Below are 286,795 nucleotides of genomic sequence, written 5' to 3'. Positions count from 1 at the left end.
ATTATAGAATGGAATCACATAATCTGTACCATTTATTCTGCCTTTTTTGTTTATAACAATATTTGGGGGAAGCCAGAATGAATATATTTCAAAAAAAAAATCAAAAACATCTAGTCTCTACAATGTATTAATCAAAAGTCCAGTATTTCATTTAAATAATCAAAAGACATTCAAAGAAACAAAAAAATTTAATCCATAGTGAAGAAAAAAGGTAATTGACAGAAACCAAATCTGAGATGGGAGAAGGCAATGGCACCCCACTCTAGTACTCTTGCCTGGAAAATCCCATGGACGGAGGGGCCTGGTGGGCTTCAGTCCATGGGGTCGCTAGGAGTCGGACACGACTGAACGACTTCACTTTATTTTTTCACTTTCATGCATTGGAGAAGGAAATGGCAACCACTCCAGTGTTCTTGCCTGGAGAATCCAAGGGACGGGGGAGCCTGGTGGGCTGCCATCTATGGGGTCACACAGAGTCGGACATGACTGAAGCGACTTAGCAGCAGTCGCAGCAAATCTGAGATAGAAGAGAAAGAACTTGAAGCAATAATATATATTTATCTTAAAAAGACAAATTTAATCTTAATGAGTGAAATGGTAGAGAATTTCAGCAGAAAGAAAACGGAAATTGTAAAAAAAAGAAATGCTAGGATGGAAAAGAACAAAAGTAGAAATTTAAAAATTTAGTCATAGGCTTTAAAAAGTCAGTAAATTTTATTTCAGCAACAGAAAGATAAAATGCTGAAGAAAAATAAACAAACCCTCAGGTATGTATGGGAAAAAAATCCACACTAGTCTAATTTATGTCTAACTGGAGTCCTAAAAAGAGAAGAGAATGAGACTGGGAAAGAAAATTATATTTGAAAGATAATGCACAAGAATTTTCAAATTTGAGAAAAACACTGACTTACAAACAAAAAAGGCTCAGTGAATTACAAATAGTAAGGACTGCTGCTGAACCTGAAACTCCAATACTTTGACCACCTGATGTGACTCATAAAAAAGACCCTGCTGCTGGGAAAGATTGAGGACAAAAAGAGAAAGAGGTGAGAGAGAACGAAATGATTGGATGACGTCACCAACTCAATGGACATGAGTTTGAGCAGACTCCAGGAGACAGTGAAGGAAAGGGAAGCCTAGAATGCTGTAATCCATGGGGGTCACAAGTAGACGGACATGACTTAGTGACTGAACCACAAAAAAATGTCAGAGAACTCTACCTACGCACATCTACCTATGCACCTATGCACATAGTCATGTTGTTGAAAGTAAGGAAAAAGAAAATCTCGAAGGAAGCCACAGAAAAAGAGAAATTGTGTACGAGAGAAAAGGGATAATGAACAAATTCGGCCAGTTCAGAGCCTTTTTCAAAAACTATCTTTCATTCTCCCACTCTAAAGTATTCCCTTTTATTTCTATATTCCCAGTGTTTTATCTGGTGTCTTAGTGTCCCTGTTAACTCCTACATTGTATCATGGTACTTTAAGTAAATTCTTATCTGCCTATAAATTTCATGAAAGAACAATTTTTATTTGTTCCTCTTCATAACCCTTGTAGCACTTTTTAATGTTGAGTATTCAATAACTCTGGAAGAAATTAGTATCTCTAATAAGAACACAAAGTAAGGGAAAATGACTTTTAAAAACTGTTAAAGTATCATATTCTTAGTTCAGTTCCGTTCAGTTCAGTCATTCAGTCGTGTCCGACTCTGCAACTCCATGAATCGCAGCACGCCAGGCCTCCCTGTCCATCACCAACTCCCAGAGTTCACTCAGACTCACATCCATCGAGTCAGTGATGCCATCCAGCCATCTCATCCTCTGTCGTCCCCTTCTCCTCCTGCCCCCAATCCCTCCCAGCATCAGAGTCTTTTCCAATGAGTCAACTCTTCGCATGAGGTGGCCAAAGTACTGGAGTTTCAGCTTTAGCATCATTCCTTCCAATAAACACCCGGGACTGATCTTCTTTAGGATGGACTCATTGGATCTTCTTGCAGTCCAAGGGACTCTCAAGAGTCTTCTCCAGCACCACAGTTCAAAAGCATCAATTCTTCAGCACTCAGCTTTCTTCTCAGTCCAACTCTCACATCCATACATGACCACTGGAAAAACCATAGTCTTGACTAGAAGGACAGTGATGAAAATGTGTTATTAAGAACTTCATGGGAAACTTTAATTTTTCTGTTTTTGTTGTTTTACTTTTATCTCTTCTGTTTTCCCTACCTGAAAGTAGTTTCATTTCATCCTTATTTTGAAGAATGGGCTTCCCTGATAGCTCAGCTGGTAAAGAATCTACCTGCAATGTGAGAGACCAGGGTTCAATCCCTGGGTTGGGAATATCCCCTGGAGAAGGGAAAGGCTACCCACTCCAGTATTTTGGCCTGGAGAACACAGTCCATGGTGTCGCAAAGAGTCAGACACGACTTTCACTTTCACCCATCCGTATGAAATTTTCACCCACAGTCTTATTTAGTTTTTACTACTTTAAATGTGCCATTCTATTGTCTTGTTGCTCACATTGTTTCTGATGCACAATCAGCAATCTTTGTTATGAAATTCTAGCCAAAGGAAATTTCAGCCTACTAATACCAAAATAAAATTCACATTAAAATTCAAACGGAAAAGCTACAAACAAAATATATTTACTCGTTTGTAAGCTTAATAACTATCCTGACATATGAAAAAAATTAGATGAATTATCATTTCTCTTCCAGGGATCAGACTCAAGATTTGATGACTGTATGAATGCAAAGTGGCTTTCCTTCAAAGGAAAGGCACAGTGATTAAAATGGGAAAGCTGGCCTCCAGTCTGGTCTCTGCTTTTAAAAAGTGTATCTTAGTCTGTGTAAATAAAGGAGTTGGACTGGGTATTTTCTGAGGTTCCTTGCAGCTCTAAAATTCTGAACCCTAGAAAAGTACTTGCTAATGTCTTGGCAAAAGTTTCTAAGTAATTTTCCTAATTACTGAAAAGTGATATGGGTTAGGAAGAATCTCTCGCCATCCTAACACTATTGATATTCTTTTTTTAAAATCCATTTGTTGGTATTTAACAAATTTTTACTGAGCACTGATTCTGTGTAAAGCACTATACTGGACACTTGAAATGTACGTTGACCAAGACACATAAGAAGTTCAATAGTCCCTATCAAAATACACGGGAATCACTGAAATGGCTATGGCAAACTTTATATCATAAGCCTCTCCTCAGAAGGACAGGACAACTGGGAATATAGAGAACAGAATCTCAAGGCTTATGGACCTGTTAGTACCTTTCAGGCTTCTTAGAAAGATGCTTCTACAATGGATCAGTTCTATACAGTTTTGCTCTTCCTGAAAACTTAAGGGAATCAACCACAGACTTCAAATACATGCTGGAAACATACATGTTTCCAAGAATGTTTACTTACTCTCTTGGTAGAAGGAAAAGAAATTAGCAAGGAAGAATTCTAATGACTGAGTTTCTGAATTTTTTAACTTACTGACATGCAGGTTTAAAATAATACAATTTTTCATAATTAATTGCCTCTTTACCACCCACATTATTCCACTTTAACTCATACCCTCCACTGACAAACAGAACAATAGTGAGCTATTTATATGCCAGAGAAGCAATGTTTAAAAATTTTAAACCCAACCAATTCTATATGAAGAAAGGCATTAGTAAAGTTATAGGCAATAGAAGAAATAGAAAGAAACAGGTAGATCATCTCTTGACAATAAAATATAACCAACACTTAAAATTGAGAATATTCTGTTTTGATAAGGATGCAGTAAAAGGGACTCCCTTAATAAATGTTATGGAAATACAATTTGATATAAGACTTTGGAAGACAATTTCTTAACCTAGCTTTGTAATATGTCCTGAAGTCAGAAGCATGAGGGCTGCTACTTTGTTCTTTCTCAAGATTGCTTTGTCTATTCAGGTTCCTTTGTGGTTCATATGAATTTTAAGATTATATTTTCTATTTCTATAAAAAGTACCATTGGAATTTTGATAAGAACTGCACTGAATCTATAGATGGCTTTAGATAGTAGAAACATTTTAACAATATTAAGTCTTCCAAACCATGAACATGGGGTGCCTTTCTGTTTATTTGTAGCTTCTTTAATTTCTTTCCTTAGTATCTTATAGTTTCTAGTGTATAAAGTGTTTTGCCTCCTTGGTTAAGTTTATTTCTAAGTGTTAAATATTACTTGCTCAGTCATGTCCGACTTCTTGTGACCCCATGGTCCACAGCCTGCCAGGCTCCTCTGTCCATGGGATTTTCCAGGCAAGAACACTGGAGTGGGTTGCCATTTCTTTCTCTAGGGAATCCTCCTGACCCAGGAATCAAACCTGGGTCTCCCAATTGCAGGCAGACTCTTTACTGTCTGAGCCATCAGAGAAGCCCTATTCCTAAGTATTTTATTTCTTTTGATATTACTGTAAATGGGATTATTTTTATTAATTTCCTTTTCAGGTTGTTAACTATTAGTGTATAGAAATGCAACTGATTTTTGTATATTGATTTTATATCTTGCATGTTATGAATTCATTATTAACTTTTTGTGGAATCTTAGGACTTAATAAGATTAAGTAATCTGCAAACTGATAATTTTACTTCTTCCTTCCCTATTTGAATGCCTTTCTTTTTTTTTTTTTTTTTTTGGTCTTGCTTAATCATGAAAAAAGCTGGGCTGGAAGAAGCACAAGCTGGAATCAAGATTGCCGGGAGAAATATCAATAACCTTTGCATATCTATGCAGATGACACCACCCTTATGGCAGAAAGTGAAGAGGAACTAAAAACCCTCTTGATGAGAGTGAAAGAGGAGAGTGAAAAAGTTGGCTTAAAGCTCAACATTCAGAAAATGAAGATCATGGCATCTGGTCCCATCACTTCATGGGAAATAGACGGGAAAACAGTGGAAACAGTGTCAGACTTTATTTTTGGGGGCTCCAAAATCACTGCAGATGGTGATTGCAGCTATGAAATTAAAAGACGCTTACTCCTTGGAAGAAAAGTTATGACCAACCTAGATAGCATATACAGAAGCAGAGACATTACTTTCCCAAAAAGGTCCATCTAGTCAAGGCTATGGTTTTTCCAGTGGTCATGTATGGATGCGAGAGTTGGACTGTGAAGAAAGCTGAGCGCCGAAGAATTGATGCTTTTGAACTGTGGTTTTGGAGAAGACTCTTGAGAGTCCCCATGGACTGCAAGGAGATCCAACCAGTCCATTCTAAAGGAGATCAGCCCTGGGTGTTCTTTGGAAGGAATGATGCTGAAGCTGAAACTCCAATACTTTGGCCACCTCATGCGAAGAGTTGACTCATTGGAAAAGACTCTGATGCTGGGAGGGATTGGGGGCAGGAGGAAAAGGGGATGACAGAGGATGAGATGGCTGGATGGCATCACCAACTCAATGGACATGAGTCTGAGTGAACTCCAGGAGATGGTGATGGACAGGGAGGCCTGGCGTGCTGTGATTCATGGGGTCACAAAGAGTCGGACACGACTGAGTGACTAAACTGAACTGAACTGAATGCTCTGGCTAGAATTTCTGGTATGATGAATAGAAGTTGTGAGGAGGAGCATCCTTAGTTCATTCCTGACACTATAGGGAAAGTTTTCAGTTTTTCAATATTACTTGTGTTAGCTGTGGGCATTCCAAATTGTCTTTATTATGTTGAGGAAATTTCACTCTGTTCCTAGTTAGTTAAGTGTTTTTTAATCACAAAGGGTGTTGAATTTTATAAATGCTTCTTCTGCATCTGTTAAGATGATCATGTGATTTTATCCTCTGTGGTAACATGTCACGTTGACTGATTTTTGCACGTTGAACCATCCTTGTGTCCCAGGGACAAATCCCACTTGGTCATGGTATCTGATCCTTTTGTGTGCTGTGAGTTTGATTTGATTCACTGGTATGTTGGTGAAGATTTTTTCTATCTATATCTATTGGGGGGACTGGCCTATAGTTTTATTGTGGTGGCTTTTTCTGTCTTTGGTATCATGGAAATTCTCATAAATATGTTTGGAAGTGTTCCTCACTCTTCAGTTTTTGGGAAGAATTTAAGAAGAATTAGCATTAATTCTTTAAATGGTGGAATTCACCAGTGATGCCACCTGGTCCTGAGCTTTTCTTTGTTGGGAATTTTTTGATTACTGATTCAATCTCCTTACTAATTTTAGTTCTTTTCAAATATTCTCTTTCTCCATCATTCAATCTTGGTAACATATTTTTTCCAGGAATTTATTCATTTCTTTTGGATTATTCATTTTGTTGGTATATAGTTGTTCATAGTAGTATCATAATCCTCTGTATTTGTGTGGTTAGAGTTGTTATGTCTCCTTTTCTGATTTTATTTAAGTCCTTTGTTTATTTTCTTGGTTGGTCAATTTTGTTTATCTTTTAGAAGTTTTGACAACCTTAAAGTTTTGTCAATTTTATCTTCTTTTAAAAAATCAACTTTTAGTTTCACTGATTTTTTTCCTTTTTTCTATCCTACGTTTCATTCATTTCTTCTCTAATCTTTATTATTTTCTTCCCTCAGCTAAGCTTGGGTTTAGTTTGCCCTTCATCTTTTAGTTCCTTGATGTGTATCTCTAGGTCACTTATTTAAGATAATTTTTATTTTCATAATGTAGGTGTTTGGTGGTATAAACTTTCCTTTCAGTACTGCTTCCATTGCATCCCACTTTTGGTATGTTGTGTTTTCATTTGTCTCAAGATATATTCTAGTTTTCCTTTTCAATTCTTCTTTGAGCCATTGGTTGTTCAAGAGTGTTGTATAATTTACACGTATTTGTGACTTTTCAAGTTTTCCTTTTCTATTAACTTCTAGATTCATCCCACTGTGGTTAGAGAAGATACTTGATATGGTTGCAACTTTAAATTTGTTAAGACTTTTTTTTTTTTTATCTAAACATCCTTAAGAAAGGTCTAAGTGCACTTGAGGAAAAAATATGCATTCTGCTGCTCTGGGTTGAAATGTTCTATATATGGTTTAAATGATATAATTCAAAGTTCTTTTCCCCCCATCATCCAGGCAGATTTCCCCCCAACAACAAGCAAAGCTGCCTACCAGGTTAGTAGCCTGAGTAAAAGCCCAACCCAAGAAGTCCTTTAAGAATCTCTAATTATCCTGGCCTGCATCATATGCCTTTCCCTGAGCCGATCACAGTTTCCAGGAAAGAGGTGGTGTTCTGAAGACCACGCCCACACATCTAATTGCACGGCTGACACTGATTTCAATAAGATACTGCAATGTATTTCCCATAGGAACTGAGTTTCTGTTTCTATGAAATGGAAAGAACTATAGGCTTCAAAGACAGTTGATTTTCTGTCTATCCTAACCATGAATAAAAATTTTATGATACAAACCGTTCAGAGCATCATTATTTATAAAGACTAAAACCATAAAACACACTAAAATACTTATTAATAAGAGAATGGTTAATAAATGATGATATATTCATATGGCTATTAAATTTTATATACAAATAGTTTTATTAATGTGGGAAATGTGTTAAATGACAGAATAAGGACATAACTCTACAAGACTCTATCTAGCAGATCACAACTACATAAAATGCAAAACACATAAGAAAATGTCTAAAATGTTACAATACAAAGAGTAGCTATATTTGGATGGTAAAATAAATGTCTTCTCTTTTTTGTATTTTCTTGTTTTCTATAGCAAATACGGATTTTATATTTAGGAAGTAATCAATATTTTACTTAAAAGAGAGACAAAAAAATTTATATTTACCAGCATTTATGTTGGAAGGTAGGTCTTATAATTAGGACAGTAGAATCACAAGAGGAATTATGTGGGGTAATAATTGTTTAAAAGCAGAAGCTTAAATAAATTGTGTTTCAGCCAAGTGAATGGAGTTTTCATTTATTTTGAAAATAAGAAGACTGTATTAGCAGGCATCTGGGGACTTGGAATGGTTCCACTACAGGACACCGAGGTAGGAGCCTTCCTTAATTTTCTCTAAAAGTGGTTCAGGGCATATTGGCACTTTGTTTAAGAAACTGAGGTGTATTCACTGTGAAACAGCCTATAGTCAAGGTTTTAATAGAGACAGAAAAGAATGCTTTTGTTCATTAACTCCACAGGGCTCATATTTGGCCTGGAACTTCAAAAAAAACTAAGAAATAAATGAGACTGTGAAATAAAACTGCATGAACACTGGAAGGGTATCTGTCGATTATGTGGTACAAAATAAAGCAGCATTTCTTGTAACTGTACCTGTTTCTAAGTAAAGTGAGAACTTATGGTTCTCAGGGTGTGAGAGACTAGATAGTAATTCCAGGAAACACCTTCCATCTGAATTCTTGTCGCTACTATTCTATTTTAATTTTTAAAATTCTCTATTAATCTGTTTACTTATTATAACTAGCAATTATATCTCGGATTTAATTTTTAACACCTTACTTATGCCACTGTGAACATGCTGCCTCCCACTTCCCCTCTGCGCTTAGTGGTCAGGCTAGCACGGCACAGGGCTGGGGACGGGCCACGTGTGTCCCTCCAGGACCACCAAAAGAATGGGAGGCAAGCAGTGATCAAAACACAAACAAACCAATCTGGCGAAGGAGCCGAATTCACAGGTATGAAATCCTAAGAATGTTTACTAGACTTAGAAATTCATTCACATTAGTGTTTTCCAATCGTCTGCCACGTTGAGCTCGCTGTTGGGACCCTGTCCAAAGAACTGGATAGGGTCCCTGCTCTGGAGGAGCTTACAACGCTGTTGCAGAAACGAACACACAGACCACTGTGATGAGGTTAAAAATGGGGAGGACCGTAAGAGGGAAATCTGCTAACAGAGCAGAAAGGAAAGGAATGTGAGGTCATATCTGAAGGGTGAACAGGACAGAGAATTTCAGGCTGGGGCTGCAGGGTTTTTTTTTGGTAAAAAAGTCACAGGCTTATGAAAATGCACTCAGAAACTGGAGTCCAGTGTGGCTGCAGCCCGAAGTGTGTGATGAGGAAAGCAAGTTGTAAGCAGATTACTGAGAGCCTGGATGCCATGCTAGGGCCTGAATGTTATCCTGCAGACCACAAGGAGCCACTGGAGCATTAAAGCAGCGGAGTGTGGTATGAATAGGTCTGGGCTTTAGTAAAAGCTTGTGACAGTATGAATGATGGATTTAAAGGGTGAGAAGCTATAAACAAGAAGGCTAGTCAGATGCAATAATCCCCATGAGAAAAGAAAAGGAAATAAACAAAGGCAGTGACAGCAGAAGTACAAAAAGGGAATGCAATCAAAAGATAGTCCAGAGTCAGAACCCACATGTCACCAGCAGTAAAATATACACGGCCCAATTTCTCGGCGTCCATCACTGTATTAAGGGCACCACACACTTTTATCTCTTTAAATCTTCATAACAGTCCCATGAGGCATGTTCTGTTCCTCATACGTGCTTTACAGATTCAGGAAATGAGGATTAGAGAAGTGAAGTAGCTTGCTCGAGATCACAGAGCTGTGAAACGGGAGAGGTGGGACTGAACTCAGCACGACAAATGCGTATGATAAATACCCTCCAGCCTGCCTAGATGAGCAAGACAAATGAGGAAAATGTGGAAATGAAAGATGACCATCTTGTTTATGACCTGCATTACTTGAAAAATGTGAATTCCATTGACTGAAGAAAGAATGGGCTTCCCAGGTAGCACTAGTGGTAAAGAACCTGCCTGCCAATGCAGGTAGACTTAAAGGACACAGGTTCAATCCCTGGGTTGGGAAGATCCCCTGGAGGAGGGCATGGCAACCCACTCCAGTATTCTTGCCTGGAAAATCCCATGGACAGAGGAGCCTGGCAGGCTGCAGCCCATAGGGTCACACAGAGTCAGGCACAGAAGTTGTTACTTCTTGACTAGAAATATCCTTGCCGTGGGATACACAGAAGAAACCACAACAGATGTCAGTGGCTGCAGCAGTCTTAGTGCTGAAGGGCAGCTGAGGCAAGAATTAGGTTATAGAGAGAATTGGAGCTTTCCTATAAATCTGTAGACCCTGATACAGTTGCTTTTAAACTACAAGACAGCCGAATCTCCGATGTGCTGGGGAAGTCTTTCTAAGGTTCTATCTTTAAATTGTTGTCACCAAGCTTTGATAAGCAGCAAGGGACCAATGATCAAGTGCCTCAGATTATTTTCTCTGTTCACAGTCAAGAAAAGGAGTGTGGATTTATGAGGCTTGTCCACAGGTTAAAATGGAAACTACTCAAAGAAATACAGGATAGTTTTCGAAGTGATATACAGGTTATTGTAGGGGAGCTTTCACTGGCTTCCTAATATTATGAGGGAATCTGCCTGAGAAGCTTAAGGAATTCCTAAGCAGAGGAAGGACAGTGTCTTGAGAAGCACATGACAGAGACTTTGGTTGGCATCAGAGCCCAAGGGGCACAGGTGTCAGAAACACCCACAGTAGTTTCATTTTAGAAAAACCTTGAAATAAATACAGGCACAACATGAGAAAACATCTCTAAAAAGCAAACTTCTTGGGCTTAGGCAATTCCGGAACAAGAGGCAGAGGCTAAGCTACTACGGCACAGGATTAAATATCTTTCTGCAAGATACGTGGTAGCCATATGACTAGACAGAGCTAACTGTCTACATAGACCAAAGTGTCGAGAACACAGAACTCGAGGAGGAAATGGCAATTAAGAAACTGCATGGGCAGAGTTCGCATCCAGAAATGGTAGGTGCATTGTACTAAACCCTTTCACTGGAGAAAAAGTGGAAGTGAAGTCATGTCTGACTCCTTGTGACCCCATGGACTGTAGCCTACCATGCTCCTGCATCCATGGGATTTTCCAGGCAAGGGTACTGGAGTGGGTAGCCATTTCCTTCCCCAGAGGATCTTCCTGACCCAGGAATTGAACCTGGGTCTCCTGCATTGTAGGCAGACACTTGACCATCTGAGCACCAGGGAAGTCCTTTTTATTGGAGATTGCTGCTGCTGCTGCTGCTGCTAAGTCACTTCCATCGTGTCCGACTCTGTGCAACCCCATGGATGGCAGCCCACCAAGCTCCCTCATCCCTGGGATTCTCCAGGCAATAACACTGGAGTGGGTTGCTGTTTCCTGCTCCAATGCATGAAAGTGAAAAGTGAAAATGAAGTCACTCAGTCATGTCTGACTCTTAGTGACCCCATGGACTGCAGCCTACCAGACTCCTCCATCCATGGGATTTTCCAGGCAAGAGTACTGGAGTGGGGTGTCATCGCCTTCTCCGTGTTGGAGACTGACCCCTATTAAATATAAACTGACAAGTCAGATATCAACTGACCAGTGGTATCTTGGAAAAGATAAAAATTAAGATTTTTCCCATCATCTTTTTTTGGGAAGAGCCAGTCCCCAACGTTCCCCGCATTCTAGTATTTGAACTTTAGTGTAATACCCTCTGCTGAGGGTATTACTGGACCTAGTGACTCATTTCTAAGAAACAGAATAAGATGGAAGACACTGTGCATGACTCAAAAGTTAGGACATAAATGAAAGTGCTGTGTCACTGCCTTGCTTTCCCTTTCTCAATCACGGGCTCCAAGGGAAGTCAACCGCATGTGCTGAGGGCAGCAGGCAGCCCATGACAAGGCTCAACTTATAAGAAACGGGGTTTGGCCAACAGCCAGTGAAAGATGAGTTTGCAAATTAGTCTTCAGTAATTGGAAATGATGACCACAGCTCTTCTGACAATCAGACTCACCCTTACAAGAGAATCTGAACCAGGACTAACAAGAAAATTTCCCGATTCCCAAACTATGGGATCTGTGAGATAATATACGCTTGTTGTTTTAAGTTGCTACGTTTTGGGGGTAATTAGTCACACAGCAATAGATAAATTAGTACTCTGCCTTTCATTTCTGAGAAGGAAATGGCAACCCACTCCACTACTCTTGCCTGGAAACTCCCATGGACAGAGGAGCCTGGTGGGCTGCAGTCCATGGGGTCGCTAAGGGTCAGACACGACTGGATGACTTCACTTTCATTTTTATGCATTGGAGAAGGAAACGGCAACCCACTCCAGTGTTCTTGCCTGGAGAATCCCAGGGACAGCGGAGCCTGGTGGGCTGCTGTCTATGGGGTCGCACAGAGTCGGACACGACTGAAGCAACTTAGCAGCAGTAGCAGCAGCAGAATTTCATTTAGAAATAACTGAGTTTTAACTAATGTTTAATGAGTTCAAGGGAATTTTACCCAGAAAAACTGCTCAAGGGCCTGAGGATTGCCTGTTTTTCTTACAGGAGCAGTATGGTGATAATCTTATGTCCTATTTATCTTTGGACACTAGAAATACAGGTGTATCCGATATCTTGTGTTAAATTAATTAAATGTATGAAACCCTGAAGAAATAACCTCCACTCTCAAGTATTCAGATAAATTGAGAAAAACCTCTAATACACATTGGGCAGAATAAACAAATGGGAATTACTTTATTTTCTAACTTTTAACTCATATTGTCAAGAAAATTAAATTTTAAATATTAATTTCTTAATCAATGGGTGTGGCCTTTAGTTTTCCCCTTCAAATTTGATAGCATGAGAGGGCTTCTACCGACATTTTCTGGCCTTTTATTATTGCAGCATTTATTACTAATGTTTTTAAATCTCACTGCAGAACCGGTGCCATGTGACCTTGGAAAGCTTGGTTGGACATAGTTAGGGACGGGAAACAAAACGGAGTACATCTTCAACTTAAATAGAGTAGCCCTGAAGTAGCTTAGTTAATGAAGCAGAAAACTCATTCTGGAGCTTTTTCAGAACAAAGTGTATCTTTCCTATGGGTGGTTCCAAGAGGACTACAAAGGAGTCATGCTCCATCTTTCAGAGGGAGGAAAGTAACAGCCTCAGGAGTGCAATCTCCCAGATGAAGAGACCCTTGTCTAACCAGGTAGGCTGAGGAGCATCCTGTAAAGTGGAGGGAACAAAACAAAGCAGAGCAGAGCGGAGCACACCTGGGGGTGTTAGAGGGGAGTGCGGACGCTCTCTTCCTGTGAAGGCGTTCTATTACCATAAAACTCACTCCTTTTTCTGCCCCTTTACTCTGCTCTGAGTGGGTGGCGTGATTTATCTGATTGATGACTTTTTTAAAACTTTTTATCTTATATTGGAGTATAGCTGATTAAAAATGTGATAGTTTCAGGAGGACAACAAAGGGATTCAGTCATACTTATACACGTGTCCATTCTCCCCCATACTCCCCTCCCAACCAGGCCGAGTTCCCCGTGCTGTACAGTAGGACCTTGTTGGTTCTGATTTATAACTTAAAAAAAAAAACTAGGCTTGCAGAGCCCACCCAAGTATTTTCCCTCTTAGGAGCTATGGGCTCCCTGCTGCAAACGTTTGTTCTCCATGCTCCCAGAGGCAGTTAGTGGCTCAGTTGTGTTCGACTCTTTGTGACCCCATGGCCAGGCTCCTCTGTCCACGGGATCCGCCAGGCAAGAATACTGGAGTGGGTTGCCATTTCCTTCTCCAGGGGATCTTCCCGATCCAGGGATCGAACCTGGGTCTCCTGCACTGCAAGCAGTGTCTTTACCATCTGAGCCACAAGGGAAGCCTTCCTGGGGGGCAGGCTCTTCCCCAAAGCCAGTGCTTACAAACACACCTTGACTGGGTTGGTAAGTCTGACTATTCTGGGTTCCTTTATGAGGCCCATTTGGTCCTGACAACTAAACCTTTATCAGGTTTTTTTTTAAAGCAACATTCTGATTTTCCATATACTTTCCTCTTCATCTCATTCAACTTGTTTTGAATCTGAAAGGGAAGAAGGGGGTTATATCCCCACCAAGGAAACCAACACTTCTGTCAAAATTCTAGTAACTGAAAGGATTTGGCCTGAAAGGTTCAAAGGTAATGATACAAAATGTCCTTTTGATTGTATGCTTTTTATCACAATCAACCTAAATATGATTCAAGTATTCATAGGATGCCCCATTGGAATAGAAATTTTCCTTGTTTATGTAACAACAAATAACATAGAAATGGTATCATTAATTGCCACATTTATCCTGTGCTCAAAAATGGAGTTTTGGGACCAAGCACATATGACTTCTAATCCCAGGTCTGGCAAATCACATAACCTCACTGAAGTGTTTCTTTGTGGCTTCATCTTTATCTCTACAATACGAAATAGCAGCTACTCTTAATGCACGGTTAATGCAAGGATTAAATGAGATAATACATGCATAGCACAGTGTCTGATATACTGCTGCTGCTGCTGCTGTTAAGTCGCTTCAGTCGTGTCTGACTCTGTGCGACCCCATAGACGGCAGTCCACCAGGCTCCCCCGTCCCTGGGATTCTCCAGGCAAGAACACTGGAGTGGGTTGCCATTTCCTTCTCCAATGCATGAAAGTGAAAAGTTGAAGTGAAATCGCTCAGTCGTGTCTGACTCTTAGTGACCCCATGGACTGCAGCCTACCAGGGTCCTCCATCCATGGGATTTTCCAGGCAAGAGTACTGGAGTGGGGTGCCATTGCCTTCTCCGGTCTGATATACAGTGGGCATCAAATATATGAGATTATCAGATCCTAACGTCTATTTAGTTTTATTTTATAATAATTCACTAGGTACAAAATCCTCTCACAACAAATGATTTTTCCTTCATAAGAAAATTTCCTGAAATTGTAATTGCCTTAAGATATTCTCATTATCACAGGCAACTTTTCTCTTAGGCTTACAAATGAGTAAATATGTTACTTTAAACAAATGTTAGGTTATCTTCCCTCCTTCTGCTTCAAATTCGTAATGTGCCATTTTGAGGTAATTCAAGCATTTTTTCAGCTTTCACCACTTAATTTGTATGAATTTTGAATCTTGGGGCAAACTGAGGTCAAGGAAAAAAAGTCCCTGTGGATATTGCTGTAAAAGATCTTTTAATACTTTTAATATTAGATCTACTTGTAGAGTGTCCATGGTACAATTTAATAAATTCTGGTTTTGTTGCCTTTAGTAAAAAGTTTCTTATATCAGTCCATAAGGAATTTTTTGGATAAATTCCTTTCTTGGTCAAATTATCCCATTAACTGCACTGTCTACTGCTGAGAGACTCTGTTGTGAAAATGAGACTTAAGTAACTTTAAGTGTCTAAAATTGATCTCTTTCCCAGCGTATAGATTTACTGCTGCCAAGCTATAAAAGAACCTTTATCTCATATCTTGTGCCCAAAGGGAATCTTTTAGGCTCAACTTTCCAAATTGGCTCAGAGATGCTCTATAAGATACTTTCCTTGCTCTCATGTGTTTTCACTGTCTGATTTTATAGACTTAAGTTTTTCGACATTTCCAACTTCCAGCTTACTCTCTCCCTCCCCTCAAATCTCCATTTCCCTTTGTTCCATGCCCCCAAATCCTCAGGCAACTCAAATCACCCCCAACTTTTACCTAGTTCCCCAAGACCACACTCAATGTAGGGAAAGAATGGCTTGTAGAAACCATACATGCAGTTATTTAAGGAAAGAAGACTGTAATTTCAGTATAATGCCATTAAAAATGATCAATAATAGTACTCAAACACAGACTCTATGCTCCTGGTATGGCTTATCTGTGCTTGTATTTTTTCTTTAATTTTAAAAACCATTTTTACATGGAATAAAATGATAATTAAATGTATAGTTTAGGAGATGAACATTCTTCTTTTAAAGAAGGAAAATCAAACAAAAGACTTCTTCATTAAACATTGTGGATAGGTTAGTCGCTCGGTTGTGTCTGACTCTTTCCGACCCCATGAACTGTAGCCTGTCAGGCTCCTCTGTCCATGGGATTCTCCAGGCAAGAATACTGGAGTGGATTGCCGTTCCCGTCTCCAGAGGATCTTCCTGACCCAGGGATCGAACCCAGGTCTCCTGCATTGCAGGCAGACTCTTTAGCATCTGAGCTATAGGGAAGATCTTCATTAAACATTAGTGAGACTATATAGGGAGAAGGCAATGGCACCCCACTCCAGTACTCTTGCCTGGAGAATCTCAGGGACGGCAGAGGCTGGTGGGCTGCCGTCTATGGGGTCGCACAGAGTCCAACACGACTGAAGTGACTTAGCAGCAGCAGCGGAGACTACATAGAAGAAACACAGCTGAGTGCTATATTCTTAACACTTCTTAAATCTTTAAGTAACTATAACATGGAACAGATTTTATATCTCCCTAGAAAAATAAACAAAATCTTTTTACGCATTGAGAACAACTCATGCCAGAGATAAGCTTACTCATTATTGGGAACTGGCTACACAATTATGTCTACTAATAAATTATTTTTAATTTTTTTGAACACACCTGGTGATTCCAGGCCATCAGAGGGTGATTTAGAGTGAGTCCTGGGTCCAGTCTTGCCTTTCTGTTTAATAACTGTATGACCACAGACAACTTCTCCATTTTATTACTAATAAAGAATTAAAAAGAGTTTCTACTTCATTATATTGCTGTGAAAATTAAATGAGAAAATGTGTAATGTAATTCATACAGTAGCTGAAATATAGTAAATGCTCAATAAACATTAGCTCTTATCATCAGGGGCTTCCCTGGTAGCTCAGCTGGTAAAAAATCTTCCTGCAATGCAGGAGACCCCGGTTTGAGAGGGATAGGATACCCACTAGGAGATAGGATAGGATAGGAAGGGATGGGCTACCCACTCCAGTATTCTTGGGCTTCCCTGGTGGCTCAGCTGGTAAAGACTCCACCTGCAATGTGGGAGACCTGGATTTGATCCCTGGATTGGAAAGATTCCCTTGGAAAAGGGAACTGGCTACCCACTCCAGTAATCTAGCCTAGAGAATTCCATATTTTTGTCGGCTCTTTGGAAGGGGAATGTGTACTTATTTGTAAGAGTTCATCTAATTTAGTCATGCATTGGCTATATTAAAACAATTTTTTTTCAGTTTAATTTCCTTTGAACACAATTGTTCTACAAGCTCAAACATGTACATTAAATTTTTCTTGACATTTCATTACTTTTACATTCCTTGGGCTAACAGCAGGTTTTTAATCTCAGACAGATTTTTGTGCCTTGATCATCTTAAAATATTTACTGAAATTAGTATTCAAAGAAATTAATGTAACGACACTAAAATGCTTTAGATAGAGGTTTTCATTTCACACAGTACGGGGGATGAACTGACTGGACCATTTTCAACCTAAGGTAAATTTGGAGTCACATTGATTCATTTTGGAGCTCCCTTAACAGCTTCCTTGATAACAAATTTATGCTTAGTGTTTAAAGTTAATCAGAAGCAATATCATTTTTCCAAAAGTACTTAATTTTTTCTACAGTTCTTACTGTTCAGTATCTTAGGTCTCATAGGATACAAACAAAAACAAAAAACAACTCCATTAACTTACTCCATTTCAGCCAAGTACTCTCTATTCCTTGCGGACGAGACATCTCATTTTAACTTCCGTATTCTACTTCTCTGCTATCTTCATACTAGAATCGTTTAATGTCATAAAAGATGTCATTTTTATGTACTTTCCTTGCAATTGGTAAACAAACCCACCGTTCTTGTCACTGTTCCCAGAAGAATCATTCACAAGTCTGTTCTTTTACTTCCAAGGAAACATGAATCATCCCGTGAAGTACTGTCACTGACACTTTAATCTTTGCTACTGGAGAAGTTGATCCTTTCGCCTTAGATTATTCCCTCCATGTGTTCTTCCATCTTCCAGTTAATTCCCCAATTAATCCTCAGTGGGAAATCATTGCTATCGCTTTATATTTCTAGAGTACTTTATTTTAATCTCTAGTTATGCTCCTAATGCATATGATTTGGTATTATAATGGGCTTGATTCAAGTTTACCTGGCTCTCAGTATAGGGACATTGCTAGAATCATAACATTTCTTATAGCCCTTGCACACAATTTGAGTATAATAGGAACTTATTGAATGTTAATCGAATTGATTGTTGTCTTTGAAACATCTATTACTGATTCAGCCACTAAAATTTCTTGGTCATCTACTATGTGCCAACCACACTGAGGTAAAATTGTGCCCTGTATATCTAGTACTTTAACAATAGTGTATTATGTTGCTCTTTCTTGAATCTCATCCTCCTTTTGCAGAAGGTAAAATTAAATAATGAATGAACTTGACTTTCATACAAGCCTCTATTCAATTGTTCGTATAAAATTTACTAGACAATAAACTTAGGAGCCTGAACATTTTGTATACATTTATACTGACTGTAAACTTTTTTTAGCCAAAGGACTTCCCTGGTGGCTCAGGCGGTAAAGTGCCTGCCTACAGTGCGGGAGACCTGGGTTCAGTCCCTGGGTCAGGAAGATCCTCTGGAGAAGGAAATGGCACCCCACTCCAGTACTCTTGCCTGGAAAATCCCATGGACGGAGGAGCGTAGTAGGCTACAGTCCATGGGGTTGCAGAGTCGGACACGACTGAGCGACTTCACTTCACTTTATTTCATACTGACTGTAACATTTTTGTAGCTAAAGGGCACCCAGTTACTGATTACCCAATTTTAACCTTTGAATCTTCCATATTTAGTATGATTAAAATTTGTTAATAATTTTTGAATAATATGGTTAAGCAAGGAGAGTTTGAAATACATTTTTTTCATCTTGTCTACTGTTTATTCTACTTAAAAGCATGTTAGAAACTTGAACAAATAGTGCAAAACTTGGGTGCAGGTCAAGAAACTTCCCTTCAAAATGACAGAAACCAGTGTCATAACACAATGGGTGCACACAGCTCCCACTGATAAGGTTCTGCTACACAAAAATGCTATGTATTCATATATCTATAGCCAAAATGTTGGTTTTCCCTCATGAAAACACTTCTCCAAAATTTCACTGTTTCTGAAAAACAATTAACCTGTCAAGTTTAAATTTTTTCGTTCATAATTTGGACTGTATCCTGCCATTGATATTTATTTTAATCTCCTATTGATTTCTGTGGGAATTCTTCTTGTAGAATTAAGGCAGGATATAGTCTCAAAGGAGTTTCTGCAAAGAAGTTTCCCACTTTCATCTCTTTGTGTTGGGTTTTTATTAAGTTTAGGTCATGACGTTGTATGCCTAAAAATAGGCCTACAGGCTAAAGCTATGATAAAGTCTTCTATTTTTGTGTCAGGCTGAAAGGTCAGTGAGAAGTCTCACAGGGAAGAACAACATTATAAACGATTTCTAACGTGTTTTGGTCCAGTTTCTAAACAATTGAAAGCTATTCATATTAAAATCTTTTTTACTTTGTATATCCCCAAAAGTCTATCTCCCATGAGATTTGTCTTTAAACTATCCTTTCAAACCATGTTTAAAACATTTTAAAACACTAGATATAATATTATATTAGGTAGTCATTTAAAATTACAGTTATGGTGACTATAGAATTATGGATCTTGGGAAATCCTTTGGAATGATTTTAAGTTTGAAAAAAGAGGTTTGGTTGGTGCTGAATTCTCTCAGCTTTTGCTTGTCTGTAAAGCTTTTGATTTCTCCTTCATATTTGAATGAGATCCTTGCTGGGTATAGTAATCTGGGTTGTAGGTTTTTCTCTTTCATCACTTTAAGTATGTCCTGCCATTCCCTTCTGGCCTTAAGAGTTTCTACTGAAAGATCAGTTGTTATCCTTATGAGGATCCCCTTGTGTGAAATTTGTTGCTTTTCCCTTGCTGCTTTTAATATTTGCTCTTTGTGTTCGATCTTCATTAATTTGATTAATATGTGTCTTGGGGCGTTTCACCTTGTTTCTCCTATTTGGGACTCTCTGGGTTTCTTGGACTTGGGTGGATATTTCCTTCACTATTTTAAGGAAATTTTCAACTATTATCTCATCAAGTATTTTCTCATGTCCTTTCTTTTTGTCTTCTTTTGCTGGGATTCTTATGGTTTGAATGTTGGGGCATTTAACATTGTCCCAGAGGTCTCTGAGGTTGTCCTCATTTCTTTTTATTCTTTTTTCTTTTTTCCTTTCTGCTTCATTTATTTCTACTAGTCTATCTTCTACCTCACTTATCCTATCTTCTACCTCAATTATTCTACTGTTGGTTCCCTCCAGAGTGCTTTTGCTCCCAGTTATTGCATTATTATTGATTAACTCTTCTTTATTTCTTCTAGGTCCTTTATTTCTTCTAGGTTAAACATTTCTTGCATCTTCTCAATCTTTGTCTCTAATCTATTTATCTGTAACTCCATTTTGTTTTCAAGATTTGGGATCATCTTTACTATGATTATTCTGAATTCTTTTTCAGGTAGACTCCCTATCTCATCCCTTTTTGTTTGGTTTGGGGGACATTAATCATGTTCCTTTACCTGCTGAATATTTCTCTGCCTTTTTATTTTGTTTAGATTGCTGTGTTTGGGGTGCCTTTTATGTAGTCTGGAAGTTTGTGGTTCCTCTTTGTTGTGGAGTCTGCTCCCTGTGGGTGGGGTTGGACTAGAGGCTTATCAAGGTTTCCTGGTTAAGGGAGCTTATGTCTGTGTTCTGGTGAATGGAGCTGGATCACTTCTCTCTGGAGGGCAATGACGTGTCCAGAAGTGAGTTTTGGGGTGTCTGTGGGTTTGGTATGGCTTTGAGCAGCTTGTCTTTTAATGCTCAGGGCTGTGTTCCTGCTTTGCTGGAGAATTAGCATGGTATGTCTTGCTGTGGAACTTATTGGCTCTTGGGTGGAGCTTGGTTTCAGTGTAGATATGGATGCATTTGGATGAGCTCTTGTCTATTAATGTTCCCTGGGATCAGGAGTTCTCTGATGTTCTGAAGTTTTGGAGTTAAGCTTCCTGCCTCTGGCTTTCAATCTTATTCTTAACAATAGGCTCAAGACTTCTCCATCCATACAGCACAGATGATAAAACATCCAGGTTAATGCTGAAACAATTCTCCACAGCAAGGGACACCCAGAGAGGTTCACAGAGTTACACAGAGAAGATATGAGGGAGGAAGGAGATAGAGGTGACCAGGAAGAGAAGAGGGGAAGGGAGTCAAAAGGGGAGAGACAAATCTAGCCAGTGATCAGTTCCCTAAGTGTTCTCCACCGGAGAAGGCAATGGCACCCCACTCGAGTACTCTTGCTTGGAAAATCCCATGGACGGAGGAGCTTGGTAGGCTGCAGTTCATGGGGTTGCTAAGAGTCACATACGACTAAGCAATTTCACTTTCATTTTTCACTTTCATGCATTGGAAAAGGAAATGGCAACCCACTCCAGTGTTCTTGCCTGGAGAATCCCAGGGATGGGGGTGCCTGATGGGCTGCCGTCTATGGGGTCACACAGAGTCAGACACGACTGAAGCGACTTAGCAGCAGCAGCAGCGAGTGTTCTCCACAGCCTGGAACACCCAGAGAAATTCACAGAGTTAAGTAGAGAAGAGAAGAGGGAGGGAGGAGATAGAGGCGACCTGGGAGAGAAAAAGGAGAGTCAAAAGGGGAGAGAGCAATCAAGCCAGTAATCACACCCCTAAATGAAAATGGATACTGAGGATTAGATTCTTAAAGGTACAAAATTGATATCAAATACCAAAAAGCAAAAATTAAAAATCTAGAGTAGGGGTTAGACTCTCAAAAAGACAATATTAAAAATACAAAACAAAATCACAAAAATTATAATATATATATATATATATATGAAATTTGCTTTTAAAATAAGGTCTTTTTTTGGTAAGGTAATAGTAGGTGATAAAAATGAAAATTAAAGCAGTATTAAAGAACTTAAATTAAAAAAATTAAAATGTGAAATGTAAAATTACCTAGGAATTTCTCTGGAACTGTTGTGGGCAGTCTGGGGTCAGTTCAGTTTCAGATAGTTCCTTGTTCCAGCTTGTACTCATTCTCAAGTTCTATAGGACCCCTCAAATGATTAGCCAATGTTAACTACACGGTTTTAATCTGTTGCACCTGTCACTTCCAGAGCAGTCCCCTCTCTGTTTATTTTGACTTCCTCTGTTTGCAAGTCTCTTTGGTGTCTAATTTCTGCCCAGACACAAGGGGACGAAGGTGGTCACTTATTTAGGCTCACTTGTTCAGTTGTGTTGTGGGGAGGATGGAACACTGCAAACAAATATGACTAGCATGTGTGAGGAGTGCTCGCAGTGTACAGACCACACTAGGTTTGCCCCAGCTCACAGCTGCATGTGCTTTCCCTGTCTACACTGCTCAGGCTCCAGGGTGCTCTGCAGGGCACTGTCCAAAGTGGACCCTGTGTTTCATGTACTTCCCAGGTCTAAGCTGCTCGGGTTCAGGTTCTCGGGTACTCTGCAAGGGCACAGACTTTTTGGGCATGTGTTTTGTGCCCTTCCCAGTTCCGAGCAGCTCAGGCAACCAGGTGCTTGGCGAGCACACTGTCCCAGGTGGGCCGTGAGTCTTAATCCCCTTCCACGTCCTGGCCACTAGGTTTCCTGGGTGTGCTGCAAGAGCACCGTATCAGATGTGCCGTGTGTCTCCTCTGGTGAGCTGACCTCAGGCTGTGACCCTCCTGACAGATGTCAACCATCCAGGATCCCAGGAAGACATGGTTAGCAACTGGGAGCCTGCCCACAGTTTGGTGGAGGATGCCGGTCTCTGGGGCCAGGATTGCCCCTCGCCTTCCAGCTCTGGCTGTCACCTGCCTGCCTCTCTGCCTCCAGCGCAGGGAGGGGCCTGTATGCAGCCAGCTAGCTCTCCTTTGGTGTAGCTCAATCCTTTGTTCTGTGAGCGGGCCAGGTTGCATGTTAGAGCCTTTCACGGGAAAACTCTCTTCTCATTTTTTTTCCCTCTCTGGCGATCCCACAGTTTGGGTTGCTGTCTCACGTTAACTCCCTCAGATTGTCCTCAGGGCATTCAGGCTCAGTCCTTACCCTGAGGACCAATGATGCTGCTCACACCTCCCTGTCCAGCCCCTGCTCGCTGGTGGCATACGTGAGCATCTGGGCTGTTTCTCCACTGGAAATTGTGGTTAGGCACCTATTCTGTGGGTTTTTTTTTTTTTTTTCCCCTCCCGGTTATGTTGCCCTCTGAGATTCTAAAACTCCCCCAGAGACCCGCCTGTGAGAGGGTTTCCAACTGTTTGGAAACTTCTCCTTCACGACTCCCTCCCCAGGACGGGACTCCCTCCCCAGGACGTGTCTCTGTCCCTAACTCTTTTGTCTTTATATTTTGTCCTACCTCCTTTTGAAGAGAATGGGATGCAATGGGCTGCCTTTCTTGGTGCCTGGTGTCCTCCACCAGCATTCAGAAGTTGTTTGGTGGAAGTTGCTCAGCATTCAAATGATCTTTTGATGAATTTATGGGGGAGAAAGTGGTCCCCGTCCTATTCCTCTGCCATCTTGGGACTGCCATAACTTAGCTTTTAAATTCATCAGATTCACATGAATTTAAAGTCACAACAAAAACTGAAGTAGGTAAAGTCATTAAGAATACACTGGTATTTAAGTTTTTAATTTAGTGGTCCTTGGATTTAAGTTTCCTGGTATCATGAAAGTCTCTTAGAATTTATGGAATAAATAATAATAAAATTTGACCAAGAGAATTTGTGATGCTGCTCTGCCCACTTGACAGATTAGGGTTATTGTCCAAGCTGAATGAGATGTTTATATAAGTACTTATAAAAATACATGTGAAAAGCAGAATAATTCTCAATGTTACTCTGAATATCTTCCAGATTAGATATCTAATTTGACCTCATCTATATGATAAAGATGGAGAAGGAAATGGCAACCCACTCCAGTGTTCTTGCCTGGAGAATCCCATGGACAGAGAAGCCTGGTAGGCTGCAGTCCATGGGGTCGCATAGAGTCGGACACGACTGAAGCGACTTGGCAGGCAGCATATGATAAAGAATAGTCATTTAATGAAACAAATGAAGTTTCATTGTAAAATGAATTCACATTGTTCTCTGTCCCTCAGAAAGACACTGATTCTGAAATGAACTATTATTTTAAAGCAAATAGTCTTGGAAAGTTCTCCTGATGAGGAGGAAATGTTCTGGTTCCATTATGAAAACCATAGATAAACCTCATCACTGTATGTAACTACAGTAGTTCCCCCTTATCTGTGAGGGATACTATCCAACACCCTTAGTAGATGCCTGAAACGGCAGCAGTACCGAACACTGTATATGTTTCTTCCTATACACACATAACTATGACAATGTTTAATTTGTCAGTTGGGCAAACTACAAGCTTAACATCAGTAATAAAATTGAACAATTATAACAGTATACTGTAACAAAAGTTTTAAGAACGTGGTCTTGTCACTGACTATGCCAGTTCACATATGTGATGCTGGTGGCATACGTAAGGCCAAACAATACTAAAACATTGGCATTTGGAACAGAAAGGCTTATTACAGGACCATGCAAGTACATGGGTGGTTCATGCCCTAAGAAGCCCAAAGTTACTGAAAGCTCTCATCAAAACCCTTTTCAGAGCAAAAGGTGGGGAGGGGTGTAGTTAGTTGTTGCAGACTGCTTGGTGTCAGAGTCTTTGAAGTCTGGCAAAAAAGTCCCTATAACTCTCTACCAAATGAATATTATTTTCTGTCCCAAGAAGAAAGGGCAAGGACCCAAGGTACAGCTGTCACCCTTCGAGGTCCCTGTTCTGGCTAAGAGGAAGGCAAAGCTCAGCTAGGGGCTCCCTCAGGGCCAGGTCCCCCACACCTTGCCCAGCCGTCACCTCTGAAGGAGCTGGGCAGCAAGGACCCAACTGGCCATCAGGCTCCTCAGGCCACCCAAAGCAGAGGAAACCAGGTCCCACAAATGGTGACCCAGACAGACAGCTGCTGCTATTAGGTCACAGAGACAGGGATGGGGGAAAGGCTCACCACAGCCTCAAGGCCTGGGCCAAGGCTAGTGGGTGGCCTTGGTAAGGGCTCTGGAGCCCTGAAGGGCACAGACTCCCAGCAGTTTCTGGGCCCCCCAGCTCACAAGTCTGGGTGAGCTGGAGGGCCTGAGGGAGAAGGCCAGGATCCAACTCTTACCTCACTCTCTACCTCAGGACCACCATTCCATTGTTGTCTGAACCCCCTCATTAATTGCCCATTCTTGACTGTTATTTGCTTGTGGGTGCCACCATGGCACTGACTAATGACTGAGCAATACTCATTGCCTGGCAACAGGGTATGGAGAAATGACATTCAGCAATGGCTGCCAGCTTCCCGCTGGGCTCACTGCACTGTTACAGTCTCTCTCTCTCAAAATATCTTATTGTGTAAGTTTAACATCTTACCTCACATCCATCTTAACTATGCACTTACATATTTGAAGTCTGAGGCGACACAACAAAACTAGCAAGAGCTTCTCTTTTCTTCGCAATTTCACAGATTGGAAGGTCATTCTTAACTACAGATCTCAGCAACCTCAGCATACCATTTCTTTCTTTCCGCATTATTTGCTGACTTTCTCCTTTTTACATAAAGGAAGCACTTTCTGGCTTCTCTTGGGCATCTCTGAATTGCTAACACCACTCCATTTATTTTGCGGTCGCCATTAAGGTTATGTGAACACAGGTATAGCGATATTGAGACCCTGGCTCTGATAACACAGCAGCCCCTAGGTGACCGACGGCGGGGTTTGCTGGACAAAGTGGTGATTCCCGCAACCAGGCAGCTAACCTTGAGAGATTTCGTGGTGGTGCTCAACCACGTGGGATTTGAAACTTACCACCAGGGAAACTTTGGAAAGTGAAAATTGCAGAACAGAGGGACTATCTTACCTGAATTCATTGTAACCATGTGTGGATGAAGTAGAACTGTGTAGCTCAAATCCTTTCTCTGTACAGAATTCAGTCTGAGGTGTGTGATCAGCCAACAGATTCAGAGCCAAGTCACACTTTCCAGAAGGACAATGACGAGCAAGGCTGAATTGCAAAGGCCTGGCCACTTCCTCCGAGGGAGGAAGCCTCTCCACCACAGGGACCTCACTCTGGAGCTTCCCACAGCCTGGCAGAGACAGGGTCAGGTCTGCAGCTTCTACATCCTAGCCTGACAGCTCTGCTTGCGCAATCCGACTTCCTCCTCTTTTTTGCACAACTTTTCTGCAGTCCTGTCTCCATCCCAGTGTCTGCTTCCCAGAGAACTCAGCCAACTCCAAGAGCAGTTCAAGAAAGCCAGAAGGAAAGACATGGTCCCAGGACGGGCTCACTGGTCACCATTTGAGACTAAGGACACCATCCCCATTGTTCTGTGAGCCAAGACTATGCCCTGGCACAAGGAGGCAGCCCAGCTGCTTAGAAATTAACAGCTGGCAGCTTGGAAGCCACTTCTATTGGAAGGAATTGTCATGACTGATGGAAACAGGACATAGGACCGCAGACTTAGTGAGCTGTCATTAAGTCATGGTGCTTTCCTTCCTGATGAAAAGCTAACAATATTGAACAAATAATTGAAAAGCAAATGTGAATACCAGAGCACTTCTTTGGTAGCCTAAATGAGGCCAATTTCCTCTCTTAGGAGAAGAGAAGAAAAGCTTAAGGCAAAACTGAGGATTTAAACTATTATCCCTGATCTTCAGAGACAATTGAAAGTTCTTCTGAAGCCAGTATGTTACATCTCAGGGCCCTGAGATGAGAATATCTGAGTAGATCCCTCTTGAGATTTTGAGTCCTCAGAATTTAAAAAATTTTTATTTACACACCTTTGTTTGTTTGTTTTTAGAGCACTAGGTTCACAGCAAAATTAAATGGAGAGTACAGAGTTTCCACGTATGCTCAACCTCCCTGCCCAGGACAGCCAGACTCTTTTGAACCTCAGAGCCCACAGAGATCAAGCCTCCAGCCCACCATCAAGACTGGGCCACCCTCAGTAAGGAGGACAGTGCAGCACTCTCCCCTCAAGCCCACAGGGATCGTCTCAGAATGTGTGCCCCTCTCTCTGTGGCTGCCTGGCAATAGTTAAGTACAGCATCACCCAGATGGGGACTTATTAACCTGCTAGAGAAATATAGGCCAAGGCCACAGAGAAACCACAGGAATTAGTGGACATGACCATCCAGGATGGCAGGAGGCAAGGATGGCCAGGATAGCAGGGAGGGATGGACATGACCATCCGGGATGGCAGGTGGGATTGCAATGGGAGGTTTCCTGAGCCGGGGGACTGGAAAATAAGACATAACCAAGGAGAGTTTCTCTTGTGACATGGGACTTAACACTCTGCCACAGACCCCAGGGAAGGATGTAGGGATGGCTCCTAGCAGCATGGAGAAAGCAATAATCCATGTTGAACAGAATTGAAATTCCCAAATTGCTATGGCCAATTGTAGAGAACTGATTAAATGCCTCAGAGAAGTAATATTCTTGTGAAGCCAAAAGACCATTCAGATTTTTTTCCCTTCCACAGAAAGACTCAGAGGACATTGGAGACTCAGGCTCATGAATTAGCTGGTAAGAGGGCATTGGTGTCACTAAGAGTCAGTGGTGACGGTCATGTGCAGACCAGGGCAGAGGGTAAGAGAAACTGTCATAGCACTTTCCTCCCTGATGGCAACAGAGATATTAGGCCTGAAGCAATGAAGCTAGTTACTTCATTTCAACATCAGAACTGGGATGGGAGGCAGGGTTCACTATGATCATGACCATCAAGATCAGAGTATCAGAGTACAGTCAATGGGATTTGACTCATGGAGAGGTATGGAGACAGCTCATTCCAGACCTAGGAGATTACTGCTCTGACATATACTGGGAGAATGAGCATCCTGGAATTAGCATCCAAAGGCATAGTAAAGCACTGGCTCAGAAGCAATACTCTGAAGATGGAGTCCATTCTTCCAGAGTACATGCTGTACGTTGAATTAGAAAGCTGTATGGGATGCTTTCCTGGTGGCTCAGACAGTAAAGCATCTGCCTGCAATGCAGGAGACCAGGGTTCAATTCCTGGGTTGGGACGATCCCCTGGAGAAGGAAATGGCAACCCAATCCAGTACTCTTGCTTGGAAAACCCCATGAATGGAGGAGCCTGATAGGCTATAGTCCAAGGGGTTGCAAAGAGTCGGACACGACTGAGCGACTTCACTGTATCACTGTATGGGATGCTTTGGTCCCTAATAGGAAAAGTATGTTGGTTTGGGTGCAGGAATAACACGTAGCCAAATGACCCAACCTTACACCTCTGGGCTCTGTGGGGTTACAGGTCCTAGTCCTCAAAGGAGAATAAGAACCACAACAGTTAACACTGAATAAACCCCTACTATTTGCCAGACAGTATTATAAGTGGTCTACTTGTTGAGGCATTTAATCCTATCAAAACATTGTCAGTTATTTACTATCCTGTTAATATGGAAACCAAAGTACAAAAAGGAAACTTGTCCAGGCTCACATATTTACTAAGTGTAAAACTTAACCACGATGAATACCAAAATTTATGATACAGTAAGACAACATTCAGCTGATATCGAGCAGCCAAGACCTAACAGTCACAAGGGATCTTACCATCAGGGCTTCATAGTCTTCTAGGGATCAGTGGCAAGTCTGTTTACTTAAAGAGAACCCATGATTTTTACTTATAGAGAAGCCATGATTTTTCTCCCAAATCATCAGAGCCCCTGCTATGTCTGTCACCACAAGGTCTATTCAGCATCCACAGGATCCACTGAACCATAAAGACCAAAAGTAAGAGGCACTTGCATTGCACCAGTGGGAGAGTATCCTTGTTCTTTGGGTCAAACTGGCTATTATTTTGGGCCACTGCATATGGGTCAGTGCAGTTCACAGATATGCGATTTTTTTTTTTTTTCAAAACCAAAGAGTTGCTTTTTATTTTTCATTTTGGAAGAGCAAATACTTTAGATCATAGGACATTCCTAAATCGTATGGAAGGGGAAGGTCCCTATACTTCTGTGGTATGTATTTTCGAGGCTGTGGCACTTATGCCCTTCATCTTACCAAGGTAATAGGGACCCTGCTCGGTTTTCTATCCGCATGATAGGGTAGTGGGCAGTGTGATGTCCAGACATTGATGAGGTAATTACTCATCCCTGCAGAATGACTTGAGACGTAGAACTAGAAAGTTGATATAACCCTGCGGAGAGACAGTGAAGATGTATGGCTGTCTCGGTCACATGAAAACAAATTTCTGCTATTTACTGCTTTTGGGGATAGAGAAAAAAAGCATCTGTCAAGTCATTGGGTGGTTACGAAGGACTATATTGATGTGTTCCAATGAAGAGACCTCACCACATATAAAATTGCAACGTTGAATCTCCACTTAATTAAACATCTGATAATATATTGGCATTCTTTGAAATCAGTCTGTCTTTTTCAGTAACTAAACAGCACAGCTAACCATGAAAGTGATGTAATCTCTACTCCTACATCTTGCAAGCCTCTAATAATCTTGTAGATTTCCATAATTCTAAGAGGTCGGGGGTACTGCCTTTGATTTATTCCTATTTTGGGTAAGAAAAACCTCTGGAAACTTTCACTTAGCCATTTCTAACAATGATATTAACCACAAGAAAAATTTATATGACTTTTACTACTGTCCAGACACTATTTTGAGAACTTCACATCTGTGAATCCATCTGACTTCCTAACAACCCTAAGAAATTTATGGTAGTTTCATCCAACTTTATAATAGGAATCATCACAGTTCAAGGAGACTTGCCTGCATGGAATCAGAGTTAGATGGATCATACTTACCTTTTGAACATGAAGGTCTGGGAATCTCCCTCTCCCATTCTATGGTCTTTTTTTTTTTTTAATTTTTTGAAGCATAGTTGATTTACAATATTATATTAGCTTCAGGGATACACACAAGGGTTTGACATTTTTATACTCCATTTAAAATTATTATAAAATGTTGTCTATATGTCTTGTGCTGTACATTCCATCCTCATAACTTATTTATTTTGTACTGATTGGTTTGTTCCTCTCAGCACCCTTCCCCACTCTTGCCCCATCCCCAAGCCATCTCCTCACTGGTAACCACTGGTTTGTTTTCTAGAGTCTGTTTCTGTTTTGTTATATTCATTTGTTAGTTTTTATGGTCATTCTTAAAATGATTTCAGAGTCCTTTGAGGAATGCTAATAAGGAGATTCAAAGAATATTATTGGGTTGCTATTGCACAGATTTTCTCATGTATTCCTGACTCCTCCTTCAGTCAAAGGGCTCTGAGGGCACAAATCAAAGGGAGGATTGCCATCACCCCTGTGTCTGCGGCAGACCTCGATTCAGCTGACCTATCCTTGCTCAGAGGCACCAATCAAGTAGGACCTTAATGGGCTCGCCATCTGTCTTCACCCTAGGAACCCCAAGTTGTCCAGCCACCGTCACTGATCTTGGAGACAGACTCGCTGCACTGACTACCGCACAGTGGAAGATGCCTACTGCAGTAACCGCGTCCATCACGCTTTTGGTGATTAAGTGTGACCTCATGACTTCTCTCACCCCAGGAACTTCCTTACCCACTGAAATCAAGGAGTCATTTCCATTTCAACATCTTCTTCTATCAGCTGTGGCCTGAACACAGCCAGGAAAGATATCTGACCTGCTGGCATAGCTCTCAGAAGGCGCTGATGAACACTCTCTTCAAAGCCCTCTCTGGGTCAACATGAGGTGGAGAGAAGCCAGCCACACACGGTAAATTTACTCCAACACATTTTACATCCCAATATCTTTGGATTTCTTTACTTAATTATTCCAGAATTTTTCTTCCCTCTCAGTTTAATTTAGCAGTAGCCACCCAAGACCTTAATGAAACACTCAATGAAACAATTATCATTATTTCCAGCTGTTGAAGTTCCACTGAATCCAGAATTCTGACACTTATATAGAGAAATTCAGCCCAGTCTAAAACTAGATTTTCTCTCCTTGCTCAAGCAAGCACAGACATATTCCCCGGATTTTTCCTAATATGAATTTGAAAATTGCTCCAATTCTTTGGGTGGGAAAATTACATCCTGTGGCTTTGTAATCTCCCTTTCTCTGTCCCAGTGTGAAGAGACTAATTAAGTTGTAGATTTAGGTATCAGGGTGGTGATGAAATGTAATTCCTTCCACTGAAATGTAATTCCTTCCAAGCAATGAGATTCTGAGTCTTTAAACAAGGCAGGAACAAACTCTCTGATATGGAAAGATAATTGGAGTTAGATCCCTTTCCTTTACTTAGAAGTCATACTAGATAATCCAGTGTCACTGCCAGAAGTTCCATTATTACTAGCTGTAGCCCTAACTGTCTCACAAGATTCTGCTAAGGTTATAAAGTCAACTGGTGTGGAAACCCACAATCTGAAGAAATACATAGCACATTTGCTATTCAGCTATTTTAGTTCTGCTCTTGATAAGAAATTATCTAGCAGTCCTGGGAAGCCCCTTGGATTTAGTCTATATCTTGAGAGTTTTAAAAACTGGCTAATCACTTTCTGTTTTTAATCTTTAATCTTTTAATTGTCCATAGAATCAGCTATCAAACCCATAACATAAATGCTCTTTCTTGGCAATGGCAACTCAGCCCCTCACCTCCTTGCCTTTGATGGATACTTCTGATTGTATCTGGTTTAGCTGTTTGCCACTGCATGCCATAAGCAAACACATTTCCATACCTTAATACTATCTGGATGCCACACTGCCTTCAAGCTCAGATGACTAAATAACCCATTTCAGATACCTTTCCATTCCCTGGGGCTTCTGACTGCAACCACTCCTGATCAATTTCTAAGTCCACAAAAATATTTGTATTTAGGGGGAAAAAAAGAAACCACTTCAACACTAGTGCAAATACTTTAGGATCTCACACAAAAGGAAATCCATAAGGAGTACAGGCTTCAGAATCACTTAATCCCCTGAAGCAGGAATGTCAGCCAGGTCTTGGATTATTTGTTTCTTCTCTCTCCTTTGCAGAGTTCTGGATTCCTCCTAAAGCTATCTCACTTGAGGTTCTGGGAAGTATCAGTACAGGTTCTGCAAGAAAAAGAGTGACTTTCTTTGGCTCCACGTTGTGAATAAGATCTTGGGTGGAAGCCTCTAGCAGACTTTCCTCCTGTCGTTTTGCCATGTGAGTAAGTTAAATCCCTTAATGTACATTCATCATTGTGAGTTCTGCTTGTAAAAAATCTTTTCTATTTGAAACAACACACTGGAGTAGGAATTTCTCTTTTCCCTCTGGGCTCTTTATTTTTTGTTATAACCATGCAGCCAGGTTAGGGTATGTTCTATTAAGACACATACTGCATAATGTTTTCAATGTGATAATTCCTAATATTCAAAAGATAATAAATAAATGTGGAATGAGTGACAAAGACTGCTGTTTGAGAAATCTTCCCTGTAGCACCCAGAGATGCCAGGATATGGGCCATCCTAGCTGATACCTGCTGTGCTCTGGATTTTAGAGTATAAGATATCTTTTTCCCTTGGTGTACTTTTTGTGAGGTTTGTTTTCCTTTGCCTCTTGTAATCTGAGCTGTCTATCTGGTGGCCGAGGTTTGGATGTCGATAAAAAGGAAGGAGTAAATAAAGCCTATTTTTAGCCTGGACTCCTGCACTCTGTGTCGTCTATACAAATGAAGTCACCGTGGCTCTTAGCTTTCTAGCAAATGAGAGGGTGATCTTAGAAAGGGGTCACATTGAGATGAGGCTTTAAGAACCCTGAGATCCCCTGAACTCTGCCTTGGCTAGCCAACTTCCTCCTCAAAAGGTCCTGTGTGCACAATCAAGGCAATATGGGAAATATAGTACTTTCTGCAAGCTAGGATTTTGTGCCAAAGTAGAACTCCACTGAGTCAGGCTGAATCCAATGGGAGCATTTTATTTTTCTTACGCTGGTTTGGTCTAAATATTAGTGAAACAAGGAGGCTATAATGCCTGTTCTCTTTCTCCCAAAGCTCTAATAAGAATCTCAGAACTCACCATAACAGTGGATGCAAATCCCCACCTGCCCAAATCAGAAACAAATGTAGACACCGTGTCTCCATTACCTACAAGTCACCACTCCAGCCAAAGAACCCTAAAATTGAAATAGTTCAAAACCTTGCCTTGCCTCCTTAAGAAAGCAATGAGAATAGAGAGAAGAATGAGGTTTCCTTCTTCCAGAAGCTGACACAAGATGCTCATAAGAACCAACTGCTTAGTTAGGATTTGAGGCCAAAGACTTAGCATAATTAATGGGATAATTTTTTTGGAGTATCTCTTTTCCATATCTTTTTTGTGTACCCGAACAACAGAGGGAAGCTGGCAGAAAATTCAAGGTTCAGGATTCCAGTCACACATTTATTTCCTTTCTCCTATGGTAGCATCTTGTAGGAGAGAGAAATCCTCATTAAAATCCTTGTGTGTAAAAACATATTGTCACATATTTGTAAAGATAATGACATGGCTTAAGCTGGTTCTTGAACACCATATAATCTCTCTTCCTGACCCTCAGAGAACATTCCTCAAGTCACTTTAAAAAAATGTGTTATGTATCATTTTCTTAGCACTCTAGCAGAGGGGAATTTGAGATTCTGCTAGAAGAAGATGGAGTTAAGGATTAAAGAGTGAGTTTGGAAAGTAACGTCAGGAAGGAAAGGGGATGATGCGGACACAGGGTGTATCAGGAGCAGATTACTGCTTAGCACTTCGGGGAGATGCTGTGGAGATTACTTTTGCGCTTCCCACTCAGAGGGCAGGAAGCTGGCCTACATATCCCCAGACTCAAACCATCACACCCAGAGGCTGCTCTCGGGGCATCAACTCCTCAGAACAGCCTTTGGACAGAGGTTTCCAGGAGCCTCTAGAAGGAACGCTTGGTCCACAGAGGAAGGTGGGTGTCCAGCATGTGTAAGGAGCACCAAGATCTCCTACATGTAGACCAGCTTTGGGTAAAATTATCTTAGATGAATACCCCTAACCAGAACACCCTCCTTTCTGATGTCTTTGTGAGGCTATGAAATAACAGTGATGATTTTCAGTCTTCGTCAGTAGAAAAAGTAACATTTCTTTAAATGCAGTTCTTAGAGATTATGACCTCTCCTTTATGAAAAGGATTTGTAAAATTTTAATGTGTCCTCTTTGTCATGAACCTATATTATTTTTTACAATTTATGGTGCTATGCAACATTTCTTCTCCCTCTTCTGAAAGAAGAGTATTAGACTCTATTGTTTTGAAAGTTTACTGTGTCCCAGGCATGGCTTTAAGGTGCACTGAAGATTTAGGATTTAAATCACTGTGGTGGTGGTTTTGTCCCTAAGTCATGTCTCACTCTTGCGACCCCATGGACTGTAACTTGCCAGGCTCCTCTCTCTATGGGATTTTCCAGGCAAGAATACTGGAGTGGGTTGCCATTTCCTTCTCCAGGGGATCTTCCAGACCCAGGGTCTCCTGCATTGCAGGCGAATTCTTTACCAACTGAGCTACGAGAGAAGCCCTAAAATTATTAGTGTTATTATTACTATTATTTTTTTTGGCTGCACCAAGTCTTAGTTGAGGCACACGAGGTCTTCAGCTGCAGCACGTGGGATCTAGTCCCCCGACCAGGGACCGGACCCCAGCTCCCTGCACTGAGAGCTTGGAGTTTTAGCCACTGGACCACAGGCGAAGTCCCTCAAGAATAAAGTGAAAGCTGCCCAGTCATGTCTGACTCTTTGCAACCTCATAGACTAGTCCATGGAATTCTCCAGGCCAGAATACTGGAAGATCTCCAGGGGATCTTCCCAACCCAGGGATCTAACCCACATCCCCTGAATTACAGGCAGATTCTTTATCAGTTGAGCCACCAGGGAAGCCCAGGTGAGTTTAAATCACTAAATCCTCACATAAACCTGTGAAGGAGGAACTACAGATGAGGAAAACAAGGAACTGAGGGGCCAGTTCACTTGCCCAAGGTCACAGAGCAGGAAAGGAGACGATCCACCCAGCAGGCTGGCATCTGAGCCTGCATGTGACTGTCACCTGGTCGATACACCAAGCACAGCAGAGTCAGCATTCTGTTCTTCCTAGCGAATGTTCTGGTTTGATCCTTAGACTTCTTCGAGTTCCATGCTGCAGTTCAGTCTCTGCCTGAGACAGGAGTCCTTCCTCTGAGACTGATAAATCAGCTGTGTCACCTCGCATGTTTGTGCAGCTCGGTTCACAGTAAGAGACCTCCCACTTGGTCCTTACTGTCAACGTCTCTTCTAGACAGTTTTGGCAATTTTTTGTTTTTGTATTTTAAACCTGTTACACATTAGAGTTTACTGGTTCGTGATAGTGAAAAATTAACAAAAGGATTAGAGAGTCCTCTCCCACTGGATTAAGTGCTTTTGGAATGCCTGGGGTTGCTATCTTTGTCCACTTCCTTCAGATGATAAGAGGAGTAGAACATTTACCAAACTGGTGTTTAGTCCTTATGGATAAATTTCTGGGATTAAGAATGGATTAAGAGATTTATGGGAAATGATAAGCATTCTAAATCCCCACATTCAAAGGAAGATAATTGATACTAGAAGTAATAACATGATAATGAGAGTTTTTGAACTATTTCACATAAACAGAATACCACTAATTAAGTACATCAGGAAAAAAATACTCAATATATTTCATAAACTGTATTAATTTCTCCCCTGATCGCATTTTTATACTACACTGAAACACAGAGTTGGGTATTGGGTGTTTGAGAAGTCAAGTTTAATTTGAACTGTAAGTGAGCCTATCTACTACTCTATTTCTGTATTCTGATAAAAGAATGTGTAAACATTTTGGGAGGCTCTAGGGATTTTCAAATTTCAAACCTGCTTGCTGGGTTGCTTTGCAGCATTTTAAAAATAACAAACACTATCAGGATCCTTTTGGTTTCAAATGTTTTTGATTTATTCCCACATTTAGACCAAAGAAACTGATTAAAACCTGGTAATTTACTTTTGAGTTTTTAAAACAAAAATTTTAAACTCACCTAGGTTAATGAAAAGAGGGGCAGTATGGCAGTTTACATTTTGTGGCCATTTTCTAAGTATAACTAGATTCAAAATTCTTTCATTATAAAGAAGATAATGTGTCAAAAAACAGTTGCTGTTTATCTTGGGGGAAAATCAACTAAAAAATTCTTAAAATATGGCAGCCTCTGTATTTTCGTAAGGAACAGTCCAATTTCTAGTCAATTTCATTCAGAAATCTCCCAAGAAATTTTCTGGAGTTTTATTTCACCTTATGAAATAAGTAAAAGAAAACTAGGTTTGTATACTAAGGTGATTGATTCTCCGAGTTGCAATCTTCCAGCAGATCAATTTGTGTAGCATGTTTGTTTCTGACACAGCTGTCTTTGGAGCAATTCACCTCCTTTAAATCACCGGCAACTCTTCCGCAACTCTTCCAGCTGCTCACCACTATATAATCCATTCAATTTACAATACCATCATTGTCCTTTGTTCTGCTTCTAGTCAGTATTTTCTCTGTTTCATTTTTTGTTTTGTCACTCACTCGAACAATCTGTAACAATTAAAATGACAAACTCTTTCTGACTTACTTCACTCTCAAGATTGTTTTGGCTATTTGGGGTCTTTTGTGTTTCCATACAAATTATAAATTTTTTTGTTCTTGCTCTATTTAAAATGCCATTGGTAATTTGACAGGGACTGCACTGAATCTGTAGATTGCTTTGGGTAGTATAGTCATTTTGACAGTATTGATTCTTCCAATCCAAGAATATGGTATGTCTCTCCATCCGTTTACATCGTCTTTGATTTCTTCATCAGTGTCACAGTTTTCTGCAATCGGGTCTTGTGATGAACTAGAGAGGTGGGATGGAGGGGGTGGGAGGCAGGCTCAAGAGAGAGCAGACGTATGTATACTTATGGCTAATTCACGTTGTTGTATGGCAGAAACTAACACAACATTGCTGCTGGTGCTGCTAAGTCGCTTCAGTCGTGTCCGACTCTGTGCGACCGCATAGATGGCAGCCCACCAGGCTTCCCCGTCCCTGGGATTCTCCAGGCAAGAATACTGGAGTGGGTTGCCATTTCCTTCTCCAATGCAGGAAAGTGAAAAGTGAAAGTGAAGTCGCTCAGTCGTGTCCGACTTTTAGCGACCCCATGGACTGCAGCCCACCAGGCTCCTCTGTCCATGGGAGTTTCCAGGCAAGAGTACTGGAGTGGCGTGCCATTGCCTTGTAAAGTAATTATCCTCCAACTAAAAAAACACTGTGATAAAAAAAATGACAAACCTATTTAAAACAGTCATGCTGATAGTGGTTTCTATAAGGTAGGCAAAGTCTAGAAGGAAAGTTTGGGCAACCAGGAATCACCCTCCAAATCCCAAGAAGGTCAGGAGTCAAGGAGTAGTTCTCAATCCATCTGGAAACAAATCGCAAGGACCCCCACTTCCTAGTACACAGCAGCCATGAGCTAATACTCGCACCATCAGGCAAAGGGGAAACCCACCAAGGTCAGCCTTCTTACAAACCTGTGAAATCAGATGAAACAATGGATTTTATAACCCTGACAGGCAAGAAACTTGAGAGGTCAGTGGAGGGGAGACAGACGGGAACAGGGACCCCTCCCCACTCCACTTTGATCATCCAGTGACTATTCGGTCTAATTTCCATGTATTGTTGAGTGTCTCTCTGTACCCAGAGGACAAGAAGACATTTTGCAATATTAGATCTGGTTCACGGTAAATATCAAAACCTCAGTAATTGATTTAGAATTTAATGACATATGGAGAAAAGGCTAACTTTCTCCTCTGATAATTCTTCTCAATAAAAATAAATTGGCTCATCTATCTAACTGTCTGCACTGTTTAGCACTTTATTGCCATATAATTATTAAGATTTGTTTCCAACTAACATTTTTTTAGTTCTGGATTCACTTGGTGTGGAAGAACAACTGTTTATTTCTCTTTGGTTTTATTATTTTGTAAGACATCGCATCTTTCTAAAGTCAAAGTAAAAAATAAAAATGTTCAGACTACATTAGCTTCCAAGCCTACTTTCTCCTGTATCCTTTCTCTCCAGATAGGTGAATATTTTCAATAGTTTTTGAATTAACCTCCTATTGTTTCTTCCTGAAAATATAAACAAGCGTACACACTCACAAGCTTACACAAATATACAAGCACATACACAAATTGTTTGTACCATAAACACTACTATGAACTTTGCTTTTTTATTTTCATTTAAAAAAACATCCTGGGATAACATATCATAATGCACAAGGATATTCTTCATTCTATTTTACAACTATATCCACACCCCTGGGTGGATGCCTCATAATTTATCCAACCATTTCTATAAATGGTAGATATCTGGATTGTTTCTTTATTTTGATGTTACAAATAATGCTGCAATACCTGTGCATAGATCATATTTTTTGTTAATTTTCTGCTGATTCTAACCTACTCATTTCAAAGGAAAAACCACAATTCATAAACAATCCATATGATTTGCAATTTATCAATCCGATGATCTATACAAATCTAGTGGAACCATTTCAGAATTCAATGCAGAGATTTCATGTCAAGCTTCAGAAAGCTTATCTCATGTGAGAAAAATACCAAAAGCGAACCAAGTACAGAAAAATCACCAAATTCTTCATGATTTTCCTTATAGGGAAACATAATCCATGAAAGATGTGCCATCTCTAGCAGGCTGACTTGTCTGGTGACCAAATAAGCATTAGATAATAGTTACAGCAGCACATAAATTAGAAAGCTTTGTTGTATTATGATCCTTTGTTATCCACCACCAGCAAAAATTGGGAGGCAAAATGGTGGTTTGCTGAATTAATAAAAACTAGACTGAAATAGTATGTTTAGGGAAAATTCTGGTGATTTTAGGACAGATTTCTAGTAGATCTGTGTCATCATTTTTCATTTTTACTCACTGAGTTCAGTTTAGTTGCTCAGTCATGTCCATTCTTTGTGACCCCATGGAGCAGCACTCCAGGCCTCCCTGTCCATCACCAACTCCCAGAGTTTACCCAAACTCATGTCCATTGAGTCAGTGATGTCATCCAACCATCTCATCCTCTGTCGTTGTCTTCTCCTCCTGCCTTTAATCTTTCCCAGCATCAGGGTCTTTTCAAATGAGTCAGTTCTTTGCATCAGGTGGCCAAAGTATTGGAGCTTCAGCTTCAACATCGGTCCTTCCAATGAATATTCAGGAATGATTTCCTTTAGGATTGACTGGTTGGAAATCCTTGCAGTCCAAGGGACTTTCAAGAGTCTTCTCCAACACCACAGTTCAAAAGCATCAGGGCTCAGCTTTCTTTATAGTCCAACTCTCACATCCATACTACTGGAAAAACCATCGCCTTGACTAGATAGACTTTTGTTGGCAAAGTAATGTCTCTGCTTTTTAATATGCTATCTAGGTTGGTCATAACTTTTCTTCCAAGGAGCAAGCGTCTTTTAATTTCATGGCTGCAGTCACCATCTGCAGTGATTTTGGAGCCCCCCAAAAATAGTCTGTCACCGTTTCCACTGTTTCCCCATCTATTTCCCATGAAGGGATGGGGACCAGATGCCATGGTCTTAGTTTTCTGAATGTTGAGCTTTACGCCAACTTTTTCACTCTCTTCTTTCACTTTCATCAAGAGGCTCTTTAGTTCTTCTTCACTTTCTATGTGGTGTCATCTGCATATCTGAGGTTATTGATATTTCTCCTGGCAATCTTGATTCCAGCTTGTGCTTCTTCCAGCCTAGTGTTTCTCATGATGTACTCTGTATAGAAGTTAAATAAGCAGGGTGACAATACACAGCCTTGACGTGCTCCTTTCCCTATTTGGAACCACTCTATTGTTCCATGTCCAGTTTTAACTCTTGCTTCCTGACCTGCATACAGATTTCTCAATAGGCAGGTCAGGTGGTCTGGTATTTCCATCTCTTTCAGAATTTTCCACAGTTTGTGGTTATCCACACAGTCAAAGGCTTTGGCATGGTCAGTAAAGCAGAAATAGATGTTTTTCTGGAACTCTCTTGCTTTTTTGATGATCCAATGGATGTTGAGAATTTGATCTCTGGTTCCTCTGCCTTTTCCAAAATGAGCTTGAATATCTGGAAGTTCACGGTTCATGTACTGCTGAAGCCTGGCTTGGAGAATTTTGAGCATTACTTTACTAGCATGAGATATGAGTACAATTGTGCGGTAGTTTGAACATTCTTTGGCATTGCCTTTCTTTGGGATTAGAATGAAAACTGACCTTTTCCAGTCCTGTGGCCACTGCTGAGTTTTCCAGATTTGCTGGCATATTGAGTTGCAGAACTTTCACAGTATCATCTTTTAGGCTTTGAAATAGCTCAACTGGAATTCCATCACCTTCACCAGCTTTGTTTCTAGTGATGCTTCCTAAGGCCCACTTGACTTCGCATTCTAGGATGTCTGTCCCTAGGTGAGTGATCACACCATCATGATGGTCTCAGTCATGAAGATAATTTTTATATAGTTTTTCTGTGTATTCTTGCCACCTCTTCTTATCTTCTGCTTCTATTAGGTCCATACCATTTCTGTGCTTTATTGAGCCCATCTTTACATGAAATGTTCCCTTGGTATCTCTAATTTTCTTGAAGAGATCTCTAGTCTTTCCCATTCTATTGTTTTCCTCTATTCCTTTGCACTGATCCCTGAGGAAGGCTTTCTTATCTCTCCTTGCTATTCTATGGAACTCTGCATTCAGATGTTTATATCTTTCCTTTTCTCCTTTGCTTTTCACTTGTCTTCTTTTCACAGCTATTTTTAAGGCCTCAAACAGCCATTTTGCTTTTTTGCATTTCTTTTTCTTGGGACGGTCTTGATCCCTATCTCCTGTACAATGTTAAAAAAACTTCATCCATAGTTCATCAGGCATCTCTGTCTATCAGATCTATTCCCTTGAATCTATTTCTCACTTCCACTGTATAGGCATAAGGGATTTGATTTAGGGCATACCTGAATGGTCTAGTGGTTTTTCCTACTTTCTTCAATTTAAGTCTGAATTTGGCAATAAGGAGTTCATGATCTGAGCTACAATCAGCTCCTGGTCTTGTTTTTGCTGACTGTATAAAGCTTCTCCACCTTTGGCTGCAAAGAATATAATCAATCTGATTTAGCTATTGACCATCTGGTAATGTCCACGTGTAGAGTCATCTCTTGTGTTGTTAGAAGAGGGTGTTTGCTATGACCAGTGTGTTCTCTTGGTAAAACTTTATTAGCATTTGCCCTGCTTCATTCTGTACTCCATTTACTCACTACCACATAAAATAATATTTCTAATAAAATAACATGAACCCAAATGTTGATGATGGTTCCATGTTTGGTGCTAATAAACCTCCTAATTTAATTTCAAGCCTTTTGTGTATTAAAGGGACTAAGACTTTAACATGTTTAACTAAATCCAACAACTTGCTTTTAAACCTAATAGCAGGCCCTGTAAGTTGTTCTTTCCATTCCATTTCCCTCTTCCCTTGATTTTTAATGCCACGTGCTTGTCATTCAAGACAATGTACTCTTTTTAAAACCGTCATAGACTACTAGGCATGCTGAGGAACTATGAGAGAAGGCAAAGGAATTAAATTCAGTTTACAGATCAGCCAAACTGCCCCATAATTTTTGTGCCTTGGTGCCATGAGAAAGCTAGGAGTGTGAAGTCACAAGGCCATGTTTCCCATCTCAGTTTAAGTAGTCTTTAGCAAGTCATTCACCTTCGTAGTACCTCAGTTTCCTCATCTCTAAAATGAAAGTAAGAGTAGTACCCTTCTCAGCTGTATGCTGTGACAGTTAATATTGAAAGCATTTGCTCTTGGAACATAGTAAGTGCTCAATAAACTGTAGCTAATGTGAAGTTTACATGATGATTACATATAGACCCATATAGGAAGAGAAACCGTGGGCTCAACTGTAAACTTTATCACTTCCCATCTGTCAGCATAGTGGAGTGGGAACAATCTTCCATATTAATGTAGGCACCTGGATATCTAAAGAAAAAGCCAGAAACTTCCCCAGAAAATAGTACCAGAACACAATAATATATGAAAAAAAAAGTGCTATCGAACCTCAAAAATTCTCTGACTTACAAGGTGGCCAAAATTATTTTGAGCTACTAAATCATTAAACAGTGGTTTGAGTAACAGAGAATTCAAATGAAACTGCCATAATAAATTAATTTTAAAACTTCCAGATTAGCTATCCTTGAGTAAAGTCTTTTCTCCCATCTCTCTACACACTCCCTCTACAAATCTAATCTAAGTTTTCCGTTTATATCTTTCAGCATCAATGTATTTATAATGCTTATGCTGTTTACCGGAGAAGGCAATGGCACTCCACTCCAGTACTCTTGCCTGGAAAATCCCATGGATGGAGGAGCCTGGTAGGCTGTAGTCCATGGGATCTCGAAGAGTCGGACACGACTGAGCGACTTCACTTTCACTTTTCACTTTCATGCACTGGAGAAGGAAATGGCAACCCACTCCAGTGTTCTTGCCTGGAGAATCCCAGGGACAGGGGAGCCTGGTGGGCTGCCATCTATGGGGTCGCACAGAGTTGGACACAACTGAAGTGACTTAGCAGCAGCATGCTGTTTACACTGATGCTTTGGTGATACTCTGATTTTTATTTCTTCTTTTCTGTGTTAAATAAGCCATGAAGGCAAGAATATTTATTCTGCTCACCACTATTTTCCTCATTCCTATTACCAAAGGCAGCTTTTGCAAAAAATACCTTCAATTTCACTAGTTATTTCACCCTCAATGCCCAATCTTTTATTCAGCCCATACATTTAAAATTTCATGTTAAATGTTGCAGTTTTCTTTTCCAGATTTTCATTTTTTTTAATGTATATTCCACTTTTCCTATTATTTGGACCATATTCTTCTCTAAATCCTTGAGTATATGTGTAAAAACCATTTTAAAGACATTGGATGACCCAGAGGGATTGTATGGGGAGAAAGGAAGGAGGAGGGTTCAGGATGGGGAACACGTGTATACCTGTGGTGGATTCATGTTAATATATGGCAAAACCAATACAACATTGTAAAGTTAAAAAAAAAAAAAAACTAGCCAAGAAAAAAATAAATATATGTATATAAACAAACAAAAATATATATATAAATAAATAAATATATAAACAAACAAAAAAATAATAAAGTCCTTGTTTCGCTGTCATCTCCAGACCTATTTATACTGATTCATTAATTCTACAGGTTATGATTCATATTTCTCTTCTTCCCATTTTTAAATTCAAATTTTTCTTCTTGGAAATTTTTTTGTTTGGTGGTTCAGTTCAGTTCAGTTCAGTCACTCAGTTATGTCCGACTCTTTGCAACCCCATGAATTGCAGTATACCAGGCCTCCCTGTCCATCACCATCTCCCGGAGTTCACTCAAACTCATGTCCATCGAGTCGGTGATGCCATCCAGCCATCTCATCCTCTGTCGTCCCCTTCTCCTCCTGCCCCCAATCCCTCCCAGCATCAGAGTCTTTTCCAATGAGGCAACTCTTCGCATGAGGTGGCCAAAGTACTGGAGTTTCAGCTTTAGCATCATTCCTTCCAAAGAAATCCCAGGGCTGATCTCCTTCAGAGGACTGGCTGGATCTCCTTGCAGTCCAGGGGACTCTCAAGAGTCTTCTCCAACACCACAGTTCAAAAGCATCGATTCTTCAGTGCTCAGCTTTCTTCACAATCCAACTCTTACATCCATACATGACCACTGGAAAAACCATAGCCTTGACTAGACAGACCTTTGTTGGCAAAGTAATGTCTCTGCTTTTTAATATGCTATCTAGGTTGGTCATAACTTTTCTTCCAAGGAGTAAGCGTCTTTTAATTTCATGGCTGCAGTCACCATCTGCAGTGATTTTGTTAGGTAGCATTAATAAAGTGATATTGATGTTCTGAATATGCTTTGTTTGTTTTCTTTTAGAGTGTAGAGTTTTGTTTTCCTGGCAGACAAGTGTCTTTCAGCAGAAAGGAGCAATTATAGGGCTCATCTGATGCGTTCCTGTGTTGTCAGGAATCACAGTCCTGTGCTGCCCATTGCCCAATATCTAAAAACAGACTTTTTCCTATATGTTCTCTGTTTCTGTAATAACTTATGGTGAGAGGGCAAATCCTGTACCAGTTACTCCACCATGATTGGAAGCAAAATTCCTAAATACATGATTGAGTTATGATCTAGCTAAATAAAACCAATCCAGTAGTCTTGAAGATATTCTTTCAAAACTATTTTTCATCTATGTAGACATAAGAAGTAAAAGTTCCATTGGTTCTTTCTTGTGACTTTTTATTTACCCAGCTCTTTGGCAACTGGGACATAATGGTTACGGACATCTCTTTGAAGTCAGAGTACTTTGGAGAACGCACTGCAATGTTATGTGACAAAGGGCATGGACATGGCAGTGTGAAGAATAAAACCATTATGGCCATCAGTCCACCATAGCAGAGCTCAGCTCATTGAAGGAAGAAGAGGGCACATTGTCAACTGGTGAAAATAGAATAAAATTTTACCAGCAAGAAAAGAGAAATACAAGTGAGACATTTAGCTGTTACAGAAAAATAAACAAAATTAATTTCTTGGACATTTTCATATGAATATGAAAGATATACCTGTTCCTATTGGATGGGTATAACTATGTCTATAGAGTAAGTCAGTAAAGAGCATGGGCTGTAAGGTCAGACTGCCTGGTTTCAAATTCAAGATCAGCAACTTACTGCTTGTGTAGCATGGAGAACTTAAAATATTTAATCTTTTAAACTACAGTCTTATTACCTAAATGGATAATAGGGTAGTTATCTGAATGGACAATGGTGACAAGTAACTTCAAGAAAGTTTATAAAATGTTTATTTCCATGTACATAACATTATAGGCCAGAATTCAGAAAACTTTTCATATAAAGGAGCGGAGAGTATATATTTTAGACTTTGACAGCCATATGGTCTCTGTTGCAACTATTTAATTCTACTGCTGTAATGTGAAAATACTCATGGATAAAATACAAGTGAATGGGCATGACTGTTTTCCAATAAAGCTTTATTTACAAAAATAGGTAGTGGTCCATATTCGGCCTATGGCCCATGATTCGCCAACCATTGCAAATTATAATAAGTGGATCTATCATCTTAAACTCGATTTTAAATCCTTGGCAGTCAGAAACCACATCCTTATTTTGTTGTATTTTTATATCTCCTAGACAGTGCCTGATATAACATAGGTGCTTATTCAATGATTTTTTTTCATATAATTATTTATTGAACTCCCACCAAGCACCAAAGCATCAGTAAAATGCCTGCTCATATTCTGAGCTTTTCTATTCAAGGAAGCAAGATGGAAATTCTACCTGAAGAGTTAGAAAGGACAGAGTCCATTCTAGTATAAACAATCCCGCGAACAAGCTTGTTTTCTTCCAGCATTTGGATCACTTATGTTTCCTTTGCACCTTGCAGAAGTAGTTAACTTATTCCCCGTGCCACCAGGCCATGTTTTAAATCCTCATTATCTGGCCCCATTCTCTAGACAGGACATTGCAAGTTTCCTTGTGTGATCACTTCACTTTGAACCTAATGGAAGGGTGGGTTCAGTTTCTGATCCTCCAAGGGTTTGAGCCAGGACACTTTGTGTAACTCTGCTGCGTTGGTGATGAGGGAAGCAATGTATAATGTTTGATGAGGAGGATATCCTGTTCCCACCCTGTCCCCTGTCCCCGCCTTCGCAGGCAGCTCTGTTCGCCTCAACAAATACACCCTGCTGAGGTTTATGTCCTGAGGTTCATCCTTTATCTCAGGGTTCTATTACCTTCACCACAATATGTTAGCATGGTAGAAAGTCATTTTCATCTCTAACGCTTTTTACAGATAAAATAAGGCAATTATAGCATTATAAAATGTTCAGTTTTTACTCACATTAAGAGACACAGGGAGTCATTGCAAAACACCAAATTAATTCCATTGTATCCTTGCCAATAAAGCAAAGATATTTAGATCATAAATTTGTCGTGCACGTTCCTTTGGGGGGAAAATCTAAATAGCTACATCACAAACACTGAAAGCCCTATCCCAGCATCTCTAAGTGTGTTTGTGTGTATGCTTGTGCATGAAAGAGAGAGAAACTATTACCTAAACACACTTAAAAACCACTACATCTTAACTCAGGCAGGGTTGGCACCACTTAACTGGCTTTGGTCATGTGGTTAAAATGACTACTTAGCTGTGTTTAAAATCAGAGCTTCCTATGTTGGCTGCTCATGCAGATTCCGCCTAGAGAAGCAAAAACAATGACCCGATAGCTGAGACAAGACGTTAGGGATGGGTGTTGATGAAAAGATTTCCTTGTATTATTTTCATTAGATTTCCTGCTTGCCTCATCAATGCTTCATACACTGGGTGCCAAAAAGTAGAGATTACTTTTATGGAGCATCTTGTGAAATTATTTCCTGTAAAATTTGATGATCTTCGCCTTAGTGATATAACAGAGCATGGTCTTTTCTGCAATTAGAGACAAATGAGCCGGGATGTGCGTAATCACAAAATGCCCTAGGGACACTCGCTTGAGGCAAGCTTAGATAAGCTCATGTCCATCTGTGGTCATTGCCTTCCAAGTTCAAGCATGATGCCACCCACCACTGTGTTGATAGTCCTGCTATCAGTGTTCCAAAAGATAGTCATCTTTGCTCCGCTATGTGAAAAGGATATATCTCTACTTTTTATTAGTAGCCCCTATCATCAAGTTCTGTGTGTTTCTCCTTTGGCCTAATCCTGACACCCAAAGCGGCCCCATTTCACTCTATCTTGAGGTTTCTCAATGACAGCATTTTTGACATTTTGAGCTCGATAACTCTTTGTTAAAGAAAACTGCTGCTGCTGCTGCTGCTACTAAGTCACTTCAGTCATGTCCAACTCTGTGTGATCCCAAAGACAGCAGCCCACCAGGCTCCTCCATCCCTGGGATTCTCCAGGCAAGAACACTGGAGCGGGTTGCCATTTCCTTCTCCAATGCATGCATGCAAAGTCCCTTCAGTCGTGTACGACTCTGTGTGATCCCATAGACGGCAGGCCACCAGGCTCCTCTGTCCACAGGATTCTCTAGGCAAGAATACTGGAGAGGGTTGCCATTTCCTTCTCCAAAAGAAAGCTGAGTGCCAAAGAATTGATACTTTTGAACTGTGGTGTTGGAGAAGACTCTTGGGAGTCCCTTGGACTGCAAGGAGATCCAACCAGTCCATCCTAAAGGAAATCAGCCCTTAATATTCATTAGAAGGACTGATGCTGAAGCTGAAACTCTAATATTTTGACCACCTGATGGCAAAGAACTGACTAATTGCAAAAGACGCTGATGCTGGGAAAGACTGAAGGCAGGAGGAGAAGGGGATTACAGAGGATAAGATGGTTGGATGGCATCACCAACTCAATGGACATGAGTTTGAGTAACCTCCGGGAGTTGGTGATGGACAGGGAGGCCTGGCATGCTGCAGTCCATGGGGTTGCAGAGTCAGACATGACTGAGTGACTGAACTGAACTCTTTGTTGGAAGTAGCAGTAGTTGTCCGGTGCCTCGTAGAATACTTAGCAGCATCCCTGGCTTCCAACCACTAAGTGCCAGTAGCTCATCCCCACTCCCATCCCAAGTTGTGACAATCAGAAATATCTCCAAGTATTACCAAAGTTCCCCTGGGCATGCCAGGCACAAAATTATCCCCTTTTGAGAAGTTATCGCTATATACGGAGTTGATTTTTCTACCAGTGGTTTCTATAACCATGTAAATTCTGACACAGTTTATCCTTTATTTTATCCCTAAATAAGCATTTATCTCAATAAACATCTTAAAGATAAGGGATGGAGATCCAAAGCGATAGATTCAATTAGACAAGATGACATAGCTCACTGATGATAAAGCCAAAGCTGGACCTCATTCCATCAAAATGCTGTTTCTCACACCCCCTGTTCCTGCGGGCTCCATCACAGAAGGCAGCCAGTAAAGAGGTATAACATCTGCTCTGTGCTACACCAAAGTCATGGTTAAGTAGCTAAGTCAATTGGTTACCCGTTCATTCACTAATTCTAGCTAGCTCTGACTAATCCATTGTTAAAACTCTATTGGTTTCTTGGTTTTGCTATTATTGGTCTTTTTTGTTTTTTGAAGTGAAGGTGAAAGTCCCTCAGTCGTGTCCAACTCTTTGCGACACCATGGACTATATAGTCCATGGAATTCTCCAGGCCAGAATACTGGAGTGTATAGTCTTTCCCTTCTCCAGGGGATCTTCCCAACCCAGAGATCGAACCCAGGTCTCCCGCATTTCAGGAGGATTCTTTACCAGCTGCATTATCTTCTTTTATATTTTTCACTTATCTGTCCAATTTCTTCACCTTGTCTTTTATTTATTGGGACACAAGAAGTAAAATAATTTAAATTCCCCGTGTATCTCTTTCTACTGCCATGTAAATCTGCTTGCAAACATATGAGATGGTGAGATGATATGAGACAGTGGGGCTGCACCTAACCAGAATGTCAGCGCTCGCATGGGGTCAAAAGAAGCAGAATGTGATCAAATCAATCCATTAATCTTAGAATTAATCAACTATTATTTATTTAACAGGGTTTCAAATCATCCCAAACTTCAAACCTGATCACACTGTTGTTGGAAATCCTTAAGACTACTCCCGTTGGCATGAACTTCTCTTCATCATCTGATTTCTTCTTATTTCTCCAACATTAGCAATAACTCCCCTTGCCCTCACCATTCCTAGGCTGTTAACTCCTAGCAAAGTACATCTTAGATTGCTAGTCTTTCTGAGAAATAACCCTTCAACCACATCCCATCAACCTGAGCTTAGACATAAGATGTGAGTTTAAACACTCCTGTTGCAACTGTATAGTTAATGGCGTCTCACAAATGGGAAGCTCTTTGAAGACGTGAGCTACCCACCCTATGAGGGAGGCTGCAACCCTCATCCCCCACTACCACGTTCATATATTTGTGGATTAATTTAATTACTAAGTGAATGCATAAATAAATGAATTAACAAATGTGCAGCTACTTGAAGCAGAAACCAAGTTAAGGATTTAGCCTTGAGACTAGTTAGAAATAGACATACAGTTCTTCCTGACAAGGAGAAGTCTCTGGGAAGGAAAACAAACAGTTGTAGGAAGAATCTAACTCAGGAATGCAGCCCAGTTCTTAAGACCATAGTAAGTAATATGTTAGTAGCCAGTAACTCAGTGGATGTTTATGAATTAATTAAGTAAGGCACCATTCAGGTTAAAATAGAAACTAGAAATGGTATCAGTATAGTCCCTGGGTTGGGAAGATGCCCTGGAGAAGGGCATGGCGACCCACTCCAGTATATATAAAATAAGTCATTAATGTTCTGCAAGAAACTAGACACTAACTCTACCTTTATTTAAATTATGTTAGCATCTTTGGTTTCTATGTTCAACTGTTTATTGGTATCTATGTAATTATTTTGGAGAAGGCAATGGCAACCCACTCCAGTGGTCTTGCCTGGAGAATCCCAGGGACGGCAGAGCCTGGTGGGCTGCTGTCTATGGGGTCGCACAGAGTCGGGCACGACGGAAGCAACTTAGCAGCAGCAGCAGGTATTTAATTAGCTGCTTGTTTAATGAAGCCATTTATTACTGCCCAGATAGCCATAATCAAGGGTATAATGCAAATAAAGTATGAAAAGGATTAAAATAAATTCATCAGCCAAATATGAGCTCCTCCTGTACAATGGAGAGATTTATTATTTCAGGTCTGGTATTGAGGTTAGCCTGATTGACTTTTTGGCTCTGAATCAACAGTCTATTATCTCATTTTGAGATAAAATCTGGTGAGTGAGAGCCATATCATTTGTTTTGCAGGCATAATCAAGGAGAGGTATATTCATTTACCTACCATGGCACCTGGCAAAACAAATTACTGCAGCAAGATTCAACATACTGTAGTTTTTACTCATTAAACTTCATACTAATTTTCTGCACTGTTCCAGGTTTTAAGGAGAACTAGAGCTTTGGATTGTTCATGTTATTTAGACAGAAAGTGGTTTCTTTTACATTATGACTTACCCCAACAAACCACAGTGTTTTGGAAAACACTTATGAATTGCAGGAGAAAAAGAAAAAAAACTTCTCTTTGTTTCTTTCCCAAAATAATTTTTAGAAGGAGATATACAGATAAGAATAATTAAAATATTACACAGTTTTAGAAAACTCAAACATATGACCAAAATATGGACATTTAAATACAGTAATCATTAGCAAATGATTTTAAAAGTTAATGCCAATTTATTTTTGCTTCTTTGGCTCCCCGTTCCTACAAGATGAAGTCTGCATCCTATCCATGGCTTATCTGCCTGAGTTTCTTGTTACCAACTCTTCCCAATATGTTCACCCCCAAGGCACGCAAAACAGTCTGAACTCTCCATATCGTGTCATATTACTTCCACGATGGGACTGGCCCCACTGCTCCCACTCAAAATCTGAGTTAATTTCATTAAGAAGATGTTTTTCCTAAAGAAGAAAAGAGTCAACGTGGAGGTGCAAGGAATTAGGAAGTAGAAAGGCATGTGATGGAAGGATTAGGAGGCACTTGCGTTGCAATCCAAAAAGGAAAACTTCAAAGAGTTTAATTTTATTTTAACATATTTTATTTCATGTGGTTTTAACTAATCAGAAGCATTTGATACCTAGAAATATGGTGTTATATAAACCAAGTTATATAGTATAAGCAAAGGCTCTATACACTCCAAGTGATTCTTTTTTTCACATATAAAACTTTAGTCTTTTTATAGTTGGAAATACAGGTGGGTCATTAAATGTTCACATCATAATATCACTAAATCAGTTGGCACAGTGAAGTATAAATAATGTCACTCATAGGAGATGACTGAGTTTTCCCTGTAGTAATTTTCAGTAAACTATTAGACTAAGGTATTAGAAAGCCAAGTGATTGAGCTGACTGTTTTCAGTCACAGGCTTTTATCTTCAAGTCATGGATTTAGAAATGAAGCATATGCACAAATTCTGTCAGGAAAATGATGTAACAGATTGATAACTTCACATGACATATTTTTATAACTATAGTCATGCACTGAACTTAGCTCCTGTAAAAACACAATAGCTCTCCATTTTATATCTCTCTAGCCCACTAAAATTACTTTCAAAATTCAAGTAGCTGAATTTCACTCAATACGTATAACATATTACTACACCATCTCATTGTTCTATTCAGATATCTTTTTGTATGACAACTTAGCTGTTGAGAATGAGCAAGTCTTCTGTCCTTAAAAACTCAAACAAAATTGGAAACTCAGAAACATTATTGACATTTTTATTTGATTTAAGATAATTTCTTTCACAGTCACTTAAGCTTTCATTTACACTTAAAAGCTGAGGAAGCTGCTCCCAAGTAAATCCTGCAAAGCTCTGATACAGAAGTATTTCAGTTCAGTTCAACTAGGATTTCCTGATTCCACGGCTGGAGAGTCCAGAAAATTATAGGAGGATTATGAACCTACTCTCAAAGGTTAATGTAAATGGAAAGACATAGCATATACATGCATGGTTCCTTCACACAGGTTTATGTGTTGAGAACCCTGTGTGGTGCTGGAACATAAACTAATGTAATGGTATGCTTGAATTCTTGTTCAATGGACAGGAATTTATTTAAATCTTGGGGAAATCTTAATAGAAAAAGAATTAGAGTTATGAGTATTGAAACTATAAAGCATAAAGTAAGATGTTCTACTATTCAAAATTGTAAAAGATTAGATATCAAAATCAAAACAAAGTCAAGGAAATGGCACAGTGGCTCAAAAATTCAGGAACATGCCACTAAAATGAATTTGCAAATGTCAACAGATAAGAGGAAAACAAGGAGATCCAACCAGTCCATTCTGAAGGAGATCAGCCCTGGGATTTCTTTGGAGGGAATGATGCTGAAGCTGAAACTCCAGTACTTTGGCCACCTCATGCGAAGAGTTGACTCATTGGAAAAGACTCTGATGCTGGGAGGGATTGGGGGCATGAGGAGAAGGGAACGACAGAGGATGAGATGGCTGGATGGCATCACTGACTCGATGGACGTGAGTCCGGGTAAACTCCGGGAGTTGGTGATGGACAGGGAGGCCTGGCGTGCTGCGATTCATGGGGTTGCAAAGAGTCGGACACGACTGAGCGACTGAACTGAACTGAACTGAATGGGCACCACAAAATCATATGTTACTGATATTGAGATGGGCCAATCTGCAAAAAAGGATAAGAGTATAATGATTTTGTAGAAAAAAGATGATTGTAAAAAAGAAAACTATCTTGTAACCCACTCTCATAAAACACATTCAAAGTATGAGGCTTCTCTAAAAGAAGCCCAGTGTTTCAACTGAGTAAGAATATTCTGCTTCAGCAACATGGTTTAAATAGTTATGATGAGATTATGTCCTATGAATGATCTCTTTTAGGAAAAAAGGTTAAAGAAAACTCAGAGATTCTAATCATTTTCAGAATTGAAAAGGTGGCATGTAAGGGGAAAGGAATATTTGGCCAAATTCAGAATTATTGAATTAGAGAGTTTTATATTTCCAATTTGGACCCAAGTAGAAGAAGCACATACTCTTGTAATGTATGTATCAGATTCTAATATATATATTCTACTATATATCTATAATATCTATTACATTCTAATATAACTATATAATATATGTAGTTTAGGATTTACCTGAAGAAGTAATTTTTTAATTAATTTATTTTTTTATTGAAGGATAATTGCTTTACAAAATTTTGTTGTTTTCTGTCAAACATCAACATGAATCAGCCATAGGTATACATATATCCCATCCCTTTTAAAACTCCCTCCCATCTCCCCCCACCACCGCATCCCACCCCTCTAGGTTGATACAGAGCCCCTGTTTGAGTTTCCTGAGCCATACAGCAAATTCCCATTGGCTATCTATTTTACATATGGTAATGCAGGTTTCCATGTTACTCTCTTCATATGTCTCACCCTCTCCTCCCCTCTCTTCATGTCCATAGGTCTATTCCCTATATCTGTTTCTCCACTGCTGCCCTGTAAATAAGTTCTTCAGTACCATTTTTCTAGATTCCATATATATGTGTTAGAATACAGTGTTTATCTTTCTCTTTGTGACTCACTTCACTCTGTAGAATAGGTTCTAGGTTCATCCACCTCATTAGAACTGACTCAAGCGTGTTCCTTTTTATGGCTGAGTGATATTCCATTGTGTATATGTACCATAACTTCTTATCCATTCATCTGTGGATGGACATCTAGGTTGCTTCCATATTTTAGTTATAAATAGTGCTGCAGTGAGCAATGGGATACATGTGTCTCTTTCAATTTTGGTTTCTTCAGGGTGTATGCCTAGGAGTGGGATTGCTGGGTCATATGGCGATTTTATTTCTAGTTTTTTAAGGAATCTCCATACTGTCTTCCATAGTGGCTGTATCAGCTTACATTCCCACCAACAGTGCAAGAGCGTTGCCTTTTCTCCATGTCCTTTCCAGCATTTATTGTTTGTAGACTCTTTGACGAGGGCCATTCTGACTGGTGTGAGGTGATATCTCATTGTGGTTTTGATTTGCAGTTCTCTAATAATGAGCAATGTTGAGCATCTTTTCATGTGTTTAACCATCTGTATGTCTTCTTTGAAGAAATGTCTGTTTAGGTCTTTTCCCCACCTTTTGGTTGGGTTGTTTGTTTTTCTGGTATTGAGATGTATGAGCTGCTTGCATATTTCGGAAATTAATCCTCTGTCAGTTGTTTCATTTGTTATTATTTTCTCCCATTCTGACGGTTGTCTTTTCACCTTGCTTATAGTTTCCTTTGCTGTGCAAAAGCTTCTAAGTTTAATCAGGTCCCACTTGTTTACTTTTGTTTTTATTTCTGTTACTCTAGGAGGTGGGTCATAGAGGATCTTGCTTTGATTTATGTCATCGAGTGTTCTGCCTATGTATTCCTCTAAGAGTTTCATACTTTCTGGTCTTACATTTAGGTCTTTAATCCATTTTGAGTTTTTCTTTGTGTATTACTTGAAGACATAATTTTAAGGACTGAATGGTTTATATATATATATATATATATATATATATATATTCAATCCTTAATATTATTATAGTAATATACATTAATATATTTATTTGTTTAGGTTAATTTATTCATACTACATATACCATATGAGTGTATATATAATATCTTTTATATATATATTTAATACTTAAAGCAGATCTCTGAGTTCAGTACTATTATTATCCCTGGGTGCAGAGAAGAAAATAGGCCACCCAATGATAACAAAGTGCCTAGACCACACAGTCAGTAGGGATCAGGGCTGGGATTCTAATATAGTTGGCCTTCCATATCTGTGGGTTCTCCATCTTTGGAGGATTCAACCAACCTCAGATGGAGAATAGTTTTTAAAAATATTCCAGAAAGTTCTAAAAAGCAAAACCTGAATTTTCCAAGAGCAGGTGACACATTTACCTGGTAGTAACAACTAGTTACTATTTACAACTAGTACTACAACAAATAGTACTATTTACATAGTAATAACAACAGGGTAGGAGATGTGTTGGTTCCATGCAAATATTATCCCATTTTACATAAAGAACTTGAGTGTTCTGGAACTTTGGTACCCACAGGGGCCATGGAACCAGTCCCCTGCAGATTCTGGAGGTCAACTGTACAAGCAATCTGACTCTAGAGTATGTGCTTTTAAAAAGTATATTCTCTCTCCCTACATAGCAAATTGTCTCTGAAAAAACTTATTATTTTCACTAGCACGGGCTCACCTATACTCCTGATTGTCCCTATAACTGAAAAGTGTCCCACTAACCTTTCACCACTACTCAGCACCTAAGCATTTTTCAGATTTCAGGTCAAGCATTCCCTGAACTTATTGTCTAAGTCTGTTCTCTCTGTTATAGCTCATATCACTGTGTATGAGCTCATGTAGCCAATTATCTTCCTCAAAACAGACAGTTCATAGTAAATAATGTGATAATTTGCTTAAAGTCTGTCCCCACCAGAAATTTTCCTCATCCTTTAGTGGAGCACCTACCACCGCATCTGGAACATTGTAGGGATTCAAAAATATTTGTTGAATAAATGAATAGAGAAAGGAAAAAGGAAGGAGGAGAGAAAGAATCACCCATTCTTTGAAAGCTGAGTAACTTCGGCATTAAGCTGTCTCCAGCTTCCCCAGGTGGAAGTGGTCACGCCTTCCCTGGCGAGCTAACCTCCCTTGTACCTCCCTGTGCGTTGTTATTCGGGTCTGCTTTCTATTACCTTTAATTCATGCATTCCCCCTTCCTTACTGTCACATAAGCCTCTGGACATCGTGAGTGTGACCTACTTTCCTTTCCATTTTCTTCAGTATATTGAACGGCAAAGTGACTGGGGGAATGGAGTTTTTGACTGAACTGAATTAGAGAAGATGAAGGTAGTTTTCATGCATAATTTATCCTTCCTGGGGCTCCAAATTTGGAAAGAACCATGCTGGAAGGCCTAGAAAGAATTGCATGCTTTGTTACAGCTAATTCAGAAATATGAAGTTCCATACGTACCTTGCCTACACATGCTGTTCTCCCATTGCAAAATTCTCATTTAGCAGGACAAATCTCTAAGGAAAAAAAACACTCAAATACACCAACCAAACACATTGTCTTCTGTCTTTAAAATATAAACCACATGCTTTTTACATTTTCACAGACTCTGGACTCCATCAGTAATACAGTGACCTTAGAGTACCCCCAGTTTTGGAATTTCAAATGCTGTGTTGGTCATATACATGTGTTGACCCATCCTAGGATTCTGTTTTTCCAGGGGTAGTGATGGACTCTCACGATTAGCCCACACCCCTTTGTGGGCCAAAGCCTCTGGGAGATGGATAACTGCTAAGCTAGGTCTGCCGCCTGGGTCAGGGAACAAATCACCATCCACCGTGCTCTGTGAAGGCAGAAATCAAACTGGTCCGCTGGGTCTCATTAGCACCGTGTCCTTACTGGTTGGGCCAACCCACCCACTGAATTCAGTCAGCTGTCCACAGGAAGTGCCATATTAGAAAGTAAGCTCACCAAATTCCCAAAGAGAGAGTGAAAAATTAGGATACGTTTCATTTCAGTTCAGTCACTCAGTTGCGTCCAACTCTTTGTAACCCCATGGACTGTAACGTAAAATCAGAATTTGAAATTATGGAATTAAGATAGTAAATGCTACACTATGTGCAGTCAGGAGTAGCATCTTCAAAAGACAACTTCTTTATCTTATTACTATCTAATTTCACAAAGGTTGGAAATAAGACACTTTACCATTGAATGCTAGCTGTCCAAGGAGTCAAGGAGAAAAAGGTGGTTGGTCCACAGCTTGCACTACATCCTTAGAACCTTCTGGCAACGATGGGTTGTCCTTCAAGGACCATGACTGAGAATATTCCATCCTGTTCTTTCTATTAGGGCCTGTGCTCCCTTTCTTTTATTTCCATCTCAAGGTCTAAAAGACAGAAGTCTACTGGACAAAGGAACAGTAGACTAAACAATATCATCCCCCGCTACTCAAATGTGACTCCCCTTCCACCCAGAAGTCCCCATGAGCTCCCTGCCTTGCCTGCTCTCTGTGGAGGCTAAGAGGTTTGATTTTCAAATGCTAAAAACAGAATATTCTAATCCTGCTTCTACTCCAAAAAATAAATAAGTGTCCACTCCCTGGCATCTTAAAAAAAAAAAAAAATAGGGTTAAAGACCCTCCAAAGCTCTGATGGGTATTACATGTGAGTTGATGATGGATTATATAAGCTAGCACTGGCCTTTTAGAAAGACATACCAGCCTGTCCAATCACTTCAGTTAACACACTAAGAAATTGGGTTTCCACAGCTAGCTGTGGAACATAGCCTAAATTCCACCCAAGAGAGATGCTCACTCCAGACCCTGTCCTCCGCCTTCGACTATGACATTCTTTAATAGACTCTGAAGGAAGCAGACAGCGGGCTCAGTCTATCGGCAGATAATGAGCACATAACTGCTGCCCATGTGAAAAGGTCTCAGGAAATGGGACACAGAAGAGAAAGGCCAAGTGACACATGCAGAGCACGAGGTCATTTGTAGCAGGGCTGCAACTGAAATCTGAGCCTGTGAATCTTGCTGTCTCTATAGGGTGCTGAGTTAAAGAGCTCCTCCTGATAGATTCAGAGATAGACATTTGGATTTCAACTGAAAATTGTGATCACATTTCTAAAGCCCAGAACAGACTGCAACCCAGAACAGCCAGCCACTCAGGTTAGCAGCAAGTCTTACACAATGAAGTTTTTAAAAGGCAGTGGCTTTCTGCTTAGCTTGACACAGGCTATGCCAAGTCCTTTCATCCCAAATCTTAGAGTCTAGGGTCTGATGTCCTGCAGATAATTGTTCTCCTTTGATGCACAATAGATGACTCCCAACTCAGGTTTATCTACAGATGACAATGGATGTGCTTCTTCCTGCTTTGCACCTTGAATTGTGAGTCCTCCCCAGCAATCTAATAGACCTGTAGGGTGAATACATTGCATCATGTTATTATAATAAATAAGAAGTAGTGCTACTTCAGTTTTCTTTCCAACCAAATATGCTTTTCAATATGAATAATATCCTAAAGCCCAAACTGTGTTGAGTTGCTTCATTTCCTGGTTCTCAGAGTGCTAATAAAGACTGCTGACTGTACTATGGTGTGATTTATCTATGTTTGATGCCATAAACAAAATTTCCTCTAGGAAAAAGAATAATTGTGCATAATGGCCCTATCATTCATATTACAAGTGCTTAATTTATAATAAATATTCTATGAGCAATTCCAGATAATATTGGCTAAAAAACAAAGTAAAAAATTTAAAGGGTGTTTTGTCCTTCCCACTTTGGCAATATTAGCACAACTTGTTGAAAGTGACTATTTCAGTCATGTTATTCATGTAACACAACTATATGCGTTATTATTTCTAACCCAACTAACCAGTGAATTTGCTTGTGTTTCCCATTATTTTTCTCTAGGTCATAGTTTACATGTTAAGCTACCATTATGTTAGCTTTTTCATCATATTACTCTTTTGAGGATTGACTCTATCTTTGCTTGTCTACATAATTTCTCTCTTCCTATCTTATATTGCTTTCTCAAAATGTAACAATAAATATATTTGACAAATTTCACTATAGCCAATCAGGCAAAAATATATCTGTATACATGAATATGCCAATAACTGATGTCTGTCTGTGATCCATTCTGGGAAGAAAAAAAATCATTTAAAGGAAATTGTTATGTATTATCATTTTCACATAAAAGTCACCTAACTGAGAAATTGCTTCTCTATTATAATAGTTTCTTAAGCCTATTAGTTCAGTTCGTTACAAGAAAATGTCCTATTATAAAACATTGAGCATATGAACATGCTTTTTCTTCTGAGTCTTAAGAAAGACAAAAGTAATCAAACTGCTTTGAATTTTAAAAAAGAAACTGAATTCAGATAGTGAATGTAATTAGTCACAAATTTTAACTCTGCAGTAGGGCATGAAGATGAGACTTGAAATGGACTTTATAAACACTCCATGGACACATTGCTGAGAACTTTTCAAGCTTCTCTGATTGCATTGCCATTTCAAATAAATCTGCCCTTAATGCTGACTCAGAGATCTTTTTTTTTTTTTAAGAGACAATTTTTTTATAACGTCATATCATCCTTTCTTTTAAAACAAAATAATCTGCTATTATAATTTCTTCTTAGGCAATGTGAGTAGAGATAACACTGAAAATTTTTTTTCCAAAGAAATGAGATTTCCTCTTATTGTGAAGATGAAACACTCCCTCTTAGTCACAGTGAGCTGAGGGGGAAATCGGTCATTTGTTCCTTGGTTTTAGGTGTGCCTTCTAAATCAGATGGCATTCTCAGACACTTGGGGTACATGACAAGGACTTTCCCTAAACAGTAGCTAAATACTAAAATAATCTAGACCAGAATCTGGATTTGCTCCTACTGAGTGAAAAGTTGGGTGATAAAGAGAAAATAACATACAATAGCTCCCGAAAGCTCAAAACCAATATCAGCTGATAAAATTAATCCTAAAGAACCAAAATGAAGTTGAGTATTTTCAGCTAGGTGACCTTGTCATTGAACTGGGATTTTGGTTTTAAAATAAGATAGAGAAAATGAATTTAAAAATGAAAAAATAAATAAGATGGAAGGTATATTTGCAGAAGGGAATTCATTTCTACACCACAAATAAGCATTCTAATGGCAATGGAGAAATATATCAAGTTTAAAGTATAAATGTCCTAAGTATAATACCCTAATTTTCTGAAACTTGTTTTAAGGTGTGCTACTGATTCTGGAAATCGTTTCATACGCTCTTGAGGAGAATGTGTATTTTGCTGTTGTTGGGTGTTGTGTTCTACACATGGATGTGTATTAAGTCTGAGCAACTTCTCTGCATGCATGCATGCCTGTTCATGCTTAGTTGCGTCAGTCGTGCCCAACTCTTTGCAACCCCATGGACTGTAGCCCCCCAGGTTCCTCTGTCTGTGGTATTTTCCTGGCAAGAAATACTGGAGTGGGTTAACATTGCCTTCTCCAGGGGAATCTTCCCAACCCAGGAGTTGAACCCACATCTCTTGTGTCTCCTCTTGAGTCTCCTGCATTGGCAGGCAGATTCTTTACCACTTGGGCAACCTGGGAAGCCCCATATACACTATTGATACAAGGTATAAAAGAGATAACTAATGAGAACCTACTGTATAGCTCAGAGAACTCTACATGGTGCTCTGCAGTGACTTAAATGGGAAGGAAATTCACAAAAAAGAGGGGATACATGTATATGTACACATAAACAGCTGAGTCACTTTGCTGTACAGCAGAAACTAACACAACATTGTAAGGCAACTATACTCCAGTAGAAATTAATTTTTTTTAATTTGAAATATTATGAATAGGAAAGTGCATATATCCATACTCCTGAACTCATGGTGTATACTATACATTGACTCAGTGCCCGTTTAAATACACTCTGGTAGAATTCTTGAACTACCAAAGTCAGACAGCTAAAAGCTATATTTTCTATGCTTTTATTGCAGCCAGAGTTCTGTTTGGGAACTTGCTTCTGCCAAACAGACATACTATAGGAGACTTGGAGCTAAGTGGTAGAGAGACTGGCTTGTGGCGGTGAAGGTGTGGTTCTTCTGGGGAAGCTGAAGCAGGTGGCAGAGCATCAGGTCCTAAGAGACCTGGGTCCTGAGTGCAGGCACCATCAGGGTGCTACGCCCCCCAGCACCTCTGCGGTGTGGCCACTCATTTCTCCTGCTGATCTATTCCTGATGAGGCAGGCTCCAAGCCCAGGTATCTGACTTCCTTGCAGATAATATGTTCTATAAACCCTCTCCTGCTTAAATTAGCTAGAAGAGAATCTATGGTCTGCCACAGAGAATCACAAATTGACCTAGCCGTGAACCCAAAACTTCAACAAGCCTCATAATTAATGGAGGAATATTAGAATTAGCCTATTTTTAAAAAATCAGACGGATAATAAGCAAGATCAAAAAATGCAGTGCTGAATGGAAAAAGTAAATTTTAGGGAGTAATTTAAATGCAGAGAACGTGACTTCATAGGTATAGAAACGAAAGGAGAGAGAGATGAGGGAGAAAGAAAGGATTTTCAGTCACTTCTCCAGCGACATTTCAGACCCTCTCAGCCTCATCTGCTGGGTTTCGGCACTTCGCTCTCGGCGAGCTGCTGCTGCAGTCGTCACACGGGATGGGCCAGCAGCCCACCGCACCGCCGCAGTCACGTCCACTAGACGCACCGGCTGCCGCCCGGGAGCTGCCCCGCTGACAGAGAGCGGTACAAAGCAGCTGCAGCATTAAGTGAGGGCTGGTCGCCCCTCGCTTTGACCAGTGGGAAGCGTGAGCATGGGGCTCTGTTCTCTCCTCTCTTCCCCTCAAGGACTGTTCTGAGAAACAGCCATTTATACGGCTTCTTGGAAGATACATTCTACAAAACCAGGCAGTTCTGATGAGGTGGATAAAACTGGAGCCTATTATACAGAGTGAAGTAAGCCAGAAGGAAAAACATAAATACAGTATACTAACGCATATATATGGAATTTAGAAAGATGGTAACAATAACCCGGTGTACGAGACAGCAAAAGAGACACTGATGTATAGAACAGTCTTATGGACTCTGTGGGAGAGGGAGAGGGTGGGAAGATTTGGGAGAATGGCAATGAAACATGTAAAATATCATGTAGGAAACGAGTTGCCAGTCCAGGTTCGATGCACGATGCTGGATGCTTGGGGCTGGTGCACTGGGACGGCCCAGAGGGATGGTATGGGGAGGGAGGAGGGAGGAGGGTTCGGGATGGGGAACACATGTATACCTGTGGTGGATTCATTTTGATATTTGGCAAAACTAATACAATTATGTAAAGTTTAAAAATAAAATAAAATTAGAGAAAAAAAAAAAAAAACCAGGCAGCCGTATTTCCTTAATGCCTCCTATCCACTCTTCCTCCCACCCTGCTCTGTTCTCTTTTATCCCCAGCTCTGTCCCCTGAGACTGCATCTCCTGACAATACGTTACCACCAACACCTTTTCCCCAGGCTCTGTTTTCTGGAGAACCAGGCTCAGATAGGCAGACAAGCAAGGGAAACTTGTCTGACTCAGTGCTCATACATACACTGACCCCAGAAACATGATTAACTTAAATCTCATTCTGAGGTTCAAGAACGATAAAGGAAATAGGGGGAAAGGGTGCACAGAAAAGGCATTAAGGAATGAAATAAAATATAGCTACAAAATACTGGCAAAACAAAGGCTTGATCTTTAAAAAGATGAATAAGGTAATCTTTACAAGACAAATAAAAAAGGAAAAAGATTTAAGTTGTAATGGAATAAATAACAACATATAAAACATTTAAATTATAAATAATTATGCATAACTATATAGAAACTGGAAAGTTCAGATAAGATGAAAGTATAACTTATAGAAACAGAGAATATAGAGGGGAAAAGTTTAATATCTCAATATATAAAGTGAACATAACTCTGTAACCAACCCAGCTACAGACCGTACACACACAAAATATTATATACCAGTGTATCTTATATGTACAGAATCAAAATCCTAAATAAGTCCTGCGTTATGGAACTCACATAATATTCTAGGTGAAATATATCCATCTTGAGTTTATTGCTGGAGAACAAAGATGATTTAGTAGCAGAAATCTTACCAGTGTGATTCACCACATTGTTTATATGAGAACAACTGTTACCATCCAAATAATTGAAGGAAAATCCTAAGAATTTTAATTCAACACCTATTATAAATAGAAATAAATGAAAATTTTCTTTACTTGATATAGACTTCCTGGGCTTCCCAGGTGGCACTGAGATAAAGAACCCACCTGCCAGTGCAGGAGATATGGGTTCAGTCTCTGGGTCAAGAAGATCCCTGGCAGAAGGAAATGGCAACCCACTCTAGTATTCTTGTCTGGAAAATTCCATGAACAGAGGAGCCTGATGGGCTGTAGCCCATGGGGTTGCAGAGCCTAATATGACTGAGCCACTGAGCACACACACACACATACCTGCAAAACAAATGACAAGATATCACCATATTTAGTGGAAACATCTAAATTATTTTCCCTCAAAGTCAAGATCAAGTCAGAAATACCAGTTATTACTGTGCTGTTGCTGAAGACATTGTTGGATATCTCTAAAAATGCTTGAGGACCAGGAAAATATAGAAATGTGGTTTGATTTAAATAAAAAGAGATCAAAATGTCCTTATTTCAGGATAACATGGTCATTACCAGGAAAATTCTGTGAAACTCGGCTGGTGGTAAAGTGCCCAGGTGAAAACCCAGGTCTTGCTCAAGCTCCAGCCAAGGCCATTAACTGCTTTGCTCCCTGGTTTCCTCCCATCCACATCTCAACATTTCCTGCCCAAAATGCAGGAAATCACTTCAGCTTCCTGAATTGAATACACTCCCCTCAAAGCCTGCCAGCTCACCCCTAGCATCTGTCACTGTGAACCTCACAGCTTAGAGAAGCGGAACTGAGCCTGGAAAGAAAGGTTACAGAGATGCTTCAGTATTTCTTGGGAATTACCCTAGGCTGTTGCCTGAGGGAAGGGAGAAGACAGAAGGAGAGAAACAAATAAACAAATACACATTGAAGGGACCACATGTATTTTAATTTATTCATTTTCAGTTGAAGGAATGCTGCTCCACAATACTGCCTTGGCTTCCACCATACATAAATTCAAACCAGCCTTTTGAAAATGTATTTTGTCAAGAAAAAGTAGTTGTTAATATAAGTTTGGAGAAATGCAAACTTACATTAAGCTTCCATGGAAGAGGTGTTAATTCAAACATTTAAGCATTTTTCAATTTATGGATCAAATAATCCACAGTACAAAAGAATGGACACCTCTCTCTATCTTATGTTGATTGAAAAAAGAGAATCTGGTTTCAGTTGAGCACACAACAGTTGGCTTTATATGGACTTGAAGGACTGGAAAGAATGCAAAAACAATCTAGACGAAGAAGACTGATCTGGAATCCACCAGATGGTGGATGAACAAGAAAGGTAGTGTGTAGGTGTCCACTGACCAGAGCAGGCAGAGCACATAGATTCACAAGCCAAGGAGAATGAATAACATCAGAAATGGAAAGAGGAATACCGAAATCTTTAGGGTGTAAGGAAAGAAAGAGAACAGCTTTGTAGTATTTCATAACCGAGGGAATTCCTAAGTTAAGAGCTCTAAAGATAGTGTTTCTGTTGTTTCTGTTCAAAATAGTTAATTTTGAACTATTTTTTTCTTAAATGGTTCTGCTCTCGGCTTATGTGTAGCTTTATATTGGGTAGTCTTACATCATCTGAGGCAATAACTATAAAGATGAGCATTTTTCATTTTTCCATGAAGCCCTTGTAGAAGAGGCAGTGGATACAGCCATTGCAATTAATAAAAATATTTTACTTAAGTGTTTTCATAGTACAATGCTGACATATTATGAAGCTTTTAACATAGAGTAAACAGATAAAAACTTCTTTTCCCCTTTTTTGGTGGGGAGGAGAATTAATCTGAGACTTTAGTACCTAAAATCAAATAGCTGGAACAAAATTTTTAATCAAAGGAAACCTTAAACTCTTAACTGCTGCACTTCTACAATGCCTTGAGATTGTTCCACTAAAGTTTATTTTTATTTTTTCTTGCAGTACTTAAGTAACTACTTGTCCATGAGCTAAAACCAGTAAACATCCTACACTAGACAGCTTTGATGTCCATAAGCTGGGTATCAAGCAATACAAACATGTCTTAAGTTTTTATACTTCTTTGCTTGAAAAGTGGATAGAAAGGAGATACAATAAACATTACAAGGCAGGGAGCAATTGGAAGGATAGGAAAGGAGATTAAGCAAGAAACAGGGATGAAACAATGGACATCACAATATAAAATAAACTCCAAGAAGATTAAAGAAAATGGCCAAAGGATATACATAGGGAAGTCCTAGTCCCATCACTTCATGGCAAACAGATGGGGAAACAATGGAAACAGTGAGAGACTTTATTTTCCTGAGCTCCAAAATCACTGCAGATGGTGACTGTAGCCATGAAATCAAAAGATGCTTGCTCCTTGGAAGAAAAGCTATGACCAACCTAGACAGCATATTAAAAAGCAGACATCACTTTGCCAACAAAGGTCTGTAGAGTCAAAGCTATGGCTTTTCCAGTAGTCATGTATGCATATGAGAGTTGGACTATAAAGAAAGTTGAGCACCAAAAAATTGATGCTTTTGAACTGTGGTGTTGGAGAAGACTCTTGAGAGTCCCTGAGACTGCAAGGAGATCCAACTAGTCAATCCTAAAGGAAATCAGTCCTGAATATTCATTGGAAGGACTGATGTTGAAGCTGAAACTCCAATACTTTGGCTACCTGATGGTGAAGAACTGACTCATTGGAAAAGACCCTAATTCAGGAAACACTGAAAACAGGAGGAGAAGGGGATGATAGAGAATGAGATGGTTGGATGGTGTCACGGACTCGATGATCAAGCTTTGGGAGTTGGTGATGGACAGGGAGGCCTGGCGTGCTGCAGTCCATGGGGTCGCAAAGAGTCAGACATGACTGAGCGACTGAACTGAGCTGAGAAAAGGAAACCCAAATGGCCAATGCTCACTAGTTTTTGGAGAAATTCAAAGTAAGACCACATTAATACCTTATTTTTCACTCATCAAATTGGTAAAAATTTTAAATTCAGAAAATAGTAAATCCCAGCAAAGAAAGGGAAAAAGTAATAACAGGCAGTTGGTAAAGGGTGAATTGGTACAGCTACTCTGGGAGGTCCATTTGGATATTCTTAATCTCAATTTTCAAATTTGCATCCATTAAAGTTGAAGATACCTGCTAGAACAGACAAATCATATTTCTAGTATAAACTCTAACAAACAACATATATGCCCAAGGAAACGTAGAAAGATGCCCAAGGCAGCATTATTTTCATGGGAAATATTGGGGAAAAAAATACTCATCAGTGGGAAAATGGATAAAAACAGATATACATGTATTGGATAAAAACAGACACAATGCTAATTTATGTAGCTACAAAAATTAACAAATTAATCTTTAGAAACCAATATAATTAAATCTCTCTAGAATAAAGTTTTGGGTAAAAAAAAAGACAAGATGCAGAATGAAATATAAAATGTAATACATTTGATTTAAATTTTTTAAATCTACAAAGAATAATTCTTTTATATAGATATAAATCATTAACTATTAAAATATAAATGTGAAGCATATTAATTTTTGACTAGTTATCTCTGGTGAAGGAGAACTGAAAACATAATTGGAGAAAGTGCAAAGAATGTTTCATCTAGTGAGTGAGGCAGTATTTTTTAAAAGGTAAATTTAAAAGAAACAAGATAAAGGATTAATAATTAAGTATAGGTGGTAAATATATGTATGCTTATTATATAATCTCATTTTCTGTGCCTTAAAAAAGTTTTCATACTAAAAAAAATGTCACATTGAATTCCTAATAATCCTAACGTGCTTTAATCTTAATGGAAAAAAGCAGGCTGTTGAGTGCAGCCCATGATTTCAGCAACTTAAACGAGCAATGGTAAACTGGGAGCCCTCCGTCAGATGAGGTCCTTGGCCCTATTTTGCTTGGCTATGCCTTAATATTGGCCCTCACAGTGTTTTTAAAAAATGTGAAGGATATGCCAACATTTTAAAATTCAGTTCAGTTCAGTCACTCAGTCATGTCTGAGTCTTTGAGACCCCATAGATTGCAGCATGCCAGGCTTCCCTGTCCATCACCAACTCCCAGAGCTTGATCAACCCAGGTCCATCGAGTCAGTGATGCCATCCAACCATCTCATTCTCTATTGTCCCCTTCTCCTCCCACCTTCAATCTTTCCCAACATCAGGGTCTTTTCCAGTGAGTCAGTTCTTCGCCATCAGGTGGCCAAGTATTGGAGTTTCAGCTTCAACATCAGTCCTTCCAATGAATATTCAGGACTGATTTCCTTTAGGATGGACTGGTTGGATCTCCTTGCTGTCCAAGGAAATCTCAAGAGTCTTCTCCAACACCACAGTTCAAAAGCATCAATTCTTTGGCACTCAACTGTCTTTAAGATCTAACTCTCATACATTACCACTGGAAAAACCATAGCTTTGACTACACCAACATTTGTTGGCAAAGTAATGTCTCTGCTTTTTAATATGCTGTCTAAGTTGGTCATAGTTGGACACGACTGAGCGACTTCACTTCACTTCTTCACTTCTAAGTTGGTCATAGCTTTTCTTCAAAGGAGCAAGCTTCTTTTGATTTCATGGCTGCAGTCACCATCTGCAGTGATTTTGGAGCCCAAAAAATAGTCTCTCACTGTGTCCATTGCTTACCCGTCTATTTGCCATGAAGTGATGGGACTAGATACCATGATCTTCGTTTTCTGAATGTTGAGCTTTAAGACAAGTTTCTCGCTCTCCTCTTTCACTTTCATCAAGAGGTTCTTCAGTTCTTTGCTTTCTGCCATAAGATGGTGTCATCTGCATATCTGAGGTTATTGATATTTCTCCCACCAATCTTGATTCCAGCTTGTGCTTCATCCAGCCTGGCATTTCACCTGATATACTATGTATATAAGTTAAATAAGGGTGACAATAAACAACCTTGACATACTCCTTTCCTGATTTGGAACCAGTGTATTCCATGTCCAGTTCTAACTGTTGATTCTTGACCTGCATACAGATTTCTCAGGAGGCAGGTCAGTTCATCTGGTATTCCCCTCTCTAAGGCTTTGGCATAATCAGTAAAGCAGTAGATGTTTTTCTGGAACTCTCTTGCTTTTTTGATGATCCAATGAATGTTGGCAATTTGATCTCTGGTTCCTCTACCTTTTCTAAATCCAGCTTGAATATCTGGAAGCTCCTAATTTTAAAATTAGGAGATTAAAAAGTCTGACTTTTGCCTTTTTTTTTTTTTTTTTTGGTGAAATCAGGCAATGTGAGCCATAGTCCAATAGGGCAAGATGGGTGGAGTTGGGTGACTGCTGGCTCCTTTCAGGTCCAGAGCAATCCAGGAACTGGCCTCAGCCCTGTCCCCTCTGAAACCGCATCTAAGTCCCACTTGTCACCTACTACCACAGTTGCCCTTTTCTCCTGTATCAAGGAAAAAAGCCAAATATTTCACCTGGCCATCTTCATTACCTGTATCCTCCTCATAGGCATCCAGGTTAGTAATGCCTATTTTAAAAAAAAAAAAAGATCATTGAACAAGGATTGGAGAGAAGTAAAACAAATTATTTTTCACTGCTGTCTCTGCATTATTGGATAGCATTTTCAAGGATTAAAAAGAAGTGTGAAAACAGCCAAACCCAAAGATTCCTTAATATTCCTACTTCAGGTCCCAATGCAGTGCAGAATCACTCTTTTGGGATTATTTTCTGTTCCAGATTTTCTCCACTTTCCTGCCACAGGTTCTGTGGTTTCTAATTTAATATACTTGGTCAGAATCACCTATTTAGCAAACATATTCACAAAATAATTCACTGGGGCACAAAAATTATGGGCCTGGGCCGCAAAAATTATCTAAAAGCCAAGAGAATAACGTTCCTGGAGTGTTCAGAAGATGGTAATGATTTAGAGTGACATTCTGGCACCAGACTCCCTGGTTTCACATTCTGGCTCTAAAGCTTCTTCTTAACTGCAGTCTTAAGAGAGCTGTGCTTTGATTTTCTCATTTGAAGAATAGTACTAATCTCATAAGGCTACTGAGAAAGAATGCTACAACAACAAAACTAACAAGTGTTTAATTGAATGTCTGTAAAAATAATAAACTAAAACTTTTTCTCTTAAGTGTAAAAGTTATTAGACTTAAAAACCTTTTGAAAAAAACAATTTGAGAGTTAGTTTTCTCCACTTATAAGTTCTAAGTATATGATAATTTCTAATAAGCAATGATCAATTTTCTCAAAATTATTAACTGGTTAAATTCTTTGGGGTGGGACTTCCCTGGTGGTCCAGTGGCTAAGATTGTGAGCTGCCAATGCAAGAGGCCTGGGTTCGATCCCTGGTAGGAAACTAGATCCTACATGCTGCAACTAAGACCCAGCACAGCCAAGTAAATAAATATTTGAAAAACAAATTATCTGGTGGTTATTAAAAGCTTACCACCAAATAATTTCATAAACAAATTTTAAAACTATTCCTGAAGCAAAATATTGTTTTTAATGTGAGATGTGGGAATATTTTAACATAGCTGATAGGATGAAGATTACAGATTCTAAAATTAAGCATGCCTAGAGTTTACATCCTGAAAAATGAAGTCAGACATCCTGGAATGCAAAGTCAAGTGGGCCTTAGGAAGCATCACTATGAACAAAGCTAGTGGAGGGGATGGAATTCCAGTTGAACTATTTCAAATCCTAAAGATGATGCTGTGAACGTGCTGCACTCAATATGCCAGCAAAATTGGAAAACTCAGCAGTGGCCACAGAACTGGAAAAAGTCAGTTTTCATTCCAATCCCAAAGAAAGACCATGCCAAAGAATGTTCAGACTACCACACAATGGCCCTTATCTCACACGCTAGCAAAGTAATGCTCAAAATTCTCCAAGCCAGGCTTCAATAGTACATGAATCGTGAACTTCCAGATGTTCAAGCTGGTTTTATGAAAGGCAGAGTAACCAGAGATCAAACTGCCAACATCTGTTGGAATCAAAAAGCAAGAGAGTTCCAAAAAATATCTATTTCTGCTTTATTGAATACACCAAAGTCTTTGACTGTGTGGATCACAACAAACTATGGAAAATTCTTAAAGAGATGGGAATACCAGATGAACTGACCTGCCTCCTGAGAAATCTGTATGCAGGTCAGGAAGCAACAGTTAGAACTGGACAACAGACTGGTTCCAAATAGGAAAAGGAATACATCAAGGCTGTATATTGTCACCCTGTTTATTGAACTTATATGCAGAGTACATCATGTGAAATCACAAGCTGGAATCAAGATTGGTGGGAGAAATATCAATAACCTCAGATATGCAGATGACACCCCCCTTATAGCAGAAAGCAAAGAAGAACTAAAGAGCCTCTTGATGAAAGTGAAAGAGAAGAGTGAAAAAGTTGGCTTAAAACTCAGCCTTCAGAAAACGAAGATCATGGCATCTGGTCTCATCACTTCATGGCAAATAGATGGGGAAACAATGGAAACAGTGTCAGACTATATTTTTGGGCTCCAAAATTGACTGCAGATGGTGGCTGCAGCCATGAAATCAAAAGACACTTACTCCTCGGAAGAAAAGCTATGACCAAACTAGACAGCATATTAAAAAGCAGAGACATCACTTTGCTGACAAAGGTGCATAGAGCCAAAGCTATGGTTTTTCCAGTGGTCATGTATGGATGTGAGAGTTGGACTATAAAGAAAGCTTAGCACTGAAAAATTGATGCTTTTAAACTGTGGTGTTGGAGAAGACTCTTGAGAGTCCCTTGAACTGCAAGGAGATTCAACCTGTCAATCCTAAAGGAAATCAGTCCTAAATATTCATTAGAAGAACTGATGTTGAAGCTGAAACTCCAATACTTTGGCCACCTGATGTGAAGAACTGACTCACTGGAAAACACCCTGATACTGGGAAAGATTGAAGGCAAGAGGAGAAGGGAATGACAGAGAATGAGATTGTTGGATGGCATCACAGACTTGGTGGACATGAGTTTGATCAAGCTCTGGGAGTTGGTGATGGACAGGGAAGCCTGGCATCCTGCAGTCCATGGGGTCGCAAAGAGTTGGGCACAACTGAGCGACTGAACTGAGAGTTTACAAATACCTTAATGGTTCTGGAACTGATTTGTTAGAAAACAATACAACAATCCATGTGAGAATGATGATCTTTTGGCCGAAGATGAAAATAACTTACAAAATCCTTCATCCATTTACTTAACTGTTCATTTCTAGTATACATGCTTAACAGCGTCTGAATTGTTAAGCCCACCCACCTAGGGAACCAACTTTACCAACTAAAGTGCTTGTGTTTTGCTTTTAGTATTACACACTATTCATTTCAAAGTACTTTGGTCAACACCTTTCCCTATCCCTTCAGTAAGACTGTTTCACACATATATTCATACAAAATACAGATTATTTTGTCACATTCTACATTTCATCCTGAGAGTTCCCAGCTTCCAAAATGATTGTGTAAAATTTGCATTCATCAAGGTTTGTTCTCTGTGGTAAAATTCTGTAAATTTTGCCAAATGTGTAGAGTTACATACTCAGAGTGAAAGCGTTACACAGAATTTTTACCATCCTAAAGACAAACCCTGTGCTTGACCTGTTCAAGCTCACTCACTTCTCCATGAACCTCTGGCAGCACTGATGTTTTGATTATGTCCATAATAAGAAGTTTGTCCTTTTACAGAATGTCATGTAATTAGAATCATACAGTGAATAGACTGGCTTCTTTCAGAGAGTAATATGCATTTAAGTTATTCATGTCTTTTTCATGACTTAATAGCTCATTTGTTTTTGTTGCAGAATAATATTCCATTGCATCAGTATACCACAATTTGTTTATTCATTCTTAATTTAAGAGATGTCTCCATTTCCAGATTTTGCCAGGTAAGAATTAAGCTGCTATAAGCATTTGCGTGCAGATTTCTGTGAGGTTGCACATTTTCAACTCAGTCAGGAACATGCTTATTGGACCTTATAAGATTATTTTTACCTTGTATGAAATGACCAGACTGTCTCCCAGACTGTTACCACTCTGTCTTCCTGCCAACATTGAATAACTGTTGTTGTCACTCCACAATCTCATCAGCCATTGGCATTGTCAGGTTTTTGAATTTTAGCTATACTAAATAGGTGTGTAGTAGCACATCTCACTGTTATTTTAATTTGTAATTCTCTAGTGAGAAATGATTTTAGCATCTTTTCATGTGTTTAATTTGCATTCATCTGTTTTCTTTGGTAAGATAGAAACTTTTCAGATCGTTTGCCCATTTTTTGATTGGGTTGTTTGTTTTCTTATTGTTCAGTTTTAAGAGTTCTTTATATGTTTTGGAGGCAAGTTATCGGATATGTGTTTTCACATATTTCAAATATTTCCCCCCAGTCTCTGGCTTCTCTTTTTATCCTCTTAACAGCTTTTTTTCACAGAGAAAAGGAGTTTTGTATTTTAGCAAAGTCCAACATATTCACTTTTTTCTTTCAAGGATCGTGCTTGAAAGAACATCCTCAGATGCTTGGCCATGCTTTTATGTCTTCTTACAGAAGTTTTATTGTCTGGTATTTTTTATTTAGGTCTATGATATATTTTCAGTCAATTTTTGTGAAACCTCTCTGGTCTCTATCTAGGTTTGTTTTCTTTTTGGACAAGCAATTTGTTGCTGTTATTATAAGTTCTGTCCTTCATTGACTTTCATTGACTTCATTGTCTTCATTGACTTCATTGTCCTTCATTGTCTTTGCTCCTTTGTCAAAGATCCAATTGATTGTATTTCATCAGCCAATGTTCAGGTCCCCAAGCTAAGGAGCAACAAGAAAACATAAAATACATTATTTTTTGCTTTCATTTTAATATCTTTAAATAATGAAGGTAAATTCCAATTAAAAGGCAGTATCCTCTATGTATGTTCAGTTTGTGAAAAGTTATCCTGCCTCAACAATGCAGCAAATAATTTTGACAGTGCAATTTGGCTTTACATAAATTCGTCCTAACACCAGGCAAGATAATATGGTTTCCAAAGATGTAACTGAAGAGTAGACTTATCTGGTTCTAAAAAGGCAAAGAAGACACTCAATGATTTTTTGTTTTTGTCTATTTTTTTTTACTTTTCATTTATTCATAGGGGAGAGTAAGCTAACAATTACAAATCTGATGTTTTAGGCATCTCCCATGCTATCTGCTACATGAATACAATTAGCAATAAAACAGCAAGATAAAAGATTACTTTTTAATTTTGTACCACTGTGAAAATCATTGTACTTATTTTCAAGGCTGGTTGGATGGCACTGCTGAGAGAAGGTGAAAAAAGAAAGAGCTTACGTGTGAGCATTAAATTAATATAACTTTTATTAAAAAGAACATTATGGTGGCTGTATCAAATCCCCAACTGTTCTCTGTCATCTCTGGCAGATGAAAAGGAGGAGAAGCCCCACTGTTTGCGGGGAGAAGGTCCTGTGGCTAGTCCATCAGTATTTCGCTTTGGCTCCGTATTTCACATTACCACCCCACTTCCTAACAGTAGTCTCTGAAAGATGAAAGTGGACTCTCACTGAGAATTTCACACAAATGGATTAATTTGTGTCGCCATTTTTGGCACGTCGCCATGGATACGGCCATCTGACAGCCTCAGTGCAGCTGTGAGTTGATTGAGGGTCCATTCACAGTTCAAGGCTTTACAAAACCCATAACAAGAAAGAACGCTCATTAGTGGACAAAGACCCTGCCTCAAAGAGTGAATGCTACCTCTCAGTAAATCTGATCTTCATAGCAGTATCACCAAGGAAAGTAAGAATTACACCATGAAAGAGCATATTTAAAAATGTAGAGTTAGACTATATACACATATTTATATACACACACACACATATATATACATACAAATGTATAGTATATACTATATATATATATACTAGACATATAAATATATATATATGATACCTTGCTTTACTTTCTTTTCATTTAAATCTAGGTAACTAACAGTGAAATGGAAACACAAACCAAGGAGTGTGTGTGTTGTATATCCTATTAAAAAAAAAAAAAGAAACAAAATCAAAGGACAAAAAGCCATCTCTTGTTATAAACTTACAGAGTGGTATTAGATTAATAAAGAAATAGCTTCTGTCACTATGAAATGGAAAATCTGCCTTCTGCATATGTTGCGCATTGTGAAGTATAATATTGACATTTTAGATGGTCACACACGCCTGTGTACAGACACGTAGCTTTATTTCCCTGTGATTAAACTCATCTCATGGGACTCCAGGGCCGCTTGGCAGTGAAACGCCTCCTCCTCGAGGTGTACGTCAGACACTCCAGGGTGTAGACCCACCAGCTCAGGAAGCGCCCTCCTCGCGGCTCTAATTCCGGCTGACGTCTGGGTGGCTGCGGCGGAGTGTCCATTGCCCTGTAACAAGGCGGGGAGATGGTCCTGTCTCGCCGTGCCCTCACAGGGCCTGTGCCTCTGGCGTTGAGCCCTGACCCCTGGCCTGCAGCCTGTTTTACTGGCGTTAACATCCACGCACAGCCTCCAGTTATCACGTCCCTGTTCCAACCTGCTCCTCAGCCTTGACGCCAGCCCTCTGTCTGTCTGTTCAGCCACTTCTGCAGACTCTGGGGGTACGAGATAGGAATGCTTGCCTGCTTTTCCCAGGCTATAGGGAGATGCCTGAGACTATGAGGCTGACCTTGGACCTCACTGCACAGACATCCCAAGTACCTGAGACACAGAGAAAGAAGCCTTTCAGCTAACGGGACACAGAGAAACTTTGTCAAACTCCGCTGAATCACGACCAGCTCTCACTCTCACATTATGTGTCATCAGAAGAGTAAACTACATGTGAAGTTGCTCTTGACACTTTGATGTTCTTTAGCCGTGAGTCTCCCTTTATTTCTATCAAAAGGCCAGAAATAACAACTCCTTCAGGACTTCCAGGGCCCCAGATCCCTGCTGTTTTCCTTGGAATCAGAATCAAAAGACATCATTTGGCACATAACACATGTATAGTATAAGCTAATCCATCAACATGACAGCCTAAATGAACCTGAGATGCTACTGTCCTCTCCTTCGCTGACAGATTCGAAAGGATTTACTATTCCACATCCTCTCTTTTTCTGTTAAATTGGGCAGAAACACCAAATTAGAACAAATGATTTGGAACTGCTTACTTAGAAATATTTCATGTGGCTTAAAATTTTAGCACCAAATGAATCAGAGCACTGATCAACTCTGGAATTTGAGAGTACTTGCCCTCATTATGCAGGTGCATCTTAAATTGAAATGTTCTTTGTTAAAAACAAAAACAAAATCTGATGATGCTATCCTAAAGCAGTGGAAATGGTTAAAAATAATGTGCGTCATCTATGGGAATAAGTCGTGTAGGTAAAATGTGGAGCTGCATGAGATACTAAATCTTTTTTTCTATGTCATTGTTTATGAATTACCCAAGTTCATTTACAGAATTTGAAGGCTCAGAAAGACTTCAGGGAGGAAGGGGGAAGCAGCTGGGGGCAATCTAATCCATGTGATGAAAAGGAAAGGCAATTAATGAGAAGAAAAGAACTCAGGAGAAAAAAACTCATACAGCAAAAAAAGTATCATAAAAAGTATAATGTACATTTCCAAAAGAGAGTGAGTAGTAGGCAGTATAGAGAAATTAATTTTCAATTTTCTTGTTTCTATCTGTTGTAAAGGCTGTTTTCTACCTCTTCTTAGATAATGATAATATCAGATCTTTTCGTTTTCTTACAGTTGTGTTCAGAATCCAGTGGTAGTTAACTTTGAGATGATACTTTGATGAGAAAATAATAGAAGAGCCTTTTTATTCCATTTTCTGTGAAGACTCAATCCAAAATCTTTTGAAAATGAAATGCGGCCAGATTAAGGTCAAAAGTCCCAGCCCTTAAAAATATTAAATAATATTAAATAAAGGAAAGAATGAATAGCTGCCCATCTGGAGAAAAGTTATTTCATTTATAACAACCATTGTTATAAATGGAGAGACAGCTGACATAGTGTTTTGGAGGACTGATTTTTCAAATATGTGCAATTAGAGAACAGGAATGAATGGGAAAATTGCTACAAAAAGAGAAGTAAGCAGTGTTTCATCTTAGAAAATCCATAGTTGAAAATCTCAGTGTGTATCTTTTTAAAAGTCTTAGTTGTTTTTTTTTTTTTTTTTAATGTATGAAACCTCTTGGGTGTCAAAAGGATTTTAAGCAAAATAAAAATCAAAAAACATAAAGCTCTGAAAAGAAAGTTATAAATTAAATATAGAGACACATTGATCTGGATTATTATAAGCATGTGGGCAAATAGCTATTAATTTTCTGTGTGTTTTCACTCTTAGTACAGAAGCATTTTAGTTATTTTAAAGATTTATATCTATTTGATCTGGACAGTGAAAATCATGACACTTCTGTTTTCTAAGATCTTACAAGTCATTTATCAAAATAAGACATATTGGTGTCTGCCTGTTACATCAGTATTGACTCCTTTAGGAATGAATATAACTATATTATTGGCTGAAATGATCATTTTAGAGATAATTATAAGAAAAATCTCAACACTGGTTGATGGTGACACATTCAGCAGAAAAGCTTAAATATTTGTGCCAATAAGCCAATAAAATATAAACAAATTATACAACTTGATTACGACCTATATTTATGAAAATCTTTTAAGTTAAAACTTAAAAATAGAGACTTAAAAAGATTTTGCAGATAATGAAGTCTTGTGGGGAAGAAGCCTGTTTACAAGCCCAGAAAAAGCAATGGTGAAGAAGAGAAATTTTGAAAGCGTGGTTCTGGCCTTGGGCCAGGCCTGGGCAGTGACCATGTGAGCTGTCAGCAAGAGCTGTCCTCACTGGGCCTCGCTGCCCTTCACTTTCAAAAACAGAAAGCAACAAAGTTTGTCAGAAGTGCCAAATTTATATTTCAGAGTAAAATAATACACACATCCTACATTTGAGTAGAAAATTTGACCTTGATTTTTAAATGTCATTATCTGCAAAGAGTCGGATGTGACGTAGCAAGTAAGCAACAACAACAAAACCTAAATAACGTGAACCCATATTTTAGAGTTTATGTTCTCTAATTCTATCCTCTGCCCACCGTTTACTCCTAATGAGATATCTGGCCTGATAACTTTGAATTTCACAGTTTATTTTTTTTCTGCCAATTTCATTTTACTTCTTGTTGATATATTTTTAAAAAACAACAGCAACTATATTTAGTCCAGATAGAGTAACATGAACCGACTTTTCCAGAATAGAGAGCAGTGCCCAGCAGTCTACTGCACACTTTATGTTCTTTATCTCATCGAAACCTCAGTGCACATCCACACCAGGCACTGTTAATGTCATTTTACAAATAAGCAAGTTGATGCGCAAAGAGGTTAAAAAATTTGCCCAAAGTCTCAAAGCTAATAAGTGGCAGAGCAGAGACATGAATTGAGTTCTGATTATCCTCAACACTTGCAGATAAAATTCTTCAAATTTCTTGAATCCTGGTTGTACACCTTATAATATTAGTACATCTATCACTTTATTGATGAGGAAGTTTGCGCTAAGCTAAACTAAACGTGATATGTTTCAGTTCAGTTCAGTTCAGTCGCTCAGTCGTGTGATATGTTTAGGCTTAACTAAATATGAAGGTTTTGTTTTGACTGATTAAGATCAAAAGGCAGCAAGGGAAATTTTTTTAGAGAGGCTGTCAAGGAACTGAAATTTAAAGTACAACACTTGGGCTGAGAGTGAATCAAATGTCAGCAAAGGACATGCTCCCTCAAGAGCACACAGTTCTTTGCCCTCATCCTTCGTGAAGGGGGCTTGGCGGGAGGAACGATTCCATGATCTCACAGCCACCACTTGTTTCCGTTTTCCATCCTCGTGAAATCCCAATCCCGTTCCCATCATGCCGGCTCTGGCATCTTTTCCACTCCATTGACCCAAAGAAGGAACACAATTTTTTTCTCTTTATTTCTCCAAGTGATCAATACTGAAGGTTATTGTGTGTGATAGAATCCAAGCTGAGTCTTTGAGAGGATCAGAGAGGGTTAGCAGAGTACACAAACACATAAAAGGACAGAATGTGATGGATCATCTGGTTACTATGACAGGTCAGACCTAACTACACAGTAGAGAGCTCTCTGAGAAGTAACCTTTCAGCTATTACACAGAATATCCAAAGACAGATGTATACATCTAAAAAGACTGAAAATCTCTAAACCATAATGGTGAGAGTGGTAAAAGATCTTAGCAGTGTTTTCTTCTTTACATATATTCTTAAAAATTTATATGATAAATAAAACTTTTAAATGTGAACATATAAAAATTAATCATTGAATAAATATAGATACAGATGAAATACTTTCTTATAGCCCATGTTCATAAAACATACTCAGAGTATTCTGAGTAGTGAAACAGCTACAAACTTTATTTAAGCAATTTATATAATATTTTATTTATATATAAATTTTATTAAAAATACAGAATACTGCTGCTTATCTGATATTTTTTAAAAATATCCCATAGAATTTCACGATTTAAAAAAAAAATCCTTGGTTCAGGTAGGTGCTAGAAGAAATTAGATTGATTTCTGTTAACTTATTTGTTCATTTTATTTTTACTGATATTTTTTAATTTTAATAAATGTTTTGAATTCATTTCTTTGAAATTACAGGAAGATATGGACATTGGAACAAACCTTTTACAAATTAGAATAGATTCCAGATTAGTATTTATTTCTAACATCTTTGACCAATGTTATAAGACCATTTATGTATTTTTTCCTTCAAAATATGGAGAATCAAACATATTACCATGTAAGTAAAAAGATGATTTTTAATTGCATAGTTTAATACCTACATAAACTGCTCTATATTAAGGATTTTCACTGAGTAACTTTAAAATCAATTTAACTATCATTAGATATTTTTTATAATTCACTTAAAATAATTAAACATTCTACATCTGAAAAATATCCCTCTTATGAATATTGTGTTTTAATGACTTTCAAATGGTGTAATCAAATGATCATTTTAAAAGATGATTATTTAGAATTTCACATGTTATACTAATACCTCTCCAAATATAATCTCCTAATAAATATCTCATGAAGCTTCCAAATAAATTCAGTGGGTAAAATCCTAGACACAATAGAGTTCAAATAAATTTTAGCATTTGAGATGCATGGACCCTCATAAGTTCTACTTCAAGGGATTGTTCTTCAGAGCAATAATTGGCAAGTGATTTTAAGCAATCAGTTAGAAGTTTCCATGAGTAAGTAGGAGCCAAAATGTTGTGGGCTTGGCTCAAGGATACCTCTGTGGAATGACTGTTCAAATCCATCATGAGCAGAGTCCATTTTGCTTTATATTACACTTGTGTACTTTATCAAGGGCTCATCAACATGCAAGAGCTCTCATTCCAACTTGTAAAGCTTATAAAGAATAAGTCATGGTGGCTCTTCCAGATGATCTCCAAGACAGGAGAGAGAAGCCAGAATAAGCAACACAAGCCTGTTGCCCCACCAGTGACCTTTATCTTGAGCTTGAGTTACTTCCTGATGTAGATGTTGGAGACGGTTCATTTTGTATGTGACTTCAATCCAAACCAGCTCCCTAAAATGAGGTGAAAATGAAACTTTTGATCCTTTGGGCCCAAAGGAGGAGTAAGATATGATGAGTGCAACTGCTAAATGAGGTTCACTGGAACTTTTGGCAGGATTTTCCTTTTCTCCTTGTGTATAACATGGGCTCACCTTCTGAGAGTCAAAGTAGAGAAAAAGTCAATGTGGTATTTACATCCAAATTCAAATACCTTCAATTCACATCTGCTGAACAAGGATCATCTATTTCAAGAGATAAGAGAGCTCTTTAATGAGAGACTTGCTGCCAGCAGTTTTCCTGTAAAGCCTGGAGCAATGTGTGTCTAGAACCATTGTGTTAAATGGGATAAGGGAAGGAGCTGGTGAGATGAGGTCATGAGAACAGAAGAACTTTCTTGGAATGTTATTAAACTTATTAATGTCTTAGTTTGACTCTATGATGTAGAATTCAGCTAGCTTATCTCAGATGGTTTCCAATTCAACAGATAGTTGAATGGTCCCAAACTATAGCCTGTACCTCATCTACCTCTAGCTTCCCAGGAAACCCAGAAATTCAGCACAGGGCCCTCTTCAACCACAAAGCTTCATACAGGGCATACACAAAAACAATCACTGCATAGGTATTTGATCAGTAAACTGGGGCCCAAGGTGTCCTTGTTCTATTTTTTTATTTCCTCAAAGATTTGATGGAAAAAGAATGGAAATAAGAAGAATAACTCTAGGGGTATTATTCATTTCAATCATCAAAATAGTTAGACAATGGAGACAAAAGGACAATTGTAAATATATCTCAATCTCATTTTTCCGAAAAGGAAGGGCTTATCAGAGTTGATTTATGGAGTGTCAGATTTAAAGAAGTTATATTCTGGGAGAATTTGCAGTTTCTCTTCCCATTGCACATCAATAGAAAAATGCCTTTAGAGGATACTGAAGGAAGAAAAAGACTTTACAATATGGTAAATAAGACTTTGTAAGCCTGAGAGAAGGTTTAGGTTTAGAAAGTGGGTGCTTTCAAAAGAGAGTCAGTGCATAAGTTTTAGCTGAGGTGGGAGATAGACAAGATGTGGACAGGAGTGGTCACATTGTACAGAGAGCTTAAGGAAAATGCAGAAAGAATGAGAGGTCCCTTAATAAGTAATGTATTAGGAAGCAATAGTAGTGATTTGAGGGATTTGAACAATCAATATATTCTCTTAAAGACACCTGAGGAATAGAACTAGGCTCATGTTTATTGATCACTTTCTATATGCCAGTTTCTCTGCTAGCAATATCCATCCTCATGAGCTTTATTTAATCATATATAGTATATATTATATGTCAAATACTTATTATAAATCCATCCTGTAAGGTATGGATTTCTCTCTCTCACTTTGACATATAAATTTGCACCCCTATTTTAAATGAGGAGAGACTGATATTCAAAGTCAATATCTTGCCAAAACTCACACTGCTATTGAAGACCAGGTTGACAGCAATGGCAGTAGTGGCCAGTTATGCAAGTGTGGATCAAAAGAAGTAGAAACAACAGAGTCTGAATGAAAGCTTGGGAATTTGGCTTCATCTCAGATCACATGTACTGCTTCTCCCAGGAGCTCTCACACACTCTCCCTGAGCTCAACACAGTCACTACACTTCCTGGCCCATGTCTTGATGTCTTTTAATATGTCTGTTGACCCCTCTTGGCATTGAGCTCCCTAGAAGCAAAAGCAGAGTTAGAATATATATATATTTGATACCTTGCTTCACTTTCTTTTCATTTAAATCTAGGTAACTAATAGTGAAATGTAAATACAAACCAAAGAGTGTGTGTGTGTGTTTGAAAGACTGGCTGTAACTTTTTCTGCAGAGAGTGTCCATTACACATGAAATGATTCGAGCTTCTTAGAATCCCACCCTGGGCCTGCATGAACCTGTTTCTCCAGTCTCATCCCCTGTTTCTGTCCCTCTATAACCTTTATTCCAAACCCATTGTCTTCTGTCTGTTCTGGAACAAGCCAAGTATATTCCTACCTGGTGTCTTTGCAGGGCTTGTTCCATTTTAACATTCAAGTTGTCGCTTCTTCCAGGAGGCTTTCAACAGTAACCATCTATGAAATGCCTCCCCCACCCCCAAGTACTGTTACGCTCATTCCATGCATATTGACCTCTGAATTAATTTATTTGTTTGATGATTAACTTGCTTTTCTTTCATCTTAGCACTGGAATATCAAGCTACATGGAAGTAGCTTTTCATTTCACTTTTGGACCTCCAAAGCCTGGTGCATGATAAGTGCTTAATAAATATTTATGAATAAGTGAATGAATTGATCACCCAACTCGCCATCTTGCTGGGTAGCATTATCAATTAGAATGGAGATACCTGAAAATAATAGCTAATAATTGTTAACTTTTTATTAATGTATTAGTATATTCTGGGCACTGTTCTAAGTGCTTTATGTGGATTAATACATTTAATTGTCAGAGAAACCTAAGTGAAAGTCACTCAGTCATGTCTGACTCTGCAATCCTATACAGTCCATGGAATTCTCCAGGCCAGAATGCTGGAGTTGGTAACTGTTCCCTTCTCCAGGGGATCTCCCCAACCCAGGGAGTGAACCCAGGTCTCCCCCATTGCTGGACGATTCTTTACCAGCTGAGCCACCAGGGAAGCCCTAACATGGTCACAATTTTGCACATGAAAAGCTAAGACCCTTAGACTATGTAGTTTTTAGCATAGAACATGGTACAATGTAGGTACAAGAGAATAAGTTACACAGAATGAATGAAAGCATCAGGTTTTCTGACTTATCACCTGGCCTATGATATAGTTCCTTGAAACTCATTGCCTGATATAGTTCCTAAAACTCATTTCAACACACCCACTGTGCAGAAATTTGCGCTTTACCTTCAGGATTTTGCAACCACTGTGTGGTGTAAGCCATCACCTGCAGCATTAAGTGCGTCAACCCCTCTGGTCTCACAGAGCCCTCTCCGTAATTGTGTTAACGCTCATAGCACATTCACAGTGAAAACGTGTGTTTACTTGTCTGTCTCTCTGAGGAGATGGAGTCTTCCAGAGCAGGGACACTGTTTTCTCGCCCAGCTCTCATCCGTGACTGTCATAGCCCGAACACAGGGCAGAGTCTCAGAAAGTATTCGCTGGACACCACTGCCCATAAACTGAAAAAGAAATTAATTGCTAGTTCATCCAAACATAAGAATCCAATTTTCACCAGTAAAATGTGTTTTCAAATAATCTCCAAATGACTAGTATGATCAAAATAGTATTTTTGGCTTTTCTTATGGAATAATCAGGTTAATCAGCTGTATATTTCATATTTACTCATGTCAGAGATAGGCATCTTGCAAAATATACATTAGCCTTTGAAATGTACATGAATGTGACTTTTTTGGGCCACGTTATTAAAAGTGTCACTATGAGGTTTTGGATTCCCTTCATATATAAATCGCAGCTCATTAAGTCACTCCCCTAATACACAGTTAGTTCATTCTATTGATAGATAAGAAAACCTCTAGCGGTTCAGCATTGGGATTTGGTTAAGCAGATCATCTACAACAGTGGATGTTTCTCTAAGGCTTATCTGATTAATCCAAACCTCTGGAGTCTACTATACTGAGCTAGAAATTTTAGAAGGAGAGGTATTCTCATAATATTTTTCAACACAATTTGTTTCTGGCTTTAGCCAAAAATAACGTAAAAGAGATCTGTCGACACATTAAGGTTCAAAATTAGATTAAAAAAAAAAAAAAAAAGACATGGAGGAAAAATAAAGTCTTTGAAATTTAAAAAAGTTCCAGTCTGGGTTGCAGTTCAAACAATAATAAAGCCACAACACGAGGGTAAGTGCATCAGACAGTCATCCTTTATTTTAACAGGTTACGGTGCAGTCCCCTCTCAGGTAGGAACTGAGTCCATCCAGTCTTTCTCTGCCTCTGGCAAATTCATCTCAGCTAAAAGGTCTAGGAGATGATGAGAAGATACGAATTCTGAGGAGGGCAGCCTATAATAGCAAACGCAATAACAGGAAGTAGGTGGTAGACACAGCATTAAAATGGGCCTTAAGTGTGAACTCGAGGGGGTGGGGAAAAAAAGTGAAAATAAATCCGTGGTGGAGGCCAAGGAGCACAGCAATTCTTCTGCCCTGAGGAGGAAGGCTTTGCCTGCATATTTGGAGAATGTTGATTTTCCCCTGTCAGGCAACTTTAATTGAATCCAGCCTCCTAGGAGTGACCAAAACAATGTAAGGAACCATCTGCCCTTGAACAAAGTATCTAGTTTGCACACCTACAGATAATTTAACATTTCCCAAAGCATTTAAAATGGTTTTGGCAATATAGGAATTATTTTGCCTTTAGTGTGCTGCAAAGCAAAAGCACAATTTAATTATCTTAATTTGGTATATTAAACACTTGTTTGAAGTGGACTAGAATTCCAGGAAGCTTGTAAGACTAAGGTCCAGTGGCATTACCTAGGGACATAATTCCATGCAAAGTGGAGCATAAATAAAATCACAATACACAGAGCCTGTATAAGAAGGTGGGGTGGGGCGGGGAGTGGAAAACTTACCAATCTAGAGTCGATCTCTTAAAAAAGGCATTTGGTAAGGTTATGGTATTTGCCCATAGATGCTATAGTGTAAAAAACTAAATGGAGAAAACCTTTTCAGTTTCCTTTTTTTATTTTTAAAACTGAATTGGTATCATGTACCATGATCATTCCCCTTATTCATTGGGCTCGTTCTATGTTTTGTTTCCTTAAAGAACAAACAACAAATTCTAGTCCATTTTCTGAAAAAGACACTTGAAGTGATTTGCTTGAATGGAGCCCAAAATCATGTGAGTGGAGCAAAATGCATAATACTTCAAGGCACGAAGAGAGAGTGGAATAGCATGAATCTTGCTGGTGGTGGTGTTTTTAATTTTTCCTACAACGGAGTGACTGAACTGAACTGAATCCCCCATATTCTCATGACACTTGTAAGGTTCTGTTTACCCCTGATTTTTAAATAAAACGGTCTTTTCCCATAGTTCCTAAAAGGATTTCAAGCAAAACGAAGTACAGGTATATAATGTGCATGTGTACAACCCACCAGCCCACTTGTGAAATGTCGTGCTCATTACCGATAGTGGAGTTAGCAGGGAATTTGAAACCCATTTAGAAATGTTAGGAATTATCTCAGGAGGAGTAAGAGCCTTGTTTGGACTGAAGCCGCCTGGAAAAATATGAAAAGAAAGACTCCAAGGCTAGATGCTGTTTGTGCATCTTCATACACGGACCACAGCACAGCTGGGTAGAGATGCCTCATTCTCTTCTGGAGGAGGCACTGAGCAGAGGTGATGGAGAACAGTCGTCTACCAGCTGCACGCCCCTCCTCACCAGGGGCAGCACAGAAGGTGAAAGAACCGTTTATGATTGAACAGTTTCTTCCTATTCACACCACACTGCACACAAAGTTATGAACCCCACAGCAAGGTTGATTGCCATTTTCTTTTTTATGTTCTTCCAAATCTCAGGAGAGTTGGAACCAAGAATGAAAGATGGAGAACTACTACAGGGAAGACAGTAAGGGCTTTCAGGGGGCCGCTGCTGCCCAGAGCATCTTTCAAAATGGAAACCATCATAACAACTTGGGCGTGGCAGCGGCCTTGGAGCCCTGGATGCCATCTTGCACTCCAGACCCGTAGAAACTGGATGCGTCTCTGTGGGGAGTAGAATCTGGGCCACACACGGGGGCAGGTCAGGCAGGAGGACACGGGCAGTCTGCCAAGCCACACCAGGAGGGGAGACACCCACCACTTTCTGATTCTAACCACAGGTTGGGGATTCCCAGATACATAAGTCTTTCATGACAGCTTTGTGGTGTAGACACAGGTTTAGGCTGTTGTGGCAAGTCAGCCCTGGCAATTTTTGGACTTTCCCGCTGGATCTGAAACACCTCTGAGAAGGCTTCCCTGAGGTCCGCAGTGGGTAGCTAGCACAACTGACCACAGTGCTTTCCTCTCTGAATTTCTGGATTCATGGTTCTCCCCTTGGGATGTGCTGGTAACCAACGTCCAGCAAGGACCCTGTACCAAAGGAATGATGCAGCGTGAAGACAAGATGTTAAATAAGTAATATCCAGATAAATCTTGCATGACAATTGTGATAAAAGCTGTGAGGAAGTGCAGGATATTGAGAAAGCAGAGCTCATATATTCTATATCACTGATTCATCACTCAGCATTTAACACTAACTGCTTTCTATGGAGGAGAAGGCAATGGCACCCCACTCCAGTACTCCTGCCTAGAAAATCCCATGGATAGAGGAGCCTGGCAGGCTGCTGAGGGTTGGACACGACTGAGCGACTTCACTTTCACTTTTCACTTTCATGCATTGGAGAAGGAAATGGCAACCCACTCCAGTGTTCTTGCCTGGAGAATCCCAGGGATGGGGGAGGCTGGTGGGCTGCCGTCTATGGGGTCACACAGAGTTGGACACGACTGAAGTGACTTAGCAGCAGCTTTCTATGGGGAATGAGTTTTCCTGCTCTGGACAGGTCCCTAACCTTTCTGGGTGACCTGTTAATTCATGATTATTGACAGTGACTTGACCTCAGAGAGTATCACTTTGCAGAGATCTTTGATTAGAGCCATACAGGGGCACGTGAAGGTTTACTCTGAACTGAATCGTGTTAAAGAAACGCAGCTCTGGAACAAAGAGGATGGAGGGGATGTGATTAGAGCAGAGCTCATTGTAGCCACTGCATTGTAGCCTGGGGCGGGGCTGCGGAGGAAGGGAAGTTCCTCTTGAGGCACGAGTGTCTACACCCTTCTCAGTTCCTATCTGAAATGTGTGGGAAAGGAAAGCAGGAAGAATGACTTTAAAAATCCTGCCCTTTCTATACCTCTAAAGGAGGAGACCCTTAGCCCATGGTTTAGCAGAGATCCATCAGGAGCCTTCAGAGACACACAGTTAGCAGTGGAACCAAGGAGCAGGTAGAAAGTTACATACCTTTTCTGGAAAAAAAATAAGCGAGGAGAATTGAGTTGCGGTGAGGGAATGCTGGGGGTACAGAGAAAGGAAACCTAAGAAACCCCTGCCAACTCTTTGTGCTAAACACCAGCCGTTCAGTGATGAGGAGAATTCAGGAAAACAGGATGTGCTCAGCTCTGCAGGATAATGCGACTGACGACGGAAGCAGGGGATTTGCCCACGAAGCCTCCTTTCTCTTCTCGGGACACAGCACCACCCGGGCCCACCCCTGCTCCAGAGCAGGCAAGTGCCAGCTCAGCTTCCCTCCTTCACTGAAACTCTGCGCTGACTTTCCAGGGTTCACGCCAGGCACGTGGGCCAAGCCCCGAGCCCCCTTCCCACTGCTGGAAAGGGTGCTCCTCCTCTCCTGCTGCATAAAGGGGACTCCGCTCAGGCCCCCTATCAGTGGAGATGGAGACTGCACGCAGACCAGCCACATCGCTGCTGAGCTTTGTCCTTCATCAAAAACACAACCACCACCACAAGGATGTCCCACAGTTCTGGCTGCATGGCTCTCCAGAAATAGAGTATCTGTGAAGCTGGCTTTCAGACTGTACTGTTAGAAAGATCGAATCTCTTAAACCACAGAGTGTGAAGTTGCCGAGTTCAGCGCTGTCAGGGCAGAACTCCAGGCTCCCTGCAGGTCCAGCCCTGCGGTGACAGTTGTCACACTTTCCAACTTGGCTCATAACTACTGAGACCTTTGCTGCACACTTAATGTGCAGCGCTTCTGTCCCCCACTGTTACTAATGATTGAAACAGCTCTAGAAGGCAGGTGTGGGAAATGAAATATTATTGGAATAGAAGGTGATGATCACCATTAGATCTCAAGCTAAATTTTCTAGCTAGGACTTAAATCATTTAAATTTCATATAATTTCAGAGACTACTTTCTGTTCTTAAGAGAAAAACACCTTGTCCATTTTTGGGTGAATTCAAATAGAAGGAACCAGAAGAAATTATCTTTGACTGGCAGCGAAGATAAGTGGTTTTATATTTTAGCTGTCAAATGTAACTATTCCTTATAAATCCTGAATGGCAACTGATTTTCTTCTGCCCCTCCTTTTCTGGCCTTTTTTTTTTTTTTTTTAAATACCCAGGTAAGAAATTAGAATATATTTCATCTCTGGTTTAACTTTACTCAAGTACCAAACAGGATGTACAAGGTCTCCTCAAAGGGGAACCATTACTTGTTAAAACTGGAACACATGGTTAAGAATTCCTTTAATAGTCTTGCAAAAAAAAAGGTAGATCATGGGTCATTAATGACCTCTGTAGTGAAATAAAAATGAACCTCAGCACTGAAAGCAAAAAATGGAGAGGCAAAAATCTCATTAAAATAAAATCAGCCACTATGGAGAACAGTATGGAGATTTCTTAAGATGCTAGGAATAAATCTACCATATGACCCAGCAATCCCACAACTGGGCATACATGCTGAGAAAAACTATAATTCAAAAAGACACATGCACCCCAATGTTCATTGCAGCACTATTTACAACAGCCAGGACATGGAAGCAATCTAAATGTCCATCAATAAGTAAATGGATAAAGAAGATGTGGCCCATATATACAATGGATTATTACTCAACCATCAGAAGGAGTGAAACTAAGTCCATTGAAGTGATGTGGATGAACCTAGAGTCTGTCATACAGAGTGAAGTAAGTCAGAAAAAGAAAAACAAATATTGTACATTAACACATATATATGGAATCTGGAAAAATGGTACCTATGAACCTATTTGTAGGACAAGAATAGAAACACAGATGTAAAGAACAGACTTGTGGACACAGCAGGGGGGTGGATGGGGTAGGGGCAAATTGAGAAAGTTACATTAACATATGCACACTGCTAAGCTGCTAAGTCACTTCAGTTGTCTCCAACTCTGTGTGACCCCATAGATGGCAGCCCACCAGGCTCCCCCGTCCCTGGGATTCTCCAGGCAAGAACACTGGAGTGGGTTGCCATTTCCTTCTCCAATGCATGAAAGTGAAGTCGCTCAGTCGTGTCTGACTCTTCGCGACCCCATGGACTGCAGCCCACTAGGCTCCTCCGTCCATGGGAGTTTCCAGGCAAGAGTATTGGAGTGGGTTGCCAGTGCCTTCTCCACATATGCATACTACCACGTGTAAAATAGTTAGTGGGAACCTGCTGTATAGCACAGGGAGCTCAGTTCAGTGATCTGTGATGACCTAGAGGCATGGGATGGCAGGGGGAATGGGAGTGAGACCCAAGAGAAAGGGGATGTACGTATACTTATGGCTGGTTCATGTGGTTGCACAGCAGAAACTAATACAGCATTGTAAAGCAATTATCCTCCAATAAAAAAATGAAATGAAATAAAAATGGGACTCTTTTGCCTCTTTCCCTTTAAAGTAGGGTACCATCTAGAAAGGAAATGTCAGTTGCAATAGGATGATTCAATACACCAAGAACTTGACTGCAGCAATCTGGGTGCATTTGTGGTGACAACTACAGTGGCTAATGAATGTGCACCCTCTGTTTGTGGAACCAGGGAGTATTAGAAGGATAAGGGAGATCTCCATGATCTTCAGACTGTGCTCCAGTAAAACTAGGATTCAGAGAAGAATGTTCTGGGCCACTGCCAGGCTTGGGGGGGTTACAGGGAGGTCATCCAAGAAGATAAGATTCTTGCTCCTCAGCTCTGTATCTACCTCATCATCTCTACTTCGATTTATCTGTCATGCTCCAACCACTTGAGCAGTGCCCAACACATAGTTGGTACTCAATAAGTATTTATCGAATGACAGAATGAATAGATATTTGTAGAAACTGAAATTCTGCTTAAGATTACATAGTTAAAGGACCACAGCTAAAAGGAAAGAAGGAAGAAAAGATTGAGTTCAGTACCCTGAAACATCTAGCCTGGGGGGTGAAATATCTAGCCCAAAGTGACAACACATTACTGTCTGAATCTACTCCAAACCATCTGATCTTCCTTATAACACACTTGCATCTTCTCTTCACAGATTTATAGCTCATGGAACTATGGTGCTGTCACCCTGGTTCTGCTTGCAAAGCTCCAGATTTGCCTCTGTCTACATCCTCCAGCACCACAGTTCAAAAGCATCAATTCTTCAGCGCTCAGCCTTCTTCACAGTCCAACTCTCACATCCATCCATGACCACAGGAAAAACCATAGCCTTGACTAGACGAACCTTTGTTGGCAAAGTAATGTCTCTGCTTTTGAATATGCTATCTAGGTTGGACATAACTTTCCTTCCAAGGAGTAAGCGTCTTTTAATTTCATGGCTGCAGTCACCATCTGCAGTGATTTTGGAGCCCCAAAAAATAAAGTCTGACACTGTTTCCACTGTTTCCCCATCTATTTCCCATGAAGTGATGGGACCGGATGGTTCTGAACTGTGGTGTTGGAGAAGACTCTTGAGAGTCCCTTGGACTGCAAGGAGATCCAACCAGTCCATTCTGAAGGAGATCAGCCCTGGGATTTCTTTGGAAGGAATGATGCTAAAGCTGAAACTCCAATACTTTGGCCACCTCATGAGAAGAGATGATTCATTGGAAAAGACTCTGATGCTGGGAGGGACTGGGGGCATGAGGAGAAGGGGACAACAGAGGATGAGATGGCTGGATGGCATAGCTGACTCGATGGATGTGAGTCTGAGTGAACTCCGGGAGTTGGTGATGGACAGGGAGGCCTGGCGTGCTGCGATTCATGGGTTCCCAAAAAGTCGGACACGACTAAGCGACTGAACTGAACTGAACTGAAATCTTCCAAGCCCTGACTCAAGCACTTTGTAATGGAATTACAGTCAGTGAGGTGTTGTTAGTAAGCAAAGAAAGCATCTAAATACTGTTTTATATATAATGGCTGGTTAAAGACCACAATCCATCAATCTTTCTCTTTAAACAGAAAGAGAAAAATCAAAACCATGGTGTGTCTGCCTTTCCCTTGTTTCTTTAATCTCTTGGTTCTCTCCCTTATGGAAGCAAAGGGCTAAATCCCTAAAACAGAGCCCATTTGGGATGTTTCCACCATGGCTCATACAGGAAACACCAGAAAGATCGTGAAGGAGCTGGGTCCTGAGAGAGTTCTAACCCAGGTTACACACTCCAGAGAGTGAAATGTGTCTGATAACATTCAGAAGAAAAATAACATTAAATTATGGGGGGTTACCCAAATAAATTCCATCCCAGTAATCTCTTACTAATACTTGGATTTCAGTTAAAAACTACTTACTGTGAATCTATCATCTTTCATATAATCTTTCTTTAGCTATATTTTTGTCTTGATTAGTAATTAGATGTTATTTATTGATCTGAAAATGGTTACCATTACCCAATGCAATATTAGTCATTAATTTGCCTAAATTGCTAATACTGTGATTGGTAATCCATGGATTTGGTCATAGCTCAAGCCAGCACAATGCCAAGTCAATTATTAGCATACAATTGACTTGAATGACCCTTGAAGAGTCTAGAAGTATTAAAAAAGAAAAGTTTTCATCACTTTCTTAAATCTAAAAATTAAGCATTTTTTTTAGATACTAGAAGCTTTAAATACATCCTTATTTCCTCACAATCAGGTATAATTGTTAAAATTTTATTCATGCAAGAAATATTCAATTTAAATGGGTATTTCTAAATATTCTTAACTTCCCAGATTTCTAAATATTCTTAATAAAATAAATTAGACTAGCTTGAAGTTTAAAATACATGAAAATAATATAAAATAAAATAGTAATATAAATGATAGCCTGAAGGAAGAAAGCGTTGGTATTTTAGAACATGGGAAAAACACGTATTTATCCAGATATACACTTTTCTAGTATTCTCACCAAATTACTCTTGTTCATGGATTGTGTATCTTGGCTAAACAACTTCTAAGAAAAGAAAACTCCACTTTACCTCTGGATCCAATTTTCCAGTATAATGCGTTAGTTCAAAGTACACCAGCATTGACTTCATCCAGTGCCAAGAAGTTAAAATTATGCTATTAAGGTTACAGCAGAAACATTTGAAATTGCTTGGTAGATGGTTCACTTGCTTTCCTTTTTCTTTCAGCAGGAATCAGTACTGCCTTTTGCATGCTGTTCTCTGAGTTTTATTAAATATCAACAGAAGTGCAACAACATGATCACTGCCATTAGCTAGAATAACTGCAACCCAGAAACCTAGACCATGGTTTTCTACGCTAGATCTTCAAGTCATATTGATGCTGAGCAGACTGCATGGAAATCGAGACTTCCATCTGTCTCACTGAAAACCAGCATACTTTACCTCTCCAAGACCACCCCCTTCACACATACTTCACTTGGTTTTCACAGGGTTACGTGTGTGGAAGGAATTTTAAATCCATCTACAAAGAGAAGTTTGATTAACTTAGCATTCGTCAAACATCTTCCTGATGTTACAGGTTGTAACAGTGACCTCGGCAGTGTCCAGCCCTCCAACAGCCTCACCACGTGTGGATAAAGTGAACCTGTAGGATAGGATGCAAATTTAATAGTAAATGGGCAATTCCAATAAAAGAAAAAAGTGATCTGGTTCTGGTTCTGAGGAAAGGGAGGGGTAAATGGAGCATTCCATGGGAAAGTAACAGGATAAGAGGAGGTCAAGGTTAAGAGAGAGCTGAGAACTGAAAGTGGTTTGAAAGACTCCAGATAGACTACTGTGTTGTGTGGTGGGGGAGGCAGGGGAGGCAGGGAAAGGCAGGAGGAGAGGTGAGGATGCAAATAGTGGGGTGGAATCAGGGAGCCAGAGTATGACGGCCTTCCAAGTTACATCCGGAGGGTGTTGGCTCTGTCTTTAGGACAATGAGATCATTGAAAGGACTTGAGTAGGAAAAGGTAGCCACATTTACATTTGGAAAGATAATTCTAGAGTCTGTATAAGGAATGATTTCTCTTGTTGAGAGACCATTAGAAAACAGCAGGAAGAGAGAGAACGGCTCAGCCAGAGAAAGGAGGTGATGGAAGATGATACAAAGGATGAGCCAATTTAATATAAAGATGGATGGAACCGACAGCCATTCAGATTCTCTGGACATCAGGGCAACAAGGAAGATTCAAGGATGGAGCTTCATAGTATTTCCTTGGCTACCAAGCGGAGGGTGGTGCCATCCAGGGAGATGGTGAATACTTGAAAAAGAGCAAATTTCAGCAGCAGAAAGTTGGTCAAATGATCAAAAAAGCAGTACAAAGTGAGATATTAGAAGTACCTTTGGAAAAATATAGGTAGGATTTATAGAAACTGCCAAGTCTTTATTATTGTTAGAGAAGGACACATTAATAATTATTATGCTAATTATAGCCAATTTCATAAGAACAAAGTTTTCCCACATTAGATATTATTTCCCTGACCCCCACTTTTTGCTTGTTTCTCAAAGTCTCAATAATAATCATTTGGTCATAATGATCTCTTCATTATTCTATCAGGCCTTCAGATCCTCCAATCTGCAACACAGTTATAAATACCTGCTCAGATATGAAGAAAAACATTATACATTTTGGCATCTGAAGTACTTTTAAAGGATTAAATTCATGTAATTTAAATGGACTAATCAACAAATGTCTTGCCTTATGTCTTAATATCCTATGGAATGGTCTTGCCTTGGTAGTTAACACCAGACTATGGGTTACAGAGGGAGAGCATCTATTGAGTGAGATTTCAGGGAGAAACCAAGTCCTGAGAACTTCAGGCATTCCTGGCATTACATATAAGCATGGGGCTAGGTTCTGGAGGGAAAGCAAGGTGTGAGAAATGATCCCTAAATCGTGAGAGTCCACTGCCTTTCTCTGGATCAGGAGATTAGATAGATAGATAGACAGACAGACAGGTAGACTTCCCTGGTGGCTCAGTGGTAAAGAATCCGCCTGTTAATGTAAGAAATGCGGGTTCAGTCCTTGGGTTGGGAAGATCCCCTGGAGAAGGAACTGGCAATCCATTCTCGTATTCTTGCCTGGAAAATCCCATGGAGAGAGGAGCCTGGTGGGCTACAGTCCACAGGTTCGTAAAAGAGTCAGACATGACTTAGTGACTAAACAACAATTTAGTCTGTCAATAGACAGACAATGTAAGTTGGAGTTTTTTTGGTTGTCTAAAATTGCATAGTGATATGGAACATGTTGCTGAATTAGAGAGGAATTAACTCTCTCTTTATAGGAGAATTTTTTCACCCTGTCACCCAAAGTAAGAAATTTTAAAATATATATAAAGAATATAGTCAACTTAAATGATACACATATACAGACTGCTTGGTATGTAACAAAAAGCTGCCTCCAGGGAGTAAGATAGAAAAGAGAAGTATAATTCCAATGCCCATTACAAATTCAGTTCAGCTGATAATAAGTGATACCCAGCAATAGCTTGTGATTTCCTGAAAACATAGTCCAGATGTACGAGAGGGTGTGTGCTTAGGAGTAAATCCCCATTGAAGTTTCAAATCCTCAGTGAATCTTTCCTACCCTTACCCCAATATCATGGCCCCTTGTTGATGACATTTAGACTTCTTGCTAATTGTGCTCACTGTACTTATTTTTCAACTTTCTTAGTTTCCATCTGACTCTATTGCTAGAACATAAGACCAATAAAAACAGGAACCAGGTCTGTCTTGTTTCCCTATATCCCTGAAACCTGGCCCAGAGTATAACATTTGGTGACATATATCTTTGTCAAAAAATATTACTCACATAGGATTTTGACATTAAAATAAAGATTTGACATTCTTTCACATGGAATCATAACTATTCCATATTAATCACTATGCTTTCAACTTCTTATAAATTAATTATAAGGCAATTCCACCTTCAACAAAGTAACAAATCTATCATTCCTAAGGTTTTTCTTCAATCTTCCTGAAATCTAGGATCTTCAATGACATAAACTGCATTTATTTGTCTTATTTCAAACCTTGATGCAACATCTAACACATAGCAGAGATGCAATAAATATTTATTTTAAAAAGGAGAAAAAAAGAAAAGACAGCTAGGGAAGCTTTTAGTTGTTCTATATTTAATAGGGACATTTTCTTAGAGAAAAAGTACTTTTCATTTCAATGGTCTATTGATTATTTAAAAATTAATCATCAAAAGTAACATTTAATAGTGATTGGTCATTATTAAATATTTATTATTTATATATTTATTATATGTTTTATATATATTATTATATATATATTTAATATATATATTTATATATTAATAATGATTATTAACAATCATTTAATAATGATTGGTCCTTATACCTAAGCTTTTGCTTGTGGTGGTTTTTTTTTTAATTTTATTTTATTTTTAAACTTTACAATATTGTATTGGTTTTGCCAAATATCGAAATGAATCTGCCACAGGTATACATGTGTTCCCCATCCTGAACCCTCCTCCCTCCTCCCTCCCCATACCATCCCTCTGGGTCATCCCAGTGCACCAGCCCCAAGCATCCGGTATCGTGCATCGAACCTGGACTGGGGACTCATTCCATATATGATATTATACATATTTCAAAGCCATTCTCCCAAATCATCCCACCCTCTCCCTCTCCCACAGAGTCCAAAATACTGTTCTATACATCAGTGTCTCTTTTGCTGTCTCATATACAAGGTTATTGTCACCATCTTTCTAAGTTCCATATATATGCATTAGTATACTGTATTGGTGTTTTTCTTTCTGGCTTACTTCACTCTGTATAATAGGCTCCAGTTTCATCCACCTCATTAGAACTGATTTAAATGTATTCTTTTTAATGGCTGAGTAATACTCCATTGTGTTTTTAACTACCAACATGTGTTTGGGAAAATATGTATGTTTAGGGATTATGAAAAAGACTGCTGATCTGTCTCATAGTCAAATAAAAGGGTATGTTATGGAAAAGAGGAGTACATCAATGCTGTATATTGTCACCGTGCCTATTTAACTTATATGCAGAGTACATCATGAGAAACGCTGGGCTGGAAGAAGCACAAGCTGGAATCAAGATTTCCTGGAGAAATATCAATAACCTCAGATATGCAGATGACACCACCCTTATGGCAGAAAGTGAAGAAGAAATGGAGCCTCTTGATGAAAGTGAAAGAGGAGGGTGAAAAAGTTGGCGTAAAGCTCAACATTCAGAAAACTAAGATCATGGCATCTGGTCCCATCACTTCATGGCAAATAGATGGGGAAACAGTGGAAACAGTGTCAGACTTTATTTTGGGGGGCTCGAAAATCACTGCAGATGGTGATTGCAGCCATGAAATTAAAAGACGCTTACTCCTTGGAAGAAAAGTTATGACCAACCTAAACAGCATATTAAAAAGCAGAGACATTACTTTGCCAACAAAGGTTTGTCTAGTCAAGGCTATGGTTTTTCCAGTAGTCATGTATGGATGTGAGAGTTGGACTATAAAGAAAGCTGAGCCCCAAAGAATTGATGCTTTTGAACTGTGGTGTTGGAGAAGACTCTTGAGAGTCCCTTGGACTGCAAGGAGATCCAACCAGTCCATCCTAAAGGAGATCAGTCCTGGATGTTCATTGGAAGGACTGATGTTGCAGCTGAAACTCCAATACTTTGGCCACCTGATGCAAAGAGCTGACTCATTGGAAAAGACCCTGATGCTAGGAAAGATTGAGGGCAGGAGGAGAAGGGGATGACAGAGGATGAGATGGTTGGATGGCATCACTGACTCCATGGACATGGGTTTGGGAGGACTCTGGGAGTTGGTGATGGACAGGGAGGCCTGGCACGCTGCAGTTCATAGGGTTGCAAAGAGTCAGACACGACTGAGCGACTGAACTGAACTGAACTGAATGAAAAAGAGTGTTCAGCTTTCTCTTCTTTTATCCTGAAAGAAGTGGCACCTCTTGGTATCTAAATGCCTTCCACATTATTCCCAGGGCCAATTTTAGCTACTTTTTTTTTTTTTACAACATTTATCCTCAATCCTTTATCACCTTTTGTCACTAAGCTATTTAAAATCACGTTAGATGCTCAGAGTAATCTGGCACTCTTATTCCAAAGCCTACAGGGTCTCATATATCTTGAAAGTGAGACACTGAATAAGAATAGCAGTCTTAAGTATTGTCTGGTTGGTAGGCTGGTACCTCAGTGTCTGTACCTTGTGTCAACTCAGACTGAACATGTTGAACTTAACATATGTAGTGGGAGGGAATTCTAGAGAAACAGCGAAACCCTTAGAACACCAACACACAGGAACAATTATAAAATAATTATCTTAGACACATCTTTGGCATAATAAATGTCAATAAACCCACTTTTATGATGCTTTAAATGAAGGATCTCAAAGGTATTTACAAAATCTACAATAAAAGTCAGTTTACAAAGCATATAATTTTAAAATTTAAAGTTGCATAGACTTCATATTTTTTAAAAGACAAATAACCCGATTTTATTTTATTCTATTTATTTATTTTTGAGTGGCCATGGCTCACTGCATGTGAGATCTTAGTTACCCCACCAGGGATCAAACCCACACCCCTGCAGGGGAAGCACAGAGTTGCAATCACTGGACTGCCAGGGAAGTCCCAGACTTCTTCTTTTAATGAACTCATGTGGGTGAAGAGCTTTATAAATTTGTAAACCAAAGAGTATGTTTATTTCTAGCATTCTTCTTTGAATTTAAAGATAAATTTAATTATGTACATCTTTATATATCTGCAGCAGGAAGTTATAGTATAATCTCAAGCAGTATTCTAGAAGCCAACTAACTAAAGACAATATAGTCTAACTGTAAAGAATAGAAGTTCATTACAATTTTTCCTTAGGAGAAATATGTGAATCAACCACTATATTAATGATCAGTTATTTTTACCTAAGAATATATTTCTCTGGCAACCGTATTTGTATCAGTCTAGTGTATGGTAGCTTAAATTAAGTGAAATTAATTCAGTTGGCATGTTAGACTATGATAAGAATGTGCTGATGACATGAACATTTGTCTCCTGGGTAAAGGAGGAGACTTCTTCCTATATAATGATTTGGGCTCAATGTTACCGGAACAGAGTAAGTCACATGCTAACCCACATGAGATATGATATGTCAGAAAATACTAGACCATTTGACAAAGAGCAAACAGAAACACGGAAATAAAACTATTTCCTCAAAGCCAGACCTACGGGAAGCGAACTTCCGAGCTGCTTGCCTCTGCGTGCTTTTTCTTAGCGGTACCCCAGAGAAGAGGGGTCCTTCTGAGAAGCAGGGGAGGGGAAGCCTGGTGGATTTTACCTAGTGCGTTCTGCTAGGGTGGCACATGTCAACTTTGGGGTCACATGGGATCTTGTCATTGTGCAGATTCAAATTCACTGGGTCTTAGGTGAGGCCCTAGATTCTGCATTTTGAGAAATCTTTCAAATGATGCAGATGACCCTTGTCTGTGGGTCTTTCAGACAAAGATGACCTTTGTCTGAAACTCACTTTAATGGCTATATTCTAGGTGAAAGGAAGAGGAAATTCTCTTTCTTTTTTACATGTTTTCTTATTTCCTCAACTCTCCTAACCTCAGGGCAGCAGGTCAGTAAAGACACAACTTCAGAACACTGTGAATACAGAACACTTTTGAAAGGAGGAATTCAATTGACTTCAGAGAATGAACATTTAGTTAAAAAAAAAAAAATTAGATTCATTCAGACTAAAATAAAGGGATAGCCAGCCTTTGCAGTGAGATTGTCTGCCTAGAGGAATAACCATCATATCTTTGAGGACAAGCAAGACTGTACACCAGGTTTAGACTCAATCTTCTTAAGTTTCTACAGAGTCCATTTGGGAGGAATATTGTAAAGAGACTTGGAACCTGAACTTCCCTCCTCCACTCCCTTCCTTAAGTGTCTAATGTTTGCATTACGTACAAAAAGGAATTTTTTCTACTCTATGATCTGCCAAGATTAAAAATTTGCTCAAGCCAGAAACATGCTAAGATGAAACACAGTTATAACTGAACAAATCCTACCCCAAAGCTGCTTCCAAGTAGGAATGAATATCAGAATTGTTTAATTCGCATATTTTCCATTGGATGGCCTTTTCAGATTCTTGCTACTTAAAATACAAAGGTAATATTCATTGGACTACACTATTTTTAAAACATGTCCTTATAATCAATTGCCAAATCCTCTTCAAGCTTGTATAGAGGCTTTGGGCTCCTAGAATCTAAATAGCTATATAGTAAAGCATTAAACGGAGAAGGCAATGTCACCCCACTCCAGTACTGTTGCCTGGAAAATCCCATGGATGGAGGAGCCTGGTAGGCTGCAGGCCATGGGGTCGCACAGAATTGGATGCGACTGAAGCGACTTAGCAGCAGCAGCAAAGCATTAAACTAGATAATTTAACTTTGGACTAATGAAATGTGTATCTTCCCTCAAACAAGTTAAAAATATGATGTTCTATTAACAATGAGAACTGCCCTGGTGGCTCAGACGGTAAAGCGTCTATCTACAATGTGGGAGACCTGGGTTCAATCCCTGGGTTGGGAAGATCCCCTGGAGAAGGAATGAAATGTGTATCTTCCCTCAAACAAGTTAAAAATATAATGTTTTATTAACAATTATGTGGACATATCTTTATTTAACTAACTATAGCAAAAATAATTTGTTTGTAGTAAAAAAGAAATTATAGATTTGAACTGTGCCTGAATTGTATTTTAAAAATTTCTGTTACTCCATTTTCCTGTCAAGTCTATCATTTTAAGAAGGAGAAAGTTACAGAAATGTCCCTATACATTGACCTTTCCAATGTACATGAACAGTATTCAAAATTCAGAAGAATAGCAGGAAATCCTAATAGATTCAGCATTTGGTGTCTGGGAAACCAGACACATTTGGTAATCATTCCTGTATACCCTAATGTCTGAGCAAACCTTAGAAGGTGTTTACTTTTGCAGATGAGTAATTAGAAATCTATTATTTGGACATTTTGGAAATGGGAAATTAAGAATCATTTTCTTTGTAAGTGGTTTTAAAAGGCAAAGAGTTGATTGCTGTTGATTAAAGAATCCATAATGAAAAGTAGTTTTTCCCTTCTTTCAAAAAGTTGCGTTTTTCTCAGAGATAATTGCAGGCAACAAAAGCCAAAAAAACAAAACAAAACAAAAAGCCACGTTGGTAGCCTTTAACGGGAGACATGAAACTAATACATTTACAGCTAACAGCTTTAAAGTCACATGCAATCCCATAAAAACAACACCAATTTCATTAACTTTGACATAAATGTCATACTTGATAAGCCCAAGTTCAAAAGATGTATACCAAAGATATGTATCTATTCAGTCCTCTCCCCACTTATTTGCAGTTTGCTTCCCAACATTTCAGTTACCTGCAGTCAGCTGAGGTCCAAAAATATTAAATGGAAAATTCCAGAAGTAAACAATGAATAAGCTTTCAATGGCACGTCTGTTCTGAGTCACATGATACAAGTTCTCTCCATCCAGCTCTGACCTGCCTGGGATCCCAACCACTGACATTGTCTGCTCCTGACATCCAACCAGCCGCTTCATCATGGCTGATGATCCAGGATCTCTGGAAGCAGATAATTCTCCTGACCTGTCATCGAAGGTCAATATGAGCCCAAGGCTACATCACAGCGCCTGCGTCATTCACCTCACGTCCTCTCCCATCATCACAAGAATAAGGGTAAGTATAGAACAATTAGACGTTTTGAGAGAGGTGACATTCACATAACTTTCATTATAGTATTTGCTATAACTGTTGTAATTTACTATTAGTTACTGCTAACCTCTTACTGTGCCTAATTGATAAATTAGACTTTACTGTAGATGTGTGTGTGTCGGAAAACATACAGGATATAAAGGGCTCAGTGTTATCTGTGATTTCAGGCATCCACAGGGTGGAGGTTGTCTTGGGATGCTTCCCCTGTGGGTAAGGAGGGACCACTGTGCCCAAAAGTATACAAAAGATATATGTCAATACAAAAGATCACGAGACAGCAAAAGAGACACTGATGTATAGAACAGTCTTATGGACTCTGTGGGAGAGGGAGAGGGTGGGAAGATTTGGGAGAATGACATTGAAACATGTAAAATATCATGTAAGAAACGAGTTGCCAGTCCAGGTTCGATGCACCATACTGGATGCTTGGGGCTAGTGCACTGGGACGACCCAGAGGGATGGTATGGGGAGGGAGGAGGGAGGAGGGTTCAGGATGGGGAACACATGTATACCTGTGGCGGATTCATTTTGATATTTGGCAAAACTAATACAATTATGTAAAGTTTAAAAATAAAATAAAATTAATTAAAAAAAAAAAAGAAAGTCTGTACTTTCTTATCTTTTTATTTATGTATTTATTTTTGGCTGTGCTGGGTCTCCCTTGCTGTGCAGGCTTTTCTCTAGTTGTGGCAAGCAGGGCCTACTCCCTAGTGCTGGTATACAGGTTTCTTACTGCAGAAGCTACTGGAACATGGGCTCTCGGGTGCAAGGGCTTCAGTAGCTGTGGCTCCTGGGCTCTAGAGCATAGGCTTAATAGTTGCAGCACACAGGCTTAGTTGCTCTGTGGCATGTGAGCTCTTCCCAGACCAGGGATGGAATCTGTGTCTTCTGCCTTGGCAGGCAGATTCTTTACCAATGAGCCACAAAGAAGCCCTGTACTTTCTGATATGAGATATGCTTAAAATTTTGGAGTAAAAATTACCATAGTGTCTATTTTAAGATTTGCTGTTCAGGCATAATTGTTTCCAGAGAAAATTTAAAGTGAGTATGATATATTGTCTTGATTATCAGTCACTATATAACACACCACTGCAAATTAAGTGGCTTAAAGCAGCAATTGTTTTATTTGCTTAGAATTGTGTAGGTCAGATATTTGGCCTAGCTCAACTAGGAGGATCTCCTTCCCTCCCCCACCTGGTTTTATTGCGATATAATTGACATACACATTTTTGCTTGCAAAACTCCTGAACTTCAGATAAAAGCAATAGAACTTTGTGGCATCAGCAACAAGGAAAAAGAAAAAAACACAGAACTTAAGGGCCTTCCACCATACCATACACAAAAATCACCTCTAATATGAATCAGAGACCTAAATGTAATACCTTACAAAAATTTTTTTAATTAAAAATGAAGAGAAGAAAAAGGAAAACCACATACTGGGAAAAAAAATTTGAAAATCACATATTTGATAATGGACTTATATCAGAATATATAAAAAGCCCTAAAAGTTCAATAAGAAAGCAAATTAAAAGTGAGAAAAAGATTTGAACAGACTCTAAAAAAAAAGAAAGAGAAAACAAGAGATTGGATTTGTGGTTACCAGAAATGGGTGGTGGAGGGAGGGGGAATTGGGTGAAAGCAATCAAAAGTCCTGCAAACTGAAAGTTATAAGATAAATAAATAACAGGGATGTAATGTACAACATGATAAATGTAATTAACACTTCTGTTCATTATATATGAAAATTGCTAAAAGAGTAAATCAAAGAGTTCCCATCACAAATTTTTTTCTATTTCTTTAATGTATGGGATGATGAATGTTCACTAAACTTTTTATGGTCATCATTTCATGATGTATGTAAGTCAAATCATTATGCCCTACACCTTAAACTTATACAGCGCTGTATATCAGCTATATCTCAATAATACTAAAAAAGAAAAACTATTAAATTTCAAGAATAAAATGCAGAAGACAATCTCCATGTCCTTTGGTTGAGCAAAGAATTCTTAGACATAATGCCAAAAGCACACTCCATTATTTAAAAAACTTGATAAGTTGAAATTCATCAAAAAAACTTTAAAGACAAAATGGTCAAAAGACACTATCTAGAAAGGCAAGTCAGACTAGGAGAAAATATTTGCAAATCCTATATCTGGCAAAGGAGTAGAATGTGAAATATGTAAAAACACAACTCAATAATAAGACAAAAAGCAAATATGAGCAAAATATTTGAATGGATATTTTATCAAACAACATATACAAATGGCCAAGCACATGAAACACATAATAGCCAAAAAAAAGCTGAAAATACTCCAAAATTACAATCACCTGATGAATGGAGAAATATCGTTAACCTCAGATATGCAGATGACACCACCCTTATGGCAGAAAGTGAAGAGGAACTAAAAATCCTCTTGATGAACGTGAAAGTGGACAGTGAAAAAGTTGGCTTAAAGCTCAACATTCAGAAAACAAAGATCATGGCATCCGGTCCCATCACGTCATGGGAAATAGATGGGGAAACAGTGGAAAAAGTGTCAGACTTTATTTTTTGGGGCTCCAAAATCACTGCAGATGGTGACTGCAGCCATGAAATTAAAAGACACTTACTCCTTGAAAGGGAAGTTATGACCAACCTAGATAGCATATTCAAAAGCAAAGACATTACTTTGCCAATAAAGGTCCATCTAGTCAAGGCTATGGTTTTTCCTGTGGTCATGTATGGATGTGAAAGTTGGACTGTGAAGAAGGCTGAGCACCGAAGAATTGATGCTTTTGAACTGTGGTGTTGGAGAAGACTCTTGAGAGTCCCTTGGACTGCAAGGAGATGCAACCAGTCCATTCTGAAGGAGATCAGCCCTGGGATTTCTTTGGAAGGAATGATGCTAAAGCTGAAACTCCAGTACTTTGGCCACCTCATGCGAAGAGTTGACTCATTGGAAAAGACTCTGATGCTGGGAGGGATTGGGGGCATGAGGAGAAGGGGACGACAGAGGATGAGATGGCTGGATGGCATCACTGACTCGATGGACGTGAGTCTGAGTGAACTCTGGGAGTTGGTGATGGACAGGGAGGCCTGGTGTGCTGCAATTCATGGGGTTGCAAAATGTCGGACATGAATGAGCGACTGAACTGAATTGGAACTGATGAATGGATAAACAAAATGTGGTATATCCATACAACAGAAAATCATCCAAACCATTCTGGTTTCAAGGAAGTATAAAAGATCTTTAGAAGAAAATATGAGTTTCAAGAAACGGAAGAGGACCCAAGTCATCACTGATGGTGGAAAGGGGAGTTTAAGAAAGAAACAAAGCAGAGTATAATGGTTTTCTGTCGTGTCAGGGTTGCTTTCAGAGTCTGGGTTTAGGAAGATTTAGGTAGAATCCACACCAGGCTCTGTGAATCAGGAGTGGCTGTGGATGCCGCCAGTCACTCACAATCACCATAAGGAGCTGGAGGGGACTCGATAGAGGACAGCCCATGGGATGCTGATGGGAGAGTCCTGGATAACCTTGGAGGGAAATGAGGGAAGTGCCTAGAAATGGTAGAGTGGGAATTGAGCCAGAGTGAGAGGTCCCTAGGTTACCGTGGAAACTCTGTCCTACTCCACAGGTGGACATGGACTTGGAGTGGAGTATCGGGAGAGGGGGCAGGGCTAAGCATTCTCTCTGATAGTTAATACTGTGAAGGATGAAAAACTGTCTGTATCATTCCCATTTTACAGTCAAGAAAATGCATCAGCAGAAGGTGATAGGTCATGAGGCTGGAAGACAGAGGCTATGCCTTCCAGTATTTGGTTTGGTTTGATTGGACTGATATATTATCTCCCTTTTATTAGACAGTTTTTTTTTTAATGGCTTGTTATTTTAATCTTACTGTTACTTCTAAACATAAATACTGAATGTTTATCATCTTACCCATGATGATCCAATCTATGGTGCTGCTATCTGATTCTCCAACCTAAATTAAATGGAATTTGAGAAAATCTGCATCTTGTGAGATTACAGAGTCACCTTATTCAGCTTCACCAACTTAGAAGAGAAAGACCTTACAAAGAAAACCACATTTTTCTAATTACTAGTTTTTCCAAATCTGAATTCTAAAAGACTTTCTTAACTTAGACAATTCTCCCTCCTAGTTCTAAATTTCAATTAAATTGTGCCAATGTCTATACTATGAACAACCTATTGAAGTGCCATCATTGAAAAAGTTGACATATTCCAGAACTAGAAGTTCATTTTTATCACTACTTAAATATTCAATTCAATATCCAAAACCCTGGAAGGATGGTTTAAGGAAGATACTATAACTTGAAACCCAGAGTTTGCTTTGAATACCATTTATCTACTGAGGAGGAATTTTCATTAAGCTCTAAGGATACTTAAATCAGCAAATACTTAGCAGCTATGGTAACTGTGGTAACCCCGTCCGGCTCCTTTCATTGCCATTACTAACAGACCAGTGGTGCTACTCACTGTCTTTCCCCAAAATCTTACTCTGTAGCAAAAATAGCACAGGATCCCTTGCAAAGACCTTTTAAAATTCCCTCAGGAAGTGGTTATGAGCACAAGCGTTCATTAAATTTGGTTGTCAATTTGCTTCTCATTTATCCATGGAGCTTATTTTTGCTGTCTTAGTTTTTCAGGCTCACAGAAAATGACTAATGACTATTCATGTGGTCCCAGGGGAGATTTCTTCTGGATGAAATAACCAGCAACCTGCAATGTCATAATACAACAGCATATATGTATGGATGTGAAAGTTGGACTGTGAAGAAAGCTGAGCACCGAAGAATTAATGCTTTTGAACTGTGGTGTTGGAGAAGACTCTTGAGAGTCCCTTGGACAGCAAGGAGATCCAACCAGTCCATCCTAAAGGAGATCAGTCCTGAGTGTTCATTGGAAGGACTGATGCTAAAGCTGAAACTCCAATACTTTGGCCACCTCATGCGAAGAGTTGACTCATTGGAAAAGATTCTGATGCTGGGAGGGATTGAGGGCAGTAGGAGAAGGGGACGACAGAGGATGAGATTGCTGGATGGCATCACCGACTCGATGGACATGAGTTTGGGTAAACTCTGGAAGTTGGTGATGGACAGGGAGGCCTGGCATGCTGCAGTTCATGGGGTCACAAAGAGTTGGACACGACTGAGCAACTGAACTGAACTGAACCTTCACCAGGAGGGGAAAGACACCATCAAGTCTTCAAATCTGGAAGAATCAGCTCCTGAAATCCAGAATCAGTTATTGAAATCCAAAATGGCTGAACAGTTTAATTTAAATCTTTATTTTTGAGTGTAAATTTCACTACAAGCCAATCACTTTAAAGTTTTTGGAAAATCACCTTGCCTAGTTTAAAGCGTTATTTCGAAGAGGAAAAATGTTTAAGGTCTTGTAGGGTCAGTCCTTTTTAGCATATTTACAGGTCTCCCATGAAAATACCTTTAACTACATCCTCTTCAGGCTTGCCAATAATCACAGTACTTTTAAACTGCAAGAAAATTCTTATAAACATTTACATATTCCAGAAAATATCTGGTGTTATTTCTATCCAAATATCCAATAAGTAAATTGTTTGCTGTCTAGTCCATAAATCCTCTGCATATTTGATTTAATGTTTTTTAAATAAAAAACAAAACTGTATGTGTATACAAGCCAATCATTGCCAAGCTCTTTCAATTGCTAAACCAATAGAAATAATGTCAAAACAAGGCTTTACTTATTCTTAAATATCATGGAGTATTCCTCTGATAAATAATACTAGAAAAAAGGAACTTCAGGTCTGAAAAATATTAATCAAAAGTATTGGTTGCCTAATGTTAGATTCAAAAGTAACATTAAATAAAATATAAAATAAAGTGAGGGCTATATCAGGACAAGGAAGCAAACAACTATAACATAGGATGCAGTTAAAGAAGCCTTAGGTAAATTTAATTTCTTTTTCTCTTTTGCCAACGTATCCAACAGTATTATGGCCACAGTGGTGGCCCTCATGAACTGAAAATAGCTGATACATTGTTCTATTAATGGGAAATTCAGCCAGGTAAACACATTCTTTGGTTGCACTTAATACTTTCACAGACAGCAAACAAACATTTTTGAATTTCAAGAGCTGATGGGGAGTTTCATGGGCTGAAGCCCTTGCTGCTTTATGAATGGTGTCTGATGTGGCCTTTCAAGCACTAACATGACATGGCAGGCTCACAAGTATTAAACCTGGCTCCTTGGGGCCATTGCCTGGCAAGTTTTAATTTCTAAATCATGAAACTGTCAAAAGCTTCAAGGATTAATTGTATATCAGTCCTCTAAAAATAACAATTACATTCAATTCTAATAATGGGACCTCAGAGAGCAAATACCTTGTTTGCTAGGGTGATGTGTTTCCTTATTTCAGTCCATTGTTTAAGAAAGCTAATAATGCATATTTTCATAGACATAACTTTGTCTGGATCACCCCAATGTTATAACCCAGGCACTGACAAAAAGTTGAGAGTAACTGATTTATGGCAAACTCTTCTTCACAAACACCAAATGACATAATTACCTTCCAGTAACAGTAGTAATTTCAGTGAACTACATCAGTTGCATTATATTACTTGATATCTTCCCTCAAAAATAACATTTGCATAGAAACTTTTTCAAAAAGGAATTTGAGTGTTTAAGAAATAATCCTAAGGTCACGCATACACAATGAGCAATAACAAAATCTCCTCTAGAGCCCAGATTATCAGACCATGTCAAGTTCTCAGGAAATTTCTGGCACAGCAAATATTAATATATATAGTACAATTCTTAATGTTATTTTTTGATAAGCATTGTGAAGATTATAATCTTTTAATTCTCATTTGGATAGTCTAGTTTAAGTGATAAACTTTGTCTCAAGTCATATTTTTCTTTGTCTTTTAATAAATTCCTGTTTACCAATGGCAAATGGATCATTTTCCCATTTCATTTTGTTACACTTCATGCTGTAAAATCAATGATATATTCTCTAGTATGTGTTTTGTCTTGTAGAAGTCAAAGAATGGTGCAATGAAAACAGGCTACTCTTATGATAATCCATGTGCAAATTTCTTTACCTAGTCACATTACTAGGCTTTTATAAAGATTTAAATAATGAATACTTAAAAATTATACTGTATTAGTTTGCAGTTTTCACTTAATGAGCTTCCACAATGGTTCAGCAGTAAAGAATCACCTGCAATGTAGGAGATGCGGGTTCAATCCCTGGGTCGGGAAGATTCCCTGAAAAAGGGAATGATAACCTACTCCGTATTCTTGCCTGAAAAATCCCATGGACAAAGGAGCCTGGCGGGCTGCAGTCACTGGGGTCGCAAAAGAGTCGGACCCGACCTAGCAACTAAACAATAACTGTATATTGTGTAAATATATTTATTTATATATATATTTATATTTCTATATATGGTCTGTGAGATCACTGGTTTACTATGAAAGGATAGAATTCAGAGCAGCCAGGTGGTCGAGCTGGTATAAGGAAAGGACACCCTTCCCCAGGCAGCCACTCTCCTTGAATCCTCACGTTTTCAGTATTTTGATCACCTTGAGAAACTAACTGCAGAGCATTCAACCAAAATTACTACTCTTGTCTTATCTTCCCCAAGAAGCAGCTTATAATTCTGAGAAGAAGCTAATGATGTTGAAAAAGAGAGGAAATTAACTGGAATAGGTAATAGAACATCTGTGTCTCCTACATTTCTTGTAAAACTGAGAAACTGGTAGCTGACACATTTCAAGGTAATAAGCATTACATTTATTTTTTATACCCTCATAAATGCAATGCCCATTTTCAATTTGCCTATCAACATAATGGGCTATATTCTTCACATAAAGATGGTGTCATCACTAAACAGAAATATCGAATCACTAAGAGTTTTGTACTGGGTTGAATAAGGAAAATCTTTAAATTAGGCCTTTTCTTCATCCTTGACCTTCAAAAAGCTACAAATATTCTGCAGGCTTCAGCTTAGCCACCAGATTGTATGAATAAAAGAAATTTATAAGGTGTTTATAATTTTGGAGGGTAAGAATGTAGAATAAGTTGAAGGCAAATAAGCTAATAACATCTTAATTTTCTGTTGCAAAGTGTGGATAATTTAATTTTTGTGAATTAAATACATTCTTTCAGAAGCCTATCATTTTCCAAGCATTGTTCCAGGCCTTGAGAGTATAATAATGAGCAAAACACAGCTTCTCCCCTTGGGACGCTTAACATCTTGTTTGCGGAGACAGATAAAGAAAAGAATGCATGATTTTCCAGGTGCTAGAAAGGGCTGTGGAGAAGAACGAAGCAGGGAGAGAACTGATGGCCTGAGTACAGCACAGGGAGCTCACATTCAAAGGCCCTGCGGCATCCTCCACTCAGAGGAGCAAACAGAGCAAAGAGGCCAGCCATGGGAAACGAGGCCAGACACCTCTGCTGAGACGGAGCCCTCGAGGTCTCTTTTGCAGAGTAGTGTCATGATCTGACTTAGGTTTTAAAAGGATCCTCCTGGTTGTGTGTGACGTGTGCACCATAAAGGGGCCAGTTCAGATGCTAGGATAACAAGAAACAATTGGGAAAGTCCATGTGAGAATTTATAATGAGCCGAAAAACTATTGTAGTAGTGGGAGTTGTCAGAGGTGCTCAGATTGTTTGAATCATAGGACAAAGGAAGAACTGTCAGAATGTGCTGAAGGTATGGACCTGGGTGTGAGGAGAGTCAGGAATAACTGAGGATTTTGGCTTGAGAGTCTGGAAGAAGATTCTACCTTTCTGAAAGATGGGAGAGTGTGAGTGTTACATTTTGGGAAGCCTGGTAAACATCCGGATGGAGATGTTAAATAGGACACTGAGTATAGAAGATCTGAGCTGGGCAAGAGTCCTTGGAAGATGAGTCCACCTAGGAAGCAGAAGTAGCTGGAGAAAAAATATAACTTCATGCCCATGGAGTCCACAAAAATTAAAGTGAGGAGAGCAAAGGAGAAGAAATGACCAAGGACACAGGAGAAGGAGTGAGAGACAGCCACATTCTGGAAGCCGGTGAAGGACACGTGTGAAGGAGAACATGAGCTGTGTCGAAGACAGCCTATGGGCTGAGTAAGACAATAAAACCTTGACCACTGGGTTGGTAAACACCTGTGAAAGCCTTCAGCTGTCTCAGTTCAGCAGAGGGACAAGAAATTGATTGGAGTTGGTTCAAGAGAGGAGAAAAGTAAAGGATGTGGAGATGGTAAGTATAATTATCACTTCTGAGATTTGCTGCAAAGAGAAGCAAGGTCAGAGGTAGAAGGGACTGTGGCATTGGGGGAGGGCTCTTTTAAGATGGAAAATATTAAATGTGGTTGTGCAGAAAAGAAATGTTAAAGCAGGAGCAAGGGGAGGAATTTGCAGAGAAAGTTCCTAGAGCAGATTATAGGGGGTGGGTGCCGTGCCCAAGAAGGGCTGCCACAGCCAAGAGGGCAGACTGAGCAGGAATGGTCTAAGAGGGGGCACTACAGGCTGCAGAGAGGCGGTCCGGGAGATGGGGTGCTGAGAACACATGGGAGATCTCTGGCTGCTTCAGTTTTCCCAAGGAAATACCTAGCAAGATCATCAGATGAGAACTATTGAGAAGGAGGTTAGGGCCTTTGGAGGAAAGTTGTAGAACAATGGCCTAATGTAATAGGAGAACAAAGGCAGTCGTTTAGTTGCTAAGTCATGTCCGACTGTTCGCAACTCCACAGACTATAGCCCGCCAGGCTCCTCTGTCCACAGGATTTCCCAGGCAAGAATACTGGGTGGATTGCCATTTCCTTCTCCTGGGAATCTTCCTGACCCAGAGACTAAACTCAGCTTTCCTGCACTGACAGGCAGATTCTTTACTGCTGAGCCACCAGGGAAGCTCAAGGCAGGAGAGAGAAGTAATGTGTTTCCTGGCAATGCTAAGATTCCACTTGAGATTAGTGGTCATTCATTTATTTTTTTATTTAAAGTTGTCACAATTGTATGCTTTTCTCCAACCTTGGTCTGCTACCTAGATGAGAATATTCACAGCAAGATTTAAGGAAAGACTGAGGGGCTGCTGGGACAGCACTAGGGTCAATCAGAGTTCCCTGTGAGGTTAAGTGAGTTCTTGGTGCCTTAGACATTTGGGGGAAATGAATGGGAAGCATAAGATATGGTTTTCAGAGAATGAGACTCTAAGTTAAGCTTATGAAGAGTGACAGAGATGTTGGTAATAAGTTCTAGAGAATGATCATGAAAGTGGGTATTGAGGAAGGATGGAAAAATAGTTGATGATCCAGGAAAGGAGGGTCCATTTCTCTTCTGTGATGCGGAGGGCAGTGCCGAGGCTGCAGAGTGGAGTCTGAGAGTAAGAGTGGGATGAAGCTGTGGAATCCTTTGGCTGCCGCGCTCACCACAGGAAGACTCACAAAGAATGCTGCTGTGGGAGCTGGTACCACTCCGCGGCTTTCCTCTTCTGCCGTGTCGATGGCATATTCATACACATGGAATCCTGTGGACAGCTCCTGGCAGCTAGGACAGGAGTAAATCCATGTTTAAAAAAAAAAAAAAAGAAAAGAAAACTATACTGTACCCTAGTATTAGGTTAATTTTTTACTCTGAAGATCGTACAAAAAATGATCTCCTCTGACTCATTTAGTGTCTTTCTCAGAGAAGAATCGTGGCGCGGAGCTCTGGTCACTAAAGACACACGACAGTGTCAGGAGGATCCACGCCTTCCTCTACTGCCTGATAGGTCACTCGCTTGTGCTCTTTAGAGAATAAAGTGGGTTGGAGCGTTGGGTCAGTTCTGTAAGCCCTCATTTCCAGAACTCCCAACGGAGCTAGGGTGGAATGTGGAAGAAAAATGGGAAATGGACTGCTTAGGCAAAAACTATATGCTTTAAGGAATAGGGACAAAAATGTTTCGCCTGTGCAACCTAGCTCACAGGATAGGTAAGCTGGTTAACAGTAAAAACTGACACCATTTTTAATGTCTTCCATATCCTCTTGTTTTTACTGATATCGTACTGTGAGTTATTTTGTCAAGACAAAATAAGTTGGAAGAATATGTTTTTAATTATGTCCAAGTGTTAGTCACTCAGTCGTGCCCTACTCTTTGCAAAGTCATGGACTGTAGCCCACCAGACTATCTGTCCATGGGACTGCCCAGGCAAGAATATTGGAGTGAGTTGCCAGTCCCTTCTCCAGGGGATCTTTCCAACCCAGGAATTGAACCCAGGTCTCCCACCCTGCAGGCAGATTCTTTATTGCCTGAGCCACCAGAGAAGCCCCTATTTTTAATTATAGTAGGCTGTTATATTGCAATGGTATAACCCATTGTCCTGTCACTGATTTTTTAAGTTATAATTTCAAAATTATAAATGACACTAAAGAGAAAAATAGTTTTACAAATATCTGTGTCTGCTTCTCTCATAATTTGCTTTGGATAAATTCTGGAAGTGAAGTATATTAACCATTTTAGTAAATGTGATGTATAGATAAGATACAGATACTGAGACAGATATATAGAGAGATCTCCAGTAAGATTGTATCATTTTTTTAAAATGTCACCTGCAATATAGAAGCAGATCCTCACTATCTTGATATGACTTTATTGGAACTAAATATTGGGTAGGCCAAAAAGCTCATTTGGCTTTTCCTGTCAGATGTTACAAAAAACTCAAATGAACTTGTTGGCCAACTTAATATTAAATTTAAAGAATTTCTCATGGTTTTAAGTGTACAGAATTTTTTTTGAAGATATACTGTGTTGAGTGAGAGAGGATGCCAATTAGAAAGTGATAAACTTTTGGGAGAAGGGAAATTACCAAAGTACATTTGGGTAAAGCTAAAGAAGGGAGACAGACAGTAAAGCTGACGTGGAATTAATACACAGCAGTGACGGGAAAGTGCATCCCTTCAGAGAGCTGACAATGACTCATTGTTCAAAGTGGGACACCTGTCAAGCTCTGGTCTTGCTGCACCTTCATTGATCTGAAGTCAGAAGAAGCATGGAGGGAGACTGTCACAACAGAATTCATCCCAACCATCAGGGAGAAATGTATTGGCAATGGGAAAATTATCATGGGAAACAAAACAGAATGGGAAAATTATCATGGGAAACAAAACAGGTAAGTGGTTTGAGAGGAATGGAGAAAGCTGCCTTTGTGTAGTTCTTTGGGACAAGCCTCAAATACAAAGGGAAGAATTTGATTCTTTGTTCTGGGTCTTTTTTAAGAAAGATGGATTAAGAGGGTTTGAAAGCTCTAAAAATGTAATCATCTAGGTAATAACTAATTATTCTGATGAGGTAGAAATGTGACAGGTAAATGGAAAAACTATTTGAATTTCACAGATTGTTCTCAGTTAATTCAGGTCATAATAGATGTGTACAACAGCAGGAAGATTAAGCACATAGCCGAGGACAAATGTAAGATTATGGCTCAGCCAAGTCCAGAAGGTGAATTCCTCAAGACAGCTAAGGACTTACACTACTAAATGCTAAGAAGAAAATGAAGAAAATGAGAGATCTTACCTGAGATGATTGCTTGAGTGTCAAAAATAATAGAAGGAAATAAAAACACCTCCTAGATTTTTATTTTATTCAGTTGCCCTCTCACTGGCATAATGGCATTCAGACTACAAATAACAAAAAATTCAGTGAAAATAATCAATAGTTATTATTGATCAATGATTTAGTCAAACAATGCATATTAAAGCCCTTAGATTGAGAGAAACTGGAGAACAGGATATTGCAAAGTGCCAAGTATCAGCCCAATGACATACTCTGAAATTGCACTCTTTTAAAATAATTTCCTTTCCTAATTCTTAGGCCCTTTTGCTTTCTCTAAAGATGCTCTTAAACCTCACACAACCATCAGTTCTTCAATGCTTTCCTGTTCTCCCAAGAGGTCCACTTCTAGTCATCACTCCATGATTTTCAGTCTAGAAACCATAGCCCATTATTTCAAATATACGCACAAATAACTCTTGAATGAGCCATAATATTTCAATATGATCAAATCAATATTTCACCATATTATTTACATGAAATATCTTTTTTCTTTATATGGAAAATACCATTAAACCTTTGAAGTTTAATCAACTCATGTAAAAGTACTATTTTACTGTAGGTACATGATCTTTTAAAAGCTTAAACTAAATTTTGACTAGTGAGTTTGAGATGCTAGAGGAAAAATCTAAATAAGTTGTATGTTGTCTTTTACTTGTCTTTCTATTTAACTATTTTGAGAATTTTTTAGGGGTAATTTAATATGTTTGACTGTAAATATAATCTACCATTCTCTATTCATTTTTATGAAGGAAGAGTTGATCAGCATAATCGCAGCGTGATAAGAAACTTACCCCCATGGTTGGGTGAATTAATCTGGAAGATTAAAATTAAAACAACCCTAAGTGGACTCCGTCTCAAGCAACAGCATCAGCTTTTATCAATGTTTCTTGAGTATGTCCTTGGGTAAAGTGGCGATCAAATCTTAATCTTGGCATAGTGGTTGTTTCTTATGTTATTCATATAAATTTATGGCATCAGTGGTTTTTATTTGCCAGTGGGAGAAAATGTGTATGAATACAGCATATTCAGAGGGCACAGGTCACACTAGAAACCAAAATAAAGGATTGAAGTTTCCCTTTTTGGTTGGTGGTTCTGTAACTTAGATTATTCATATGGAGTATTGGGTCATATGAGCAAGCCTAATTTAAAGATTACAGAAAACTAATAAGGTTCTGGTTTTGGTAGCTGCACAAAAACACTGAAACAAATTCTGCTAAAAGGATTTGATAAATTAATTAAAGCCGATTTGAGGATTACAAAACCTCAAGACTGCTGAATTTTGCAAAGAACTTAAAAATAAAATTTAACCTTTAAAGTCTAAGTAATAACAGTTTTTCACCTGATTTTGACCAAAATATAATTTTTTCTTATTCAATTAAATAATTAAAATTTAGAAGTGATTCTTTGTAAGTTGGGCATTGCCTTTTATGTAAGCTTACTGTAATCTGCATCTGCTCTCTAGGTTTTCTATGTTACAACATCCACAGGGGAAAGATAAAGCTCATTTTTGCTCTGCAGAAATAACATGAAATTATATCGCTAGAATCATGATTAACCAGTTAACTGTCATAGAGACATATACAACAGAAATAGTATCATTCGTGGACATCTTTCATGGTCAGTAAGTGGATATCAGCCAAGTTAATTAACCAGTCTACACCTCATATGTAAAGTCAAAAGTAGATCATAAATTGTTGTGCAGATTTAAGGAGTTAAAATACTGAAAAGTGTTAAAATCCTACCTGGCATGTAAATTTTTCTATAAATGTTAGCTAAAGGAAAAGACAGACACAAGGAAGAAAACATCAGATCACAAGAATGGGATTTACTCTTCATTGTTGAGAGTAGTTGCTGTTTGGTGAAACACTCATAGGTTCAAATGTTCATCCTGCCACTTACTGACTGTGTGACCTTGAACATGACACTTAATCTTTATAAGCAACATTTTCCTCATGGATCGTAAAACATAGTAATTTCTCAATGTATTGTATGTATTAGTGGCTCAGTCATGTCTGATGGGAGAAGGCGATGGCACCCCACTCCAGTACTCTTGCCTGGAAAATCCCATGGGCGAAGGAGCCTGGTGGGCTGCAGTCCATGGGGTCGATAACAGTCGGACACGACTAAGTGACTTGACTTTCACCTTTCACTTTCATGCATTGGAGAAGGAAATGGCAACCCACTCCAGTGTTCTTGCCTGGAGAATCCCAGGGATGGGGGAGCCTGGTGGGCTGCCGTCTATGGGGTCGCACAGAGTCAGACACAACTGAAGCGACTTAGCAGCAGCAGCAGCAGCATGTCTGACTGTGACCCCACGGACTGTAGCCCGCCAGGCTCTTCCGTCCATGGGATTCTCCAGGCAAGGATACTGGAGTGGGTTGCTATGCCCTTCTCCAGGGATCTTCCTAACTCAGGGATTGAACCCAGGTTTGCATTGCAGGCAGATTCTTAACCGTCTGAGCAACCAGGGAAACCCCAATTCCTCAATAAATAATAGTAATAGTAGTAGTAGTATCATTATTACTACAATACCAGAAAGAAGCCATCAGCTTGATCAACTGCTTTTTTAAATTTTACTTTACTTAGTTGGTGCACAATGTTGTATTAATTTCTGCTGCAGAGCAAAGTGATTCAGTTATACATATACACACACACACATATATACATTCATTTTTATATTCTTTTCCACTATAGTTTATTAACTGCTTTCAAAAAGACAGTCACTGGCTACTTCTAAACTGTAAACTGGTTAAGTCTTTCTTGGGTTTTAACCAAGTCACATATCCCTAAGACTTGTAAACTGTACCTGCAAACAAGTCCCTGCAAGTGGTCTTGCTGGAAACGTAAGGGGATAGGATGACTAAGGGGATTACTAAGAAATTACCTCAAATAATCACCAGATTTGGGTCTTAGCTATAGCACTAATAAGAAGATACTCAGAAGTCCATCTGGAGAAGGAAAATTGTGTAGTAGCACCCTATTAGGACAGTTTTAATATAGGGCTTTCATTGTCTCCACCCTCAACATGAGGTATAAAAATATATTGCAAGAGTTTATTCACGACACTACGATAATTAGTCAACAAAATTAACTCAGTTAAAGAATAGTGGACTTCATAAAGAAGGCCAATCCAGCTGCCTAGAACAATTCAGTCAAAATTGCTAAACCAATGTTTCCACCCCATTCTACCATGGTCATGCATATAAATGAATACTGTGCATACATATTGACAGTACATATGTTTAATATTTGAAGCACACAAATTTAGATCTTTAATTATTTTGATTTCAGTGAGAATTCTCACATACAGAAAATTTTTAAGTCATTCTATGATATACTAAGATTTCTGGAGTACGTATTCTAAAAGTCAAAACGTGGTCTTTAAAAACAGTAGCACCGCACAGACTCTGCCAAAATGTTCATGTTATGATACATACCCTTAGGGAAATAGTTGGACCAGCCTTACACTGTTATACTAATCCATCATATCCACTCATAATTGTTAGATAAACAACTTAGCTTTACATTAGACATGGGAGATAGGGGAAAAAATACATACTTGGAAAGACTGGGAAATTCTTTTACAGAATTATTACAAGAAAAAGTCTGAGTTAAGGATGAAATAGACTATACAGAATCCATTTGAATTATAAAAATTGTGTAAGTATATGAAGTGGTTACTTAACTTACAGCTTTTTATATCTTTTTTCCCTGCACACTACTTATGACACTAACTTGCACTTAAAATACCCTCAGAAATAATTGAGAAATATGTTACACCAAGAAACGCATTCCTGTCTACTTGGAGGAAGTCCACTGTAAGAATTACATGAAATTTATTTTCATCTATTTCAATATGGGAAAGGGTAAAAATCCAACCAGCGATCAATATGGAAGTTCACCTTCAGGATCCCATCAGCATTGGGGGATTTCAATAAAGAAAAGAAACCATGTATTAGGATATAATACTCAGGCAGCAAAAAAAAGAAAACACGCCACACTTTCATCATAGTCTCTGGATCAAAGGAGATGCAACCTCCACGTCGGCTGGAGTCTCTGTTTTTCTGCTAGCGGAAGGTTGACTTCTGGACTGCAATCACTGCCCTCAACATTTAGAGTTAAATCGGTCCCCAAAGTATGAGTTGTGGATCTTTAAATTTGCCTTTCATTATCAATAGCAGACTATCACATTAGCCGGGAAGTCACCCGATACCCCCAGGGTTTAAGTTTGTCCATCTACCCTCTCCTCCATCGCTTACACAGTCAAACCCCAGCTCCTTAGTTTAGTTTTGGGGGTCCCCACAGTTCAGCCCCCATGTCCTGCTACTCCCTACCATTCTCTCAAGTCCCGGTGGCCTTTCAACACTCCCCACTCCTTCTTCTGAGCCACTGCATTTAGTTTGCTCTGTCTGAAAGCTTGGTCTATCCATCCTCCATCAAGACTTACCCAGCACTTCTGATGTACCTTTCCTGACTCCCCTTGTATTGTTCAATTATGATAATTATGATATGATGTACTTAGCTCTTACCTCGGGTCAGGAAACGCACTTTTCCTTAGAAGAAAGAATGAGATCACAGTAAAAAACAAGAGACTGGACAAAGACTTGGCTTGTCATCATGGCTCCATTATTTACCAGGTATGCAAACTTTGGTGCCTTAAAACCTCTCCCTGCTTCACTTTCCTCCTCTGAAATGTGAAGATGGAGTACCCGCACCTGTGCAGATGAGGCCTCTCGGGTGGGAGACAAAGCTGAGGATGGAGAAAGAAACACCTGGTCGTGAGCCAGAGGTCAGCTAGAGCTGCTGCCATTGGTCTCCACCCCAGAACTTGCAGCGGCCCAAGACGTTTCATTCAGACCTGCACGTCCAAGCTATAATGAAGGTAAATTTGTTAAGACGGGATAATAGAAAATATTTAACATGATACTAATTTGATTTATAATTTCTAGATAGTTAGCCAATTATGTAGACCTACCTTTGTACTTTTACCCCAGACCCAGCCAATGGTCGAGTCAGGCCAGCAAGCAGGAACGTTCCCACAGCTAAAGCTAGAATCGTTTCTCTCTTCTTCTTAAAACAACCACGTTGCTTCGTAAGAACGAGAGACAGCAGTGATGCTTTCGGAGAAGGCAATGGCACCCCACTCCAGTACTCTTGCCTGGAAAATCCCATGGACGGAGGAGCCTGGTGGGCTGCAGTCCATGGGGTCACTAAGAGTCAGACACGACTGAGCGACTTCACTTTCACTTTTCACTTTCATGCATTGGAGAAGGAAATGGCAACCCACTCCAGTGTTCTTGCCTGGAGAATCCCAGGGACGGGGGAGCCTGGTGGGCTGCCATCTATGGGGTCGCACAGAGTCGGACACGACTGAAGTGACTTAGCAGCAGCAGCAGCAGCGATGCTTTATCAGGAAAATGGCAGATCCATCTGTTCCTTGTTGATGGTCGATTTAGCCAACAAAGAAGGGCAGGCCTGCTCATACGTCTTTATAATCACTACAAAATGACTAACATGAGAAAGATAATTTTTCAAAACTCTACTTTTTAGCATGACAACTATCGTATTTATTAGAAAATAAATGTCTCCAATGCTATGCTTCTCCCTAACAAGATCCATATGCAGAAAGGTTAGCCACAGAAAAAGCAAATCTACTTGTCAGGTAGATTTCTACTTGTCAAGGTCAGGTTCTCAAGGAGATAAAGCCCACTTTCATTTTTCAGCGCAAGGAAATTCTCCCTTGATCATCTGTAGAAATGCTTGTTCGTGAGGCCGCACTTGCAGAGATTCCTGGTGGAGAACCCTGAGGGGTGCAGCTGCATTTCCACACCAACCAGGAAATGCCACTTGCCAGTGTCAACTGGGGCCGCATTGTTGTAAGCGGGGCAGCCTCTCTTATCAGGCGTAGGCCAGCGAAAGAGGAAAGTGGAAATCTCAGAAGCGCACCTCTGGAGAGCAAAGCAAGTGCCGTATCAGTGTGGATTGTGTTAGAAGGATGGACATTCTGACTGATAACCAATCTGAGGGGTCCTTTTGCTCTTTAAAAAAAGGAAAAGGAACTGCAGGGCCTTGTAGGAAAGGAAACTGCCAGTGAGCCCAATCTACACAGAAATCAATTTCACACGGCCATAATTCAAGGAAATAGGGCGGCAGGTATGACGTTCATTTTGCTTTTTAAAATCTGAACTTTCTTCTTGGCTACTCTAATATTTTTAAAAACAGCTGGGATTTTTTTTTTTTTTTCCTCTCATCTCCCTCGACAAAGCACTTTTGCTAACATGGGAATCTATGAAACCCAGATTCACACTGTGACTCATAACTATTGTTTCCTTTAACTATTCTCACCATCTCGTCCTGCATGGCTTCCCTTTTCTCAAGAATAAAAGGCAGTAATGAGAAAAGCCAGTGCTTTAAAATGTACACTGAACACAGAGTGAGAAATACACTAAGATAAATTCACTAATTTTGCTTCAACTTTTTTATTAAGGCATATTTTGAAGTTCATACATAACTGATTTCCAGTATAGAATTACATGACTCCATAATAAGATGATTAATACATTTTCATTTCTTTCCCCCCTCTTATAGCTTTGGGAATAGAGCTTTAGATTTTCCCCTTATTTCTGCTTTTACTGAATGTATATGCTTGAATCTTTTTGTAGATCTGCTATGAAGATAGGACTTCCCTGGTGGCTCAGACGGTAATCTGCCTACAGTGCGGCAGACCTGGGTTCAATCCCTGGGTTGGGAAAAACCCTTGTTGGAGGGCATGGCAACCCACTCCAGTATTCTTGCCTAGAGAATCCCCATGGACAGAGGAGCCTGGTGGGCTACACTCTGTGGGGTCGCAAAGAGTCGGACATAACTGAGTGACTAACCACAGCTATGAAGATAACGTTTGAATACTTCTTAAATCACAGTGGTAGTGATAGCATTGGTATATTTTAAGAAGTGTCCAGCACTTGAAGAAATAGGTAGTTCCCTATTACTTGTTTATTTGACTCCCAAATTGTAATGGCTATGACTTTGCTGCTGCTGCTGCTGCTGCTAAGTCGCTTCAGTCGTGTCCGACTCTGTGCGACCCTATGGACTGCAGCCTACCAGACTCCTCCATCCATGGGATTTTCCAGGCAAGAGTACTGGAGTGGGGTGCCATTGCTTTCTCCGGGCTATGACTTTAAGAATGATCAATAAACAAACAGTGATGCTTGGGTTAACTCTAAAAATATAGACACCTATACCTTAATGGCTCCTTGTAAGAGAGGCAAAAATGTGTAATTTTAAGTCTTATGATGGAAAAGTAGAAATCAAAGTGTCTTTCTAGTTGTCAAATCAAAATGTCTCTAACAGAAGGAAGACACCACGATAGGATATAGACACACACAGTCATGGTGAGGAGGAAGGCCTGCCAGCCCCTTCCAGCCTCTTTCCTGGAACCATACCCAGCATCTCAGCATCAAGCTCTGACTGTGTGAGCATCTATGCTTTACCTCCATTTATTCTGTGCATCGTTAGCAAGTGTGTCCTAAAGCCATTGCTTCATGCCTTGATGTTAAGCCTTGTTGGCTTAAAAAAGGTTTCATAGGAACACTCTAGTTTCAGATAGAGTGGAAAACCTGTAATCCCAAAATGAGGTGATGGGTAGCCTGGAGTAGGATGATAGTAGAGAGTCCAGCTTCTGACCAGAAACCTATCTCCACTTTCAAGCCCAATTTATAAGTGATTGACAGGTGGTAGAGGGAAATACTAATAAACTGTCCAATGTAGACAAGCCCCTGGTTCTGACTGCCATTCTTGTTTTAAGCATCTATCCTACATTTTCAGCCACCTGAAATAGAAACTGCATTTGCAAGACATTTGGAGAAAGCATAGTAACATATAAAGTTTTACTTTCAATTAATTCTGTAAATAACAATCACCACAGTATTTCAAATGAAAGATAATTGTCACATTTATATACAATATATTTCACGGTGAGGACTCATTTGAACAAAACTTTCATATCACTAGCCTTTGTAGTGTAAATTCAAATTCAAGACATCTCTATTGCATTTTGAAAATGGTCCTGAAAAATAATAAACTACAGGGACCTAAATCCTCCTACAGCTGGGACGTCTCTTTAAAAGTGCAGATGTGGGAATCTGGGAAGGAGACGGTTTATTCACCTCCACTGTACCCGTCTCTGGCACTGAATATTCAAGTTCATGCAAAAAGTAGTGTGTGTGTTTCGCTGGGCATTGATACTGTGATAGCAGTTGTGATTTTTCATGGGAACACGGCTGCAGAGCAAGTGCCAGAAAAGCTCATCAGTGTATCTTGGATGCTAGCGGCTCATTAGTGCAAGGTTCTCCCAGGAGCATGCATCTCCCCCTCCCCCGCTTCATCCTGCAGTTTGCGTCTTGTCCTGGACCTTCATTATCATTTCCATGATATTCTCTTGCTTCTACCTTTGTTATCATTTGTTCCCTTTCCCACATGGATGGCCTAGGTTAGAGAACTGAGTACCTGGTCACTACTAAGCTGAGGGAGGTCCCTAGATGTCCAGTGGTTAGGACTCCCAGCTTTCACTGCCCAGGCGCAGGTTGGATCCCTGGTCTTTCTCACAAGCAAGGCCGCATGGCAAAAATAAATAAACTTGAAAAATAAAAATTTTAAAAATGTTTTACAACTTTAAAAAACTGAATGAAGTGTGAGTCCAGGAGACAGGAGAGGACTGTTCTCGTAAATCCTGACATATGCATCAGTAATGTAACATTTAGGGTATCACTGGGGCCCATGAGGAAATGCCTAGTATAAAAAAGATCTTTGCCATCTATTCTGGATACTACTGTTATATTGTAAAACTTTGCATATCAGATTTTCAAAATTGAATAGTAGCCTATTTCCCTATTCAAATTACTAAACTGTACTATTTTTTTCCATAAAGTTATTGAATAGTTGTTCAGTATCCAACTTGGTTTCTTCTTTCCTGAATTTTATTAGTTTGGCATCTCTTTGTCACTGATTGTTTCTGTGTTTCCTGATGAATAGCTGCTGTTTAATGGACACTTTCAAACTGGCTTTTTGTATCTAAAAACTGCATAAATTATATCCGAAGCCAAAAATTTCTAAATAAGTAAAATGAAGAGAAATTGGGTATTTTTTTGTTTCTCTGGTTGCAAATGGCCCACAGACAAGGAGCTGAACCAGGAGCAGAAGCAGGTTAAGCTGAGCCCCCACCTCCCACCCGGCGAAGCACCGTCCCTCAGAACCCGTCCATCAGGAAGCACCATCACCTAAGAACATAAACGCCTGCACTGAAGCTTAGCATCCAGTCCAGCTGTTCCGACAGACCAATTGGAAGTACAAGAATCAAAAATAGGCTTGCAGAGAGATGATCTCTTCTCCCATAATAAATTCAGCATTTGCTGACAAAGAAAGACTGGCAATGTCTTTCCCTTTAATGAACATACACGGAGGCTCACCCACTAATCCCTATTAAGAGGAAAAAGTAGACTTAAAACACAGAGGTAGTTTGAGAAACAGGATACATAGACTCCTGCTTGCAATATGTATTTAAGAGGCACTTCCTTACTTTGAGAAACTGAAGGAAACTTTACCTCTTATACAGTAAGCTTGTGTTACTCCAGTTTTATAAAATCAGCTCCAGTTACCAAGCCCAAAGCCAGCGTGAATGTAATGATTATTTGTTATTGCAGCAGGAATGATTAAAAAGCACATTGTTTTACACATCTGCACAGACACATTCTATGAACTGCATGAACTGCATTTTTTATTCTAAACTTTAGAGTAAAATCACAGCCTTACATTGGCATCAACGACAGATTTGTCCTCTCTCGTGAACCTACAAAGTATTTTACCACAATGGCAAATTTAAATTCCCTACATGTCTTCCCTGTTATTTTTTTTTTCCCCTTCATTTCCCAGTTACACATTTTGGAGCCTGTTATAGACATTTTCTTTTTAATTAAATAAGAAAATAAAAGTTCATCACTGCTTGAGTGCGGTGATGCCTCGAGTCCCTGATAGACGAATGGGGAGAAGGATTATTGTTCCAGTTCAACAAACATGTCACTTTGACATAATAACTAAAGGTGATTTCAGCTGGTCCTACGCAGGTGAGACGAAACATGGGCTAACGAAAGATAATGAGTGACATCTGCTGGATAATAAGGGAAATGAAAAGAAAAAAAGTCGGCTATGTAAACACTTTTCAACATCCTAGAACCCAGTAACAACGTAACAATGTTGGCATAAGTCCTTGGGAAAAAAAGGGTAATGGGGTGCGATGAGAGGAAATTCGAGGTGTAATTCTATGCTGTTGTATTATTTTGGGTCCAATCAAGGTAGCTTCAGCCCCAGAGCAACTGTTATAATCACGGTGTTTCTGTTGCCTTTGGTTTGCTACACCTCATCATCCATTTCTGTCATCTGCAGCTTTCCATCAGCTTGACTCAGGCTGGATCTGTGTAAGCAATCAAATGAGCCTTGCAAATCTAGGGCCAAGAAATTCATCCGAACCATCATGAGAAGGGTCAGAACATAGCTCAGCCTCTAAATGGACAGAACCATGATGTCAGACATTGCTCATTCATCCCTTAAGTTCAACTTATTTTTTCTATTTTAAAAACTATTTCTTAATGAGATACCAGGATATCTCTTTATTAAGAGCCTACCTGTTATTACATTTAGGCTGTCCTGCACCTCCATGCGGAGAAGGCAATGGCACCCCACTCCAGTACTCTTGCCTGGAAAATGCTATGGATGGAGGAGCCTGGTAGGCTGCAGTCCATGGGGTCGCTGAGGGTCCGATACGACTGAGCGACTTCACTTTCACTTTTCACTTTCCTGCATTGGAGAAGGAAATGGCAACCCACTCCAGTGTTCTTGCCTGGAAAATCCCAGGGACGGGGGAGCCTGGTGGGCTTCCGTCTATGGGGTTGCACAGAGTCGGACACGACTGAAGTGACTTAGCAGCAGCAGCAGCACCTCCATGCTGTAGCTATTTTAACTACTATTATAGAGAAGCTGGGGGCTTTGCAGGTAGCTTAGTGATAAAGAATCTGCCTGCCAATGGAGGAGCCACAGGAGATGCAGGTTCGATCCCTGGCTCAGGAAGATCCCCTGGAGAAGGAAGTGGCAACCCACTCCAGTATTTTTCTGGAGAATTCCATGGACTAACTAAAGAATGGACTGGTGGGCTACAGTCCACGGGGTCACAGAATAGTCAGACATGACTGAGCACACCCACACGTAGCGAAGCTGAGTGTCTGAGGTTACACAGTCTGTAAGGGAAGAATCTGTCGTTCTTTCTTCAGTTCTAGATGACTCCTAGGTCTGCCCTTTTTACTATACAAGCTGATTTGGGGGACACAGTGTTTTTTGTAAATGCCAGCACCAATGCCATTTCATGCATTAACTGTACAACTTTCATTAAAGACAACAGATAACGGTCCATATACACTGACCAAAGACCTTGATTCTTTACTCATAATTTGGTTTTGCCTTTGAACACTGTTTACAAGCAAGTGTTTCATCAAGACCTGAAGGCCAGTCAAGTTGTACTCAGCATCTTTCCTGTCTTTCTCAAGTGCATTTTTAAATGTGCTCTGGATTATCAGTTTCTTGATTTCTAAAGCAATGGATGTGGCGTAGGTAATTCTGAAGGTCTCTCCCAGTTGTGTATTCACAGAACAGAAACCCAAACCAAGTTGCTGGTTTCCTTCCTTTTCTACAATCAAACACCCACAGAATCAGTAATCGAAATTACTCTTCAGTCATTGAAAGAAGTGCTGTTTGTTTTTTCAAACTTTTATTTTTGTTTACAATGTCTAATGACAACTCAAGTGAAACGATGCACTCAAAGGTAGTCTATTTTTACTCACAAGCACAGGCTTTCAAGGTATTTTCTTGCCCGATAAAAAAAAATTGAAAACACAGCCCCTATTCTTTAAGTTATCTGAAAACTTCACTTTACCCAAAGAGGAAAACAGCTACAATCAAAACTCACAACACATGTAAAAATGACCCCAAAACTACATTTTTTAATAAAAGATCATTTCTATGAATTACAGTAAAAATATCAAATTATATCACCCTAGCTCCTTAAGAAGTTAACGGGGTTTTCAAATTTCCTGAGGTTACAATTGTGATTATTTTACTTCTACAATGAATAAAAGTGATCTTACTACTTCTTTGATTGTGAAAGGGGAAAGTAACATAATATAAATACCTTCTATAATTAGTTCAATTATTGCTTTAAAAGATACAGCAGGTTGACTCTTAAACTCACTGGCTCCACCTAGTGGAAATAAACAAGAAATGCTTGTTTTCTTTTGCAGTTCCTCTCAGGTTCCAGCAACAACTAAGCCAGCCTCATCTTCAAAGGATGGTGGGAGACTTCCTGCAACAGGTATTTCTTTGCAACAAAAATGTTATTTGCTTGAGAATAACTTAAACTCCCATTTATGGAATATAGAAAACAACTTATAAAAACATAAATATCTAACTATGAACTATTATTCTTAATAACCAGTCTCTCATCTTATCAGATGATCCTAAGTCACCCCCAAGGTCTAGGGTTCTACGGTTTATCTCTCTTGCCTAATGCAGGATGTCACAGGGAGCATCAATAAGCCAGTCTTGGTTTTTCTGTCTTCATATAACTCCACGTAAGGTCAGAGATGTAAATTGAGAAAGGCATGGAGGACAGGCTTTGCCAGTTCATTCAAGGCCTGCCTGATCCCATATAATCCCTTCACTTAAATGTCCAAGAGTTGTGATGACTTGAGGCTTACGAGATCAGACAAAACTTATTTTGACTTGCCTCTCAAGTTTCATGATTACTGGCATCTCAGAGCCTAAGAGTGAGCCAAGAATTATTCTCAGAACAATATTTACTTTCTGAAGAGAGCATGGCTTTGCCCCAAAACCCTAAGGGCGTTTGCTCTGATTCACCCGTCAGAGCCCTCTTTGGGCTCTCCCAGCACCCCAGTCAGCTGCAGACTCAGGAAGCGCCCCTGGGCCCACTAGGGCTTTGGCAGAACTGCCCACAAAGCAAACGGGGTGAACTGAAGGCTCTTCTTTTATTCTGGGCCCCATTCAAGTCCATCAGCCTTTGACTTACCAGGTGATTCAGCATTTGGGTTGGAGCAGACACCACAACAGGGTACATGCTGCCTCCTGAACCCAATATGACAACATAAGAAATGTTTAAAAATAAAAGATGGACCTTAATAAATGACCAAGAGACTTGAAGAGGGGGGGGTTAAAGAAATTATAAAAGGACAAAGTAGAACTTTTACAGCGGTAGTGGGCACAGGGGGTCGCCATCCGCCTTTAAAAGTGAAATTCTATCTCCACCCCAGATTTCTGATCTCTAGACACTTCACAGTAGAGTGGCAGGTCCCTGAAATCTATGGGAAAGAGACTGCCATCCTCTGGTATGCATGTACATTAATAGATACCCTGCTCATAGAATTCTGTCAACACGATGGCCCCAAAGTTCCAAATCAGCATTACATTTTGTGAGATGGGGTAGAATTAGGCTCCCTGCTCATTAAATTATAGCAGAAAACAAAGCATTTATGCCAAGAGACAAGACAGTAAAATCTACCTGAGCTTTTATAAAAGCAAACTTCTGGCGTTCTCTTATTAGGAAAGAGAGAAGGGGGGGGAAATGTGTTTACCAAATTGATCGCTCTGTATAAGCTGCTTAGGAGTCTTCTTCACCAGCAAAAAGAAGCCTCAGCTTCCGTATTGGGATCATCTTGTACTGCTGCTGCTGCTAAGTTGCTTCAGTCGTGTCCGACTCTGTGCGACCCCATAGGCGGCAGCCCACCAGGCTCCCCGGTCCCTGGGATTCTCCAGGCAAGAACACTGGAGTGGGTTGCCATTTCCTTCTCCAATGCAGGAAAGTGAAAAGTGAAAGTGAAGTCGCTCAGTCATGTCTGACTCCTCGCGACCCCATGGACTGTAGCTCACCAGGCTCCTCCATCCATGGGATTTTCCAGGCAAGAGTACTGGAGTCGGGTGCCATCGCCTTCTCCACACATGAGACTCTAAAACACTCCTGCAGCCATTCAACCAGCCCCCAGATGAAGTGAACACACACAGTGTCACCGTGCCTAGCTCTTAGGAACATATATGAAAGCTCCAAGGGAAGGAGGAAAAGACCAGTGAGTTAAAACCTAAATGTGAGCAGTAATCAAACCCAAAATTCAGAATTTTCTGGAGGGCAGAGGTCCACAGACAGCAACGCACGAACTGCGGGAGACCTGTTACTTGTTTTTCTCAGTTCTGCTACCAGGGGGCACCAAAGCTCCACTAATCCGCAAAAGAGGCACATTTGAGAAAAACAGCGCTACGGTGGATCCGTTTTCTACAGCTTTTCCTAAGAACACATCTGGCCAGGGGGAAGAACTTCCACTTCAGGAGGGTAAAATAGTTGGACACAAAAGCTTCTTACTATAAAAAAAATAAAATTTAAAATCAAGAAACTAGGAAAACTGTATTGATGAAAATTGCTTCCCTCTCTAGTGATTTATTTATATTAGGGCTTCCCGGGTAGTTCAGCTGGTAAAGAATCTGCCTGCAATGAAAGACACCCTGGTTCGATTTCTGGGTCAGGAAGATCCGCTGGAGAAGGGATAGGCCACCCACTCCAGTATTCTTGGGCTTCCCTGATGGCTCAGCTAGTAAAGAATCCACCTGCAATGCGGGAGACCCAGGTTTGATCCCTGGGTTGGGAAGATCCCTTGGATAAGGAAACAGCTACACACTCCAGTATTTTGGACTATAGTCCATGGGGTCGCAAAGAGTCTGACACGACAGAGTGACATTCACTTTCAGTTCTTTTAGTAATTTTATAGGTTCCACTGAACTTAAAATACATAATGTAGAATATGAATGTATATATAGAAATTTTCATGACTGGATTGTATTAAACTCTACATAAAAATACACATATGAATATATAGAAAAAAAAATTCTCCTGTGCCATCTCACTAAATAAGTAAAACAGTTATGCACTGGATATATATTTTCTTCTTTCCCCTATTCATCATAAAGCTTGTTGGGCCTAGGTGTCTTTCTTCTATTAAGCATTTTATTTTATGTGATTTCTAGCCAGGGGTACCTGACTCCTTTCCTGTAGTTCACCAGAAAATGTGAGGCGAGCGTCACACAGTTAGGATAGTAACACATAGTAAGTGAGTAGTAACTAGCATCTGTCCTGGTGGTGGACATTGTATTGGACTTTGGAGCCAGCCTATCTTCATCATCCAAGGTATTACTTTGTGAAATTTCAACTGCAATTTTACGTGTGTGTGACAGGAAGGTACTGATAGAGAATGAATTCATTACAGAATGAAGCAGGGCAAAGGCTAATAAAGTTTTGCCAAGGCGAGGGTCATAGCAAACACCTTCTTCCAACAACGTAAGAGAAGACTCTACACATGGACATCACCAGATGGTCAACACTGAAATCAAATTGATTATATTCTTTGCAGCCAAAGATGGAGAAGCTCTATACAGTCAGCAAAAACAAGACCGGGAGCAGACTGTGGCTCAGATCATCAACTCTTTATTGCCAAATTCAGACTTAAGTTGAAGAAAGTAGGAAAAACAACTAAACCATTCAGGTAAGACCTAAATAAATTCCCTTATGATTATACAGTGGAAGTGAGAAATAGATTTAAGGGACTAGATCTGATAGAGTGCCTGATGAACAATGGACAGAGGTTCGTGATATCGTAGAGGAGACAGGGATCAAGACCATCCCCATGGAAAAGAAATGCCAAAAAGCAAAATGGCTGTCTGGGGAGGCCTTACAAATAGCTGTGAAAAGAAAAGCGAAAAGCAAAGGAGAAAAGAAAAGATATACCCATTTGAATGCAGAGTTCCAAAGAATAGCAAGGAGAGATAAGAAAGCCTTCCTCGGTGATCAATGCAAAGAAATAAAGGAAAACAATAGAATGGGAAAGACTAGAGATCTCTTCAAGAAAATTAGAGATACCAAGGGAACATTTCATGCAAAGATGGACTAAATAAAGCACAGAAATGGTATGGACCTAACAGAAGCAGAAGATATTAAGAAGAAGTGGCAAGAATACACAGAACTGTACAAAAAAGATCTTCATGACCCAGATAATCACGATGGTATGATCACTCACCTAGAGCCAGACATCCTGGAATATGAAGTCAAGTGGGCCTTGGGAAGCATCACTACGAACAAAGCTAGTGGAAGTGATGAATCCCAGTTGAGCTATTCCAAATCCTAAAAGATGATGTTGTGAAAGTACTGCACTCAATATGTTAGCAAATTTGGGAAACTCAGCAGTGGCCACAGGACTGGAAAAGGTCAGTTTTCATTCCAGTCCCAAAGAAAGGCAATGCCAAAGAATGCTCAAACTACTGCACAATTGCACTCATCTCACACGCTAGTAATGCTCAAAATTCTCCAAACCAGGCTTCAGCAATACATGAACCATGAATTTCCAGATGTTCAAGCTGGTTTTAGAAAAGGCAGAGGAACCCACTGGATCATCAAAAAAGCAAGAGTTCCAGAAAAACATCTATTTCTGCTTTATTGACTATGCCAAAGCCTTTGACTGTGTGGATCACAATAAACTGTGGAAAATTCTGAAAGACATGAAAGACAGACCACCTGACCTGCCTCTTGAGAAACCTCTATGCAGGTCAGGAAGCAAGTTAGAACTGGACATGGAACAAGACTGGTTCCAAATAGGAAAAGGAGTCCATCGAGGCTGTATATTGTCACCCTGCTTATTTAACTTCTATGCAGAGTACACCATGAGAAACACTGGGCTGGAGGAAGCACAAGCTGGAATCAAGACTGCTAGGAGAAACATCAATAACCTCAGATATTCAGGTATGCTCAGATATGCAGATGACACCACCCATATGGCAGAAAGTGAAGAACTAGAGCCTCTTGATGAAAGTGAGAGTGAAAAAGTTAGCTTTAAGCTCATCATTCAGAAAACTAAGATCATGGCATCTGGTCCCATCACTTCATGGCAAATAGATGGGGAAACAGTGGAAACAGTAGCTGACTTTATTTTGGGGGGCTCCAAAATCACTGCAGATGGTGACTGCAGCCATGAAATGAAAAGACGCTTACTCCTTGGAAGGAAAGTTATGACCAACCTAGACAGCATATTGATAAACAGAGACATAACTTTGCCAACAAAGGTCTGTCCTGACAAAGCTACGGTTTTCCCAATAGTCGTGTATGGATATGAGAATTGAACCATAAAGCTGAGCGCTGAAGAATTGATGCTTTTGAACTGTGGTGTTGGAGACTTGAGAGTCCCTCGGACAGCAAGGAGATCCAACCAGTCCATCCTAAAGGAGATCAGTCCTGAACATTTATTGGAAGGATTGATGTTGAAGCTGAAACTCCCCAATACTTTGGCCACCTGATGTGAAGAGCTGGCTCACTTGAAAAGACCCTGATGTTCAGAAAGATTCAGGGCAGGAGGAGAAGAGGACGACAGAGGATGAGATGGCTGGATGGCATCACTGATGCAATGGACAGGAGTTTGTGTAAACTCTGGGAATTAGTGATGGACAGGAAGGCCTGGCGTGCTGCAAACCATGGGGTTGCAGAGTCGGACACAACTGAGTGACTGAACTGAACGAGACCCATGGCCTGTCACAGGTTGCTATGGAGATCTTTTCTCACCAAACAGGTCTTCCTGGAAGGGAACTGGTCAACAGGACTTGAATTTTAAGAATGGGTCTCTCTGGCCTCCTGGACATCTGACCCAACCAGATAATGAAACTCACGTTTAACCCTGGAGCATTACTCAGTTGTGTCCATCTCTGTGACCCCATGTACGATGACCCACCAGACTCCTGTCCATGGGATTCTTCAGCCACGAAAATGGAGTGGGTTGCCATTTCCTCCTCCAGGGGACGTTTTTCTTGGCATTAATAATAACTAGTGTTTTACTTCTTGACTCTGTACCTGGATAAATCGTAAAGGCAGGGCTGAGAACTCCCAGCTGACCTCTTCTATTGTCCCAGAAAAATACTTTGGTTTAAAAAAAAAAAAAGAAAACTAACTTCGCCTCTGAATCTGATTTTCTCTTGAGGGAGTATTTCTATCATTGCGGTTGTCTTGAGTTCACTGGGGAACAGAGAATTGGAAATGACAGGACTCCCACAGCTCAGTGGGCTCGCAGGGTGGGCCCAGAAGCCACGAGTGTGACGGAGGGGGACATACCGCGCCATCAAATGCAGTCACCTGTCTAATCTGACCCGTTTGTTTCTTCATGAGCTCAACCAGCATCTTTAGAGTATTTAAAGTCAGGTCTGTGTAGTAACTGTCAACTGTTATTTTATCTGTCTTCTCGGTTCATGTCCCATTGCTCTTATCAGAAGTCTGGCACTGGGGGAACTCAGGTCTTGGCAACAGGAGCGCAGTGCTTGCCTGACCTGGGCAATGTCCAAGGTACGAAAGGAAGGAAGAGTCAGATCTAAAGTCACCGGGAGCTCAAGAGTGACAACAGCAGTTTTACGAAGGAGCACACTTACCTGCAAAATAGTCCCCATGGTCTGGCCACATTACAGAGACAGTGACTTGGTTCATCATTAGTATTTATTGGGCGCCTATTTTGTGCAAAACACTGTGCCAGGCCTTGGGGAAAATACAAAGATAAACCCACAAGACTGCCCTCAAAGAGCTTACAGTCTAGGGTAGGAGCAGTCTCTGGAGATCTGCTAGGTGTGACTAACCTCCCCAACACCTGCCCCAGAAAAAGACAGAGAAAAGGAAAAAAGAAAAAAACTCAAGTTTACTAGACTTGGTTTCATCCATTTTTAGTTCAGCAGCTTCACATTAAAAAAAAGCATCAATCGGAAAATCTTTTAAATGCATACCTTTTGCTTGTAAACAAAATTCATTTTCATTAGAAAAACGTTGTTTATTGCAATTAAGAAAAGCCTCAAACGTTTCTTCAGTATCGACATGAATGTTTTTCTTATGAATTTAAAGTAAACAGTTTCCCAAATTGCATCAAAACATGCAACAGTTTTTTGAAACAGATTGTTTTAAACCACGGGCAGTCACATAAAAGGTACATAGGCTGTCTGCTAAAAGCAAGGGAGGCTTCTGAAATGGACAGATGTTGACTATCAAAATTCACAGCTTATGGTTTCCCCCCCATAAACTCATTTCATGTCAATTCAAAGTATTATAAAGCAGTCCCATTAACCTGTAGCCCAAAGATCCGAAGCTTTAAGGTTGAGATGGTTCTTATAGCCTTAAAGCCTCTCTCAGTGCTATCACTAGGCTGGCCGGACCCACCAAAGAGCTGTAAGGTAATTACAAAGACAGAAACTCAAAAAAAAGAAAAAAGAAACTCAAATTAACCCCTTTTCCTGTTACACCATAAAGGATTTCTGGTCTCTGGTTATCTTCCTTTAGGCACAAAGAAACCCAATGTAATCAATTGTGGGGCATGGAAAACAGATATATGTGCTGGTCCAGGTTAAACCGCAGGAGAAAAGGAACATGGGAGCACACTAGAGCAGAGTCTCACAATTCTTCCCCAGGATGATCCCAGGACTTTCTAATCCAAAGTGTGAAGCCTTCAGTCTTGTGGAAATGCAAGACTTTTGAAAACACTGATGCTAAGGTAGACAATGTTATCAACTGAATACAGGTCCAACTTTTCATGCAGTTACAGTGGACTTACAAAGATGTGCAAACCCAAAAATGAGTTCCTGAGAGGAAGGTTTTGTATTCCTGTGTTGGATCATCCTTGTCCTGAGCAGTTTCTCTTTCAAATGAAAGCAAAAACTCTTATTGTGCTAGTGGGCCTTTCTACTCCCCTTCCTCACCTAACTCCAAAAAGGGGGTGAGCCTGGACTGAATAGTAGCTGGAGTAAATTTCCACATTCAAGTGCAGCAAACACGGATCCAGGCGTCCAGAGGCCTCTGAATGTCTCAGCTGGCCCTGGGTCTGCCCTGGGCTGCAGGCCCATTGAGAGCACCCTCCTCAAGGAGCACACACCCTTTCAAGCTTTGATGCCGACAGATGTTAAGTTTGTGTCTAGTATTTGTACAAAAACTATACAAAAAGTTAAATCTTCTGGGTGCAAAATCTAACAGAAATAAAGTCAGATCAATATGAATTATATGTTAATTCATCTCAGTCACCTTATTACATCTGCCCTCTCATTACTAAGGTGCTTTTCTGTTCAATCGGCCAAAGAAATACAACGAATTTTACTGATGTGTATGGTATAAAAAAATCACTATTTAAGTTAACTAGTCCAACTCTTGTCATTTTACAGATAAAGAAACGGAGACCCTGAAAAGTTTAATGAAAAAGCTGCGAGCCAAACCCAGTCTAGTATTCATGACACTGTACCTCTGGCCTCCACAGAACACATGCCCTTACAAGCCAAGCTGTTCCAGGCAATGTAAGTAAATGGAGATGTGTTTCTCATGACAAACATCAGCCACTGGTGTAAACGATGCTTAGAAAACATTAGCCCTTTTTGGTTACTGCTGACACTGTTCCTGCAGTGTTTGGTCTAGCTTTTAGGGATGATTGATCTGCAGTTGCTTCCTTTGAGGATATTTATTTGTCCACTGTAGAAAAAAACATGATTAAATATGATTATATAATCAATCTCTAAATTATTTTTACTTACGTTTGGATTCTTTTACTTTTAATGTGAGAATTAATTTATGCAGAGAATGAGTGACATATTACTATATAAATTGTTGGCAACTTGAAAATCAGTCACTTTCATTTAGAAAAGGAACTCTTCTAATAGAAAGGGCGTCCAGGGTAACAAAAACTGTATTAAAAATTACAGAAGTGAATTTTGACTAGTCTGTCATCTGAGGTATAGAAGGACGGACATGCTCAGAGAAAGAGATCTGAGTTCAAGGGTCAGTGCCCTTCCTTGCTGGCTATGTAATAACCTGGAAGCAATCCAATAAACTTCTGGGTCAGTTTCTTTATCTTCAAAGAGCTAACATTTGCACTACCTACCTCATTATATTATTGAGAATCACATACAGTCAAATATACGTGAGTGCTTGTAAATAGAAAAGCACACCAACAATATTGATTATTATTACCCCAATAATTATTAAAATGTGGACCTAGAAAAAAATTTAAATAATTACCACTCGGTGGCACTAAGCATGCTCAGGAGAACAAACTCAGAGAGTAAACCATGCAAACATTTTCAACTTTCTATGGCAATGTTAAAAAAAAAAAAAAAAAAAATCACACAAAGATATAATACCAAGGAGCTTTTTTTAGAGAAAGCACTGAAAGACACAGACTTAAGTGACTTTAAAATGATTTGAGAATGATTTACTGCATATAAAGAGGTATTTAGTCTTTAGTGGAGAAAGCTGCTAGTCACCTGTCAGAAAAACAAGCATTTGGGCATTCCTAAGACAAATGGAATAAAATTCCATCATGTTTGGCTGTTTTGTAAACCAGGCTTCTCACTAGTATTAATTTTTCCAGTATTGAAATATACTCTAAAAGAGATGAAAGAAGATATCTGCTTCCAAATCACATCCAATGTGAGCCTGCATGAACGCAAGGCTTAAATAGAGTTCTCCTGACTCCACAGGCACCTCAAAGTACTGACTGTCCTTCAGGAGCACTCATATTCCATCCAGAATGATGGACATACAACAAAGACTTCAAATACAGGTATTTCACAGAAGCTTCTGATGTGGCTGTCTCACTCTTATAATACTCCACTCTGGTGGCCTTTGTTTGTTTTTATTTGGAAAATTAGGTAGTACATTAGTCTTTCCCTTCAAATATGCCTTCTGATGTTCATTCTTATACCAAAAAAAAAGTTAACGCAAAACAAATGAAGATGCAAGGAAGAGAGAAACGAGATACAATTCATTAGGTATAAAAATATGTTGTTTCAAATTCAGAATAATTTAATAACTCTTCGTTATTTCATATGTATCTGGAAATGGGACAGATACGTGTCCTGATCCTGTCACAAGAGGTAGAATTCCAGCATTTGGTACGACATTCCAGGACAGGGTTAAAGTGACATTCCTATTTCCCCTGTAACGAGACATCATAAACAGACGTCAGCAGAAACATTTGTAGTTCAATAAAAATGTTTTAATTCAAGCACTGTGTATCAGATACTTTATGTTTTAACCAGCTCTTAAGTGGAATTCTAATCTACAAACACATTTTCTCAAGTCTTTTGAAATCTCAGACAATGCTGGAAAACCCCAGCATTCTCACTGTAGGCTTCCCGTAATGACCCACCTGAAGTTACTTAAGAGTCACAGGCAAGCCATCAACCAAAACGCTTAAATATGTAAAACGCAGGAAACACAAACACATTTGAGCTAGAAACCAGGGTGAAATGATTTGAAACTTAATTCTATCATTATCCACATGGGCAAACCTGAATTGATCAAAATCTCTCAATGCTGGAAAATTTTTATCTGCAAAAATAGGTTTGGTTAAAATAGCTCTTCCTTAAAATTCTTTCCAAAGCTGACCCACAGAGACTTGAGCCAAAGCGGACCCAAAAGATCATTCTTTCATTTTGTACAAAAAGAAGCTGAGGTTCAGAGAGGTTAAGTGAACCAAAACCAGGAACCTCAGTATCAAATCCTGGACCAACAGGCTGCTTCCTCATTCAGGTTCCCTGGCAGTTCCTCTGACAGCCCTACAGGAGCCCTTTGGGGATAACAGTCCCACCTCAGGATCAGCAGCCCAGGACACTGCACTGCTGAGAGCAGAAGCCCCAGGCCCTCCCAGTCTGACTATTCAGTTCCCAGAGGGCAAGAGAGCCGAGCGCTTAGGCTCCGGCTTGCACAGCACTGTTTCTGCTCAATCTTCCAGTTCAGAGCTAAGTAAATACTTTTCTTCTCTATCAACTTTTCTTTTTAGCCTGTAACATTTTTCTTTAAAAACACATCATGTCTTTCTCTCCCCTTCACATAGCATCGCATGTAAAAAATGACAAAGGGTTGCTCACTTGAGACCATTTCCGTCATCAAAGAAAAAATACTTTGTTTTCATATCTTTTAACAGCAGCTTCGGATTATCACCTCTCAGAACAATCTTGTCCCAAAGGACAACCTGGTTCAGAGCCTGCATTAAAATAAAAATTAATTAGATAATTCAATAGAAATTAGCATCTCGGTCACTTCAGATGTATTGGTAAATAAAGTCTTATTTATATGATGAATCTCACTTTGAGGGAACTGTTAAAATCTTAAATCAGACAAAATGATACAAGTGGATAGACACAGGAGTCCAACCTCTCCTGGACAAGACTCTTCCCTAAGGAAAATCACCTCTTTTGCTAAGACAACCCTATTATTTAAAGCCCTTGAAACTCAATGCAAGGTTTTAGACTTATGTGCTCTTCAGAGCAAGATCCTAGGAGAAACAGAAATTTCGTTATGGTAAAACCCTAGGAGTCAGACAATCCTTTCAAGTCACTGCTTTGACAGATCACAAACAAGTTTGGGAAATTAAGGACATGAAATGGAGAAAAAACACATCTGTAAAAAAGACAGAAGCTACAAAAGAGATAGTTTTGTTAGTAGAGTCACCATCTCCATGGGCTTGTGATTTTTACTAAATTACTCAGATATTTCAAATATATAAAATTTATATTCTTTCCTAGAGAATGAGGCTTTAAATAGCTACAAAAATACTTCCACACATGTACTTACATTATTTTTTGTTGAATATTCAGCTGATAAATAAAGAAACAACTGCTTAACATTCCAATCAAATATATTTTCTAGATGTAAATAAATTAAGGAATATATAAATCACAAAGCAGCATACAACTTTAAAAAGATTTTAGTTATTCTTAAATTGATCATTCATAGCAATATTGATACTAAAATTAAGATAAAAAAGAGGTGGCCCAGAAACATACTGGTCCACTAATAAAAACATATAAAAGATAATACAGTGTAAAATCCAGCTCATTCCAAAGTCAAAAAATATCAGTGAGATTAAGAGCATCCTTCCCTGCTCCTTTAAGCATTACTACCTGAGATATTTCAATTAATAAGAAATTAGCCAAGAAATAAAAATTTAGTTTTCTGGAAAATCAACCCACTAAGTCTAAAAGAAAGAGGACCTAGTATATTAAACATACATGATGCCAATGGAGTTCTGAGTATCACCAATGATCGCAAGGCAACCTCATGTTATGCAAAAAAGAACAGGCTCAAGTAACTAAACCAAGTAAACTGTACAAGTTGAACTGAACTAAACCAAGTACAGTAAACTGTACATGTTGTTTATGGACACATGCCAGTAGAGATCAAAATGTCTCAACCCATGATGTGCCTTATAAAGTAAGAGTATGAACACCAATTTGGTTTACCAGAGTGAAAAAACTCACCAGGATTAATTACAACACTAGCAGCACTGAGACCCGGGTTGGGAAGGTCTCCTGGAGCAGGGATGGCAGCCCACCTGCCTGGAGAACCCCAGGGACAGAGAAGCCTGCTGGGCTACAGTCCATGGGGTCACAAAGAGTAGCACACAACTGAGCGACTAAGCACAGTGGCACTAAGAAACGAGCTGAGTTAATGTCTGGATTTCATTCAGCATCATACATTAAGTCAGTCATTTCATTATATCCATTTACATGCTAAGAGGTTCATGCTCATGACATTCCTCTCTTGGATATGTGTGTCCACTAAGAATCACTATTTTAGAATTGAAGTCTTGGATGTCTCTTTATATGGAAAGGTGCAATTTCAACTTTTAGCAGCCAGGTTAAAGAGAATCTAAACTACAAATGATGAAGCTGGGAATATATAAATATAATAGCTCAAATATCAGGAAGTTTCACTGTAATTGCCCAATACACAAAATTCCTACTTTTACACTAGATCCAAACTCCCTTACTAGCTTAAAAAAAAAAAAAAAAAAAAAAGACATGAAGACTTAATAGCAGAAGTCTGCCACAGGACTTTTCTGATGGAGTATTCTATTTCCTTAAAAAAAAAAAAAGTGCCTAAAGAATTAATTACTAGTCTACTTCTAAACCCCATAATTTATTAAAAAAAAAAAAAAAGAAATTAAAAGTAATTCCAGGGTAGTAAAGGGGCATGTCAGGTAAACTTCCCAGGTACACAATCTGCTTCCACTGTTCAGACAGCTGCTTTACACAAGTACAGACAATTCAATCTCCATATTCAATTTTAATCCTGGGGTCCTAAAAAGGCAGGTGAGATCCTAGAAGTGGCTGGGAAGAATATTGCTAAAATAGTAATCTAAGCCCCTAAAAGAAGATTAAACTGGCCAAAAAGGAGTCAAAAGGTGGAAATTCAAAATAAACCTCCATTTTAAGTAATTGCTTTCATTGTTAAGATTTCTCTTACTATATAAGTACTTATAAAAGAACTATAAGGCAGAATGCTAGCACTTTTAATAATAATCATCTGATAATGACCTTCTGAACCACAGGACATGCAATTCGCTTTTTTTAACATATGCTTCTCTCTGCTATCACAAAATACTGACATATTCTTTGGGAGTGTACATGAAACACTGCATCTAGGTAGGCTGAGTACTGCTAACATCCTTCCTCCTTTAAGCTAAATGATCTAACTTTATTTTCTTTCTGAAATCCAGACTCAAACTATTGTAGCTGGAGTGCGTTGCCATTTCCTCCTCCAGGAGATCTTCCCAACCCAGGGATCGAACCCAGATCTCCTGCATTGTAGACAGGCACTTTACCATCTGACCCACCAGAGAAGCCCTAGATTTAACTCATGAATCTATAAATAAGTTTTCTCAAGGTGTGAATGAGGGGACATTAACACGATTATACTGATGAAAACACAAGCAGAGAAATTTCCAAGGTTTGACTGATAACGGTGGATAAACATTTATTGCCCCCCCAGTCACTGAACAATATGATTATACAAGCAATGAAGAATATTTTTTCAAAAGGATATCAGCAGTTATATCAAATGTAATGAATCCCAAATCACTTCTTTCTCTAGGTCCAGTGAAGTCTTCTACATTTTTTCTAGAAGCAAAAAACAGTAAGTTTCACCATCCTTCAAACTTAACAGCATACAAAATTCACAAAATTCCTTACATAAGTGAAAGACGGTCTAGCTGTACCCCACAAACAAGTAAAAACCAGAGAAACTTGTGTATCAACATTCTAATTCACTATTAAAGCAGATCTTCAGCTATTTCCATTTAACTTAAAAGAATCCCTAACAAAACCCAGAGGGAGATAAAAAGTGCTCAAAGAATGTGAAATATTTTATGTCAAGTGATCTGGAAGAAGGGGAAGAAGAAATTACATACGACTATAAGGAAACCAAAACAAAATGAACAATTGCTATTTATTGAGCGCTTACTATGTGTCTCTGTCAGGTCCTATGTATTTTTGACAATCATCTCAATGCTCAAACATGCCTATGGGTTGGGTGTTACTTCCACTTCAGAAAAAAGCAAATGAAGACCAAGGAAGGTAAGAAGCTAGCTCCAGATACCCAGGAGCTAACAGTTCAGGATTTACCATGAGCCACGCTTTTCTAAACTCTCCCAGAGCAGACAGACTCGGGAGTTCCAGCCAGGGTCTGTCTTCATGTAAAAAAAGCAGTTGCTAAAAAACATCAACATAGGCAGGAAAAAAAAAAAAAAATAGTGGGGGGATAGCTATCAGATGACCAGCTGGTCCGCATTTCCGACTTAAGAAATAAAACGAAGGTTGAAGACGAGAGAGCACTTGTTGAAAGATGGCACAGAGAAGAACGACAGAAGAACCAGGGAGTTTAAAAAAAAAAAAAAGTGCTACGAATCGAAGAAGAAAGTCCCGGAGAATAAATCTTAGCATTAAAAAAAAAAGCGGAAGGACCATGTCATTTTAAAACTCTACTTGGGAGCATGTTTGCAGACTGTATTCAAGCCGCATGGCCCTTCAAAAATTTTTAAATTCAAAGCACGCCGTCGCGCAGCGCCGGGGTGTCGCGTCCTACCCAGGCACCCTCACCCCTCCGGCCCAGTCGGCAGGCACCTTCGACGGCTGTAGGAGCAAGCAGACCCCGGGGAGGTGAAGGGTCGAGGGTCGAGCGGCGCGGACACCTGGCGGGTTAGGGGTACGAGGCCGGGGGGTGGGGAGCGCGCAGCGCTGTCGTGGGGCTCCCTCATTGGCCGCGCGCGGGCGCGGAAGTGAGGAACCGGAAGGAAGGGCGGACGCCGACCCGAGCAACGCTCCACAAGAAAACTGAAGAGCGAGCCCGCGAAGGCGCGGCGCAGGGTGGCGCCGGGGGCCGACCCGCCCGCTTGTGGGCGCCGGCTGCTCGTGAGGGGGCCCCGCAGCCCGGCCGAGCCCCCGACACCCAGCCCGCCCATCCCCGCCCCCCGGCGTCGGCCGCACTCACAGCATGATCCGCGAGACGTGCAGCCGCACCGGGACGCTCCTGTCTTTGAAGGCTGTGGTGATGAAGCAGCCGAACGTGAGCGCCGCCATCACGCTCAGCGAGAAGGCGAACAGCGAGTTCGCCCGCGACAGCACCGTGTTCATCTCGGCCGACGCCCCGAGAGCGCACCGCGGCACAGGCACAGCCGGGACCCCGTTCCGGCAGCGGACCGGCTCCCGACTATCCGCGCCGCCTGCGCCGCGCGTTCCGGGGACGCGCGCTGCCGCGGCCCCGCCTCCTTTCCGGTCCCGGACGCGATGGAGCGCGCGCGCCCCCGCTGCCCGGACACACCCACCGGCGGGCGGGGCGCGCGCAGAGCCTGAGAGACTGACCGCGCGCGGGGCCGCCCCCTGTACCGTCCTCCAATCAGCGACGTGGAGGGGCGGAGCTTCGCCCGAGGAAGCTCCGCCCACTTGGTGTTACGTCCCTAGCCCGGCCCGGGTCTCCATGTCCATCAACCTTTCTCCGCCTCTTAGTCAGCTTGGGTGGAACTGTGGCTTCCTAGGTGCTTAGGTTCCGTTATTTTGCGTTTAAAACCAGCAGCAGGGCAAGATCGTTTGGTGCGTGTCCTGACGGGTCGCGTTTGAAAGCAGCACTTTACAAAGCGCCCGGTTTTCCCCTTTGTCAAGCCTGATAAAAGTTAGAACATCAGCTTTTGGGGAGGGCGTGGGGCACAAAATTATCGGATAACTGAAAGGATGACCTCACTGGGCTCTCAGGATCAAAGAAGGTGATCGCTGTGGAACTGCTATGCCACACAAAGGATAGTTTACATTTTTATAAAATATATAAATTCATAGCGTAAATTTAGCAAGCCATCAATATATAATGGCCCTGAGAGACCGTAGGGTTCAGACTGCCAATCCCTGAGCTTAAATAAACTGCCGTCACCTTTGCTGCGTTAGCAGCTAAGGTGGGTTTTTGTTTTGGGTTTTGTTTTGTTTTTTGTGTGTAGTTTAAAAAATAGGATTCAATGAGCCCAGTAATCCGCTCAAGTTAACTTCTTAAAAAGTTTTGAGTCCATAAACTAAGAGTGCGAACACCTGAGATACCTGCAGACCAGAAAATGATACTCTGACCCTATTGCTGTTTGACCTGATCAGTTGTTGAGCCCTTGTTTCTTTGTACTACTCAGTAATCCCTCAATTTTCATACAGCCATACAGTTAAAATTCTTACTAAATGCCTAGTACAGCAGGCTCTAAGAGAACAGGACTGATAAGACAAAGCCCCTGCTGAATTGAAGTAGGGCCAAGTAATGAAAACCAAACAAGCTTTAAACTAAAGAGAGATCTTTAGCTAAGTTTAAGCCCTAAATTTTTATGTTCCAGGCAGCACAGTAATTAAATGAAGCAATGATTTGTTGAACATCTACTGTGTTGCACATGATACAGAGATGTCTGTGTGTATAATATGGATATCAAAGAAGTATCTATTGCTTCTTTATTGAGAAGTTTTTTTTTAAACATGAACGAGTGTTGAATTATTTTCAAATATATTTCTGTATCTTTGGATGTGATCGTATGATTTTTCTGGTAGCTCTGTGCTATAGATGGAATGTTTGTGACCACCTTCTCTCAATTCCATATGTTGAAATCCTAACTCCCAATGTGGTGGTATTAAGAGATGACCTCTGGTAGGTGAGCAGGTCAAGAGGGTGGAACCCTTATGAGTAAAATGAGTGCCCTTCTAAAGAGACCCCAGAGAGGTCCCTACCCGTCCCTTCATGTTGTGAAATGGTAAGAAGACTGCAGGTCTGTGAACCAAGAAGAATACCTTAAAAAGTTAAAAATCCATATGCAACTCTTATCATTCTATCTTAGTAACTTGCAAAAAGGGAATAAGGAAATATTTGAATTCTTCATATCCTTCCTTTGAAAGGTCTATTCTGAAGGAAAAAAACTGTGTAAATGGAATTTATTAGATTTTAGCTTCTGGGTGCTGAAGTATGTTCAATTTTTTTGCACTAATACAGTCTGAATCCTTATATTGGAAGGAAGTAAAAAGTACTATTCAAAGGATGCGAATATACTACTAAAACCGAAGTTCGTGAAGCACAAATTCTGTTTCTGTGGTTTAATCATTAGTTGTAAGAGTCAGTCATAAGTGTATGATATTCTAGGAACAGGTGGGGAAGCAAAGAACCTGTGATCTGGTATAAGATCCGTTAACAGGCGCTGAATAATGAGCTTGCCAGGTGCACTGATTTTACCATATAGGCAGGCAAGACCCACTGCCCCAAAGACAGTTGTGGTTCTGGTGAAAATCAACATACTATTTGAGTTGTACACGAACACTTTGGGTGTCTTTCTGCTCTTAACATTGCTCGTTTGTGTAAAACACAGTATCAGTTAGTAGTTGGTGATTTTTGTGACAAATTTCCTGTGAAAGATCCCAAGTGATTCCTAACACCAAGTGATTCCTGACACCAGGTGACTCTTAACACCAATATCCCTGGAAGAAAGCAGTGAATAGATCCTGTCTTGCTTCTTTTCTCAAATAAATATAAAGAGAAAGCAAAAGTTCAGTCAGTCTACAAACTACATTTCTTCCTTTCCATCTTCATTGAGGCTTTGGATGTAGGTGTGAATCTAGAGAGCAACCCACATGACATTTGTACTTCTCTTTGGTTCAGAGGTTTACAGTAAATGTCAGTTTAGCTATTCTCATATTCCATTATCTGAAAAGTTGCTTTCTATCATTTGATATCATTAAAGGACATTTTTATATGAAGTGCATATTCAACTCACACAATACTCTTTGTTCAGTCAATGCATTATGGGAATTAATAAGATAATGCACTTTAAAGCTGGCTTCCCATTTGGTACAGTGGTAAAGAACCTGCCTGCCAATGCAAGAGATGCAAGAAATGAGGGTTCAATCCCTGGGTCAGGAAGATCCCCTGGAGTAGGAAATGGCAACCCACTCCAGTATTGTTGGCTGGAAAATTCTATGGGCAGAGGAGCCTGGCGGGCTACAGTCCATGCAGTTGCCAAGAGTCTGACACAACTGAGCAACTGAGTGCGCGCACACACACACACGCACATTTTAAACTTACTTGGAATCGATAATATTATATATATATAATATAATTTCCATCGTTTCTATTACCTTATGTATATAATTTATAAATCCAATATTTGTATATATGTATTAGCTAATATATTTTTATTCTTAAAATTAATAGTTTATTATTAGACTATTCAAAACAAAATATAATTCTTTGCTTAACCAACCATGGTAAAGAGTAGGAGTCTATTTTCAGTTCAGTTCAGTTGCTCAGTTGTGTCTGACTCTTTGCGACCCCGTGAATCGCAGCACGCCAGGCCTCCCTGTCCATCACCAACTCCCGGAGTTCACCCAGACTCATGTCCATCGAGTCAGTGATGCCATCCAGCCATCTCATCCCGTCCCCTTCTCCTCATGCCCCCAATCCCTCCCAGCATCAGAGTCTTTTCCAATGAGTCAACTTTTTGCATCTCATGCGAAGTGGCCAAAGTACTGGAGTTTCAGCTTTAGCATCATTCCCTCCAAAGAAATCCCAGGGCTGATCTCCTTCAGAATGGACTGGTTGGATCTCCTTGCAGTCCAAGGGACTCTCAAGAGTCTTCTCCAACACTGTTTTACTGGCCCTGAAACACTGGTTTAATGTTTCCATTGTGTTTTTTTTTTATATCTGATTGTTGTTATTCCAGAGGGATTTTGTGTCTTCAGAAGACGTGCTTTAAAGAAGATGTGTTCATTAACTGCTTTATTCCTGCCTAAGCCAAGAATGTTTGGTAACAAAGAAGATAATCTGTTTTTTTTTTTTTTTAATTGAACAATAGCAGGAAAATTCGCTGATACTATTGAAAGGAGACAAATAGAGACTCCTACCAGAAACTGTGTTAGATAACCAAAAATCTGCTTTGAAGAAGAAGGATACTAGAACAACCAATGCCAGTCAGCCTAATTCTGAAAATTGCTATGCAGAGAGATGAACTCTCAAACCAAAGCAAACAGAAAACCTTAAGGCCAGCATTCTGAGCTCACCTCCTGAGAATGGTGCCCATGCATGTCCTCACTGCCTCTGATTCATCTAGGAGTAAATTATTTGAAGACCCATTTATAATTAGAATTATAAAAGAAGCATTTCATTAGACTATCAATCGAATGGGTAAATCTGAGGCACTATAAATAAATCTCTCAAGCAGCAACCCTCTCCAGTGAGCTCAAGTAATCAATTATAGCTCCACTGAGAGAGATGCGTTTTAATGTCTGACTTTGCCAAAAAGCAGGCTAACAGCTGATCCATTCCTAAAGACATTAGTGTTGGTTTTCAATCTTTATTCATAAGAAACGTTGTAAGTCAGGCATCCAGAATTCTTTGGTTCTTAATTTTTTTGATTACTTCAGTGGTCCTGCTGCTAAGTCACTTCAGTCATGTCCAACTCTTTGCAACCCTATGGACTGTAATCCACCAGGCTCCTCTGTCCATTGGATTCTCCAGGCAAGAATACTGGAGTGGGTTGCCATGCCCTTCTCCAGGCGATCTTCCCATACCATGGGGTCAAACTCATGTCTCTTACATCTCCTGCATTGGCCATTATTTAGTAAAAAATATATTTAGAAACTGAGAACATTGAGGATAGAATAGAGTTTAAACTCCAGTGAAGATTTTGGAACGTTAATTATGGTGGACATCTGTCATTCATGTTTACCTACATTTTTTTCAGCGCTTTCTCCACATGATAATATCAGCAGTTCTGCACTGTGTGCGTTCTTCTTCCCAGTGCAGAATCCGAAAAATAACTACTTTTCCCAACACTTTGCTGCCAGGTACGGACATGTGACTCAGATTTCACCAATCAGATAAAGCCTAATGAACCTACGATTTGATTGACAATATAAGGAAACAGGAGACTGACATCCAAGTTTGCAGGCCTGGGTGTTGAAGTTTGAGGGTGAGTGAACCAGCCTGAGAGCCACAGCAGAGGCAGTGTAGCTGGGTGGTCATTGGTGGTAGAAACATGACTGGTCTAAGGTGAGATAAGCCAGCCAGTCCCATGGATATGACACATCCCAAGATAGATCCCTTCTTTCTCTGCTGGTTTTTCTTTTTTTTTGTTTGTTTGTTTGTTTTTAAATCTGTGCCGTTTAATTTCTGCTTTCTTTTACTCCAGTCATTGCCCAAATGCTTACCTTGTTTAATACTGTTTTGCAGTGGTTTGTTATGATTTCAAATCCACTTGTTTATGATAAAATGAAGCTGTTTTTAAGAGTGAAGTGGTTTTCAAGAACAAAGTGGTTTTTTTTTTAATAATTTTTATTGGAGTATAGTTGATTTACAATGTTGTGTTAGTTTCTGCCATATAGAAATCTGCTATATATACCCACTCGTTTTTTATTTTCCCAATGAAGTTAGTGTTTTGATGTAAAAGTGAAATTGTGTGTCAGGATGTCATCAACCACGTCCATGCTGAGCACTAAGTTGCCCAGCAGCTGAGGGGTCACTGGGGGCTGGTCACTAAGAATGTGTGAGAGGCAGCCAGGGCAAGGGGGCACTTAGGTTACAAACACTCGAGAGTGTTGCGTCCAGGCAAAGGCTGGCCGTTGCTGATCTAAACAGCTCTCCAAAGATCTCTGGGCATTCGCTCCTGCTGTGAAGGCAACTGTTACCAGGAGTGGCCCCAAGAGGGACTGTCCTCTTGCCTATCAACTCCACTGCAATCATTCCAAGCCACAGGTTCTACCAACAGGGGACTTTTCATTCTTGTGCTGGCAGCTGGCCATTAGCTCTAATTGGTGAAGCCTTTTCCCTGAAAACCAGCTCATAGAAATGTCCGGGTCCCCTTGTCTGGGGTGATGGTATAATTAATCTACTATTGGCTTGAGTCTGTTATTTCTTTATTGGTTTATTAAGAGACATTATCCTGTATGCTGTTGGCTTATGAAATTATTATAATCCCCACAGGGAACCTGTGTTAAATAAATTCTTGGCAAAGACACTCTTGGTCTCTGAGCAAGCATAATTTGCCACAAAACAAAACAAACCCCTATTCAACAATGACATGATGTGGCGTTAGACTTATCACTAAAGTCTATTTTCTGGAATATTAAGCCATGATTGACTTCTGAGCCCAAAACTGGTACATCATGTACCAGTTTTCTTACATTTTTGTCGTTCTGTTTACAGTGTTTATGCTCAGCTTAGTTACAAAGTGCCAGATGGCAATTCATTGCCAGTAATTTATTAGGAAATGGGGAAAACACATGAAATATATAGTGCTAGAATATGGAGATGCTAATCATCCGTGGCCATGTTTTAAAATTTACACCAGTTACATATTTCTTTGGGTACAGTTTTCTGAAATGAAGCCCACGCATTGTCTCACAAGATGTTTAGCCCCGGAGTCTTTTCTCAGCGCTTTCTTTTCTGCAGTTGCGTAAAGCTTCACAAATCAACGTGGAATTCTGGTGCTCTGAATTTTCTGCCCCTGCATATCCAGGATTGTGCTGTGCCATCTCAAAGATGTTATTCTTTGATGCCTTCTTTCTTTCACTACCCAATTAGTCACCAAGTTTCTGTCGACTCCATCCCTAAGTGTGTCCTGCGTTTCATCCACTTTTCTCAGTTTTCACTTCGTTACCCTAGTTCCAGCCATCACCTCAGCTGGCCCGTGCAGCAGCGCCGTCACCAGTCCTCTGATTCTGTCCCTGTCTTCTGTGATTCTGTATACACCAGTTAAAATCCTCCTCCCTTGCTTTTAGGAAAGCCTTTCAATCACCTTCCATTTAATTTAGAATGAAGTCCCATGGATTTGTGATGTGGCAGTTGGCTTCTCTGAGAAGGTATCTCGAGTCAGAGCCCTGCATGCAGGCAGGTGAGTGGGGAGCATCACAGGCGGTCCCCAAGGGGACTGAAAGCGAGTGCAGTTGGCAGGCGTCACTGTCAGCAGCTGCGAGAAAGGAGAGTCTGCGGGTACTTGACAGTGTCCAGTATCCGTGGCTCAAAAGTAGGGTCATGTTCCCTCCTTCAGCACCACCTCATGCCTGGCTTCAGGCACACTGGCCCTCTATCAGGTCTGGGGAAATCAAAATCCTAGACTGCTACCTATTTTTCTATAAGGAAGGCTCATTCTGGATCATCACACTAGCATCTCTGAGGCCCCACTCTCTGCAAGTGTTTGCCAGGTTATAGAGAAATAGATTTGGGCTTCCCTGGTGGCTCAGACGGTAAACAATCTGCCTGCAATGCAGGAGACCTGGATTCAACCCCTGCGTTGGGAAGATCCCCTAGAGAAGAGAATGGCTATCCACTCCAGTATTCTTGCCTGGAGAATTCCATGGACAGAGGAGCCTGGCAGGCTATAGTCCATGCGATCAGAAAGAGTCAGACACGACCGAGCCACTAACACAGCTCCAAAGACATAGACCTAAGAAGACAGGATGTATCTCCTGCTTTCAGAAGGCAGGATAGCTTATTGCTTTGCTTGTACAAAACACTAGAAAGATTCTGGAATTAAACTTATTAATTAAATCTGACTTATCCATGGGATCAAATATAAAAATACGCATAGATTCAACAGATAAGCTTCAAAGGGACAGAAGACTGGAACCAAGCTGCTGATCAAACGCACGTGACCCAGATTGGGATTCTAGAGTTCCCAGGAAAACAAAGCATCTGGATTCATAAATGCCTCCCAAGATCCCTCAAGGAACAGGCATTAAAAAATCTCCAAAAGTAGCTTTCAGTTCAGCAGTTTGTTGAGGGTGATTTTCCAGTTGGAACAGGTGTGGAGAACTTGATGGACACTGTCTCAGAGACACAAATTTCTTAAAACTAAGCAGTTCCACCCGAAAAGATGGTGGCAGCAGCCTCTGGGGCACAAGAAGGGTCTGCTCAGAAGAAACCGAGGGGCCAGCTGCCACGTGGAGCTCCCGCACAGAGCCCAGAGTGCCCACATGCAAGGCTCAAGGGGAAATGCAAAGTATGTCCTGTGGCCGGAACAGTACCCCAAATTAGATCCGGTGACTGGAACCTTCTCCATTGCAAGCTCAACATCTCTGCAAAAAGATTTCAGTGTCACAAATGTCACTATGAGAGAGGAGATTGTGTCTGGGTGGCTGTTTCCTCCCAAAACCTAGTAATGTTCATAGTACCCAAATTCAGCTCTTGCTGAGAAATAACTTATAAGCACCCAGTATGTAGATGTTCTAATGTTCCCATCCTTTTGTATGCAATCTGGTCAAGATAAATCCAGGTTTTTCTTTTATTCCCTCAGCTAGTATACTCAGATACCACTGAGTTTCTGCCATGGTTTTGGCAATGTTAATACGGTGTTCCAGGAATGTAATTTTTCCTGGGATAACTGCCAGCAGCAAGGACCGGTTCTGTTTTCTGCATTTGTTGGGTAGAGAGCTAGGGCTGTGGACAATCCTTTCCGACCTAGTATCTGTTTGAACTGTTTGATAAGCTAGGAACTCTGGAGGCCTGGCCTTGAGCGGGTAGGGCTCCTGCTGCCCTGACTGTCATTCAGGTGAGAATCCTGGCTGGAGAAGGTGCAGGAACACCACCTCTACCCAGTTCCTGAGTGAGAACTCCTCTGACTGAGCTGAATAAGAAATTGGTATAATCATGTCTGGATCTTAATTTAGCTTGAGTTTTTTTTTTTTTTTTAACTTTGAACTGGTAACCCATATGAGCAAGTGATTTTAACTGTAGATTCCAACTCCTTTACACATTAACATGCTAAGGGACTTAGGCCCTTTTTAAAATTTGTGAAATTCAACGATATTGAAAAACACACAAAACAAATACATAAAGACGTGGTAACCCAAGTTCAAGACACAGGATGTTGTCCCCTGCCACATACACATTCTTTGTCATACCTTCTGCACCTCAAAAATAACCACTAACCTGGTAAACACAGCCTTGCTGTTCTTCATTTCATTTTTACCACCTAAGTTGCTGCTGCTGCTAAGCTGCTTCAGTCGTGTCTGACTTTGTGCGACCCACCAGGCTCTCCCGTCTCTGGGATTCTCCAGGCAAGAACACTGGAGTGGGTTGCCATTGCTTTCTCCAATGCATGAAAGTGAAAAGTGAAAAGTGAAAGTGAAGTCACTCAGTTGTGTCCGACTTTGTGCGACCCACCAGGCTCCCCCATCTCTGGGATTCTCCAGGCAAGAGTACTGGAGTGGGGTGCCATTGCCTTCTCCGTACCACCTAAGTATGTGTCCCTAAAAACAGTGGTTCAGACTTGCCTTTTTATGATGTTTGTGTTAAGTGGCATCAGTCATGTCTGACTCCTTGTGACCCCATGGACTGTAGCCCACCAGGGTCCTCTGTCCATGGGATTCTCCAGGCAAGAACACTGGAGTGGGTTGCCATGCCTTCCTCTGAGGGGATATAATAGCACATACATATTTATTATATATTAAACTATTAGGATTATCTTGCAAATTGTGAGATTTTCTGCTTGTGTACATGCTCAGTCGTTCAGTCATGTCTGACTCCATGGACTGCAGCCCGCCAGGCTCCTCTGTCCAAGGCAACAATACTGGAGTGGGTTGCCATGCCCTCCTCCAGGGCCTCTTCCTGACCGGGGTTGGAACCCCCATCTCCTATGTCTCCTGCATTGATGGGGGATTCTTCACCACTAGCACCACCTGGGAAGCCTTCGTGTGAACTTCATATAAATGAAAGCGTCAGTACTTTGGGGGAGGTAGGGAGTCGTTTCTCAGCACCATGTCTGTGACAGCAGGGGGTGTGCACAGCTGCTGTTTGTTTTCCTCACGAACAGTAAGCCGGGGCCTGGTTCACTGCCTGTTTGGCCAAGCTGAAACCAGATGGTGTCCTTGCGCCGCGGCAGCTGTTCGGCCTCAGTGCCTGCGATGCAGACCTGAGAGTGGACGCGGTCTCTCCCCTCGGTTGGTGGAATCCCCTTCCATTCTCACAGTTCCAGCCAACACGCCCCTCGATGAGGCTCGTTAGCTTTTTATTGATTCTGGGGCTGTCGCCAATGGCCTAGCTGTTCGGTCTCCACCTGGAAAACCGCAAGCTCACAAACTGAAGACCCTCCTCTTGGAGGCCACACACGATGATAGCAAGCCGTGGTACCACCTGAACCATCTGGGTCCCTTGTTGGATGCCCAGGGAAAGGGCTCATCCTGGTGAGACCAAGCCAAGCTGCTGTCTGCGCCAGCCGGTTGGCATCATTGCTGCCTGCATCCATAATGGCACAGAACATAGTAACACATCCGCCACCACAGACTGGCAAAGAGAAGGGGCCTAGTTTTGGGGCAGAGGCCAGCACTGCAGCAGACGTGACCCCCATCATCTGTCCCCTGTGAGGGGGGCTACATGGCCTTGGGCATGTCCCCACCCCCGCTCCTGGTGGAGTGACTACATTGGCTTCCGTCTCCATAAGCTTAGTAAAAAACAGGACACGCGTTAGATTTCTGGAAACTTCACTGTCCCCAGTACTTACGGGCTTCTTTCTGTCATTTCGTTTGTGCTGGTTCTGATTCATATTGATACATCTTTTTGTGTGTTTCCTTATTTTTGAATGAGTGCTACATATGTCTTTAAAAAAATGTATAGAAGTAATTTAAGGCCTGTGATATTATCTTCCTCCAGAGAGCATGCTTTTCATTGTTTCTTTCTGACAGATGACTACGGGTGCTAGCAATCTTGAATCACCTTAAGCCAATCTCCAGGATAGAGATTTTCTAGACCATGTAGATTGTAGTCATTCAAAGTGGCTGGTGTACCTCTGATTCACTCCTCTTTTGCCTCTTCTGGACATCAGCTGTAAGTGTGAGCCCTCTACCATGGCCCTGGATCTTGGCAGACTGTTTACATCACATTTTATGCGTCCTTTCCCCCAGGGACTGTTAGGAGGACTGCTTAATCTCTCTGCCATCTCTTCGGTCCCTGGGGCAAGCGTGGCCTGAAATCTCTCTCTGGGTTTTCCTCTTGCCCTACGTTCTTGGGCCAGTGACTTTCTCACTTTCTTCGTACTTCGTGGATATTACTAGGAATGTGGTTTTAATATTTCACCCAGAAATTTTCTTTGTCTCTGCTGGGAGAATTAACTAGCCTGCCACTACCAAAAGCCAACACTTATTTTGACAATTTTTATTTTATTGCAGTGTCATTCACTTACAGTAAAATGCGCAGATTTAAATGTACACTTGACAAGATTATTTAAAAATACATACTCCATGTTGTTGTTTTGTTTAGTCACTAAGTCGTGTCCGACTCTTTGGGACCCCATGAAGTGTAGCGCGCCAGGCTTCCCTGGCCTTCACTATGTCCTGGAGTTTGCTCAAACTCATGTCCATTGAGTGAGGGATGCCATCCAACCATCTCATCCTCTGTCGCCCCCTTCTCCTCCTGCCCTCACATGTCACCATCACCCAAATAAAGACAGATAATATTCCTATCTTCCTGGAAAGATACCTCATTGCCCTCTCTAGTCAATCCTCAACCCCATCCCTGGAAATCAGCCTTTTAATTCATATCACCATATATTTATATTGTTATATGATATTTATAATGTTGAACTTCATATAAAAGAAATCATACAATATGTATTCTTTTGCTCAGCAGAAGTTTTTGAGAATCTTCTATGTTTTGCACATATCAGTAGCTTAATCCTTTTATTGTTCAACTGTAGTATGTTTTATAAATATCCCAGTTTGTTTATCCACTTCCTATTGATGGACACTTGGATTATTTCCAGTTTTGATTCCTATGAATATCTCTATTTTGAACACTTTTTTAGGATTCATTCATATCTTTTGAATTTTATTTCGCATGGAAAATGATAGGGCATTTATATTGAAATTTAGGGCATCTGTATGTATTTGGATATTCTTATGCCTCTTTTTATTTTATTGCAGTGTCATTCACTTACAGTAAAATGCACAGATTTAAATGTACACTTGACAAGATTATTTAAAAATACATGCTCCATGTTGTTGCTGTTGTTTACACACCAAGCTACACCTTCCAACCTCATCTTCATCAGTTTGTTTCAGTTGCCATATTTTTGGTTTTTTTAAATTAATTTATTCAACAGATTTTTATAAAGCACCACTTAGTATGTGCTAGACACTGTTCCAAATACTTTTAAACACTAACTTATATTATAGTCCTGACAACCAGTTGGAGTAGTTATTAATATTCACATAAAAAGAATATATTAATGAATAAAAAGTCAAATAGAACCTTAAGATTTCTGCCAGAGAAGAGGATCATATTTCTTTAAAAAAAGAAAACAAGGAAATCATGATTTCAATAGGGTCACTCTATTTCCTCTACATAAAAAATATTTATGCTAAGATATAACAACTGGAAAGCACTAGAAACAGGCAATTTTTATTATATCCTCTTGACATGTTTAGTATAATAATTTGAATCAATGCTGTAGTTAAGTCAAAATGATTTAGCCTCATTATCTCTGGAAATTTATAGACTAATCTGGCCATATTTGAAACTTATTATGATAGTTGACATCTGAATGACATGAAATTAAGTCTCGAAAACACATCACACACACAGTGTCAACTCATGCATATAGTACTTGGGATGCTAAAGGAAGCTGAACAAGAGACTTGAAAGAGGAAAGGTGGGTCCCAGGGAGTGGTCTTATCTCTGACACCTCTGTGGTGGAGGGAGCAGAGATCATACCCAGAAAGGTGCCCGAAAGAGGAAGCCCAGGGGCCTTTGTTTTCTTTGTTTTTTGTTTGAAGATGCTCTGAGGATCACCTCTGGTCTCGGATGTCCTAAAATTCCTCCTCCATTAACCTACCAAAACAGTGAGTTGAAGCTCACCAGTGATGCCCCCTGTCCTTTTCTTGGTCCTCATTCTCTTTGCTTTTCCTCAGTCGTTTGACCCCGTTTTGAGCACTCAGCCTGGTTTTCAGTGTACTGCATCTCGACTGCCCTATTCTCTGCCCCTCTATCTGCTTCCTCTCCGCTGTTTCAGTGGGAGCTGCTCACCAGCCTTGAACAATCCAGAAGTATTAGCCCAGTCACCAAACAGTCCCCTTTTCCTTGGCTCCTAGGTATCAAATACACACGAGATTCCATCTCATGGAGTCATCAGAGCCTGGATGGCTCACCCCCTGATTTAGACGCTAATTTAGGTACCTGATTAAAGGCAATCTTTGTCCTACCTCTCTGCTGTGTGTGTGCTTCTGTGTGACTCTGTCTCACTCTCCATATGCACAAATCGTACTTGCTCGTTCCCACAGTAAGTGCTTAAAAATAGAAAATATGGGCAGTAACTTGAGCACCTATTTTAAAGTCATAACTGTGTTCAAATAGTGCTGTTGCTCAGATGGACTTTTTATAGGTCACCAAAGCGCCCAGAACTCCACTTTCTTCATCTTTTAAAATGTAAATGACTATAATAGACACTCCTCTGGGATAGAATAAGATCGTACATGAGGAGGTTTACGTAAAACATGTGGCTGATAGTAAACTCTCAATACATGATTTCTCCCTGTGCTTTTAACTCTCCTTACATCACCCATTCTAGTAACACAATTGTTGAGCTCAGTTTCGGTTTGATTAGATGGATTAGGATATGCTAGCTAATCACCTACCTCACTCTACCATATCCTCTGAACACGGTAAATGATAAAAGTATTTATATCAATAAATCACTTAAATTACTAATCAATAGTTTGTTTTTTAAGAAAACATGAGTGCCAGGAAAATAGGTACACAATATTTTTCATGTGTCCTTTAGATACTAATAAAATATGAATAACTTATGGTGTTGCTTGGAAGGATCTATAATGTAAAAAATACAGCATCTAGTTTATATTTGATGAGTTCACTCACTATGAGCTTTTCTATTTAGCCTTAATTTTTATTTAGTGATTAATGGAAATAGAGATGGTAAAAGTTGCCAAGAGAGTTTATACTAACAAAAGAAAGGTGGGAAATCAAGGAACTCATTAAGATGAAGCATGACATCTTGACATAAAGTCCTAGATATTGGAGAGTTAGTATTTTCCTACTAGTAAAAACTGTAGGGAGTTAAACTGAATGTTCCAATGATAGCAGCCTTATTGAAATAAAAGTGCTCCTCAGGCCCAAAGAATCCAGTCCCCTGATGAGCTGATGTGGAGATAATTATTTATAATCACACTTACTGGTAGACAGGAAGGAGTGAAACCTGAGAAGACACTGAGGCGTGACTCAGGTGGGTTTTATTTCTGATTCCACAGCACGGAAGTGTGTGCGGGTGACTCAGAGCGCTGTGATGGCCCAGCTGTCCCCAGGCATGCCTCCCCGGTGTGGGCACATGCCTCCCCGTGCCAGGGGGAAGACTAGCGGGAGGGTCACCCTCCACAATCTCACAGTCAGTTACTCCACCGTCAAGAGTCTGCAGTTCATTTTCATCACTTCCCAAAGCACATGTGGAATGCTCCACAGGGGCCTATGAACAGCCACTTGGTCTAGATCTCTGCCTCTGAAAACAAGACCAGGGGGCTTTCCCATAAAGAGGGCGGTGGCGGCTTTCTAATACATTGACCTAATTTACTTTTCTGGGAACCACTCAGTCCCTGGGGAAAGGAGAAGCCTGCTTTGTTGGCACATTTATTTTACAGCTACACCTCCTTTGTTTTAGGGATGTTTTGTGTACATCAGTGCAACCGGATAAGACACGCAGCATAAAAAAGCCTGCGACACTGCCCAGCACGACCCATCATTGATACGCTTCTTTATTCCAAAATGAGCCACTTCTGTTCTCTTATGTCTTTGTTATTATTTGTGATTTTGGAACTTCTCAGAAGAATCAGGAAGCAATACAACAACGAACAGGCTTCAAGCCAGGTCATATAAATGTATAAATAAACTCCCTGTATGATACATCATTTTGTATCTCGGCATATTATTTTTTACTTAAATGCCGAAATACTGCCACTCTACATTACTATTCTTAATAATTTACTCTATTTTGCTTTTAAAATATAGCTTGCTTAAGGATCCCCTTATAAATAGTGGCATTTTATTTCTAAACTAAATAAGATAGGGTTTAACTGATGTTAAAGCTGTAACTCCAATACTTTGGCCACCTGACGTGAAGACCTGACTCATTTGAAAAGATCCTGATGCTGGGAAAGATTGAGGGCAGGAGGAGAAGGGGATGACAGAATGAGATGATTGGATGGCATCACCAACTCAATGGACATGGGTTTGGGTGGACTCCGGGAGTTGGTGATGGACAGGGAGGCCTGGCGTGCTGCGGTTCATGGGGTCACAAAGAATCGGACACGACTGAGCGACTGAACTGAACTGAACTAACAAAGATTGTGAGCCTAAAAAATATATATATTTTTGCTTGGCTTGCGAGAGTAAAGATGAAGCACTTCGGTTTGCTTGAAACTCTCTGGATACAGTGCCTCCTCCAGGAAGCCTTTGAACTCTTTCCTGCCAGGATCAGACCCTTCCTCTTTATGCTGCCCTGTCCTCACTTGTATTTTATCTCATTTCTCTTTCCTCCTCTAGACTCTGACTGCTTTGTGGCTGTGACATTCTCTGCCTCTCCAGCATCCAGCTAAATGCTTGACACATAGCAGGTGCTTAAAACGTGTTCAGTGGATGAATAAATAGCCTAAAGTTATGACCCTGTGGCTTTCCAGTCTATCCACTTACACATTTTTTTTTTCCTGACATTGACGGAAGCCACATAATTGGCTAATTTGATGAGTGGTCATTAAATCCACAAGTCATGAACTATTTTATAATTTAGCTCATAGTCTACAAATAGGACCATTTCGAAGGTTTAAAGTGATGGACTTCATTTTACCTTGATACCATGAGTTTCGCTTACATTCACACCAGGAACCCCTTACCCAAAGTCTTAAAAGCTCTCAGGACAATTATTTCCTCCCCTAAAACTAAGCTGCCTGTCTAGCTCAGTTGATAAATCAGGTGGGTTCGACCCCTGGGTCAGGAAGATCCCCCTGAGAAGGGAATGGCAACCCACTGGAATATTCTTGCCTGGAGAATTCCATGGACAGAGGAGCCTGGCCGGCCACAGTCCATGGGGTTGCAAAAAGTCCGACATGACTGAGCGACTAAACAACAGACAACAAAAAGGAAACACTCTGTACATTAACGTCAATACCTGGATTTTGAAACTCAGAGCAGGGAGATGGGGCGTCATCTTATACCCAGCTCGGAAAGTCAGGCGTCTCAGAACCCGGCACGTGTTGCCGCCGCTCCCCCGGAATATTGTCAGACCAATAGGCTTGTGCGAGGCACTTTTATGGACAGTATAAATATTTTGAGCTGGAGGCATCGCCACCAGCTGATATTTTCTTTCCTCAGGACCAGCTGTTCAGGAGCATCCCGGACCGGAGCCAAGCACATTTAGGACTTGGATCTGACCCGGCCCGGCGGCCCAGCCTGCGCAGCGATGTCGATGGTGGAGGAAAACCGGCCGTTCGCCCAGCAGCTCTCCAATGTCTACTTCACCATCCTCTCCCTTTTCTGCTTCAAGCTCTTTGTGAAAATCAGCCTGGCCATCCTCAGCCACTTTTACATAGTGAAAGGCAACCGCAAGGAAGCGGCTCGGATAGCGGCCGAGTTTTACGGAGTAACCCAAGGACGAGGTATGTGTCTGGCCTGCGCTCTGGTTTCACGCCGACTTTATCTTTCATCCACAACCCAAGAAAACACCCCAGGTTTCCTCCTCTAGGGACCTATTCAAAGTGACTGTTTTGCCAACTTCTCATCATGGAAAATATTTAAGTCACTTCCTGGCCTCAGAAAAAAAAGAAAATTACTTTTTTGGGTTTAATCACATCGAGGTATGGTTGCAAAATAACCTAATGGGAACATGCTCTAAGATAGATGTTTTCTTATTCATAAATATTTTTAAACTTTTAATGTTTCACTTGCCAAGCCATACTTTTACAGGGTTCAACTGCTGGTTGCATTTCAATTGTCCTTAATATACCCGAGTTTTTATGACTTTTTTAAATCAAATCTTTAGGAATATGTAAAATGATCCTTACAGGAGAAGATTTGAAGGTTTTGTTTGTTTTTCACAGTTTTTGACTGAGATTAGCCACTTCATTATAAAGTAAAGCACACTGTGGAAAACATATTTAGGGCATGGGTTTTCCTGATGGAATTTTCGTCGCTTTGCTCAATTTGAAAGAAACTGATTAAAAAAGGACAGGAACATGAATGAACAAATGTTGTATGTATGCAACCAAGTACATCCATTTATATTTCTTAGAAGAAATTGAAATACGAAATTAAGTGAGAAACAATCATTTTAACCATAGACTTGAAAGGTTGTAAAACAATTTACATTCTATTGGACTGCTATTTTGCACAACAAAAGCAATTCTTATGGTGGGCTTCAAGGTGACATTTCAATTTCTTAAAGTCTTGATTATTTCTGGTTTGAAAATCATCAGGCAAGCATGCACATTTTGGAGCCCCAAATATCTCTAAAGTAACTTAAATTTTTGTAATCAAAATATACTACCACAATATTAGAGACTGTATTTTTTTTAAAGAATGCTTAGAATAGAAAGCGTGTATCTGCTTTTCTATACTTTTCAATTTGTGGAATAACTTATTTTAAAAATCTAGGTGACTCTGTAGGTATATGTAAAATTGAACAAAGGTAGAAAATATTTTTTGGTGTATGTGGTAGATAAGGAATACATTTCCCCCCCAAAGAAGATCGTTCTTATGCAAAATGAGAAAGTTACGTGTTCGCTCAAAGTGAGGAAAATCTAAATGCCAGGATGAAATCCGGACAAGGAAGGTGGGCTCTAGAGGAAACAGGCAACGTTTAATCTTTCACCCACCAGCTCAGAATAGGGATAACTGTTTAAATGTGGCATATACCATGTTGGTAAAGGGAATATTCTGTTTTAAAAAACCAGCAAACGTAAGAGATTAGATTTTAAAGCAAACCTCGTGTTTTTAGATATAAGACTAAATAGATGATGCAGGCATAAGGTGATGAAGTTTACAGTCACGGGCAGCCCGTAACTCATTACTTCATAATCAAATCCCGTCTATGTGTTATGAGAACTGCCGTACACAAGAACTGAAATATTGGCTAGAAATCCAACATTTTTGGTGAATTGACAAGGGTTTTTGAGGAAGCTTTGAAATCTCCTTTTGAACTTATTTACAAATAAAAGAAACGGTTGTTCCCTCTTTAGCCTGATCGCAGTCTGCTCATTCTGGGAAGCCCCCGGGAAGCTGGGAAATGGCTTCCATGTTCCCATCTGTTTTGATGAGTTTGTGTTAAGATATATTAGGACTCTAGGATTATATTTCACAAAGGAGAGAAAGAAATTAACACTCACTAATAGAAAATACTTTTTCTGGGAATATAAATGGGGAGCATCAAACTTTCAAATCTGTTATATGTTGTTTATAATTTTGTACCTGTTTACAAGATTCTCACTTCCTATAGCTTGCATTCACATATATATTGACCAATACAATGTATTATAATGTGTATTCAGTGTTGGAATGATAAGTCTCCAATTTTATTTTAATGTTAGGAGGACAGTCAGGAACCTTACAAACTCTTGGTCTACCTCTAAGAATTAATTCTTCCTTGCCTAGGAAGAAATTATACTCTGTTTTAATATAGGTTTTTCTTTTATTTACTACGATTAAACTATCTTTATTGTGTTTATGTTTTTATAATTAACCAATCAGGCTTAATTATCTTTGCTTAATCTAGCAATTTCCTCCTTCCTAGGAAAGATTATCACCTTCGTTCCACTCTGAGTTAGGTTTCTCGTTCCTACTTTCAAGACTTAGCCAGATTGTTCCCCAACATTTCTGATGGGGAGCTGCCAAATTCCATGAAATATGAGATGGTGTGTGTATTTTCATGTCTTTCATAATCACGGAAGACCCTGTTGACAACAGTCTGGATGTCCTCCCAGTGAGCAATAGTTCTTTGGTAGGAAATAAAAGAAACTCTGTCTTCCCAGATACTGTTGCAAATCAGCTCATTGTCTTAGACAAATAAGGGGTGATCTTTCTTAATGTACTTTCCAATCAGGCTGAAAACCTGGTAGGAACAGGTAAGAATACCAAAAAACAACATGGTAACTAAAATTGCTTAAGATTGTTTCCTTCTTGATCCCTTTGCTATTCCAATAAACCATAGAAATCTGACTTTTCACCCTGTTACCAACTGCACCATCATACTGGAGGGACCTCTTAGGCTTTTCTATGTATCTATTTCCCCATAAGGTTCTTGCTGTTAAATGTCCTGATGACAGTCTCCACATACCTGAGGTCTAGTCTGTTTTTAAAGCCAGCACTTTACTTTGAGGCTGATTCAGTGAAACTAACAGAAGTTGAAAGGTGTCTCTAGCTGTTACATCAGACAGTACAGAGAGCAAGTGAGATGTCGGGGAGAATGCCAATTTTATGAAATCCCTCTAAAGGTGTGGAAGAAGCATGTGCCACTGACAACTCACAGACACCTGGAGAAACAGCTAAGGATCTACCTTTCAGGTTCCATTTAGGCTCTTAGGGGAGTTCAGTAGTTTAACCTACATGTAGACAAGGTCAGTTCTAAGTGTCTGTTTATTGAGCACCCTGGTATCAAGGCATTGAAGAAATAGGATATAAAAAAGGCAAAATGTACTGTTCCCAACCGTAAGCAGGTTATTCTAATTGAGGAGATGTCTGTTGTTCAGTCACTATGTTGTGTCTGACTCTTTGAGACCCCATGGACTACAGCATGCCAGGCTCCCCTGTCCTTTGGTACGATGTATAATAATTACTTTCCAGATACACTAAATACCAAATGAGCCTAAAGCATGGAAAGGTCAATTTCAGATTTGGACCTTCAGAGATATTTTCATGGAGGGTGAAGATCTTGAGTTGACTCCCAGGAACCCAGGAGGGAGCAGAGACAGGAATTAGGGTGCACATATGATGTTAAGAGATAGTAGATTTGCCTGGAGTTAAAGGTTCATGCAATAGAAAAAATGGTAATAAATTGGGCACAGATATGAAAGAATTTGAATAGCAGGCTAAGCAATTTGAACTTAACTTTGGCAGCAGTAGGAGTCATTGGGAGTGTCTGGTATGAAGGAAGTTTGGAAAACATATAAAATGCTAATTTAAGGTCAATTTAAACAGTAGTGGTCTTTGGAGTTGGGTAGGGGAAGGGTTGAAGTTGGTAGATCAGTTAGACCCTGTCATCAGGAGATGAGGCCCTAGATTTTCTGGTAGTGGTAGTGGCCTGAATGGAAAGAAAAGAATGACAACAAAAAATAAACAAAAATAAGAAATGAATGAACCTGATGGTACCTTTAAATCCACCAGCGGAGAGAGTAGTGGTTACCTTAGGGTCTCCCAGAATTAGACAGTGACATACATAAAGGAAAAGTCTGTCAATCAGAAGAAGCACTAATTACCCACCCAGGTGGGTCTGCTGTTCCCAGGTAATGCCACCCTGAGAGCTGGGTCCTCAGCTGCCTGGCAAGTCTGATGGGTCACCTTTTCTAGTGTGAAATGTCAGGGTGAGTCGGGAAATCATAGCTCTGGACTCTGAATTCCTGTCTTGTTTTTGATTTATTTACTGTTTATTCCCTTTGTTCCACTTTTTCATCACCAAGTAACCTTACGGTTATGACTTGGCTCCCCCTCTGGCTCTGTCCACAGAGAGAGAATGTGCTGGCTTGCCCTGGGAGGATTTCAGTCCATCTGACATTTATGATTCTCGTGGTAAATTAATATGTTTGCATCTTGACATCACTCTTTGGTGCACTGTGCTCTTTGAGTTGTAAGTCCACCTCGGAGATGTGACTTTGCTCCAGCTTTGCCGACAGATCAGGTTTCCAAGCCTGCAAGGCCATGGACCAAATTTTAGAGTGTGGAAAATTCATCGAGGTAATGACTCCATGAAGCTGCCTGAAAAACAATCTCGTGACACCCAGCCTCCTCAGCACTCCTTTCATAGTTGAGGCTTGATATAGAATATAGAATGTATGAGGAATCATCTGGTACAATATTTGTGCTTGAGATTTCTGAATTTCTGAATTTCTGGTTTCAGGGTTGCCATTAAGCATGCAGTTATTTTTTTTTTTTCCAGTGAGTCTATTGTTGACACTTCGAAATAGGATACAGGGTAAACGTGCACTCTGAGTCGAGTCAATGACAAAGGACTTATCATTTTGGAGAACATTGGAACCTGGGTAGGAAAAGCAGCTAGAACTTTGTATGATGTAACTTTTTTCCCCATCAGTAGAATCCATCCCAGGTTTAAAAACAACTTAAGGGATTTAACTTTATGGCTGATGCCAGCAAGGGCAACAGTCATGCCCATTATACCTGTTCCCCAGGAACAACTTGTTTCCTGTGGGTTTCGGTGCTACTGTATTGATTGTGAGGTTAGTTATGTTGGGAACATTTCTCAGAATCTCAGCATTGAAAAATGTCAAGCCAACCTGTAGGCTCAGTTCTTTTATAGTGCTCATTGTATAAAGGTATAAAAATACCTTGAAGATGTGAGAGTCTGGGGATACATTTTTCTATACTTAATGGAAAATCACCAGATAAGAATAACTGGAATAAATAGAACTTTACTTTGTTCTTCTATGGCAAGAAACATGACGTTATAATCAAAATTGCTACCAAAAAGGTTTTTAAGAGACTCGTTTTGCCCACATTTCTACTATTTTTTTTGGAAATGCCAGAGCACTTTTTTTGGAAGGGATGAATATAATACTGTGAATTTAAACAGGAATCTGAGAACAAAGTTTCCAGGGTGCAAAAGGCTTTGTCATATTTTAATGTATTAATATTGTTCCTCTTCCTCTGTATTTGGAGAAATGCTTAGATTTTTGGAATTAAAGAATGCAGCATAGCTCATTATTGCTTAGGAGGGGACTGGTTTCCTAGGAGTATTCTTCCATACCTTTTACTTGTGTGTATTCTGTATCGAAGGCACAGTGCTAGGCATTCAGGATGAAATATACAGACAAATCACTGTCTGGCTTCTGAAGGTATGTATCATTTAGTGAGAGAGACAAACAGATGACCAAGTAATTTGAAGGATGGTGAGTGCTGATTTGCACGGTTGAAGGGGTGCTCGGGGAGCACAGAGGAGAGAGTGTGGAGATAAGAAGGTTCTGCCCGGGGTTCGTCAGGTAAACAAAAGCTGTGCTAACCACAGGCCTCTTCTCTCGTCATGCATATGTCCTCATTCATCATGCTCCAGAGCTTCCCAGTTTCCAATTGCTGCTCCCTGTTCACCTTTTCATCTCTCAACCTATTATTACCTCTAACTCATATGTGTGTTGCTCAGTCATGTCTGACTCTTTTCAACCCCATGGACTGTAGCCCACCAGGCTCCTCTGTCCATGGAATTCTCTAGGCAAGAATACTAGAGTGGGTTGCCATTTCCTTCTCCAGGGGATTTTCCCAACCCAGGGATTGATCCCAGGTCTCCCGCATTCAAGCAGATTCTTTACCGTCTGAGCCACCAGGGAAGCCCTCTATCTCATATATCTCCTGCCTAAATCTTTACCTGTAGGTGCACAATTTTATTGCCAAAAGAATTTTTTTAGACAAGAGCCAGTGTGCTCATTGCTTATCCATTAAGCCTTTTGAAGAATAAAAAGTATGTTGGTGAACAATTTAAAATTGAATTTTGTATATAGGTGGCATGGTTATAGTCAACTCTAAAAATTTTATATAATAACTGTAGTTAATGAAAACTAGGTCTAGACCTTCTGCTTTTCAATTTGCACTCTTTTAGAGGATGGTAAATTATGAAAGTAAGCTACTTTTCTTATTAATTGACATAACTGATACAATTTTGAATTTAATTCAGTTCAGTAAACACTTGAATACCTGCTCTGCTCCTGGCACCGTATTATGTGCTACTTGTGCATGGATGAATGCATATATGTGTCTATATGTGGGTGTACATACATGTATTTAACACATAGAGTGTACGAGTTACTTTTGAGTCATAGGAAACTTGGGTCAGTGGAGCCAAACTTTGTACATGTAAAACCAGCAAAGAGCAAGCACATAGGAAATTCATAAAGTGCTACATTGAACAACATTAAGTTCTGCAATGAATGTTCCCTAAGGAAGTCCATTAAGAGTATCAGATCCTAAAGAAGGTGGAGCTGAAGGAAAATCTTCAAAAGCAGAACATACCTGGTTATGTATAAGTGCTGATGGAACCAAGCTGCATGTAAAGAAAAGAAAAGAGAACTTTTAGATGTGGAACTGAGCAAGCCTGGTTCATGGGGACAGAGGCTGAAGGATAAATATTTGCTAAGAGACAGAGTCAGTGCCAAAGTGAAAAATACATGCATCCTCAGATTGCATGTCCCAAAGTCAAAAGTTCTATTACAAGTTTTCCAGTGCATTTACTGGATTCAGCCTGAAAGAAAGAGCTGCCGACTCATGAGGGAAACCAGCACCACCGTGAGTACTTTTATAAAATCCCAGGTGTAATGAGTCAACATGTCATTACATGTGGTCTGTGAACTACGTCTCAGAGGTCAAATACCTCCCGGGTGCCGAATCAGCTCTGCACATCCTCAGAATGGACCCACGGAGGCTCCTGGACTCTTGCTTCGTCTCAGCACAGGAAGCTCATTCTCTAACCTGGGGAAGAGAGAGGAAAGTTGATCCCCGGTGACAGCCCATGCCATCGAAAGCAAGGGGGGTTATTTGGAATGCCTCTTCTTCCAAAACCACCCTCAAATAGTTTCTTAAAGGAAGAAAGTGTCTGCTCACAGCCGATGAACTTTTGGCATTTCTTCTTCACCAGCTGCACAAAGAACAAATCATTCATTCTTTCCAGCCTTCTCACAGCAACGCTACAAAGCAGACCATTGGCTTTTCAGATTGGAAATGCCCCAAGAATATCAGGTCATGGGAGGAGAGGCTTAAGGAGTCTAAAAACTGTTCATTTGTTAGCACTTCCTGGTGGCCTGTAGTTAAACAAGCATACTCTGTGACGTGTAGGTTGAGGAGGACATGTAATGGTTAGAATGGTCTGTTTTCTCAATCCTATAATTCTTCATGGACAACTGGGGGACAAGATTTTTAAAATCAGTCCTCTAAGAAGATTTAGGAGATTTTTAGAAAAGCCTCAAGGACTGAGAGGCTAGGTCAGTGTGAGGGAACAGGTTCCCATGGCCCCTTTTCCTTCGTGAACAGAACCGCTTGACTTTTATGAATCTTCAGATGTTGGACTGCAAGAGGAATTTTTCTTTAATGTTTAAACTGTCCCATTTTATTTAAAATATGATGTGAGTCAACACACATCTTTACAGACCCTAACCACTCTATAAAATGAGTCATAACTGAGTATCCATTCAACATTCTTTCCTAGGGATTAGAACAACAGAAAACATTTGGGGCCCGTCAGGAATGGGCATAACTATGTCCAATGGCACAAGGCATCCTCTCTCCATCAGAGGAGCTAAAATTTCCATGTCACCATCACCCCTACTGAGCAAAATAGAAACATTCAGAAATACATACACTCTTTCCAGAAGGCTTACCGACTTAAGCTATGGGCAGAGCTCAAACAAACTGACATTTAATATGGAAATGTCATTGATGTTCTTAAATAGAAACATCAGTGCATCTCCGTCATCAAGTGTGCAGCTTGATTTAAATGAAAACTGACAAGGATGCAGTTAAAGTTAAGGCTGGTACGTTGAAAATCTGTTCTTTCCCATCGTAACACCGCAGCGGTCCTTGTGAGTCAATTGAAGCAGGTAGTCTGCCGTCAAAGTGCTAACAGATGATCTTCTTCTAAAGAGTTCTCAGCACCCAGAGACAGGATAGCAGTTAAATAATGAGCGTATAAGTCATGGTGACTCTGTGAGTGAATCCCTCAGGAACAACCAAACACATCCTTGATTAACCACTGAGAAGATTGATGAGCCCTTCTGTTTTCCAAATTCTGCCTCCTTCACTAGAGAAATGACGATCCCCATCATCCATCAAGTCAAAGTAGTAAGTTATCTAGGGAATGAAAAGATGCGCCAAAGGAGTTTCCGCATTGAAAGCTTTGTGTCTTATTTCCCTCTTGAGCCATGGTCAGGATGGGGAATTTGGTCAGGAAAATGTACCAGTTCTCCTACAGTGCAAGTACCATAGAACCTCACGGGCTTCCCTGAGGGCTAGCAGTAAAGAATCCTCCTGCCAATGCAAGAGGTGTAGGTTCAGTCCCTGGGTTGGGAAGATCCCCTGGAGAAGGAAATGGCAACCTGCTCATCCAGTCTTCTTGCCTGGGAAATTCCATGGACAGAGGAGCCTGGCAGGCTACAGTCCATGAGCTCTGAGGTTTTCTCTCTCTGTTCCCTGTAGTTAGGATGAAATTGCTCATCTGTTAAAATCTAGTAGAGGAATGAAGTTTTATGTATCCTTACCGTTACTCAAAGGAAGGAGCAAAACAAGACCGAATTGATTTGGAGAGAAACGCTCCTGTATAGTGAATATTAAGCCCTGAAACCATGCTTGCGTATCTAATTGGTGTGACCTTCCAGGAACGTGAAAGACAGGGACGTCTGTTTAAGTAAGCTCAATATTTATGGGAAAGCTGCTGCTGTTCTGGAGAAGGAAGTTATAATTTGGGCTTCCTGACCTTTGCACAAATCATACTGCAGACAACACAGTGATTTTGTTGTTACTGTTGAGTCACTGAGTCGTTCCAACTGTCTGTGACCCCATGGACTGCAGCATGCCAAGCCTCTAGCTTGTTAGGTGTCTGTGTCATCCATGGGATTTTTCCACTGGCTCTTTCCAAACAGAATATTAACTATTTAGAAAGTGTTTCATTGTGGCATGTGGGATCTAGTTCCCTGACCAGGGATCGAACCTGGGCCCCTTGTTTTGGGAGCTCAGAGTCTTAACCTCTGCATGCCGCCAGGAAGAGCGAAGATCCCACGTACCGCAACTGACTCATCGCAGCCAGATAAATAGATAAATGTTTTTAAAAATTTTTTTTAAAGTATTGAAAATGTAAAATTCCCCCCAACTACAAGCGAAAATGAGAAGTTGGTTATATGCCTTCAGAACTCAAGCTATTCTTGTTCAGATATTTTTCTCTGACAGGCTCCACAGAAAAAGCAGGACATTCTGAGCTGTCACGTGGGATCTTAGCCCAGGTGTCGGCAGGTTGGTGAGAATGACGAGGACCTGGAGGGGATGCTGTGGTGTGGGCGGGCTAGTTCACAGTTTTCAATGACTTGCAGACATTTTTTTCCTACCATCTTATTACCCTATCTAAGAAATTCCTCTTGACAGAAATTCTTTGGACAGAAACGTTTTCCTGGGCAATCCTGGTCAAATACCTGATTGTGAATATACTGTAGGAAGCCAGGTTCTTCTGGAAGGGTCCTAAGGTTCTTCTGGAAGGGTTCTAAGAGTATGTAGTGGTGTGTGACAGTGACATGCAACAGCACACTTCTGCTGCTCTGTTATGGCAGCCCCCAGAGGAGGGGCTGATGCTTCTGAACCTCCAGCATCGAAAACCCTGGATGTTGACTTCCTGCACCGAACTGTCCTTCTCACGCTTTTATTTTTCTCTGAATTCCTGGCAGCTGAATAGGGAAGACAAAAAAAAAAAAACATTCATGTCAACACTAAGAGCAAAGGGCTGAGTCAGCCTGTTTAGGAAGTCGGCTTTTTCCCTTTATTTTCTCTGCTTTTTTTCTACCAGCTGGTCTCTCCAGGAAGCCAGCAAAACAGCTTTTCACTGGACATGTCTTACAAAAAAGTTTGTTTTTTTTTTCTTATGAGGAAAGAGAAAAGTAAACCTTTTAAAAAATGAGTGAACTGTATTTGGGAAGAGGATGCAGAATTATTTCACAGAATCATTGAATACTTTCAAAGTCTATCATTATTTAAATTATCTGGGAACCTAGACACACGGTTGCAAAATACCCCTTCAAGAGCTTTTAGGAACTGTTGCTTCTTTTTTTATTTTATTTTTAAAGTTTTTTATTTTATTTAAAAAATTTTTTACTTTTAATTGGAGGATAATTGCTTTATGATGTTGTCTTGATTTCTGAAGTATATCAATATGAATCAGCCATATGTATACATATTTTCCCTCCTTGACCCTCCCTCCCACCTCCCACCCAACCCCACCCCTCTGGGTTATCACGGAGACCAGGCTGAGCTCCCTGAGTCATGCAGCCACTTCCCAGCAGCTGTCTGTTTGACATATGGCAGTGTCTATGTTTCAGTACCACTCTCTCAATCCGTCCCACCCTAGAACCATTGCTTCTTTATCAGGCTACTGCCAGGATTATATGAAGGTGACTAAGCCTCTGCTCAGAAATTGAACCATAAATAATGATTGAGTCTTCTCTCTTCAGAATGAGAGCATTAAACTGTATATTGTAAATGGGGAACAAAGTGATAATACAAACAGCAGGAATGTTAAGCCTGTTGGTTGGTAGGTCTCAGGGGCTTGCGTTGTCCTGCAATGTCTGTGATCAGGGTGAGGCTCAAGTCAGAAACCAGCTTTACTACCGAAAGCTTGGCTGGAATATGTTGATGGACAGAGAACTTTCTCAAATCAGTGTCTTAACAGCCACTTCACAAACTGGAGAGTAACATTTCTGAGACTACAGCAGCACATGACGACTCTCCCAGATTATCAGAAGGGAGCTCAGGCTAGTCTTCACAGACACTTAAGGAATCATGCTTCTGATAGAATACTGGCCATTTGTCTTATGAGAGGATGGAAATCCAGTTCTCTGTTGTAATACCAGAATCATAATAGTCTAGCAGCAATGCTGTTCAACGAAGGAGCTTTTAGAGGCTTCCCAGGTGGCTCTGATGGTAAAGAACCTGCCTGCCAATGCAGGACACTAAGAGATGCAGGTTCGATCCCTAGGTCAGGAAGATCCCCTGGAGGAGGGCATGGCAACCCACTCCAGTATTCATGCTGGAGAATCCCATGGACCGAGGAGCCTGACGGGCTACAGTCCATAAGGTGCCAGAGAGTTGGGCATGACTGAAGTGACTTAGCACTCATGCAGAAGCTTCAAAAGCTATGTTTGGAAGTTGGCAAAATACCAATCAAATGTATATATACCAGAGTATGTGCACAGTTTTGCTTCATATGTTGTGTATAAAACCTTCCCCGCCCTTTCTGATGATAATGTCATGCTTTTGGTGTAGTCCACAAAGACTTTCCATACATACGATCCCTTTTCACATCATCACTGTGCTCTCCCAACTACCGCATGGTATCACATTCCTTTGTTTGTAAGGCATCACCTGTTACAATCCTGCCTCGGCCAGTGGAACGGCCCCTGTGTGTACCAAGTAAAGGTTAATCTGGAGATTCTAGGGGAACAAATGAAGACAGGAAATCCATCCTGTCCAGAAGTTAAATCATTGTTTAACTTTAACCCACTCCTCTTTTTTTCGTAATCAGACTTACTGTCCCTTTTCCCTGTTTCCTTTTAACCTCATGAGTTGGCATTAGACAAACAAATCCTTTATGTGTATTTTGTACTCAGTTAATGTTCGTTAATATATTCAAGTAGCTTCTTCACCTTGTAGGAACTCAAAAACCTCTTGCCTTTTGGAGAACGCTACTTGTTTACCTTTTGATTTCTCGCTTTAAGCAAAGGCATTTTTATTCTTAATCTTTTAAACTTTCTGAGCCAATCTTCAAATGTTATTGAACATTTTTTTCTCCGTTCGTTTAAAATTGAGCATGGTACTTCAAAGTGTGTACCGTGAATAGAAAACACACCAGAAACCAGATACCAGAACTGAACCGACAGGGGATCGCTCTTTCTGTCTGTAAAGCAGACCAGGAAGTTGTCGGGTCTTAGACGTTGCAGGAAGGGATTTGGCTGATGTAAAACTTTGAATCAATACCTGCTAGAACAAGTCCTCCAGGTTTCAGTTCTTCCCCTTCAGGCCAGTCTGTATGTTACTCTGTGTGTGTGTGTGTGTGTGTGTGTGTGTTCAGTTGTGTCCAACTCTTTGTAACGCCATGGACTGTAGCCTGCCAGTCTTCTCTGTCCATGGAATTCTCCAGACCAGAATACTGGAATGGGTAGCCTCCCATCTCCAGGGAATCTTTCCAACCCAGGGGTCGAACCTGCATCTCTTGCATCTCCTGCACTGGCAGGCAGATTCTTTACCCCTGAGCCACCTGGGAAGCCTCTGTATGTTACTCCCAGGCCCCAAATTCTTTAGTATCTGTTTTAGTGGGAAGACCTGGGTTCAGTCCTTGGGTTGAGAAGATCCCCTGGAGAAGGGAAAGGCTTACCCACTCCGGTATTCTGGTCTGGAGAACTCCATGGACTGTATGGTCCATGAGGTCGCAAAGAGTCAGACACAATTGCGCGACTTTCACTTTTTTTAATTAGCACAATTGTAGGAATGATAAAAATAAATGTTTTAAAAATCTTGCTTTTGCTTAGGCACTCAACTGGCTTCTTCAGGCACAGGCAGCTAGAGGATTCCAGTAGGAGGAATGATCTGTTTCAGTGTCAGGAACTCCCTTCTCCATGCTTAAGGCAACAAAAGGGCAAGACAGAGCCGCAGCCCGCATCGTGGGGTGGCCTCCTATTTGGAGGTGGATGGGCGAGGACAGACAGCCTCGGGACACTGGGCCACTCTGCCCAGGTGTCTGGGATGTCGCCCTGCCTGGCAAAGTTGGAGTTGAGGCCGGAACACTTGGGACCCTCAATTTTCTATGCTTTCTGCTCTAAGACCTGCTTCTGCAAGTATATTCAACGTGGCAGAAACACGTGTCAGTGTTCTCGTTCTTCAATTTTCATGAAAAATATCAAGATAAAGTTCCTCAGCTACTGCCAGCCTCTAAACCCGCCATGAGCTCATGGTTAATGGTGAAGAAACTATTTGTGGCTAGAACTATGGGGAGGAGTGGATTATGTGTAAAATTGTTCTTGCATTAAGCTCTTGTCCGGATGCATATCAGATTTTCCTCCCCGCAGCTGTTGTCCTCCGACTGGAGAGCACAGGTTGCTGGTTGCATTCCTTGTATGGGTTTGTGGCCTTTTTGAAACCTCACGCTGATGTTTAGTAGCACCAGAACAGTGTGTTAACGAAGTGGGTGAAGAGAGGAAAGGATGAGAAAAGTGTCATTTCGTGAGAACAGTAAACACTCACCCCAGTTCTTGGTTACCTGCCAGGGGCTGTTCTAAACAGGCACAGTTGTTGCTGTTGTTCAGTCACTCAGTGGTGTCCAACTCTTTGCAACCCCATAGACTGCATGCCAGTCTTCCCTGTCTTTCACCATCTCCCAGAGCTTGCTCAAACTCACGTCCATTGAGTCGGTGATGCCATCCAACCTCATTCTCTGTTGCCCCCTTCTCCTCTTGCCCTCAATCTTTCCCAGCATCAGAGTCTTTTCCAATGAGTTGGATCTTTGCATCAGGTGGCCAAAGTATTGGAGCTTCAGCATCAGTCCTTCCAATGAATATTCAGGTATAGTCATAAACTCTTTGAATCTCGACAAGAACACGAGGATCTAGGTGCCGTTGGTAATTAGGTCTTGTTTTGCCTTGCTTATTTTATGTTCCCTGGTTTTGATTTGTCCACCTGTGGTTAAGAAGCAACACTGCAGGTTGGGAAAACTCACGTAGGGAGCAGACAGTCTCCTTTTCAGTTCTGCTTTGCTGGTAACACTCCAGGTGACTCCGAGGACAACCCCTACCCTCTCTTGACTTCAGCTTCTTTATCTGCAGAAGGGAGGAGTTAGGCAAGATGAGTGGGTGGGTTTTGGACCTTTTATTTTTAAGCCATTGACTCTGTGTGTGTATGTGCATGTCAGTCTGGAAGTTCAAACCGTAAAACTGGCGAGTGGCAGCAGGACTGTTTGAAGACAGAGCTCACGCTTTGCAAATGCACTCGAGGTGGCTCTGCTCAACTCACGGGGCTTTTGAAGCCATTTGTGAGTGGTGCAAGTTGATGGTATCTGAAGTCCACTGGTGGCTCTGAAACACATAGCGTTTCTTTCACGTTATGTTGACTACTGCTGAATCCTTTTTGTACCAGAGAAGCTTTTAGCACTCAGAACCCAAGCTGCTCTATATGGATTTATCACCCCCATAACCTTACCTGCCTTATTCCAGAGCACGGAGAATGTTCTCAACCGAGCTGTTCAGAACAACTGTCGTGGGTCACCAAATAACGTGAACTACCTGATTTCATAGCGGCAGACCCAGCTCTTTGCTCTTGCAGACAAAGAGACACACGTTTTCACTTATTCACTCTGCTAGTCGCCCAAGGTCATTTGATGCCCGCATGATTGACAGTTCTGCCCTCAGCCACACTGGAGCGCTGCTCCCTCCTCCCACAGTGCGCACTTTCTGTGCTAAGAGAAAGTTGCTGGGTCATCTCGGTGTGTCCCCTGGAGGTGAGTGGTAACCTGTCTGCACACCTAGGAGAGGATCTGAAGCCCCCTCGGTCATAGGGCAGGTATTCAGCAGGTTTAGGCTGTCGGGGGTTGGGGCTGGAGGGGAGGCCCCTAGAGTACAGGACACCAGGGTGAGAAGAGCCAAGTACCTCCCCGTCTCTTACTGGGGTTCTGTTTTCTGTTAACCTCCTCCTCCAGCTCCCCTGTATCTCAGTGCTAAAGAATCTGCCTACAGTGCAGGAGATGCGGGTTCAACCCCCAGTCAGGAAGATCCCCTGGAGAAGGAAGTGACAGTCCACGCCAGTATTCTTGCCTGGAGAATCCCATGGACAGAGGAGCCTGGTAGGCTACAGTCCATGGGGTCTCGAAAGAATCGGACACGACTTAGCAACTAAGCAACAACAACCACCACCCCCTCAATATTACAACCTATTTTGGCTAGCCTCTCTTTGTTAATTGGCATCTTCTTGATCAAAAGGTAAACTATATCAAATAAAAAATGAACAGAACTCATTTATGAAGTGGAAGTGAAATTGAAAGTCGCTCAATCGTGTGTGACTCTTTGCGACCCCATGGACTATACAAGTCCATGGAATTCTTCAGGCCAGAATACTGGAGTGGGTAGCCTTTCCCTTCTCCAGGGGATCTTCCCAACCCAGAGATGGAACCCAGGTCTCCCAAATTGCAGGCAGATTCTTTACCAACTGAGCTATCAGGGAACTCATTTATAGAATTTAGTAAAACACCAAAGCAGAAACCCATGAAACCACCAAGCAAGTCAAGAAGTAGAGCGTGCTTGGGACTCCGGAAGCCCTCCAGGTAAACCTCTGTAACCACAACATCTCCCTGTCCCCAAAGAGAGAGTCACTATCTTTGACTGTAATCATTTTCTTACCTTTATAGTTTTCACTCCTCTGAGTACATCCTAAATTGATAAGGTTTGATTTGGCCTGATTTTAAATTTTATGTAAATCGAATCATTCTGTAAGTATTCTTTCATGACTTGCTTTTTTTCACTGAACAGTATGATAGGAAGATTTATCTGTGTATGTGTGAAGTTTATTCTTGTTCAATGCTATAAATTCTATTCCCAGTTTAGGGTAATTAAGAATGAAATTGCTATAAATGTCCAGCACTAATCAGTTGGTATGGCTCTAGGACGGGAATTGCCAGGTCAAACAGCATGAATATCTTTGGCTTTCTTAGATAGTGTTACACTGTTTTCCAATATAGTTGTGTCTATAGTGAAACTAGCACCATATAAATTTGTGGTGCTTCCTATTATTGCTAATATTTGGTATTGCCAATATTCTTAATTTTTGCCAATCTAGTGAACACATAGGTTTATTTTTCATTTCTCTAGTATTGCCATTTTCATGTTTATTAGCCATCTGTACTTCTCTTTTGTGATGTGCCTGCCAAATATTTTGCTATCCATTTATTATGTTCTCTGCTCCTTTTTTCATGGATTTTTAGAAGTTATTTTTATATTTTAACCATTAGATAGAAAATGAAGACAATGTGAAGAAGCTCTTTATAAGTATCTTTTATGGCTTGACTTTTCACTTGTTATATGTTTTTCTCTTGGTGAACAGGAGCTCTTAATTTTAAAATAGTCACATTTAGAAATCTTTTCCATTTTGGTTAATAATTTGTTGTAATTAATTTTTAAGAAATCTTGCTGTATTTCAAGATAATGGAAGTATTTTCCTATATTCTCTTCTTAAAGCTTTCCTTTCCCGTTATCCACCTGGAATTGATTTTTGGAATGATGTAAGTCTAGTTTTTCCTAAGTGGATGCCTAATTATATTCAGATCATTTAGTGGAAAGTCAGCCATACATTCTGTGATTTACAGTTGCTATAGGGCCCGCTCTGAATAAGTTTAGGGTCTATCATGCCTGTCTGTGAACTTTCTCCACATCTAAGCCATGCAATATTACTTTCTATAGCTATAGGAGAAATTTAAAACATAGATCTTACTAAGAAATGGAACTCTACATTCACATTCTTCTCATGTATATTTTGAATATTTACAAAAATTGAGTATACAAAGGACCATAAAGCATGTCTCAAGAAATTTCAAATGTCTAGTATTATATGGGCCAGAGATTGGCAAACTTCTTCTGCAGGGGATCAGAGAATAGATATTTTAGTTACTGTTATGCCATGCAGTCTCAGTTCTGCAGTTATAGTGTTAGAGTAAACACAGATGATGTACAATAGGATGGATTTTATTCGGTTCTAATGGCACTTTATTTACCAAAACAGATGGTAGGTCAGACTTGGGCCAGGAGCCACAACGTGCTGACCTCTGATAGAGAACACATCCATTGTTCTCAGGGAAATTAATGTAGAAGTCATTGACAGAATGCAATTAGAAAAACAAAAAGCTCATTATGTTTGGAGACTGAGAAAATATCGTTAAGTAACTCATAGGTCAAGTAATCAAAATTATGAAAAGAATAACACAATCTACTTTCAGGAGACTGAGGGGAGAAAATGATAAAGCTCCACATCAAAATGAATAAAGTAACTTTTTATAAACAAACTATAAACAAAACTAAAAGATAGTCTGTTGAAAAACTAAGATTAGCATACCTCTGTCGGATCAGAGCTACAAATAAACAACAGATGGAATTAGAGAGACCATAATAACAGATGTTACTGAAATTTTTCAATAAGTGGTTGTTACATAACAACTTAATGCCAACAGTTTTGACTATTTGGATGAGATAGACCATTTTCTAAAAAGCACAATTTATCAAAGCTGAATTTTGGGGGAAATGAAGAACCTAAACAGTCCAAAATCACAATATAAATATAATCACTAGTTTTTAAACTTCCTCAAAAAATCTCTAAGAGTAGATGATTTTATCAATGACTTCTACCAAGCATCATAGATAATTACAGAAATATTTCTAATAAGTGAACCTCAACAGTAGAGAAACTGAGAGACTAGCCCCTCTCATCTCATGGAGTCAGTGCCCTGCTGCCTGTGACATTTTTGTTTGGGGTCACCTTAGTTACCTGCTTCAGAATCATTCCAAGATAACTCTGGCAGCTTCGTGTGCTTCTGCAAAAGCAAGGTTGGATCTCCTAACAGGACATTATCTTTCTGCTCTGTTTGTGGGCCAGAATGTTATTTAAAAACAGGAAACCTTATTATAAGAGATTTCTTAGAAAAATTATTTTTCATGCTAGATGTGTTTTGCTGATATTTCACTTATAATGTTATACAAGATGTTTTCAAAATGTTTACTTCTCAATATTAACAAACACTTGAGTTTGGTGGAAATCACCTGTAAGAACAGCTGAGGGAGAATGATTCCTCCTTGCTTAGTTCCCTGGACAATGGAGACAGGTATATTTTCCTCAATAGAAGCCGTTTACCATCTTGTTTCAGGATCTACCATGAAAAGATGTTTTGTGTGTGCATATATATTACTGTTTCAAACTATATTTAATTGGAATTTTTAATTATGCTTAAAGTTTTTTAATCATAGCCCCCAAAGTTGGTAAAATTGGGAAGACCTTCTTATATAACATTTATTCTCAAACTCTTATGCACTCGAACTCAGAAAGAATCATTCACCACAGCGTCTAGGCACTGCTGTGTTTTGTAATGACACCAACTACATTTTTGGTAATTGGGATTTTTCTCTGACCCCTCTGGGCCTCTCCTTACCACTCAATTCCAACTAAGACAGGAGCTGTCCTGGACCACAAGATGTCACTGTAGGTTTCCCAGCAACCTTTATCTAAGAGGTGGACGACCCTTGAAACAAGGATTGACTATTAGGTAACAATCCCCTCAATTTTTCCCAAGAGACTTTGAGCAAGTTTACCTTCAGACCCCAACTGCCCTTATCCCCATCACTAAGCCATTAGATGTGGATAATCATGTTTAGAAAAAACACTGAAAAGTAACATGGAGCAAGAATGGGGCTCAGCAATGACGCTTAAGACTTATATGTACACGTAGCTTTGTAACGAAGCCCACAGCAAGGCAGCCACCAAGAACTGAATAATGGCCTTTTCCAGATGCGACTTTGCAAGGGTGGAAATTTGACGTTAACAGGTAAAGGAGACTCTGTTGTATTTTGGTGATGGCTTAAGGTGATGATAGTGTCCTGTCGTTAGTGAACCCTTGGTAGCTTAGAGAAAACAGGCATTCTTTTTTTTTTTTTAAGAATAGGAATTTTACATTTTTAAGACATTTAGAAAGGAGAAAGACTACAGATTTTTGCCCCAAGATAAAGGATTTAATCAATTTAGGCATGGGGGACAGCTTATAAACTGGATGGCTCCTTAGAAAATAAGAACTGCTAACCTGTAGAAGCTGATATATTGGAAATAGTGTTTTTGTGAGATTATGATATAGTAGTTATGACTACAAAGAGCCTGCATCTTTTAAAGATACACACTGAAATATTTGTAGGTGGAAAGACATGATGAGGTTTGCTTCAAAATAATCACAGGAATAGAGATGGGGAGGGACAGGGGTCGCCTGTAGGTGAAACGAGAATAACCGTGAGTTGGTAACTGAACCTGGGTGATGGATGGCATGTGTGTTTGAAATATTTTGTAGTTATAATGAGGGAAGGTGTCAACCCCCGTCCAAGCAGGAGTCTGTTCTTCGTAGTCTTCCTTTCCTGATGGTGGAGGAACTCCAATGATCTAAGTCCCCCAGCTCAGGAATACACCCTCAAAAATCTTTACCTGTTGGTTACTCACTCATTAGTTTTCCTAAATACCACCATTCTGGAGCAGCGAGCTCCTGAAGTTTGTAACTGTGTAAACTTAAACAAAAAAAGGAGTTTACATTTGTGCCCTAGATAGAGGTTTTAAAACTGTCAGAACATGATCCAACTTCCTAGTGTTTCAGAATGTCTTGAAAAAGTTTGTTCACACTTAACTGTGACTTATATGATTATGTAGATTTCTATCATAATCCCTCTTAGATTTCAACTTTCGATTTTGAAGTATCTAAAAGTAATAAGATTTCTCTCCTGCAGAAGCCCGTCCATCTCTGTAATGATTTTCAGCGTCCTTCTGTGAAGATTTTTCAACCTAGTTGTTCAGTCGCTAAGTCATGTCCGACTACTTGCAGCACAGTGGACTGCAGCACCCCAGGCTTCCCTGTCCTTCACTATCTCCTGGAGCTTGCTCAAACTCATGTACACTGAGTTAGTGATGCCATCCAACCATCTCATCCTCTGCTGCCCTCTTCTCCTCTTGCCCTCAATCTTTCCCAGCATTGGGGTCTTTTCCAGTGAGTCAGTTCTGCGCATCAGGTAGCCAAAGTTTCAGAACTTCAGCTTCAGCATCAGTCCTTCCAATGAATATTTAGGGTTGATTTCCTCTAGGATTGACTAGTTTGATTTTTCAACTTTAATTGTCTCTTTATCACTGAGGACTGGTAACCAGACCAAACATAGGTCCTGGTGTTTTCAGATACACTAGCATTATTAAAACAGGAACAGAATGACTCCTGGGAAGAGAATTGACCTGGTTCACGTCCCACGTCCTTCCTACAAGGTGTAAAATTTCATTTTAGTCTTTGTGGGTAGTAATAGAATGCCATCTCCAGTCTATAGTCTATCTCAGATACTTTTTTCTGAGACACGTTCAGACCAATATGACCTGTGAAATAGAATTCTTCTTACTTTTCCTTAGTGTTTTATCTAATCCTGCTTTGCTTTAAAACATCTGCCTACTCAGAGCCTGAAAATATCCTGTGGTTTATCTAATTCACTTTTTTATTTACACTTGGGAAGATGCTATGTCTGGAGATTTCACAGTGAGTTCTTATTCATACGATCATAGATACCCAGAATTTCAATGATGCTGTCCCAAACATATTCCCTTCACTGTGCATATTTTAATGAAATCATACAGCTGTGCACAATCAGTTCAATCTTTCATCCTTTATTTTTTCCAGCAAATTAACTGAAACATTTTCCTTCAATTCCATAGAGTCGCTTTAAAAAATTACTTATACTTTTGATGTATGTAAAGTTTTTGGAAGAAGTAACTGTGATCTCCTTTGTCCCCCTAATTACTTATGTGAATTATTATAGGTATTCCACAAGTCACACACATCTTACCTAACTAAATGTGGCTATAGTCAAATCCAGTGACTTTTCCCCCCACTGCACTGGAAATTTGCTTATTCCCCACTATGGACTATAGAAAGCCCTTCTTGAGGCTTCTTGGGAATTCTGTATTCAAATTACTCTTAAACTAGCATTTTTTTGGATTGCCATTATAAGAGGTGCAGTGGTGGGCCTGTCGAATGACGGATGTACGTCCTCAGAGTTCACAGCCTCGTAGAGGAGCAGACATAGAAATAGATCCTTATAAGACCAATAGTCCAAAACTGTTAAGACCAAAAGCTGCCCCAATTCTTATAATAAAGGATTCTATATTTATTTTACAATAACAAAAGAAAAGTGCAAAGCCGAAATGTCAAAAGCTTAAAATGGAAGTTTGTTTTTAGAAACAAAGATCAGTATTTACTTTTACTGCTCATCTTGTTTAGATCCTTGGACTCTGTTTATGGGTACCAGCCTGTGGTGAAGAACCAGTGGTTTGTGACAACTGCCTCCTGCACCCACGCTGGACTCAAAAAGCCCCTTTCTAGACCACCCTCTAAGGTTTTCTCACCACCTAGGAATGTCTCCCCCATACAAATAGCCTCAACTAAGCTGATGCCAAGTTCCAGTTTTATTGGAAATGTCTGGCCTCTTGTGTAGTGATATAATATGCCCAGAGCTCACATAACCACCCTACCCTTTTATATCAGTCCTAGACTCTGAATCAAAGAATGTTGGAGCCAGAAAGGAACCATCTCCTCCAAGCTCCTCATTTTATAGAAAAGGAAACTGAGGTATCACCATGCTATTTGCCCCAGGTCACATAGTTCCAAGGATTAGAAATTAATCCGAGATAAGGAAAAGATATTCTTGGTATTCATTCACGATAACTTTGAAGTAAATATTGGCAGTGCAGTGTGGCAGCAGATATTAACAGGGAAAATAATCTTACTCATGAGATGTTTTTTTTTTCTCTTATCCAGCTTGTTATAAGAAAGTAGTACCCCAATAATTTTTTTCCCATTATATCAACAGAAAGTAGAACCTAGTAATAGTGGATGAAAAATAGAGATAATGGAATCTGTAACCATTTTTCATCTAGACCCATCTCAGTAGGTTAATACCGTGTAACAGGATCCCCAGCTCAGTTAATCCCTGGCACCCTGTCATGGTTCAGCCACTGCTCTTGACTCAGTCGTGGACCATGCTCCTTGTTCAGCTTTATGTGCCAACAAAAAAATACCAGGCACATGTTTGCTTTTTTCCTCTCTTCTGTCCAGCTGCTCCATCCTCTGCCTTTTAGGGTGAAAAACCTCAGCTGTACTTAAATTGACTCCTGACGTCTTTTGGTCTAGAAATGACCTCCAGGAAAAAAAAAAAAAAAAATCACAATAGGGAACTATGCCTATATAAATAGGAAGACTGTGATTTTGTACAGAAGCCAATTCTAAACTTAGATCCTTACAAGATGAGAACATGAGCTCGCTACCATCTGACCCTAATGCACACACACTATTTATTCCTGAGGATGGAGGAGACAGGCTTGCTGGTCACCCGTCACGACCGAGCTTTCTGGCTTCAAGGCTGTTTACTGCTGTTATCAACAGGCGACTTTACATTGGATGGATCTGTAGAGATTTCACACAGGCTTTCATGCTTGCAAGGGAGAGCACATTTCTATTCTGTTTCTGACTAGGGAAGGTGACTTTTTTGCACATTTTTGCTTTCTGTGTCACGCAGATAGTTAAATACTTCTGGTGACAGCTGGGTCTCCACTTTAAAAATAGAAAAGCTACTGCCTTCCTGGCCCAGCCCCCACCCCTGCCAGCCTGCTCCCCGTGTTTCTGCACAGAGTTCAACGTGGAGGCCCTCCTCCAGTGAGCACACAGGAATCTCTGTGAAAGCACGAAGGGAAGGAAAGAAAGTAGTTAGAAATCCAGCTGCTGACCTTGCTGCTGGCTGGAGCCTTGCCTCGTGACCCTGGCTGTCCAGGCAGAAACGCCAGCCCCACTATGCCCACAGATGGTGCTTCTGTTGAAGGGAACTGCATTAAGCAGACCCTCCCGAAAAGAAGGCTAGCGAGCGTAGAAGAATGTTCTTCTAAGCGAAAAGCTAGCTGGGGTATTCTGACCAGTCAAGGTTAGTAGAGTGGCCATTGCAAGTCTGTTGGTGTCCTGAAAAAACGATATTGTCTTTGCAAGTACTAACTTGAAGCTGTGGGTGCTTTCCAGAATGTGGACTCTGACCTGGAAATGTATGGCATGGCCAAGGGCTGCACTGTGTCCTTCACCTTAGAGCGTCTGGAAAATGCCCCTGCAGACTCATTCTTAGGACTGTGTGTTAAACACCCGGGTAAACTCAGTAGTCCCTGGGTTGCTTACCTTTCCGGTTCAGCAGGTGTTTGTAAGTTGGTGTGGGAGCCAGGAAAGCTGCTATTGAGCAGGAAAAGAGTATTTCCAAGAAATTAAATATGGGAATTTTGAAACATTTAAGGTAGAAGGCAAGAAAACGGAACAGAAGCACTTCCTTAAAGTGCCCTGCCATAGAGCTCTTAGTTTTAATAATAAAAATATGAAAGCCGTGGAGGAGAATGAGCACAGTGCCAAAAAAGAACTGTGTAAGGGAATTATTTTTTAAAAGAAAAAGTGTGCACTTTCGTAAAACGTCAATATGGTTGATGTTAGACTTAATGTTGGAAGTGCAGATTTAGAGATAAAAATAACCCCCTATCCCCCTACAGTGTAAAAGTTGCATTTACTATAGAATGGTTGGGGTCTGATGGATATTGTTTAGAAATTATTATAAATTTGTAAAACATGCAAATTGTATTTTTAAATAGGATAAAATACTCATTTCTTTAATAGACGGAGAAAGCAATCTGATTTTTCCCCCCGCCCCAACCACCCAGCCCAACATACATTTCTTTTTCATTACTTTTAAACAATATGGTGATCAATAAAGATTGAGAACAAATTAGCATGGATTAAAAAAAAAACAGATGACTACAAAGAAGACAGTTTAACAAATCAACAAGTATTTATTCATCCATCAATAGACATTATTGAAGTGGTAGGTGTTCGGGATATGCAGTGAGCAAACTGTAGCAAGTCCCACTTTCTAAGATCTTCCACTGCAGTAGTAATACATTCTACGAAGAAAAACAGAGCAGGAAAATGAGACAGAAAGAGTTCTGTCGTAGGGGTAGGACAGACTCATAAAAGGTGGTCAGAGAAGAGCTCCCCTATGAGGCAATTCCAGTGGAGAACAAAAGCTGGCCATAAGCCGTGTGTCTCTCAGAAAGAAGCCCCACAGGCAGAGGGCACGGAAGCCCAGATGTTTAGCGTGGCTGAACGAGGACCACGGGTGTAGGAGAGGGGTGGAACTGGTCACGCTGATCGGAAATTCCTTGGATTTTACTCTGGGGGACAAAGAAAGCCATTGGAATGTTTCTCACTTTACAAGGATCCCCGTGGTTTGGAGAGACTGTTGGAAGCACATGGGGGGAGACACACAGACCTGTCAGGAGGCATTTGCATCAAGTCAGGCGGATATTGGTGGGTTGGACTAGGGTAGTAGCAGTGGAGGTTACGAGACAATAGTCGAAGCTGAATTATATTTGAATGGTTGAGGCAAAAGGACCTACCGGTGTTTGACCGTGGCGTGTGAGAAATAGAAATTCAGGAATACACAAAGACTGTTGGTCCTGAAGCACCTGGATGATGGAGTTGCCATTTACTGATAGGAAGGAGAGCTGGGAGGATCACAGCCAGGTTCAGTCTGCGACGTGTTCAGTTACGTGGTCTAATTAGATAGCCAAGTGGAAAAGGTGAAGAATCAGTTGGAAATACACATCTTGAATTTAGAGGGCAGAGCTGGTCTGAAGATACAAATTTGGGGTGATCAACATGTGGATAATATTTACATCAATGGGACTAGAAGAGATCTTCCCAAGACTGAGTGTAGATGAGGCAAGGATTGAGCTTGAGATGCAGATCCACGAAAAATAAAAGACTAAAGAGAAGTAACTTGTTTAATAATAACTGCCTCCCTGCAAAAAAGCAAATGAAATAGTTAATACATATGAAGTTTTCCTTTAAACTGCTGTGCTTAAATTTAAGGCCATATTATTAGTGCCAGGTGACAGAAGGGATGGTAACACTGTCTTAAAGCAATGGACAAGCAAAAAGAATAGTTGGTTTTGAGAGAAAGGTGATGACTTTCCTTTTAGAAATGTCTTGAGATGCCAGCAAAATATCTACAGGAGTGTCCAGAATTAAATTTTGTAATGTGTCACAAAAATTGAAGAGCTCTCTGTGTGGATGTGGCCACTGTCTCTGAATTTTGACCGTTCCCTTTCCATTTAGATCTCCTACAGATACATGTAAGAGGAATAAGATGAGTTAAAGTTTTCTTAGCTTAGAAAATGAAAGTGAAGCCGCTCAGTCGTGTCCAACTCTTTGCAACCTCATGGATTGTAGCCTACCAGGCTCCTCCCTCCATGGGATTGTCCAGGCAAGAGTACTGGAGTGGGGTTGCCATTTCCTTTGCCAGGGGATCTTCCCAACCCAGGGATTGAACCCAGGTCTCCCGCATTCCAGGCAGACGCTTTAACCTCTGAGCCACCAAGGAAGCCCTTTCTTATCTTAAATGAATTAAATTACTCTATTTCCTGTATAGAAGATGCAGTGAAAAGCTCATAGGACAGACATACAGAGGTATTTGTTTAAAATGGAATTTGGATTGTATTGTCATATTTCACATGCGTTTAGTACAAATGTGCTAAGTACATTCGTGTTCACTACAATCCTATGATGGAAACAGAATTATCCTTCCCTTTAAAGGTAAGAAAACTGAGGCTCAAGAGTCCATCTGTGCTGGCCTCTGAGCTCAGGTCTCTGTGATGAAGTCCAGCAGGCTCTGTCCACAGCAGCAATGGTTACTGGTTTTTATGAAGTGTGTTAAATAGTCTTTCTCCCTTGATTTTGGATATTCACGGGAGAACTATTATCTTTACTTCGTTAAAAATTTAGTCCTATTTCTTGAGACAAACTGAAGCAATGTTTTCATTTATCTGTGTGTGTGTGTGTGTGTGTGTTTTCTGTTCCAGCCCATACCCTGTATTCTTGTAAGATAACGGAGGGCTGCTAGATCATGAGCAGGAAATCAATCAGAGTAAGTGGCAGGTCCGTGCAAGTCCGCACACATACCCGAAGTTTCCAAGGTACAGCTCGCTCTGGTGGTCTCAGATCTGGACTAGCATTATGTTCAGGAAGTGAACGACAAGGACGTAATCTGAGTGGAAAGACAAGGATGGTCTCAGTCTTTGAAGAGACTGGTTTTGGCAACATGTTACTTCCCTAATCAACCACGTCCTCAAGGATTTGTGTGGCTCTATTAATCTGCTCAACAGAAAAGTACTCAGTAAGGGTCAGTAAATCCCCGGTGATTTTAAAAGTATTTTATAAATATGTGGATAGGGATGCGTTAGATGTTGTTGAGTCTGAAACTTCACCACATCTTTGGATCTTCTTTAAGACAAATAACATGAAATTGCATAGTTTTAAAAAGTGGCCGTGGAAGTTCCAGATTCTCGACTTCACAGTAAATCCACATTCATCACAAGCAGGATTGTTGATTTAAGACCTGCAGTCTGTAAAGTGTATTAGCATTTTGCTCTCTGATTCATATATGAAGATGTCATTGCTTTTCACCTCTCCTTGTCATCTCCTGTTTGAGGTGACCGTCCTGACATTCCTGTTTGGGACCATTGAGGAAAATCCGGTGTGACCCAAACCCAGAGAGCCCCCTGTACCACTCCCAAATTTGCTCTCTGATGAGTCCTGCTTCCACATCTGCTGATGGGACTAGGATGGGGAGAAGGCAAAGACTTTCTGAAAAATAAAATGGTTTCATCATAACCCTGGGCAGAGATCCAAGTGTAATACTTTTATTTCATTGCAGAGCACATACTGTAAGAAGAGGGGAAAAATGAATTGGGAACAGTCAGTTTCTTAAACAGCAGTGAGCAATAGTAAGAGGCAATTCTGAAAAGAAATCTGATTTTCCAAAAGCTGTTTTGCTTTTTAGAGGTAAAAGGTCACATTACAAGGAGCTTAGAGCTGCATAAAATGGCTGAACAGAGCTAACACATACATGGCAAGTGACTTTTTTTTTTTTTAATGCTGATCAAAAAAAAAAAGGTATGAGTCGGATTTACCTCAACAGTGGCTGGCTTGAAATGCCGTGGGGAGATGGTGATTTAGGTATGTTATAGACCCCTACGGACCCGTAAATGTCTGAGAACGTGAATGTTTTTGCTTTGGTAAGGTGGTTGTTTACAGAATACGACAGGCTCTCTCCCTGTAAATTATATACCAGATGCCCTGGAACCGGTGTTATTTCTAAATATAGACACTCGCCTCCTGTGTGGCTACAGGGAGACCAAAGCAGTGGGCATTAGATTAGCTGGTGAAAGTTACAGACTTCTTGTAAAACATTTTCACATTGAATAATTTATCCTAAGGAGTTCAACTGAAATTTTATTTTTTAAATCTTAGATACCCAATGTAAAGTCTAACAAGATTGTAGAATTTAAAAAGTTGTAAATGAAGATATTTATCTTTTTTTGGTCTTGAGAAAGTTTATAAATCTTTCTACTGTAAAGCATATCTGTATTGAAAGGTAAGATATTTAATATTGAATATATCTGAATAGAAATTTGCAGTTGATTTCCAGATTTTGAAAGGGAGAAGCAGGGAGGGGTGAAGGTTTAGCTCAAAACAGAAACTGGAGCGTAATGGATCCTCTGATTCTCACATGTTACCAGATTAATTATAGAAATTCATCTAAGGAATTATAAGGAAGCAGACCAGGTGGGGTTGCTTGGGAGTTAAGTAAGCAGAATTCAAAACAAAAACTTTTTTGCATTGACTCGCCAGCATGTACTATAAATTACTCCTGTAATGGATTGCTATGACTTTATTTCTCAGAGCTTACTTAGGAAAGAAAAAGATAGCAACAGTGTTGGTCATTGGCTTAAATACATTTATGAATCATTCAATTGTTTTATATGGTTTATTTAATTACGCTGATAGCATGGAAAATCATTTTGGTCGATAGATGCTGTTACTTATGGCTCAAGTTCCCCTAATTTTGGAGAAGAATTGTTCCTTTAAATTCATATTAAAAACCTCCTGTATTTATCAGTTCATATTTAACTAAGGATGCTAGGTATTATTTGTGCATTTACATGGCAGGCATGCACTTAGCATGCTCCTTTCTAGCCTGCTCTCAATCCTGTCTCACAGGTAGTATTTTTCCTATTTTATGAGCAAATTGACCCGCAGAGAGTTTAGGTCCTCCCTGAAGGCTACCATCCTAATCTGGGGTTCAAGGCCAGGCCTGCCAAGTCCCTCAGTCTTTTTCCTCCATGACCCTTCTGGGCTCCAACCTGCATCTCATCTCTCTCTTCCTCCTGGTCTCCATTTCTCTCACCTCCTCCTCCTCTAGCCCATCCCACTGCTTTTAGGCCACAAGCAGCAGGGCTCCTGGGCAGGTGAGCAGAGCTGAGTTCATCCAGGAAAATATTAGTAACAGGGAAGTGGCTCTCAGAAGACTGACCCCTGCCTTTCAGGCCAAGGGAGCCCTCGCCTGCACCATCTATTCCCAGTGGGTTTCTCACTGACCACCACCCACACTCTCCCGCAGACCGTGTGACATTTAACTCCCCTTTCATGCCAGTGGAGGTCTTATGAATAGAGATAATATAGCAAATGCACATACAAAACTCTGGCTTCAGTTTTTTTTTTTTCTTCCACCGTAAAGGACTTGAGGCTTGGTGATAAAGAAAATGACAATGGGTACAGAAAGCTCTGTGACCATCTTGGAGGAGAATAGGGGGCTGTGATGGGTAGTGAATTCAGTAAACACTTACATTTCTTTATTTTGGCCCTGATGTGGCCTATTTTCTGAATGATGCTTTTCCATTTTTTCTGTCTTTTGTGAACAACAGCAAGCAATGCTGAATGGTTCAGAAGACTAATGAAATCATTTTGATGGATAAATTGTATGTAAAATAGGAATATCTAGTACCCCTCAGTTGTAAGTATTATGAATTTTGCTGCCCCTTACAGTCTTAATAGTTTACTAGAAAGAAATGTGTCCAAAAATGAATCCAAAAGCCCATTTCTGTAGACTGTTCTGAGTGCCAGCATCTGGTTAATGGCCATATTAGCCAGTGGCGGTGGAAGAACGGGCGGTGATAGATCAGCCTCATACAATTCAGCACACAGCGTTCAGTGATAAATTAAGGATAATGACATTTATTAACCCATTATACAGGAGGGAGCATTATAAATCATTATAAATATTATAAATGAATATTTAAATTCAAACATGTATTTAAGCATTGATTACTTAAAACGTTGTTAATTTACTACTGCTGTGCTCAATAAATGAACACAGTGGTTTTACACAGGCAGTCTGTTTGGAAAGTTAATAATTTGCTTATTTAAGCATTCACCATGAAAACTGATATATGTTCTGAAGGCCTCCAGAGTTGTGCTCTGCAGTCAAATTGTTTAATGATAAAACAAACAATTGCGTATGATTTTGAAAGCATTGAATTTTATCTTCATAGATGGAACTGGAAACATAAGTGTTTCCCCCAAAGACTTACTTATGATGGTGACTTTAGCATTTTATTTTGTGAGAACATAAGGCTTCAATTCTTATAAATTATTATTTTCCTGCCAGATTTGCTCTGTTAACAAATATTTATTGGGGTACACTAATTCAATTCTGCTTTTAATATGATATGGGAGTGTTGCATCCTGGAAAGAAACAATACCCCAAACCTAATAAAAGATAATTCTTTGTTCAGTTGATAATTCAAAGAATTGGATGTTGAGCTTATTAATTTCTTGGATAAGCAGGAAATAATGCTGGATGGAAAGGCAAAACAAGGGCAATGGAGATGTAACAATTCAGTTCTGGAACTAGACTATCTGGCTCTTTTTAAATGTTTTCATTTCTTCCAGAGCTTTCACTTCCTCAACTTTAGAACAGAAATAATAATGAAACGTACCTCGAAGAGTTGGTGCCAGGTGCGTGCGTGCTCCTCTGTGTCTGACTCTTTGAGACCTAATGGACTGTAGCCTGCCAGGCTCCTCTGTCCATGGGATTCTCCAGGCAAAGATACTGGAGTGGGTTGCCATTTCCATAGGGTTAAAAAGAGTTGACAACAACCACCACCATAAGGGTTTGCTCTAACTCACAGATTTTTGTTTCCTTTCTTTTCTGGAAGGTTCCTGGGCAGATCGATCACCACTGCATGAAGCAGCCAGTCAAGGTCGTCTTCTAGCTCTGAGAACATTATTATCACAGGTAAAATACAACATGTAATTTTATAATGCAATATATTATAATACATAAGTTTATGATTAACCTATAGTTTAAAATATGTCTCTGTTCCCTGAGCATACAGCATTCATTATCAATAGTAATCAACTCAAAAACAACAAAATTGCTTGATAACTTTTACTAGCTTTTTATTTTAACTCATCAGATCAGATCAGATCAGATCAGTCGCTCAGTCGTGTCCGACTCTTTGCGACCCCATGAATCGCAGCACGCCAGGCCTCACTGTCCATCACCAACTCCCAGAGTTCACACAGACTCACGTCCATTGAGTCAGTGATGCCATCCAGCCATCTCATCCTCTGTCGTCCCCTTCTCCTCTTGCCCCCAATCCCTCCCAGCATCAGAGTCTTTTCCAATGAGTCAACTCTTTGCATGAGGTGGCCAAAGTACTGGAGTTTCAGCTTTAGCATCATTCCTTCCAAAGAAATGCCAGGGCTGATCTCCTTCAGAATGGACTGGTTGGATCTCCTTGCAGTCCAAGGGACTCTCAGGAATCTTCTCCAACACCACAGTTCAAAAGCATCAATTCTCCGGTGCTCAGCCTTCTTCACAGTCCAGCTCTCGCATCCATACATGACCACAGCAAAAACCAAAGCCTTGACTAGACGGACCTTTGTTGGCAAAGTAATGTCTGCTTTTGAATATGCTATCTAGGTTGGTCATAACTTTCCTTCCAAGGAGTAAGCGTCTTTTAATTTCATGGCTGCAGTCACCATCTGTAGTGATTTTGGAGCCCAGAAAAATAAAGTCTGACACTGTTTCCACTGTTTGCCCATCTATTTCCCATGAAGTGGTGGGACCGGATGCCATGATCTTCGTTTTCTGAATATTGAGCTTTAAGCCAACTTTTTCACTTTCCACTTTCACTTTCATCAAGAGGCTTTTTAGTTCGTCTTCACTTTCTGCCATAAGGGTGGTGTCATCTGCATATCTGAGGTTATTGATATTTCTCCCAGCAATCTTGATTCCAGCTTGTGTTTCTTCCAGTCCAGCGTTTCTCCTGATGTACTCTGCATATAAGTTAAATAAACAGGGTGACAATATACAGCCTTGACGTACTCTTTTTCCTATTTGGAATCAGTCTGTTGTTCCATGTCCAGTTCTAACTGTTGCTTCCTGACCTGCATACAAATTTCTCAAGAAGTAGATCAGGTGGTCTGGTATTCCCATCCCTTTCAGAATTTTCCACAGTTTATTGTGATCCACACAGTCAAAGGCTTTGGCATAGTCAATAAAGCAGAAATAGATGTTTTTCTGGAACTCTCTTGATTTTTCCATGATCCAGCAGATGTTGGAAATTTGATCTCTGGTTCCTCTGCCTTTTCTAAAACCAATATTGTTAGCCAAATCCATAGTTTCTCATTTATCTTTTGAAACATCTTTTAAAACATTTTGGTATAGTTTTATGCCTTAGTATTTCAAATTCTCACACAGTATATTTGTTCATTGATAGACATATTTCAGCACGAAGTAATTGGATATATGTATTATTCATCACACATTTTAAATATGCTTACATCGGTACAATGGTGTGCAGTTAATTGCAGGCTTAGTTCGGTCATAAAATATCCAAGAAAGGATAATCAGACCAGATGCTGTAACAGTGCTTTTTTACATTATGGTAATCTGTAGTATGTTATGGGGATTTGCCTATGAACGCCACAGAACAGTCATTTTTACACCTCTCTGATCATCAGACTCACTGGAGGAAAAAAAGGCACAGATTCCTTTTAAAGTATAAGGGACTCTGGCTTGGCCAATGGGATATGAATGCACACCCAGATCCGGAAGTCCTTGCCTTGGTGCTTCTCAGAATCAGGGAGACAGGAGTTTTCTCAGATGACTATGAGGGGAGAAAGGGTTGTGTCACTCACTTGAAGTAACACTGCCCTGGGCTCCGGTCACCTGGACTCCTGGCTGGCACTTGAAGTGAACCACAGCATGTCAGAGATTCCCTTTACTCACCTGTGAACTGAGGTTGCAGAACAAGACACTCCTTAGGGCCTTCCAGTTCTGGGATATGTGATTTGGTCATTACTTGATGAAATATACAATAAAAACTGCAAAACCATCACTAACTGCTGAAGGGCAACCCCTCTGAAAGGGTCACACAGTTCTTGGAGAGGAGGAGTCTTAGGAGATTTGTAAGCGCATGTCCACAGACAGGCCAGCTGAGAGGGTCAGAGGCTGTGTCCGGAGCCCTTGTGAGACGGAACCTGGACCTTTCAGAGGCTTCTGTCATCAGTCACCCTCATGGGCAGTGGCTGGGAATCAGCTCTCCAGGTCTGGATGCAGACCAGCCAATCTGAAACCTCTGACAGGGTGATTCAAGGGATCTTAAAAAATTGACACTCGTTAGTAGCAAAGATTTGGGGTGATATTTATTTTCTTGCCTTCATTTCAAGATTCTTCGTGTCCTTCCTGGTGTTGTTATAGATCATGGTAACCTATAAGGTGCTATGGGGCTTTGACCACGAAAATCTTCCTGTGACGATGGTAGTATGACTGTCGATAGAGTGAATTATCAAATATAGCAGGAAGGCAAGGAACCTTTTTTTCCCTAGCAATAGTTAAATATTTTAGCTGATATCATTATAGTCTATTTGGAATAAAAATATTTAGATTTTACTTAATTTTGATTGAATAATAAAATAAGACATTTTCTGTATGCTGGGCATTTTAATCATTATTGTTTTGCATGTATCATCTCATTTAATTGTACCAATATATTTAGAGGTTAGAGTAGCAATCCAAATTTAAAAAGATACTGCATTATGGCGCTTCAAACTCACATCTAACTGACTCTGTATTGAGACTTGTTAACCACCAGCATATAATCTAGTTGATGGGGCTCAGAGCGGGCTGCCCTAAATATGTCAAGGTGGCTCAGAATCTGTTGGACAAACCACTTAAGGCTGTGTGGGATGCAATATGATGGTTACAACAGTTTGATTCAGGGGATCTGACAGCTGCGTGAATCTGGGCATTTGAACTGGTCATGCCTGCTAAACTGAAACCCAATTTTCCTGAGATGTTCTGGTCTTTGCTATCACCTTCTAATGACAATTCACACAGGGCATTTTTATCTGACTTTCTGCTCACGTTTCAAAATTACTGATGTCATATTTAGGGTTATAATGTCAACGCAGTGACCATAGACCATGTCACGCCGTTACACGAGGCCTGCCTTGGAGATCACGTGGCCTGTGCCAGGACGCTTCTGCAAGCCGGAGCCAACGTAAGTGCCCCGAAAAGCATTCCCCGTCCCACATGGGCTGACTGAGAGAAGCAGGCAAAGTCCTCATTTTGCTTCTCTTGCCTTCTTGCTTTCCTTCTTAGTAGTTTTCAAAAATGGAACAAAAAGAGAGCTCTCAAATTGCCCGCTAGCACTCCAAGCACGATTTCCAATCTTTGTAAAAGATGGGTAGCACGCTGCAGGGTATGGAGTATCCCTTAGGCTATTTCCTGCTTTTGCAATTCCAAATAACAATAGATGAACATCTTTAAGCTATAATGTGTGCTCATCTTTTGAACTTTTTTTTTTAGATAAATTCTCAGAAATAAGATTTCCAATTTCAGCTGCCAGCCAGCAAAGTGGCTTCATCACTATTACATTTGTACATTTTTTCCCTAACTATAAAGTACCTAATTATTTAACTCATTTCTGTGTATTTAATTCTAGAGTATTTTTTTTTCTCAGAATTCCACTAGTTGCATGCCCACTCCTGTGGATTATCCACCACATCATGTTTCTATTTATCCCTTAGCATTTTCAAGCTCTGCTTACGGATGTGTGTGTGAGCTTAAATAGCTCACGTTTGCTGCACACACCTTCTCAGTTAATATGTTTGCTGTCACGTTTGCTGCACACACCTTCTCAGTTAATATCTGTTTCTACGCACATACCTGTTTTAAATGCCTGACAGGAATGGCGAGTGGTTCTGTGACTCTCATTCTCAGAGCTCTGGTTTGGTTTAGGTAAACGCGATCACCATAGATGGCGTGACCCCCTTATTCAACGCGTGCTCACAGGGCAGCACCAGCTGCACAGAGCTGCTCCTGGAATACGGCGCCAAACCCCAGCTGGAGTCCTGCCTTCCTTCCCCTACGCACGAGGCAGCCAGCAAAGGTGACTGTGACTGGGTGAAGGGACAAGGGGAGAAAGCTCCTTCAGCCACAGGCATAGTGAATGAGGCTGCAGGGAGAAGCCTGGGGCGGGGCGGGGGTGGGCAGCTGTGTGTTGGAGATGGGGGGACAGGTCTTCAGGAGACGCAAACTCACCTGTACTTTGTGTTGGCAGGTCACCACGAATGTCTGGAAATCCTGATATCCTGGGGTGTAGATGTTGACCAAGACATTCCTCATCTGGGAACCCCTCTGTATGTAGCTTGCATGTCCCAGCAGTTCCATTGTGTCCGGAAGCTTCTTTACGCTGGTAATTTTCTATATCCCATCTTCCATTCTGTCTGTACACACAAGCAGTTCTTCAGCTTCGTATTGACTTCTCTAAATAAGCTTCTTTAAAAATTACACCTTATGGATAAAAATGTTCTTATTCTAAGCATCCTCACCTATAACTCTAAAATCCATAGAAGGAAGCACATTTGTGGTAACTCCACTTGACCTCAAAACTCCAAAAGTCCTACCTATAAAAGGTCATAAAATTAAAATCCTCAAGGTTGGATATAATGGTGCCAAATAGCTCTATCTTTGTGAGCAAACCTATCAAAAGAAATGTTAGGGATTATAACTGCTTCTCTGAAGAAGGAAATGGCAACCTACTCCAGTAAAAATACTCCGGAAAAATTCCATGGACTGAGGAGCCTGGTAGGCCACAGTTCACGGGGTCGCAAAGCATCGGACACAACTGAGCGAATTCACTTCACTTCACTTATAACTGCTTAGGTAACCTTGTCTTTCAAGACTTTGCCCCGCTTTGTAATTTACCCAAAAAGATTTAATACCCTTTCACTTTATTGAAACAAGCCATTTCCTTAACGTTCAGCTTCAGCCCTAAGAAACTATTCATAATCTTCTGAGAACATGTGGTATTTTCCACTCTAGGACTGCGAGCCCTTTTAAGATATGAATTATATCTTTTTTTCCATCAACTCTTCCCTCTAGCCCAATGCCTCTCATGTGGCAGGTGCTCAAAATATACATAAAATGACTAAATGGATTTCTATGGTTTTTATTGTTTATGATACTCATTCAGACTCTGATATATGAAAGTGAAAGTATTAATCACTCAGTCCAACTTTTTGCGACCCCATGGACTGTAGCCCTCCAGACTCCTCTGCCCATGGGATTTTCCAGGCAAGAATACTGGAGTGGGTTGCCATTCCCTTCTCCAGGGGATCTTCCCGACTCAGGGATGGAACTTGGGTCTCGCACATTGCAGGCAGATTCTTTACCATCTGAGCCACCAGGGAAGTCACATATATTTTTAGTAATCCTATTATGTGTTACGGAGGAGCCTGGAAGGCTGCAGTCCATGGGGTCGCTGAGGGTCGGACACGACTGAGCGACTTCACTTTCACTTTTCACTTCACTTTCACTTTTCACTTTCATGCATTGGAGAAGGAAATGGCAACCCACTCCAGTGTTCTTGCCTGGAGAATCCCAGGGATGGGGGAGCCTGGTGGGCTGCCATCTATGGGGTCGCACAGAGTCGGACACGACTGAAGCAACTTAGCAGCAGCAGCAGCACTTCATCTTGGCTAAATTATAGACTTCTTCAAGCAGTGTCTGTATCCATATTTCTTTCTCTTTATACCTAGTAAGAGTCTTAAATGTGAGTTCTGCTAATAATGGCTGGCAGATAGTTATTTTCTGGCTATGGTCACCCATAAATTTGTATAACCAGAAGAGTTTATTCTTTACAACCTGCTTTATTTTGCTTGCAATATTATTCTCTTCCCGATATTTTATATTGGGTTAAAAAAAAAAACAAAACAAAAAAACTGAAGCAGTATTGTTAGTAATTGTGGATTGGTTGTTATTTTCAGGCTCTGATCGCCCATAAAATTGGTATAACCGATGAAATGTATGCTTCCCCTGTGGAGATTTTGTTATGAAATATATTTTTTCACTAAATCTTTTACATTTGATTTAAAAATATTGAAAACAAATACATTTACTGAAACTTGAGAGTATCAGGAGGGCCATAGAGGGACTCATGAAATGTGTTGCTTCTTATAAACATCATCAGTTTTATTGATGGTGTCAGAAAGCAGAGCTGAGAAGGACTTAATGGATTTTTATTAACAGGCCTGTCTTGGTGGTGTAACTTTTTATGCATTGGAAAATGGGATCATTATTCTTTACAGTATTAAACAGCACATATTCACTGCACGTGTGTCAAATGACCACCATGTGCCAGGGCTTTGCACCAAGATAAAATAACTGTGTAATAGGTAATTTAACATGTAAGGATATTTTAATACAAGCATTTTAAAAACGTACTTTGCATGCAGAAATATAATGTGCTTTTCTACTTAAAAGGCTCAGTGCCTTTACATATATACTGAATTAAACTACCTGAGTGAGAGGGGGATGAATTTGTGTACATTTTACCCAAAGAGCTCACGTATCTATAGTCATAAGTTTTCTGAGAAACCAAAGAGTTCTATTGCCCTAAAATAAATGAAAAGAATAAGAACAATAAGCTCTTGAATAATCCTAAGAATGATCCATTGTGAGGAAAATGGATATGTCAACCTAATTGTGCACTATAAATACTAGTTAATATGATTACTTTGGGAATCGTTTAAATTTTTTTTTTAAATAATTTATTATGAAATTTTTCAAGCATAGAGAACAATATTAGAGGACTTAACAAAAGTGTGAACTCTCCATCCAGGTGTATTGCATTTTAAGATTCAATACATGTATGTATGAAGCATATTTATGAAATCTGCATTGTGCATATATATTGCATACAAAGAAGTAGCTCATTACAGAGAATTGAGGTCCTCTTTGTGGCTGACACACTGGCCTCCCCTTGCTGAGGTAGGTGATTCGTCTCACAAACCATCACTCCTCATTTCCATGTAGGTGCTGATGTACAAAAAGGCAAATATTGGGATACTCCATTACACGCTGCTGCTCAACAGTCCTGTACAGAAATTGTAAACTTACTGCTAGAATTTGGAGCGGATATCAACGCCAAAAACACAGATCTTCTGCGACCTGTCGATGTAGCGACTTCTAATAGTCTGGTGGAAAGATTATTGCTTCAACATGAAGGTAAGAAGAATCTACGAGGGCATTAAAAACATTTTGAAGGGCTTGAGATAGATGAAATTAGAAGACTTTTTGTTGGCATGTAAAATAACAATGACATAGCATTTGGAATCTTTTTTGAAGGAAGATAACTTTTTAACTTGGGTTGCATCCATAAAGAAGGTATCATGAGGATTTTGATTTTCTTTGTTCTCATCTTACCTAAATTCTGTATTCCTTCAGTTTAAGTTAAATATATTATTTTTGACAGTAAACAATATGTTGATTCTGTTTAAATATATATTTATTAATATATATCTTGAAATATGCCCCATTTTATAAGGATGTGCATCATCAATAGTGTGTTATAGAAACATAATCATGAAGTATTTTTATTCTAAAACAGAAATTCTAAAGCCTGGTCTAGACACTAGAGAAAAATTTGCTTTGGCTTAAATAGTTAATCTAATTTGAGGAAAAAAAGTTTTTTTAATTCCCCTTTTAGTGCATAACACTTCTTGGAGCTTTTGATTTATATGTCCTTCATAAAGCAGGAGATTTATATCTCCTTCAAAAAGCAAAAAGCCTTGTTTTTGAGGCTTTATAAACAACAATAATTTCATAAACCCGAAGAGTAAAATATTTTAAAGAACATGCATGGATTATATCTCAATTATAATAAAGTCTTACAAATAAAAGCAATACACATATGCTTATATAAATATCCCTAGGTTAATGGGTTTCCCAGGTGGTGTAGTGGTAAAGTGTACACTTACATTGCCGGGTTCGGTCCCTGGGTTGTGAAGATCCCCTGGAGGAGGAAATGGCAACCCACTCCAGTGTTCTTGCCTGGAAATTCCATGGACAGAGGAACTTGGTGAGCCACAGTCCATGGGGTGGCAAAGAGTCAGACAAAACTGAGCATGTACAAACGCACAATGGTTATACTGCCCTAATTTATTGCAAAGCACTGTCTTTTTTTTTGTGGTTTGATTTCATGTGTCTTACAACACAGAAAAATCCATTTTGATTTTAATAAACAAATACTTTCACGTTTCTTACAGCCACCCCAAGCTCTCTATGCCAGCTCTGCAGACTCTGTATCAGAAACTACATCGGTAGACCAAGATTACACCTTATCCCACAGCTCCAGCTGCCAACGTTATTGCAGAACTTCTTACAGTATCGATAAGGGAGTAAAATAATTCTAAATGTCTGAAAATCATAAATTTCTATTTCATCTGCATAGTGTATATTTCATATTAAAACATGCTAAAGAGATGGTAGAGATATGAGAATACCCGGGAAGTTAGTGAAATAGCAATTTTAGTTAAAGTGTACTAGTGCATAGTATGTTTCATGCATTTTTACTGTTTTTGGACTATAATATGTTTAAAGTATCTATATGAACCCTTACTAAAAGTATTCATATATTTTTGAAGGTCTAGATTCTTCGACGAATGTTTATGCTTCTGTTTTGGCCTCTGTAATTGATTATTTCTATATTGTTGACATTAATACAAAATATGAGTATGGTTTAGAAAAGAGCAGCTCATATATTTTTTGAAATAAAGATGACTGTCATTCAGGAAACCCACTATGTTAAATGTTTACTTATCATTATAATGATCAATTCAGTAAAGAGAAGACGAATCGCCCCTTTCCTGCAAAGGTCCCAGTGGTCACTTCACTGCCTTAGGTAAACCTGTTTCAGAAACTGGCAGGACTAGAATGATCACTACAGCTCTCTCACCCTAAGAAGTCTGGAACATTACACACCTGCTCAGTGTATTTGAAGACCCTTTCCTACTCATGAGTGGTCTCTCAGGGTCTCTCTTCTGTGCTTTTATACATATCATCCCAGCCTCCTCCATTCAGAGGCTGTCAGGAGCTGGTGAGACTTGGACCAGGAAAATGAACTTCACATCTAGTTGATAAAGAGGCCCTGGCTCACACTCTAGGGATCAGGGGGGCCCAAGGCTGTAGAAGGTGGAAGATAAAAAATGCCTTAAAATGTGGGGTTTTCAAAGAAAAGGAAAAAGGGTATTACTTAGCAAACACAGAAACCTTAGGAAATGTCCCCCATCTGTGGACCTTCACTGTGGTGTTTCTAATTCTTGCACAAAACAAGGGTTCAGCATAGACGATACTATAAAGGGATGCTGTACATAAGAAGGTTTCCTCTGTGGGGTTTATTCTCTTCTGCTTAATGTATTTGAGTGCAATATAAAAAGTAATTCAAAAATAAAATTAAACATTAAAAAAACTCTCTGTGCCTACTTTGTAGTTTAAACTATTTGAATTTATAAGATAATAAGATACTTATAACACTGTGTAAAGTAGAAGAAAATACTTGGATGAGTCCTATAAATTTATCAAATTTTGATAAAACATTTTGATAATCCGGGGCCTATTTTCCTTTTTACTTAATTCTTGACTGACTGCCAGAGACCTGTGGGAAATAAACTATTGTTGTATATAAACCCAAAGTTATTAAGACTACATTTTTAAAGAATCATTCTAGATTTTCAAAAGTCAAAATATGGTTGTGGCATTTTTTTTTAAATGTCTTCTATGTGGCTAGAGACTTTTAAATTAGTCTGTTTTACAAAATATCTCAGTTTAATAAATTCGTAATATCCTCAGAATAATATGCATTTAACCTTTTTTTTAATTATAGAGTAACCCTATTAAACATAATCACATATTAAAATTGCTTTTCAGTAAAACAGTGTCTACTAGTATTTTTCCTGAGCAAGAAGTCATCTTAGGGTACAAGGCATCCCTCTTAATTGGTCTTATGTCAGTAAGAGAAGCAAATATCAAATATTAAAATAAAAATTGACACTTGGAAAGTTTTAGAGTGCTGGTACCTTGTATATTAGCTTGAGTATGATTATCATATCAAAGAAATGTTCTAATTTAAACACATCATATGTATGTTACTATATTAAAGTGTGATGGTTATCCCTGGAATAAACCAGTTTTTTTCCTGTTCTAATTAGTATTTGATTTTCTAATGGAAGGTAATGGAGAATATGATTCAATTGTCCTAGTCTTATTTACTACTGGTTTTCAAATCACTGTATCAGGAGCAGTTAGAGTGACATGATGCCGACTGACACTGTGAAGTTCCTCTAATCAGAATCTTTTTACAAACATGTGTAAAGGTCCAAGGACAAAATTCTACAAAGGCAAAATAAAAAAATACTACAGATAGCCTATACCATACCTACTATGGGGTTGCCTCCTGATCAACCCATCATAAGGTGAAAACATCATATGTTAAAGATGCATTTAATACACCTCCCCATGAAACATCAGAGCTCAGCCTGGCCCACCTTAAATGTGCTCAGATCATGTGCATTAGCCTACAGTTGGGCACAATCATCTAACACAAAACCTAGTTTATCATAAAGCATTGACTCTCCCATGCAGTTGACTGAATATTGTACTGACAGTGAAAAGCAGGCCGTTGTCTGGGTCTAGAATAGTTATACATGTATCAGTTGCTCTGCTCGGTGGTCAGGGGACTGCCTGGGAGCGGCAGGTCCTGCCCAGCATAAAGAAATCTGGTGGGACAGTCTACCACTGGTCTGGGACAAAGACCCAAATGCAACCCTTGAAGTACGATTTCTACCGAAGGCATATGGTTTTCAAACCATCCTGAAGTCAAAAAACCAGTAGATCGGGGACCATGTGTATTTGATATGAGATTAAAGAAATATGATGAAATAAATGCTGGAATAAAGCACTGCTGAACACACTTATTTTTGTAGGAAAAAAAGTATTTACTTTCCATTGTTGTTGTAACCACAGAGTACAGATGTTCAGAAATCAGTAAATAGAAGCACAGCATGAAAGGATGGCCTCTTCTGAAAAGGTCTAAGAGTATCCGCTGTGTTTCCTTAGCCCTGAACCCAGGAGGGTGGTTCTCCATTCACTACCAACAATTTAAACAAATGATCTGCTCCCTTGGGTTATTCCCACCTTTTTACTCTAATTTCTCCACTTTCTTATTTATAATTGGTTTAAGGCTTGCACTCTCTCCTAAAAGCCTTAACAATCATTCTCAGTCTTTTTTGGGAGCAAATTTTGTTCAGAAAATTCAGGCCTTGTTACCTCTCCATCTGCTCTAGGGTTTCAACAAAAAAAAGGGTGCCCTTCAGGGAATATAAATGACCTAAATATATAAAATGAAACATCCACTGGAATTGCTATGGCAAATGGAAACATTCATTCTGTGTCGTACAAAAGCAGCTGATTAGGTCTGCCTGCTAGAAACAGGAGAGTTAGTGTTTCTGAGTCTCAACACAAACGAATCATGCCAGTGATTCACCCCTCAGACCATGAAGGTTCCCAAAGGCTCGAGGAGAGAAAGGCTGTGTTTCTCGGGGGCACAGTCCTCGGTAACAACCAGGAGAGGATTTGCTGGATGCAGGGTGGGAGACACAACGAGTCAGGACATTCGCTGTCAGGACAGCTCCATCACAAGATGATCCCTTGTCAAAATCATGCCTTGTCAGGGTGAGGCACGCAGGCAGATAATCTATGAAATGTACAGAAGGAGGAATAGGGTTTCTTCCCCAGTGGGGAACTGAGGCTGGGCTGGAGGATAGGGCAACGTGGTGCCAGCATCCTGCACTAGACCAAGGAATAAAGGCATGCAGAAAACCCTGTTTCTGATCCTCCTTCACCCAGAGATGAGACAGAACTAACACCCTACATCTGGGTTTTTAAAGAGTTTGGGTTTTTTTTTCTTTGGCAGGGGAGAATGGTGACTCCATCTCTCCGTATCATTCATTCTTGTGGCCAATGCAGGATTCTTAGCTTGTCCCTTCCTCAAAAAGGACAAGCTAGCATTTGGGACTTGACACCATCACTCAGACCCTGGACTTCAGGGAACCCAGGACTATCGAGAGTGAAGGCAGTTCCGTCTGGGGCCAGGATTCAGTCTTCCAATAGCTGCCCCTCTTATTGCCAACTCCCCTCCCCATTAAAAGGAGGAGGGGTTCCGTTATCACTGGTCCCCCGTCCCCCGGAGCAGTGACTGACCCACAGAGCATGAGGGTGGGCCTCAGCTCTGAATCGGTCCTGTCTGGACCTAGCACTGCCCAGAGGGTAAGTTAAACACAAACACACACGGTTCTACACTTCCCAAGGACAAATATTAATTCTCAAGGACAAGACCATTCAAACACATAAGGAGGAACAGAAGTATTTTCCCAACTAGCTCATAATTTTTGAGGCCTCCCTCTCAAAGTGAAGTGAGCATTTTACATTTTTATGTTTCAAATTATTATGCAGATCCATATCCATTTTGTACAGGAAGGCATGAAATGACTTTGAAAGCAAGAACTCAATTTAATGGTGTCAGTCTGGGGGAAGGGAAGCAGTAATTTTGGACTCTGTTACAGTGTCCTTAAAAAAACAAACAAACAAACAAACAAAAAACCTGAAGGTATTAAAAGGAACCTCATGAACTTTCTTCTTGAGTTATGCATAGGAGGAAAAGTACATGGTCAACCCAGCCACATATGCCAGCTTTAGGAACATTGGGTTCGACTCTGTTCCACGGTTCCACACTCAGAGCATCCCATGCTTGGCTTAATGGTCATCTTGAAAGCTTAATTTTCAACAGTGGGCCCCACAGTTTTATTCCGATTCTGTTCCGATTCTGCTGTGACACTATAAATACTCCAGTGACTAACATCCATGTGGAGAGACGTTTTCATCTTTGGGTGGTGTGGCAGTCCGAGCATGGATTGGAAAGGAATTTTTAGACACAGATTGTTGCAGAAAGGAGTGGGTTTGAGAACCAAAGAGCGGAGATAATGTGGGTGCTATGAGCACAGCTGGCTGACCTCCTGGTTGATGCTTTTCATAGGTTAGTAGCCAATTTTTATAGCCTCAAGACAGAAAATTCCTGCTGGAAGGGTGGAATTAGGTGACTGGTTAGGGGGCCATGGTGGGTGTTTTTTACCTAATTTGAGGTCAAGAATCTGGCCGTAAGGATCAAGGGGCTTGGCAGCAGTTCCAATGGGGCTCAGTCAGTTTCAGGGGTGACCTTGGCTCTGGGCTCCATGTCTGAGGCCTTGCTGCAATGCCTCACACCTGTGACCTGGGGATAGGACTCCACAGGTAAGCCACGTGGAACTTTCTCAGGTAATTCTTGTCCCATTAAAAGAACTAGAGGGATAACCTGAGGTGCTTTATCAAATGTCACTTCAATATGGACACAGTCCAGGTTGGAGGGCACTGGAAGAGAATCAAGAGATCCTTCTGTATGACTCAGGAAACGGACACTTCCCCTCCCTGTTGGGCAGAAGCAGACGGGGTGGGGTGGGGGTCTGGTTACACCCAGTATAGCACAGATGCCCCTGGCTGAGCAGAACACAGTCGGCTCCCACTGTCTGCACTCCGTCACATTCACAGTGGAAGAGAGGTGTGGCGTAGAGAAATCAAAGCTGAGACCACAGCTTGAAAATCCCCCCAGACCAAATTCCCACTGCACTTAAACCTAAGCTGTCCCGATGTCCCCAGATGCTGATTCCAACCTTAAATAAAACTTTAAGCCTTCTTCCTATCAATGAGACCTTACAGTTTCCTAGCTAGTGGGCTACAATCAAGGAAAAGGAGTGTAAGTTCCCAGTAACCAGTACTTTGGCCACCTCATGCGAAGAGTTGACTCACTGGAAAAAACTCTGATGCTGGGAGGGATTGGGGGTAGGAGGAGACGGGGATGACAGAGGATGTGATGGCTGGATGGCATCACCGACTTGAGTATGAGTGAACTCCGGGAGTTGGTGATGGACAGGGAGGCCTGGCGTGCTGCGATTTATGGGGTCGCAAAGAGTCGGACACGACTGAGCGACTGAACTGAACTGAACTGAACCAGTCACAATGGAAAACAGTGCACAGTCATCCCTTAAAGGCTTGAGGATGCCAAAATCCCAGGATGCTCAAGGTCCTTATTAAAAATGGTGTGGAATTTGCTTATAACCTATGCACACCCTGCTGTATACATTAACTCATCTCTAGATTACTTATAATACCTAATACAATGCAAATGCTGTGTAAATAGTTGCTGGCAGGAGGAAAATTCAAGTTTTGCCTTTCCAAACTTTCTGGAATTGTGTTTTCTAACATTTTTCTATCTGAGCCAGGTTAAATCCACAGTTATGGAAGCCATGGGTCCGAGGGCTGACTGTACTGACACAAACATACTTTATAAACTGCACTATAATTGCTGAAATTCAGCTTCTAAGCTCCTTCTGCTGCAACTCTCCCTGTCTGTCAAGTTTGCTTCTCGATCAAGAAAATACTCATATCAAGTAAGCTCTCTGAATTTTCTTTTGACATATGAGAGGTCCACAACAATTATTGACTTGGATAGCTGTTGGGCTCACGTGGGAAGTTGGCTGGGACTTAGAGGATGACTCCAGGTTTCTGAACTTCATCAGGAGGTAACTTCAGTCACAGGTGCTCTTCTGTTTGAGGGCTCTTTACTGGAATAAACTGCCACAGTCCCTAGCAACTGTTATCCTGCTATTGATCTGATACTTTCTCTCCTCTGTAACAATCTGCAAGAACCACAAAAAGCAGCGTGCTTTCTTCGAGCAGGAGCAGTAGGGCAAGTTCATCATCCTGCTTTAGGTCAAATCAATTTTCTGGCTCTCTGCCACAAGATCAGCAGAAGTTTTTGAGTATCTTTATTTTTGAGTATCCACTTTATTCATGATACCATGGATCTGATGAATAGGAGTAGCAGGTTCTTCAGCTGCCTTAGTGAGATGTAGATGAGCCAGTCGTAGAGGGAGCCCACACTCCAGGCATCATTCATCAGGGAAACAGCAGTAACTTCATGAATTCAACAATAATTTAACTTCAGGAAATGGTTAAATGGATACTGAAGAGCTACACAATTAAAATGAGATGATTAAATTAACAGAGATAGACCTCGAGTTGTTGTTGTTTAGTTACTCATCATAGCATGACTCTTCGGACTCCATGGACTGCAGCACGCCAGGCTTTCCTGTCCTGCACTGCCTCCCAGAGTGTGTTCAAACTCATGTGCATTGAGTCGGTGATGCCACCCAACCATCTCATCCTCTGTTGTCACCAGACCTGTATGCTAGAGGGAGTGCAAAGGGAAGGGGCAGGAGTTCTGAGTGGAGAAGGAAATGGCAGCCCACTCCAGTACTCTTGCCTGGAGAATCCTGTGGACGGAAGAGCCTGGTGGGCTGCTGTCCATAGGGTCGCACAGAGTCGGACACGACTGAAGCGACTTAGCAGCAGCAGCAGCAGCAGCAGGAGTTCTGAGAGCCTTGAACTTCGAGGGAAGGCCCTACAGACTGACTCTTAGAAGGGGCAGAGAACACAGCGGGTGCTGATTCTTGAGGAACTTAGAGCAGGGATCTGAGAGTTGAATCTGGGGCTCAGACTTCTGAGTGCCACCACTTCTCAGTGGTTGCTGAAACCTGTAAGAGAGTACGATGAAACTTGCTCCAGGAGTGGGAACAAAAACTGGAAACTGGCACCAGCTGGCACTGCCAGGTGAAGCTTTGTTGCCTTGGTGACCTTCGTCCAAACAGCCCTTCTCCCTTCCTCTGGCCTCCAGGTCTCTCTCTCTCTCTAGTTCCCCCTAGTGGCAGAATTTAATACAGCTCGGCAAAGGAAACACCACATTCAGTTCAGTTGTCACTCAGTCGTCTCAGACTCTTTGCGACCCCATGGACTACAGCATGGAGAAGGCAATGGCACCCTACTCCAGTACTCTTGCCTGGAAAATCCCATGGACGGAGGAATCTGGTAGGCTGCAGTCCGTGAGGTCGCTAAGAGTCGGACACGACTGAGCAACTTCACTTTGACTTTTCACATTCATGCATTGGAGAAGGAAATGACAACCCACTCCAGTATTCTTGCCTGGAGAATCCCAGAGATGGGGGAGCCTGGTGGGCTGCCATCTATGGGGTCATACAGAGTTGGACACGACTGAAGCGACGCAGCAGCAGCAGCAGCAGCAGCAGGACTACAGCATGCCAGGCCTCCCTGTCCATCACCAACTCCTGGAGCTTGCTCAAACTCATGCCCATTGAGTCGGTGATGCCATCCAACCATCTCATCGTCTGGCAGCCCCTTCTCCTCCCACCTTCAATCTCTTTCCCAGCATCAGGGTCTTTTCCAGTGAGTCAGTTCTTCGCATCAGGTGGCCAAAGTATTGGAGTTTCAGCTTCAGCATCAGTCCATCCAGTGAATATTCAGGATTGATTTCCTTTAGGATGGACTGGTTGGATCTCCTTGCAGTCCAAGGGACTCTCAAGAGTCTTCTCAAACACCACAGTTCAAAAGCATAAATTCTTCGGTGCTCAGTTTTCTTTATAGTTCAACTCTCATATCCATACATGACCACTGGAAAAACCATAGCTTTGACTAGACAGACTTTTGTTGGCAAAGTAATGTCTCTGCTTTTTAATATGCTATCTAGGTTGGTTATAACTTTTCTTCCAAGGAGCAAGCATCTTTTAATTTCATGACTGCAGTCACCATCTGCAGTGATTTTGGAGCCCAAGAAAATAGTCTCTCACTGTTTCCATTGTTTCCCCATCTATTTGCCACGAAGTGATGGGACCGGATGCCATGGTCTTCGTTTTCTGAATGTTGAATTTTAAGCCAGCTGTTTTACTCTTCTCTTTCACTTTCATCAAGAGGCTCTTTAGTTCCTCTTCGCTTTCTGCCATAAGGGTGGTGTTATCTGCGTATCTGAGGTTATCATAGATATCATCTGCTTCTGCTCACATCAGTAACTCCGTGTGAAGCTGTCCCCTTTCCTCTTTATTCCACAGATTTCCATGATCATCTTAAAAATATTTAAACGTACTGAGCCCTTATGATGTGTGCACACTGTTCCAGGCTTTTCACTCATTTAACTTATTGATTTAATCCAACATAACCCTGTGAGGTGTATCCTCCTATTTATTTCCATCTTTTATAAATAAAAATAAATAACTCGTCACATAATAAGTCTCATAACCAATAAAAGATAAGGCTGGTGCTCCAAAGCCTGTGTCTTTACCTATTCAAAATACTGCCTTATAAAAGTCACATCAAAGGTCACCTCCTCTGAGAGGACTCCTACACTCCCTCAGGCCAAATTATTTGCTTCCTCCCTGATACTAATATATTTTTACCGTGGCAGAGCTTTTCAGATATTTATATCTCTGTACCTTCTATAAATAAGCCAGTGCACAGCCACCCAATGGAACTTCCCGCAGTGACAGCGTGGTGTCTATGCTGTACCAAGTGATGGCCACTAGCCAGTCCCATGTGGCTACTGAGAAGCTGAAATGCAGCCAGTGTTACCCACTTTATTTTAATTTGTTAATATTTAAATCTGAACAGCTACATAGGGCTAGTGGCTAGCATATTGAATAGTGATGATCTAGTACACAGCAAAGAACAGAACAATAACTCCTCAAAAAGTTCACTGAATGAAATAATTATCCATGAAAAACATATTGGGCAAAGAAAAAACACTTGTATAGCCCCATTTCTGGTTTTCTTTTTCACCATATACAGACTCACATTGGTTTACTATATTAATAAACATGTTCAGTGAAATATTGCTTTACTCTCAAGTCTATCCCATATTTATCTTGCATAATAATATGTATATATGAACCACATTGATTTTATCTTTTACTGTAAAAGTTTTTAAAGGATGTTAATAATTCTGATGTGCAAATATTTAATTTATAATTGTGCCTGGTCTGCAATCCTTTTTTAATCTATATCTTTCACTGATAAATCTCAAGCGACTAGCTCAGGGCCTAGAAGGGATTCAATAAATACTTGTCCAATGAATGAATGAATCATGCACACTGGGGCATCCTTGTGAAGTGTGATGATCTAATTTACAAGTTACCTTCAAATATTATGCAATTTTTATGAACACAATGTAATAATTAAGGAAATAGGTACATTAAATTTTGTAGACATTAAGCATCTATTCATCTTAATTTTGAAGATTTTTTTCCATTGGAAGTTTGGAAAAAAATCTCTATTGTTTCCATTTTCCAAACAAAAACAGTCTTTGTCTTCTGAAATGTCCTCAACCTCCTCAAAATGATTGACTACAGAAACCACAACATTCAAAATGTCAGTTTCTAAGGGAAAGCCGGATGGGAGTGAGAGTGTTCTAATCGGTTACTTCTTAAAGGGTAAAACGGAGATTGAAAACTCCGTCCAAAGTTTAAGCTCCTGGAACCGAGTCCTTTCCCAGTGGGACCCGGGATGCGCGTCCACCAACCCAGGGTAGCAGGACCCCAAGCTGGAGCACCCGTGAGGCGGGGCGTTCGCCCTGAGGCCCCGCCCACACTAGGCCCCGCCCCAGCAGAGGCCCCGCCCCTAACGGTGCTGCCATAGAAACCCAGAAAGCGCCATGGCTGCCGCCGGCCCTAGAGGAGGGCTTTTGACACAGCCGGCGGCAGCCCGCCCTAAGACACGGTCAGTTTTGCCATGTCAAGCAGCTCCCAATGGAGAGAAGCCTAAGAAGTGTCTGGTCTATCCTCATCCCCCGAAGAGCTCCCGCCTGTCTCGGTCGGTTCTGCGCTGGCTCCAGAGCCTCGATCTCACCTTCTTCCCCAGGAACATCAGCAGGTGCTGAAGCAGGTCCGGCCCCCGGACGCCTAGAGGCGCTGAGGGCCCAGCAAAGCAGGCCGGGGATCTGCTCAGGGGCTCTTTCCAGGGACTGCCCCCGCACCCGCCTACCCACCACACATACACACACACACACACTCACATGCACACACACTCATAAATTCATATACACACACTCAAACTCACACACACACACATACTCATACATTCATACACACACACATACACACACACACACACTCACACACTCCTTGCTGTCTTAGGGAGATGACCTAAAAAAATAGGATGGAGCATTTCAATCAGTCAATCATTACTTAGACTTAAGCCAATAGAGAATACTTTGGTAACTCAAAAAAAAAAAAAAAGTCCAGGCTCTTTCTCCAGGGACATTGGACATTTATATTAGTGAGGATCAGTTTACTTTCTGTTAGATATTGCATCTAGTTTGAGAGTTATCAGGGACTGAAAAAAGTTGCTGTCTAACTGCAGCCTCGCTGAACACTGCTGTTCAGTCGCTAAGTCATGTCTGACTCTTTGCCACCCCATGGGGTGCAGTGTTCCAGACTTCCCTGTCCTTCTCTAGCTCCTGGAGTTTGCTCAAACTCATGTCCACTGATTGGTTATGTTATCCAATTACCTCATCGTCTGTTGTCCTTATCTCCTCTTGCCCTTAATCTTTCGCAGCATCAGGGTCTCTTCCAATGAGTTGGCTCTTTGCATCAGGTGGCCAAAGAAGTGGAGCTTCATCTTCAGCATCAGTCCTTTTAATGAATATTCAGAGTTGATTTCCTTTAGGATGGACTGGTTTGATCTCCTTGCAGTCCAAGGGACTCTCAAGAGTCCTCTCCAGCACCACAGTTCGAAGCATCAATTTTTTTGGCACTGAGCCTTCTTTATGGTCCAACTCTCACAGCTGTACATGACTACTGGAAAAAACATGGCTTTGACTCTACAGACCTTTGTCACAATGAGGTCTCTGCTTTTTAACAAAGAATGCTATCTACATTTGTCACAGCTTTTCTTTCAAGAAGCAAGCATCTTTTTATTTCATTTGCTGAACATAACTGGCAGTTAATATTTTTTCTGGGAATGCAAACTAAATTCCAGAAAAATAATGACTTTGTAGGCAATGACTCTGGCTTATTAATTTCAGTTTTCCTTAAGAAAGATGCCTGAACTTTTCAGTGGATACAGGTATCACATGGGGATCTTGTTAAAATGCATATTCAATACAAAATAATAGTTTTGGCTTCATAAAAGGAATGCCACGGGCTTTGGTGTGTCAAATAGCATTACCCAAATGCTATTCCATAGCAGGCTTCCTTAGAGCAGTGATCCAAGAAAGCTCCATAAGTTAGCTGCTGTCAGTATAGAATATTTAAGTGGTGTAACAAAGGTCCATCTAGTCAAGGCTATGGTTTTTTCAGTAGTCATGTATGGATGCGAGAGTTGGACTGTGGAGAAAGCTGAGTGCTGAAGAATTGATGCTTTTGAACTGTGGTGTGGGATAAGACCCTTGAGAGTCCCTTGGACTGCAAAGAGATCCAACCAGTCCATTCTAAAGGATATCAGTCCTGGGTGTTCTTTGGAAGGAATGATGCTAAAGCTGAAACTCCAGTACTTTGGCCACCTCATGCGAAGAGTTGACTCATTGGAAAAGACTCTGATGCTAGGAGGGATTGAGGGCAGAAGGAGAAGGGGACGACAGAGGATGAGACGGCTGGATGGCATCACCGACTCGATGGACGTGAGTCTGAGTGAACTCTGGGAGTTGGTGATGGACAGGGAGGCCTGGCATGCTGCGATTCATGGGGTCGCAAAGAGTCGGACACGACTGAACTGAACTGAATTAACTATAAATACAAATTGTATAAGTAACTGCACTTAATTTCATTTCCTTATCGCTATGGAACAGGGATTTTTCAAATGGCTTCCTGATAGCAGAAATATTTACTACCTATTACCCCTGGGACCTTAAATTGTCATCCTTTAAAAATGGAACTTCTTTAAAAGTCAAGTTGGATAACTGGGCACAGTTGGAAAAGGTAAATTAGCAATCACTGACACTTTTAACTGTTGAGAAGTTTGTTTGAAGAGGTGTATTCCTGAGATCTTGGATTTCTCTGTATATGCGTGTGTGGCCATGTGCTGGGTTGGCAGCTTGTTTCCTTGTATTGAAAAGGTTACTAAGGTTTATGTCATGAGTCACCTATGAAACTTGGCATACTCATTTCAAATTGGAGTGGGATATAATAGTTGATTTTCTTGCTGAGTAATAATATCTTTTAATAATTATCACATTAAACCTCAAACTATTAGTTGAGGATTAAAGGGAGACTAGAGTGAATTCACAGTAATTGGAGACTTTTATAGAATTTCTTATGATGAAAGTATTCTCTTTCTACTATTAAAGTTCCTGGCAAGGAAAAAACTTAAATTACCTAAAGAACTAATCCATGGAACAATTCACTGTAAAGCCGGAGTACCTGAAATACTGATACAGGAGGTGTACACCTTGTTAACACATAGAGAGTGAGTTATCTGGAATTTTCTAGTAATATAATTTAATATGAAACTTTTGGTAATATAAATCTTATTACTAAAATGGCATTTGTCAACAATATTTTATTTTTTTCCAGAATTAAAAGCATCCAGGAAGACCTCGTGAATTTCACAGACTACAGTTACCAGATGCAGTTACCCCTGGTCCCTAGGTCGACAGCTTCAAAGTCTATTAAAGATAACATTAGGCTATCAGAACTAATAGGCAATCCCAACAAACTTAACAATGAACTTAAAGTAGAGTTCCTCTTCCTTTTACAAATGTTGCAAAGGAAATTGAGCAGAAAACTGAATCCAAGTAAGTTTTCCTTGGAAATAGTCAACTGGGTTCTTCCAAGCTTAATGAGGCTCTACTTGAGCATAAGTGAAAGAAAAGCCTGCCACTGTACCCAATTCATGGACTGTTGTAATTTCATCTGCTGCGACTTTTATTAATTCAATCATATATGCATTCATATCTATCATATTATTTTGTGCTTTTAATGTGTTCTATTTCTTATCTTTTGTCTTACCTATTTTTTCTTCTTTAGCACTGAACTTTTTTCCAAAGACCCCGCTACTAATTTGGAAAATTACAAATTTCTACTCTTTATAGTGCTACCATAGAAATTTTAACATGCATATTTATCTTAGTCTAAATGTAATATATTTATTCTCTTCCTCAAACTGTAAGGACCTTAGAACGCTACCCACTCCCCGCCAGCCCCCTGTCCCATTTAAGTTCTCTATTTTTTTTAAAGTTGATGCTATTTCTCCCTTTTATTTTTATTTATTTATTTATTTATTTTTGGCTATACCGCACAGACATGCAGGATCTTAATTCCTCCACCAGGGATTGAATCTGTGCTCCCTGTAACAGAAGGGCAGATTCTTAACCACTGGACTGCCAGGGAAGTCCCCTCACTTAAGTTCTTTTGTTGTTCAGCATTTTAGTTTGTCAAGTTATTTTTTTAACACCACAAAATCAAGCATCACTTTTTGTCCCTAATATTTGCTTATATTTAATCTGTCTCACTATTAGTTCTACTTATTGGTTCTAGTAGGAATTTCTGGATTGAAAAACATCCATTCCATTTAATCTTCAATTTAAATGTCCATTTTAGTGCAAAGCTGACCTGCATCCCTGTTTGCTTTGGAACATAATTTCTCTTTAGCCATGGACACCTCAACCCTTCAGATTATTGAACAGAATTCTTTTATCATCAGTGTTGATTTTTGAGACTGCTGATTTTAAGCAGCCAAAGTGATTGTAACAGTTCTGTGCAATATTACTGTCCAGAGTGGTATTTAGCGGACATAGGGCACAGCTGATGAGTAGAAATGACCTCACACACATCTTCTAGCCTCCATGAGGGTGAGCTAAGAGGAGTAAGTGGTCTTTGGAAGCACAGTGAAATTGATGCCCAAGTGCTGCAGTTGACAGAATTAGTAAGAAACACAGAAACATGGAAAATAATTTTGTCACCATTTTTATAGTACAAAAATAATTGCAAAATGAAAGATACTATATGATTTTATCTATATGAAATATAAAAACATGTAAAGCTAACCTATGATGGATGTCAAGACAGTTTTCTTTTTAGAGTTCTGGAGCTTCCCTGGTGGCTCAGTGGTAAAGAATCTGCCTGCCAACAAGGGTTCAATCCCTGGGTCCAGAAGATCCCCTGGAGAAGTAAATGGCCACCCACTCCAGTATTCTTGCCTAAGAAATCCCATGGACAGAGGAGCCTGGCAGGTTACAGTCCATGGGGTCACAAAGGGTCAGACATGACTTAGTGACTAAACAACAACAAGAGAGAGACATGAGGGGGTTCGGGGGTGCTGGTACTGTTTCTGGATCAAGGTGATGGCAACCCAGGTATGTATTCACTTCGAAAATTCATCAAACTGTAACAATACGATTTGTTCATTTTTCTGTATGTATATTATTATTGAATAAAAGCTTATCAAAAGACTAATAGGAACATAGGGATACAGTCTTTAAAGTAACTTTTTTGAAGCAACGATTCCATGCATCAGAGATGTGAACCATGGTGGAGAGGGCTATTAACCTATGTATTCACACCACTCTCAGGAATATGATACAAAAGTGAAAGTGAAGTCACTCAGTCGTGTCTGACTCTCTGCGACCCCATGGACTGTAGCCTGCCAGGCTCCTCCGTCCATGGGATTTTCCATGCAAGAATACTGGGGTGAGTGGCCATTTCCTTCTCCAGGGGATTTTCCCGATGCAGGGATCGAACCCGGGTCTCTCGTATTGCAGGCAGACTCTTTACCGTTTGAGCTACCAGGGAATCCCTGATGTCTAAATAATCTGCTTAAATGAAAATTGTAGTGTCATATATTGACAATAGTCATAATGAATTTTTAAGAAAAAATGTTGTGTTTGTATTTTATAGAATGGTTTGCAGTCAAACCAACAGTGGGAGAATCTACTCTCGATCATCGTCCTGCCAAAGCCTCTGGGAACAAGAGCAATTCAGTCGTTTCAAAGGAAAGACCCGCTCCTGTGTGTTGTAAGTTTTTTAGAAGGTTTTTTCTTTTTTTTTTTTTAACTTGTTAAAATTGATATTTTTCTTTTATTTTGTTCATTTAAAATTTTTAAAATAGTAAAAAATGTTGGTCTAGGCATTCAGTCTAGAACTGTGCAGGAGGTTGACGTGCTGTGTTTTTCTGTAGGTGCTGCGAGTGTGAGTACATCGAGGGCTAAGAAACAGTCAAAACAGGGGAAACCCCCAAGCCAGGGTGCCCCTACTTTCTTCTATATGAGCCATCCCAATACTGATTTCTGCTTAAAAAAGTGAGTCTGATACAGGGGAAGCGCATTGGCAGAGCTCAAAACTTAGTTCTCTAGCAGCTGGATGATGAATCAGTCCAAAGGCAGACACAGACAACCTGCACACCTGGACTTTCCAATCACTTGTTTTACAAAAAGCCACAAGTTTAAATCCTGTGAATTCAGAAAGCACTGTATACCACAGCATGCTGTAGCCAAACCACAGGCTAAAGTCAGTCTCTGCCTGACAATTTTGTATAGCCTGCAAATGAAGAATGGCTTTTACATCTTCAAATGGTTGGAAACACACCAAAAGAAAAACGGTACCTCCTGACACGAGAAAATGCGATGGAATTCCAGTTTCCATGTTGGTAAGTAGAGCTGTACTGGGACACAGCCACGCCTGTGCCTTTGTGCCTTGTCTGTGGCTGCTTCTCATCGAGAGCAGCAGGCTGGTACTGGCCACAGAGACTGTCTGGCCCACAACGTACTCAGCAAATAAAAAGATGAGGGCAGTACAACCAATACTTTTTAAGACATGTTGAGGACATTTGCTAAAAAAAATATTCACTATGTATCAGCAATTCAAATTTAACAGTGTCCCATTTTTATCTGAAAACACTACTCAAAGCTTGAAATATAATATTTACTGTCATGCCCTTGATGAAAACTATCCTGTGGACTCTCTACAGAGCAGGCTGACTAAAGTGTGAAGACAGATTTCTTGGGCAAGATGGGGTGAAGAGGGATTTCTTGGGCAGGATGGGGTGGAAGTTCCTGGCTTATATAAGCTCTGGGAAAGCAATGTCAACAGATTCTTTGTTTTTTTTTTTTTAAATGACTTCTCAGAACCTTTCATATGCTAATATGCATTATGAATATTAAACGGGAAAGGTATAGAATGAAGTGTTTTCAAACTCTATCTGATCACATGGGGCTTCCCTGGTGGCTCAGCAGTAAAGAATCTGCCTGTAATGCAGGAGACGTGGGTTCCATCCCTGAGTCCGGAAGATCCCCTGAAGAAGGAAATGGCAACCCACTCCAGCATTCTTGCCGGGAGAATCCCATGGACAGAGGAGCCTGGTGGGCTACAGTCTGTGGGGTCACAAAGGAGTCGGACACGACTTAGCAACTTAACAACAATTTGATCACACATCACTATTATTTAGTTTTGTTTTGTTATGGCTTGATAGCTCGGTCGGTAAAGAATCTTCCTGCAGTGCAAGAGACCGGGGTTTGATCCCTGGGTCGGGAAGATCCCCTGGAGAAGGAAATGGCAACCCACTCCAGTATCCTTGCCTGGAAAATCTCATGGACAGAGGAGCCTGGTGGGCTGCATTCCAGGGGGTCACAAAATGTTGGGCACGACTGAGCGACTTCACTTTCACGTTTCACGTTTCACGCATTGGAGAAGGAAACGGCAATCCACTCCAGTATTCTTGACTGTAGAATCCCAGGGACCCGGGAGCCTGGTGGGCTGCCATCCATGGGATCGCACAGAGTCGGACACGACTGAAGCGACTTAGCAGCAGCAGCAGCAGAGCAACTAACACTTATGGCTTGGTAGAACAACTGTTCCCCAGAGCACACTTTTTAATATTGAGACCTTAGGCCAGCCAGTGCCTCAAAATACATCACCACAGAATCTAACAGAAGTGAATTCCAATGCTTCTATGAGGGAAAAAAAAAAGAGCAGTTCATAGTTTCCCTTTTAGATTCTGAGAACACATCCTCCCCTTCCGCCTACCTCGGGCTCCTTCCATCAGGGATGTTTGCAGTAAACGTTCCAGCAGGGTGGGAGCTGGAACCCCGCGGGCTGGGGTGGGGAGGGGTGTGGTGGGCAGGGAGGAGATTGCAGTGGCCTCTCTCTGTTCACCTGCCTGCCTCCACCCCTGTAATAGAGCTCAAAGGGCCAGACTGGAGACTGGGGATGACAAAGCAAAGGTAGGAATGAGCCAAAGCAAGGCTTTCTGCCTGTATAACAAACAGATGTCAGGTGCCACGCTTAAAAAAAAAAAAAAAAAATGACAGTTGCCTACTGATATCTGAGTTGCTAAAGAGTATTCTTCATTTCTGTTGTCTTTTCAGGAAACTTTCAAGACTCAGAGGTGAGTTTTTCGAAAAACTGTATGCTATTGTTATTTCAGATCGGGACTCCTAGTAGCATGGCCTCTTGCTGTTCCGTGTTTAACAACGGACGAACTTCTATAAATAACTCGTCCCCCATCTTGCGCTCTCATGAGGCCTGATTCCCTCCCACTTCCGCGGTCTTGTCTTCTCTTTTTCAAGATGGCCGACAGGTGCCCTCATGGGGCCGGGCAGCACAGGATGGGAAGACATGAGCTTTTCTCTTTCTCCTTCACTCCAGCCTGTTGTAGATCCTGGGACTCTCTCAACCGAGGCACAACAGGAATTAATGGTTTGGGTTTGGGTTTGACTTTGGTAATTATATGGATGAGAGCCCCTTTTCCTGGGCTTTACGTCATTTCTCCCCACATTTGTGAGATGGATGCCGTTTTGGTCATTTCTGATAAGAGCAGAGTGATTAGTTTGGATAAGCTAACAGAACTGGTAAGTTAACAGGAGCAGAGGCAACAACCCTCGACTTTAGGAATTTAACCCTATTTTACCACCTGAGATGGCACTTGGCACTGAATGGTACTGAAATCACAGGCTGTTCATCTGAAAAGTTTCTCTTAATATATTGATGCGGTGGTAAAAATTAATTATAAGAAAGGTGTTTCTTTTTTTTTAAACACTGAAGTTCCTTTGTTTACCTAAATCGAGCATCAACCACAACAATGGGCCAAGGAAATGCAGGTCTCTCAGTTATCTCTTGGCCAATCCTATTCAAACCAAGTCAGCTGAAGAGTCTGAGTGGCTAGCTTGGATGCCTCAGCACAGAATTCTAGAAACCTAATTCTGCATTCTGTGTTCGCAAACCTAAGCACTATTAAAATCACTATTAAAATCACTGTTGCCTCACCTGCTTTCTGAAGCAACATTTAAAAATAGTAGTCATATTCAGTATCAGATGCACCCAATAACCCCTGGGTATTTTTAGGCTCTACAGATGACTTCTGGAGGCGCTGGTATTCCGGTTTTGTATTTCCAACTACTATAATGCATGCTGTAAATGTTCTGTTTACTTGAGATTTTAGACTAACTTGTGCCCAGCCTCTTGCTAATTATTGTGTATGGTTGGTACATTAAAAACATTGATGTTTATGTACATATTTAATAACCAGAATGGATCTTAATTTTATGTAAATATCCCACCAAATACAGGTAATAGAGTCAGTACACCTAAAGAAATTGAGGTGAAGCAAACCAGAACATATTCTGACTGTATGAAGCCTACCATAAATGTGGAAAAGGAACCCGAAGAAGCACCTGTCTAATGGCTTTGAAGAAGTGATTTTACCACCTCTTGCCACCCTAATAGGATACAATCATCTACACTTGGATATATTTCAATAAGAAGTAAAGTGTGTCTTATCCATAGTTGGGCTGAAGAGCATATTTTCTAAAAATTCAACAACCTTTTATTCAACACCTGTGCCTGCCTGGTACTGCTGAAAACACAGAATTGGTTTATTCGTATGCATGTTAATGCTTAGTCCGTCAGTCGTGTCTGACTCTTTGCAACCCCATGGACTGTAGCCTGCCAGGCTCCTCTGTCCGTGGGATTCTCCAGGTAAGAATACTGGAGTGGGTTGCCATTTCCTCCTCCAGGGAATCTTCCCGATCCAGCGATTAAACCCACATCTCCTGCGCTCCTGCATTGGCAGTAAGATTCTTGACCAAGAAGCCACCTGGGAAGCCCCTTCATTAGTCCAGAATGAGCAAAAATAAGTTTAAAGGTACAGTTAAACCTAATTCACCCTGACGAGTAAGAGTTTTTTCTCATAACTTTTGTAGGTAATGTGAATCTACTTTGTAATATGTTTTCCTCACTAGCAAAGAGTTACACTACTAGTTTGCCTGATATAATTTATTTACATGTCATGCTCGTCAATACAATTTTTTTCTGAATATTACTATTACACATTGGTCCACTGAAAATCTTGCCCACCTCTAGAAATAGCTTTACTTGAGCTATTAATTTTTTTAAAAAATATGTATCTTTCCTGTTGATACTGGAAGGAAAATCATGCTTCACTTAGAACCTCATTCTGGTGTTTAGCAAACCATTTAGTTTGAAAAATCCTTCCTGCTTGCTGCCAAGCCCCATATTTTTATCAAAGGGAAACAAAAGCAGCCGGATATTCTGATTATACTTCCTATATTCTTGGTAGTCTTAAATTCATTATTTGGAAAATTTTCATTAAGTGGAATTACTCATGTTTTTATGCTATCTCATTAATAGCGTCATTTGACTTCCAAGATGAGTATTACTAAGGCTGAATCTCATGATGTTTGTCAGTTTCCAACAAAACTCTATTTGTTTTTCTGCATTTTTGAAGGCTTAGACAGTTTCATGAGAATTTCGACATCCAGAGACTTCCTTGGTTAACTTTATCTTTCTGAACAGATAATATTTAGTAAAATAAATTTAAAGAGAGTCCTGATAAAATAGATGACTTATTGGGAATGAGTTTAGAAAATGTTGAGAATAATCTTTTAAACCATAAAATATAGTCCCTTAGGAAAGACTTTTAGAAACAAGTCTTCTGAAACTCAGCTAGAGAAACATGCAGAAAAAATAATTAGATTTGGGTAAACAGTAAGTTTCTTCTCTTGATTCTGTGTTCAATCTCCTGCAAAAGCATTCATGGTCTAACTTCCAATAAGTCATGTTTATTATAATTATAGAGTTAATATAAAATGATTATAGATTGTGAATATTAAATTATCAAAATTAGTATTTACATATCTTTTAAATTTTCACATATATTTCACTTCATTTGTTTTTTACCCCTCAATTTTTTTCATGCTTATATAACTCATTCCTTTTATAACTGGACATTTAAGTTTCAGTTACAAAACCTGGGAATGTTTTCTTTTTAAAAAAAAAACTCAAAAGTATTTTGACTGCATATCCATTGAGTGATGTATATTAAATTTATAACTGAAAACTTTGATTAAATATGAACTAAAACTAGCGGTTTACCATGCATTTTGTAGAGGACAGTATCGGTGCTTGTTAACTTGAAGATCAGCTGTATATACCTTACATTTCAAGACTTGGAGATATTCGGTCATTCAAATATTCATTAGGTATCTACTGCACGTCAAGCACTATTATAGGTGTTGCACTGTTTTATACTTTTCAACATTTTAACACTAGAATAGTTGGTACCATTTATGCTTTGGGATAAGTTTCTATGCTCTTTTATATTTGTCAGTCCTTTATAATTTTAATATTACCTTCCTCCCAAATATGGCTATTATATTTTATAAGGAGACAGACATCTATTTTTCCTTTAAATTATATAAATATTTTATTTGTTGAAGTTAATGATTAAAATCAACTGTGAGCCCTCCACCCCCCTCTCCTCCTCCAGACCTTTGGCTTTGAACAGAGGTTAAGGTAATACTAACGCCATGAAAGGTCTTAAGAAAAACAATTAAGCATGGAGAAAAACCTTCCGTTAAAATGGGTTGAGTCGTATTCCAGTCCCCAGAGGTGAGAATGGGTTCACCTTTGCCCACATGAGAGCATCATTCAAGGAGATGGTGGATTTCCCATCTTCAAGGAAAAATACAGGACCCTGCACAGTGGGAGTCACAAGAAGAGAGGATGAGATTATGAATTTGCAACTTTAAATTTTAAATTTGATTAAATTTAAAAATTAAAGTTTAACGTTTAAATGAATTTTAAACTTCCATACACAGAATCACTGTCATCAAAAAACCACTGGTGATATTTAGGCAATGCTGATAGGAAATTTAAAGAGAAACACAAGATTTTCTGAATTGCCACCAAATAGAGAAACATTTTAAAATGCCCTGATGTCTTTCAAAATGGAATTTGGCTTTATCATCTGAGTTCTTTTAATTACAATAGTGCTGTCAATGACAATAGGTATTGTTAATCTATTAATTACTACAAAGTTAACATTTATAAAGGCATACATGCTTAATAATAGACTTCACCCTTTTCATCATACAGCCTACATCAATACAGCTGGTTAAATTATTTAAACTAGAAACTCAACTTGCTCTCCAGAAGATGAAAAATACACTGCTATATACGTGTATGTATAATATAGAGGCATGTCAATTCTGTGATTTATAAGCATATCTATAATTTAGTTTCATCAGCTATTTTGTATATCAAGGGTAGTTCTGAAGAACTAAATCCAAAAAAACCTTTCAATCTGTATCTCTCAGCTCCTAGAAGAAAAAGCATGATTTCAGAAACACAAAAATGAGATAAAAACTTAATTTCTTCATTATGTTCTAAAGTTATCAGGCTTTGGACCCCGATTTCAAATGATTAGGAGCTTCCCCGGAAGCTCAGATGGTAAAGAATCTGCCTGCAATGAGGGAGACCTCGGTTCGACCCCTTGGTTGGAAAGATCTCCTGGAAAAGGGGAATGGCAACCCACGCCAGTGTTCTTTGCCTGGTGAATTCCATGGACGGATGAGCCTGGCAGGCTACAGTCCATGGGGTTGCAAAGAGTTGGACATGACTGAGCCACTAACACTTCAAATGATAAGAGCTTGCTGTTAGCAAATTATTTTCAGATATTCAAAAATCCATTTATATGCAGTAGACAGCTTCCTATTCACAGGTACTTGAAATTTCAGTTTTAACCAGGACAAATTTTCTGCAGGAACAGAAATGCCCCAGGTGAGTAGAACTCCCCATGAATTAGTCATTTGTGCTTGAGTGTATGTCAGATAATTAGTAGATCCTTTCTTAGGTGGGTTTGGGTGCAGAGAGGTTAGACAGCCTGTGAAGTAGATGATTGTCTGAGAAGGAGAAAAGGCCCTGAAGAGGAGGAAGAAACAGGAAGTCTGTCAAGCACTAGAAGAGGTACATGCAGGGCGGTTAGTGGCACTGAGGATACAGTCTAAAAGCCACAAGAGGGGTTTTGCTGTTAATTATAAATGACTGAATTTACTGCTTTGGTTCTTAATCTCTGAACATGAGTGGATAGTAAGCACATGTCCTACTTGGTTTCCTGTCTGTGGTTTGAATATTCTGGTGTGTTCTGAAGACTTAGTTTTCAGGGTCAAGTCAAGCTGCAGTTAGATTTTTCATTGGTAGCAAGACATCTGACTAGTTATCCCCCCAAATACCTTTTCTCTACTGATGTGGCACATCGGTGTCAGAGATGTAATTAGCTACGTTACATTAGAGATACAAGAATCCACTTAGTGATGCCTGACGATGCCTGGGAGATGGCATTCTTTTGGTCCCATCTGGTCTCCAGTAGCACTTCATGGGGATTCAGCTTTGTTTACTTCTTGGGGACACCTACAACTGCTCCTGGCTCTGAAATGATGAAAGCTTCTCTATTTTCTGGCAATAATGGCACCCCTGGGCACACGGGCAGGCCTGGCATTGTTCACAAGGGGCCATTCCTTGGGAATTAGCCATCCCTCATGATAGAGCCCTGTAATTTTGAATGACTGAGAAGTTCACTAAGTCAATTTAAGAATATGCACAATATGTAGATTTATTATACACCTATCAGTTTTTAATTGCTTTGTGTTTATAAAATACCAATGGAGACTATAGTTACATTTAATCTACTGAGAACAATTTGTAACTGTGTTGACTGTTGGTTTGTCTCCCTTATTTAATTTCCCTAAGGAAATGATCTCTATGTATTTTAAAACATGTTACTAAGTATACATGCCATTTCTTACTAAGTGTATCTGTTATATGAATTGCTTTTATGATAAAAAGTACAATGACTATGTCTCTGGATTTATTTTAAGGAGAGAGAAACCACTTATATCAAATACAAAAGCTTATTAAGGGCAGTATTTCCTCACTGGGCCTCAGGTTTCTTTATACTTTTATTCAGATTATTTTAAGTTCTCATTTCAAAAAGTAATGAAAAAACAAAAATGATGGGCATGCATAATTTACGCTTGACATTAGGCTGTACCTGGATTTTCAATCCCGTAAGACAAGAGATGTGAGTATCGGAATGACTGGGAAGATTCGACCCAGTCACATAATCTGGTCCAACAATTCCTCTGAGTGGTTCTTCCTTTAGTCTCTTCAGTAAAGCTGCATAAACCAGTCTTTGTGAATCAGAAGGGGGTGTATATGGAGAGTCTTCTGATGATCTGTATTTCCAACAGATATTCCATTTTTATTTTTGTAGAATCACAGGATTGTCAAGGTTCAGATTAAAAACAGTCCCCAATGATAATTTAGTCCTTTGTAAGTGATGGAAAATTAACTTTAGACTTAATTTATAGTAAAAGGAAGGACTTGAAAAAGGCAGGAGAGTGTTATAAATTATTACTATGTGCTAAACAACCCAAGATTCATTCTCCTGCCAAATAAATAATGAGACAACAATTTACAAGTTTGTCTACAATATTAAGCAATACATTCTGTATTCAATTTTTATATCAGATTTTATATTCACTCACGGGTTGACAATCTGTGTGCAAGCTCTCCATGCGTCCAGTTCCTCAGAAAGGTGTTCAATTTTTAAAGGCACTGACACCTTCCGCCGTTTTAACAGCTGACTGAAACATGCCAGAAAGAAATTAACATCTGACAACCATGAGAAAGACAGCGGAAATGCAAATGAATTTTAAACAACTGCAATTTTAGATATAACCACTGTTCACATATCTACGTGTATATGTAAATATAGGTGTGCATGCCCGTGTGTAACTCTCTGGTAAGTCAAACATATTCAATAAATGCTGGATGATAGGATGAGCAATGCTGAGTAACACTCAGGGAAATTCCCTTATATCTTAATATTGTTGAAAGTTGCTTTCCATTTATGGTTATGCTGCTGGCATAGATTTTTCCTCGAGTGCCCTGACATCAGAGATTCTTCCAACAGCTCCAGGCACAGGCCCACAGTAACACAGCCCTCCACCTTGACGAGAGGGTAAGTCGGGAAGGAGAGAGCTCCATTTCTCTCAGAACCCCATGCCCACAGGAAGGAAACTCAGAACAACTGCTTCACCACAGACTCGCAGCATCTTTAGGAGTCACCTATTTTAGAGATGGTATTTTTGGGGGACAAGGCACTGAGTTTTATTTTTGAGTATGACAAGTTTTATGCATGAGGGCTGAGTTCAGCAAGCTGGCCTGAAAACACAGGAGTTTGGCCGGTAGGTTATATCTGAATATAAAATATGAAATAGGGAGTATCTGCCACCAACCAACCTCTTTGCTTTGCATTTTTCTACTGTGGAGATGGGCAAGCTTGAAATACAGTTTCCAATCTTCTTTTAAAAGTGGATTACACAGTCCTGGCCAGTGGGCTGCAGGCACACAGCACGAAGACTTCCTTCCAGAATCAGAAGCTCCTGCCCTCTGTGGTCTCCATCCAGTCACCCTCACCTCCCCCTCCCACTTCAAGTACAGGCACAATATACAGAGGGCAAGAAGCTAGCAGGTAACTCTGGGCCACTCAGGCAGGAGGAAGGAAGCCAAGGATGTCAGAGTTGAAAGAAGGGAAGAATCCAGATCCTTGATGGAATCTGCTCAGATGGTAAAGAATCTGCCTGCAATGCAGGAGGATCCAGGTTTGATCCCTGGGTCAGGAAGGTCCCCTGGAGAAGGGAATGGCAACCCACTCCAGTGTTCTTGCCTGGAGAATCCCATGCACAGAGGAGCCTGATGGGCTACAATCCATGGGGTTGCAAAGAGCTGGACATAACTGACTGCCTAATACTTTCACTCACTGTTAATTTGTATCACTTACTGCTGCTTTATTATGAAGCACATGCTTAGGAAATAAATGGACATGTGCAAAATGTATTTGTTGCCTCTACAATGCACTTAAGACGCTAACCGTCTCAGTGAAAGGCGCTCACTTCTCTAATGTCTTAATCAGAGAGAAACTGTTTTTACCTCGTGTACTCATACAGTGCTGGGACGATGCTTTGATACTGCCTTCTGATAGCCAGTAACGCGCCAACATAGCCACATAATATCAGCAACTCATTTCGAGCTCTAGAAGAGAATATATTTATTTTAAAAAATTCTATAATCTGAGGTACAGAACATTGCTCTTATATAGTTATTGAACTTGTGTCTCATTTTGATGAGTAACATAGCAAAATATGCTTAGAAAATTTTCTAAATGTAAAGATGTTTTATTCATCAGTTAACTCCTATTCAGACATGTACCAAATAATACAAATTGTATTTTAAAATAAAAGTCTTTGAATAATATTGAACTCTTGTCTTCTTGTTTTCCTCTCTCCCGTCGGTCCCTGCGGCTCCTGCCAAAGTGTCACAGGCTGCTGCACCAGTTTTCCCATGTGGCATTGCACCAAAAGCAGCCTAAAGCCTCGCTAAGAAATACACATGGTTCTCGGGACTTTAGCTACATGGGTAACAGTGTCCTTACACGATACCTGAATTCAAGGACGGTGTCTGTTTTTACTTTCTAGCACTTTCACTTCTTTGCCCAACCTAGTATGCTTTGTATATATGGATGTTTAAGAGCTATGACCACTACACAGATCACTGGGGACATGTGGTCCAAAATGACCCCAAAGATCTGAAGTAGCCCTGTTTGAACCAGGTGTGTCTGTGTGTGTCTTTGTGTACAGACAGACACACACAGACACACACACACACACAAGGTATTAGGAAATGGGGCCCGTATGATTTATCTTAGGTTTCAAAGTGACCTCTCTGTTTCTATTTAAGGACAAAACAAAATGTAATTTTTCTATATGTGCACCTATCTGTCCAAGAGATCTTATTTCTTCATCTGAACACCAAAAACAATACAACCATTTTGAAACATTGCATAAGTTTGGTTATGTATTTTGGGGATAAAGTACTCACTCAGTACACGTATGCAAGGCCAGTTTTTCAGTACGAATATAACTCAACAGGTCAAGAACGGGGTAAATGGTGTCCAAAGTCCAATCGGAACTACTGATGTGTTCTGGCAAAACAAAACCAGCGTCTCTAAATTAAAGGATTAAAACTTGTTCAAATTTTAACTTGTGTGATTGATTCTTTTCTGGTCAACGCTATCTACCTCTTTATTTTCTAGATCCCAGTTAGGTCCCGATACCAAAGCATCAGCAATCTCTTTCTTTTTTAAATTCAGGATGGCTAGTACTTGATTTTTAAGCCTTTTAAAAAAAAATCAATACAAATGAAAATACCAAATAAAAGAGTAGATTTTAAATTATACTACCAACTAAATACATACCTTTGATGAAGTCAATACCAATAGGAAGGGCTTTTTCAGGTTCTTGACTTAGCAAGTAATACTTTATAGTTTCAAATATTTTGCCATCGGCATGGGCTGTCTCAGCTAACTGCATACATTCTTCTACTGTGGGTAGCTTGCACTAGAAAAGAATTGGTTTGATGACAATGCTACTAATATTTATAGGAATAAAAGCAATAGTATTAATATAAGTACTAAATATTTCCAATATACCTGGTATGTTTCTCTAATTAAAGTTGCTGAAAATAGATGTAAATGAAATAATCGGTACTGGGAGCATACATTTATGTTAATATCTTTAAGATCTAATAACAATAAATACAATAGTATCTAATGAGTCAAAACTTTTAAACACACAGTTAAAAAAGGTGGAAGCAAATTGTCCTGATTGTGATAATGGGATTAGTACCCACAAATGTCATTTAGCAGGAATGCTGAAATTAGTTATTTTAGAACAAATATACTCATCAGTGTCAAAAATTACATTAAGTGTAGAAAACACAAAAGGTAATGCTTATGTGTCCTCTGCAATAAAGGACAGAAATGGTATGGACCTAACAGAAGCAGAAGATATTAAGAAGAGGTGGCAAGAATACACAGAAGAACTGTACAAGAAAGATCTTCACGACCCAGATAATCACGATGCTGTGATCACTGACCTAGAGCCAGACAGCCTGGAATGTGAAGTCAAGTGGGCCTTAAAACGCATCACTACGAACAAAGCTAGTGGAGGTGATGGAATTCCAGTTGAGCTATTACAAATCCTGAAAGATGATGCTGTGAAAGTGCTGCACTCTATATGCCAGCAAATTTGGAAAACAGCAGTGGCCACAGGACTGGAAAAGGTCAGTTTTCATTCCAATCCCAAAGAAAGGCAATGCCAAAGAATGCTCAAACTACCGCACAATTGTACTCATCTCACACACTAGTAAAGTAATGCTCAAAATTCTCCAAGCCAGGCTTCAGCAATATGTGAACCATGAACGTCCTGATGTTCAAGCTGGTTTTAGAAAAGGCAGAGGAACCAGAGACCAAACTGCCAACATCTGCTGGATCATGGAAAAAGCAAGAGAGTTCCAGAAAAACATCTATTTCTGCTTTATTGATTATGCCAAAGCCTTTGACTGTGTGGATCACAATAAACTGTGGAAAATTCTTGAAGAGATGGGAATACCAGACCACCTGACCTGCCTCTTAAGAAATCTGTATGCAGGTCAGGAAGCAACAGTTAGAACTGGACATGAACAACAGACTGGTTCCAAATAGGAAAAGGAGTACATCAAGGCTGTATATTGTCACCCTGCTTATTTAACTTATATGCAGAGTACATCATGAGAAACGCTGGACTGGAAGAAACACAAGCTGGAATCAAGATTGCCAGGAGAAATATCAATAACCTCAGATATGCAGATGACACCACCCTTATGGCAGAAAGTGAAGAGGAACTAAAAAGCTTCTTGATGAAGGTGGAAGTGGAGAGTGAAAAAGTTGGCTTAAAGCTCAACATTCAGAAAACGAAGATCATGGCATCTGGTCCCATCACTTCATGGCAAATAGATGGGCAAACAGTGGAAACAGTGTCAGACTTTATTTTTGGGGGCTCCAAAATCACTGCAGATGGTGACTGCAGCCATGAAATTAAAAGACGCTTACTCCTTGGAAGGAAAGTTATGACCAACTTAGATAGCATATTCAAAAGCAGAGACATTACTTTGACAACAAAGGTTTGTCTAGTCAAGGCTATGGTTTTTCTAGTGGTCATGTATGGATGTGAGAGTTGGACTGTGAAGAAGGCTGAGCGCTGAAGAACTGATGCCTTTGAACTGTGGTGTTGGAGAAGACTCTTGAGAGCCCCTTGGACTGCAAGGAGATCCAACCAGTCCATTCTGAAGGAGATCAGCCCTGGGATTTCTTTGGAAGGAATGATGCTAAAGCTGAAACTCCAGTACTTTGGCCACCTCATGCGAAGAGTTGACTCACTGGAAAAGACTCTGATGCTGGGAGGGATGGGGGGCAGGAGGAGAAGGGGACAACAGAGGATGAGATGGCTGGATGGCATAACTAACTTGATGGACGTGAGTCTGGGTGAACTCCGGGAGTTGGTGATGGACAGGGAGGCCTGGTGTGCTGCGATTCGTGGGGTCACAAAGAGTTGGACACGACTGAGCGACTGAACTGAACTGAACATGGTAACTAACTTTCACTTGACCTTGAGACACAGCAACTTTATTTTGAGCAGGAAGGCAAAAAAAAGGACAAGCTCTTTATAGCTTTGTGTTTTAGCTTTGACATTCTAAAATGCCATGAAGTGGAGATTTGAGCCTATGAAATTATATTACTGCAAAATGAAAAGCAATGTTTTTTCAAATAATTTTTCTGTTAAAACTGAGAATCTACTCTTCCTTCATGGAAGTTCTGCTTCCAAAACGTGGGTGGAGGTTAATTTACCTTTTATGTAAACTTCTAAGCACAGGTGTTAAGAGTGTGCTGGTTTGCTTCTTAGTGAGGCTACATAGCTTACTGCCCTGTCTCACTAATGTTTGCAAACACTGTGATGCAGCTTCTGCTGCAGAAACATTTGTGTCGTGACGGAAGGTGATGTGGTTCATCCACAAAGTCAACTGTCTCCTTTGAGATTTGTCACTCTCATCCCTTCTCTTTTTTTAAAATCCCCTTAAGTTACTAAGATTGTTTATTTATTAATGCATTTATTCAATAGTTTCATATTTTTTGCTGTTTAAAAAATATTGATTTATTTGGCTGTGCCAGGCAGGTCTCAGCTGTGGCCTGTGGGATCTAGTTCCCTGACCAGGGATCAAGCCCAGGCCTCCTGTATTGGGAGCATGGAGTCTTGGCCACTGGATCACCAGGGAAGTCCCAAATGGAGTATTTTAGACCCCTCAACCTCTCAAAAAACTTACAAACTAAATTACAAGTGCTCATGTGTATGTGACATTTCATCTAACGTTCCCCATCTGTATTCCCTGAAAGCCAGTTATTTGTTGAGCAACTACTATATGACAGGAACTGTGCCTGGTTAGACAGAAAAAACGTTTCTTCACTTTGATATATGCTCTGAGAGTAGAGGGAATTAATGGTCCCCACTGAGATTTCATTCTGACACAGAATATGATAACAGCAGGTTGATCATTCCTGTAGTTCTTACCCTTCATTCCTGTAGTTCTTACCCTATCTTAAAATTCTCAAAGCTATATAACTTAATATTTAAGTATAAGTTTTAGAGGAGTTGCTTGGTAGCCTAGTGGATTCCAGGCATTTACTACTGTGGCCCTGGGTTCAATCCCTGGTTGGGGAACTGAGATCCCCCAAGCTGTGCATTGTGGCCGAATATAATACACACACACACGCACACACACACACACATATATATATGGATTTTTAGTCTTGTGAAATTCTCCAGAGTTAGTAACACATTTATACATATTAACTAGTCTTTCTAAAGAGTTATTAATGAAGTCTGATCCAAGAGTCCAATTATACCCTTTTAGAATGTATGATAAAAGGAGCAGGTGAACACTGTTATAAAACTATGTACACAGATGATTTTCAAAATGAAAATCACATGGTGTGTACACGGTTTAATAATCTTCTTTTTATTTTACTGTTCTACAGCCATCTATCAATAAAAACAGAACTTCATCATTTTTTAACAGATTAACAGCACTGACATATAGAAATGTACCATAATTAATACAATCTCCTTATTGCTGAATATTTTGATCACTTTTGTATGTAATCTTGATAGATTCCTATATTCTGTAATGGAGCATTTATAAAAAGCACTTTAGAATAAGCATGCAAATTTCACCATACTTCAGTAATTCTTTTCAAGATCCTATTTTTTAAAAGTCAGCATGCATGTGTGGATGCTAAGTCACTTCAGTTGTTTCTCACTCTCTGCGACTCTATGGACTGTACTCTGCCAGGCTTCTCTGTCCATGGGATTCTCTGGGAGGGGGTACCTAAAGATGCAAAGGGCTTGCGATGGGCAGTTACATGTGTTGACACTCTCATTTCAACATTAACCAATTATGGCAAGTTCCTTACCTTCTCTGAGTTCACTTTCTTTATAAATTAGGAACAGTATGCCCTACTTTTCACAGTTTTGTGAGACTTGAGTCAATAGCCAACAGATGTGAAAATTTAGAACAGCCCTCAAAATACAGTAGAAATTCAATCAATGTTTTTTGTTACTGTTATAATTTTTGCTGTCTTTATAAGAGGATCCTGAAAGGATCATATGTTTGTTTCTCTGCAAGAATTTCTATTTGACCAAACCTAAAACTAACGAAATCACAGCACGGCATTCCAAATGGGAACAATGAGTATCGCTAGCATACCTTCTCATGGAGATCGTTTCTCTCTTCAGTACACCCTGGGTAGAAAGCACAGAGTTTTACTAACTGTAGTTCACTGTCAGGAGTCATGAGGAGAAGGTCAGCTGCCAAATCCCTATTCACATGACAAAAGGGGAAACGTCAATGAGGGAAAAACTGAGAAACAACGTTTTAGAACTCTTTCAAAGGAAGGAGAATCTCCCCTGCCTTTCTATTTACATAAAGAGTACTGATTTCCTACTTATGAAATTCCTCTAAATGTAGATTACAGAAACCAAAGGGCATGAAGGAAAACTAGGTAATACCTGTATCCAACGGATGGAAAGCTAAAAAGAAAATAAATTTGAATATCATGAATATGTGATGAAAGCCAAGAAAAGGTGAACTTTTACCAGTAAGTGTAAAAGCAAAAAAGAAGTGTTCTTGGTTCTTGGTTATACAAGCATATTCTCTTAAGATAATGCAGCTATCTTAATAATTGTGTTTTAAATTTGTGGAGCTCTACTACTAGCCACGAGGATTATACACTTCACCTGGAGGTAAGCCTGGTCCATGTATTTCAGTGTATGCACTTGATCCTGGTTTCTGGTACACATACCTATGGCTGCATAAAGGAAGGGCTCTTGAAGGGAGTTAAGAAGAAACAAGTTTGCTTTCTATTAAAAGCATCCTCTGTGGCTCAGCAGTAAAGACTGCCTGCAATTCAGGAGCCACAGGAGACGTGGGTTCAGTTCCTGGGTCGGGAAGATCCCCTGGAGGAGGGCATGGCAGCCCACTCCAGTATTCTTGTCTGGAGAATCCCATGGACAGAGGAACCTGGTGGGCTACAGGCCTTGGGTTGCAAAGAGTCAGACACGACTGAACAACCAAGCATGCACACAACACAGGATGTATGCTCAGTTGAAAGATCTTTAATCCTCTTCAAAATTTAATATCTATTTATAGTTTGCTCCTTTTTCAGTTTTTAGAAAGAAGTAATCATATTTTATTTGAATGAGATGCTGACTTCTAGCACAGAGTCAGTCACCTTTGTGGGTAAGTGTCTGAGTTAGATCTCACACTCTGGTTGGGTTTGAGGCAGTAGGGAACTGGGTCCTCAGGAGGGCCGGTCAGTGTTAAGATCCATTCACATCTGACACTGATGGTGGGGCACCACTCAGTTCTAGGGGGGAGGGAGCTCTTACATCACTGTGAGATATGGGTCAATTTTAGAGTAACTCTAAGATTATCGATTCACTCTGAAGCCCCCAGACCCAACAGGAAAGACTGGGAAGCTCTGTTCTCTTTCTGACTTAGCTGTAGTCAGCTGAATGTCTATGTTCCCCCAAAAGCCCTAGGTTGACATCTAACCCTCAATGTGATGGTATTAGGAGGTAGAGTCTTTGGGAGGTTGCAGTGCAGAGCCCTGAGGAAAGGGGTTAGTACCCTGATAAAGGAGGCCACAGGGAGTTTCCTAACCCTTTTCTCCATGTGAGCACAGCAAAAACAGCCAGTAAGAACCAGGAAGCCCGCTCTTATCAGACACCAAATCTGCCAGTTTATCTTGAACTTCTCTCTTGTTTGTAGGCCACCCAGTCTGTGGTATTTTACACTAAGATAGTAGCTAAGAGTACAAACTGTAAAGCCAATTTATGTAACTTTTAGTTTTGGTCATAAAATTTACTGAGACCAGTAAGTCTCTGTAAACTTATGCTACCGTCGAGCATCCAGTGAACTGCACATGCAAGGACAGCAGTGTCCTTGGCTGTGATCGTCACCACCATCGTCCTCTGTGCCGTTCCGCAGCAGCGTCTGCATCACCCGCTGTTCAGACTGAGGGTGTGTGTGCAGGCAGTGTGGAGAAGTGAAGTCCTGACGAGCAAGCTTATTTAAAATCTCTCAAGGTTCTAAGTATTTTGGGGAAAGCGAGGGCAGAAGTCTAAAATCATCTTTATTCAACAAGCCCCTGTTGAGGGTCAGGACTGTCTCTGTCATCCACGATGAAGCACGGTCCGCCCTAGGAAGCAGGCTCTGAGACACAAGGGAGAACAGCTCTGAGCTCCAGCCTCCCCAGGTCTTTCCCAGGTTTAACTCTGAAGAGCAGAGCTCCCCAGCCTCCGGGATCTAACGCCTGATGATCTGAGGTGGAGCTGATGTGATAATAATAGAAATAAAGTGCATAATAAATGTAGTATGCTTCAATCATCCCCAAACCATCTCCCCACTTCCGGTGTGTGGAAAAATTGTCTTCCACGAAACTGGTCCCTGGTGCCAAAAGGTTGGAGACTGTTGTCTTAAAGCATCACCCAAGTTGGTTCCAAGTGTACAGTCATACCATCTTTGTTATCACTCTCCACTAGAAAAGAGACTTTATTTTCTAAACCTTTAACTAATACACAAGTACCAGCCAGAATGAGTGTAGATATGCAGAATTTACAACGTGGGAATGTGTGGTCCTAATAATCTTAGAAAGTGCATGCCTATTGTTTCATGATGCTTTATGTGCTTGAAATATCACAAATTAGAACTGGGTGACTTCAGAATAAGTGATAGTAGATTTCATTATATGCTCACAGTAGTTCTTACTATTAATTCACATTCATAGCACCATTTCCTTCACAATCTTATTTTTTATTTACAAAGGAGACATTTAAAAATGCAATATCTTTAAATGTGATATTTTTAAAATATTGCATTTTAAAAATATCACATGCAACTTTTTAAAAAATGCATTTTATCACTATGAAACTATTCTTTAACTTTAGAAATGCTCACCATGTACATATATATGTATATAATGGAATATTACTCAGACATAAAAAGGAGTGAAATCAGGTCATTTGTGATGATGTGGTTGGATCTAGTCTGTCATACACAGTGAAGTAAGTTAGATAAAAACAAACATCACATATTTTAATGCATATATATGGAATATAGAAAAGTGATACAGATGAACCTATTTCCAGGGCAGGAGCCCAACAAAGACATAGAGAAGAACTTGGGGACACAGCAGGGAAGGAAAGGCTGGGACTAACTGAAACCGCACCACTGATGCATACTCACCACCACGCATAAAACAGATAGCGAGTGGGAGGCTGCTGAATAACACAGGGAGCTCAGCTCGGGGCTCTGTGACGACCTAGAGGGGTGCTGGGATGGGGCTGGGTGGGAGAGGGGTCCAAGAGGGAGAGGATGTATGTATACATGTAGCCGATTCACTTCCCTGTACAGCAGAAACTATTAATAACATAATACTGTCGAGCAATCACACTCCCCATTAGAAAAGAAAAACGCTCACCACGCTGGGATCATCATGCACTTCCTCGCCAGTAACTCCAGGGCATAGTGGGTTGCGGGTGCTGCGGGCTCTCCCAGCACAGTGCCCACACACACAGCCAGCTCCAGCTCGTTTCCACGAATCAGGTACGCCATAGCCAGCTTGCTCAATGAGAAAATAACACCTTCAGTTTCACAGGTGATCGGCAGGATCATTACTCCCCGCCAAGCTCACAAAGTAGATCAAGTTGTATTAACCTATAGCCAATTATTCTTTTAAGATGGTGAATGTAATATTTCTATAATGTACTTGTCCCTTCTCCAGGGGATCTTCCCGACCCAGGGACTGAACCCAGGTCCCCCAAATTGCAGGCAGATTCTTTACCATCGGAGCCACCAGGGAAGCCCACAGGGTACTTAGGCAAGGGCAACTACAATTTTCAGGTGGGAAAGCTGATAAAGGGACATAGAGTAATTTTTATAATTTAAGAGTTTCGAACCTTTGCTTACATTTTGGGAAAAGGCAATGGCACCCCACTCCAGTACTCTTGCCTGGAACATCCCATGGACAGAGGAGCCTGGTAGGCTGCAGTCCATGGGGTCGCTAAGAGTCGGACACGACTGAGCGACTTCCCTTTCACTTTTCACTTTCACGCACTGGAGAAGGAAATGGCAACCCACTCCAGTGTTCTTGCCTGGAGAATCCCAGGGACAGGGGAGCCTGGTGGGCTGCCATCTATGGGGTTGCACAGAGTCGGACACGACTGAAGTGACTTAGCAGTAGCAGCTTACATTTTTGGAATTAACAGCGGTCTGTCTGCAATAGCCTCAACATGGCCTTCAGTCCATCAGAAAAAGTAAATTCTTAGAATCTTCCTCAGTAGTGTACAGTGATTATCAATTATCCCTTACAGTCAATATATCTAAGGACACATGCAAAATAGAACCGATATCTTTACTTAATGGTTTTCCCATGACATTAGTGGATTAAATGAAAAATAATTTAAAAACATAACTTGTGAAGAACATACTAAAGTGTTTATAAAAATAACTGCTTTCAAAAGTCAGATATTCTGAGTTCCAGGCCAGTGATTTTTCCCTTCACCACACTAGTGCTTCTCATATATGATAAAAACTTAGAGTAAGATTGTCACAAATATGTATCTTGTGATAAAAATTTAAAAATAGGTGAATAAAAGATTTCATAATCTGCAGAGTTAACCTGTGTTTATTGAGTACGGAATCGCTCAGGCTCAGAAAGCATGCAAAACCAGATCTTACACAGAAAGTCACCGTATCTTCCCCCTCAAACATCATGACACACATGAGCCACCCTGAAATGTACCTCAATATTGTCCACAGCCAGGTGGCAACAGGCGGCTAGAACTGCTCGGCCATCCTGAAAATACCATTCTGCCAGCTCTCTGCAGGCTTCCTGCAGGAGTCTAGGAAGAAGAAGCATACATATTCAATGGAAACACAAGGACTCCATCATAAAAGTGAATGGATGCTCTTTTATAATAAGCTGATTAAGGGATCAAACAAGATATAATTGTATACCCTTGGTTTAGGTATAGAGATTGATTTGGGGGAAAAAATCAGGAAAGCAGTCTTTCTTAGTAGATGAGCTGACGAACCACCTCCCTCTCCCAATTTTTCCTCTTTTCAGAAAAGCCTAATTTTAAGAACTTCCTATCCTACACTGAATAATTTATGCCTCAGCTATAGGGGCAATTAACATGAAGAGAATTATAGGTTGAAAATTTATGTGGAGATGGGAACAGGGGTAGTGTATGTTGCTAAGAGATCATTAAATGCCAAGTTTAGAAATGGCAGGGGACAGCAGTAAAGGAGCAGGAAGGAAAATGTCAGTCTTAATGCGCTCAACATTTTGTGATCATTTTTTCACTTGATAAGTGTCCTAAAAGTTTAAATATCCTATTTTCTGGAGCAATGATAGGAGCAAAGAGAAGACACAAAGAAAGGCAGATTATTAGATTTGAAAATGGTCAAAAGGCTGGAGAATCCTAATTTCTATTCCTTTTAAAAACATAAGTATTTTGATTTATTTTTATTTTTAGATTAAAAAAAAAAGCTTACTGAATTACAGTTGATTTATAACGTTGTGTAGTGTCTTCTGTATAGCAAAGCGAATCAACCCTTCCTTAGATACTTTTCCCGTATAGGTCATTACAGAGTGTTGAGTAAAGTTCCCTGTGCTATACAGTGGGTCTTTATCAGTTATGTTTTATATACACTAGTGTGTATGAGTCAAGAGGCCGGATGTTATTCTAGATGCTAACACCCGATTGTGAATGATGTCAGGGAGATGCTATCTACACCGAGGCTATGGTGAAACATTCACAAATAGCATTTTATTTTCACTGTCTCTCTTCCCCAGCAGGTTTGATCAGATTTTCAAGGATTTAGGTGCTTTATATGCAATTACTGTACTGAAATGCAGTTTGCTTTTCTGGAAGCTATGTAAGATGTGTGCAGGCTGTGTCTACGTGCCTGACTTTTCCCTCCTCATCCAGGGGCAGGTGCTGTCATGAAACGAGACTGCAGTGAGAAATGTAGTTGAGGACATGGGACAGCCAAGCGCTCTGTGTACAAGGAAGGATGATCTCAAAAGCCCCTAAAGGGAAACCAGCCACAAAAATATTGACTCCAAGCAAAGAATGAATCACTCACTCTTTAAAGTCTTCCTTGTAGATATCATCAGAAAAAGAAGGTCCTTTGGGTGTCGAAACATGGAAGGTCTGCATATTTCCCTCACAAGCAGCCTGGAATTTAATGCAATCTTTGGTTAATCTTTGGCTGTTGATAATAGATCAACTTCAGAAAATTATTTTGAACAAAGTATATTCAAACCACGTTTGAAATTTATACTACAATTTGGAGATACCCTTAGAATTTGGAAAACAAACAAACCCATAAATTACACTGTATCAACATGAAGCACCAAGTCTACTTGAAAGAGTCGTTCAAGTGTATACAATGTTCGGCAAAATAGACCAGATCAGAATTCAGAGATGCTTGCCTGTTTAAAGATCTAAAAGAAACTCAGTGTGATCAGAGCAAAGGCAGGGTGATGGAAATGTCCAGGAAAGAAGGCCGGGATACGGGCAGAAGTCAAGGCACCTATGACTTAATCAATCACGTGAACATGACCACCCCCTCCCAAACACGCCCCCACAAAGCTGTGCAGCCCATGTAAATCACATGTTTTTACCTGTGCAACAAGCAGAGCTTCTTTAAGCTGACCTCTTGACATAAAAAAATGGACTAATTTTTTTACATCACCAATGGCTATGCAATACGGAATGACATCATCCTTATCTTCCTGGATTAACTGATCAGCTCTCCTAATAAAGTAACAACAATGTTTTTTTAAGAAATACTAATTTCAAGGTTCTCAGCTGGACTCAGATTTTCTGAAATGCTAAAAATATCTAAAATTTGATCAGTATTCACAAAGACTTAGCTTTTTTTTTTTTTTTAAGACTTAGCTTTATAATCACACCATTATTGGAGGATAAAAGTTTTCTGAAACAATACTATAGGCACTTGTTTCTTCCATAAAACATTGCAGATTTTCCTATTTTAAAGGCGCTGCTGCTGCTGCTGCTGCTGCTGCTAAGTCGCTTCAGTCGTGTCCAACTCTGTGCGACCCCAGAGATGGCAGCCCACCAGGCTCCGCTGTCCCTGGGATTCTCCAGGCAAGAATACTGGAGTGGGTTGCCATTTCCTTCTCCAATGCGTGAAAGTGAAAAGTGAAAGTAAAGTCGCTCAGTTGAGTCCGACTCTTAGCGACCCCATGGACTGCAGCCTACCAGGCTCCTCTGTCCATGGGATTTTTCCAGGCAAGAGTACTGGAGTGGTGTGCCATTAGGTCTTAAATCAATATAGCTTATCTACTAAAGTGAGGAATATATTTTTCTTAAAATAAGTTGTTACCTAGATATGTATGATGGAATATCTACTCTCAACTGGATTAACGTCTACTTTATTAAAGACAGAGAATTTTAAATGTCTTAATGGCACCATAATGAATGGACACACTCTAAATGCAAGCAGGCTAAAATCATGAAAAAGGATAATTTAAGAGCACAGATATTGATAGTAAAATGCAAAACATTGTTAGTGCCCCAAGCAGGGTAGTTCAAAGAAAAATGTTCTAGATATTTGAGGGGGAGAGGGGACCTGAGTTTGGAGATTATGGAGGATATACACGTCTGTTTGTCTCTTTCTCTCTCTTTGTATCCATCACTGTCTGTCTGTTTCTCTTTTCCTGTTTTTGGTCCCACTTTCTCAACGACCAACCTCATTAACTCCACTCTTAATGTTTAACCTTAGTTTTGTTGAAAACTAACTTGACGTATTTAATCTATGCTGGCATTTGCAATAAACTTCATTTTAATTGCCAACCTCTGGGCAGGTGCAGTAGACACTTTTCATATGGTCTGCCTTCCCTGGTGGCTCAGATGGTAAAGAATCTACCTGCAATGCAGGAGACCTGGGTTCGATCCTTGAGTTGGCAAGATGACCTGGAGAAGGAAATGGCAACCCACTCCAGTATTCTTGCCTGGAGAATCCCATGGAGGGAGGAGCCTGGCAGGCTACAGCCACAGGTTTGCAGAGTTGGACATAACTGAGCAACTAACAGATCACTGTTAACAGTCTTCAGTTCCTAGGGTTTTTCCCAACAAGGCTTTCACCATTTGACTCTGACTTCCCTGTTACAGCTGTTAAGAAACACTCTCTTCCTGGACATTTATAAGTTGGACTGAGAGACCGCCTTTCAATCTCTGCAAATGGTTGAATCCATAAAACATAAACTTGGAAGTTGAAGGGAGATGATTTTCTGGCCACCATGTGAACTAAGGAGTAGAGAAAATCAGGCGGGTTGAAACAAAATTGTTCTGTGACATAAATATCCTCTGCTAACTTGACTTTATTAAGGTCTCAGTGGGAGCAAGGACTTTACAATTGTTTGGTGAGGGTACATGAACTGAGAATCACTCAGGATTCTTAGAGCTTAGGATAAGGAGCCTGCAGTCTGAGAGCTGGAGCCAGCCTATTGCTTCACTTATCTGGGGAGAGTAGTTGCTGGAAACGGTCCCCGTTCCCTTGGTTAATGTGTTAATTCCCCTGGATTTCATGCTTAGTCTCTGATTAATTTTATTGGTACTTGTGAGTCACAGCTGAAATTTTTCTAAACCATGCAACAAAAACCAAATGCTTCATTTTTAATGCCAGAAACAAGGTAATTACTCACTAAATAGTACTCGTCGGTAACTGGCACATAGTGAGGACTAAATATTTGTGGACTGAATGAATAGAACAGGATAGAGAATAGTCTTATGTTATGGGTTGGAATGCGTCCCCCTCACTGCCATCGAAAGATCCGTGGAAGTCCTAACCCATGTGCATGCTTAGCCTCTTCAGTCGTGTCCGATTCTTTGCAACCCTATGGACTGCAGCCCACCAGGCTCCTCTGTCCATGGGATTTCCCAGGCAAGAATACTGGAGTGGGTTGCCATGCCCTCCTCCAAGGGATCTTCCCGACCCAGGGATAGAACCTGTGTCTACTGCATTGCAGGCTGATTCTTTAAAGTGAACGTGACTTTATTTGGAAATTGGGTCTTTGCTGAAATAGTTAATATAGGGTTATACCAGATTAGGGTAAACTCTAAATCTGATATGACCGGTATCCTCGTTCAAAAGGGGGAAATGTGGACTCAGAGACACATGGGGGATAATGCATGTGAAGATAAGGGGGCCACCAAAGTGCCAAGGGCTGTAACCACCAGAAGTCAGGGGAGAAGAGTGGACCTGATTCCTTCTCGAAACCTCCAAGAGAAAGCAACCCTGCCCACAGCTTGATAGCAGATCTCTAGCCTTCAGAACCTCCAGAATTGGGAGAGAACACATTTCTGTGATTTGAAACACTCTGTGGTCCTTTGTTATGGCAGCTCCAGTAAACCAATACACCTCAGAAAAAATCTCGTTTTCTGCATTCCAGTCAAGGACATCCAGGTAACCTTGTTCAGTGGTAAAACGTCTTTACCATCAGCACTACTTGACATCCATACATTTCAACTGCAATACATTAAGGAGTGAGCATGCTGACTGATGCGTCCTTTCCTCTATCAACATGGGGAAACTTGCCTTCCACCACTGTTCTTATCAGACGTCAGGTCAAATACAAAAATGCCAAAATGACTGATAACCGACTTGTTTATTGTATCAGGAGATACAAAATTCAGTTATCGTTTAAAACAACGGAAAAGTCAAAAATCCCAAGGGCTACTAGCATATGTACATGTTGTTTCCATTTTAACAAAACGTTAAACGTCCATCTGGGCACAGACGGTCCGCCTCACCTCTGCATCAGCTTCTTCCAGTATTTCACAGACACGCTTGGCGCAACTGACAAGGCTTTGTCCCACTAGAACGGGAGAAAAGCAGAAACAGATGCATTTGGAGTGTGTGGTCTAATTCTTAATAGACATTTATTTTAAATGAACTCAAATCTATAGTGTTAGTTTTTAAGCTGAATACAGTCAGGAAAGCTGCTCTCATGGCGGGAAAGGAGCCACGCCTCTGCTTGGCTCTATTTCAGTCACCACCCACCTCCAGAAGGCAACCAACTTTCTCAATTTTAATAGGATGGATCCATCCTGACCTTTTTGGAGAACTCTGTTTTGCTAATTCTGTGCTCCCTGGAGATTGGGACATGCCAGAGGAGCACTCTTCAGCAGCTGACCCTCAGAGAAGACACTTCTCTGGGCCAGCGTGGGATGGACAAAGTGTTAGGGGAGTCCACTGGAAGCAAATCAGCCAACATAGATTTTTTTTAGGAATCAGAGACTCCAGGCTTAGGCAGTGGTTCTCAAAGGCAAGGCTGTGTGAGGAGAAGCTGGGGTGTGTGTGTGTGTGTGTGTGTGTGTGTGTGTGTGTGTGTAGCTCTGTCATGTCTGACTCTTGCAACCCCATGGGCTGTAGCCTGCTAGGCTCCTCTGTCCATGGGATTTCCCCGGCAAGAATATTGGATTGGGCTGCCATTTTTTTCTCCAGGGCTTGCTTAGAAAAGCACCATGTTGGGCTCCATCCCTGGAGCTCCCGAGCCTGTCGTCTGGGTGGGAAATGCATATCTAATGATGTATCTATTGATAACAACGCTGACACTGCTCCCTGGGATCTCACTGCAATAGCTCCTGCTCTGAGGCACACCCTTGATATCAGGTGAGCACAGGACCAACCAGACCTGGAGAAAGACAAGCTTGAAATTGAGTATTTAACTAAGAATACTGTTGTTAAACTCTTTTGATTTTGCTTTAACAGCCCATTACCTCTCCAAGTTCAACCATCAGCTCACAGTATCTCTGAATCTGTCCCAGCCGCAAGTGTATCTGGGCAGCTTCCTTCAGTCTTTCCTCTTTGGTAGGGACACCAATACCACCACCAAACTTAGACATCTTCACTGTGGTGAGTTCTTGGGCTTCAGACTGGGTACGAAGAAAATGAAATTTCCTGAATTTTGTTACACAAGAGCTAGTGATAACTGATGATTATAAAAGCATCATATGGATACAGACTTTATAAACATACAGAGCTGGAAATTAAATATTTTTTTAAAATCACTGCTTTTTCTCCATAAAGCATAAAGTTCTTTAAATGTAATATTTTGTTATGGTAGATAGTGGGGTTCGGATGTGGCTGGTGCTGGTGGGAAGAAGCTGAATCCAATTTTTCTTAAAACTCACCAGAAATCTGGAGGTCAAAAGGAAGTGAGTGATAAAGTAATATGTGACTGGTGGAAAAAAAATATATAAAGGATTTTAATAACAACCTAAAAATTACTGGCTCACTCTCATTGGCTTTTATAGTGCCAAAGGTAACTGTTATAGTCATTAGGTGCTTGTAATCAAAGCAGAGACATTACTTTGCCAACAAAGGTCCATCTAATCAAGGCTATGGTTCTTCCAGGGGTCATGTACGGATTTGAGAGTTGGACTACAAACAAAGCTGAGGGCTAAAGAATTGATGCTTTTGAACTGTGGTGTTGGAGAAGACTCTTGAGAGTCCCTTGGACTGCAAGGAGATCCAACCAGTCCATCCTAAAGGAGATCAGTCCTGGGTGTTCACTGGAAGGACTGGTGCTGAAGCTAAAACTCCAATACTTTGGCCACCTCATGGGAAGAGCTGACTTACTGGAAAACACCCCTGATGCTGGGAAACACTGAAGGCGGGAGGAGAAGGGGACGACAGAGGATGAGATGGTTGGATGGTATCACCGACTCAATGGACATGAGTTTGAGTAAGCTATGGGAGTTGGTGACGGACAGGGAGGCCTGGTGTGCTGAGGTTCATGGGGTTGCAAAGAGTCAGACACGACTGAGAGACTGAACTGAACTGACTGAATCAAAGAAGTACTTCTTATGGAAATGACTGTTTCTTACACCATGAAATCCACACCCCTGGCACACTGCTCCCCATGGTCTAACAGTTAAATCAACCACTGATACTTCAAATATAAAAGCTTTTTCTTCTTTCTCATCCCAGGACTGGTTTGCTATTGGCATTGCATATCACTTCATGTACAAGGTGTACTGAAATCCATTAAAGGATAAGGTATGATCATTTTTAATAAAACATATCCCAGAAGACAGCCTAGCAGGCCTCTGAGACAAAAATCACACACATGATCATCTGGTAATAGGGTGAAGGTAAAACATTTCAGGGATCTTCCAAGTGGCGTCTGAAGAATTTCATGAGATTCACTCTGTGGAGATCATGACTGCCTTAGTCTGCTCCCAAATAACTCATACTATCATGATCAATTTTTATTGAAGATTTGTCTCTTTAGTGTTCATTTCTTTTAGCCTATCCACTCTAATTATATACATTAAAATAATTTCCATATTTTAATGACAAAAAGGCAAAAGTAATTTTTGTTTTAGCACAGCACAATTGCATATGCTACTTACCGTTCTGAATTTAATAAGATGCTTCAAGTGCATTATTCCTTTGCAGTAGTTCTGAGGAAGTAAGCTATCATCTTGCCCTTTTATCACTGCAACTAAGTTCCATAAATTGTCACTGCCACCTGGAGGCTAAAAAGTTGATACAAGACACCCAAAGACATAACATGAAGTAAAAACTTCAGAGCATTTTGCATCTTTAAAAATACAACGCAGGCATATAAAACTTGAGAAATTAACAAAACAATATTTTCCTTATTCTTGATTTTTAAAAAAAAGAAATTTGTGTCTCTTTATTTTTATTTGTGTTTTTGACCACACACCAAGCTGCATGCAGGGTGGTCTTAGTTTCCTGACTAGGGATCGAAGCCAGACCCCTGTATTGGGACATGCAGTCTTAATCATGGACCACCAGGGAGATTCCTACCTTACTTACAGGTTCTGGTTTCCGTTTGCTTTCTTACACTGGGACAACACACGTAAAGATGTGAACTTCATGACAAAAGTTGGAGTCTTTTCTCCTAATTGTTACGGTTGTTTGGACGGATGCGTGTGCTTTCATTTTGAGGCAAAGTAGTGAAATGTTTTCACAGTATCAAGAAAAGAATTGACTGCTTTTGAGTCAACCTTACATGCTGGATCCCCATTCACACACAGCACGAAATAAGTCAGAGTCTTTACAAATGGTATTTTGATAGATGCTGGATTGTTATCTGTGCCATATTTGTGCCCACTCTTTTAAGAACAATGTAGCATTATGTTCATTTGGATAAATTGTGATTTGACAACCGATTTCAATAAAACATTTGCTTCACTTAAAAAAAAAAAAAAAAGTCATCATGACTCTTTTTGGCTAAAGGGGAAATTTTCACATTTAATTCTTGCAATACTTACAGATAAACATTCTGAAAACCATCTGAGTTTTTTCACACGAAGGTTTCCACTTAGCTTCTCTATCTCCTGTTTGATATCTCTTGACACTTTGCCGCAGAGCAGAGGGGGCGCGCCCTGCTCTATGGCAGAATCTGGAGAAGGGACACAACCTAATGAGAAAAGCAAGCTTATCAAACCGTATTTAGAAACAAGGTCTAATACGTGCAGAGCTTCAACACCTGTGTTCCCGAGGATTTCTTCCCAGGGTCTGTCTGCCAGAATATTTATTTGTAAAGGAGTGATTAATGGTGTTAATGACCAGAGTCTCACTGTAGAGTCCCGGGAGCACGAGGCCATTGTGAAGGGGCGGCGTGGGTGGCATGTTAAACCTGGTGGAAGAAATAAAGCCATTTACTAAAGGAAGCACTGAAAAAAATGTATTTATATGTACCTCCTAAGTGTGAGAAGTGTTAGTCGCTCAGTTGTATCTGACTCTTTGTGACCCCGTGGACAGTAGCCTGCCGGGCTCCCCTGTCGTGGGATTCTACAGGCAAGAATACTGGAGTGGGTTGCCATTCTCTTCTCCAGGAGATCTTCCCAACCCTGCGATGAAACCCAGGTCTCCTGCATGGCAGGCAGATTCTTTTACCTTCTGAAACACCAGGGAAACCCTACTTTCTCAGAACTGAAGTTATGAAGAAATGCTCTAAATAACATTTCTGTCTTGGCTATAAATGACACACGGATGTTTAAAACAAAAAAGTACTCAGCATCTTCTGTAGACAGGAATACAGGGTTGAATAATTATTAGAAAGCAGATGGTCCTGGATGAAAATGTTGAAGCTGCATTTCAGTTGGTGTATCAGCAAACTGACAGTCATATCAATGGAATACACAGTGATCTGTGAGTTAATGGTTGGCTGTTCTCATTACAAGATAAAGAAAGATTTGAGAACCTTGCACTTTAGAACGTCCACCAGTGGGCTCTGTCCCATCCTCAGTCCTGCACTGCAGTAACTGAAAGGCCCTGGGGTCAAGCATACGGGCACAAACGACTAGATTAGGGCTGTGTGTGTATACTCAGTCACTCAGTCACGTCCGGCTCTTCCATGACCCCATGGCCTACAGCCCGCCAGGCTCCTCTGTCCATGGGATCCTTCAGGCAAGAATACTGGAGTGCACTAGTTAGGGTTACCTTCCCTCAATGACCATTTTGCATTGGTAATTCAACTACTTAACCCCATCCATGTTTGGGTGCTACAAATGAGAGCAAAGTGATGTGCAAAAGATAAGAAATCTGATTTTCCATTCCCAACTCATTTATACTACAAAACTTTCTGCTATATTAAAAAATAAAATACTGCCCTAAATATCCAAGAATAGAGGTAAAGGAATGGCTAGATAAGTCATAACTAAGTTATGACTGATTTCCTATTTTACAACTTACTGTTGGGGTGATGCAAAGTGAGAAAAACCCAAGCCTCACAGGTGTATATGTGCAACGGTGTGTGTGTGGGGGGGGTGTGTGCTTCTCTGCAGAGACAGGGACACCACAGTGCTAATAACAGCTATCTCCTAATCTTTTCTGGGGGTGTTTTCTATTTTCTTCTGTGCATTCTGCTATCGAAAGAGTAAACTTCTTGAATGCATACTTTCCAATAAGGTAAGTCTTATTTCAAAATGAAACACTGTTAAGATTTCTTCAAAAATATTGTATTCCTCAGAAACTAAATCATTAATACAGCAAAGTTTAGAAGTACATGAAAAACACTTTACCATATACATCTGCACCGTGATCACATACAGTATCCAAACATATTCCTTCTCGTGTGTCCCACACTTTTATAGTATAGTCCCAGCTGCCAGATATTAGCAGGTATGGGATCTCAGTATTCCACATCAGTCCCCTCACAGGTGCCGTGTGTCCACTAAGAATATTTATGCATGCATCTTGAGTGTAATCCCAGATTCGAACAGAACTGAAAACAGAATATTATACATAAATACCATTCAACTTATAATTTATCTAAAGGGTCAATATATTTTTAATGGAGCGTATATTGTTAGTGATTATTTCTTAGCGTACTGAAAAAGAAGTTTATCTTTAAAGATATGTTGATTCTCCACAGCAGAAAGAATGAATAATTAGTTGGGCTAGAGCCAGGCTATTACAATATTTCTTCTTTACTTTTGCTGGTCATTTATTACTGATACTACATATATGATTTCACAATTTATATGTTTGGAAAAACTGCTTTCTTAAATTATCCAGAGCAGATAAAGGCAAAGAAAAAATATGACTAACAACATGTATACAATCATTTAAATGCACTCAGACTATTTGTATCATGAAAATACAGCATATATGATGATGGATATTATTTGAAAAATCAATTCCTATCTATGCTTCTTAAAAAAGATTTTATTGGAGGATAATGACTTTTCAATGCTGTGTTAGTTTCTGCTGTACAACAAAGTGAATCAGCTATATGTGTGTGTATATATATATATATATATATATATACACACTCTCCCTCTTGAGCCTCCCAGGCCTCCATCCCACCCCTCTAGGTCATTACAGAGCTCTATGTTTTTATCAACACAGTAAACAGTGCATGTTTATGTCAGTAAAATAAGTTTCTTAGTCTGTGGAGTCACTCTCAGATCAAGTTCAAAATTTAAATACAAATGGATGCATAATATTACTGGAGTTTACTGACTGTAGAATACAAATATTATTGAAGTAAAATTTTAACTCAAAATCAATTTAAGACCTCCATATGCCAACTCTGCTTGGATAACTCATAATTATCTTTTAGTTACAGATTTACATCAACCTGTAAATATCAAAATATTGATACTCCAAAGGTTATATTACACCATTAGAAGATACATCACATTTTTATTTAAGGCATATATCTCTTTCCGCTTTATATAAAAAAAACTTTTCTTCTTCTCTTTTATACTAGGACAGGATAATGTGGCTACTATTACAACTTTTACTAGCACAAAGTAAGACTTTTCTTACCTAAATTTATCTCCTATTCAAATAGCCCAAACTATGCAAATACATCTGGATGTAAAATACAGACAAGATTTCAGAAACTTTCACAAATCCAGAAAAAAAATGTTAAGTCATTCTCATTTCTAAAATATCTTCTCTTCATGCTAACACATATAATCATCTTTTATTTCATTCTTAATGAAAACAGAGTACAGCTGTTTTCCAATTAGATATGAGAACATTATAAACTCTTCTCTATATTTTACAAAGATTTACTGTTTCAGACATTTTCCCCAGACCCTTCTACAATTTTCATTTCTGTTAACTCTGTCCTTAGTAAGATAGAAATAACCATCTACAGCGAGCACAATAACCTCCTCCAGGGCATTTTCCCAACCCAGGAATGAACCCAGGTCTCTAGCATTGCAGGAGGATTCTTTACCATCTGAGCCATCAGGGAAGCCCAAATAAGGACACAGAAAGCATGAATATGACATTAAGTAAGGAAAAATTTTTAGATGTGTGCAGTTAGATACTTGTTAACTGCCTACTTATTAAGTACATATTTAGAATAGTTCCACATAGAAGTTGGATAATATAAATAAGCACATTTCTAGAAAACTGCATGCTTATGAGTTTCAGGACTAGAAACAAGAATCCAAAAGTGCATACCCATCATCAGAGCCGCTGCAGAGAGTCCCCTCCCTCAGAGGAGACCATCTCACATGGAACACTTTCTCCGTGTGCCCGCTGAACACCTTCAGTGGCTGATCCGAGCTGGTGGCCACATAATAGACACGAACATTTTTGTCTTCACAGCCCGTGGCTATCATGTCTCTGAAACATCATCAGTGGCCATTAAAAAAATGAGAGGGTTGATAATACGTGGTACTGATCGTTTTTAAATGTACACTGTACTAATTTCTAAAACTAGAATGCTCTGCTCCCTTCACGAAGTTACACTACAAACTGACGTAAGCAAAAACATCATTTATAGAAACTGCTCTAGTGCAGTTAGCTTCTCAAGCTTCCCTTTTAATCGGGTAAATTTTTTATTTCCCTCAGATGAGAGATAATGGTATATTTACTTCTCTATGTTTGTTTTTTCAAGATGCCCAGATTCATAACTTGAATATTTCTCAGACCTTTATATTTTGCAACTATTGGAACTTGAAAAGGGTCCCAAATGGTCAGTGATTGAGATTTGTTGAATTGCTAGTAGGCAAGTTATTAACTACTATGCGCCCTGACTGCCAGTAGATTTTTTTTTTTGGTATTGGTACAAATAGCAATGTTTCCCCCAGAAGTGTACTAGAAAACTCCCCAAAGACCAGCGTTGACTCATCTAACAGTAAGTCAGCCACAGTCCTGGTTTTCCAGTTCTCTTTGGTGGTTTCCCCAACTTGAGATGCTTAACTGTTTGATCCAGAAGAATCCTTTGGAAATATAATATGTGGGTACGATCTTTAAATGATCATTGCTCATTATTCTTCCGAGAGTGAGACAAGCTAAGCAACTACTACACCTTAGTGGTCATGCCTGGAGTACCAGCGGAACTGAAGTACTAGGCACACCTGTGAAATCATGAACCAGACACAACAGTCTCTCCAAGGAACATTAACAATCACAGAAACAGTCCCCAGGCCCAAAAGTAAAGAGGGGAAGCTACACATTTTGGACTCAACTGTCATCAAAACCTCCAAACTTCAAACTGCTGATTTTTGTCATATTGGTTATAATAGCTGTATTTATTAAAGCTTACAAGTCAAAATAAATCTTTAAACTAGCATGCTGGTTGGTCTGTAAATGTATAGATTACATGCACCCAAGGCTCACTGATAAACAGGCTTGTTTCTCTATGTGGGAAAATATATTTTGCATAATACAAATACTTACATGTACACAGGAGTATATTTTATATATGTATATGCAGATACACAGATATAAAATCTTAGAAATGAAAAAAAATTTAAAAATGTACACACAGCTATCCAAATTATAAGTTTAGGAATATGAATAAACTTTTATAAGTTCAAGATGTTTTTCACTTATCTCCTAAGACACTAAGTGGAATATAAATACAGAAATTAGAACATTTAGAAAAGATTTTTAAAAACAAAAATGAAATGTCAAAATGAAAATTGAAATTTATTAGACAGGCTTACCAGTAAACATAAAAGTTAAGTATAAAGGACTATTTTTTTTAAAGCTTTCTTAACCAACAAAGCATACTGCATTCATATCTTTTTTTCCCCCTGAATGGTCAAATTCTTAAATTCTTATTAACCCTATAAAAGAGGGAAATAAGAATGTGGAACGATTCTGTTGATCAGATACAGGTAATTCTACTCATTTGTTATGTTCAACAAGTATTTACTACACGTCTACTTTTTCAAGGCATAGTGAGGGTTAGAAGCACAGTGTTCTACTAAGAATACACTGTGAAAAATAGAGAACCATTGCTTATCTCAGGGAGAGGTAGCCAATTCGCAACTAAAACTTAATTTTCTGATGTTAAGTGTCCTAACTACAGTGGAAATTTATCTAAGATGGGGCTCATGGAAGACTTTTCTGCAGAAGTGGTTCCTGAGCTGAGAGACAGGGAGAAGTTATTTATGCCCAGGTCGGGGTGGACTGGGTGGGGTGGGGTGGGAAGGAGAATCCTAAATGCAGGTGAAAACAGGAGCAAAAGCCCTGGGGCGAATATGAGCGGCTGGTTCAAGAAGCTGAAAGCCACTGTGGCCGGACCTAAGACGCAGAGGTAGTGAGGCCTGGAAAGAGATAAGGCACAGAGGAGCCCTGCCTGGCTAGGACTCTGCATGTCATCCCAAGATCAAAGGGAAACTGCTGGGAGATTTAAGCAACAGAAAGCTGTGCTCACATCTGCATGTTTCGATGCTCACTCTGGCAGCCACCTGGAGAACACAAACAGAGGAAGTTGTGACAACAGGTGTGAACCCTGAAATTGATTTAGAAGGCTTTTGTGGAAGTCCCCAAATAGACACATGTCACTGGTTCAGTGGCTGGGGGTGACTAGGAAAAGAACAATTAGATGGAGGCTATGACAGGAATCGAGGGCTGACTGGAGGTGACAGCTGAGGGATGTAAAGTCTAAAAAGGAGACAAGCATCTGGGTGTCAGCGGTTTGTTGCTGGCACTTTCAGGCCACCGAGATGGCCAACACTGCAGAGGAGCTGGTCGTGTGCTCACTTCAGAATCTTTATTGTGTGTTACAAATTCCATATTTACTGGAGGAGATGCATAGGGTCATGATTTTGTATAATCGTGATGTGATTCAGAACCCAGTGCAATATGGTTTGAATATTTCATATGTATATTTTAAAAGCATAATTCACATTATTTTCACAATATTTAAAGAAAGTTTGACTTCTTAAATACAATTTGTTGTTCTTGTTCAGTCGCTCAGTCATGTCCAACTCTTCACAACCCCAAGGACTGAAGCATGCCAGGCATCCCTGTCCTTCACTATCTCCCATAAATTTGATGGGATATATCTGATCCCACGTATTTGATGGCATATAAATGTAATTTACATCCTATCAAAGAGAGGTGTGAAACACAAGACTCTTGGAAGTGCAATGGCTTAAAGGATCAATTTTAGTGGAGGTTTGATGTGGGTTAATTTTTAAATCTAAGCTGATCTTTACATGGTAAATACCAGGCTCTTAAGCAAGGCTGACCTTTCAAAACCATTCTAAGCTCCACATCTTGGGAAATCACCCCCTGTCATGGCATTCACATCAGGTGGAGGCAATGGAAAGTCATGGGGACAGTGCACTGCAGAGATTGCTAAGAGGGTTAGAGCAAGGGCCACATCTCGCAAGCCACACACAGACTGCACTGACTTCCTTTTTCATTAGTGAGCTGTATGCTTTTCCCTAAAGCAGCAGACAGTTGGTGCAAAGTAGGAATCACTATTCCTAAATCATGTAAAAACTTCATGGAATAAAAACATGCAGTTATAAGACGAGATAAGGGGAATATTACCTAAAAAGAGTGATGAATATTACTAATGAGAATAACATCAAACTTTACGGTTATTCAAAATCTTCTAAATGTAATTATTACTTATTTCAGGAAAAAATACTTACTTGTTGTTTTGGCTCCAATCACAACCAAATACTGCAGCTGGATGTCTGTATTTGTGTAGTATTTTACCATCAATTGTTCGAATTATACTGAAATTAAGTATAATATGTTAATAGAAAATTACAACATTCTAAATACGTTATTCAAAGGAAGAAAGCCAAAACTATGTAATTTAAACGAAAGTGTTTTAGTGTAGAGACCTTGTCTGCAAAGCACAGGGAACATTTAAAAGTACCATGTAAATGATATTATCATTATGATAAGTATATTTATATTACATAGTATTAATTATGGCAATCCACTGAACCCTATTTAAAGGAGATACTTTCTTATTTAGAAAATATTTTCTTTATTTAGGAAATACATAGTATAATACACATATTTTAAAACACAAGCATTAGATTTTCAGCTTCAAAATTTAACAGTTGAAAATTTATGTTTAAAACAACTCATTTACAGTGTTGGTTGTATGTATTATTACACCAAGGCCAAGACATGTAAGTCATTATAATATTTTCATGGCACATTTTTAAGGGATACAACTAGAAATCTGGAGGTGCCCTTCTCCCCAAATACATTCCATACACTTTTAATGCAAAAATAAATGAAGCTTAAGACCCTACTGTTGGAGTAGGAAATGGCAACCTATCCAGTATTCTTGCCTAGAAAATTCCACGGGCAGAGGAGCCTGGTGGGCCACAGTCCATGGAGTTGCAAAGAGTCGGACATGACTGAACACACAATATCCTTCTATATTATTACCATAACACAAGGGCTATTAATTCCATTAGGAACACAAAGCTGTGTGTAAATTAATGTACTGCGAAGTTTTGAAAGTCTTTGGAAAAGACCCTTTAAAAATATCCCTATGTCAAAGTGAACATGTTAGTCGTTCAGTCTTGTCTGACTTTTTGTGAACCTGTGGACTATAGCCCACCAGGCTCTACTGTCCATGGAATTCTCCAGGCAGGAATACTGGAGTGGGCAGTCATTCCCTTCTCCAGGGGATCTTTCTAGGCCCACCAAAACTTTTGAGGCTACTAGGGAGTGGTGGTAAGCTACACTTACAAATGTTTAGTGAGACTGTGGTATTTATCATGTAAGTTAATGTCCTGAAAATACACGGTAAAGCTAACTGCTGCTAAGTCGCTTCAGTTGTGTCTGACTTTGTGCGACACCATAGATGGCAGCCCACCAGACTCCCCTATCCCTGGGATTCTCCAGGCAAGAACACTGGAGTGGGTTGCCACTTCCTTCTCCAATGCATGAAAGTGAAAAGTGAAAGTGAAGTTGCTCAGTCATGTCTGACTCTGTGCGACCCCGTGGACTGCAGCCTACCAGGCTCCTCCGTCCATGGGATTTTCCAGGCAAGAGTACTGGAGTGGGGTGCCATTGCCTTCTCCGGTAAAGCTAACTACATTCAGTTCAGTTCAGTCGCTCAGTCGTGTCTGACTCTAACTACATATCCCTTAATAAAAAAACCCTTAGGTACATCTTTCGTACTTTGGTATGTATCAATTAGCAAATAGTCATTTTCAAGGGAAAAACTCCTAATACTGTTGTTTCTGAAAATTTTAGCTTCCTGATACAGATGTTTGGTTTCCACAACTTCCGTATTTTCCAATGAAGTTACAAAGTGAGAATGAGAAGACTGGGCGGGGTACAGCAAAATCCAAGAGGAGATAAACTCTACTGTTTCTCAACAACAATAAATTCCTATACCACGTGTCAAAGATGACAATACCTATACTATATGGTAGGACCACTGGATTAAAAACTTTTTTAAACTCAAGGGCAATTCTTCCCTTACATATATTTCTTAGAAAACTACTTTTCCCTGGGACTCACATATTTCTGAAACACAGGGTCGGAGAAGTTAGTCAGAAAATAGGCATTTCCTACAGCATGACCTTATTCCTCCTTGAAAAGCCTTTTTATCCTTTTTAAAAGAATAACATCTACTGTGAACAAGTTTCTAGAGCACTTGATATCTCTTGAGTCACTTGGGAAATGAAATACCCCTTCCTCAAAACGTGATGAGAATTAGACTCTGAAAGTACGTGAAGTTGCTTTGAGGCAAGTCACAGTATTTTAGTTATAATTTGAGTAGTATTTACATTTAGAAAGCAATTGGTGGTTTATTTTTAAACATCACTGCATTGTTATTTATTACTGGTACATCACAGCAGTGCATGTGCCTATACATGGAGCTGCTAAGTCGCTTCAGTCGTGTCTGACTCTGAGACCCCATGGACTGTAGCCTGCCAGGCTCCTCTGTCCATGGGATTTTCCAGGCAAGAATATTGGAGTGGGCTGCCATTTCCTCCTCCAGGGAAGCTTCCTAAGTCAGGGATCGAACCCGGCTCTCATGTGCTGCACTGGCGGCAGGCTCTTTACCACTAGTGCCAGCTGTGAAGCCACCGTAAGTAATATTTATGACAGCTGGCAGAGCTGTACAAACAGAGTCTTATCAAATATTTTAATACAGGTGCTAACAGCAGACACTTATATTATCAAATGCATCTGTATAAACAGTGTGATTTCATACACAGTACTTACCAGTAACCATCACCACTGCAGGTTGCTATTCTTTTGGAATCTTTATGACTCCAGGCAATGCAGAATATCCCATTTTTTCCATGCTTCAAAAAATGCAAAATACCTATCAATAAGAAATAATTCACCCCTTTTTTCTCTTATTTATTTACTTCTTCTAATATTACTTTTCTATTAGGAACTTGCTCTAGATGATGCTACAGAGACATTATTGTGAACAACAGAAAGCTGAATATACACTTAAAGAATGCGTAAAGCCATCACACTTAAGAAACAAAACGATTGTTTTAAGATATAAACTGGGCGGCTCTATTTCCTTTTTGGGGACACTGATAAAGGCCCAAAGTCTGTGTCAGTCATCTGTAGAATCAAACTCAGTTTTATACCTTTTCTGGGAAAGCCCACCTTTCCCATAATGATGAAGATACTTACAGTTTTCAAACCCAGTGGTATTAAAACTACAGTAAAAGAGATACTGCAAGCAACTGTTATTATTGATTGTTCTTCTAAATTTCTAAATTTTATTTTTATAAAACAAAGAAGGTTTAAGGTTGTTATTATTATAACAAATCTCTACATTTATCTGTATTCTTGGACTGGAGAAGGGTAAAGGAATATAATTAGAGCTGGTATGATTAGAACTTTTAAAAACATAAAGGATACAATGCATACACAGGAACGTCACTCATCAACTAGGTAATGGGTGTGATCAATTCTTTTCCAAGTTTCCCAAGAATTCATTGGTGTCTTGTGACCTAAGTACCTTCTCATTAGCACTAGGCAGCCCCAACCTGACCCCATAGCCAGCCCCAAGCATCCAGGATGTCTCTTACATCATTCATGGCTTTCCCAGCGCCCAGAAGCACAGTCAGAACCAGTGTCAAAATTGCTTAAATTTAGGATAATAAATGTGGGAAAAATCAACACTGCTGGCTTCAATTAACTGTTACATGGGCCTCACAAAATAAAAAGCAGGACATTACTGACCCCTAAGTGCAGTGAGTTCATGAGGATGAACTCAGCTAATGGAGAACCCCGACTCCTTCAACTGAATGATTATAAAGACCACCTCCATTCCTGTGTCCGTCCTTATAAAGATGGACCCCCCCCCCCAAAAAAAGGTTAAAATAGTAAACTGAAGACCACCTTAGTAAAACAGCTTTAAAGCTCCAGAGAAAAAGTCACTTTATTCTCCCCTTAACACCAGCCACAATTTAAGTACAGTAATCACTGTAACCACTTGAATGCAATTTCAAGAGATCGAGGGACAATCCTAGACCCTGTTCATATCTTCTTCCCTTCACAGCTAATGAACTGTCAATGAGATTATATATATTTTGCAAATATTAACAGAACTCAGGAAAAAAATGGAAGGACAATTCAACTCCAAGCAGAAGAAGTACGATCTGTGACACTGCCAAGAGGAGAGAGGGAGTTTTACAATGTGTTATGGAAAAATGGAATTTGAGACTCAGAAGAACTAAAACATCCAACTTTACCATCTTATAGGTGATTCTACTCTAATCAGGATCAAGACAATAAAATGATTCTATGTCAAAATCTAATCAGTGACAAAATTGGGACTGTGATTTGGGACACATTCTGAGCTTAGTCTTTTTCTAACTTTTGAGTATTTGCCTAGACAATTTTGTGGAAGAGGACTTAAAATTCCTTTGAACCTCTAATGCAACTTTAGGTGAATAATTGTACCTTAGAATTAGCTACATTTTTCAGAATTCATTTTAGCATATGTATGTCCTCTTGGATTTTCTTCTAATAATGCCACCTGCTGATTAACTATTAAATTTAGAGAGAAAAGCATTGAAAATACATGAGGCCATATAAGACATTATATTATTAAGCTAGCAATAAATACATCCTACCTCATTAAATCGTTGTATCATTTTGCCCTTTTTAATATCCCAAATAAAAGCACCGTTTCGGGAAGTTGCTCCAGCAATACAATTTAAATCACCTTAGGAAACAATTTATTAGACATTATATGAAATGTTTGCCACAAATGCAACTATTTTTAAAAATGTAATTTTTGAAAAAGACTTGGGTTTGCAAAGTGCTTCAAGTTTTTTTTAATAATGAAAATTATTAATTGCATGCAAATATAAACAGAAAGTATAGTAGATAAATATATCATACAATTTCAACAATTATCAAAGTATGGTCAATCTTATTTTCGTCTATAGCCCCCTACTGGATTTTTTGGAGCAAAGCCCTAACATTGTGTTCTTTCATCAATAAACACTTGAGGATGGATGTCTAATAAAGGACATACAGGATCTCTTTTATTAACGTGATCAAACTAGTATAATCAAAAAGACTATCAATAATCAATAATCAAAAAGACTATCAATAATTCCTCAGTATTGTTACATATTCAGTCAGCATTTACATTTTTCTGACCATCTAACAATTTTAGTAATCTATTAATGGTTAGGAAAGTAAATATTTCTGTAAGCAAGACACATGAAAAAATTCATTTTCTCCATCAAAAACATAATGCTCTTTATTTTTAAGAAAAAAAAAATCTATGAAAATCAAACTACTGCCAAGTTAGTAGATGATTCTGAATTTGTTACAAGGCAATCAAAGAAGAGGTTTTCTCCATTAGAAGAAAGAAACAGCTATTACCCTGATACCTAGGAGAAAAAATATAGAGGAATTATTTTGTGACAAATGACTGTAAGTACTTTACAAAATAGTCCTCACCAGTTTTTCTAGGATTTTCATTCTGCTACCCTGTTGGGGCTCTAAAATTACTGGGGAAAAGTTTTCACATTTATTTGCACCTCTAAAATTTTTCCTGTGATTCTACTCTAAAAATAGGGTAAAGAAAATAGAAGTCTGAAGACATCAAATCCTTTAAAAACCCAATATATATATTTTTTTTCAGGGCTAAAAATTCATGCGCATGAGGAGATAAGCTAAAAAATAAGCTATATACCGGCTATAAGTCAGTTTTTTAATTCATATATTAGTATTAGGACAAATAAGTAAAACATTCTACATACTTTTTAAAGTAAAAAACTCAGTTTAGTTTTTAAAGTTATTCATTACAGGAAAATTTAATGTTTTGGGAGAAAATGCCAGCGGTTTCATAGGGCATCTCTTTTCTTTTTTATGTACAGGAAAGTATAAAGGTTCTACCATACTGAGTCCAAGTAAAGACCCTAGTATCCCATAAAATCCTTCAATATTACAAAAGTAGAGTTTATACAGAATCACATGCTCATAATCAAACAGATGATCATTCTTATTCACAAAACAGATGCACCAGGGAAAGAGGTAGCATAATTTTTAGAAAAAAAATACTTTATTTTTATATGTTTGAGTCACATGAAAATATTAAGGAAAACTTCCATCATGTAAAATACATTACACCTTTATAGGGCTTCCTTGGTGGCTCAGATAGTAAAGAATCTGCCCGCAATGTGGGAGTCCTGGGTTCGATCCCTGGGTCGAGAAGATCCCCCAGAGAAGGGAATGGCAACTCACTGCAGCATTCTTGCCTGGAGAATTCCAGGGACTGAGGAGCCTGCTGGGCTACAGCTCATGGGGTCGCAAAGAGTAGGACGTGACTGAGCAACTAACACTTTACAGGCAGATCTATACAAAGGCAGCTAAAATGAGATGGGTCAGTATCTTCCTGATTTACTGTGGCTTTTCTATGTGACTACACCATACAGAAGGGCCCAGAAATCAAAGTGCCTGCTCAGGGAGTTTATTCTAAATTCCCCCAAAACTGTACCAACACATATGTTGATAGTAATTTGCCTCCACAATTATTTGGAGCAAGACGGCACTGAAGGACAGAAGATAATGCAGATGAATATAAAAGTTAGGAGAGTCATTCAATTGTACTCCTGATTTTAATAAAAAACGTTCTTACCTGGAGCCCATGAAAGGGAATAAATAACCCCTTCGTTCCCCGGGGATGTGTACACCGCAGTCAACGTGTTTATATCCCAGACTTTTATGGTGCCGTCAAATGAAGCTGTTGCTAAAAGATTGGGATTGTCAGGCTTGAATTTGCAGTCAAAAATAGTTTCCACATGACCCTAGGAATGCAGCGTAAAAAAGCACAGAAGAAAACCAGGCAAAATGTGAGTTCTCAGCAGGATTGTATTCTATTTTACAACAGAGGCTTCATGATCATTACAACAGAAGTTTGTAGACTCATAGAATTATTATGACTCAATAATAGAAATAAACCTTAGAAAACGCTTAATCCAACCTTGCTCAATTCATGAATGAGAACAAGAAAGCTTGGAGTAACTGGCAGAGATGGACTTTCTCCTTCATCCTGAAAGAACATTCTATTTCTCATTTTGCTTCCAAAATATAGAGCAACTACATGATTTCCAATACTATACATAGGGGTAACATGGCCTACACAATAATGGGAACACTGCCAAATGCAGAATATTTCCAATAAGCTAAGAAGACAGTACTTTTTAAAGAAATTTAATGTTTACAATATTTACAATTAAATACTTTTAATAGTTATAGACATCTTTATAAAAAGTTTCAGTCAACCAAAATAAATTCCTAATGTATGGTTCTCTACAAAAATAATCTTAGGACAATATTAACACATAAGTAAAAGTAAACATCACTTTATACACAAAATAAGCACTGCATTATAAAAGAGAGAAAAACCACAGACATACCAAGTCCCTAAGAAAATCCCACTTCTTGGCTCCCATATCATAAAGTCCAACGCCACCATCCAAGAAACAGCACACGGCGTGACCAGGAGGAAGAGAGAAGGCCTGATTCTGCGTCAGAGTTGGGGGTGGGACTGCTTCACTCGTGGAGGATGTGTAATGATTTTTGGTTGGGGACTGGTTTGAAACTAGAGAAGAAAGTAATAAACCCTTATGCCAGTGGCTTTCCACATGCTGGAAGGAAGTCAAAGGACTTAATTTATATAGATGCTCCTTCGTTTTCTTTTATCTAGAATTTGTATCCGTAAACTCTTAATGAGCAATGATCAGATTTTCTGCCACAGGTGTACTTTTGCAGAACTGCCCCCCCCACACACACATATACAAAATGGGATATTATTTTGAAAAGAGGTATATAGAGTACAGGTGAAACAAGATGAATAAAAATTAGTGTGAAGAATCACAGTATGTGCTGAATCTTTAATTTCTTACTGCCCATAAATTAAAACACAGCATGATTATTTTGGAATCAACGTTCTTTCAAAATGCTGATATAAAAGCTTACTTCTTCCTCTACACATACAAACACACATGAAGTTTTTTCTTTTAAAACTAATAACCCTCTTCCATAAAATTTCAATCCAATGAAAATAACTATTTTTGAGATTTATTACTCACTTTAATTTAGCTTGTGGCTCAGCTGGTAAAGAATCCACCTGCAATGTAGGAGACCTGGGTTCGATCTCTGGGTGGGGAAGATCCCCTGGAGAAGGGAAAGGCTATCCACTCCAGTATTCTGGCCCAGAGAATTCCATGGACTAAATAGTCCATGGGCTCGCAAAGAGTTGGACACAACTGAGCAACTTTCACTTTCACTTAATTTACCACGCAAATTAACAATCACAATTGTCTGACATACATTTGCATCTTAATTTCTTCTTTGTCAATGTTTACTTTTTATACACTTTCATTTCCCCAACTTTGTATAAAAGTCTCCTTGCTTAGTTATTTTCTGTATATTCTTTTTTTTTTTTTTTTGCAGCTTAAACAGTACAAATCTATTATCTTACAATTCTGCAGGTCAGATCTGATACAGGTATCACTGGGTTATCACATATTTTGTCTTCTTTCAAAAAAAACTTTCCCTTAGAATGTGAATATGCTCTTGCAAATATAATTTAAAATAATGATACCACTATAAATTATTAGATCAATCTATATTAAGTACACATTGGAATACAGATAAATATTTCCCAGTATATTTGATTCAGAGCAATTTTATTTAATCCTACCACTCTATTTCTTATTTTCACCAGTACCATCATTTCATTTTTCCCATGTAGACAATTTAATATTATTTTAATATCCTCATTCAATAACATTTAAAAATATAATTTTGCTCTAAATATCTTCAATTTAGCAATATTAGATATTATGTGGCTTTGATGGTAACTTTAGCACACATATTATCAAGGGCAGTTTTTAAAAATCTGCCTTTCAGTAGCATCCAGTATTTGTTATGTTTATATCATTATATGATTTTATTTGATAGCAGCAAATATGATATTTTTAAATATTAAATTTTAACATTTTTACTTACATTTTTTCCTTGGAGGAGAATTCAGTACATGTAAGCAATGAAATCCTGTTTTCTTTAATTTAAAATTATCAACAGGTGTTGTTCTAGAAACATTCCAAATGCGTAAAACACCCACTTGGGAATCTAGTCAGATCAAAAGAAAAGCATTCTATTAGCACATTTTACTTGAAACATAAAATGCTGAGATATAAAAGTAATAACAAAATTTCAACTTGTCAGATTTTTAACACCACTTACTGACATTCTTCTCACAATGTTATATAATACAAAGAAGCAGCTGAAATGATGCTCATCCCTTAAATTTCTGGCAGGTTTTGCTATTTTTTTTTTTTCTGTTTCAAATCCCCTTCTAAGCTAAGAGGCTGCTTGCTTTTGCAGCTTTTCCCAGAAAAGACAGTTATGATGATTTTATCCCCAAAAGCACCCAGTGACAAGGTGCTCTAGGAAAGCCAGTAACAGAAAACTTTCTACCCCCACCATTAACAAACCTTCCTTTCTTGAAACATTTGTAAACTGCTTCCTTGCTCACCTGCAGCCAAACAAGGACTAGATGATATGCCTGAAGAGTACCTAGAACACCCCCTGCTTCCAAAATTCCCACCTTAATAAGTTACTCCAGAAACAAGACTGGCAGTTTCTCAACTGATTGCAAAGTTACCATATGACCCAACAATTGCTCTCTTGCATACACACCCAACTGAATTACAGACATGTCTACATAAAGCCTGCACACACATGTTCATAGCAGCATTATTCATAACAGCACAAAAGTGGAAACAAGCTGAGTGTCTATCAACTGATTAACGGATTAACAAAATTTGGCATATCCATACAATGGAACATTATCCATCTATATAAAGGAATGAGTACTCATTCACACTACATCATGGATGAATCCTGAAAACTTAACGTTAAATCAGAGAAGCCAGACATAAAAGGCCACACATTGAATGATTCAATTTCTGTGAATCCAGAATATTCACTTTCTGTGAATTCAGAATATGCAAATCACAGAGACAGAAAGAAGATCAGTGGTTAATGTACATACATGTGTAGTGACTAGGGAGTGTGTTGGGGGGTCATGGAGACTGACTGTTGATGGGTTCAGAGTCTATCAGGGGATGAGGAAAGATTCTGGAGGTAAATGGTGGTTACAGTTGTAACATAGAAACCTCTGAACTGTAAGCTTTAACTTGGTGATTTTTATGATATGTAAATTTCATCTCAATAATAAGGACAGTAATAATAATACATAAAAACAAAATTCCCATGTTTATCATTAATTATATCGTGTGTAATTAAGTCAGTTAACGTATATAAATAAGAATCTACTTCCATGTGTAGTTTAAGTGCTTAAAGAATAAAGGCTTCTTTAAAGCTGCTGAAAGGATAAAGACTCTTTTGTCTTTTATGTTAGACTTAGCAAATATGGGAAGTGTTTATACAGCAGCTGAAAGTACTTGGTTTCTCTGAATCTATGTGAATGGTAAGTCATTTAATTCCTAATGACTATTTTAAATTCCTCATCGTCCCATCCTCCATCACTTCTTAGCTTTGCTGACGGTCTTATAATTAGGAAAACATGGCCCAAAACTATCAGTGAGGCTAAGAGACCTCTCATTCATATAACTGGTTTTTCTAGCCAGTACCTTTATTGTCATCCAGCCATGGCTGAAATTGAACTGCTGTTCCCTTTTGTATACACACAAACCCAGCCATGCCCACACGTGTGTACATGCATGACATATTCTGATTTTGCCAGAAACCTGGAAAACTGGGCCTTTTCATTTTTATTTGTCATTATGTTAATGATACACAATAGAAATAAAAGTAAACTTGGTATTTACTGTAATAAATGATAATATTTGAGATATTAATGTTTTATACAAAATCAGTCAATAAAATAGTGCAATTTCCCTGAGTCAATTAAAGAATATGCACATATTTAAAACTCTGGGGAACAAGGTAAAGTTACCTCCAGTTATAAACATCCCAGGAGCACTAGGAACCCAGGCCAGACACTGCACAGAAGCTGCTGCGCTGGGAAAACTAAAAGTCGTTATGCAACAAAGTGACTCGGAATCCACTAGGCGAATTCCATGATGCAGATTAGCCACGAGCAGATAGTCAGTAGAGAGTGGGTCCCACTCCAGGGCCGACACAGGGTCCTCTTCATCTGTCCCTTCAAGAGAGTCGGGTCTCAGCACGTGCTTCTGACTTTTATTACCTATTCAAATGTAAGGAACACGGTTTTCAACAAAATTTCCAAAATAAGACTAATAAACTGAGATCATTTGAACTTCCTCTTTGCAGACCACTGATTCCAAGAGTCCTGGGAATACAAGTGTGGCATTTTTATGTGGAAGTCATAACTGACATGCGAATGAAGGAGAATTAAGAGTTTGTCCAAAGGATGACAGGGAAGCTGCAGTCAATGGGGTCACAAAGAGTCAGACACGACTTAGCGACTGAACTGCTAAGGATGCAGCTGGACAGAACTGCTTTGCTTAGGCAATCCCCAGTATCCTGGATGTCTTTCTATTTGCTACTGAGAAGTTGTTAGGGGAAAAAAAGTGGAAAAATAACCCATATGATCTTGTCAACAATTACAATTTCATTAAATTACAATAGCATAGGGGTAGGGAGGTGCTCAGAGAAGGCAATGGCAACCCACTCCAGTACTCTTGCCTGCAAAGTCCCATGGACGGAGGAGCCTGGTGGGCTGCAGTCCATGGGGTCATGAAGAGTCGGACATGACTGAGCATCTTCACTTTCACTTTCATGCATTGGAGAAGGAAATGGCAACCCACTCCAGTGTTCTTGCCTGGAGAATCCCAGGGATGGTGGAGCCTGGTGGGCTGCCGTCTATGGGGTCACACAGAGTCGGACACAACTGAAGTGACTTAGCAGCTTAGCAGCAGCAGGGAGGTGCTCACCAACAGGAAGAATATTATGTTCTGATTAAAAGCACAGGCTTTGGAGCGTTGCCTGGGTCCAAATCCTAGTTCCAAGATACTGAATCTCTGTGTGCTCACTTTTTTATTTTATGGTATAGAACACGACGACACCTTTTTTTTTTTAAGAATAAATTAGTTAATTGCCTTGAAGTGGGTGTATGATAAACGCATCCCAATATTTACAGTCATCTGTCCTCATTCATATTACCATTTGCCACATCGTAATTCACTCCTGGCTACCAGAACAAACAGGCAGCGAGAAAAATAGGGAGACGAAACAAATGAAATTAAGTGAAGAAAAGGACCAGCAAACAATCCTCTTATTTCTTCCAAATTATATACACACTGGTGATAACGAAAAAAAGGCTTCTGCTGACATACCACACAGAAACTGCAATTAAATGTTCCTCTTGTTTGCAACAGAAAGGCAGTGAAACAGCTAAGTTTAGAGATTACAACCTTAACAGAAGTACCAATTATTCCTAAGTATCATAAACTTTAAAAGAAGTACTTACTCAAAAAATAAGACAATTCAAAGATACCATAGCTCTTCCTGCAACGACATCATTACCTGCTGTCTTCCAACATAACAGATTATAAAAGCAATATTACATAAGCACTACGCCAACATTTCCAAAAGGAAACAATGAAAATTTGATTAGTGCATATCCCTGGAATAATACCAAAGTCAATTTAATTAAAACATTTCTACCATGAAGTTTGAAAACAGATTTTCTAATGATCTGCTTTTGTCTAAGGATATAACCTGAAATAGCTAAAGCAGTAGTTTTCCACCTCTTTTGGCCCTGCTTCCGCTGCTGCTAAGTCACTTCAGTCATGTCCGACTGTGTGTGACCCCATAGACGGCAGCCCACCAGGCTCCCCCATCCCTGGGATTCTCCAGGCAAGAACACTGGAGTGGGTTGCCATTTCCTTCTCCAATGCATGAAAGTGAGAAGTTAAGGTGAAGTTGCTCAGTAGTGTCCGATTCTTCGAGACCCCAGGGACCGCAGCCCACCAGGCTCCTCCAGCCATGGGATTTTCCAGGCAAGAGTACTGGAGTGGGGTGCCATTGCCTTCTCCCTCTTTTGGCCCTAGAATCCCCTATTAATATTAGAATTTTTACATGAAGTCCAATACGGAATAAAGTGGTGTTTTTCAGACTGAAAGGGAACAGAAGGCTTGAAGCCTCAGCTGGACCACCTACCAAAATGTCCCACCCCACCCCTGCCCAACACACACAAAGAAATCCACAGACACACTAAGCAGGGTTTAAAAATCACTGCTTCCAAATGATGGATGAACTGCACTATTGTGGGCAGTCCTCCACGAATATTTATTTCTTCCAAGAGAGACAAAGACAGGACAGCAGACAGCTTGAGATCACAGTCTGCTCTGAGAGCCTCGAGGACCAAACAACCATCTGTGGTGACAGGAAGTCGCTCAGAAGGGAAGGGGGACCACCCCTCAGGACAAGACCTAATGCTGCTGGTATCAATGCCAATGCTCTCTGAGTTTCAAACTCACAGTTTAGAATGCAGTGGCAGAACTGAAAAGCAGTGCTTCCTTCATTACCCATTAGCTCTTGCATATGTAAGGAAAACATACCACAGGGCTATACTAATGTTTTGTGCACATTAATTGCTAAAGATCCTATAGAATAGTGAAGTCAAAGAATCTGTATTGGGTTGTTACAGGTTGAATTGTGTCCCTAAGAGATGGAGAAATGTACTAAAATGTCTTACAAATAAAATTTACTTCTAATGGTTATTTGGAATCGGCACAGTACTGGATAATATTTGCACAATTATTGTGCTGTGTGTGTGTGTGTGCTCAAGCGTGTCCAACTTTTTGCAACTCCGTGGACCACAGCCCACCAGGCAACTCTGTCCATATGATTCCCCAGGCAAGAATACTGGAGCAGGTCGCCATTTCCTTCTCCAGGGGATCTTCACGACCCAGGGACAAAATCTCCATCTCCTGCATTTGCAGACGGATTCTTAACCACTGAGCCACCTGGGGAGCCCAAGCACAACTATTATTTAAAAATTAAAATACTATTAACTTTCTATGCCATGTAAATATGAAAATTACGTATGTAATTTGAAATTATGTATGTTATATGAAACATACGTAAATACGTTAATTACGTATGTTAATATGAAAATATGAAATGTAAATATGTAAATATGAAATTACGTAAATGTAAATATGAAATTATGTATGTTAATATGAAAATATGAAATGTTAATATGAAAATATGAAATGTAAATATGTAAATATGTAAATGTAAATATGAAATTACGTAAATGTAAATATGAAATTATGTATGTTAATATGAAAATATGAAATGTTAATATGAAATGTAAATACGTAAATATGAAATTACGTATGTTAATAAGAAAAATAAAATTTAAGACATCTGACTGAAAAAAACATTCTTACCTGGCTGAAAAATTGATAGACTTCCATCAACATGACCAAAGGCAACCTTCCCCTTTTTCTGTGTATGCCATCTGAACATGCAGATATCAGACAGGAAGCTGTGGGCGTCTCTGTGCACAGTCACCCCACTGTCTGGTCCTGAGATGGTCCAGATGAACAGCGGGCCTCTGTGGGAAGCAAATGCCACAGCATCACCAGCATTCCAGCACCAGCTAAGAGAGGCAGGCGTCCCTGGAATAAATTAAATACAGATACACAATCGAGAGATGTGGCATAAGACCATGCCATTCAGTATTATCTGCATCCTACGCTTCCAAGACAACCAAAATACAAGGTTATGTTCATTATTTTAAAAAATTACCTCTTATTTGGGACTTTAATTTATACAGTAACCCGAAAGACTACAGGGAACATGCGGAGAGAACGTCTATGATGAAAAAGTATACCTAGTTTCTGGTTTAAAACTACTCATGTGATCATATGCTTTACATACTCAAAGAGACTTACAGAGTTCTTTCTTTCTTTCAGGAAACCATATATTGGGTTGCCCCAAAAGTTCATTTGGATTTTTCTAACTGGAACAAACTTTTTGGGCAACCCAATATTAAAACAATGAATTCTTACTGTAAGCAATGAACACTTACAAGGAGTATTTTTGTGCATAAGACCTACTTTAGGTGTTCTAGGTGTACAAGTTTAATATGGGATACAATTCCTGCTTTAAAGGCTATTAAATATAAATTGGGGTTAAGTATTATTCTCTCAGTTGCGTCCAACTCTTTGCGACCCCACTGACTGTAGCCCACCAGGCTCCTCTGTCTGTGAGATTTTCCAAACAAGAATACTGGAGTATTCTGGCCATTTCCTCCTCCAGGGGATCTTCCCAACCCAGGGGTCAAATCTGGGTCTCTTGCATTGCAGGCATAAGGATTAAATGTACGAAAAGTTAAATGTGCTTCTATACGCATTTAATAACAAAGTTAATGCTACAAACTATGATCTTATCAGGAGTTTAGATTTAAATTTTAGTTTTGCTTTAAATTAAACAAGTCACGTTACCTAAGCCTGGTTCTTCATCTGTAAAATGGATCTGACTAAAATGAGCTGACCACCTGTTTCACATAAACATATACAAAGTTAATTATTAAACTCTTATAATTGTCTCACTGAGAAAATTGCCTCTAATTATTGTCTTTATATTTATTTTTGAATTTTTAATGTTATATTTAAACATAAATTATCTGGTACAGATTATGTTTTTAATTAATCAGTGTACTAAGTCTGATTGGAGAAGGCAGTGGCACCCCACTCCAGTACTCTTGCCTGGAAAATCCCACGGATGGAGAGCCTGGTAGGGGGCAGTCCATGGGGTCGCTAAGAGTCAGACACAACTGAGCGACTTCACTTTCACTTCTCACTTTCATGCATTGGAGAAGGAAATGGCAACCCACTCCAGTGTTCTTGCCTGGAGAATCCCAGGGATGGGGGAGCCTGGTGGGCTGCCATCTATGGGGTCGCAAAGAGTCGGACACGACTGAAGTGACTTAGCATAGCAAGTCTGATTATTTCATGAAATTGTGTTTTGGTTTGTACGCATCCACACACAGAACCATGAATCATGACATAAAATGTGTTTCTTACATAGACTTTCATTAGAGAGCTTGGAAAACACTACTTTAAAACCTGAGCTTACTGAAGTATAATACTTTGCTTATTGAAATAAAAATATTTCATTCAATGAAGTAAACCCCAGTTAAGAGAGATACCTTTCGTACTGTCAAGTTTAGCAATGACTTTTTGTTCTGCAACATTCCAAATGATCACTAAATTATCGGCACTGCCACTCGCAAACAGGTCAGGGTTATGTGGACACCAGGAGAGCGCTGTGATTGTTTTCTTATGTTCAGACATGATTGCGTGGAGTTTGAATTCATTATAATGGTGATCCAACTAGAAAAAATATAAATAAAACATATCAGTGCTTCTTTTTAGGTAATACACTTTCCATTAATAATCACATCATTTTTTAAAAGCTGCACATACGAAAATGAGTATATTTAATAACAAGATATGAACACAATTCAAGCTTGGTCCACTTTCAAGTGAATTCAAATGTATTCAACGGAACAAAATCATTTTTTTTTAAAAATAAAAGAAGACTGACATTAAACATATCAATTTTAAAATGAGTAAAAACAAATGTATATTTAAATATGCATAATTAAGAGATTTATTATATTTTCTGAAGCCCTATCTACTTATGAAGGAAAAATACCTTGGTCTTGAAATAATTTTTCTGCAGTTTTTAAATTGTATTTTAGTAAAAAAATGTACGTTAAGTAAGCCAACTGCTCATTACTGCATTATTAAGATATTCGAGGTTTGCAGAGCAGTGGTATCATTTGGACCTGTTTTATGTTATTGCTTCTTGGAAAGGGCATTATGTTGTTTTTATATGCAAGTGGACAAAATGAATAGCCTAATTTTCCTATTTCCTTTGTAATTGTGCCATTAATTAGTAGATCAATTCATCTATCATTTTTAACATGTTTATGACATACTGTTATATACTGTATTTGTCATTTTGTTGAACCTGGTTTTTTCCTTGAACACATAACGAACCTTTCACAGTATTATATGATACTTTTTCAAATCATTATTATATTATCTATTAATGCCACCAATCTTTCTTTAACCATATACTTGCAGTAAAACCTTAACAGCTAACATAGTCTCCTATGCCCAACGCCATGAGCCTGTTTAAAGGTATAAATGCATTTTCTGTACGTGTAGGGATGAACAGGTTTATAACTTTTAAAGTAGTTAGTCATTTAGGTTACCAATGGTAGATAATGCAGATGTAAAGTATCTAATAGAAAAAACTGCTGTAAAAGCCATTCAGCGGAAGAGTCTACAAATACAAGTGCATGAAGAAGTCATTTCAGATATCAGTGACCCTCTCTGACTTTACAAATAACCCACATGGGGTCTTAAGCGCAATGCAGAAAACTGAACTCAGGAATTTCAAATCGAGTGTTAATTAAATATTTTTATTAACTAAACTGCAGACTTTAATAGCATTTCACTAGCTTTTCAAACTTAATTAAATATTAATCTTATCCGAAAAAATGAAAAATTGAAAAGAGTCAGCATTCTTTTACCTGATAAACATAGATGGCCAGGGTGGCACAGTAGGCAAACCTGTCTCCACTGGCAGCGCACACATCTCTGTTCCACGGCTGACACCCAGCAGCCAGCAGTCCCACCTGCCTTACCTGGGACATGTTCACCTTGAAAAACAAATTCAGAGGAATGCTGGTCATCTCCATTATTCAATAAATCACCTCTTCACTGTTTTACATCTGCGTTCCTAAATCCTTATCTCTATGCCCTGAAAAAAAATTTCCACTAGCACTATTAATCTCAGCTTTCAAAGAATGGGAGGTGAAATCTCCAAATAGCAATAGACATCAAGGCAGGTCATTTCTATTAGAGAGGTGAGATTATAAAATAAATGATGACTGACATTTGATCAAGGGCTGGGAATCCCACCAACAGTGACGGGGACAGAGTGAAGCGTAAAGTGCTCATTCCTATCCAAAGGCTCTAGTACCACTGAATTCCCAAATAGACAGAAATATCCAGAATTTCATGTAAATGTACCAGTTTTTAAATACTGGCAATTCATTCAAGGCAGCAAGTTCAAATGTAAAACACTGTGAGCCAACCCAGTACTGCGAGTATTGTGACCTCTGTCTCAGAACTTCAGTTTCACATTGCCTCTGGCATCCTTACAAACACTATCTGAGGTACGTAAGACAGGAATACAAGCTGGGTTACCAGTGGTCTTCACTGTGAAGAGGGGACGAAGGAAACTGGAAATCACAGAATATACATCGTTCATATGGCAGGGCAGAGGATTTTAGAGTGAAGAAGCCCAGACTCAGTTATGTTAACTCTCATTTATTTAAAAAGCTACTTTCTTCTTTGTCTCTCTTCTATTTCATAGTTCCACTTCCTGAAAAGATCTCTTTTTTCCACTCCAATTTTTCTCTCTTCACCCCATTAAATTCCCTTATCTGAGTGGAACTAGTGATGTAAATAATCTGCAGTGAAAATCAGCACGATAAAAAATCTGTGCTTTTGAGTGCTTACCAGTATAAGAAACTGCTACAAATATCTGGTTTCTTCCTCCCTAATGACACCACGCATTCTTGATAAATAATAAAAAAAATACACTTTCCCTTTCACAATGTTACAGCAATATTACTTTTCACTGAAAATATATATTATTTAAACTACATGTGAATTAAATAGGCTTTTATAGTTTATCCTTGGGATGTAAGGTTTGTGTGTAAACAAATTTTGAGTTTATATTTGGGAAAGAAACGTGAGACTGTCCACACCATTTTGCATTCCCAACAGACAAAAATGAGTGTTCCTGCTACTTGACCTTCTCACCAAAGTTGTTGTTGTCAGTGGTTTAGATGGGCCAGTCTAACAGGCATGTAGCAGCATTTTATTGTTGCTTTAATCTGCTATTCCCTAATAACCTGTGATGCTGGACATCTTTCCATAAGCTTCCATGTCATCTGTCATCTTCAGTGAGGTGTCTTTTCAAGTCTCTTGCCCTTTTATTTTCTGCTGTAATTCTTTCTTATATTCTGCTTATTTTGGATTCAATTTGCTCTTCCTTTTCCAGTCTTCTAAGGCAGAAGCTTAGATGATTGATTTTGGAGCTTCCTTTTTTTCTAATACATGCATTCAATGCAATAAATTTCCCTCCACGCACTCCTTTTCCTGCCTCCCATAAATTCTGTTAAGTTGTATTTTCAGTTTCACTTAGTTCAAAATGATTTTTAATTTCTCTTGAGAGTTCTTCTTTGATCCTTATGTTATTTAGAAAAGTGCTGTGTAATCTCTAAGTACTTGGGGATTTTCCAGTTCTCTGTTACTGATATCTAGTTTAGTGCCATTGTCTCAGAGCAGACACTATTATTTCTATACTTTTACATTTGTTAAGGTGTGATTTTGGTCCAGAATATGGTCTATTCTGTCAATCTCCCATGTAAGCTTGACAAGAATGTGTAATTTGCTATTGATAGATGAAGTAGCTGATAGACATCAAATTACATCCAGTTGCTTGAAGTGTTGTTGAGTTCAACCATGTCTCTACTAATTTTGTGTCTACTAGATCTGTTCTATTCTGACAGAGCAGTATTAAAGTCTCCAACTATAACAGCTGGGCACAGATGAATATCCCTGCCGTATCTGACTTTGGTGCTGATCCTTATTTAATCTCTTTCAACTGTGCTTTTGTTTTTTTGCTTTTTAGTGTGCCATGTAATTTTTTGTTAACAGGAGAACATGATGTCACTGTTTAAAAGAACTGTGGCCAGTAGTAGGTCTTTAGTGTTGTGATGTTAAGATGACTCTGTAGTCCCATGACTGTAACTAGTTCTCTGTCTTCCAATAAGCCCATGCCCGTGGACTGGGAATTTCACCAGTACTCTTGGAGATTTTCCTCCCCGAGTGGGACAGGACGGTTAGCAGGGGCTGGCTACTTCCCTTCTCCCGGACAGGTTGGGTGCAGATATCATCTCTGCAGATCAGGCTCTAGTAAAACAGGACAGCCTTGTTAAGAAGAAGGATGTTCTGACATATTTCAAAACAATTCCTTTTCCTCTCCCCTTGCCAGAAGCATGCAGGGTTCTTTCTCTGATATTTACTGTGAAAACCTAGTAAAGGTCCTGGAGGCAAAACTTAGAAAAGCCTGGAGGCCTCCTTAATTACTGGGTCCCCCAGGAGTTTTTAACTCTGGGACTTGACACACGAGCCTCCAGCAAGTCACTAATTATCGCTGAGGTTCTCCACTCTGACTCTGGTTCCCACGGAGGTTTCTGCAGGTGGGTTTCTGCTCTGACGCACTGTGATTCTGCCCATATGCCTATCTCTCCAATTTGGGGGCAGCAGTTGGCCTGGTGACTTCAAATCTCTTAGGAATCTAAGGAGGAGTTGTTGATTTTTCAGTTTTCATTGTTTTGTTTTATTTTAGGCCACAGTGAGGACTTCTGAGCTCCTCACATGCCAAACTAGAAATGATTAAGTCCTTCCGCTAACTCTTTATTAAAAAAAAAAAAATCACTTCTAAACCCATGCTAATATATTTTTACTGTATCATGTATCTTGATTTACTTCTTTTTAGTTCCTAAATTCAGGTAATATAAACATTTCAATATTTTCATACAATTTGGTCTGCTGTGGTATGTTCCTGGGCAGCTTTTACAAGTCTTATTATAGTCCAACAACTTAAATCCTTTAGAATTCAGAGTTGAAGAACTTTTCCAAACCAGCCATTAAAATAATAAACAGGAAAAAACAAAATGGCAGCTTCTTTAAAAAATTAGGGTTTTTGAATGAGATATTAAAAATCATGCATCCTTAAAGATATGAATACTATCACATCTACCAATCTAAATTATGTATTTAAACTGCTAGTATTTGAAACTTTTTTGTTATTTTTCAAAAGTATCATTTTATATATATATACATATATCTCACTTTTATTAAGTGATATCTACAATTGCTGAAGAGACAAAGTGTCCAGAAGCTTTTGGTATTATGGTCAGCATGAAAGGTTACACAGTTAGTTATTCTGCATCACTGAAAATAGAAAACATTCAACTGAAGGCCCATGTCAAAATACACATTTATATTTTAAATATAAATCCTACAAAACATGCCACACATATAGGTAATCCAATATATTTCAAATGTATGTGACAGGTAATTTTATATTTCTGATAAATATTATGTACTCTTTTTATCTGTACTTAGGAATATGTTGCATTTTTATGTGAACCACCTAAGTATTTCCATGTCCATCCTAAACATGTACTGTTTCAGAAGACACCGTCTTTTTGGCCCAGAAACAAAATATACACTGAAAAGATGAAGTCAGTTCGCCAAATAATGCAGGTTTACAAAGGATTCAGGAAGAAAGCCTGAGCACTGTCACCTCACAAGCAACTGACAATGTCAGCAGTCTGGCAACTGCAGACCTGCAGAAATACTATTTTTATTTTTTCAACCTAAATTCTATTTTTTGTTTCAATCTTGTATGAAACACATGACACATACATTGTAATTACAGTGAAGGGTAAGTGTATAAAATGCAAAAAAAAACAAGTTATAAGAATATACTTGAATTAGATTTGTATAACAATAAAGCTCATTTCTGCACAAGCAAGATTACAATATAACATAACCATGAAATTTAAATCTAGCTAGAGTTACAACACTGCCAAAAATAGTTATAAAACTAAATTAAAATCCAGTTCATATACATGTGCCATTTTTGTAGAAATATGTTATGCTATAAATATTAATTATATCAAATTTATATAGCAAATCAAATATATTTTCTATCTTATATGGAATTTATTTATATAAAATATATACATTTGACATTAAATATATATTGACATCAAATATATTATATTTTGTCATATATATTTTGATGTATATATAGTCATATATTTCTATATTTGATATCAAACATATATTTATATCAAATATATTTCCTATCAAAATGCTATATTTTATGTCAAATACATAAGTATCTTTGATATTTTATATCAAAGTATAAAGGCCAATTTAGTGATCTTAAGATAAAACTCATATTTGTATGTGATTTTTCAAACACATTTCTAAATTATAATTTTTTTCTTAAAAGCCAACTTATCTTTTCCAGTAAACATTAAAAAACAACTATGGAAAAATATGGCATGCTGAATGCTGATTATATAGAGTATATATGCACATACATAAATCTGAAAAATTATACAGTGGAATTTTAGAAGAAATTAAATAATCATGTTTCAATTTTCATTATTTATAATAAGATGTTTCATTGTCATCTAAGTCTGTATAAGAACAGATTAAAACTTGTCCCAAAGCTCAAACTCATGAAAAGGATATGGCAATTTTAGGGTTGAACTACATCTACGTATGAGACCAGGTTATTCTTTTAACATGTCTCAGAACAATAATTCACTAATAAAGGCCAACAGTGTATTAAAGGGCAGACTGGAGTTATGGTGGAGAGAAAGACTTTGAATCTTCACAAAATCTCCATGAGCTGTCTTAAAATCACTATAAAGGAACACATAATTTTAATAAACAAAAAATTTTTGTTTTAAATCAGCCACTCCCCTCGACCCCCACAATTAGACTATCATCCCCTTTCTTTTCCACAGAGGAATATACAGTCTACACCTGAAAAAGAATCTTCTGTCTGAACATCCAACATGCACTGTTATTACATTTAAAATACACAACACAAAAAAAGATGCTAGAGTCATAGTCTGTGTACACGTCTCTGTGTGTGCGTGTCTGGATGGGTGGGTATGTGCGTGTGTCCAGTGCAACTTCAAATACTGCTATTAAACTCATACGCTGAACATTTCTATCATTTATGGGTAAGGCCGGAATTCAGGATAGTAAGCTACCCACTGACTCTCAGCCTCCCTTATGAAGAATGCTTTAGAATCCACAACACGAGGATTATTCTCCAGAGTTAGATATTTATTGGCTGCAGAGATGTTTGCCAGCTTGTTTCACAGCTGAAAAAGAAATTTGCAACAAAAAAACCCAAGAGGCTTAAACTGCTGAGGATTTATAATTAAAAAGATAAACTAAAAGACGTAAAGTACTGAGAAAATATCTTTGATTGATGTGATTAGGATAGCACCCTGAAGTGGGAAGGAGAAAGGAACGTTCAGTACTGCGTATCTTTAGTAATACATGTCCTCAAACCACTGGAGAAGTAAATGGCAACCCACTCCAGTATTCTTGCCTGGAGAATTCCATGCACAGAGGAGCCTGGCGGGCTACAATCCATAAGGTCGCAAAAGAGTCGGACATGAATGAGCGCTAACACTGCTCACAAACCACGGTGGGGAAAAGCTGGTAAAACTACATGAGGATATTCTGTCTCTTGTTCCACTCATGAATGAAAAGTAAAATCCACAAATTGCCTTCATTTAAACAATCAAAAAATCTTTCATTTAAAAGGCGAACATAATCAAAGAGAAATCTTATGCTATTCTAAACTAAATCCATGTTGATAAGGTATCTAATAAAATGGCAGTTTTCTGCCGTTGCAATAATAGACCAGAATAGCTATGCTATGCAAAAGTTGCCATAGTAACAATGCAAATCCTTTTGAAACATAATTAATTGCCTAAAAATTTATCAAATGGAACATGGCACTCTTCTTCAGAACATTTTTTTCATTTTCTTTTACAATATTATTATAATACATGGTATGAGCACATTTCTATCATGAAATGTTTTTCCTTAAGTAAACAGACTTTCTTGAAATTATTTCTATTTTCATCCATTAATCTCATTAGAAAGAATTTTATTTTATCTTAAAAGCCTAAAGACAATCTGCAAACATTAAGAATTCATCTGAAAACAGGATAGAAAAAAACACTTTTCTTCAATATATAATGATGACTATCCTTATGTATTATGTTCTTACCTCTACTGTTCAATCTATCAAATAAGTATCTTATTTATCCTCAGAATACTGCACTGCAGAAATGTCCACAATATAAATGACATAGAAATACAGCTGCATGTGAAGTAAAGCAAAAAAAAAAATCACAGAAAAAATTATAAATACAACATAAATGTATCTTACTCTTTGCAGTCCTTCATACCAATCATCTTGCTCAAACCAATGTGAAATGTAAGTCATCCAAGCCATAGAATGTTTCTACTTTAATCAAGGCAATTGGAAACCAGCATCAGAACAGTCAGCACCTAAAGTAACAACAATGCGTTTCAACCAAACGGGTTTACCAAACTCTGTCTCATGAAATGTTGCTCAGCATAAGAAGCTAGAAGTACAAACACATTTCAGCTGCAACAGCTTTAATAATTTAGAAATAACAGTATCTGTAAAAACAATGCTAAACCAGAACATGCAAACCTATAGTCAAATGAGAAATAAATAATAATTATGTCGTATAGTACTAGCGAATGCTATATCAAATATTTTAGTTAGGCTTTCAGTTTTCAGTCTAAAAAACATCTTGGATTTAACTTTTGCAAGAAATAGGTAAACTATTTCTAAAAGTAATGAAGTTAAAAAGTAAGGAATCCAGAAGAAAACACAAAACAACAAGAAACAGAAAATGTGTTCCATTCTTAACATCAGGAGTTGGATATAAAACTGGATTAAAGCCCTCAGGTGAAAAGCGGTACAGTGACAAGCCGATCCTGTACTTCCACCTGCTGGCACCGTTGAGAGGAAAGCCAGTCAGCTGACTGCCAATCACCTAAGCGCATCAAAAAGTTAAGCACATCACCTAACAGAGTGCAAAGCAAACAAGGGAATGCCAAAGAGTGAGGAGCCCAGCCACTGGAGAAACCAGACAGTCTAACGGCTTCACCTGTGACAAGGTGTGGGCAAGGGAGGTGAAGCCACCAAAGCGGATAGGAAGGAATCGGGTAACATTGTGACGTTCAAGTCTTCAAGGCTGATGTCAACTAGAAAATCAATTTAGAAAAACCGGAGGTCCCTGACGTTCCAGCTGAGCTGCCCTCACCTGGAAGATCGCCTCAGGCCTCAATGGGGTGCTCAGGAGAAAGAGGGGGGCAAGTCAGACACTGTCCCGAGCAGGCAGGGCACGTAGGAAGCGCTGGGCCGCAGGGAGCTGACAGGCATGGAACTCAGCCTAGGTCTCTGAAGCCTCCTCTCAAATGAAGCACAACCCTTCAGCTAGGAATCCTTCAGAGAGGAGACACGTGCCCTTACCCCCAGGGATGATGAGGAGGGAGTAAACGCAAACTTCACGTGCCTCTGGGGAGGGACAGACGCCCCCTCCCCAAACCCCAGAACAGGGAGAAGGAAGAAGCAAAAGCTGCCAGCCCTGCCCCGCCTGAGGCGGGGAGCAGGAAACTGCCACAGGCTCCCATCCCGAACCAAGACAAACCCAGACTCCTCATCGGAGAGGAGCAAAAGCGTTCTCTTACTCAGCACCCACCGCAGGTGCCAAGCGGAGTCTGGCTGCCTCGGAGGAGGGATGAAGTCAGGGAGACACACAGTCCTCTCTTAAAAACCAGATTCCCCCCAGTCATGGAGATTAAAAATCATGGGATAATCACACACAGGGGTGCTACACAGTAATTAAAAAGAACTACACACAATGAAATGAATGAAGCACATAATGTAACTGGCCTGAAAGTCACACATAAATATCACAGGATTCTGTTTATAAAAGTTTAAAAACAAACAAAGCGAATCTACGCTGTTAGAAGTTATGGAGAGTTTTCTTCAGGGAAAAGGAAGTCATGACGGATAGGAGCCACGAGGGGGAATACCTAGGATGCTCACGGTGTTTCTTTTATGCTCATTATGCTAATGTACAAATTTGCGGCTACACAACAGTCAAGTGCACATTTCTGCTGTCAGGTATATAATCTAAATAAAGAGAAATTATACACTAAAAATCCACAGCAGTGCTTTCTAGGACTAACAAAACTAAGAGGGGAAAATAAACTGAAATGAATCTGTCCACAAGTAGATAGGTATTGTATAACTAGGCTATATTTTCTACCATCACTCGGACATTTTCATTTACCTTTTTATTTCCCCCTGGAGTTTTCTGCCCCATTATGGGCCCCAGTCATTATATTTCATAATGTGTTAAGTCTCTCTCAGAAACATGCACTAATATTTCTTTAACTCACAAGTAGTTTTAGAAGCAATATCAGGGACAAGCAGGTGAGGAAGGCTGTGACAGGAATAATCTCAAAACAGGAAATACGTGAAGACCAGAGTCTACTAAACAAGGGGTGGGGGAATGAGATGGGCTAGATTAACGACGTGGATTTGGGTCCACAGGAAAATCAACAGAGTCTGATGACCTGGCCATGACTGGTTCACAGTGGATGCCTGTTAATGCCACGCCCATAATAGATCCTCTCAGTCCTTAATTCCCACTATTCCACAGGAGTGTTCCCTGAGCAATCTCTCCCAGCCGGCTCCTAAATGCTTAGAGATCTGTAGAGACACAGCTCCCATCCCAGCATTTCATGCGTTGACCAGACTTTCCAAGATATTAAATAGCTACACCCTAAGAAGCTGTGAAAAGAAGAGAAGCGAAAAGCAAAGGAGAAAAGGAAATATATACCCATTTGAATGCAGAGTTCCAAAGAATAGCAAGGAGAGATAAGAAAGCCTTCCTCAGTGATCAATGCAAAGAAATAGAGGAAAAAAATAGAATGGAAAAGACTAGAGTTCTCTTCAAGAAAATTCGAGATACCAAGGGAACATTTCATGCAAAGATGGGCTCAATAAAGGACAGAAATGCTATGGACCTAACAGAAGCAGAAGATATTAAGAAGAGGTGGCAGAACTGTACAAAAAAGATCTTCACGACCCAGATAATCACGATGGTGTGATCACTCACACTCACCTAGAGCCAGACATCCTGGAGTGTGAAGTCAAGAGGGCCTTAGGAAGCACCACTACTAGTGGAGGTGATGGAATGCCAGTTGAGCTCTTTCAAATCCTAAAAGATGATGCTGTGAAAGTGCTGCACTCAATATGCCAGCAAATTTGGAAAACTCAGCAGTGGCCACAGGACTGGAAAAGGTCAGTTTTCATTCCAATCCCAAAGAAAGGCAATGCCAAAGAATGCTCAAACTACCATACAATTGCACTCATCTCACACGCTAGTAAAGTAATGCTCAAAATTCTCCAAGCCAGGTTTCAACAATACATTAACTGCGAACTTCCAGATGTTCAAGCTGGTTTTAGAAAAGGCAGAGGGACCAGAGGTCAAATTGCCAACATCTGCTGCATCATTGAAAAAGCAAGAGAGTTCCAGAAAAACATCTATTTCTGCTTTATTGATTATGCCAAAGCCTTTGACTGTGTGGATCACAATAAACTGTGGAAAATTCTAAAAGAGATGGGAATACCAGACCACCTGACCTGCCTCTTGAGAAACCTATATGCAGGTCAGGAAGCAACCGTTAGAACTGGACATGAACAATATACTGGTTACAAATAGGAAAAAGAGTACATCAAGGCTGTATGTTGTCACCCTGCTTATTTAACTTCTATGCAGAGTACATCATGAGAAACGCTGGGCTGGAGGAAGCACAAGCTGGAATCAAGATTTCCTGGAGAAATATCAATAACCTCAGATATGCAGATGACACCACCCTTATGGCAGAAAGTGAAGAACTAAAGAGCCTCTTAATGAAAGTGAAAGAGTAGAGTGAAAAAGTTGGCTTAAAGCTCAACATTTAGAAAACTAAGATCATGGCATCCAGTCCCATCACTTCTTGGCAAATAGACGGGGAAACAGTGGAAACAGTGGCTGACTTTAATTTTTCTGGGCTCCAAAATCACTGCAGAAGGTGATTGCAGCCATGAAATTAAAAGACACTTACTCCTTGGAAGGAAAGTTATGACCAACCTAGACAGCATATTAAAAAGCAGAGACATTACTTTGTCAACAAAAGTCCATCTGCTGCTGCTGCTGCTGCTGCTGCTAAGTCGCTTCAGTCATGTCCGACTCTGTGCGACCCCATAGATGGCAGCCCACCAGGCTCCCCTGTCCCTGGGATTCTCCAGGCAAGAACACCGGAGTGGGTTGCCATTTCCTTCTCCAATGCATGAAAGTGAAAAGTGAAAGTGAAGTTGCTCAGTCGTATCTGACTCTTAGCGACCCCATGGACTGCAGCCCACCAGGCTCCTCTATCCATGGGATTTTCCAGGCAAGAGTACTGGAGTGGGGTGCCACTGCCTTCTTTGAAAAGTCCGTCTAGTCAAGGCTATAGTTTTTCCAGTAGTCATGTATGGATGTGAGAGTTAGACTGTGAAGAAAGCTGAGCACTGAAGAATTGATGCTTTTGAACTGTGTTGTTGGAGAAGACTCTTGAGAGTCCCCTGGACTGCAAGGAGATCCAACCAGGCCATTCTAAAGGATTAGTCCTGGGTGTTCATTGGAAGGATTGATGTTGAAGCTGAAACTCCAATACTTTGGCCACCTGATGGGAAGAGCTGACTCATGTGAAAAGACCCTGATGCTGGGCAAGATTGAGGGCAGGAGGAGAAAGGGACGACAGAGGATGAGATGGCTGGATGGCATCACCGACTCAATGGACATGGGTGTGGGTAGACTCCAGGAGTTGGTGATGGACAGGGAGGCCTGGCGGGCTGTGGTCATGGGGTCACATGGGTCAGACACTACTGAGTGACTGAAATGAACTGAAATGAAGACCAATTTGAAAGGTCACCCTTGAACAACAACAAATCAATATGGCTGACAACAGCCTTCAGTTATCCATGACTCTAATCACTAGTAACAAAAGGACTATCTAATATTTGTCTCTTTAGCTTGGGTCACATGATGCTTTTAATGTGTAAGAACAACAACAAAAAAATCTTAAAAATAATCACAATATAGTTTCAAGATAACCTAGATAAATAAAGTTACCAAAGTTGATGAAAGAATGAAAACCTAAATAGACTGAATTTAAATATGAGTCTAAATTTAAAACTTTCCCACAGACAATCTCTCAGGTCCAGGTGATTTCACTGGTGAATTTTTACAAATATTTAGAGAATAAATTTTACACAAATTTGTTAAGAGTATAAGAAAAAGGAATCACATTAATTCTTTATATCCTGACAAAAACCTGAAGACTTTATAAGAAAGGAAATTACGGAGGTATCACTCTCATAAGTTAAATGTAAAAATCTTAAAACAAAGGCATAGAGGTATAAGATGTTAATGGATTAGAAGATTTAATATTGTAAAGATTCTCTCAGATTTAATCTAGAGATCATGTTATGTATCACAGTCATCATAGTCAATAAATTCTTTTTAATGCATTATTGAATCTTCATCTCCTGAAAATTTAACCAAAATTCCTAAATCGAATTTCCAAACTGACCTAGTCTAAAAATAAAAAATGACTAGCACTAGGGTAATTTAATAAGTCTAAAATATCCAGCACATGTTTAGTTTTAAAACTGTGTAATGGAGTTCCAAGTTAACTGTTACTTGATTTTCTAAGAAAATCTATTTTGACTAGTTTCTTAAATGTACTGTATTTCTAAAATACCTACACACAACAAATTCAAAGAAAAACATTTTAGAGCTCTTTTTTTAATGAAAGTGATTTTTTTTTAATGAAAGTGAATGCAGCAGAAAGAGTATAATAAACTCTTCAAAATATCTGTATTTTTAGCCAGTGGTACATTTCCTTGTATAAAAATCACCTTTGTTTTTGCTATTTCATAAGACCTAAAGTCAATGAATTCTAAATGTCCCCTGAAAAACATGTGGTAAAACGCAGATGTATCTAGTATTAGAGAAAATAATCTTAGCAAGAAAGTGTATTCACTGCTATATTTAAAATGGATAACCAACAAGGAGCAACTGTACAGCACAGGGAACTCTGCTCAATGTTATGGGGCAGCCCGGATGTGAGAGGAGTTTGGGGAGAATGCATACATGAACATGTATGGCTGAGTCCCTTCTGTGATCACCTGAAACTATCCCAATATGGTTAATTGGCTATACTCCAATACTAAAGAAAAAATAAAGAAGAAAGTGTATTAGTGAACATTATATTTGCATAAATACTTGAAAACAAAAAACACTAGGACTTATTTTTTCTTTACATTAGCAAAGGCTGCCCATCCTTTCAGCTCACACTCTACCTCTTGCCTGGAACGTGGAGATGGAGGCTGAGGGCAGAGAGGATTATAAGGGTGCAGAGTGGACCTAAAAGATGGTTAAAAAGGGAGGTGAAGAAGCCAGATCCCTGGAAAATTGCTGGACTTCCTACCCTCCAACCTTGTTCATTTAATTGTTTGTTTGAGCCATTATTATTTTACATTTCTGTTACATGCAACCAAACCTCAGGCAGGCTTTTAGAGTACATAATTTCAAGTCGTATTTTAGAAAGCAGAACTAGTTAAATTAGTCAATAATGTCCATTAGTTATAACCTTTATAATTCCTTGTCTTATATAATTAGCTATCATGTTTTCACCCCTACAGGCAGACACTATTACTAAAACTCAGTCATTATTATCTACAGAGCAGAGAATATTAAATTATTCCTATTCTGCCTCACCCAACACATTATTTGCGTATGCACCTACCTCATTATTTTGGAAAAGGAAATGGCAAACCACTCCAGTATTCCTGCCTGGAAACTCCCATGGATAGAGGAGCTTGGCAGGTTATAGTCCATGGGGTCGCAAGAGTCGGACACAACTTAGTGACTAAACCACCACCTCATTATTTAGTGAAAAATGTATTTATCCAGGTATATCTGATGCATCACTTTATTCCATTCATTTCAGAAAATATTTAGTGCATAAATATAATGGCTAGGCACTAATGCTAGATGAACAAGAAACAGAAAAGAGAAAACACACACACACACACACACAACTATTCCAACAAGCTTACTGCACTGGGAGAGCTACACACACAGCAACTTCCAATAACCAGTCCATCGACCATCTTTACCCCCAACTACCCACCAGATGCCCTCTATACAACTGCTTTGTTGAAATCAGAATCCAATACGGGTCCACACATTCAATCTTGCTATTAAGTTAAGGTCTGTTCATCCAGAACAGTGCTTATTATCATGATGTGAACTTGCTGAAGAGCATCTGTTAGCTGTCCTACAAAATACCTTATCTTCTGGATTTATCTGACTGTTCTCTTGTAGAAAATAACATATATTTCCTAATGAATTTTAATGAATGGCAATTAAGCAATTTTGGCTGGAAAATGTATACATATAATTCGTATCTACATGTACTTATAAATCTATATACTTACATTCACAATAAAAATAAAAGAACACACATCATAAGGTTAATAACTGGCTATTTAATAGTAGGAATATGCAGAGTACATCATGAGAAACGCTGGGCTGGAGGAAGCACAAGCTGGAATCAAGATTGCCGGGAGAAATATCAATAACCTCAGATATGCAGATGACACCACCCTTATGGCAGAAAGTGAAGAGGAACTAAAAAGCCTCTTGATGAAAGTGAAAGAAGAGAGGGAAAAAGTTGGCTTAAAGCTCAACATTCAGAAACTAAGATCATGGCATCTGGTCCCATCACTTCATGGCAAATAGACAGGGAAACAGTGGCTGACTCTTTTTTTCTGGGCTCCAAAATCACTGCAGATGGTGATTGCAGCCATGAAATTAAGACACTCCTTGGAAGGAGAGTTATGACCAACCTAGACAGCATATTAAAAAGCAGAGACATTACTTTGCTGACAAAGGTCTGTCTAGTCAAGGCTATGGTTTTTCCTGTGGTCATGTATGGATGTCAGAGTTGGACTATAAAGAAAGCTGAGCACTGAAGAATTGATGCTTTTGAACTGTGGTTGTTGGAGAAGAGTCTCGAGAGTCCCTTGGACTGCAAAGAGATCCAAACAGTCCATCCTAAAGGAGATCAGTCCTGAATATTCATTGGAAGTACTGATGCTGAAGCTGAAACTCCAATACTTTGGCTACCTGATGGGAGGCGCTGACTCATCTGAAAAGACCCTGATGCTGGGAAAGATTGAGGGCAGGAAGAGAAGGGGAGGACAGAGGATGAGATGGCTAGATGGCATCACTGACTCAATGGACATGGGTTTGGGTGGACTCTGGGAGTTGGTGATGGACACGGAGGCCTGACATGCTGCAGTTCATGGGGTTGCAAAGAGTCAGACATGACTGAGTGACTGAACTGAATAGTAGGGAACGTATTAGTCCTTGGACTTATTTACATTTCCTAAAATTTTAATAATCATTTTTCAACCCATCCACTCATTCCAGAAATATGTACTGAGCACCAAGTAGGTGCCAGGCAGGCACAGAAAAAGAGCACCCTGCAAAACAGGTATGAATCCTGCCCTTCCATAGTTTATATTCTTAAGGAAGAAATCAGAATGAGCAAAACAAATAAGTAAACGGTGACTATTACAAGGTAGTTTGTGGCTTGGAGAAAAAGAACACAGGGTAAGAGCAAGACAGGTTCTGGAGATGAGCTGACACCATAAACTTCTAAAAGTCGGTGCAAGGAGGCCCCACAGCAGTAATGCTGAACAAGATCTAGAAAAGAGAAGACAGAATATGAAAGTCTCTGCTGGGAAAGCAGCAAAAGCAAAGACTTTGGGACAAGAGCGTTCCTGGCAGGCTTGAGAAAGAGTCCAAATAGTCAAGCAAAATATGTAACAATATGAATTCAAAAGTCAGGGTCACAGATATACCACAATGCAGAAATGCAAGGTAGTTTTCTTGAACTCCTCTTTGTCCTCTTCAGAATTTTGTAATTTTTTAAATAGAAATCTATTGCCTGTATTAATATAAAAGCCCTAAAAACATGTAAAAATTAGTTTTTAAAATCTAAATACACTGTATGCTCAGAGTTACGCAAAAAATTCTAATGAGCACAGATAGTCAATCTGTGCTCATTAGAAAACATTTGGAAATTGTAAAAAAAAAAAAAAAAAACCAAACTGGAAGGTTTCTTTTTTTCCAAGCAGCCATTAGCCCACCAACTTGAGATCTTCCTCTGTCTAGTATACCTAATTCTAAATGACCACTATTAGCACTGATAGGTACACCCACAGATTATCAAGGATAAACATAAATTTTAAAGATCTCTAAATTGGTGCAACTCAGAGTGTGGTTCTCAGGTCTCTTGCATCACAATTAACTGAGAAACTTGCAAAAATGCAGGTTCCTGGATCACACTCTAAAGCTAGTAGATCAGACTCTTAGGATGGAGTCTGGAAACCTGCTTTTTTAGCATCATTCTCAGATAACGTATATACCACAGTACAGCATGAGAACTACTTGCTCAGTTCAACAACAGTAAAGATATTTAGCAGATAAATTGCCTCCGCTATCTTCTACTGACCAAGAGTAATCTCTTCAATTTCAATCATTCCTAAACTTACCTTTCATGTGCTTGGCAGGGCAAGCACATTATATCTGAGCATTGCCAACATATGTCGAATCCTGATGTTCTTAAAAGCTTAGATGATAAAATAGGTCACAAGTACAGTATTAACCTACGTTAAAATCCTGGATTAGATGGCAAATAGAAAAGAACAAGGCCATTATGGTTGTTGTAGTTTGGACTCACAGAATGACCACGTACACCACTATGAATTCCCATTTGATCGGCCAAACACAGAATTACATTTAAGACCAAGAAGATCAAGACACTGATTCAGAGATGTGGCAACATGAATGCAGTTACTTCATCATCCATCTACATACTTAGTCTACCGTTTAGATATATATTTTTATATTTTCCTATATTTAACCACCAAAGTGAATGATTATGAATGCAATTAGACTTTCTAGGTTGCTTCAGGCATTACAGAATTTCTTGAGCTGCAATGAAGAAATGAGTTTTAACTTGATCAAAGGCGTAATCCACTTTTCTTGAACAAGGGTCACTTATATACCTTCAATTAACCATTTTGAGAAGTTCAGCCAAAGAGAAATAGAGGAGTGAAATAATATATTTTCACTCATAAACCAAGAAGAGGTAAATATTTCACTGAAAGAGACATTATGAAAGTAAACATGTAAATACTCATTACAAAAAGATAACAGGATTATTTTTGTAATGTGTGTGTGTGCTAAGTCTTTGCAACCCCACTGACTGTAGCCTGCCAGGCTCCTCTGTCCATGGAATTCTTCAGCCAAGAGTAATAGTGCAGGTTGCTACTTCCTTCTCCAGGGGATCTTCCCAGCCCAGGGATTGAACCCGCATCTCCTACATCTTCTGCACTGGCAGGCAGATCTTTACCACTGCACTACCGGGAAATAGGGTATGGCAAAAATAAGTATTTTTATAAACACGCTCATTCCTCATGAAGGAAGATCTGAGAGGCTATGGTAGGAATTGTCTTGTAAACCCGAGGATTCCTGTCCCCCTTCTAGATAATCTGCTTTGCAACCTGGATTTTGCATATGAGATTTTAAAGTAGGGTGGGCCTTTACGCTTATCTGTCTGTGAAAATCAGGGTACTTATTTGGCTGAAACAGTCAGTTACACTGACATTTTTATGTTCTGGTCCAAGGTATTAAAATTTATTTTTGGCATGTATTGAGAAAAACCATCAAAGGAAATCAAACAGATTAAAAGCTTTCAAGCTTTAAAATGAAAAGAAATCGCTCACACATAGTCACCAAATCCAAAATTGTATTTTTAATATATGCATCCTTACACTGATAGGAGGCCAGCAATAAATCCTAACATTTAAGAAGTGAAGAGTTGTATCAGCTCAGGCAGGGCTGATACGTACATGAGACAGGCTGCTAATCCAGTCAACAGGCCACCTGTCAAAAACTATACTCTTAGCCGACACAAAATTCCCACAAAGATAAACCGATGTCATTAATGATGAAAGTGAGATATTATGTTCCAAAAGCTACTACTGAAAAATAGATGTTTATGAAACATATGCACAACTGTATTTTCAGGAATGAGTTCATTTACTTAGTAGTTCAAGGAAAGTTCTAACAGTGGAGTCACTGTGAACACTACCAGCCCCAGAGGAGGTCAGGTCCAAGGGCACGATGTACCTTCTATGATACTTCTCAAGTGCTACCTTGCATGAGAATCACTTAAGACTCCTGCGAACACTGATTCCAGGGGCTCTGCAAGATATTTGACTTAGTAGGGCCACAGCCTGGAAATGTGCATTTCTGACATGTTCCCAGGAGATGCCGCCGCTGCTGGTCTAAAGTACATGCCCAGTATCACAATTCTAGCTGGCCTCTTGATACCAAAGGGGCAGAAAGTCTAGAAAATAAATGCATCCAACTTCAAAATCTCACCCAATGATAAACATAATCCAGGCTGCAGATATAACTTCCAGACGCTTATTTCTGTCATTCAATTGTAGGTAGATGTGATAGCTATGTACACTCAAATCTCACTGGGGTACATTAGGATAAGGAATTTATAAGACAACTGGACCCCTCCCCAGTCACAGAAGACTTTGCAGGAAAACTTAAATCATATTAATGATTAAATCAAAAAATTCTACAGATAGGGGAAAACCCTTTCTAACTTTGTAAGCAAACTTTCTATATGAGGAGACCTAACACATGTAATTTGTTCATTATGTACAATAATCATTTAAAGGTAAAAAAATGATCTAAATCTTCATCAAACTTTTGGAATACTTGAAATAAAATAAAGGAGAAAATGAAGTTGGTGACATATTTTTACGCCTCTGGGAAGCAGCACAGTGCTGAGTGTTAGCGCCTGAGATGGTAGACCAGCTCCCCCTCAAAATTTCCCCAGTTTTGAGCAACTTAATTTTTATGTGCTGAATGACCTCATCTACAAAATAGTTGTGCTAATTTGGTCTCTAAGAAAGCTTCTAGCGTACATTTGGAAATGACTCCTCTAAACTTGCTTCCATGTTTACCTTAAAAATAAAATTTGTATAACTCCTTCCATTAAGACTTATGCAAAATGTTTTATCTTAACAGGTCAAAATTAAGTATTGTCTACTCATTAAGGGGCTTTCCAGGTGGCTCAGTGGTGAAGAATCTGCCCGCCAATGTAGGAGATGCAAGAGATGCAGGTTCGATCCCTGGGTTGGGAAGATCCCTTAGAGAAGGAAATAACAATCCACTCCAGTATTCTTGCCTGGAAAATCCCATAGACAGAGGAGCCTGGCCGGCTACAGTCCATGGGTTTGCAAAGAGTCGGGCACAACTTAGCGACTAAACAACAACTTCTTAACCAACTATTCAATTTTTCAGGACTCCACGTGGAGATATGATACTGGAAAATGAAGTTTTTCCAATAGTACTTCAAACATGAGTACCCAATAATGAGAGCTCTTTTCTACTTTCCAATTTGAAAGCAAGTTTTTTTGTGTGTGTGTGAGATACGAAACTGAACTTATTAAATGTAATTACAAATGAGTCTGTATGGGATACTGGCCCATGCTCACAACTTGAACAGTTTGGAAGAAAACAAGAACCTGGGCATAAGGAAAATTATTTAAGACCTATTTTATAAGTTATCCATGTCTGGGCATTCAAATTTAGAAACCAAATTCTGAATGTTGTAGCATCCTTATCAAAGCATGGAAAAATATTTCTTGCATCTTTTGATAAGAGCCTTTCTGAACATGACAATTATCATTTATCCCTTTAATAGCAAATAACACTGATGAATTATCTCCTATGATCTTATTGTGTAAGATTTGTATTACTGTTTCTGCTGCTGCTGCTGCTGCTAAGTCGCTTCAGTCATGTCCGACTCTTAGCGACCCCATGGACTGCAGCCTACCAGGGTCGCTAAGAGTCGGACACGACTGAGGGGCTTCACTTTCACTTTTCACTTTCATGCATTGGAGAAGGAAATGACAACCCACTCCAGTGTTCTTGCCTGGAGAATCCCAGGGACGGGGGAGCCTGGTGGGCTGCCATCTATGGGGTCGCACAGAGTCGGACACGACTGAAGTGTCTTAGCAGCAGCAGCAGGCTCTTCCATCCATGGTCCATGGGATTTTCCAGGCAAGAGTACTGGAGGGGGTTGCCATTGCCTTCTGTGACATATATATTTCTTAAATTAGAATATAGAATTCCAGTGCTTTAGGAGATAATTAGGCTACTAAAATCAATGTTGTTAGTACATGTAAAGTAATAGAAAGCAAGACTTTTATCATTATTTTCTAAAAAAATTATCTCACTCAAGTAGCTGACAACGTGACATCTAGATGCATGCGCCACCTGTGGCTCCAACTTGAGGCTGCCTTTTTTTGTTGTTTACAAAGTCTAGCCTATTTCAAGTTTTATCTCTCTGGTTACTGAGATCAAGTAACAACAGCCTGAATCTTGTCTCCTCATGCAACAGCCCATGTTTTACCATAAGAATCTTTGAAATTTTTCAAGTCAATCATGAAGGGATTTTTTTTTTCTTTCACCATACAATGGCATTGATCAAAGCTGATCATTGTATTTTTCCACCAATTTTTATAACTGAAGTTACAAGTTCTTCTTGAACATTTAAGTAACCTCAAGGAAGAGAAAGGTTTTCCTTTAGGGTTTGTTTCTCTGCAGAGTAAATTCTTTGGGGAATTTATCAGATTCTCTCCAGGTATCCATATCTAACTTCTTGCTCATAAATCTCCAAGGAATAGTCTCATCAACAATGAGAGAATAACCTCCATGTGATTGTCACAGAACATCACATAGTCTTGGATGTTGAAAACTGCAAGACACTCTTGGTCTAATATACATTTCAGTTAGTAATTTATTAAGAAATCCCTCTCGATCTCATAATATGATTTCCATGGATTAAAATATTCTCATTAAGATCTCTGTTCCTGAAGAAACACTAGAAACAACATACATGACTTTTCTTTAATATGTCAATCTGCTAAATGGACTAGATATACAAAATATAAGCAGAGATAATTCAGGAACTGCATAAAGTAGTAGCAATGTTTGTATACACATCATTGCCATGAATGGCTGGGTAAACATATTATTCAGCAATCTGGTCAACTGTTACCTTTCTTGTTTATTAGGTCTGACTTCAAATAAATTCTAGAATACAGGAAAAAAAGTGAATCTTTCGAAACTGAATTTCATTTTAGTCTTCACTATAGCATTTAGGCAAGTAAAATCAGGTAGTCTTGAGAATTTGTGCATATTTTGCTAACAGTGACAATCTCATCACTCATGTTGGACTTCTAGTATCTATTTGGGCAAAAAGAAACAAAAATAAATAAATAAAACTGTTCCTACTCTTTTCTGAGTAATATAAAAACTGCTGTGGCTCATCCTTACCCAGGCTAAGGGTTTCAAGGTAGAGTATAGAAAACAACAAAAACACTTTAGCCCCAGTAGTCCATCTACTGAGAGCTGCTGCTGCTAAGTCGCTTCAGTCGTGACCAACTCTGTGCAACCCCAGAGACGGCAGCCCACCAGGCTCCCCCATCCCTAGGATTCTCCAGGCAAGAACACTGGAGTGGGTTGCCATTTCCTTCTCCAATGCATGAAAGTGAAAAGTGAAAATGAAGTCGCTCAGTTGTGTGCGACCCTCAGAGACCCCATGGACTGCAGCCTTCCACGCTCCTCCATCTATGGGATTTTCCAGGCAAGAGTACTGGAGTGGGGTGCCATTGCCTTCTCCAAGAAGAGGAATTTAAAAATATTATTTTCTAAATTAAATTAATCTGTCTTTCTGATATATAAAATTATTATGTGACTAGTAGATAACAAAAGTTTTAAGTACAACAATAATTATTTTAAAAGAATGACGAGTTTTTCTGCAGGGTACTTCTAAAGGACTCAGACACTGACAGACTTAGAAATGTAATCTCTCTCTTTAAACCACAGTTGGAGACTTTTAAATAAATAAATATATATACATATGTGCGTATATGAAAGTTAGAAAACATGTGTGATTTATTTTTGATACATGACCCAAGTTATCACTAAACTTCATTCAAATCAATTGCTTTTAATTAATATAGTAAAGAAAAAGTTTATATATGTATAAACTATATTTTTAATACAGTAAAAAAAAATTTGGAAATTAATTTCTGAAAAACAGGAAAGATTATATTTTATGATCTACTTAAGACACCCTATGCCTCTGACATTCAATGCTGTCTATTTTTCTTGAACACATTTCCTTTCAACTCAAAGACTTCTTGGTACAACCTGTATATGAAGACATCCTCAAAGGGGACCTTACACAAGTGCCCGCGGACACAGCAATAAGAGTTCCAATCTAGAGCTAGACGCACACAGACCGAACCAGCTTAAAACACGACATCGAGACAACGAGCCTTGGCAGGGTTGTAGGTGACACTCCAGGGCTGTTCAGAGGATTCACGGCTGGTCGCCGCGGCACCGCGTAGTCACCAGGTGTGCGGCGCCAACTCCCGGGGCATCAACGCGCGCCAAGCCCCGAAGGACTCGCGCACGGCCCCGCGCCCCTCCCGCGACACCACGCCGTCCGACGGCCGCTCCCCTGCAGCCCGCGCCCTCCCGGGCCCCTCGCCCGGCGGCCCGCCGCTGCTTACCTGGCCGAGGAGGCGACCACGGAGGCGGCGGACTGTGCAAGGTGCCGAAGCCCGCCCGGGAGCTGCGCGAGCGCGGCGCCCGGACCCGCCCCGCCGCGCCCTCCTCTCGGGAGCCGCGGGCTCCGAGGGCCCGGGAGGCGGGCGCCGCGGGCCGGGCCTCACGTGACCCGCACGCCGACCGCTGATTGGAGGGCAGGGGGCGCGGCGGGGGCTGCTGCGCTCGGAGACCAGGCTCCCGGAGGTGGTTACCTGGCAACCCAGAGTCTGCTCGGAAGACTAGATTCCTGGAGTTTGTGGTGAGGCTCAAAGTGGGGGAAAAAGCAGTGAGCCACCGGCGTTCTCACCACCTAACACACATAGCTGCTGCTGCTGCTGCTAAGTCGCTTCAGTCGCGTCCGACTCTGTGCGACCCCATGGACGGCAGCCCACCAGGCTCCCCCGTCCCTAGGATTCTCCAAGCAAGAACACTGGAGTGGGTTGCATTTTCTTCTCCAATGCATGAAAGTGAAAAGTGAAAATGAAGTCCCTCAGTCGTGTCCGACTCTTAGCGACCCCATAGATTGCAGCCCACCAGGCTCCTCCATCCATGGGATTTTCCAGTCAAGAGTACCCGAGTGGGTTGCCATTGCCTTCTCCTAACACACATAGAGTCTTCACATAATACATATGGATCCTTCTTCTAGGAAAATGAGTCAGATATGCAGTGAATAAGTCACCTCACCTCCTTGAGGAGCCTGGGCTTCCTTGAGCTGAGCCTCCTTCAGAGGCTGTGAGTTGAACCCATCACCTGGAATGTGAATACAGAATACTGTCTATTGGGCACTTCGTTATTGTCTGATTGGGCTCAAGAAGCTCTGTGCAGTACCCCTATGAAAGCTATTTGTCACTCTTAGTGGGTTTGTGTGTAATTAGTTTAGCTCCCCTCAAAGTGTGCAAACTGACATTTTCCTGGTGGAATCTGGTTGAATGGAAATGGTACTGTCATTCACATTTCCTTCTTAATAGCTCTAAAATCTCTTCATTGCCAATGGCCTTTATCAAA

General features: G+C 39.9%; 4 protein-coding genes and 1 long non-coding RNA gene across 13 annotated transcripts; 3 read left to right on the top strand and 2 right to left on the bottom strand.

Moving 5' to 3' along the window:
* Nucleotides 1–130,421: 130,421 nt before the first annotated feature.
* Nucleotides 130,422–139,534, bottom strand: SPCS3 (signal peptidase complex subunit 3). Its single transcript, XM_027529783.1, has 5 exons — nt 139,242–139,534; nt 137,799–137,872; nt 135,546–135,622; nt 134,840–134,955; nt 130,422–133,905 (listed from the first exon to the last, which is right to left on the bottom strand). The coding sequence occupies exons 1-5, from the start codon at nt 139,382–139,384 to the stop codon at nt 133,773–133,775; spliced, it is 543 nt and encodes a 180-aa protein (XP_027385584.1). The 5' UTR covers nt 139,385–139,534; the 3' UTR covers nt 130,422–133,772.
* Nucleotides 139,535–155,581: 16,047 nt separating this feature from the next.
* Nucleotides 155,582–196,430, top strand: ASB5 (ankyrin repeat and SOCS box containing 5). Of its 2 annotated transcripts, none has more exons than XM_027530029.1 (7): nt 155,582–155,899; nt 186,090–186,169; nt 189,336–189,443; nt 190,184–190,334; nt 190,506–190,640; nt 193,262–193,453; nt 194,494–196,430. In XM_027530029.1, the coding sequence occupies exons 1-7, from the start codon at nt 155,704–155,706 to the stop codon at nt 194,619–194,621; spliced, it is 990 nt and encodes a 329-aa protein (XP_027385830.1). In that variant the 5' UTR covers nt 155,582–155,703; the 3' UTR covers nt 194,622–196,430. The 2 variants fall into 2 exon arrangements, with proteins under 2 accessions (XP_027385830.1, XP_027385831.1); XM_027530030.1 differs by lacking the exon at nt 155,582–155,899 and adding an exon at nt 183,009–183,048.
* Nucleotides 196,431–204,851: 8,421 nt separating this feature from the next.
* SPATA4 (spermatogenesis associated 4) lies at nt 204,852–210,453 on the top strand. The gene is made up of 6 exons (XM_027529748.1): nt 204,852–205,087; nt 207,003–207,132; nt 207,501–207,619; nt 207,727–207,947; nt 210,049–210,165; nt 210,329–210,453. The coding sequence occupies exons 1-6, from the start codon at nt 204,870–204,872 to the stop codon at nt 210,451–210,453; spliced, it is 930 nt and encodes a 309-aa protein (XP_027385549.1). The 5' UTR covers nt 204,852–204,869.
* A 1,589-nt stretch (nt 210,454–212,042) lies between these two features.
* On the top strand, nt 212,043–213,929 carry LOC113885027. Its single transcript, XR_003509103.1, has 2 exons — nt 212,043–212,533; nt 213,714–213,929. It is a non-coding gene; the product is annotated as an uncharacterized LOC113885027 (long non-coding RNA).
* Nucleotides 213,930–215,843: 1,914 nt separating this feature from the next.
* On the bottom strand, nt 215,844–285,906 carry WDR17 (WD repeat domain 17). 8 transcript variants are annotated; one of them, XM_027529891.1, is made up of 31 exons: nt 285,754–285,871; nt 270,322–270,443; nt 263,774–263,902; nt 262,379–262,562; nt 260,613–260,843; nt 257,186–257,437; nt 255,211–255,333; nt 253,614–253,798; nt 252,833–253,001; nt 250,812–250,903; nt 248,932–249,014; nt 246,375–246,461; nt 242,935–243,099; nt 241,035–241,237; nt 239,498–239,647; nt 239,280–239,410; nt 238,392–238,517; nt 236,754–236,909; nt 235,785–235,849; nt 232,631–232,763; nt 232,090–232,181; nt 230,741–230,840; nt 229,418–229,557; nt 226,446–226,466; nt 226,144–226,255; nt 221,762–221,903; nt 221,386–221,488; nt 220,438–220,539; nt 218,991–219,089; nt 218,495–218,678; nt 215,844–216,139 (listed from the first exon to the last, which is right to left on the bottom strand). In XM_027529891.1, exons 2-31 carry the CDS (start codon nt 270,385–270,387, stop codon nt 216,020–216,022), a joined length of 3,945 nt encoding a protein of 1,314 aa, XP_027385692.1. In that variant the 5' UTR covers nt 270,388–270,443; nt 285,754–285,871; the 3' UTR covers nt 215,844–216,019. The 8 variants fall into 8 exon arrangements, with proteins under 8 accessions (XP_027385692.1, XP_027385693.1, XP_027385697.1 ...); XM_027529892.1 differs by lacking the exon at nt 226,446–226,466 and having other exon boundaries at nt 285,754–285,885; XM_027529896.1 differs by lacking the exon at nt 220,438–220,539 and having other exon boundaries at nt 285,754–285,872.
* Nucleotides 285,907–286,795: the final 889 nt, after the last annotated feature.

The sequence above is a fragment of the Bos indicus x Bos taurus genome, chromosome 27 (genome assembly GCF_003369695.1).
Source record: "Bos indicus x Bos taurus breed Angus x Brahman F1 hybrid chromosome 27, Bos_hybrid_MaternalHap_v2.0, whole genome shotgun sequence".
In the NCBI taxonomy this organism is placed as follows: domain Eukaryota; kingdom Metazoa; phylum Chordata; class Mammalia; order Artiodactyla; family Bovidae; genus Bos; species Bos indicus x Bos taurus.
The sequence above is the reverse complement of the archived record's forward strand: the minus strand, read 5'-3'. Positions and strand labels throughout refer to the sequence as shown.

Bases quoted from the DNA above. Each gene is read 5' to 3' on its own strand.
- WDR17 (XM_027529891.1), bottom strand. From the start codon at position 270,387: ATGGCTTGGATGACTTACATTTCACATTGGTTTGAGCAAGATGATTGG. The intron at 239,648-241,034 runs GTAAAGTGTTTT...TTCTTCCACCAG, and splicing joins TCACGGTGCAGATGTATATG to GTTTAACATGCCACCCACGC. The intron at 221,489-221,761 runs GTATGTATTTAG...TTGTTTTGCCAG, and splicing joins TGGTATTGACTTCATCAAAG to AACACATCAGTAGTTCCGAT.
- ASB5 (XM_027530029.1), top strand. From the start codon at position 155,704: ATGTCGATGGTGGAGGAAAACCGGCCGTTCGCCCAGCAGCTCTCCAAT. The intron at 190,335-190,505 runs GTGACTGTGACT...TTGTGTTGGCAG, and splicing joins GCACGAGGCAGCCAGCAAAG to GTCACCACGAATGTCTGGAA. The intron at 193,454-194,493 runs GTAAGAAGAATC...CGTTTCTTACAG, and splicing joins ATTATTGCTTCAACATGAAG to CCACCCCAAGCTCTCTATGC.
- SPCS3 (XM_027529783.1), bottom strand. From the start codon at position 139,384: ATGAACACGGTGCTGTCGCGGGCGAACTCGCTGTTCGCCTTCTCGCTG. The intron at 137,873-139,241 runs GTGAGTGCGGCC...TTTTGCTTCTAG, and splicing joins CACGTCTCGCGGATCATGCT to AAAAAATGTAGAAGACTTCA. The intron at 134,956-135,545 runs GTAAGTACATGT...ATTTTAATGCAG, and splicing joins AATATTCAACAAAAAATAAT to GCTCTGAACCAGGTTGTCCT.
- SPATA4 (XM_027529748.1), top strand. From the start codon at position 204,870: ATGGCTGCCGCCGGCCCTAGAGGAGGGCTTTTGACACAGCCGGCGGCA. The intron at 205,088-207,002 runs GTGCTGAAGCAG...GCTATGGAACAG, and splicing joins TTCCCCAGGAACATCAGCAG to GGATTTTTCAAATGGCTTCC. The intron at 207,133-207,500 runs GTAAATTAGCAA...CTACTATTAAAG, and splicing joins ACTGGGCACAGTTGGAAAAG to TTCCTGGCAAGGAAAAAACT.